This window comes from Micropterus salmoides, unplaced genomic scaffold (assembly GCF_014851395.1).
Source record: "Micropterus salmoides isolate LMB-PRFRI ecotype aquatic unplaced genomic scaffold, ASM1485139v1 Ms_hic_scaffold_4, whole genome shotgun sequence".
Taxonomy (NCBI): domain Eukaryota; kingdom Metazoa; phylum Chordata; class Actinopteri; order Centrarchiformes; family Centrarchidae; genus Micropterus; species Micropterus salmoides.
The window spans coordinates 9,829,860-10,118,217 of record NW_024043372.1 but is presented as its reverse complement, the minus strand read 5'-3'; the positions used below and the strand labels follow the sequence as shown (position 1 = coordinate 10,118,217).

Sequence of the window (288,358 nt, the reverse complement as noted above, 5' to 3'; positions counted from 1 at the left end):
CCTGCGGCTCAAACCTTCCTGTCTGTCACACTCACATTCCCACCCACTAAACACCTACACACACACACACACACACACACACACACACACACACACACGTTATGTAAGTGTGTGTCAGGAGAACACTCTCAGGCCCCATCCACACTACTGCGTTTTTGAATTAAAACGGAGACCTTTTGCTACATTTGCACCTCGAGTCCAGACTACAATGGCAAAACGAAGACCTAAAACAGAGAACCCGATTTGCGTTTCAAAACTCCGGAGGGCGTTTTAGTGAAGATGGGAAAAAATGGAGGACTTTAGAAACGATGACGCAGCCGCTCACGCTCAGCTCTCTGATTGGGTCTTATAAGTCATGCAAAGCAGAAACACGATGCTACTGACCGGGTTTTTGACATGGAATTTTTATTAAAAAATATTATGTCCGTGCAAATAACACTTATCTGCCTACAGTTGTACTGTGCATGTCGCCGTATTTATTTTGCAACGACTCCCAGTCTGTATTCCGCCGCCACACTAATGTGTTACATTCAGAAACAGTCCCAACTTGTTATTGGTGCATGCAAAAAATAAATAAATAAAAAAAACTCTTCGTCTGTATTTATTTTTTCTTTCGCCAAATCTTCTGTAACTAGGAAGAGACCATCTGCTTCATGTTTACACTGGCACACGCATGCAGCCAATAGATGTGCGTTTTCAGTCGTTTTAATGTAGACGGAGATCAACTCCAAAACGCAGCTAAAACACTGGTGTGGACGTTTTCGTTTTAATTCTCCGTTTGTAAACTAAAATGGAGTAGTGTGGATGGGGCCTCAGATGGTCCAGTTTAGATTCACCAATCCTGCTGAGGCCTCCACGTAATCTGTGTGGATATTTTCAAAAAGCAGGTGCAAAGTAAACGAGCAACGAAGGGGTCTCCATGTAAGACAGTCACATCCAGTGAGGAGAATTACAACACCACGATGGGAGATCCATCAGTGTCACCTTGACCATGTCCAAGGTCCAACTGTCTACTCACCAGAGGAACAAATCCTCTTCTGTGTTTGTAGTCATTCTTCATATTTAGGTTAGTTTCACCAGTCAGTTAGCTGCTAAGGGAACCTGAAGCATCAGTACTGCTATGGTAATCTGCAGTTTAACATGCGTTGTGCAGCACTGAGGAGACCTTAATTCTGCATGTGTTGCACATTCTGCTGGTGCACATGAATCGGAGTGAAGCAAAGACAAAATCCTCAGCATACATTATAATTTCAATATTATATATCATACTATAGGACTTATTCTTCAAAAATAATGAACCTGACCTGAAGCTGCAGTATGACCACTTATTAAACGGGGTTAAGCTTCTGTCCCCATGTAGACCTGAAAAGACGCCAGCCAATCAGAAACCAGTTATAAAATAAAAGCTGCCATTCTAACTGAGTCTTAAGCAATAGCGAACGCACGCACAAATACGGAGTTCTTGCATTTTATAGAAAAGAGATTTTTATTCTCAATCCGGCTTTCCAGGTTAGTTAATGGTTACATTTAAAAATGGATAAATAAATTAAACATCACATACGGTCAAATTTCAGCAGTTCTCCGTTGCATAGGGGTGAACTCTTTCCTGCCAGCAGGGTTATAAAATAATGATAAAGGCCAACAGCTCTATTATAACCACAAACACTGACGCTCTACTGAGACGAGAGCTTGCATATCTTACATATAGGACTGAGCCATCAATAATTGATGTGGACTTACATAAGAGGCAACGCTTCTGGATCTAGTTCACAGGGAGGGATTTCCGTCTGCAGAGGGGTTTCCACATTTGATTGAATTTTAAAAACCTCTATCCACACCCGCATAACAACCAGTGTGTTTGCTGGGTTTGTTAGGTCCCAGCTGTGAACGATACCGTACTCCAGCAGCTACAGGAGCACGAGTCTCTGTAGATGTAGGACCTTAAGGTGCCGACACAGCGGTGGATCATCGTCTCCATTCTGATCAAAAGAGCAAATCCTTTACACTGGATTTACTCACTCACAGCGCAGTGGTTAGTGTTACATTTATGACTCTGATAATATGTCAAGGTCAGTGGCATCCCTCATACAGACGATTCTGCAGTTATCTAAATATCAGGCACTGGTGTTACCTACCTACATCTCTGCTCCTACAAATGCAGTCCAAAGTTCAAGTTTGTAATTTCAAACGTAAAAATACAGATTTAATGAAATGTTGTTTCTTCAGGCCGAGTATAAGAACTGACAAAATGTCAAAAAAGCATCAAGGCAAAAAAACCTGAGTGCAATAAAAGACTGTGTGAAGAGAAAGAGACATTTGAAAGAGCATGTTTGTTCAAATAAAGTGCACATAGCAGTGTAAAAAAATAAAACAAGTTATTTAACTATTATATTATTTATTTGAACTGAAAAGTATCTCAATGTGCTAGAAAGCATCTCTTCTTGTTACTTTAGTTTTTCTACATGGTCCCTGATAACTACATGTCCTCAAAAAATATATTATTTTCAGTTTTCACCATTTTACTGACAACTGTCATTAACCAGTGTGTGTGTGTGTCTTTTTAAACACACACAGTATCATGAGTATTATCATTCAGCAGTGTTAAGAGTCATAAACTGACAGAAGATTGTCAATTCAGAGTTCAGCAGTGGAATTTTTTTCTGTCTCTGGATGACAAAGATCTGTAAACCAAGTCCCAGAATGTTTGGACTCCATCTGAATCACAGAGGTCAGAATGACACACTTGTTTGCAGCCTTAAGTGCAATTTATACTTCTGCGTCAAATCGCCTACGCCGTAGCCTGATGTGCACCTCCTCAAAAATGTAACTACACATCGAGGTGACGCGGACCACGAGAACTGCGATTGGACGGCTGGGTAGCCTTGCAATGCCTCTGAGCCGACCGCAAGTGCCCCATGCTTTGAAGTTAAAAAAAAAAAAAATTGTGGCAGACCCGTCCCACCCTGGACACACACTGTTTCAGTCTCTCCCCCCTGTCAGGAGGCTGCAGTCCATCAGGACCAAAACCTCACGCCACCAGTTTCTTCCCATCTGCGGCTGGCCTCATCAACAAGACCAGACACCTCCACTGACAGTGACTCTCATGCTTATTCCATATTTTTACTTGTACTTATACTACTACCTGTTTCTGACAAATTGTCTTGTTAACTCAGCATAAAAAAAATAAAACACACTTCTTCACACATTCAAACTAGACAGAAACAAAACAAAATTGAACAAAACTATTTCTAATAGTCACCAGCTCAGGTTTGGTCAAACTCTCCGCCGTTGCTGGCCTCTTTGTGCTGGGGTAGCTCGCAAAACAGACGCCCACGCCTTCTTCATAGAAACATGGCTACACTATAACTCCTGATCTGATGTTACAATGAACAGGACCAGACATTAACTGATAAGTCGTCTGTACATATAATGTAATAGCCCCAAAACATCGGATTTAGAATCACAGAGGAAGGGCTTTCTATGGAGCCGCCATTTTGAAACCAGTTTCTGCAAAGACAACAGCCTCAGTCACCCACAGTTCACTGCAGCCACGCATCACATCACCATCTGTAGTCCATGATGGACAGCAGGCACAATCACATCCACGGTGGGCTGGTTGGACAGTTCAACAACCAGTGAGACACAGACCTAAACACTCTACGTTCACCAGTCTGTTTGTCAAAGCGTCTTCTGGGACATGTAGGAAAATCACTGCTTTATGATGTACACAACATATTGATACAAGTGAAATAGAAGGGAAAAAAACTGAATTAATGCTCAATGGGGAGAGCAGTTCATCCACAGAGAACAGACCAATCAGACAGATCAATTTAAAAATCTAAATATAACAATATTTGCCGGAGGACACCAATTGATCACAATCACTAATGCAAACAAAAAGAGCCACTTATATAAGACCAGCTGTTCAATATCTAACTTTAAAACTTGATGCACAAGAGCTCGTCCATCTGATGATCGTCAAAGTAACATCAGCCAAGTGCTTCACCTGCAATTTTAATAATCAATTAATCTAGCAGTTTACCTAAAAGCCAACACTTTACAGTTCTTTCAGTAAAACCACCTGGAGCATCACAGGTAACAGAGGAGAGAGTGTCACCTGAGCCGTCTGCAGGAAAGAGTCAGACTGACTGTAATTAAATCAAAGTGAAATTAAATCTATTCTTCTTGTTGCTGCTGAAGGAGTCTGAACCTCCTGCAGGACATTAAGAGGACAGCCACACTGAGTCAGCACCCGTCGCTTCCTGTGGCCATCAGGACCTCAGCTTCAGAAACAAATAGAGCACTCATCTGCCTGAATGACTGTATGTCCAGTTAATAATTTCTCAATTAAATGATTAATCGCTTGTCTATAAAATGTCAGAAAGAAGTGAAAATATGCATCATAGTTAAATCAGAGCCCAAAGAAGTTTACAGTGATATAAAACAGAGAAAAGCAGCAAATCCTTCCATTTGAGAGGCTTGAATTAGAAAAATGACTTTAACAACTAACCGATTACCAAAATAATTGGCAAGTATTTTTTGGACAATCAATTAAACCACTTATTTCACCTCTCGCTGTAATGGGTGTGGGCCACCTTGCCTAAATTGAAGACCACCTCTGCTAACTTCCTAAAAAATAAATGTACTTTTTATTAAACATTACAATGTTATTCTTCAAGGAAAAGGTGCCATTTCTCACAATGAATGCTGGAAAATTTCATGGGGAAAACCCTGAACAGTAGTTCTTAGATTTTAATATATTATCCTGAGAAGACACCCACAGACTCCCACACATCATTTATCCCAACTATCAAAATCCATCTCTAATGTTTTACCTGACAAAGGCCTGAGGACCGAAAATGTGTTAATCAAGTGAGAGTTTTTGATCCAGTGCATCTGTCAATAAGATTATGTGGTGTGCACAAACTTTGTCATACTTAAATATCGCTCTAGAAGGTTTATGAAATTAGGTTATGTGTCAACACCCATATTGATTAGGTACATCAGAGCAGTGCAGCACTAATTATCTGCTTTCTCACTTGAATTCAAATGAATACAAACACGTTTTTGGAAGCAAATGACAGATCTGTGGACTCACAGGTGGTGGAATATGATAAATTCATTGCTGACAACAAGCTAGCTATTTTTCCAGTAAACAACATAGTCACTGTGCCATTGCTCACCTCATAATCACCTAGAAGTCTTCATCTATAAACGGACATTAAAGTTTTCCTTTGCTACTGATTTTCTTTGCAAAGAGCCTCCTCTGTTTGGTGAATTTACCAGCAGAGGAAAACAGAAGGAGCAATGCCCTCGTTTGGAGGTCACAAGCTGAGGAGGAGTCACCATGAGCCAAGATGCGGGATCCCCCCTCCTTCCTAACGCAATAAGGCAGGACACACCCAGATAGGGGGGGTGGATGAAATAAGAGGAGAGGAGGAAAAGGGAGCAGAGCTGCTACTGGTGTTCATCCGCGCATCTTAGCAGATGACGTCAGGAAGGTTCTTCGCGAGCTTGAACGCCCGTTAATTAAAATAAAACGGTCTCGGTAACGATTTCTTCCCACCTTCGCTCACTGTCGCCCGTCATAATGACAGCGTGAAAAGCACAAGTATGCCTACTATGTTCAATGTGAGTGCTAAATGTGGGCAAACCACCCCAACAAACTGAACCTTCGCATCATCACAGCAGTGCGAGGACACATTTTAATACCAAAATCGAGCAACAAACGCAGCAACCAGTGTTCCCTTCAAAGAGCCCTGTTTTTTTTAGATCAAGTTACAAGAGACCATTTTAATCTACTGATGACAAAGAGTACTTTTGGTTACCAAGGTAAATATAACTCGGAAAAAACAAAACATTGCAGACAGAGATGAGCAAACTGTTACCAGACACTCGGAGACATCCGCAGGCGGTCTGATTGCTGCCTGCAGCCACTGCAACAGTCGACAACGTTACCTGCAGTTCTGTCGCCCGGGGAGACCCGTCACAAAAGCGCCATTCACTATCCGACTATTTAAAATTACATTTCTTTGTTACATGGACGTGAATATTTGGTATATCTTTAAAAAAGCATATTCGAAATAACGGGAAACAGCTCTTCAATTCGGCGTGCATCCACTACATATACACACAGCTTATTTTACTAAAATTATAACTTTAACAACTGACACGCACTCCTGGGTGGAAAATAAACAGCAGTGTGGTAGAAACTGGCGAGCACTACGTACCAAGTCTAAAAGTTGATATTTTATCAACATTAAGTGCTATTCGATCTATTGTCGGTGTCTTCATTTCTAAACGTTGGTACACTGCTACTTTGTGTATATTAACATGCGTTTTGATTAGTCGGAAGGCGATGTAAGTTGGCGTTTAACCTCCACATTTTTGAATGGGAGACTTGGCAGCGTTGACTGCAGACTAGAGGAAGGCACGTATCGGGGCTGCAACCTAGCTAACTGTCGGGACGTTTGACGGACAAGAAACGGACACAAAACGTTCCTCGTGAGTTTGCAAGACACTAATGACATTAATCTGGCGGAAAATACAATAAAACTGAGGTTATAATGGCCCTGAACGGGATAGTTGTACGCTCACACCTGTGGAAAATCCCAAACATCGCCCATAGTTGCTAATAAGTGGGTGTCAAGGTAAAAGAAACAGCGGTTGTGAACGTTACCCGGATGCTAAGCAGTGCGGACAACTGGGGACGCCACAGACTCATAAAAACACGTTAAAACTTAAATTCACTTTAACGGGCACCGGCAGACACACGACGCTATGTATGTTTCTTGCCATTCAGCCACAAGTGAATTGAAAGAAATCGGACTTGTGGCGAATAAAGTTTGTAAAAACACAAGCGAATAGACGTTACCTCCACTCGGGGAATGTGTGGGGAGGGAGATCCTCGTCCAAAAATCAAGTCCTGTGTTTGTGAGTGCAGAGCAGCGTCTTCAGTTTAGAGGGGCTTGTCCATTTCTCAGCAAGGCTCCAACTTGACAACTGCAGTGGTGGAAAAATGACTGACACACCGGGTGGTGGAAATATCTTCAACGTCCCTTTGTTCCGCGGTTTAAACCAGTTTCTTTGACATTTAATTACATTCGCGGGGGCATCAGCTCTGGTCCAGCAGCGGCAGCCCCGGTGGAAGGAGAACAAACCAGATCCAGAATCAAGTCAGAAATCAATCCGTTTAAGGGAAGAAACAAACACCCCTCCTTTCTTTCTCCTGAAATAAAAGCAGAGGAGGTAAAGGCTCTGGTAGCAAAGAGCAGATCCAGTAAATGAGGACTGGTGGTGTGTTTGTGTTGGAGAGCGGTGGGTGGGACTGCGGGGAGGGGAGGGGGGTCCGACACATTCAAACAGGACCGGAGAAAAGACCCAACGTCCGGATCAGCGTCTTTTCCTGGGTAGCAGGGGAGCTGAGAGAGAGGGAGGTGAACTGGTGCTGGAGACCGCGAGGGAGGGAGGGACCAGCCCGGGATTGCCCTGTTTTTAAGGTGGATCCATGAATTAACTAGGTAATCGGGGGAGAAGCCTGCTATCGAGAACATCAGCCCCGGGGTGAAGATCCATGCGGAAGCCCACGAAACTCCAGATAATCATCCACATCTGGATCTATTCTGGAGCGATGTATGGAGGCCCGTTCCAGCCCATGGCAGAGAATTAAATAATGAGATGCTATCTCTATATTTATTATTTAAAATATCTTCTAGTTATTCTTCCATGATACAGTATATTAAAAAAAGATTTCGAGGATAAGGTCGAATTGCATTGAGGGAAAAGTCGTAATATTTGAAGAATGAGGCTGTAGGCGAATATGGCATGAATAAAGTCGTAATATTTCAAGATTCATAATCATAATATTTAAAGAATAAAGTTGTCATGTTTCAAGACAAAAGTCATTTTAAGGAAAAGGTCATAGCAATTAGAGAAAAAAGTGATACTGCTTCTAGATTAAGTTGACGTATAAAAAGACAACTTTTTAATCAAACTTTGTAATGTTCTAAAACACAATCTAAGACAGTATTATGAGGGAGGATTGCCACTGTCACAGGGAAAAACAGACTTCCAGAATAAAGACTTAATACTCCAAGATGTGAAGAAAGTTGTCATATTTTTGGAAAAAGGTTATAATATTTTGAGGGCTTTTACAAAAAGTTGTAATCTTTTGAGATAAAAGTTGTAATATTTAGGGAGTAGGCCTACTGGGCTGTGTAGGGAACTTTTGTAAAGCCCATTTAGACGTTGACAGTAAATTTTATTTGATGTTATACCTCAAAGTGTACTTTAGACTTTAAAAGTATGGAGGCCCATTCGTGCCAAAAAAATAAATGTAACATGAATAATGAAATACCAACCAAGTCCAGTTGCCATTTGATTTGAATCTTCCTTGGATATGAATAAGTTTCACATACTTTTTACACAGTAAATTAAAACTATGTGATAGTATCTTATGATTGATTGTATCTTAATTTTGACAAAGTCACAATTATGAATTTGTCATATTAGAAAATAAATTACTATTTAGGGGTTGTACCAGAACAGGTTTACATTGTTTTATTTTCAAAAAACACCATATTTTTGTCATACTACTGCGCAGTTTCTTTATTTACTTATTTATTTATTCCATTACAGTACAGAAAATTAAGACGTAATCAGATTACAGGTACATTTTGAAAAATCGGGGATTACTCATATGGATTACTTTAAGCAGAAAGTTTCCAGCAAACAGAAAATGCAGTGCTATTTGCCTTCATATATGTTTTTTATATACAGTCTATGTTATATGTACGTGTTTCTGTAAAAACACAAAGCTAGGGAGGGACGTGTCACAGATATTGATTGGCGTTTACAGTCGCCAGTAGCGCCAAATATGTGAATGAACACAGCAGCCGGACCAGGACCAAACACAGCCTTGGAGACCGACAGAGGCCACTTTGACCACTGGGAATACAGTCCCAAGGAGGTTTTCTTGTTGGGTTTGCCACTAGGCACGCCGGGACTGAGTCACGTTAAGCTGAACTGCTAGCAGCACGGCTAACCGACCGAACTAACCATCCACAGATACAGGTAGATAGGCTATAGTTAAGTTAGTGGTTCCTAATCAGGCACCTTACCCCGCCATCATTCCCTGCAGGCCTGAGAGCAGCTGGGTGACATCAGAGAGAAAAACAAGAATATAATTTCTCCATATTTCGCCATCAAAAATGATCCAGTTTTACCAAAATCAGTGAAAAAAGTTGTGTTTCTGTACAGTTATCAGTGGGACCTGGTCCCAGAGACACTATGTTTCAGCAGCATTATATTGAGAAATCTTTTCATTGGATGCTAAATTAATACAACAAGTGCAGAATGAGTCATCAAAATTTTAAAATGCTTTTCAAACTCTTAAATATCATCAAGAATACCTACAAAACACATTTTTTTGTCATTGGTGGACCAGACACTGCCATAGTGGTGACATAGTGCAAAGGATATAATAACATTTAAATACTGATTCTGTGAAGATTTGGTTATTCTGTTTCTATAAAAATACACCGAGCAGACATCGCATCGTTGATACTTGTCTTGTGTTCATTTGCCTATTTGGCATTGAAGTAATCCAAAAATAACTTAAAGTAACCAGATTACATTCTTTTATTTTGTGGTACTTAGATTACATAACTGCTTACATTTTTAAACAAGTAATTAGTAATTGTACCAGATTACATTTTTAAAGTAACCCTCCCAACCCTGGTGACGACTATAAAAACATAGGATTAATAAAAGTCGTAAATTGTTGTAAATGTGTTAGCCCTGCCAGTGGATCCACTCATTCTATTGACATTCATTGACAAAAAACAATAATAAATAAATTATAAATGCTGGTGTGAACACAGAGATACACAAGACAAATTATTTGAAGGATATTACTTTCAGGTTGTGTACTATTTTAGTGTCACAGACATGATTGTGGAGGTAATTTTGTATTTAATATTTTAAAAAAAGCGAATATATTGACTAGAATCTCAGCTGAGTCAATTAACAAAGAGTCTGCTTTGAATAACATATGTAGTTGATATGTATTTAACCTTTAGAGTGGAACACACACTCGTCCTTTCAATAGGTGTTTGGAGGTTGATGGGTATGTTTAACACTTTCAGCTGGGAAGTTATTTTAAGTAATCAAACTGCTGTTTTGGTGAAAATCTATAAAACTAATGTTTAGTCATGAAAAATAGAGATCACATCATTATAAATAAGTGGTGTAGATGTACACTGATGAGACTGTGCTCCTGTATGGTGAATATTTCTGGTCCAAATGCAAAACACGAACAAAGAATCTGAAAAGAAATTTCTCTCTGACTGCCAACTGGCCACTCAATCAGCTCTGCCTCCTACGCTATGCTAATGACAGAGAGGAAGGGAGGTGGTTAAAGCTGCCTTTTAACAGCACAGTACACTGCTTCACTTTCAACAGGAACTGACTGCAGATGAAGCCACTGATTCTAGTAACTGTTCCCAAATTTGGCAACAACCACAGTGTCTCATCCTGACTGTGAGCCTGACATCAGTGCTGTGTCCAGATCCCAGAACTGTATATATTCAATTTAAATGTGTTTATTTATTTATATAGCCCAATATCACAAATATGCCTCAAGGGGCCTTACAACCTGTACAGCAGCACACAACAGCCTTTGTCCGTAGACCCTCGATTCGGATAAGGAAAAACTCAGGAGGGTTCACTTTTCCAGACATGCAATAGATGCTGTGTGCACAGAATAGACAAACATAGTAAAATTATAGTACGGACAATAAGGATGACAAAATTATAGATAGATGTGGTGGTGGTGATGATGCAGTGGATACGATACATGACTTTGGGTTCAATTCCCCACCAATTCAGCAATGTGTCCCTGAGCAAGACACTTAGACACTGCAGAAGTGTGCGACCTCTGACATATATATAGCAATTGTAAGTCGCTTTGGATAAAAGCGTCAGCAAATGAATAACTGTAAATGTAGATGTAAACATATATGAAGAATATGAATCTGGGAGGACGTCGAGCAACTTCCTGGTGTCGTCAAACACACCTGAGCCTCTGTGTCTGGACCCCCACCACACAGTGGATAGTGACTAGATATACTCTGCTTAAGTAAGCTTTTTCACACAGTGCCAATGTTGATCTGAACATGAGCTTAGCTACAAAGGGTTGGCACCATTTACAAGGACTATCTAGTAGTAAGATAAGATACTTTGTGAATATACACTGAACAAAATTATAAAACGCAACACTTTTGTTTTTGTCCCCATTTATCACGAGCTGGCCTTTTATTATGGCCAGCCTTGGGCACATCTGTGCAATACCCATGCTGTCTGATCAGCATCCTGTGAGGTGGATGGATTATCTCGGCAAAGGAGAAGTGCTCACAAACACAGATTTGGACAGATTTGTGAACAATATTTGAGAGAAATCGACCTTTTGTGTACATAGAGAAAGTCTTAGATCTTTGAGTTCAGCTCATGATGAATGGGGGCAAAAACAAAAGTGTTGCATTTATAATTTTGTTCAGTGTATATCGAACCATTATCCAGACAGAACCAATAGTCTGCAGGTTTCATTCGAAGCATCTCAACAGGTGATTTCCCTGCTGGGTTTCTCTTCTCTACCTGGAGCACTCATTAGTGGGTGGAGTGCTTTATTGGAATATAAACCTGAAGGCTGTTGGCTCTCCACAGCACATAGTTGGACATACCTGTTATCAATGCCTTAGGTTGTAGTTAGTTCTATATGTTAGTGTTGCATAATTGGAAAACGCAAAATAGTATTTGTGGTAAAAAGTAAACAGGAGGAATTTAAAGTTTTAATTAGTTTTATAGTTTTTGCAGTCAGCTTACATAGAGATTCTCCTCATTTGTTCATATGTTATTGTGAATTTAATGGACTCAAAGTCAAATGTTAATGTTGCTGTTTCAATGAGTGCCTAAACTCTTAATACCAGTAGTGGAATGTAACTAAGTACATTTACTCAAACGCTGTTAGCAAGTTCAAATTTTAGGTACTTGTCCTTTACTTGAGTATTTTCTTCTTATGCTACTTCTACTCCACTACAGCTGAGCGGGAAATGTACTTCACAAAACATATGAACATGTAAAAGTAAAGCTGAAACAAGTCAGTTAACCGACTGACAGGAAATTAATTGGGAACAATTAATAATTGACAATTGATAATTGTTTTGTTATTTTTAATGGAAAAACATTTCATGACTTGAGCTTCTCAAATGCTCAGTCAGTCACAGTGGCCATTTTTCTGCATTGAGTAATTGTACTTTTAATACTTCAGTACATTTTCCAAATTATACTTACATACTTTTACTTAAGTAATAATAATAACAAATTTATTTATAGCACACTTTCAATCAAAGTGCTTTACAAAAAAGTGCTTTAAAATACAAACATTAAACAGTAAGTAAACATTTTTAATGCAGGATTTTTACTTGTAATGGTATTTATTATTGTGTGGTACTTTTACTCCAACCCCTCCACCCACCTGCTGTGATTCAGATGAGAGGAATGAGCCCTGTCAGGACTCACCTGTCTGATTTGCTGCAGTCCTTCTCCTCTACTCCGGAACACACTGTTGTCACAACACACCTGTGTAATGTCAATACATCCTGCAGAGTCTGTCCAAGGCAGGAAAAGGCAGGAGAAGAGCTGAACATCTAATGTGAAGAGACACTACCCAGAATCTGTGAAGACAAGGAGGACACAAGACCAAGGACCGTCCACCAAAGTCAATGTAAACTTTAGGAGATAAAATATAAGAGAACACTCGTACAATGATATTTGTGGTCCATCCATAGCATCAAACACATCATCTAATCAATTGATGGCCATGAAATCAGCTTTATTTATTGATTCCTTTATTGTATATTTCTTGAAGATACTCAAAATCCATCCTTGCTGCATAGCTGCTTTTCTGCAGCATCACACCAGTGGAGAGTTCATTCATCGCTGGAGTTACTGGTTTGTTCTGATTTGTAGATGAAGTGATTACATCCCTATAACTCCACCACCATCAAAATGCTCCAAACTATCCAATCCAAACAAACCCTTTAAAACATTAAAGTCACACAATAACATAAACAAACTATTCAATCTAGGCAGCGCTAGACCAGCAACTCCCTTGCTCTGCAAGGTAAAATTACTGTTTTTGTCGAAGGAGTCTGGACTTTGAAGAGAGTATAGTTGGATATAACAGCACCAGGTTCCAGTCGGACTACACAGGTCTTTATACACTGACTATTTATCTAGCAAGACAGCATTATGACATTAATAGTATTTTGTATAGTAAAATAGTAATACTAGCAGAATATCCAAAATATCAAATTAAAGTGATCATCTTCTGGTAAAATATTAGTACAGGGACGTCATGCAGGTGTGAGATTAAACAGCTTGATAACATTAGTTTTAACCACTGCCTACATGTCAGCAGTAAATAAGACTAATGGTAAGAAAAGCAGAATATTGAAATTAAAATGATCGTCAAAGTTAGTCATTGTTGTAAAATAATGATATCTGATCACAATGTGATTTTTGTAATTGGTAAATGTGTTTAAAATCAGTAAACATCTGACCAAAACAAAACAAATGGAGGGGCAGTCACTGAGAAGTATTAGTTTAAATGTGAATTCAAATAGTCAATGTAGATTCAAAAATATGTTCTCAATGTGTGAATTTTCATATAAAATATCATGGAATTGTTGGATATGTTTTTTTTTATTCTGGGGGGCTCTCATTTGGACAGCCCCAGTGTCTATACCATGGTTACGTCCTTGTCTTTACAGGATGATAGCGCAAGAAAACCTTCTCATGTTTGCTGCTACTTCTCTAGCGTGAGCACATGCTAAATTAACAGCGACCTAAAGCCTCACACGTAAACAACTCGGCAGCTGTTCGGTTAGCCGGCAAGTTGCCTTAGTGGAAGATTCCTATATAGATAGCTAATCCAGGAGGGCTACGTTTGATTTACTTTCAGTCAGACTTTCTATCAGACAAGCATTTGAAATGATTTATGTAAAATATTTAGTATTTATGAAACGCTTTAGAAGGCTTGCACTGCTTGCCCTGATATACATTTTGATTTGATTCTCTTGATTCTCTAAAAAAGGAGGCAGTGAGCGCAAAGTTAGTGACCACAAATAAGACCCAGTCTGGGTCTTACCCTGGACTGGACTGACATCTCCTAGCCAGTTAGAGACTACTTTTAGCTTAAAGATGTTTTCTAAACAGGGCCCCTGATCCACAACCTAAACCAACTAAAGCATTTAGTTAGTTGCTGGAGGCGTTCCATAGCCTGGTGTGAGAGCATCCTGAGAGACTCAGTTCAGGGCAAAAAGTCATCTCTCCATCTGTTCATGGATTCAAAGGCAGCAGGAGCACACTCTCTCACACACACACATACACAAAGAGGTAAATGAGTCTGGTTACATGAAATTTTACCAAAATGACAATCACAGTAGCCACAGCGTCTCTCAGTCTCATATCTATTTTCTGAGACGGAGACAACCGAGTGTCATTCAAAAGCAGGCGGTAACGCATTTAATGGAATTACTGTTACAGTATATGAAACCAGTCCTACCTGACTCATAAAAGTCTTGTATGACTCAGTTTGCTTTAGGTTTTTCTGCCTTAGAATCAGTTCCTATCCATTCCTTCCTTCAGTGGAAATGAAACTTGTCACTTGAGTTCAGCCTTCACCACCAGAATAATATTAGACATACATGAACGATTTCATTACATAAAAGTGTTCATTGTAGAAGTCAATGTAAGCTGTATTTGTTAAAAAAGCTTGGTGCAGCACAGACTGAAGAAAAGCTGATGTCTTCAGAGTAATAGCATCATACATCACTGTGCGATGTGTTATTGGTGCTTCTGCCCTGCAGTTTCACAGATACGAAAGACTGATTCCACCTGCAGCTCAGAGTTACTGGAGCACTGAGCAAGTGGCTGAATTTCATGCAAACCTGACTTTATATTTTCATTTTTATTTTTAGCTGCGTGGCTCAGAGAACTTTTATTCAAAAATTCATGGCCCTCAGAGGATACATTTTCTGACTTTTCATACAGTGCCCTAGAATTTGGGGATCAAAAATGGTAAGAAAAAAAAAACAAATAAAACAAACTTAAAATTTAAATTAAAAAAATTAAATCAACATGGAATAAAGAGAATGTGTCATGTGCAGTGTTGCCAACTTAGCAATTTCCTCACAACACTTGGAGCCTTTTAAAACATCTTTAGCAATTAAAAAAAAAACTACTGACAAATGTCCTTGAAAAGAGTCACCAATGTGCCTCAGTGAACGTGCACTCACCCTGCTCACTGTGGCTGCAGGTTTCTGGGTGGACTGTGTTCAGAGAGTGGGAGACAGCGGCAGCACGTTCAGTTGACCAATCAGCAGTGACTCAGCTGTGCATATCCATACCTACCAACCAATCACTGACTCCCGGTGTTTGCCAGGGGAACTCCCTCTCCTTTTTTTTGCTCTAAATTAAATAACTTGACTATTAAACTTGTTTGTATTGTTTTTTCATAAACTGCAAAGAGTTTACAAGAGTTAGTTTATTCTGGTATCAGGATCCTCTCTATTCAAGATACTTCAGTCTATGCAACAGCCTACATATCGTTTTTGAAAATTTTATGTACATTTGTTTTGATGAGACAACAACAGCTTGAAATTATAATTACTAATGATAAAGAGTCAATTAAATTTTGTCTGACTATATTTTTTACTTTCAGTTTTTAATCATGGACTCCAAAATCAAAAGAAGCTGACTTTTTGACTTGTTCTATGACATAAAAAATAAGAAGTAAGTAAATAACAAGTAAAAATTACCTCATTCTTAGTTACTGTGTAATTAGCAAAAAAAACCCATTTAAAACATTTTGAGAGCGCTCACTCAGTTTCACCTCCGAGACAAGAAGTTAGACAAAATTGGGTTTTTTAAATATGTTTGTTCAAACTGTCTTGTGTGTGTTCTTGCTCTGCTGGAGTTTCCAAACATGTATGAATTAATCTTTAACACCAGATCTTCAAACTGAACTGACTAAACTGTTAACAGAACATTATTTTTGCCAAGTTAAAACCTAACCAAAAAGACCATAATGTCCACAGACACAATCAATATGATAAGTCTGCAGCAGAAAGTTGGCTGCTGAGGTGTTATTTATACACTATATAGTGCCCTTAAAGATTTCTTCAATGGAACAATAAAGTAGTGTCCTTGGCATGTACTTTCTCTCATTGATGATGCTATGATGATTCATTGCACAAAATCTCAGTTTTCTGCTTACTACAGAACTGCTGAGTGTTCATTATGTAGGGGTTATGTATCGTGAATGAGTGAATGAGAGAGTTGTTTTGAACACATCCTTGGTGAGTAAAATAATTTCAGAAAGGATAGTAATGACGACAAAACTCAATAAAAGGTTGTAAAAGGCAGAATTGTCCTTTAATGTACCATTGTAATGTGTCCACATTTTAAAATAACATGTTAACACTTCAACTGGAGGCTTTTTCAAGGTCTCATATGTGGGAGTTTTTTCCTGTGAAAAGAGCAGGAGCCGATAGAAATCAGTGATTTAATCATGAAATCATTCATCAGCACTCCTGCTGGAATGCGATGCAGTTTCCCAAGAGAAAGTTTTCAGCATTAATGTTAATTATGAAATGTAGGCTGTGATTCAAACCATCAGGCTTATGTAACGCTGTGACTTCCTGGGGTCAGAATCCACCTACACTGCAGCTATCTGACAACACACAGCATTTAGACAACTACTTGAGGTGGAAACGCATAAATCTCTCCATATATGCACTGACAAGGGTGACTGGATGTTGTATCCATGGCTACCTTCTCACGTAATCTGTATTATTTTTATCACAAAGACTTCTTCTGTTTTTTCTTCTGAGCCTCCTGCTAACACGATATATACACAGATTCAGTTATATATGTGAAGGAACCAAAACCAAACTGGCTCAGTAACACAGAGATGTGTGTTTTTTTTAAATCAACATCAGTATGAAAAAACTGGAGTCCATGTGACTTTAACTGGTGTAGTCAGTCTGTGATATGATTTCCATTTGGTCTCGGTTTGGGAGCAGATGTGAAGAAGTGATGAAGATAGAGAGACAGAGCTGGTCCAACTACAGCCCTTTACCATAAAGTGACATTACTTATGTTTAAACTGTTCTTCACCTGGCCTGGCGGAAAATTCCTGGAACTAAATTTGAACTCTACTCAGAAGGTGATGCTAAATGCAAGTTCCAGGTACTTTCAAGGGTTCGCTGCAGTGTTGTCGATTGTGATTCGTCAGTCATCTGTTTGGAGCAGAACAACTAATCCATTAAACAACACTAAAAGTCTACAGCCATGGTAGCAGCTGTGTGATGTGTAACGATTAACTAGGCAGACACAAATGCGGTCACAGACGCAGAGTGGATTGGAGAAAAGAATGCTTTATTGACCAGACTTCCAGGGACTGAATGAGGTTGAGGGTAGAGAGCCAGCTGACAGAGACCAAGGGGCTGATGTGAGGTACGTCTAAGGCTGGAGGTGAGCGTGGCTGCGGATAAGTAGGCGGAAATACCTGATTGCAAAACGTTGAGACAACGATCTGGTGACAAGTGTAAGATAGACCAGGGTAGATATTACTGCAGCGCTGAGTAGATTTGTTAGATTGCAGGAGTGCGGCTTGGAGGAGGTGTGTAGGTTGAACGATGAATCAGGGGCCGGTAGAGTGAGAGCAGTACCACGCCCACCACACAGACACACACAGGCAGGGGAAAACAGGAAACACAGGGGAAATACTGAGGTTGTGATGATGCTGTGTTTAGATAGCAATGATTTGAGCTAAATGCTAACATCTGCATGCTCACAATGACAATGGTAACATGCTGATTTTAAGCAGGCATAATGCTAACCATGTTCACAATCTTAGTCTAGCATGTTAATTTGCACAAAACCACAAAGTACTGTTGAGGCTGATAGGAAAGTCATTACTGGTGACTGATGTTTAGTCACCAGTTGTTGCTTGTGCTCGTGTTCATATTTGTAACTGTGCTTTGTCATTATGCTGCTATTTTGGCCAGGTCTCTCTTGGAAAAGAGGTTTTAAATCTCAATTAGATCATCTTGTTAAATAAAAAAAATTAAAAAAACAGTAAGCAGTTTTAAGTAAGTTGGACAAATTGAAATTTTGGCCTGATGTTGACGCAAGCAGAAAACTTCCAGTCAGCGATCTAATGCAAACGCCGAAGTCCCTTAAACCTGCAATCTATTGAACAGCCAGCAGGGGGCGACGCTTCTGGTTGCAAAAAGAAGTCCGGTTCCATTAGAAATAATGCCAAAATGACCCTACTTCTCACCTGAATAATTACCTTCAGTAAACACTTTCCTGATGAGTTTATGGTCTCAGTTGCTATTTTCATGTCTTCTTCAATACAATATGATGTCCATTTAATACATTATGGTCCCATTTATCTTAAAATAGACCATAAAGCAGAGTATGCTTCAGGGCAGGATTATTAAGTCGTTACCATGGCGACCTGTCAATCAGGCTAGAGGTGATATCAACACCGCTGATAAAGCTTATTAGGAGTTGGCTGTTCACTTTCTTCTTTTAAGCGTGTTGTTCGATGGACAAAGTTGTCAGCCCTGTTAAAATGACAGTTAAGGTTAATTACAGATGCACCTTAGCTAAGCAAGCTAGCTAGCTCCACACACGGCCATTAGCTCAACAGTCTCATCCAAATATGTTCACGTCCGGTGCCGCTGGTTGCAAACACGCGCCCTATCAGCCAAACTCGAGGCTTCAAAACGGCAGTCCACAAACCAACGGGTGAGGTCACGATGACTACGTCCATTTCTTATATACAGTCTATGTGTTGCTGCTTACAATTACAATTTATCCTGTCCTGTCCAGTCCATGTAACCAATTTCATGGCATCCAATCCATCCAACTGTTCGTGTTGAGATATTTCACTAAAATCCACAATGTCCACCTCATGATGGCGCTACAGGAAAGTCACGGAATAACCAACGTCGTTAGGATTCATCTTCTGGGGACCATAAATGCCTGTGTCAAATTTCATGACAAAATATAGTTGTTGAGATATTTCAGACTGAACCAAAGCGGTGGACTGACCGACTGACCGACTGACCAACATTGCGATCCATAGAGTAACTCTGCTAGCATGACTAACAAGAAAACAATTGGGGTCATTTGTTGAGAGGAGGACAGTCTGAGGAGGCTGGAGGATAGAGGGTATCATTGCCTTGGCTCAGCAATACATCACACAGTCAATCAGAGAACAATTTAAAGGATTAAACAAGATCATGGAAAAAGAAATCATCACGTTACTGCAGTAGAGCAAACCGAAAAACGAAGTGATTCGACACCGGAGGACTCCCTGGGCCACCGACCAGCTTGTGCCAGCTTGTCACAACGTCAGCAGTTCCTAGTCTGTCTGTTTTTTCCCCTGCCATGTACTAACTCTCCTGGTGTTTCTAATCCTGCCACTCCTATCTGCCCTGCAGTAACCCAAGTTCCCCCATTGCCCATCACCTGACCTCTCCTGCCCACCTGCACACAGAGTATCTTACGCAGGCTCACTGCACTCCATCTATTCCGCACCAGGTTGTCTAATGCGCTTCTGCATTCTTCTGTGTTCCAACCATTTTCTCCACCTGCCAGTTTTGCCTATTAGGCCCCCTGCCTGCGTTTTGGACACCAGCTCAGCCAGCCTGCTCCCCTGTTGGGAAAGTTTGCCTTATATCCCCTGCCTACCTTGATTTGACATTTGCTTGTTTTCAACCTCGAGTAAATGTTTTATTTTTCCAGCCTGGTCTCAAGAGTATTGGTTTTGGGTTCAAACGTGTTACTGAGGTATTACACAGCTCGAGCAGCAGCCCTGTCTCTTAGAAATTACACTTACATACAACTGGAAATGTTGTTAATTAATATACTTAGAACGTCATAAAGATACTGAATGTATCAGAAAAATGTTCACTGACAACATATTATTTTTGTTTTCCACCAAAATAGGCAATCTTGCAATACACTATACCCACTCATAGTGACTACCTTTTTTATTCAATTCAATTCAATTCAATTTTATTTATATAGCGCCAAATCACAGCAACAGTTATCTCACAGCGCTTTTCATAAAAGAGCAGGTCTAGACCATACTCTATGATGTTATTTACAGAAGCCCAACAATTCCCAATTCCCACCAAGAGCAAGCACTAGCTGACAGAGGTAAGGAAAAACTTCCTTTTAAGAGGCAGAAACCTCGAGCAGAACCATGGCTCAGGGTGGGCGGCTATCTGCCTCGACCGGTTGGGGGTGAAGGGGGGGGGGGAGAGAGAGAGAGAGAGAGAGAGAGAGAGGGCAAGAGAGGAACAAAGAGAAAGAGGGCAAGAGAGGAACAGAGAGGGAGAGGGCAGGAGAGGAACAGAGAGAAAAAGAGAGGGATGGAAGGAGAGAGAGGGGAGGGAGGCAGCCTACACAATATACACACAGAGGTACAGACAGCATAGGTGATGTTGCTATAGAATAAATGAAAAATGGTACAGATATTGATAGTAGTGTTAATGATAACAATCGTAATGTTAATGATTATAATAACAATAATAACAATAGGACTAGTAACAATAGTCGTTGCAGCAGAGGGTGTCGAGCAGGAACACGGGGCAGCAGGTGACCCGCAGCCACAGATCCAGACTCCACAGCTCCAGAGCCAGAAAACCTGCAGGAAGAGATTGGAGGAGAGAGGAGAGGAACGAGAAAGCACAAGACTACCGGAAAGGGGAGAAGTTGTGTTAGTAACATGCAATAATGGGATGAGCTTGCATACAGATGGAGAGAAAGTAGAGGAGAGAGGAGCTCAGTGCATCATAGGAAATCCCCTGGCAGTCTAGGCCTATAGCAGCATAACTAAGGGATGGTTCAGGACTCACCTGAGCCAGCCCTAACTATAAGCTTTCTCAAAGAGGAAAGTCTGAAGCCTGCTCTTAAATGTGGAATGGTGTCTGCCTCCTGAACCCAAACTGGAACCTGGTTCCACAGGACAGGAGCTTGATAGCTAAACGCTCTGGCTCCCATTCTACTTTTGGAGACTCAAGGAACCACAAGTAACACTGCATTCTGGGAGCGCAGTGCTCTGGTGGGGTAGTAAGGTACTATGAGCTCTTTAAGATAAGATGTTGCCTGACCATTAAGAGTTTTGTAGGTAAGAAGAATGATTTTAAATTCTATTCTGGATTTTACTGGAAGCCAATAAAGGGAAGCTAAGACAGGAGAAATGTGATCTCTTTTCCTTGTTCCTGTCAGAACACGTGCTGCAGCATTCTGGATCAGCTGAAGAGTCATAATGGACTTTTTTGAGCAGCCTGATAATAAGGAATTGCAGTAATCCAGCCTAGAAGTAACAAATGCATGGACTAGTTTTTCTGCATCATTTTTAGACAGGATGTTCCTGATTTTCGCAATATTACGTAGGTGAAAAAAGGCGGTCCTTGAAATTTGCTTAATGTGAGACTTAAACGACATGTCCTGATCAAAGATAACTCCAAGATTCCTCACAGTGGTGCTGGAGACCAGGGCGATGCCATCAAGGAAACTATATCTTTAGATAATGCGTCACGGAGGTGCTTAGGCCCCAGAGCAATAACTTCAGTTTTATCTGAGTTTAACATTTTAAAATTACAGGTCATCCAGGTTTTAACATCCTGAAGGCACATTTGAAGTTTAGCTAACTGATGAGTTTCATCTGGCTTGATCGATAGATATAACTGAGTATCATCTGCATAACAATGAAAGTTTATGGAATATTTCCTGATAATATTGCCTAAGGGAAGCATATATAAAGTGAAGAGGATTGGTCCGAGGACAGATCCTTGTGGAACTCCATGACTAACTTTGGCATGCATGGAGGACTCATTGTTAACATGTACAAACTGAAATCGATCTGATAAATAGGACTTAAACCAGCTTAGAGCGGTTCCTTTAATGCCAATGAAATGTTCCAGTCTCTGCAATAGGATCTGATGGTCAATGGTATCAAATGCAGCACTAAGATCTAATAAAACCAGTACAGAGACAAGTCCTTTGTCTGATGCAATAAGAAGGTTGTTAGTAATTTTCACCAGTGCTGTCTCTGTGCTATGATGAGCTCTAAATCCTGACTGAAAATCCTCAAATAAACTATTGCTCTGTAGAAAGTCACACAGCTGTTTAGCAACTACTTTCTCCAGAACCTTAGAGAGAAATGGAAGGTTAGATATAGGTCTATAGTTGGCTAAAACATCCGGATCAAGTTTGGCTTTTTCAGAAGAGGTTTAATTACAACTACTTTAAAACCTGGGGTTGTTCCTATTTTCCTCTATTAATGACGAGTAGTACGCTGCTCTGGCATTACGGAGGGCCTTCCTATAAGTTTTAAGACTATCTTGCCAAATTAAACGAGAATTTTCCAGTTTGGCTGAACGCCAATTCCTCTCAAGTTTCCGCGATATTTGCTTTAATTTGCGAGTTTCAGTATTATACCATGGAGCTTTTTTATACTATGGTCTTTGTTTTATTATTTTCTTTTTTAGACGGGCTACAGATTCGAGTGTCATTCGCAGCGAGCCTGCAGCACTATTAATAAATTAATAAATTAGCATAGGAGTCCTCCGTTACTTTGTGACTTGATAATGAATTTAGAGCTGATGGAATCGCATCCTTAAATTTAGCTACAGCACTATCAGACAGACATCTTGTATAGAAATTTTTGCCCAATGGCGTGTAGTTCAGCAATACAAACTCAAAAGTTATCAAACAGTGGTCGGATAAAGAGGGATTCTGTGTGAACGCTATTAAATGTTCAATTTCAATACAATATACCAAAACAAGGTCGAGGATGTGGTTAAAACAGTGAGTCGGTTCATGAACACTCTGAGAGAAGCCAATGGAATCTAACAGAGAGATAAACGCAGTACTGAAGCTGTCTTTCTCAATGTCCACATGAATATTAAAATCCCCTACAATAATAACTTTGTCCGTTTTAAGGACTAAAGTTGACAAAAACTCTGCAAATTCAGATAAGAATTCAGAGTACGGACCAGGTGCTCGGTACACTATAACGAAAAGAATTGGTTGCAGTGACTAAGAACAAGGCTTTCAAATGAGTTATAGTTTAGTTTAGGTTTAGAGCTGATTAGTAGGCTAGAGTCGAAGATAGCTGCAAATCTTTATTTGTAGAGCACTTTTTAAAAACAAGTTACAAAGTGCTTTAACAAGTGTAAAGACAATAATACCCAAAAGAAAATAATACAAAAACAATACAAGATAAAAGCATGAAAACATTGAAAAGACTAAAATACACGTTTAAGATAAATATAAAACTAGTAAAATAGAATAAAATAAAAGGGATAAAATAAAGTCAAATAAGATCGGGAAAGGCTCTCCTATAAAAGTATGTTTTAAGAAGGGACTTAAAAGAGTTCACTGACTCAGCTGACCTGATTTCCTCGGGCAGGCTGTTCCAGAGCCTCGGGAGCCCTGACAGCAAACGCTCTGTCCCCTTTAGTTTTCAGTCGAGACTCTGGAACAGACAACAGACCTCTGCCCGAGGATCTCAAGGTACGTGCTGGTGCGTATGGGACTAAAAGTTCAGAAATATAACAAGGCGAGAGGCCATGAAGAGCTTTAAAAGTAATCAATAGAATTTTAAAGTCAATTCTAAAACATACTGGGAGCCAGTATAATGAAGCTAAAATAGGAGTAATGTGGTCATATTTTTTTGTTCTGGTTAAAAGCCTGGCAGCTGAGTTCTGGACAGTCTGGAGTCGATCAATAGATTTTTGGGTTAAACAGGTAAAAAGGCTGTTGCAATAATCCAGGCGTGATGAGATGAAGGCGTGTAAAATGGTCTCGGTGTCCTTAAAAGTTAACATAGATCGAATTTTTGCTGTTTCTAAGTTGATAAAAGCTTTGTGGTGTGCTGCTCGAAATTTAAATTACTATCAAACCAAACATCAAGGTTCTTTGCCACAGGCTTAATGTGATTTACTAGGGAACCAGCAGATGGCAGTATTTGTTTTGCCATCTGCAGACATTAAAAGGTCATTGGTGACTTTAAGCAGGGCAGTCTCAGTGCTGTGGTACTTCCTGAAACCAGATTGAAACTTTTCAAATATTTTGTTATTTTCCAGTACAGTGAGCAGCTGTTTGGACACAATTCTTTCTAGAATCTTTGCAATAAAAGGCAGTTTTGAAATTGGTCTAAAATTATGTGGGAGGGAACCAGGTTTCTTTAAAAGTGGGTTCACGCAAGCCGTTTTAAAATAATCAGGGACACAACCAGTAGATAGGAAGCTGTTGAAAACAGAGATCAAATGGGGCCCAACAGAATCCATTACTTTCAGTAAAAACTTTGTAGGTATTACATCAAGTGGGCTGGAGGACACTCTCATTTGTGATACTGTTTTTAAAAGCTCAGACAAGTCGATGGGATAAAACTGGTTAAAACTCTCTTGTTGCTGGTGAGGAACCTCTGAGTAAGAGGCAGTGGGGTAACAGAGGCTCTGATTGACACCACCTTATTGGTAAAATAAGATAAAAACAATTCACAGTCATTACTTCCAACTGAGGCACAAGGAGGGGTTGGGTTTACCAGCTGATCCACAGTCTTAAACAGAAACCTGGGATTGTGTTAATGTGTAGTAATGAGTTCAGAAAAATAGTGTGTTCTCGCATCCTTAACCATGTTATTGTAGTTAATTAATAAATCCTTCAGACTGAGGTAATGGACTTGGAGACTGGATTTTTTCCATCTGGCTGATGGTGCCCCGTGGGCTTTGAATGCTTACGACTATTACTCCTTCGGACAGTCACCCAGCCACCCCTTCCTGGCTGCACAGGAGATGCCGGGGGACGGCTACCAGAGGCTAACTCAGGCCGTTCCGCACTGACTACCGGGGACTGGCTAGCTACAGGAGCTAAAGACTGATCTACCAAGGTGCGGAGCCGGACTTCTAAATCACTGAGCCTCGCCTCCATGTCTATAAATAAACTACACTTATTACATGTACCATTACCGCTAAAGGAGGCAGAGGAGTAACTGAACATCTGACACACCGAGCAGGAGAAAGTAGGAGAGAGAGAGGGAGAAGGAGAAGCCATCGCTAGCTGTCGCTAACAGCTAAGCTAAAGTACTGTAGCGTTAGCTAACAAAACTTTTGAACAACTATGAAATTGAACAGTATGCACTAAAAGATGGAAAGAACTGTGAGTGCTTAGGCAAAATTACTGTAAGAATAAGTGTTTAGCGGACAGTTGGCCGCTGTAATCTAACAAATGTAACTGGTATTTAGCGAGAGCAGCACAACACGGTACCAACACAAAAGCACCCGAAACGGAAATGAGTCGACACGCTTACCGCAGTACGTCAGCAACGTCCGTCTTATGGTTACCTTTAGGCACTGCCGCACTGGCAATGAGAGAAAGTCATCAGACATGAGACTTTGTTTGAATTTGTTGACTAAACCTAATCACAGACCGGAGTCTGGATGCTAACCCTTGATTCTGATGTCACAGTTCCACATCACTCTGCAACTCATAGAAACATGCATCATCTATCCATTCATTATCAATACCCGCTTATCCTTGCAGGGATGTGGGTGGCTGGAGCCAAGCCCAGCTAACATTGGGCAAAAGGCTGGGTACACCCTGGACAGGTTACCAGTCTGTCACAGGGCACATAGAAACTAACACCCACTCACACTCACATTCAAACCTAATGGCAATTTAAAGTCATCAGTTAACCCGTTATCCTGCATGTCTTTGGACGGTGGGAGGAAGCGGGAGCAGAAAGGTGTATCACCACAACGTAATTATAAAAAAACAATTTAGCAATATACAATAATTCTTAGGAGACAGGGATGCCAGCAGAGACCTGGAAAGAAAATCAATAACAATGTCACCACTGCTTCAACCATTCTGGTCTGCCTCACAACTTCACTCACCTATCATACAAAAACAAACATGCTGTCATCCTGCTCTCTTTTTAATGACTTTGTAAAATACAGTGGAAACAAAGGAAGAGCCTCGTAGCAAAAACTCACAACAGCCTCAAAGGTTGGTAAGTTCCTAATATGGAAAATGGGTATAAAAGAAATGTCATTGTGAAGTAGCTGCTGTTTGCTGTAATATAGTGATATTAAAGGATTTTTTTTGGACACCTTTTTCTATTACCAGTAATACTAACATTGCACACACCACACTAATAAATCTGTGAACTCGACTTGTCTGAGAAAACGCAAACAAACAGTAAAATTATAAACACACTGTCGATCGAACATTTTCAGACCGACTTCCTGCTTCAACTTTGACCTGTACTAACTGTATTTTCAGTTTGACCTGCAAATAAAGTGGTTTAGACATTTGATAAACTGTTTGTTTCCTGCTATAAAAACTGAAATTGTGTTGTAAACATCACATCATAGGAGCTGTTTTGTACATTTACAGTGGAACAAGTTCACAGCATGTTTTAAACAAACCATTCAAACTCCAATACCTGAAAGCACAGAATTGCCCTTTAAAGGCCCTGCACACCAATTTTCTCAAAAGTCGTCTTACTAAGTTTAGTTATTTAATTTAATGTATCATTTGTTGTGTAGCAGTGTTGGATGCACCAATCAGGATGTAGCACTATTTGAATTAAAATGTGACAGTTGCATATTGTTTGCTCATGTTGCCAATACTGTCATTCAAATGTGATCAAACCACCGGTCCAACACGGACTGAACAGAACACAGGCATTAAGTAGTGAGGCAAATGAGCAGGGCGGGACCATACAACAGGTGGATCATATCAAGGAGAACAGAACAGGAAGCAAAGCTAGACAAGAACACCAGGCACAGAAGATTACAAAATAAAACAGGAAGTAAAGTGAACGGGAACACACCAGGACAGATCTACCAAAGTAAAACACAAACTATGGAAAGACTGCAAAATCAGGGCATAGACTGAGACCGGACCAAACAGGAGACAGGACTACACTAAAACATGGAGACGTGACAGGACTAAGGACTCGAACAGGTAAAAAACATGCAGATAAACATAGAATAAACTAAGCTACAAAACCCTTAACAAGACAAGATCAAATAATGAAACACAGAAATACACAGACCAGGAATAACATTAACATGAACTAAAGCACAGAACTAAGAACTAAGGCACTGGACTAAGAACTGAGGCAAAGAACTAAAATGCAGGACTAAGACCTAAGATAAGAGACAAGACATAAATAACTATGGACAAGGAACGGTAGAAACAGAGGCAAATAGATAGACACATGAAACAATGGCAAAACCAGAAACACACAGGGAAAAATACAACACAAACATAACCCAAAACTAAACTCATAACAGTTCTGACTTGGATCTTACTCTGATTATCTGTATAAACACAGCTTGACTGAGCTCACTCTGAACTGGCAGAGCTAAGTATTAAATTATTTTAATGTATAATAATATATGCAGTTTAATCACGGCCTCAGCAGTTTCCCCACTTGACACGGAAGAAATACAGTCTTCAACATTCAAGGTGAAAGGTCAGGAGAGAATCCATATGTGGCAACGCTTTTCCAGATCGAACATTAATCCCTGTCACCTGCTCAGGGAGTTTCCCCTCATCCTCAGCGCCACACCTCCTGCAGCCAGCTGGCAGCTGATTGATACCCAGGGAGAGGAGTCCCGGCCTTGGGTGGCAGGGTGAGGCCTGTTATTACTGCTTCCGGGGGGGTGCTCACTAATACCATTAACTTTTCATCAGCAGCTTCCTGCTTTCCACTCAGAGGAGCAGCTTCCACTTGCACTCAGAGACATACAGTAGTACATCTACAGACACCCTCATTACCTCTTGTGGTAAAATTTAATTTACGTTGCACTGTGCTGCACCATCCTGAATTTTAGTCATAATTTACTAACACCATCAAGTCTTTTACCTCCCGGTGTAACTGAGCTCAGCAAGACACGTTTGTAACTGACTAGTGAAGCAACACGTTTGCATCTATTTCTGTGATGCTAGTTGCTGTCTGGATAGGAGCAGATTATATGTAAGCACACTCAAGTGTATATCATTTTAAATCGCCTGTATGTAGAACAGGTAGGACGGTTGCTTTATTTCAGAAGCCAACGGACTTGTGAACAGCTGATAAAAGAGATGTTCATTTTACTCTGATTTCATGGGGCTGGACACTGTTGGTCAGCTATAGAGTGGCCGTTGCCATTAACACTTGTGTCTTTCTACTCTTTCTGTGTTCTTATGTTTTTATGCACATCCGCATGCCTCAAATTGCCCCTTGTGTGAGGAAATTTTAATGAGGATAAAATTTTCAACCATTAAGCCTCATGCAGAAATCTCTGTATCACATTTGAGGCTAAATTCTGAATGCCATGTGGACTCTCCTTCATTTAATAAAAATTTACTAAATTTACTAAAAATGATTCTCCTTTTACAATTTACAATTATTATGCTCTTTCCATCAGCTTGCAGACCTTGGGTCCCCAGGAAGAAGGTCTACAGTTGGACCCTTCTCAAAAGGTTGCGGGTCAAGGTCGACAAGAGAAAATGATCCAGACTCGCTGTGAAACCTATAGAAACCAAGTAGTTACCACAAATTCTGTCACATTTTCTATTCTGTGACCGAATCTCAACATTTGAAGAGCAATGGCTGATGGAGGTTTTGGTCGTCTCATTTTAGTGTTGACGTGTTTGATCCTCCTGATGCTCTGCAGTGAGGCAGCAACATATCAACACATCCTGTTCTGATTCTCCACCAGGAGAAGTGTGAAATGGCAGGTTGGGATTGTATGTGTGTGTGTGTGTGTGTGTGTGTGTGTGTGTGTGTGTGTGTGTGTGTGTAGGTGGGCTCTGGCCTTTTCCCCTCCTCTCCCACGTCCTCCAGCTCTGCCGCAGCATTAGCATGCAAACAGCAGCTGCAGTGCTGCACCCCATTGCTCACTTCAAACAGCAGCACAGCCTCAGCTCCCACACACACACACACACAGAGCGTCACACTATGACCATGTAGTACAGTTCATATATCATAACAGTAGAAGAAAAAGCACTTTGTACATGTCAATGAGATGTATTCATTTGACATTCAACCCACGCAGCAAGTGACACACACACACATACAGTGAACAACCCACACAGTATAAGCCCTGCGCACACACACACACACACACACACACACATAGAGCTACCCCTACACCCAGTCTGTTGCTCTGCAGAATCTGTTCAGCTGTCTTTAGGTTGGTTTCTTGTTTCTTCACTTTCTTCCCAAAGTTCAAATTCAAACAGCTTTAGTCTGAGAACTTGATTTAAACATTAGGAGGATACATCATTACATACACAGCCCAGGCGCCTCTGTAGCTACATCACAATCTCCACCAGAGCTGACCTGCACCTCTTCAAAAAATGAACTACAGTATATGTTGGGTATGAGAAAAAAAAAAAATGAATGAACAAATCTTTAGTTTATTCTGGACGCTAATACTGCCTTGTAAGCTGATTCTGAAACGACACTCTTATGCAGCTTATATGTCACAAATAAAAACGATTTTTAATCTTTTGACCTGCACAGGTCCAGTTTAATCCATTGATTTATTGGAATCAATCATAAATTGGAGGAGCAGAATTTTGTTTTATCTGTATCTAGCTGCAGCGCTGGTGTGCTAGCATGCCAAGATACATCAGCTGCCTGTTAATTTTCATTTATATGTTGAATGATTTTAACATCCCATAAGCTTAGGTTAATACTTTTAGGAACTTGTAAGTCTTTAGTTCGAGGTTCTGCTGTTCGTTTCCACTGTAAAAACCAGAATGTTATGGATATATGGTCTTATTTCTTTCTGTTCTGTTCTTTCTTAACGTTAACTCTACAGAATGGACAGTTAAAGCATTGAACTTGCTTACATACAACTTTATTATCAGTACAGGCTTCAATGCATTTAACAATAGTCACATAGACGTATATTACTGAACAAAGCCACCCCGCAGATTTGAATGGAGAGCATTGAAGCCAGTTTTGGTCCTATGAAATACTACAACAGGGCAACTTCCTGTTGTCACCACCAGCTACTGCGCATGATTGCGCAGCATAAGCGTGGTTTAATGACGTAGAAGTAACGGCAGAAACGTTGTAGTTCTGGTAGCTGCATGGCTACACAAACCAAAGTCTTCTGGCTCAGTGTGTTTGTCTGACTCGGATCGTCACGGTTTAATCCACCCACCTACAAGGCTCAACTGCCAAACACCAACGTAGCATCACTGATGGCCAAATAGTTTTAGATTTGGCGAGAGTTTATAATCTAACCAATAAGGTTACAACTCTCATGTGCGACAGGGGCGAGGTTTTGATGTCAGCTTTGGGCCTATATGGAGCTGTCCATGCAGTCTTTGGGCGGCTTCACTGTCCCATCTCTGGCTTACCCCCTTGATTAGTCAGCCATGCTCATGTTCTGTGTCACATTCTAAATGTTCCCCGGAACAAAACAAACTAGGAACCACTATTCTGTTATTACATGTAAGGCTACAGTGGATCAAACATCATAATTTTCATGCACTGTTTGGTAGACGAGTGCAGTTCAGTTGTCAAACAAGTGCTGCTCACATAGATTTTCTTTTGCATTAACAAGTTATGATGCTGATATCAGTAATTGCAGTGTTTGCCATGTTTATCTGCCCGAAACTTTGATTTATGGTGCGCTCCATTTGACATGGGAAGTCAGAATTTCTGAGTTCAAAGTCAGAAATTTCAAAGGGAACGCCCCCTTAAGTTTGATTTCTGACTTGGAAAGTAAGAAGAACCGCACTACCCTGACTTCGTGAAAGCTGCAGTTTAAGCATTTCTGTGTGTCTTACAGAAATGTTCGTACACAAAGTGCATTCCAGCTGCTGTCTGTGGACGTGTTGATACAGTGTTTAGTATGAGTAATTACCACACAATGCATTTTTTATCAGCTAGTTGTAAACAATGGCAGCCGCCGTCAACTCCGGTGTGACATCATTCCCAGCTCCGACCTCAGACTTTCGAGGTAAATGGTATGCAGCATCAGAATCAGGCTGCCTGAGCAGTGCAGGAATTTAGTTCCAGGAACTCACCCCCAACGTGGGCAGCAGAAACTAATAGATAATAATGGCCACCAGGATCTGAACCAGTACAATACATAGCGGTCTAGTTTGTTGATCATCATGTAAAATCTATGGATTCTTGTGCGAATGACCTCAAGACTGATCTCTGCTTCGACACAGATGGTAGTTTCTAATTACAAATTCCCAACATTTGGGGGTTGGTGGGAACAAGAGCAGAGTGCATTAATTAGCAGACATGTTCAGATGGAAGTTGCAAATAAGGGTGTTGTTGATGAGTCTTACTGTATGTGTTTGTGTGTCTTTATGTTTCAGTGTTTGTGTTCATAAATTGTGTAATGACCACATCAGTATAATTGCTCAGTAATAGTGTTTTAGCAGACTTCACTCGCTGACCTCACAGAAACAATCTGTTCTTCACTCTCTTTCTCTGCAGACAAAAAGGATCCAGACAAGAAGATGCTGAATTTATTTCCCGCTGAAGCTGAAATTAGATGATGGTGACACATCGATGAGGTGGTTTGACTTTGTGTCTGTAGCAGCAGAGTGCAGACAGTGGATTTAGACACAGAGCTGTTAATGCTGCTCATATAGCTGGCTTCAAACTGAGACTAAAAGACAAAGAAACAAAAAGCAATCCAATCTGAACAACTGCAGGACAGAAAAGATAATTGTAGCTGTTTTACTGCTTGATTGTACAGCTGCTTTTAATACTATTTTTCATGAGATATTGCTGAGACAAGACTGAACATATGCAGCCATACTGGCAGCTCTCTGAGGATGGATTTGAGCTCATTGTTAACATGCTGATGTTAAACGGTCATAATGTTTAAGATTTTAATCATCTTAATTTAGCATGTTAGTATGCTAAATTGCTAATTAGCATTTGATAAAAAGTACAGCTAAGGTGGAAGGGAATGTCATTTGTTTTTTAAGTATTTGCTCATAAATCTAAGTATTGAACAAAATCTTTGCTGGCAGCAGCGTCTCAGCAGCAGACAGAAAGAGATTGGACAAACTGATAAGATGCTCCCTGGACTCCTTACAGGAGAGAGAAGGATGACTGATGAAACCCTGAGTGCCCTGGAAAGCTCAGTCAGTGACATGACACGTCAAACAGAGTCAGGTGTAACACCTGAACACCACCTGCTGCTGTTGAGTTTGTGAAAACTAGTTAGCAAGTAGAGAATAGAGTTGTGAAGTGGGAGGTGGTGCTTGTTCTGGAGGTGCTTCTCTCCATTCTGTATTACTTCATTTCAGTTCATTTAATGATATCCTCAATGTTAGTTAACACAGAAACATGGGATTCTGTCAGATGATGTAAGGATCCCATTGGTTTATGTTAAAGCTACCAGCTTTAATCAGTTTGGCATGTTGTTGCTCTAAATACTACAATACCCATGAACCTCGGCTACAGTTGCTGTGGAGAAGAAGTGGGAAGGTGCAAATCAGAATTGCAGCAAATTCATTTTTTTGAATTCATCCAAAATTTACCCAGAAATGAAAAGTGAATTGATTTAAGATGCAGATTGTTATAGATAATTTTTCTTTTTAACTGTTCACTGCGCGTTTATTACAGTTACACTGAAACAAAGTCGTTAGCATTTCGCTACACTCATTAGAGTGCTAAATGCTAAAATTGTGTGTGAGTGTGTGTACAATTTACATATATATAAATATATTCTTTATTAATGTATATTGTCTGCTATGTAGCAGAAGGGAGTTACTAAACTCAATTTCACTCTATAACTTGTTATATTGTGACAATAAACCTACCTACCATATCCATCGATCCATCCATCGTCACCGCTTATCCTGCATACAGGGTCGCGGGGACTTACCATATATATATAAATATAAATAAGTGGAACACCAACATGCAGCCAGCTCAAAAAGGCAGAGACGAAATACTGTTTTCTGTCTTTCCTCCCTCAGTGTGTGTGTGTTTGATTCAGATGTGACTGTGCCTTCTAAATCATGTAGGCACTGCAGCAGAGTGTCAGATATCGAAGCCATGGCAACAACACAAAGCTGTGTGGTTACATAAAGATGATCAGAGTTTCAGAGCGAAAAGACAAACTGATCAAAGACACACAGAGACGTACCTGAGGAGCTGCTGCCTTCATCTGATCTAAACTGATCTGATCTCAGACGATGTATAGCCCCTTCATGTGGACCAGATAGCGATGCCATTTTAAAAGTCAAATGTAAATGCATCCAAGAAGCTTTAGCGGCAGAATGAAGAGACGCATTCTAGCCAGATGTTTAAAGTAATTGCATTTACATCTTTACATTACAAAGTGTAATTGCATCAGTAAGTGATCTGTGGAAGTAGTGTGAAATTAACGCAGCTCCAATATTCATTGAGCCCAGTCCGGCAATGCAGCAGGTTTGCCAAAAAAGTTCAACCTTAGTTTCACTAACCTAAATGTTGATGTTGGCCAATCAAATGTGTGCAACCACACATTCCTGGTAAATTCTTTATAAACAGTATTTATCATAAATCAGTGCTTTGGTTTCTGCAAATTAGACTTTTACAGAGAACCAATAGAAAGCATCCTGCTCGGAAACATCACAAACCATCATACCACCAGACTGCAGAGCAGCTTCTTTCCTCAGGCTGAGACTCTTAATTCATCCTCAGCACTCCACCATAAATAATAATTTTCTGGGGGGGTTTATAGTGAGTGTGTAGCATGAGGTGACATTTCGTTGTACAACCTTGTGTTGTAAAAAGGTACATAAATTAACCTTGAACCTCCTGTTGTTTAAACACGAGTGTTTTCAGTCAACATGCTTTAAATCTTCAAGGTTGATTTTTATCATGCAATAATCATAATAATAATAGTAATAGTAAAAATAATGGGTGGTGCAGTGGTTAGCACTGTTGTCTCACAGCAAGAAGTTTCTGGGTTCAAACCCCGGCCTGTCTGTGTGGAGTTTGCATGTTTTCCCCAGGTGCTCCGGCTTCCTCCCAACGTCCAAAGACATGCGGACTAGGTTGATTGTCCTTAGGTGTGAGTGTGACAGGTGGTTTGTCTATGTGTGGCCCTGCGATGGATTGGCAACCTGTCCAAGGTGTACCCTGCCTTTTGCCCGATGTCAGCTGGGACCCTGTACGCAGGATAAGCAGTTGACGATGGATGGTTTATATTTAGAGCACTTTTCAAAAACAACTTACAAAGTGCTTTAATAAGTGCAAAAGCAATACAACACATAAAAAAAATACACAATAAAAGCAAGAAAACACTAATGACACTAAAATACATGATAAAAGTAAATATAAAATATATACAAAAAATGAATAGAATAAAATCGAGTCAAATAAAATCGGGAAAGTCTCTCCTATAAAAGTATGTTTTACAAAGGGACTTAAAAGAACTAAAAGGTCAGAGATATAACAAGGCGAGAGGCCATGAAGAGCTTTAAAGTAATCAATAAAACTTTAAAGTCTACTCTAAAACATACTGGGAGCCAGTGTAATGAAGCTAAAACAGGGGTGATGTGATCATATTTCTTAAAAGCCTGGCAGCTGAGTTCTGGACAATCTGGAGTCGATCAATAGATTTTTGGGTCAAGCAAGTGAAAAGGCTGTTGCAGTAATCCAGAAATCTGATTGCAGCTCACGTCTGTCCGAACACTGTTATTGATCTGTACCTTAGACCAAACACGACAGCGTTGCTAGTATTATTTTCACTTTGTCAGTCGGTGTGTGTCATCATAAGAAAATGTGGCCCTGGAGACAACCCAGGGAATATTTCAGCAAAACATGTATACACAGTATGTAAAAACTATTGGATAAATTTGGCACAGTCCACCTGTTACACCAAACTCATTTCTCTCATGTCATGTCATGTGTTCAATTGCACCATACTGCGCACACACCGATTTGGCATCACAGCTGGTATGATCCCATTGCAAGATGATCTCTAGTTTCATATTTGAAGGTGTGTCTCTTAGGTGTATTATTTGATTTCATGCTTAGCCTTAGCTTCTCTTTGACACAACATTAAAATAGTTCTGCAAAAAACGCTCTGAAGAACAATTTTCCAGCTGTGATATGTTCACATGAATGTATTCCATAATATGCACTTAATATTAAAAGATAAAACATCCACTTGAGGCACAAGACAGGATATGAGTCCTTCATGCTTAAAGGTATGACAGTGAGACTGTTCTGCCTGCAGATGGATGGATGCTGTCATATACTGTAAATGACAAAATGTATGATGATTATGTACAAATATAGTAGTACTTAAGAAAGCATTTCATAAAAATGGAAAAAAGACATATGGAAATTTAGATCATTTTGATGCACAGTGACTGGTCACTGCTCCAAAACTCAGATGGTTTCACTTTTTAGGTCTGAACGTCCCTCAATCACCCAAATTCCTCTCTATCTTTAGAACAGGACTGTTAGTCAACCTCTCATTCACAGATTAAATGTGCCTCTCCAGTGTAATGAGCCGTACACATAAACAGTGACAGGACTGAAAATTTAATGAAATGCTAGGAAACAGCCAAGAATTTGACCCAGTAATGTGTTGTACAGTTTCTGGGCTGTGACCCAAGTATAAACAACGTGAGTCTTGACCCCAAATGATCACTGTAGGTATCTGCCTCTTCAACTGATGAGTTCATATATAAAATGTCCAAAATAACACCCAATGTCCATCTTTGGTTCTTGGACTACACAGTGATTGTTCAGACTGTTAGATCAGTCTTACATATACACAATGAAAGGGGTCACTCATAGTGATGAACCTACAGAGAATTACCTCTTGAAGCTGCAGCTCCTCATCGGCTTTACAAAACTTTATAGTGGGTTTCAGCTCATTTAGCTGTCCGGCTGCAACTTTAATGAAAAGCTCTAAAAACTCATTGTACACTACCTGTTCAGCAGCAAGGACACAGAGACACAGAAGTGTCTAGCTGGTGAACATAGTAGAACATTTAGCAAAGAGCCAGATAATACTCTCAGGAGATGGTAGAGCCCAAAAACAGAGCTAAAACAGCATCAAACAGCAGACAGACACGGTTAGTGACTAGCTTGTGAACACTAGCAGCTAAACAGACAGACAATGTTAGAGACCAAATGAGAGGGAACACTGGACTTACATTCCATCAAACATGAGTCCCTATTAATGATAATGTAATTGTGGGACAAGTTAATTTGCAACTGTTTGCTAATAAGTTTGCTATATCAACTACTAACTAACTAAACAAACTAAAATGTTCCTTCAGCCCATTGTTGTGTGCGTTTCCACTGTGGTCTAAAGACCTGCGAAGATTAGGCAAATTAACCTGCTGACATGGGCTGTAGGCCCATATGCTGTACAAAGCGATGCACAGGGATCATCATTTGTAACCACTATCCATGAGCAACATTTATAAATGAACATTAGATTTGATTTAAATAAAACTGAAAACTATAGGCTTTGCTTGACCATTAAAAATACCTTTTTTTTGTTACAAATTTAATAACAAACTGGATAAAGCCATCAAGTTCTTAAAATAACTCCAGCACTGAGAAAGAAACACAAAAATACAATTATTAAAACATTTCCAGCCAACAAGAACTGCAGATCAGCTGGCCAGACTCACGTCTGTGTCCGCCCGAGCGTCGGAAGAACAGGATTTTTCACAAACTTTATTACCTGCTGTAATCAGCTGTCCATGTCCGCTTGTATTGGAGAAGAGGAGACGGACTTCGGCTCTCTTAAAACAACAACTCTGGATCCAGTATTTAACGTAACTACATCAGCTGTTGGCCGACGTATGATCTCAGGCGGACATCAGCGAGACTTGTGTGCTATTTGACTGTTGATTGTGATTTATTGGTTTGCAAACAAAGTGGAAAAGAGGACCTGCCGTAGAAAAACAGCAGACATCCTCCAGTTCAAGCCAGTAGCCTCTACTCACCCATTCAGAAATTCACTGCAGGAAAGCCCCACCGGTACCAAAGTACAGGTACTTTTTGGAAAGTACTATCCCCCAAGCAGGGACTTTTTGAGAGGTAAAATTAAGACCCTAGAACTAAATTTAGACCCTGGTCCCTTCGGTGGAAACGCAGTGAGTTCCTCCAAAGGTTCCTAGTTCCGGGGTAGGCCTATAGTTTCTTTGGTCGAAACGTGGCTTAAGAAGGTGATGATATGTCAATAGGTGCGTTCGAGATGATTGTGGCTGGCTTTCGGCGACTTGATAGTCTAACGTGAGCTGCAGGCGACTGCAGGGGTGGGCTATAATAATGGCGCCATCAAGTCAGACACATTGTCCCAGCATTTGCAAAGAAAAATGCTGTGAGATCAGACAAAATATGGTTCTAACTTTGTGCAGCCGGAGAGAAAAGCAACTGCGGCTGCTAGTTTTGGCGCCTGCAGCTGTCTTGCTCGCGCAAGGTTTTAATGTCATTTGACATAATGACGTTTTCAGCGCCAGCAAAAGTCAGACACAATTTCTAACCAGCTTGCCTTATTTTAAGTCCAGCATGTATCTTGTTAAGTCAGCGCACCTAACGTTGTTCAAAACATGTTGCTGCTGCCCCCAAGTGACCAAAAAATAAAAAGTGCCCTCTACATTGATGTCTTCCACTGGGCATACATGTGATGCTGTAGGTACTGTAATTTGATTGGTGCATTATCTGTGTGGGCAGGCTTTTAAAACAGTTTATTGTAGTTATCCCATACATTGTATAAAAGAAATGGACGTAGTCATCTTGACATCACCTGTTGGTTTGTGGACTGCCGTTTTGAAGCCTCAAGTTTGGCCAATAGGGCGCTGCCATGTTGAGTTTTTGCAACCACGAAGTGCCCGGAAGAGACCATATTTGGAAGAGACTGTGGAACTAATGGTTGTTTGTGGAGCTAGTTAGCTTGCTTAGCTAGGTGCATCTGTACGTTAACTGTCATTTTAACAGGGCTGACAATTTTGTCTAGTGAACAACAGTCTTAAAACTAAATGGACTCACCAGAGAAAGTGAACAGCCAACTCCTAATAAGCTTTTTTAACCAGTGGTATGCCATGGTAACGACTTGTCAATCACAGATAATGCCGCCCTGAATCATACTCTGCTTTATGGTGTATTTTCCTCTAAATGGGACCATAATTTACTAAATGAACATCATGGTGTATTGAAGAAGACTTGAAACTAGTGATTGAGACCATAAACTCATTAGGAAAGTGTTTACTGAGGAAATAAATCAGGTGAGAAGTAGGATCATTTTGCCATCTTTTCTAATGGAACCGGACTTCTTTTTGCAACCAGAAGAGTCGCCCCCTGCTGGCCGTTCAATAGAATGCAGGTATAAGGGACTTCCGCATTGGATTCACATCTCAGACCGGAAGCTTCCCTCTTGAGTTATCTTCGTGTGTGACCTCAGTACTCCCTACCTTAACTCTGTGATGTTACTACGCTTGAACCACAGATTGCGCAGGAGGTGTTAATTGCTGTGTCACAATTGCATACTACATACTAATTAGTATTATGTATATATATACACTACAGTATTCTATACAACCATTTTTTTATCAGCATCATTTGCTGCATTTTATCTCACAATATAGTACAATGAAGACATTTATGTCTAGATTTTATATTGTACCAGGTGTCAGAGTGCTTGGCTTCTCTGTCTCTAAGGAAACATTTGTATGTGAATCCTGTTATTCAGAGCATGCATCCAAATACACTCACCTGCTTCCAGGGAAGAATTCATGAATAAATATTTTACACTTTCCAAACTCTCAAACACTTTTGCTGTGTACAGACCCTGGGAGCTGGCCTGATTATGCTGTTTGCTTGTTTACGAACAACATTTTGCCCATCAGTCTCTGCAGCCGCTCGCTTTTTACCGTCTCAGGAGTCCACAGCCGTCCGGATGATGCTGCTTCTTCATCCCCCGGAGCTAAAACAGACTTCTCCTATTCTGCAACAGAGTTCACTGCCGCTGTCTGAGAATTTATCAAAGCTCTGCTCAAAAATAAAAATAAATTAAAAAATATATTCATTGTTTTGCCTCTTGGGTTTAGCTCCAGCTGTATAATAGCATATGTATATGAATTAGTCTCTCCTCCAATCCTAGCAAGTTCTTTTTCTTTTTAATTCTACCTTTTGAACATTTATACAGCGACAGAGAGGAGGGAAGTGTCACAGACTTCAGTGTATTTAAACTATTCAGGTGTTGTTATATTCTTATAAAGCAGCTGTGTATTCAAGACCACTTACGGGTTGTCATTCAGAGTCAAGTCCGAGTCAGAGATAAAACAACCTTGAGTTAACAGTTATCATACCTACTTTCATTTTTTTAAATCCATGGGAGAGTGTGTCAAATAATTGTCTCCATTTATCCAGAATTTTGTATGATGTGTAAATCGGACATTTATTTTTTATTCTTCATTTTTGTGGTAGGACCAAGACAAGTCCAGACCAGGACAGGTCCAAGTCAAAACTTGCAAGACCGATACAAGTCAAAGTCAAAATACCAACATGACTGAGGTGCAGTCCAGTCAACAAGCCTGGGCCAAACCTCTGAGACCATAGACAAAATCTTAGCGAAAGCACCCACGGCACTGGAAGAAGTCAGAGTCAAGACAACTACAAGACCAAGACCAGTCAGAGTTGAATTACTAATGTTACAGAGACACGTTAACAAGTCAGTCAAAACATCCCTGAAACTGAGACGAGTCAGACCCATAAAAACAATAACTGCGAGACAAGTCCGAGTCAAACACTCACAAGTCAGAGTAAAATGCCCACAGGACTGGAACAAGTTCGAGTCAAAATAACTGTGAGATCGAGACAAGTCAAAGTCAAAACACCAGAGAGACCCAGACAGTCCTAGATGATAAGAAAAAGTTTGTTGAATAAGTTTGTAAATTGTTGTGGCTAAATTACCTTTTGATCGTTAATCTAATCAATACTATTATGCCAGATTGCCAAAAGCATTTCCTCTCTGACGTGACTGTGATGCTGTAGAGTCCTGCAGAACGTTTTATTATCTAAACATGAACTGACACAGTGGAGACAGTGAGAGAAAAGAGTTGAAGTCAATAAAAAGCAGAAGTATTCATGGTTCACAGCTGACTCTGTGACCTTTGTTGACCTTTGGTGAACATGTTGCAGAGTGTGGGCGATGTTGTTCCTTCGATCAATAACGCCCACCAGACCCATCTCCAGCCTGAGGAGCTGACAGAAGAGTGAAGCTGAGAGAAATCATATCTGCACTTTGCAGCAAGGAGGAAGTTTGTCAAGAGTCTAAGTGTGTGTGTGTGTGTGTGTGTGTGTGTGTGTGTGTGTGTGTGTGTAGGCTTTCTGGACTGAATATCATTCAGTTTCCACTTTACAGGGTCTCATTCACACAAACATCTCCTCCAGGCTGTGAGTCAGGTGAAGCAACACTATCAGTCTAAAGCAAAACCCTGCTAGTGTCCCCTACAGGAGGCAGTGCTCATTACAACCACATTATGACAGCGTTAAACAGAACAAACCCACACACTGGTGATAAGTACTGGGTATTGCACCTTAATACTTTCAGTTTTAAGTATTGTTATAGGGTGAAATTGGCTGATGGTGCTGAATCATCATTGCCATCAATAATGGGGTGCCACAGGGGTCAATCCTTGGTCGGTGACTATTTATAACAATGTCAATTTTCCATGCCCCTGGTTCCACTCCAACCCAAACTCATCTTCAGTCTACTTTCTGTGCTTTCCAGTTGTCAGCTGTTAATCATACACTTGTTTCAGATGCAGTTAAATCAAGTACATCATCTACCAACAGTCACCTTTTGACACACATCAAACTACTTGACTTGGAGGCAAAACTAATCTCAACAAAAAAGGAATTCAACAAAAGTAACACTCTCCGACTTGGGTAAATAAACAGATACCAAGGGGACAACAGCTGAATAAAAATCCTATGCAATTACCCAACATTTAGATTCAAATCGATGTTCCATGGACAGGATGTTACTGATCCATGAGCAAGCTAAAAAACATTCAGAAACAGCAAAAGGAGCACAAGCAAGAAACAAGGAAGTAACTTATTTATATAGGGTTAAAGGGTAGCTTCATAACACTGGGGACGCTGGGGAAAGGTCCCCACCAAAAAATGTTCTTAAAAACAGCTTGCACAAAGAAATTTTAAATAACAAATAAAAATGCTTTGAGAAAGGTTATTGGCACAATATGAAAACATGCAATGTAATGTAAAAATAGAAGAAACAAATGTGCATTGTCCAAAAAAGAAGGCTAACCTAAGCTAAAAAAAACACACCACAGATTACAAATTTCTTATTGTTAGTTAATTAAGTTAATTATTTTATTGCTCAAAGTGTATTGTCACACCCTAATCTGAGCTCTCATGTCCCCACCACTTTTCAACACAAAGTGATGCCCTTGGCTAACTTGTGTAATTTTGGACCCTATTTTCTCATAATTTGTGTCTATATAATTAACTGGGAAAACATTTTTTTAAATTGTCCCAGTACCAGTTGGCAGCAGCAAAACAGGGCTGCAGCATAATTCTTGCAGGCAATTGCACGCCATCAAAATACATCCATTAAAGTGCTTGTTCTTGCCACTGCCAGGCTGAGATGGTTATTATCTGTGTCTGACTGACAACACTGTGGAAATGATCCCTATAGCGAGAGACCCTATTTTAAAGAATAAGATCCTTTTTGTTTAAACAGAAACAGTCACTATATCCCCCTTGTCAAAGCCACCAGACTACCATGATAAAAACAATAACTACCGAGGACATAACCTCGGTGTCCTCAGTGGTAGCTGCAGGCATGTAAGCCAACATTGTGTTAATAAACACCCCGACACGTTCTCCAAGTGCTGCAAGACATTTGCTCTCTGCCAAAGATGACAATGATGTTTTGTCTTTGTCATCTTTGTCAGGTAAAGAGTCATACAAAAGAGGAATCCTACCAACTTCAGTTATGATTTTCTTGCCTTCTTTCTGCTGCTTCTATAAGAGTAAAGCCTGTTTGTCTTTGCCTTTATACTTGTAGATATCTTGAAAGAACACCGTCAGCTATGTGGCAGAGCTGTGAGCCACTTCATCACATTTACAGAAATATGACGAAGGTGTTGACATGTCGTACATCAGACAGCCTTCGTCCTCTATCAGGCTCAGCAGGCCTGAGCAGAGCACTGAAACACTAACAGGAGCTGACTCAGCATCTTCTTACATTCAGCAGCTTTAAACAGCAACACGTCATGAAAGACTTGCATGCAGTGAAGGATAACCTTGTGTCCACCTCCTCCTGCTCAGGTCTCACAGGGGGCAGCTGATCCACATCCTGCCACATCTGCCTGGTAACACGCCTGTTAAATCTCTGTGCCAAAACAAATCACAATCATGTCGTCACTGCCTTCAAAACAGGACTGTGTGTGCCTGCTCTACTTCGTCTAAATGAAGCCTACTGATTCCATTCAGGTTTTTTGGATTAGTTTATACCACATGAAATCCCTGAGTATTGGACATTAAATTATTATTTTATAGACTCATTACATCCATGCCACTGGAAGTCATTAACACTGCACTGCTGCACTGCACAACACTTTTTTAATCACAACTCAACACTCAACAAAGAGCGGGAATTTGCTCTTTGAGGTGTTATTATGGGATTTCAAGAAATAAAACAGAAACAGTTCACGGTCCACTGAAATACACTGAACAATATTATAAATGCAACACTTTTGTTTTTGGCCCCATTCATCATGAACTGAACTCAAAGATCTAAGACTTTCTCTATGTACACAAAAGGCCTATTTCTCTCAAATATTGTTCACAAATCTGTCAAAATCTGTGTTAATGAGCACTTCTCCTTTGCCGAGATAATCCATCCACCTCACAGGTACGGCATATCAAGATGCTGATCAGACAGCATGGGTATTGCACAGTTGTGCCTTAGGCTGGCCACAATGAAAGGCCACTCGAAAATGTGCAGTTCCATCACACAGCACAATGCCACAGATGTCGCAAGTTTTGAGGGAGCGTGTAGTTGGCATGCTGACTGCAGGAATGTCCACCAGAGCTGTTGCCCGTGAATTGAATGTTCATTTCTCTACCATAAGCCGTCTCCAAAGGCGTTTCAGAGAATTTGGTAGTACACCAGCCCAGGACCTCCACATCCAGCACCTTCACCTCCAAGATCGTCTGAGACCAACCACCTGGACAGCTGCTGCAACAATCGGTTTGCATAAACAAAGAATTTCTACACAAACTGTCAGGAACCGTCTCAGGGAAGCTCATCACCCAACCCGGATTTGAAATCGGATCTACAGGGTACCAAACATGCAACTTGACCGCAACACCAAAAAGCCAGGCTTGTTGGTGCTTGTGGTCACAGCGCATACTCAACTGTAGTGACAGTGGTCCGTCACAGGGGGCAAAAACAAAAGTGTTGCATTTATAATTTCGTTCAGAGTACTTTATCCAAAAAACACGTACTAAACAAAAAACCACATCTGTAAGAACACTGGCAGGGCAGGTTAGATTTAAAACTCCATTAAACTAGCATTTAATGGAAGTAAGACTGATTTCATAATCATTGTGAATCACATAACAAAATTACAGACTCTAAAATTTAAACAGTGTCTGAAAAAAATGTTTGGGGAGTGAATTTAACTGATGAGCTTTGCTGGAAACCACATAGAAAACCTGTCAAAGCCATTGCTAAGCCGTGTCCCCGTGTTAATGTTACTATTGACAATAGCAACAGTAACTGGACATTATAGTTAACAACGATAAAGGCGGCTTTATTTTAACTGCAGTGCATTGAAATTCAAAAACATTGTGCAGATACTGTGATAAATTATTTTCTAGCTAGCTTCTATTTTATTGCATGTTCTAAAATGTGTTTTTTACCAAAGGTCAGAATGTCCTCATTTATTGCAGAATCATTATATGTGTTCATTTTAATCCAAAAAAGCATTGAATTTGTAATCAGAGAGCAACACAGGAACAGTGGCAAAGAACCATGGTCATTTCGCTTCACAGAGCTTGGAAAATTTGATGATAAACTCTCTGTGTCTTATTAAAAGACAGAGAAGACTCCTTTCCCATGTGCCGTATCTATCCTCCCGACCTAAAGAAACCTACTGAAATAAAGAAAATGTGAGCGAGAAACAGAGAGTTTATCTTCTCAAAAACAACCTTATCTTAGTCTATCCAGCAATATCAAAGGCTGCTAATCATGTTTTAGTGTCTCCAACCGTTTCCTTGTGTGAAGGCGTCACCAACTGGGTAAATGCGCATTTTATAACTGATGAGAGACTGGCAAAGACTTCCGGGTTTTGATTATGGACCAATAACCTAATAGCTGGAGTATATTTTGAAAATATAAGTAAATGCACAACTGAATTCATGCTTAGATGTGCATCAATAAAGAGCAACCGCCAGTCGTTAGCTGTAAACTAGCTAGTAGCAGATGCACTGACCATGTGTGGGATGTGTTTGTGTTCAGCTCAGCCTCTGACTGATCAAAGAAATCATGACTTGCAGCTCGAGAAACCCCCCGCGGCCCCTCTGAAACAAAAGCGGATGCAAATGATGACGAGAGTGAGAGAAATCAAATGCTATATACTATATAAATACTACTTGATGAGCATCTGCCATCAGCCAAACTGCACAATTTGTCGGCCTGTGTCCTGTGTGGTGCACGTTGGCCTGTCAGACATGTGACAGCATGACGAGGCAGTGTAATAACTTGATAAAACGTAGCCTACTAATTTTCTGATCGATTACTCTGGATTTTATATGCTGCCTATTTGTTAAGAAATATTGTTACAATGTAGTCACATGCCTACATTATGTTATGATTAGTTTTTTAAGGTTGAAATTTACAGTCAGACTCATAAGTATTAATTTTATAAGAGATAAGAGAGGCTGTTGAATACATATTTTATTATCAATATACTGTGTGCAACTATGTGCAATTCTTAACCAATCTTTAGAATTGCATATTTCAATAGACTAACTAAAAACATAAATATATTTACTGACCAACCATAAAAATGTTGATAAATTAAATTTAGAAATGTTTGTAGATAGGGTGTGTGGTTTTAATTGTTTGGATGGTATTACATCAAATATTTTAGAAAAAATCTGTGTTCACACCACCCTTTACAATTGCTCAAGTTCATAAGCAATTTCTTACTCTGCCCATCAACAGCTACATCATAAGCATTGCAGCATCCATTGGTTACGTGGAAAGGATATTTTCCAGAATGACCAACAAAGTGACAGCAAGAACAGGTGTTCTGTGGAGCTCATTAGGAGTGAGCTCTTCATCACTCTGAACTTTGAGCTGTCCTGTTCATAGTTTTACTGAAGTTTAACTGTTTGAAAGACAAACAGCTACTTAGTGCTTCACAAGTAGTGTACTTCTGACAAGAAAACATTTATAAAAGGAAGTAGGCTGAACATGCTCCAGTACTGCAAACAAGTCCTACTACTTCTGGTCCACGATGTTCGTGGAAAATCCTTTGCAAAAGTCTTTCCAGTTGAATCATATCAAAGCATTTGTTTTAGAAAATGCAGTTCACATCCTATTTTTTCCACAGTCACACGTAGTTGGTCTGTGTTTACTATTATCATAGCTGTGTATTCAGCTATGATAATATGACCACTAGTCTGTTGAGTTGTGATAGAGAGAGACTGAGTGCATCTGTTCACACTGATTTCAATAGTAGATAGCTTATTATAATGTCCATTGGTATCAATCTTAATACTTTCCTGAAAATATGTTTTAAGTTATGATATACCACTACTGGCACATCGGGCCTGTGGTTGCCTGGCCCCCTAGGGGTGTGGCCCCCAGCTGCAGCAGGCGTGCCTTATTTTTCTGCATTGAAGTTGGCCACCCTATACCCCGGGCCAAATTTGCTTAAAATCATGTCTCTGCATTGACTTGATATGCTCTGACTTTGCGTTCTGTCTGAACACACAGTAACAGCTTTCAAGAAAACACCTAATGTAACACTGGTGAAGCTCAGTCTAAAATCTATCCTGTCCAGGAACAGGCACATCTGGATGGATAAGTTTTTATGACAACTCCTTTATGAAGCAGAAATTCCTGAAGCCTGATTCACAGAACAAAGCCTGGTTTAACTGGTAATTATGAACAAAGCAACAACAATAGAGCTGCTAACATTAGCCCAAACGCAGACAGTAGATGTTCTATACCTGAATGACAGGTTACTAATGTAGGTTGTCATGTTAGCAATGCTCACGTTTGCGGCTTATGTTATCATCAAAATATGATACGACCCTTCAAACTCTTTTCACTACAGCTCCATGAACAAAACTCTAAAACCTGACACAACTGCCATGCCTAGCTACAGTTGCCTAATTGTTTGTGTAATTATTTATAGACTCAATTTTAATTATTAATTGCACCCAAGCATACAGCAGATAAAAGCCAAACCAGCTTATGAATGAACCAAAACACCACACCTTACAATCACATTAAGTGCCATTAAAATAAAAATGGTAAGCATTACATGATGCTCATTAAAAAAATAAAACAACAAATAAAACCTGGTGGTTCTGTCACTGGATGTCTAGACTATAGACTGTAGACAACAGCACATTGAACATTCATAGAGAGTGAAGGAAAGACCAGAACCACTCACTAATTCTGCTGCTCACTAATTAGTCTAAATTGACTGCAGCTGCTGCAAATCTGTCTGTTTAAATGTCCAGTAGGTGAAATTGAAGCCTAACTAAATTATGGATGCCATTTTTAACAATGTTCAAAAAAACGAAGCATGCACTGCAAGAAAACATATGGAGGATGCTGTCGTCATGCCACTCAGACAGGCAAAGTGAATTTCAAGGTCAAGAAAATACGCAACGAATAACTTCCTTACACCTAAATTGACTCTTTAGCCCACTCTTACGGACCCGGTTTCTCTGCCCCCTTAACCCGATCACAAACAACAGGTTTCTAGTTTAAATGACGTTTAAGACATCAGATTACAGCAAAAAGATGCCTGTTACAAAAGTGAATACACTGAATCCAACATTAAGACAAACCACTTTCTGTCACACACAAACCTCTCAAGTCTATGTGTTGTCAGCAGTCCTAACACCCTGTGGATGTGTGTGAGAGTGTGTATGTGCACACACAAAGTGATGCATTTTGTACTCTTTGGCACGCTCCAGTGGTACCCCCACCCCCACCGCTACTGGGTCGACAGCCACATTGGAAATCCATGCAGCCTCTTCCCCCATGGCTGCCAGTTCATTGATTAGCTGTCAGGGAGAGAGAGAGGGAGAAGCGGGGAGAGAGAGAAGGCCTGCACGAGAGACAGAGAGAGAGCTGATGGGACACAGTAGAAGAGAATGAGGAAGAAGAGGAAGAGTTCTATAAAGTGAAACTGGGAGATGATGTGAATGATAAGAGGAAGTGAACAGAGAACCTGAATCATAGCACATTCCCTCCCTCCCTCCGTCCCACGCACACAGGCACCCATGCTCTCTACCTCTGTCTCTTTTCAATTTTGGTTGCATCACATTTGTAATGAATGTCTCACTGAGCAGGTTTGTCACACAAATAAACCTATCTCCAAGCTACTGAGCTAAGTCGCACTGTTATTTCCCTTACCTGAAGTTTAAAACTGCTGCAAACAAACATCTGAGTCATACTTGTCCGTTTAAAGTAACCCGTTATTAAAAGTTAACCAGATACAGTCCTCCCAAGAACGACAGCGTCAGTCCTTTTAGCCCTCTAGTGGCCGCAGTACAAAGGTGTAAGTCAGGCAACGTTATTATAGAGTCCTCGTTAGGAGGAGGTTGGAGTGGATGAATGGGTCAACAAAATGTTGGACTTAAACATGGGAGACTGTTTGTTTCATGTCTCCAACCGACAGTCAATGCTGTTTTTTTAAAGGTACAATGTGTAAGAACTGAGACTCCTCTCCATCAGTGTATCTTACACATTAAATCTTTAAATCTTGACCACAATTTTTCCATAACCTTAACCACATGTTTATTTACATTAACAAAGTAGTAATTGTAACCCAAATCTTGATCTTTCTCTAAACCTAACTAAATCTTCACATCATTTAACAGATTTTCATCAGTAACTTGTAAAAAATTATGTCAAGCATCAGATCAGAAAATGCTTCTGTGTGTCATTCTAGAGAGCATACACAAACCACTGAATTTGACTTGTTGGTTAATCCACAGCCTCAGAATCTCTATGCCACTGTATATTTAAATAAAATACTTCTATAATAAGGTTCAGGACCTCCCTGAAGGAGCTGAAGAACATATGAGGTGGATGGATGGATAAAGAAAGGATGGATGTTAGAAAATGTTACTGTAAAAAGAACTGAGCTCAGATTCTTATTAAATGGTTATTATTGGATCACAATATGCAGATAAACCACTTCAGATGCCTTGGAAAATATAATGAGCTTGAAGCAGTGCAGAAGTTTCATAATGTTCCAAGCTGGTACATTTTATTCTCCACCCGACCAGTAAATACCGCAAAACATCAGTATCAAAGCTGAGTGAACAGTTTATTCATGTTGGATTGAAAAGTTTGTGTAGTTTTTCAGCCTATACATTCGTCGAAAGGACGGACGAATGCAGAGACGGAGCTCAGCTGCTCAGTGACGGAGGATGAAGAGGGAATGTAAATGTCAAATGTTAATGAGATTAGAAAAGAAGAGCTGAAAGGAGGAGGTGAAGCAGCAGGACGTGGGGGCACAGCTTCCCTCTGATGTATCCCAACTATCATATCTGAGCTTTAATGATTCTCTCTAGATGAAGGAACGAGAGACTAAAGAGAGATCAAGGGAGCTGAGGTGGGGGGAGGAGTGGGGGAGGATGGAAAGAAAGAAAAAACTGTAAAACAGCATAAGAAAAGAAGGGCCCATCCAGACATATTCTGTGTTTCAGGGAATACCATCTTATGGCCATATGAGGTGAAATTTAACTCCAAATCACAGGTTCAAGCAGATTTGTCTTAATACACTGCTCAAAAAAATAAAAGGAACACTAAAATAACACATCCTAGATTTGAATGAATGAAATAATCTCATTAAATACTCCTTTCTTTACATGGTTGAATGTGCTGACAACAAAATCACACAAAAATTATCAATGGAAATCAAATTTATCAACCCATGGAGGTCTGGATTTGGAGTCACACTCAAAATCAAAGTGGAAAACCACACTACAGGCCGATCCAACTTTGATGTAATGTCCTTAAAACAAGTCAAAATGAGGCTCAGTAGTGTGTGTGGCCTCCACGTGCCTGTATGACCTCCCTACAACGCCTGGGCATGCCCCTGATGAGGTGGCGGATGGTCTCCTGAGGGATCTCCTCCCAGACCTGGACTAAAGCATCCGCCAACTCCTGGACAGTCTGTGGTGCAACGTGGCGTTGGTGGATGGAGCGAGACATGATGTCCCAGATGGGCTCAATTGGATTCAGGTCTGGGGAACGGGCGGGCCAGCATCAATTCCTTCCTCTTGCAGGAACTGCTGACACACTCCAGCCACATGAGGTCTAGCATTGTCTTGCATTAGGAGGAACCCAGGGCCAACCGCACCAGCATATGGTCTCACAAGGGGTCTGAGGACCTCATCTCGGTACCTAATGGCAGTCAGGCTACCTCTGACGAGCACATGGAGGGCTCTGCGGCCCCCCCCAAAGAAATGCCACCCCACACCATTACTGACCCACCACCAAACCGGTCATGCTGGAGGATGTTGCAGGCAGCAGAACGTTCTCCACGGCGTCTCCAGACTCTGTCACGTCTGTCACGTGTGCTCAGTGAGAACCTGCTTTCATCTGTGAAGAGCACAGGGCACCAGCGGCGAATTTGCCAATCTTGGTGTTCTCTGGCAAATGCCAAACGTCCTGCACGGTGTTGGGCTGTAAGCACAATCCCCACCTGTGGACGTCGGGCCCTCATACCACCCTCATGGAGTCTGTTTCTGACCGTTTGAGCAGACACATGCACATTTGTGGCCTGCTGGAGGTCATTTTGCAGGGCTCTGGCAGTGCTCCTCCTGCTCCTCCTTGCACAAAGGCTTAGGTAGCGGTCCTGCTGCTGGGTCGTTGCCCTCCTACGGCCTCCTCCACATCTCCTGATGTACTGGCCTGTCTCCTGGTAGCGCCTCCGTGCTCTGGACACTACGCTGACAGACACAGCAAACCTTCTTGCCACAGCTGTGATTGACTTGGAGTTACAGTGTGTTGTTTAAGTGTTCCCTTTATTTTTTGAGCAGTGTACATTTACCATACATGTCCACAACATTAATTCCATCAACAACAGACTCATGTAATATTCTGCTGATAACACTAATACTGATATCATTCACTAATTATATCCATTTAAAGCTGTTTTTTGTATCACTTTTACTGTTAATTCAACACTTTGTGATGTTTCATTTCAAAAGCCTACCAGCAGCTCAGTGGATGAAACCCCGCCCTATTCTGGTAGTGCTTTTATTGTGAAACAAGTGCAGGAAATGATGAGTTTCACTGACCGTAGCTTAACAGAGATTAAACCGCCGACCTTCCGATTAACGGCCAACCCGCTCTACTCTCCTGAGCCACAGCCACTTGGCCACTTGGCATCTAGCGATGAGGTTGCAGAGTGCAACTGAGTACCCCTCGCCTCACCCTCCCCTTCCATGCGTAGTAGTAGAACCTATGGTGGCTGAAAAAAATGCGAAAGGTCAGTGTTTGATTTGTCTGTTTTGGGCTACTGTACAGAAACATGCCGGTTCAACATGGTAGACTCTGTGGACGGTGACGGCTTCCTCTGTACATTAAAAAGGCTCTCGTTCTAAGGTAATGAAAGCATAGCGATTCATATTTTCAGGTGATTATATGAAAACATACTTATGAATATTAAGTGCTGCCAATATATCCCCTAAATCTTACACACTGGTCCTTTAAGAGTCAATGGAAGTTGTGTGTCCTTTATTTAGAGACGGGGTAAAGTAAGGATTTGGAGGTCAGGGTGGGCATGCAGGAGACCAGATCACATCCCTTGATAAACCTGCAGTTAATGTTCCCTTTTTTATTAACCTTAGGATTAATAGCATGACATGCTTGGCCACTTGGAGGCAGAGGAAACAAGTTGTTGACACAGCATTGGCGCATCATCAACTTTTAAGTTGACATAGCAAGCTTGTTAGCAAACATGTCCAAGAGTTAAAGAGCAACATTATCATTTATTTCAAGCCTTGTTTCTTTCCGCCTGATAAATATAAGTCCAATATTAATTCTCTTTTAGATATGTTTTTGGTCAGTATCAACTCCCGCGGGAAGTGTCTGTCTCTGTAGCTGCAAGTGTTGACAAGCTTATCGCTAACTGCGTTTGTCTGCTGTTTGATGCTGAAAACTTCTGCATGCAACCAAAAAGGACATTATGAGACCAGTGAGAGAGCTTAACAATGAGTTTCAGCTCATCACTGAGTGGAGCTCAGTGGAGGATTTTGCAGGTCTTTTTTGTGACTGTTGGGGCCTAAAAAGCTTGATTTTATGCCAGCTTTTCTTAAAAAAGTTGCGCTGGAAGTTACGATGTTCTTTGGGTTTTTTTTGCAATGACACTGTGGGAATAAGTGAAAACTGCAATGGTGATTTTAGACTTTAGAATTATAGTTGAATCATTAAAACAGTCCCGCCAGGATTTTGCGGGCTTAACCCTCCTCCTAACCATATTCAAACTAGCTCACTTCAATTCTTTCAGTGATTGTAATTGACCGGGATGCAACGGTCTGTGTGACAGTGATTTGTCTTTTGTCTGAAGTCCTCCATGCGATTCTGCAATTCTCTGCATTTGTGTTACAGTGGCAAAGTGTTTGTCAATAGCAGAGATGGGGACTCGAGTTTGAGACTTGAGTCGCACTTTAGTCGCACAAAGAGTGACTTCAGACTTGACTTGAGACTCATACCCAAAAGACTTGATTGGGACTCGAGGTGCGGGAATCATGAACAATGTTTATTTTTAGGAAACGTCTTATGAGCTTGCTGTTATTCCCCTCCCGGCATTACTTATAACCTGCCTACATAACACGTAGTATCTGCTGCGCACGGCCACACGTGCGAGAGGACAATACCAGCTGCTGCTGTGCCATTCATCATAAACTTTGTCTTAAAAACTTTATACAACAAGACCCAAACAAAGAAGCGCTGAACGCAAAATAAGTTAGTAACATGGGGTTAGTGAACATGTTTAACTCATCCATCTGACGTTAGCTTGCTTCTTGCTTTAGCTACGACCTACCGGAGGTTAACTCCGACTGAAGTTCATTATAAAAAGATAAATGAGCATTTGTTTACTTGCCAAACTTGTGGTGGTCGATTAACGCAATAATTTACGTCCTGCTGGCTGCCGTCACGTGAATTATTAACGTTGGCTGCAAACAGGTTACAGGTTTATTGTTTCATTTATTTAACGTTCCACTGGGTTTGAGAGTCTGGGGAATGTGTTTACTTAAAGTTTTCAAGCTGTCATTAGTTGCATTGCAAATTACATGGTTGTGCTCTTTAAGTGAAAAGCAGGTTACAGGTACAGAATTCCTTATAGCTATGCAGTTTTATAAGCGGCCTGGTTTGAACGCAGCAGGTGATGCAACACTTATTATAACCACGAGTGGCTTGAGACTTGACTTGCACAAAGACATGTGAGCATCTCTGGTCAATAGACGATTTCCTTTTATGTTTGACCACAATACCCACACTTTGGTAAAAAAGATCTGGATACTGTTTTTCACGGCCCATTGCTGTTATTTTTGTAGGTGAATGTGAGATATTGCCATCACACATCCGCTGCGTCTTGTAAACAAGGAAGTGAGTTTGCTGACTTATGACAACCTTTTGCGGGAATCGGTGATGATAGGTAAAATTTGTGGAAAATCTGCGGTGATTAGTCAAAATTGCAAGCCGTGCTGAATTCACAGGGATTTGTTGAATTTGTGTTAAACATTTGCAATCGCACAATCCTGGTGGGACTGCCTTTCACGTTGTTTTCAGGTTGTCATTTGATGCATTGATATTGTGAAAATTTTGATTATAGCTGCTTTAAAAATTAACAGGTGCATAAAATTAACTTCTCCATTCTTCAGTAAAATAACACTGCTGCAGTCTTATTTTTTGTGTGGTGGAAAACAATGAAGGCGCACAGCTGCCCATGAGAGAGCAGCTTCATACTGACAGACACAAGTGAAAATATATGCCACTGTCAGTAAGTCCCAGAATGCAAAACTGAAAGTGCAGTTTGTCGCCTTGTTTTATAGATTTTATTTTGATTCTGTTGTGTGTTTACTTTCATTGTTTATCTGTGCTCTGCTTCAAGCTGAATTTCTCCCAGTGGAACAATACAGAGATTTAAATCTCTAAAAGGCCATCCAAAGAAGGTTAAAGTCAAAGGCAACTGGACTTGGTTGAAGATACTAGAAGATGCTAGAACCGTAGTGGTTGTTTAGTCCCCCCATGAACCCTAGCTCTTGTTCCAGCGAGTGGTGGGAATCAAAAAGTAAGTATTGGTCCGTGTGTGTGGGTTTCCTGTAAACCTCAATCTGCAGGGACCTGTCCTCTTAATGTGTACAGCACAGTCCAGGAAGACCAAACTGTTGTTGTGGACATCTTCCCGTGTGAACTTGATGAACCTATCTAGGTTCAAGGACTGAAACTGGACCCAGATGAAACCATGGTGTCCTATGATGTGACTTCTTTGTTCACCTGCATCCCACCAATGAGGCAGTAGAAACCAAGTGCAAGCTTTCACAGAACACATCAACTCCATGGACAGGAACATCAAGTTCACACGGGAAGATGTCCACAAACAGTTTGGCCTTCCTGGACTGTGCTGTATACATTGAAGAGGACAGGAGCCTGTGGTTTACAGGAAACCTTCACACACAGACCAATACTTACTTTTTGATTCCCACCGTAATTATTCTGCATGGTTAGGTTACTTTGGAAATGTAATAGGTTACAGATTAAAAGTTACCCTATTTAAAATGTAACAGTAGCCTAGATTAACTATTTACTATTTACTCTATCAAAGTAATTTAACTTATCACATTTCATTACTTTTCTAAATGATGAATAATGTCTGTTTTTCAACTGTTACCAACCATTTTCAAAAGACAGTTTGGGAGGCACTTTAACTGGCAGATGTTGGTGCTGCAAATTCAGACATGAGAACCAATCAAAAGCATCAGAACAGCGTCAACTTTACTAAACAGATGTGGCTGGAACTGGGAAAGACAGACATCGTGCACATGAAAAACACGCTAAACAACAAAATTAATATTATTCAACATATAGGCAAGCTTTTCACAGAAAATATTCAGATGTAACCCCCAATGTAATCATGAACATTTTCATAAGTAACTAATTTAATTACACATTTTCCCCAGTAACTGAAACATATTAGTTACAGTTCATTTGTAATTGAATTACTAAACTAAATTACATGTAACTAGTTACTTCCCAACACTGGGAACTGGAATATAATATTCATAATAGGTCTAAACTAGTGGTAAACTATACAGTATATGAAAGTTTATAGATTATGCTGAGATTATGTAAGTAAAATTTACATTATACAGCTGACTTGAATAACATAAGGTCCAATGCAGCTGACCTGTTTATTTGCACAATAAGAAAACATGGACGCAATATAGTTTTCCTTCATATGAAAACAGACATTTCCACCGCAAATTGGAGCAAAAATGTCTCCAGAATTCTGGGGGAGGACCCCCAGATCTCCCGCACATATATTTCCACATCAAATATTTAATCTTAATATTGCTAAAAACTTCTTCTCTTGTTCTCGTGCATTGTCACGTCTCATGACCCAAATGTATCAACATGCCCCGAATCTGAGCCCTTATGTCCCCACTAGTTTTCAACACAAAGTGACACCCTTGACTCACCCGCTCCGCTCTGCACCAGCTCCTCTCTTGTAGGCCTACTTACTCTCCACCAATTAGTGAACACTTTTGCAAAGCATTGTATGCATGCTACATTCTCATTAGGAGCTGAGCACCCCTAAAGGTCTGATCCTAGAATCGACCCTGCTTCACAGACATCTCTAAAAGGCGTTTTTCAAAAGTTCCACTGTTGACCAAACCCTCTCATATTTAAAGCAGTTTATTTCCTAACAGCAGTAAGTACCCAAACTCATCTTCCTAACACCTTTCACTTAACTTATTATATTGTAAACTGCTAAAAATAAAAACATATTCTTAATGTCTCTATCTGGGTGGGCGGGCACACAGTTTGACTGACACGAAAACAAATATAGCCTGTGGGAATGTGTGAGAGGGGACTCATTAGCACTCTCAAAGGGACACAATCATTTATAATTAAATGTTGAAGTTGTTCAATAATAGATGACTAGCAATGAATGTTTTCATGCGAAAAAGCTCGAGACCAAATACAGAAAGAAAGAGAGAAGCACAGGAAAGAGCAGAGTGCAGCAAGATACCTGAAACATACAACCTTTAAGATAGTTGAAACTAATCACACGTGAAAAATGCCATTTTACCAAGTTAGAAGCTGTTATGTCAGCATGTAACGTCACAACTCTTTATCTTGCAATAATAAATAGTGTTCACCGTTTTTAAGACTGTCATCCTAAAATGATAACACATTTAGAGAAACTTGTTGACATAATTCCCTCTCTTGCCTTGCTGCTCCCTAACCTTAAAATCCCAACTACATATGTGAAGGCATCACTTTGCTTTATTTGAAGTACTTCAGATGGCTGAACAACATCTTAACCCTCTCATGTATGAGTTATTAAAAACATTATCTAGATTTTTTAAGATTATTTTTATTGTTTGTTATTTCAAAATAATGTTTTATTCATGATTATGACACCGTGCAACAAAGGAGTAAATGCCACACTTGACAATATGGAATATGTTTCATTATCTTCTTGTCTTTCTCTACAGTCAGGTTTTGATCCAGATTTTGCTAAAATTTTTATAGAATTTAATAAAAAAAATCTGTGAAAAATAAAATGTGAATTAATGTGCATTTTCCATCCACTGCCATTATGCAAATATTAGGAGATGATTGGATAAACAGCTGGTGGGGCTAGCTCTCCAGTCAGGTGCTATTAAATCATCGCAGAAGAAGAGGGCAAAACAAGATGACTTAATGAACACAGAATGCAAGTAAAACCTCAAATGATTGAAATCCATAAAGAAAACATAATGGAAATATGACAAATATGTTTGTTTCATGTATTAATTTGAGAAATGTAACAGTCTTCTCATCGTTCCACACAGATCTGATGTTTTTGTCTGCTGACATGCTTTGTTTCTTCTGTGGACGTTAAAGTCACACGCTTCAAATATGCAACCATTAATTTGCAATGTCTGTTTCCATTGCTCTTTGTCGCATTTTGCTTTTATCTATACACAAACCTTTCCACCTAAGCCAAGCGTAAAATTTTTATACATTTACAGCATTACCATATTGTAAACTTTGTACAGTTACATGTTTGTTAACTGATAACGTTCTTTAACCAGGACTGCGTTTAATATTTATACCAAGAAATATTAATATTTAGGATCCCAGCAAAATAAGTCAATGTCTTCATGTCTGATTTGACCACAGTGAGACGAATGAGTTCACCGTCTTCTTTATAACCACCAGGGACACATGCAAGGTCACCAGCTAAATTGACAACGCTTCGGTTGCCGTGATAATATTACTGTCAGTAAAAGCAGGGGAGCAATAATGCAAACAAATCCATAATTCTACAAGAACATTTTGCATGCTTATGTGCATGTTGTGTAAAAGAGGAGGACGCTGATCTCCAAACACATCTGAGGGATGAATTCAGCACCAACAGAGTACATATGTGTGTGTTGATGTCTTTCTCCCTCTGTGTTTGTTGACTGCAGCCTGCGATGAAATGCTAACTGGCAGCCATAACTCTTCCAGTGGCAGGACACATTTCCTTCGTCCCTCCCCCCTCATGTCACCCCTCTCTGGTTTCATTCTCCTCTTTCCTCAAGCTTCTCTCCCCTTCATGACGAATTCATATCTACATGGGTGGAAACATCAGGAGTTTTATGTGTCGAGAATGTTGTTGCTCCTTTCACACGCAATTGTGGAGATAGGACCACATAGGGCAAGATCAACCTGCCTCTATGTCAGCCATCTTCCTTCCCCAAGTTTCTGATCATTTGATTACAAATAGATGTATTAAAGGGTAACTTAATACCCTGTTTTAGCTTCAAAAATTAAATTAAATTAATAAAATAAAAAATGCATTCAAATCCAGACTCACCGTTTGTCCTATTTTCTTTTAAAGAGGTGGTATTATGCTTTTTGGCTTTTCCCCTCTCCTTTATTGAGTTATATAACTTTTTTGTGCATGTGTTACCGGCGCCAGACTTACGGGTAGTGCATTACCTTTATGTTGTGACTTGGTGTATTAGGATAGATCAATTATAACAAAAAAAATGGGGGTGTCTGTTTACATAAAACTAAACATGTAGCATTTCCAACCTGTTACGCATGTTATAGGTTTGCAAAGTGAAAAAGCCCAAAGTCCACCCCAAAGGGAGTTCCTATCTCCCACAGAAAACTCTGCTCTAAACTGCCTGAAAACAGCTTGTTTGTAGTCCAGCCTTTACTTCCGCTTTCTTGTGATGTCACAAGTAAATACGCGTCATAATGCTCGCTGAGCGACTAGTCTGACACGCCCTCAAAAACACTGAGCTGTAGCACACCTCTCCTCTCCCTTCCTAACACTAGCTACCCTCCAGGCAGTCAATGGATTTAAAGTTGTTACTGTGATGTAGAGACAGAGCTCAGTTAAAACTTTATGGATGAAAGATATTTTTGTTACAGATTTATAACTCACCACTCTGAAACTCTTGCTCCAGTCCATATTGCCAAACTGGTCGGCAACATGTAGCCTACAGATGAATCGAAGCTGTTTACCTTCTTTTCACTGACCCGCCTTTCTCTGCTTCTGATTGGCTAGTAGTCCTTAACTAGGAACTGCGCATGTGCAACTCCCAACAAAGATCATTTAGAGACAAGATGTATCACTCCATAGCTCAAACGAAGCCTTCAACACAGGGTGAAAAGAGGAGCTGCAGCAATGTGCAGTATGACAAAAAATATGGTGCTTTTTCAAAATGAAACCATGTAAACCTGTTCTGGTACAACCTCTAAATAGGATTTTGAACCTGAAAATGAGCATAATGCCACCTCTTTAAAGAAATTGTCCCTATATGAAAACATGACACATCACATGTTAAGAAATGTTATGGTTATTTACAGCTACAGGATTTTCGTGTTATTTTATATTAGACATGTAAATTCATAGTCTATGTCTGTGAAATAAATCATTTAAATTAAGAGAAAAATTCCTTTAAATTCCTTTTTACTTTACTGTGTTAACACACAAATGAGATGAGATTCATATCAATTTGAACATTTCACTCTCTCCAAGATACAAAAAGTACAGTAGTTCCTTAAATGTTGGACTTTTCCTTTCAGGTGGTCCCAAAATGATAATAATCTAAAAGAGAGTGGGAGAAGAAGACATTAAGGCTGTAATTTCTTATTGAAAATTGTAACTACTGTTTGAGCATGGGAAAATTCACGGTGTGTAAGTGCCAGCCTTGTACTCCAGTGGGGGATTGTAGTGAGAAAAAGACAGCAACCTGATGGATCACTTTTTGAAGACTTTTGCAATCACAGTATAGGTTTGGTTTCAGAGGTGTCGGGGGCACAATGCAGTTAAATATATATGCACTGTTCATGCACTAGACACACTTTCTGATAGATAATGTTGCATTTGCATCTTTACTACAAAGAGCATTGTTCTTTACTGTCTTGTCTTTGATTAATGTTCTATATTTGTGTCCTTTTAGGAGACAGAACTATAAATGAAAATATTATTCAAACGTTACATCGGCACATCCTTGTTTCAGCCCTGAGTAGTGTCTGTAGGTCATCTTTTCATGCTGCATACAGCCTCTATGTAGCCTTAGAGGTGAAACCCAGAGCAAAGAAAGTCTGCAAAGCATTCACCGCTCCACTCGCTCCTGCTTAATAAGCTTATTGTTCTGAGTACATATTAATAACTGAAGGCTGAATAACCCACAAGAAAATATCAACATTTGCATCAGCTCACATTTTCTTTTATCTGGATTATAGTGGCAGGTCAAAAATATAACGATGTTCAGACTTTAGTAAGAAAATCTACCTGAAACAATAAAAGATGTAGGTGAGAAGCCTGTCATTTGATTTGTTTTTTTGTATTCTGTTTGGAAAGTTTAGGATTTTTTCATTAAGAGAGTTTTCTTTTTAACTTTTGTAACTAAATTCATATTGTGCTGCTGGTCATCCTTGGGAGTGGAAAAATTGGGGAGGGACCAGGGACGTCCTGTTGTCCTAATTGTTTTTCTCTTTTTTTAACATCAATTGTAGTAAACTAGCCCAATAACATCAAATCGTCTAAGAAGTGATGTGAGGAAACTATGTGTATGTCAATGTGGTACATAGACGGCAAACGTGAGGCATTTTGCTGACTGTCTCACAGTGTGGTTAGCTAGAAAACAAATCTTAAGTCACCTGTTAGCTTGTCACTCAGTGAGGCAGAGGAGGCAGCGCACATTAAGAGAACATCTTTATTTTAAAAAATGTTACATTTTTGTGGTTAATAATTTTGTAGTATTTTATGTCTGTTGTTTGAGCTGTTATTGTACTGAGAGCAGGTTTAATGTAATCATCTCCCAAGCACCACCATTAGACTGAAATGAGCCTACATCTTCTCAAGGCATTCAATGGAGACAGAGTGTGGACGTGTTGCAAAGAGGGGATTCCTGCATGTGTGTGTGGGTGTGTGTGCTACAAAGAGACTGGTGCAGTACTTATTTAAATGTCCATTGCAGCATCTAGATTCAGCAAAGTGCTGCAGTCACTTTTTAGCCCACCCTCCCAAAAACACACTCACACAGTCCCTTGTTAGAGCACACAGTCATGCGATCAGCGCTGCATGCTGCTGTGTCAGGGCTCAGCTCCTGTAATCCACATTGATTCATGGTGTAGAGAGGAAATAGCTCCCAGGAGGGAAACACTCAGGGCCGTTGTGTCCATCAGCTGATGCTTGTGTGTCTGAGTGTCTTTCTGACAGATTCTTTGTTTCTAAAAGTGTGTGTTCGGTCTGAAAACATCAGCAGAGAGATGGGTAGAGATTTGGAAACATCACCAAATCATTGTATCTTCAGGGCTTTAGTTTGAACATCTGAGTAGAAATCAGCTGAATGTCTGTGTAGATAGAATCTACAATCAATTTATATTTAATTGAATATTATCTACCAATAATCCAAGTAAAGTGTTGTGACCATTCGTGTCTTGGTAGGTGGCTATACTCTTAACTGCATCCATACAAAGTACTATTGGTAAAATGTATTAGAAGCATAAAAAGATATCCAAAAAACTGTCTTTGTGTTTGTTATATTTTCATATATCTCCAACTCATATAACACAGATAGAGTGTTGGATGGATGGATGGATGGATGGATGGATGGATGGATGGATAGATGGTTAAATAGATGGATGACTGTATCAATTGAAGTGCAAGTTTCAACAGAAGATAATTGATGACTGATTAAAAGAATTGATAGGTGGTCGGATAGGAAGTTAAGTGAATGGATGGAAGGATGAATAAATGAATAAATTGATAAACTGATGGTTGGATGAACTGACAGATGTACTGCAGGTGTGTAATAGTACAGCAACATTTCAGATATAGTTCATATCTGTTCATAGTGTATACATTTACATCCCTGATGGACCAATGGATGGATGGTTGAAGAAGTGGTACTATGCTCATTTTCAGGTTCAAAATCCTATTTAGGGATTGTACCAGAACAGGTTTACATGGTTTAATTTTCAAAAAGGACACAAATATAGAACATTAGTCAAAGACAAGACAGTAAAGAACAATGCTCTTTGTAGTAAAGATGCAAATACAACATTATCTATCAGAAAGTGTGTCTAGTGCATGAACAGTGCATATATATTTAACTGCATTGTGGCCCCGACACCTCTGAAACCAAACCTATACTGTTGCACGGTTGATTGCAAAAGTCTTCAAAAAGTGATCCATCAGGTTGCTGTCTTTTTCTCACTACATCACCCACTGGAGTACAAGGCTGGCACTTACACACCGTGAATTTTGAATTCAGAGATCATTACAGATTGAATATTTAATGTCTCATTTTCCCATGCTCAAACAGTAGTTACAATTTTCAATAAGAAATTACAGCCTTAATGTCTTCTTCTCCCACTCTCTTTTAGATTATTATCATTTTGGGACCACCTGAAAGGAAAAGTCCAACATTTAAGGAACTACTGTACTTTTTGTATCTTGGAGAGAGTGAAATGTTCAAATTGATATGAATCTCATCTCATTTGTGTGTTAACACAGTAAAGTAAAAAGGAATTTAAAGGAATTTTTCTCTTAATTTAAATGATTTATTTCACAGACATAGACTATGAATTTACATGTCTAATATAAAATAACACGAAAATCCTGTAGCTGTAAATAACCATAACATTTCTTAACATGTGATGTGTCATGTTTTCATATAGGGACAATTTCTTTAAAGAGGTGGCATTATGCTCATTTTCAGGTTCAAAATCCTATTTAGAGGTTGTACCAGAACAGGTTTACATGGTTTCATTTTGAAAAAGCACCATATTTTTTGTCATACTGCACATTGCTGCAGCTCCTCTTTTCACCCTGTGTTGAAGGCTTCGTTTGAGCTATGGAGTGATACATCTTGTCTCTAAATGATCTTTGTTGGGAGTTGCACATGCGCAGTTCCTAGTTAAGGACTACTAGCCAATCAGAAGCAGAGAAAGGCGGGTCAGCGAAAAGAAGGTAAACAGCTTCGATTCATCTGTAGGCTACATGTTGCCGACCAGTTTGGCAATATGGACTGGAGCAAGAGTTTCAGAGTGATGAGTTATAAATCTGTAACAAAAATATCTTTCATCCATAAAGTTTTAACTGAGCTCTGTCTCTACATCACAGTAACAACTTTAAATCCATTGACTGCCTGGAGGATAGCTAGTGTTCGGAAGGGAGAGGAGAGGTGTGCTACAGCTCAGTGTTTTTCCACCGGTTTTTGAGGGCATGTCAGACTAGCGGCTAGGTGAGCATTATGACATGTATTTTCATTGTGACATCACAAGAAAGGGAAACTGGACTACAAACGAGCTGTTTTCAGGCAGTTCAGAGTTTTCTGTGGGAGATGGGAACTCCCTTTGGGGTGGACTTTGGGCTTTTTCCCTTTGCAAACCTATTACATGCACAAAAAAGATATATAACTCAATAAAGGAGAGGGGAAAAGCCAAAAAGCATAATACCACCTCTTTAAGTGAATGGACGATGTATGGATGGATAAATTGATGGATAGTTGCATAAACAAATTAATTAATGGATGGATGGCTGTCTCACCCGACACTGGTTTCCAAACGTTTTGTCAAGAAAGCACACGTGAAATGTGAAACAAGAAATGACGCGAACCTACACACAAAACAGCTGTTGTTTGTTATTATAAAGATAGCAATTATAAAGACAAAAATATATGGGTGAAAGAATGGATTAGCACATGTCTGAGCTACAGAGAGAGCTGGAGGTGAGTAAAAGGTGTTTCGCAGTGTAAAAGTAGCTGCATGCTCTGCCAGCTGCCTGCTCTTATTGGCTGGATGTAGATGCCACATCGGCCGACTCTTCCAGATATTTGGCATGCTAGATATCTGGCAGAGGTCGGCAATGTGTCGGGTAGCCATTTTGATGCATTGTTGTGTAGTTCACACATAACAACTGGCGACTGCCAATCGACCGCTGATTTACCCCCGATCACAGCCTGACGGTCGCTGAGCTCTACCTTCCGCAAATTGTCTAAAAATCGTGTAGTGTGAACTAGGCTTAAGGGGCCCAAAGTGTGCCAGGAAAATATCCCCTACATCATTACAACACCACAACCAGCCTGAACCGTTGATACAAGGCAGGATGGATCCATGCTTTCTTGTTGTTTACGCCAAATTCTGATCCTACCATCTTAATGTCACAGCTGAAATTGTTACTCATCAGACCAGGTAACGTTTTTCTAAACTTCTATTGTCCAATTTTGGTGAGCCTGTGCGAATTGTAGCCTCAGTTTCCTGTTCTTAGCCGAGAGTGGCACCCGGTGTGGTCTTCTGCTGCTGCAGCCCATCTGCTTCAAGGTTCGACATGTTGTGCGTTCAGAGATGGTTTTATGCATACCTTTTTTGCAATGAGTGGTTATTTGAGTTACTGCCTTTCTGTCACCTCGAACCAGTCTGCCCATTCTCCTTTGATCACTGACATCAGCATTTCCATCCACACAACTGCCGCTCACTGGATATTTTTTCTTTTTCGGACCATTCTCTATAAACCCTAGAGATGGTAGTGTGTGTGTGTAAATCCCAGTAGATCAGCAGTTTCTGAAATACTCAGACCAGCCTGTCTGGCACTAACAACCATGCCACATTCAAAGTCACTTAAATCCCCTTTATTCCCCATTCTGATGCTCAGTTTGAACTTAAGTAAATTGTCTTCAACACTTCTACATGCCTAAATACATTGGGTTGCTGCCATGTGATTAGCTGGTGTACCTAATAAAGTGGCCAGAGAGTGTATATTGTTCCTATTATTTACCCATAGTGTTACTACAGTTTAGTACCCAACAAGTTGTCTTGACCACGTCTACATGCCTAAATGAGTTGCTGCCATGTAATAGCTGATTAGCTGTTTGTGTTAACTAGCAATGGAACAGGTGTACCTAATAAAGTGGCCGGTGAGTGTAGATGTATGGTTGGTTGGTTGGATGAATTGATGGATAGGTGAAGAACTTTAAATGGGTAAATGGGTTGATAAATGGATCGCTGGTTAAATGAATGCATGATAGAAGTATAGTTATATATTAATAATGGATTCCTTGGTGGATGGATGGACTGACTGGTTTAGTGAATGGGCAATGTATAGAAGGGCAAAATATAAATGAAGGGATGGTCAGATGGATTGGTAGGGGGATGGATAAAATAATGTACGGATGTTTGAGTGAATCGATGGATGTATATATAGATATGGACGGATAGATAAATGGATCGTTGGATGAATGGGCAGAGAGATGGTAGGATAGCCGGTTCGATGAATAAATGGGTGAATGCAAAAACAGCTGGTCGTATAAGTGAATAACTCGGTGGACGGATGTGTTTGACAGCAGCACTGTCAAGCCAACAGTAGCACAAAAGATGAAAACAGATTAAGGCAGATATTTTCGACTCAGTTTGTCTGTTTGTCTGTGAACAGGGACTCTAAAGGTTGTAAATATTCAACCAGCTCCTGACACCAATTCACACAGAGAAAAACAGAAAGAGGTAAGGAGGGGGAGGAGGGGGAGGAGGCTGTAAATCTAGAGTTTATGGTCTGTCTATTGACCAGTAAAACACTCCAAGCTACAATATCAGTCAGCAGGTCAGAGAGAGAGAGAGAGAGCGGGAGAGTGAAACAGGTCATCAGGGAGAGCGGTAGAGCGAGAGAGATGGAGATGAAAGGGGGGAAAGGAGGTCAAACTGATGGAAAAGAGGGGGAGGAAGAGATGTACCCCTAAGCTAATATCCCTGCCTGTGTATGTATGTGTGTGATTGTATATCTAACTTTGTAAAGACCAATTTGAGATTCAGATCTCAGGAGTGAGTGAATTTTTGTGAGGACATTTTGGCCGCTACTCACTTTGCCTTCAAAAAGAGCACTAGATGGATCTGGTATCTTGTGCACAAAAATAATAAAATATCATGTATCGGCACTTCAGAGGCACCATAAAAATCTTAAATTGAAAGTTTATTCTTGACCTTGGAAACAGTTGCCAAAACAGTCTTACAACACATACCATTCAGTATCTGTTTTGTAGTAGTGATGTGCGATACCACTTACCTCCTTTACAATCCAGTACCATGTAATACCCAGGCTGATATTGACAATACCGATACCAATACTTACATGTATTTTATTTCTAGTTTAGAAATTCTGTAATCTATATATTCCCTGAATTCCGATTAATGAGGGAAATAAAAAATAGGCTGTAGGCTTACCAATTCCAAATTATAGCTGCATAATGTAAACACATCAAGCTAGTGTAATATTCTTGATCTCTAGCACCTTGCTTTTTCTTGCCCTGGACCTCCTCCTTAGACCGCTGCTTCATAACATCATGAGAAAAACAACACTTTTTATTGATCTTTCTAAGGCTTTTGATACTATACTATGCTGAAGCTCAGGCTGCCAAGCGTAGGTCTCTCTTAGCATGCTGTTTCATGGTTTGCAAACTATCTGTCAAACTAACCTCAATGCACACAATTTAATGGGCTCATATCTGATATATTGCCTGTTCCGAATTGTGTTCCCCAGGCTCTGTACTTGACCCTTTTTTATTCACTATTTATATAAGTAATTACATAAAAATTTACAAAATGCCAAAATGCCAATTTTATGCAGACAACACTGTTATTTATTGCTGTGACTCTACATTAGCAAAAGCCTTTCACAATTTGCAAATTGCTTTCACTGCAGTTCAACACACATAATGTCTAAATGTTCTTAATGCAGACAAAACCAAACTAATGTGGTGTTCTCCCATGTATCATGTAACTAATGTGGTGTTCACCCATGTATCACTACTTGTCAAGGAAATGTGATGGAGGGAGTAACTTCATATAAATATCTTGTAATTAACTGCACTTTATGCCGGGGCAGGGTGGCCTTCCTTATGATAATATACATAATCACTCCAAATTACTGGGTTTAGATATTAAACCTTTTCTATGAGAATCGATCCTAGAGCAGGAAACGATGGGATCAGGAATATCGAAACTTTACTGTTAATCTGTACATCATTATTCTGGAGCTGTCCATCATATCTCATGATCGTCTTCAGCAGATGGAGTTTTTGCCCAGTTGTCATGGGAATTTCCACTTTTCCACAGCAAGGTCAAAACCTTAACTTTTAAGCCAACAAGGGAGAATTTCTTAATTCAGAGAAAATGGAAATTTTAACATTTCTAATTCCAAGACGACTGAAGGAAGATCTTGTGATACCATTGAAGTATCCGGAAATAAAAAGACCTTGTTGTGAGATTGTCAGAATGTTGACGACATTACATTGCTGGGTAGTTTAATCTATAAAGATGCACCATATTTTACAGGAGGATCATGTGTTTTGTATGTAAAATATTTACCAGCAAAGTTTGTTTGTACAAGTACCTCAAAATTGTACTTAAATACAGTTCATGTTACATTCCACCACTGGTTATAGATTAAAATTATTGGCTAGCCTATAGTATAGCAAAACGTAATTATCACATAAGCTAAGTTCTTACATTTTGGACTGAAAAGCACAAACTGTCCTAAATACAATACAATACTAAGAATTTGTCTAATAATAAATTGTTTGGACGTTTAGCTGTAGTTTGATTTCTGAGCTGTCAGCCTGTTGTTTGTGTTAACTTCTGGTAAGAATAAAGAAAACGTAGGGAAAAACGAGAGAAAACGCTGCGTTGTACAGCTATGTATTGTCAGATGTTGTGGGTCTGTTCTTCTGCTGTTCATCCTCACAGTGAAGACAAGCTGCAGCATGTGAAGAAGGAGACATCTTTAAACTCCTCTGGGATTCTGTGAGAAACTGGTCACTGTGTGAATAATGTATAAATGATATAAGATTTGGCTCTTATGGCTATGCATATTTGACCAAACCTGCTGTTCCTTAGAGTCAGAGAGAGCAGGCAGCACTCAACATGCAGTATGTATGTTTATACGTGAGTATGTGTATATGTATGTGTGTGTGTGTGTGTGTAGACATTTATACTTATGTTTAAACATCAGAATTACAACCACAACCCTTATTCTAACCTAACTGTAAAGAATATAACCAGACTTATATCTGAGAGTCAAAGAGAGAACACAGCCCTCAGCATGCAGTATGTATGTTTACAAATATCTGTAATAGGTTTACAAAGTGAAACAGTCCGGCCCAAAGCCCCATCTCCCACAAAAAACTCTGAACTGCAGTGCCTGTAAACAGCTTGTTTGTAGTCCAGCCTTTTCTTCCGCTTTCTGGTGACGTCACAATAAAATAGGCGTCATAATGCTCACCTAGTGGCTAGTCCGACATACCCTCAAAAACACCGGTGGAAAAACATTCTTAAGCGGCAGCACACGGTGACAAGACGTCCACCTGCTTCCTCTTCTCTCCTTTCCAAACACTAGCTACCCTCCAGGCAGCCAGTGGACATCAAGTTGTTACCGTGATGTAGAGACAGAGCGCCGTTAAAACTTTATGGATGAAAGATACTTTTGATACAGATTAATAACTCATTACTCTGAAACTCACGCTCCAGTCCATGTTGCTAAACTGGTAACACTGTATGCATTTCCTTCCTCATAAAACATTTTTTGACATTTTGAATCCTGCATTGTATACATCAACTTTAACTCTTCTTCTTCCCTGCCTTTGCTGGTGCATTGCTGTGTTTCTTGTCACATTGCCGCCTCCTGTAGGTTAGTGGAATAATGTGAAACCATTTACAGGAATGTGTCACCTACAAGCTTATACTGGCATGCCTTACAGACAAAGTAGTCAAGTTACAGCAGGTTTAGCACAAGACATCAAACTAAGTACATGACGGAAAATTATAGCCAAGGGAGTGGACTTGAGTTTATAACAGTCTAAATAGTCTCATTGAAAATGAAAATGTGTTCTATGGATTATCCTGAGTAACTGGGATACTGGGATTTAAGACTTCTTTTTAAATGTAATTTTTCAATGCTGTGCATTCAGATTCTATACAAACAGACAGTACAGCACAGTATGGATGTGACTTGCACTCAGCCTGGCTGCTGCAGCAGAGAGGTCCCCTGTGAAGACGCTGCCTGTAATTACTGGATTATTGAAGAGTGGAGGAGCTGGTGGCCAACCTGGGCTCTGCACACTCATGATCACAGTCTCAATACCCTCCTCCCTCTGCTGCCATCCATTCTGCAGCCCCCCTCCTCAGACTGCTGAGTGGAGGAGTCAGTGCTGCTGGGAATCCCACAGTCATACATTATATAACCAGCTCTGTACTGCAGTCATGGTGCTCAAGCTGTGACACTGATTAACTGGTGGCTGTTCTTCTAAATCTAGCAGATCAACCTCCACATGGAAAAATTAATCATTTTTTATCTACTTAAAGGTACACTTTCTGATTTTCTCATAGCACCCAATTTTGCTAAAATGTCCTGTCAGCTTAGTCTTAACACATCAGTCAATATTTGTAACTAATTGTAACAGTGATGCCCACTTTACACAGTGACTGACGAGGTGTGTGGAGATGTGGAAATGAGTGCACCATTAATGGCTTTGAGGAGAGACCGTCTGAAAGCGTGAACCTTTAACCGCATTTGTACGATTCACTACATCTTGTCCCTCTGGACGGTGGCAGGCTTTGCGCCCACCGCTCACCGTGCACATTCAGAACAGCTTGAAACACTTTGACTTTTGACATGGTTAGACAACATTTCATATGAACCCGTTTGTTTGAAACATACTGTTACATCCCAAATGGTGGGTCAGTGGTTCTCAAATGTTCCCTGTTATGCTTCCCTGTGGAAGCTGAAAACATGTCATGCCTACCCAACTGCTGAAATACGCCGCTATCTATAGCCGCTATCTTTATGCACCGGCTCTGTTTTCGCCAGAGCAGCTTGCATGCCTGAAGCGTGTAAGTCAATTGTGAGTGTATAAAATGCTAACAATTTTTTTGTTTTTTTGAGTAAGAGAGAGAGAAGGAGAGAAGGAGAGAAGGAGAAGCAGAAATCATGCACGATAAGGTAATGTATTAAAGTTTTAGTCACATTATGTTTAGTCACTTTCATGACTTCATTCCTCACTCTTGGATTAATCCAGTGTTTTCCCAGAAATTAGAGGGAGTAAAGGGAATATGAAGACAATGACAGGTGACCAAATGAATCGCACCTTGAATAAAATTACGGATTTCTCTGGGTTTGAACATTGTTGGAAACATTTGTAATAATGCACACAACTCAGCAAAATATATAACGTAGGTCTAGTCATATTTAGACATCTTAACTTGTTGAACTGTTGCATATTTTACCTTTAACTGTGATTTAATGCACCTGAATCATGTTAATAATATGTTTTCTGTTTCTGTTGTCAGACAGAACTCAACTGATTATTCAAAAAAGATGTGGAGGAGGTGAGTGGGGAAACAATCTGGTGACATCATTAAACACACACATACTGAATTGGTCAAACGTTCAGTTCTGAGAGCAACATTTTGGACGAAAGAGCACAGCTTTTTCTCTATCATACGAAATTACTATCTGCAATGGAGAAGTCGATTAATGCCTCATGAGTAGTTTGAGCACTTTTTGTGGTTCAGGGAGTGATTGAATTTGTTTCATGATTAAAATACACTATAACTCTGTAAAGTGCGTGTTACAGTCAGACTGCAGATCCACTGGTATTCATACCATAAAAGAGTAGAGTTACAGTAGTTTGAAATTTTACTTTAAAACCGTCATCCGGAGCTGGTAGAGATGTCAGGAAACAACAGCTAATCAATAGCACGTGTTCCAGCTGATTGCTCAATCGCATCGATTAGGCTGATAATGTCACAGGCCTAAACAGTTTGTAACATCGGTATCATTTACACTGGGGATGCTGGAGACATTTTTTGAAATGGCTGATTTTTTCCCCAGTACTTTCTGAAAGCATCTGTTAAAAGTGTTCTGTAAAAAACTTGCACCAAAAAATGTTAACTAACAAATAAAAATGCTTTAAGAAAGGTTTATTTGCACAATAAATATAGAAGAAACAAATATGCCTTGTTCAAAAAAGTAACTTAAGAAAATAAAGACATTTCCACCATAAATTGGAGCAGAAATTGTCACCAGAATGCAGGAAATTAAGTGTTCAATGCTCCAGTTTTCTGGGGGAGGGCCCGCAGACCTCCCACTCAAATATTTCAGCTTTTCTTATTTCCTCAAAATTGTTTTAAAAATCCTCTCCTCTCATTCTTGTGCATTATCAAGTCTCTAGTTCCTAGTGTAACATCACCCCCCTAATCTGAGTCCTATGTCCCCACCACTTTTCAACACAAAGTGATATCCTTGGTTTGTAAGACTGAATATCAACACATATCAACACCACTGCAGGTTGGTTTATGAAGTCAGTCTGAACAATGAAACTTTTCTTTGTTCGGACCAAATGAAACAAACTACAGTTGTGAAAGATACTTTAAAGGCAGAGCCAGTCTTCTCTCAAGTCTTAATGACAAGCTGTAGCTAACCACGTTGTGACTGCAGCTCCATACTTAAGGCAGGAGTGATGGAGGCCCATTTAGGGACTGGCATTGCAAATTAGCTTAGGCTGTAAATGCTGTGGTGTGTGGCATGGTTGTTTAAAAAAAACAAAACTATTCCTTTATGGTCAAGTATGGGGAGAGAGAGGGCAGTCCTGACTTACTTCTCCTAAAGCATCTGACACACTATCATTTCAGCTTTATCACCACATTGAGTCATGGAGGTGGTGTGTTGTTGTTTTTTTTGTGAACACTGAAGCATTGGCTGAGTGCCGAGGCTCAGTGAGAAGCTAACAGCAGACAAGACAGAAAGAGAAGGACAGGGCTAATGTATAGGAGGCTGAGCGGTGTGGGTGTGAGGTCACAGCTATAATCAATATGAAACAGTTGGAGAAAGTTAGGAAGTAGAGGCAGACATGGAGGGGGCAGGTAGAGAGGGGGTGGGATACAGTAAAGCTCAACTGATTTTATAATTCTATTCATAATTCTCTGCTGGGAGGCTGGTTAGCTGAAGGCGGCGGATGATGAGAGATGGAATGAAAGAGGGGGAGAAGGTGTAGGAGGAAGAGAGAGAAACAAAAGGAAGGACAGGATGGGATGGAGCATTGATTCTCTGAGGGGGAGGGAAACTGGGAATTAAATGCAGCTTGGCTTCAAACAGAAAGGTGGAGAGACAGACAGAATGAACGAAAGACAGACAGAGAGAGAGAGGGAGCTGGTGTCTCTGCTGTGTGGAGGTTTGGACACTGATTTACAGCATCTGCTCAGTTTGATTCCTGCAAATCAAAAGCAAGAATATGAACCATTATCGTCCACATACACAAGTCAAGACACACATATACTGATTTCCTTAGCAGTGGGCAGTAATGCATTACAGTAAAGGGAGTACTTTTTACTGTTTTCAGCAACAAGTAATCCACCAGACATGACATAAAGACAGAAGAAATAGTTAGGGTGCAGGAAGGGATTCAGGTCTTTTTGTGTATGTGTGTGTGTGTGTGTGTGTGTGTTCGTGTGTGTCAGAGTTTTGTTTCTTTTGTGTAAACAATAACGTCACTTGTTAAAATAAACTTGTTTTTGCCTACAACCCACAGTCTCCTTGACTTTTGTCAGTGGTCTAGAGCCAGGTCATGATGACAAATCCTCTTAGTCTGTTTTGTACAAGTAACTGTTTTATGTACTTTTGCTGCAAGTAGTGTTTGTCTTAATTTGGGTCTATTTTTGTGTGACATTGTAGTTTGTTTGCCGGGTAAGATCGCTTCATTTGGATATGTTTCCAAAGTCACTGGGAGTTCCCTCATACTGTACATGAAGTTCCTTCGTATTCCGAACTGAAAAATGCACTTGTGTTTTGGGAGGCTCCTTTATATTTTAAAGTTACTGGTTGTGCAGTAGATTGTGTTGTCTCCCAGCTGTTGGACGTGCCCAGAAATCCTTCTAAGGGTGTTGCCTAGGATGCACCCTGATCAGATGCCCAAACCAGACCCACAACACGCTCCTTTTGATGTGAAGGAGCAGTAGGTGTACTTTGAGTTCCCTTCATTGTCTGAATCTCATTCAACCACTTGTCCTTCTTTCATTGTCATTACTCGAAGGGCAGGACAACAGGATAGGGTTGGAACATAGATCAACTTGTAAACACCACAATTGTCTGGTACCATGAACAACATGCTGACTACTTGAATTCCTTCACTATGGGCAGCAACTCGCTCCCAATAAGGAGGAAGCAGCCCAGTATTTTCTGGCAGAGAACCATGACCTCAACCAAAGGGCATCATCTGTAAAGCGCAGAGAAGCAATTACTGAGGTCTCCCCCCCCAGCTGCACTTTGAGATCCTGTCCCGGAAGATCACAGACAGATTCAGTGACAGACGACACTCACGGAGCCCAACACCCACTGAAAACTGTCTGACTTCCTGCCAAGGATACAGACAAAGCTCTCACTCGGGGACCGAATGTGGACCCCATGGTCATAAGCTTTCTCCAAGTCCGTAAAACACACTGGATGGGCAAACTCCCATGACTCCTCTGGTAACCCTGCAAGGGTGAAGAGCTGGTTCAATGTCCTAAGATTGTCTTCACTTTACAAAATGTCCTGGCTTTTTAAATCCAACAAAGATGGAGGTATAAGACTATGATTTAAACCAATAGAAAACTCTAATCTCAACCCTAAAAAAAAAGTAAACCTTGTGAACACCAGCTTAGTCTCCACAATGTAACTGTGTCAAAGCACACATACACACCATATGCGGGTATAAAATGCTGGGTTGTGTCTTGTGTCTCACTGTCATAAACAAGCAGAGCTGTTGGACCTGCTTAGAGTCTAAATATGGACGTTGTGAGCTGGTCTCTGTTAGGAAGCTGCAGACCTCCTGTACAAACATCCAGCCTTCAGATCCAACATACACATACAGCTCACTGAGGAACACTGCACAGTGTTTAGGGCATTACTGCGGATGGAAAATCCTCAGCTGTTGTGTAGTAAAAATGTATTCTAGCCACCTAACAACTATCAGACAGACTGCAGATTGTAGATGTTTTACATTTAGTTGCTATGACAGAGTATAGTGAGTCAAAATAAAACACTCTTCTTCTGAATTAATAGCAGAGAGATGTGCATGTGCAGGGGTTGAAGACACTGTGACACCTTTATTAGGAAGAACTGCAGATTGCGTTGCTGTTGAACTGCATTGCATTATACAATGAGGTATTTTCTGTCACTTAGCTAACCCTCATTGATATAAATAATGTGGACACAATTATAGAAACAGCTGTCAAAATAATGCAGACAGCCTCCAAAATGATGAACAAAAATGGAACATAATAACCTTCATGAAGGCAGGATTTATTACTGCATTGATCTTAGCTGGGTTCTATGAGAAGCCACCTAGGCCAAAATTGAATACTTTGCTTGCACATACATACACGCTCGCACATACATACATACTCCCTTGCACGTACATACATACTCGTTTGCACATACATACATACTGTCATTTGTAAGTATGCGTGTATCCGCAAGGTGAGTATTTAAAGGAAGAAAGGAAGAGTTATTAAATTATTATTATCTATTACCACTACTATTTTCCCTGCAAAAAATGTAAAGTAATTGGTCATGACTTGGATTTGAACTAGGAACCTGCTGCATGAAATACCTGTTCTGCCACTGCACCACTCATCCAGACAAGTCTACAGAGTTAATTCACTATTAATAAACCTTCACATGTTTTGCTTTCAATACATTATATTGGCATTTACTGAAGCTTTTATTTGATCAGCTCCCAGTCTGTGATTGGCAGATTCTCCTCCCTCACTACAGTGTCACAGGAGTTAAAATTGTCACAGGAGTTAAAGTTCCTTTTTGTAGAACAGAAAATGCTCCTGTGGAGTTGAGAGGCTGACAGACAGTATGACCTGTTAATATCGTTAGGTCTCATCTGAAAATATAAAGACACCGAACAACATTGATAATTAATTGATAATGAATTATTACCTACCTATCAAATGGGCAAAAAATTTCCTCTTCCATGTACATTTAGTGATTTGGCTTTCACTTTTATCCCCCCCCACAAAAGATGAAAAGAATGTCATCATATCCCCATAATCCCCAGACCTGCTGCAATGACAGATGCAGTGAGTGGGAATCGATGCCGCGTCTACCACGCGAAAAGCAAGTGCATTAACCATTGTACTATGGATCCGACTCCTCTAATATATATACATACTTTTACTCGCACATACATACATACTCACCTCGCACATTTATTCATACTCAGTTTGGGTATATATACATACTTTATCTCGCGTATATACATACTCACCTTGCGCATACATACATCCTTAACCTCACACATGTACACATACTTAAACTCGCACATATATACATACTAACCTTGTACATACATAAATACTCACCTTGCGGAAACATGCATACTTGTATGTATGTATGTGCAATCAAGTATGTATGTATGTGCATGACAGTATGTATGTATGTGCAAGCGTGTTTGTATGTTTGTGCAAGCGAAGTATTCAATTTTGGCCTAGGTGGCTTCTCATAAGGTGCGCCTTACAAACTGACAACATATATACATGCATATATTATCATTCCCTGAACTACTACTCAAACATCAAAACCTCTTGTGAGATTTCTTGCAGCTTTATCAATACAAATCAGCAGGATTTTTTTGTTGCTGTAGAAATTAACTAGATTTTTTTTTTTTATAGGAAACTTTGTCACTTATTTTAAAAAATGTTTTTGGAAATACATATGCTTTATAAAAAAAAATCAATTGCAGTATCTGTCAAGTTATTATCTTGTCTGGTGTCTAAATCAAACTAATAATTATATACTTATATACCAGAGCCCATGTGTCTGACAGATGTCAGGTATCCTTACATGGGGCAACACTGTCCCCCTTTGGCCAAAGAAAGACATACAAGAAATACTCACATATGATGTTGAAGATACTTCTCATTATTGCATAAATATCAGGATTTATTATCATTTCACTAATATTTCATTACAGACTGGCTGGTTGTGACTATCAAGATGCCTCATCAGCTTCAAGTAATACATACATATATGTAACAAAACCCATGGAACTTGGTTTCTTGTTTGAACTAAGGCAGGCAGATCAATAACTAAAGTAACAATACTACCAATGAGTCTTGTTTTGATTATCTCTACTGGCATCAATAGGATTGATACAAAAAAAACACATTTATCTATCTCACGTTAGATCAATTGATGGGCACACTCTGGACTCTTTGCGTGTCTACTGCTGTAGTTTGAATGCACAATACAATAAAAAGTTTCAGTATTGATATTGGTACTTCTGGCACTGGTATGATTGGTATCATAATGTAAAACAAATTCTAAGGTATTCCCCACCCCTGTATACATTGTCCTTATCTATTTCTATAAGATTAAGAGCAACTAAAAACCAGTGTCAAATTCCTTGTATATGTACACACACATGGCCAATAAAGCTGATTCTGAAGATAGACATTTAATTTGGGTTAAACCATTTGTTTGCTGTTTTTCTTAAAATACCAACGTCAGATTTTGTCTTTTTCCTGCTTGAGCATTGCCAAGTTAATGAAAGGACTATTTGCTCAGGATTGAATGGAGCCCCCAGAGTTAATTGTGGGCTTAACTGATGTTTCCCATGTCCTCTTAAAGAGCTCAATGAGGAAGTGGTCCGGGAAGTCCACCCCCAGCCTGCTGGTGGGGCTTTAGTGGGCTTCCACTGCTTGCCGTCTCACACTGACGTGACCGCAAAACAAACTGCCTCTGTGTTCTTGTGATGGGGGACATGGAAGCATCCGGAGCCTCTGGTCCTGATGGGAAAAAAGTCTCTGCAGGACATCAAGCAGGGACGGACGAAGCCTTTGTGGGCTAAAGTGGCGGAAGAAGTACTCAATAAGAACTAGTAACACTAAAGAGTAAAGACTACTCCACTAAAATTCCTGGATTTGACTTATGTAAAAGTATAGAAGTATTTTAAACAAAATGTAGGCTACTTAAACTATCAAACATAAAAGCACACATTATGCAAAATAGTTCCTTTCAGAGCTATACATAAGATTAGATTAGATTTACTTTATTGTCCACATCAGTGGAAATTTGTCTTTGTACAGCAAAAGTAAATGCACTGCACATTACATAGCACACCATTAAAACATACAGAATATATGGTATAAAACATTTAAAATATATTTATTATATCATTGGATTATCATTATCGATGTATTAACACATACCGGTGGGCAGGAATTTTAATGTTTTAATGTAACTGTTCGAAGTGTAGCTAATTTTAATTACTTAACATACTGTTGGGTGGTTTAATCAATTAAAATGGTAATATTTTATTTGCTGATCCCATGTTTTGTATTTAAAATTTAAACCTGTCAAGTAACTAAGCTGTCAAATGAATGTAGTAAAGAACAAACCTTTTTCTCTGAAATATAGTATAAAATGAACATACTCAAGTAAGGTACAATTACCACAAAGGTATATTTAAGTAATACTTGAGCTAATGTATGTAAAGTTGACCCAAATCACCATTCATGTTGTCAACAAAGTAGAAATCAGAATTTTCAATTCATCTATGTGGAATAACAAGAACTCTTTTTTTAATCATTCTGAATCCAGAATCTAATTTGCTTTTCAAATTATTTTGAAGCCTTTATAAAATATATTAGTTGTATTTATTTCTTTAGTTTACACTGACTGACTTATCCAAAGATTCATCATTCAGCTAAATTTATAAATAACCTTTATCATATTTTGAAATATGATAATTTTCTGGCTCTCTGGCAGTGAGATGAGAGACCTGAAACCAATCTCATGTCTGTGTGTCACAGAGCTAGAGTCAGAATGTTCGTAGCCTAGCTTAGCATAAAGAGTGAAAGCAGCTGGAAACAGCTAGCCGGGCTCTGTCCAAATTGCATAAACATACCACCAACCCACCACCAACACCTCTGAAGCTAATCATCACTTAACATGTGTCTGTAGCAAAGAGCATCAAATATTCAGTAAGATATTTGTTGGTTTAAACATCCATATATTTAACCCACATGGAACCAGCTAGTGAAACCTAACCCCAAATCCCAAAAATATCTTAAGATAGTAAGACATCTTGTTGCCACTAAAAGGTACGATAACAAAATCAATGAGTATGGTATACCTTTAATACTTATAACTTTAATAACTCCTCTGGTGTCCAAGGGGGCCTAAGCAACCACTCAGTTTGCTGATGCCTCGTGCTGGCTCTGCATCAAGTCAACAGAGAGTTCCACTTATGGACAGGACTCTGTTAGCATTGCTGATTAGTGGTGGGCTGTCGTCTTGGTAATGGTTGCTGCTAACAGATATTGTTCTGTGTATTTCCTGATCCTGCTGAGGCTGGAGGCAGAACAAGACAAGTATTAAAAAACAACTGTCAGAGCACACAGAGGACAGCCTGGACATCAATACAAGGCCTGCACTTTTGAAAATGTTACATGACACATCAATTTTGTTTCATCACTCAAATACTGTATCTCATTTCGTGAACCTGTTGTATGGAGAACAGTGTCAGTATTTTGAATGTTTTAGCTACACACATTAACTACACATCAAACAATGAAGACTTTTCAACAGTCTGAAACACTTTAAAATAAGCTTACAAAACACATTCTTAAGTAATGCTCACCGTTAACATATTATGACTTTGCCATAAGTTCTCATTAGTTAGCACTTAATGGATTATCAATTAATTTCAATTCAATTCAATTCAATTTTATTTATATAGCGCCAAATCACAACAACAGTTATCTCACAGCGCTTTTCATAAAAGAGCAGGTCTAGACCATACTCTGTGATGATATTTACAGAAGCCCAACAGTTCCCACCAAGAGCAAGCACTAGGCGACAGAGGCAAGGAAAAACTTCCTTTTAAGAGGCAGAAACCTCGAGCAGAACCATGGCTCAGGGTGGGCGGCCATCTGCCTCGACCGGTTGGGGTGAGAGAGAGAGAGAGAGAAAGAGAGAGAGAAAGAGAGTGAAAGAGAGAGAGAGAGAGAAAGAGAGAGAGAGAGAGAGAGAGAGGGATGTAAGGAGAGAGAGAGGGGAGGGAGGCAGCCTACACAATATACACACAGAGGTACAGACAGCGAAGGTAATGTTGCTATAAACTAAATGAAAAATGGTACAGATATTTATAATAGTGTTAATGGTAACCATCGTAATGTTAATGATTATAATAACAATAAGACTAGCAACAATAGTCGTTGCAGCAGAGGGTGTCGAGCAGGAACACGGGGGCAGCAGGTGACCCGCAGCCACAGATCCAGACTCCACAGCTCCAGAGCCAGAAAACCTGCAGGAAGTGATAGGAGGAGAGAGGAGAGGGACGAGAAAGCACAAGACTACCAGAAAGGGGAGAAGTTGTGTTAGTAACATGCAATAATGGGATAAGGTTGCATACAGAGGGAGAGAAAGTAGAGGAGAGAGGAGCTCAGTGCATCATGAATTAATGATTGTTCCTGTAATTCACAGTTCATACGTTCATTTATATGCCGCCAAATTAGCTGGAATATTTCAGAACTATTTTTCACCTGTAACAGGAATTAATAATGCACCCTGCATGAATTCACGCATTAAATCATCATGAGTCATAATGATGCATTAATGTTATCATAAAGTGTTACCAAAATGTCTCTCTGAAATTTGGTTTTCATGCGTGAAAGAATAAATGGAAACCAATGGTTTCAAAAATGTAAACACTAGTGTAGTAATAAAATCTAAGGCATATCGGCGTTGTCCAGTTAAAAATCTTGTATCACCAATTTTATTTAGACATTTTATTCCAAGTATTGCTTTATTAATTCAAAAAAGTTAAGCTAAACAAACCATTTGAAATTTCACTGCATTCGCTGAAAAAACATAGTTACACAGCTAAAAACACAAGTGTTATCTCTGTTATAGTTGGATGTGTCACCCCCTCAGCTCCTTGTGTTTCTTGTCTGTTTCCTGTCTTCTGTTTGTGTGTGTGTGTGTGTGTGTGTGTGTGTGTGTGTGTGTAATTTGGACACTCACATGAAATTGCAGTTAATATAGTGCACTATATTATAAAGAGTATTATAAAGAGTGAGTGACTCTTGGGTCGGTTTCACGATACCTATCTGTTAATCTTCACAGACTTACTTATAAACTGATAAAAGTAATCACATTACCAGAATTCCTCCAACCTAATATGTCTGTTTTCTGGCGTGGGAGGAAACCAGTGGAGCACCTGCGGGAGCCCACATACAGGCCCCAGTCGAGTTCAAACACAGGACCTTGTTGGTTTTAGGATATATTGCTGTACTTGAGGCTACCACGCTGTTGTGTCTGCTGTGTCTCAGCTGGTTGTCAAGGCAACCAAGAAGAGAGGAGTTTGGGTTTTGGCTTATCTGGGTGGATCGCAGCAGCTTTTCCTCCCCTGCATCTCTGCCCTCTTTCTTCTCTCTCTCTTTGGTGACTGGGGCAGCTGGTGGGAGGTGGTGGGTGTTGTGTAGCTTAGCAACTCCTTTGGCGGATGGCGATTGATATGCAGCTTTGTTCAAGTGTCTCTCTCTCTCTGAGCCAGGGAAGGGGGGACGCCTGAACAAAGCAGGCCTTATTGAAGCTTCCCCTCCTCCTTCTCTTTGCCCAGGCACAACAACGTGGGAGGACAAATATTCAGCTGAAAGGAACCGAGACTGAACTTACAGCAGCGGTCCTGAAAGTGTAACTCTGGGGCCGCCGACATCTGTGAAGGGCCTCCAGGTGTCCCCTGAAAAATAATTGCATTGCTTTATAGTATTGAAACAGAAGTTGTCTATGTGCTAACTTAATTAACTTGAAATAATCAACCCAATGAAATCAACGGAAAAATCTTCCACTGCTTCTGATTAAATGTTTATCTTTGGGTCTTATTATGAGATATAACCAATTGGTAGAACCTCCTGCAGTTGCAGGAGATTTGTTGAAAGAAGAATTTACTACGACGAAAAACCCACATCAGAGATTTCTTTCCATGGATTGACTATGAGGTGGAACTGTTACTGAAAGTAACGCCGGCGTAGAAGGCGACTTTGCCATTTTAGTCTGGACGGGAGGTGCAAACCTAGCAAAAGGTCTCAGTTTTTCAATGAAAATGTAGTAGTGTGGAAGTAATAATAATAATAACTTTATTTGTATAGCACTTTTCAAAACCAAGTTACAAAGTGCTGTACAGTAAAACAAAAATGATACATACTTAAAAATAAAAATCAACGATAAAATCCGCATTAAATAATACAATAACAGCAATAATATAATGTTCATAAAAACGCCATAAGATAAAAGTGAGATTTGAGAAGAGAATTAAAAGAGGCCACTGAGTTTGCCTGCCTGAGATCTCCGGGCAGGAAGTTCCACAGCTGAAGGGCCTGAACAGCAAAGGCTTGGTCACCTTTAGTGACAAGACAAGACACTACACTAAAGATGTAGCCTGAGTATACAGGGCCCTCGTGTGGAGGGCCCACAAAGATACTAGAACAAATAGCCGTGGATGCGGGGAGGGGCCCATAGAGAATGCTTTTGTACAGGGCCCAGATATTTGTCCGACGCCCCTGCTTCTTATTCGACTCATTCAGTTTCTTGTTTCTTTAGTTGTGGAAACCAGGAACTGAGACTGAACTTCAACTATTTATTGCATAAAAAGCATAAACTCTAATCTCCACACAAGGGAAACTCCCATTCTCTTAAGACTTTTTGAAGGAACATTTTGTAAAATACTTTTTTCTGCACCTTCCCCATTGTTAGATGAGAAGAAGGATATCAGTTTAATCAGCGTCAAGTACAGCAATAAGGGTTGCTTTCATAATGACATGTTAGATTGATGTATTGATTAAGGTTGCTCTTGGATTAGTTTAACAGCAAAATTACACATAAAATTGCACCACAACATCCTGAAAAATTTAACCATCCTATTCCTACGCTCATTAAGAGCTAATACCTATCCCAGATTTACTTCCAGCTCAAGCCAGTAGTGGCTGAGTGTAGGGACACTTGCCTGTTTTCTGGTCCCAGAGGTCCAAATGTGAGCCGGTTCTGACCAAACCATAGTTGCCAGATTTGGCTCAGGTTTAGGGGTGTGGACGTGGCACATTTGGAGAGTCAGCTCCTGTTAGCAGCACTCAGACCAGCTGTGGGCCTGCAACCAGAATCAGAACAAGTGAACTAATGTTCATGTGCTCCCCGCATGGTCCCATTTCCCGAGTTGGGAAGTTGTTCTACTGGGCATGTGTGTTCATAAGCTGAGTCTTAACGTGGAAACAACGTGGACTGTCTTAAATAGCATCTAGGTGATAGGTTGTTATGTAGCTATCCATTTTGATCAAAATGTTCACAGACTTTCCGAGTTTTTCTGACTTGAGGGTGCATTTAATTGAACTGTCCCAGTAGGATAGTCATTTATCTGATTATTCCGACACCATGTGAATGCAGGGTTAATTGTACTGATAACAGCAAACAGCCATGCCAAGTTGCCTTCAGGTTGTGTTGTGTTTACTGTGTTCAAGAAAATGGTCCATTTAAATGATGAATTACAGCCTATATGAAGTTGTGATGTAGGGTAATGCTTTTTTTAAAATGTTGAACCCTCTACTTTTTATGTTTTTATCACTTTTTCTGCTCTCTTTTCATTTCCTGTTCCTAAACTGATGTTAAAACACAACTTTTAAATTGGAGCAGCATCACTTCTTTTTTTGTTTTTGTTGTTCTCTCCATCAGCACCAAAAGTCACCGGCTGCAATTGATAAAAAAGAGGAAAACATGACCAGTCTGTGGTTTGCTAACAATGTGGTGGAGTGAGCAAAGAGAAGAGCGAGAGTTTTAAGAGATCAGTGAAACCCTCATCTGCTCCATCTGTTTTGTTCACTGCTCAATTTTCCAAAATGTCCTTGGCTGTTAAAATTCAGGTTTTCTGCTGGAATCTGCTGGTTAGCAGATACAAGACATATCTTTCTTTGTTTTGATTTTACTCCTACTAATCATAACAACAAACTAGACAGTTTTGTGCAACCAATTAAATACAACATGATTTACATGTTTTATCTTGTTTATTGAACAGGTGAAGAAATAGAAAAAGGAGAATTTTAGTAGCAGTTAAAACCATAATGTCTACTTTCTTTTAAGTTATTGCAGGCACAAGATCCATGCCTAGAGCAGCATCTTGATCCATATATTATCTTGCAGAGAAAAGACCTCTAGATCTCTATCAAGATATGAATCTTGCAGCTTTTGTGACTTCAGGGTTTCCTTAGAAGACAACTTGTTTGAAATGTGATTTTTTTTAACATACCTTTGTATTAGTTTTTAATTTCTTAATGAACTAGATGAATTTCTGGCTACATTATAAAGTATTCACAAAGTTGTAGACAGTTTTTGAAGAGATGGGTGAGTTTTTTTTGGTCTGTATATTAAAAGTAAAAAAAAAGCTGTGAAATGGTTTAAAATACTTGGTTAAGCAATGAATTCTTGTCTGCTCTCCTCAGCTACTGGCCACAGAGTGACTGTGCGTATTATGTCTTCAGAAACTCAAAGGCCAACTGTTATTGTGAAGCTGTGACCTTCAATAATTGAATAATGACAAAAAGGAGCGTCACAGTCGGGCATGAAGAGCTTTCTGCTTCAGTGGGTGTTGGGAGCACTGCTGCGCAGCATTCCTTCCAATGGAGATCAGACTACAACATGAGCCATCTGTATTTTTCTAAATAAAATGAATCCACATAATGTGTTTAGATGTTGATTGAGAAAAATTATGGTTTAGGAACAAATGCAACTCTCCACCAGGAAACTCGCCTTTTTCCTTCTCTGTCTCTTGGCCTGTTTTTCTGTCTTTGTTTGGAAAACATTTCTCCTCCCCCCATTTTTTGGTTCTTCTCTTGTTTTTTCCTCTTTTTCTGTTTTCTATTAGTCTTTTCTCTGGCTTTCTTTGTACCCATGCTTGGCAGCTGAACATTTGAATTCACTCTGAACTGGACCTGGATGTCAGCAGATTTATATTCCTCTTTATTAAAAAAATCCAATTTAACAAGTGACACTGAGGAAGTGCTTGCTTTTTAATGAGAGACAACTTACAGGATATGACTGAAGTTATTTTACATTTTCCTTATTGTCAACAAATCCCACGTGCAGACCAAAACCAACAATGTGATAGTTCGTCTCTGAATTCAGCCCCAAGTCCATTGGTTCCAACTGAAGACATACATGTTTAAAATACAGGTTCATTTTTAAAAAAAGACTCAGTAATTTCCTTAAAACAGCTGGCCACTGTAATTTTTATCAAAACAGGAAGAAATAATGCATTAATACATCAATCAAACTAAACTACAGTGTGTGTGTTCATGGTTATGAGAGAACATGTCACCCAGTGCAACAGTGTGACTCGTGTTGTTTTAATAGTTTTTGGACAACAATGGAGCTCTATGGCACATAGGAAGACGATATATCAGACTTTGGATACATAGACAATACTTGTTAGTAGGATAAATTCATTGTTGGTTTGGTCTTTCCATGGGATTTGTTGACAATAAGAAAAATATGTCACCAGACTAGTCTTTTAAGATGTGATTCTGTTGGTAAAAACAAACAAACAAACAAACAAATGTATAAAACTCATACATTCATATTTAAAATGAGTAAAAAAGAGCACTTCCAGAAAATCATCTGCTGCACAGATTGTGAAAGATGTAACTCATTTCTATTTCAGTCATTAGTGGAATTAAGGTTCTGTAAACACAGATGGCTTTAACACCAACAGCTCTATTGTTTATATCAGCTGATAAAGTGTAAACCAGACATAAAAAACGTACTGAGAGGGAATTACTCACATGTGATGCAAAACAGTTGTTCTTGAAGAAAATCTAAACTTTACTAAAACAAAAGTAATAAAACAAGTAGAAAAATAGTCAAAGTTCACACTGGATAGTTTCATGTAGCTTCAAATTGTTGATTGATCTCTAATATGAGCTCATCCCAGATTTAACCTGCTGTCTATACAGGATACATTTCCCACATGTGCAGCTGCAATGTACTACTTACACGACACATCCTGTGTTGACAAGGTGTAAGTCGGGCATATAAACAGAAACAACAAAAAAATTCAATAAAAAAAAACAGTTCACAAAGTTCACAGCAGTCTGTCAGTCTGCTGACAAAAGACTCAGTATGTCAACATTTTCAGTTTAGCCATTTTAAAATTTCCCAAAGTCAAATTACCCAGTGTTTCTATATAATACAGTACTTAGAACAGATGATACTAACATCCCGAATGAATATTAGAAAATAATTAATAACTATAACTGTAAAATGTACCATAAAAAACTGCAAAACAATGAGTCCTACAATAACTTGATTAATTCATCACAGGTGGACACTAAACTAAAAAAACAAACTCTATATTGTATTTACTCATCTAACTCTTGGCAGACAAGTATCTGCTCCTACAGTGGCTCCATACCTTCTGTTTTTACAGGTGGAGATTAAAGGATCATTCCAATTTATTACAACGTGGGTTTTATTTAAATAGTTTTGTTAATCATTTCAATCAGTTATAATAATATTGTACTCACCAAGTTAATAGCTGAGAAAAGGAAGATCACAGTAAGATGATTAGACAGGTTGGAAACAAATCTGTAAGTTTGATAAACAAGTTTTGGCCACTTCCTGTTCCATCTTTTATCTACTCTACTTACCATAGTTGAAGCTCTCAGTGTTGCTGCTCTTATAAAAACGCTACACGTTTTTCTGTTGCTGTGTGCGTCGTGTGTCGGCAGAGTCTATTCGTCCACTGCACATGATAAGACGTTACGCAGTTTAGTCAACCAACCAGCATATCTAGAAACGCTACAGACTCCTCTGTATTTATGTCAGTTTTTGTTCTCATCACAGTTCTCATCACACTATCACGGTCTTCTAAAGACTTATTTGTTTTTATGTAATTGTCCACGGGGTCATTGTATTACCTATATAATATAAAATCTTGATAATGCACACTTAGATATGTTTACAAAAGGTATTTTCTGTTATTTTATTTTTTATGCAAACAAAATGGCAATTGTATTTGTAGTTTTCAATATAAAACTTGTTGAAATGGTTTCAGTGTGTGTATCAGCACATTTTAATATTTTCTGGCACATTTTTACAATACCGTGATAATACTGATAACTGTGATAATTTTGGTCACTATAATCGTGATATGAAATTTTCATATAGTTTCATCCCTAGTTGTAGCTTTAAAATAAAGTGGTTTAGACATGACCAAGTGTGTGTGAACAACCCAACAAAGTATCGGGATGCCTGAACATTAGTCTCAAATATTTTATAGATTAATCATTTGATTTTCAGACTTTCCTGCAGATGTTGGAACCTGGCTTCAGGGATTTACTCCCATTCAGCTACAAGAGCATCAGTGAGCTCCAACACTGATGATCAAGTCTGGCTCCCAGTCTGGACTCCAACCCATCCCAAAGGTGTTGGATAGGGTTGAGATCAGTGCTCTTGGCAGACCACTTAAGATCTTACACACCACACTGGGAAACAATATCTGTATGGATTTATTTTGCACAGGGAGATTATCTCTAGGAACACGAAAGCCATTTGGCACAAAGCTGGAAGCACACTACTGTCCAAAGTATCATAAGTAGCATAAAGAGGCTCCTTTATAGGAACTAAGAGGCCTAGACCAAATCAAGAAAAACAGACTGAGACAGGGTGTCCACAAACTTTTGACTATATAGTGTGATCTGAACTGTTGTTTGTTTTCTGTCTGTCTGTTTGTGTTTCTCGACCCGTCCGACTTCTTCGTAGTAAATCACCAGATCACTGCTATTCACTTCATAAATAGTGAGTACAATATAGTTATAGCTGTTAGAAATGGTGGACAAAACTAAGAAAATAGGACCCAAGATGCAAAAAAAACTAAATCATCCTTTAAAGTTATTTGCAGCTAAATACAGTTCTGGACCTCAGCAGGGCGTCCCGATAGCTGTTGAAGAGTCTTTCGCTGTGTCATAGCAGACTGCTGGTTCTGTCGTCAATATGCTCTTCGTCTCCTCTTTGCTGGAAGGAGACAGGGAGGATGGAGAAGGCGATGTGGGTGAGGAGAGGTTGGAGGTGGCGGTGGTTGAAGCAGATGACGATGAAGAGGAGTTGCCATCGGGGAGGCACTCTTCACAGCAGCAGCAGCAGCAGTCCATGAAAGCCTGGCCCAGCGAGCGACACAGGAAAAGCAGCAATACCGGTGTCGCAGAGCAACGCACAAATAGCAGGAACTGTCCAATCAGACTCAGTGCTGGCAGAGCCAGAGCCGGAAGCGCATCGGACACCTGGGCAGAGACATACGCCAGGGTGATGTTACAAATGCTCTCCGGCAGGTTGCATGTGATGTACAAGATGGTGAGTGCCATCACAGTGGTACGCAGCCTCTGCTCCCTCACATGCTGCTTCTTCTTTGTCGAAGAGGAAGAGCATCTGGCGGTCACCTTGTCACCGCCGGGTTTCTGTGGAAGACGCTGGGCTAACACTTGCCTCGTCACCAAGTCGCAGGCCAGGGTGAAGAGCAGCGGCAAACAGATGTAGCACCCAAAGAACCACCACATGCGGGCCTCGTGGTAGGTCAGCACCAAAGAGTAGATGTTCTCTGGGAGCTCCACAGACGGCTCACAAACACAGATATCCACCTTGAACGCGCCTGTTCGAGCCCTAAAGGCAGCCATCAGTGAGCCTCCCGACTGGCTCTGCTGCAGGTCAGTGGTGAGTGTCGGCAGGCTGACATTTTCCTGGAGGAGCTGCCATAGCAGCAGCTCAGGAGCGGCCAGCACCATGGAGCCCACCCAGATGACGGAGAGCTTGGATAGGATGGACTGGCAGGGCTCCACCTTCGGCTTCTGAAGGGGCCCGGGGCTGGTGGCCGCATGGAAGCGATCAATACTCAGAGCACAGAGGCTGAATGTGGCCACACCCAGAGAGGTCACCTAAAAGAGAAGTGAGAGAGAGGTGTGGAAATGAAGGTCAATGGAACAGGTTTCTTGGGGAATACGCAATTAATAAGAAGAATAAGTATAAGCAATTAATAAGAACAATGTTTGAGTTGCCCATTTGAGAAAAAATCCTCACCTGCTGGTGGTGACCCCCTCCAGCATGGCACTCAATTGTTCTTTTTTATCTAGTTCTTTCATTCATCATAAATACCCCTTCAATGTTAAATAAGTACATTTTTTAATTACTTTAACTACGCATAATCTATGTCTGTTTATATTGCAGGAGGCTGGACCCTATCTCTGCTTAGATTGGGCGAGAGGTAGGGTAGACAACCACCAGGAGAACATTCAAACTGCAAATTTGAACTCTATAAATCCTGAAGCTCCCCTAGCTGTCCAGCAACAGTGTTAACCACTGCGCCACTGTGCTGCCCGCATCCATCAAGTCTGCAGTAAATGTCAAAGTTAGTTCCAGCACGCAACTACCCTAAAGCCCAGCTCCGTACTAGGAGAATGAATTCTATCGAAAAACCTCACCCTCAGAAACAAAAAGAAAAAGTATATTTCCACAATGTTTAAAGTATTGTTTTAATAGAGTTGCAAAACTGTACTGAACTCAAACGTCTTCTTCATTGCAGTGAACACAACATGGTGCCATAGTTACTGAATTCATCCAAAATTTTCTCAGAATCTAAAAGTGAATTAATTGAAACTGTACACAATGTAATCTTTAGCTTCAGCTGCCATTAGCGGCACAAATAACAGAATTTGAAGCTCTGTGAATGCATGTTGCTTTCCCAACCTTGCAACCTTACATGCTTGCACTTTTATATTAAAGGATATATTTTCTAACACAGTTGTTCCTCTTTTCTACTGATGATTCAGCCAGGGGTGTCACGTCCATCAAAGACTGAAGTGCTGGAGAACTGTGTCAATGGGAAAAATGAACATGACTTGCAACTTTTGTTTATGTTATGTTATAAAAGACAATCAGTCCGGATGCACTCCATGCCTCCAAGAGGTCCAATAGCCAATTTGGCCCAAATGTTGTTCTCATTCATAACTAATAAGTGAAAAACATAGTAGTAGTAAATTATTTATTACCATTAATAAAGCCAGTAGTGTTACTAAGTATAAATCCTTTACAAAGGCTGCCTTATAAAAAAGTGCTATTGAAAAGGGAAAGTTTTTTTTATATCAGCACAGACTTTTTTTTTTAGCAGAGCTACTTGCAGGTTGTCCCTTGACCTGTATTCATTCATGTTGCTGCTCTGATTCCAGTTTGACGTGGCCTGTTAGCATGACTGAGAACTCAGACAAAGCGTCCTGCAGACCGTCTAAATTGTTTTGTTGCTTAAAGAACAGATTTGAGGCTTTCCTCTGCCTTATTATGCCAACAGCTGTTTTATTGTTGGTATTTTTTACTGTTTGTTGTTTTATTTTAGTGTTGTTTCTTTAGATGTTTCTCTTGTAAAGCACTTTGTTACCTTGATCTGTGAAAGATGCTACACTAAATTCTTCCTTACAGCCTATAAGTGAATTAGCCAAAACTACGTAAGACCTAGGTTGTGAAAAGCTTTAGAATACAGAAATAGGTAAATAAAAAGGAGCCACAGAGGGAATAGAGCCATTACGGCACTTAGCTTACACACTTGGGACAGTTATTGGTACCTCGTGCACATTAAAGTCTGTAGTTTTGGCCCAAAACACAGACTATCATTACAGAGACTTGTCCTCCCTCTGTGAGTGCTTAATGACCTCAAACAGTTAAGACACAACTCAAGATAATTACCACAGAGCTCTAATTAGCATGAAAATAGTTTAACTAAACGAGCACAGGGGCAGCTGGCAGCCTGACCTGCTTTAAACACTGCTGAATACAGAGCTCAGAGCACAAACTGCTGAAGTCCACTTTAAAAAAAGTTAAATAATTAGCAAGAAATGAATGAATGAATTAGCATAAAAATAGGTGAAGCAACAAAGAATAGAGGGGGGCAGCAGCCTGACCTTGTTAAAGACTGCTTCGTACAAGCTGTTATTACAAATTAGTAAAAGTCCACTTCAGTGATTTAAAGCTCTGTAGGCGTAAAAAAAAAATAAAATAAAAGAAAGTACTCCACAGGCCGGCATCCAAGAAACAGGAGACTGATGAAGCCAATGAAAACTCTGCAATGAGTAACCAACAGGCTGTGACACATAATTACTGTGAGGGTCTAAATTCAGCTACTGATTGGCTTAGATGTGTAATTTATGTATCTTAATGCATTATTGTATGATTCGTATATTGTTTGATGTATGTATGAAGAACATTGTGTGCTTTACCGCGGGTCACCGTGAGTTCGGTTGTTCTCACTTCTGCATTCTCTGTACTTGTCCTCTGGTCTATTCTCATATACGTTAATGACCCAGGGCCCCTATCTGACAGGCGTTAGACAAAGTTCCTGTTTCATTGACTGCATTGTTTTAGTAACTGCCATTCACAATCATTTTCTGCTCAGCTTCGGAAGCTATAAACAACCACGCTATACAGCTCTATAAAAACTCATTCACACCTCTTTGTAGTCTCCTGCAGACTGCTCTGTACTCTCTATGATTTGTACCTCTGAAGCTTCAGAATAAAATACGACAAAGACAACTCTGGTTTCAGGACCAACTTTATGTCACATCACAACATTTTGGGGAGTTTTGACTGATGGCTTTGGATTCGGTCAAACTTGGATCGATTTTCTTTTTACTATTTTCAAATTTTATTGCCTCAATGATGAATCAACAAAATAATCTTTTGATTAATCAATAAAGTTGCAGTACTACTTCCAATAAAATAATCAACTTTCAGAAGAATCATATTGTGATGATGTGATAAGACCTGAAACAATAAATCGATTAGTTGATTGAAATTTTTTTTAAATAAAAGTAATTTCCTCTAGAAAACATTCCTTTGTTCCAGCTTCTCAGTTGTGAGAACATGCAGCTTTATTATGTTTTATGATATTGTACATTTAATATCTTTGGGTTTTCAACTGTGTTCAAATTTCTTGAGTAAAACAAGCAGACAAAATGTCTTGTGCTTTAGAGCTGACATTAAATAGACCAAATGATTAATTAATTAATCATGAAAATAGCTGGCAGACTATTTGATAATCAAAATAATAATCATTAGTTGCAGTCCTAGATCTGATCTTATCTTGTCATTGCTCTACAAATCACTGATCAATGACTGAGTGTGAGGGTGGGAGTGTAGAGCAAGTCCACTGATAAAAGGTTGGCGGTTCGATTCCCATCTCCTCTTGTACACATCTCGACGTGTCTTTGAGCAAGACACTGAATCAGAAAATCTCATATGTATAGATGGGGAGAAAATTTAAGTTACAGCGAAGAAAAGCACATTTTCCATTTGTTCAATTCTCGTATTTAAATTAAAGCAGTTCTTTCATGAAAATGTTTCTGGAAAATGAAGCTGCTTGTAGATTTAACACAAGGAACTGAAGTCAAACACCAGTCACAGAGTGTCATCTCTATTTTCCCCATAAAGGAATGGAAATTATTTAAAAGTATATGGACTCATCTTATTTCCCAACATGAAGGTCTCCATTAGAGCTGAAACGATTAGCTGATTAATAACGTAATCTAGTTCCAGACTCTCACATGTGGGGATTTCTCTCTTTTACATAAACTATTATCTTAAAAGGTCACTTTAGACTGTGATCGGCATTTATTTCTTTGACATGTAATAGATCAAATGATTGCAGCCCTAGCCTCTATGTTGTTTTGAAGCCATCTCCATTCTGCCAGAAATGAAATTTAAGTAGAGAAATATTAAATCCTAGTGCAGAAACACTGGAACTGGTATTTAATACTAATAAAAGGACTGAAGAGTGGCCCACGACATTTGTTTTATCATGATCTCCTGTTTTTGTTACAGACAGCAATAGTGTCATTATTGAAAATTAGTTTTGGATCTCTACACCCTGAACAGTAAGTAAGCATAAGAGTCGCTTCATGTGGGGCCCCAGCCGGCCTGCCCTGACAGTTCATAACAGGCAGCTGAGCACAGACCATAACAGTACGTCTGTTGAAAGTAAAGACTGCTCTGAGTCTGAGGTGCAACAAGACACAAGCAGGCCATTCATCCCAGTCCTGGATGTCTCTTTATTAAACTGGAAAACATTTACAATGACTTTAAAACCGGGGGAAGGGGGGACAGATTAATTATCATCACATTAAGTTGTTTGTTTTAACTTTTTGATTTGTTTGACATCTCTTTGCCTCACTATGGCTGCATAATAGCTGAATTGGTACAGATATCTAGATATCTTTAGATACATTCAGCTATCATCTTTTGGCTAATTTATACCATGAGTTACCCTGTGCAACAATAAATAGTCCTTTAAATGATTAAAGAATTTGTGCTTCTTGGGGTATTTTGAGATTAAAAACGTTGTTTATATTGTTATTCTTTTTAATGGTAAATAGCAAAAGTAATTACACCTTCCTTCTGGTGAACTACTGATAGATGTTCAAATCACCTAGTTTTAAAACATTTAAGCACATTAAAACATATTTATAGCTGAGGTATGCTTATGGTTAGAATATTAAATCATGCCAGAACGAAAGGTGAGCCAACCAACCCCGGTCTCCCCTATAAACAAATTTAAATAAAAAGTTTATTCATTTAACAATATTTCTAATCTCGTGATGTTTCGTCATACTAGAATTTCAGGAAATTAACTTTACTTGAGTAAAATGTTTCAACATCCTTCAAGTGCGCCACCTGAACTCTCACGCGCACAATCAACCTATCCTCCTCACCTCCAGGTAGGGCACGAGCCGACAGGACAGGTCTCCCAGCAACCTCTTCAATGTGAGCTCATGGAAGACGACCACGGGAAGGCAGAAGAACAGCACGAGGAAATCCCAGAAGGCGAGCCCCGCCAGGATGCAGTTCCACGCGCTCTTCAGGTAGAAGTTGTGCCACACTATGCACATGAGCGCGAGGTTCCCCACGATGCCCGCTGCGAACAGCACGAGGGCGAGCAGCATGACTGCGTACGCCCAGTAGGAGCCGTCGGTGACCGGGAACAGCGGGTTGAGGAGCCCCGACCCGTGGCCTGACGAAGAGTTACCCGGCGGGGCGGAGGCGTCCCGGTGGCTCCGCGGTGTGGTGAAGTACCCGCTCGGGTCGTCGTGCCGCCGCGGATGGCTGTAACTGCTCGGTAATTGCGGGTCTCTTTTCCCGAAATTCCTATCTTTGGCTCCTCGGGCGACTCGCTTCAGCTCGGGAACTCTTTCCATACGGTCCAGAGCCTCCAGGGTCCCCGCAGCCGGCGCGCCAGCATCCCCTGCCCGCTGCCCCTCCAGCGCGTCCTGGGCTGCGTGGACGTGACGGAGCTCAGCGGTCCGCAGAAAGAGAACCAAAAGACACAAAACCGGGCTCATTTTTAAAAAGGTTTTTCTGATCTTTGAACTAACTGGTCCGTGTTATCTGTCTCTCCTACAGACATGTGCTGCGACAAACATTTGACTCCTGAAACAAAAAATGTCCATAAAACAGTTCGTCTCGCAGTCCGACCCCGCTTCTGGTCCTGATGGAGAAGTTTTGAGTCTCCTGCGCACTTTAGCACTTGTTATTCACCAGGATCAACACAGTGAAGACAACTGGGAGCTTCTTCCGGTCACACATTTCAAAATAAGGAGGAAAAATGAGCATGAGATAAAGTGAAGACTTCTTTTCTGAGCGTGGATATGCTAGACACTTTAGTTTTTAACTCACATCACTATATAAAACATATAACAATTAGTTAGTAATTAATTAGTAATTGTCTTCAGTTTGTAAGCAGAAGTAGATCAGTCAAATAGATCTCACGCAATTCATTATTATCTAAGTTTAGTTTGTCTAGTTTTAAAGACTTTTATTTGCTTCAATTGATAATATTCTTACAAGGTGTATAATTACAAATAAACTTTTTGTTTAATTAAAAACATTTTTTTTAAAACCAGAATTCGGTTTCAGGCAGACAAGAGAGGGTTCTTAGAAAAACAAAAAAACATTTTAGCCCATCATGTAGAGCCACTCTGAGACCCACTTCTGTTTTTAAATAAACAATACAACTTTATAACTAAGTGTATTCTCACAAACTGAAAGCTTCTTCATATTTAATGAACAAAATCTCATTTCACTTTATTTCACAGCACAAAGGGACACTGAGGCTTCTCATCAAATGAACAGCGTGACGACACCTGCAGCATTTCCAGGTCTGCCGATCTATTAACTGTCTTTTTAGTCTCAGTAGTTTGACTCCAGAAGCCTGACGACTGTGATACAGTAACAGGTCCTGTGAGGTACAGAAGACCAAAACTGGCTTAAGAAAAGTTGTTTATTTCTTGATTTTATTACAGGTTGGGTCCCCTGAAGTTGTGACGGACTGATGCTGCGTACTGTCCAGAAGTTCATTTGCAGCATCGATCCCATGACTGACCACAAAATAGAGTATTTACTAAAATAAAAAATAAATCTGATGAACTTGATCTTTCTCTTGATGTTTGTCTTCAGCAGCCATTTGGTTGCTGACTGTGAAAAGAAAAATCAGTCTGGGGCACAAAATGGCACCAAGAGAGAAATAATCTGTCTGCTCCTGATTCTGTAGTCCTGACCAGCAACCTCTGAAACACAGAGACTTCCCGTCCCGTAATCCTCAAGTTTTCTGAGATGCTTTCAGCTTCTTCCGGGCATCCTTGTGTTTCTTGCGGTACTCCTGTGGAACAGGAAAGTAGAAAACTATTTGTTAAATCTTCCCCGTTTCAGTCCATGCCATCACTAGTTCAAATGTGTTTGAGGAGAGGTTTCTCAAACCATACATGTGTATTCAGAATTGTGAATATGAGCACATGTGTAAATGTCCTTTAACAAGTGAAAGTATTTAGCTTCAAGAGCTATAAAAACTGAACTCTTCAGTTCCTCCTTAGGTGAGCCTTGCTCTCAGTTGGTTGTGTTTGATCATGTGACTACACTCCTGCCATGCTGGACATATGAAGGTGTGTGTGAAGATCTTTCTGTAGCAGAGGGTTTTATTTCATTCAGTGAACCTGTAACCATGTGTAACCAGACCTTACATAATACCGGAAGCACTTCGCATTCACCAAAGGGAAAAAAATTAGATACCTTATCTCGTAAATCAGCATGGATTGGCTTCAGCCCCTCTGCGATGCCGTCATAGCTGTCATTTACACTGGGGACTTGTCCCCACCACATTTTGAAATGGCTGATTTTGTCCCAATCAAATTTTGAAAGCATTTGTTAAAAATGTTCTGAAAAATAGCTTGCACCAAGAAATGTTAACTAACAAGTTAAAACGCTGTTTATTTGTACAACAAGAAAACATGCAATGCAATTTAAATAAAGAAGAAACAAATGTGCATTGTCCTAAAAAAGTAACTTAAGCTAAAAAGAACAAGCAGCTGATAACTGCATTATATTCTGTTATATTTTTATATTTATGAATTGTCACCTCCCAGCTGAATTTTTTGTTTTGTTTCCCTTTACATAAAAAGAGACATTTCCACCATAAATTGGAGCAGGAAATTTCCTGCATTCTGGGGACATTAAGTGTTTAATACTACAATTTTCTGGAGGACCTCCAGGCCTCACGCTCATAAATTTCAGCATTCTTCAAATAGTGTTAAAAATCTTCTCAGCTTGTGCATTGTCACATCTCGTGATCCAAGAGTATCATCACGCCCCTAATCTGAGCCCTTGTCCCCACCACTTTTCAACACAAAGTGATGCCCTTGGATGCTGTACACAGGATAAGTGGTTCACAATGGATGGACTGATTTTATCTCTTCTCATAATTAATTACGAGACCCCGATCTCCCGTAATTATGAGATATGCGGTCTAATTTTTTTGTCTTTGGTGAATGTAATGCGCTTCCATAATGAACCGTTATACTTTTTACTTTAGAATGAGCCCCGTCTTTCTACATACCCCGCAGGTCCCCTTACATGGTACCATAGCTGCCATGTTTCTACAGTAGCCCAAACGGACAAACTGCGCTACAGAGTTTCGTCACCATGTAGAATACGCACGAGGAAGAAAGAAGAAGTACAAGTTGAAGTAATAGTGGTAGTAGTAGTGGTCCAGTGTATTAGAAGTAAGAAGAGAAGTGAAATGTGGACAAATGGAGGACCACACCTATTATTTAGCACAAGACCCGACAGAGCGTGTCGGATGCTGTAGCTTCTCCTTCACACTTGGAAAGGGAGGGGTGAGCAGTGGCTGAGCTGTGCTGCAATCAGGTTGCAATTCGCGATCCTCACCACTAGATGCCACTAAAACCCACACACTTACCTGAGTCTCTACCTTCTCTGATTTGCCCCAAACACTAACACTGATCAACACATTGCCTTATACTTGGGGGTCGTGGAGTACAAGGCAACATCAGATATGTTTTTAGTCTAGAGAGGATAGAATTACTAGATTGCCTGTACATATAATTTACAAACCCAAAAAAGTAGATTTTGTGTTAAGTTACTCTTTAAACATTTTCAAAACAGAAAACTGTCTTGCACAAAGTTCTTGCAATTCTCACTTCACTACGTAAACGAGGTGCGACTGTTTTTGATAACGTTACTGTGTGAAGCTCATGTAAACTGATGTGTACCTGTCTGAGGGCACTCCTCCTCTCCTCCCACTCCTCCTTCTGCTCCTCCAGGTGAGAGGACCGACAGAACAACCTGGGACCCTCTGATGGAAGAGAGAGAGAGCGTGCAGATCAACGTTAAAGAAACAGCACAACATTTCAATGTTGGGATCATGAAATTATATATGAAGATTTAATCTGCTGCTTGAAAACAGGAAAAAATAAAAAAATAAAAAAGTAAATCATCTTACCCATCAATCTGCTGTCTTCAGGGAAGAAGAAGAATCGATCTGCATTTGAAGGAGTCTCCTCTCTGTGAACAGTAACACAAACACATTCAGATGACATTTGATTTTAGAATAACTGTCCCACTCTTTAACAGTCAAACCGCAGGTCAATAGGTAAATGTTAAGGCCTCAGCATACCTCAAACATACTGCGTCCTACAAGTATTTTAACTTTAACAGACAGTGTGACAATCAGTGTAGAGAACTTCTCGCTCAAGCTCTACTTTTTCACTTCTGCGACGAACGAATATTCGATTAATCTATTCATCGAGCAACAGAAAATTGAAATCGTAACTATTTTGACAACTGATCATTATCATCTTGTCATTTTTAATAGCATAAATGCCAAATATTCTCTTGTTCTAGTTTTTCATAAATTATACTAAATTTACTTTATTTTGGTTTTGGCCTGATTGTCGGATAAAACAAGGGCTTTGGGAAATCATAACAAGCCCTTTTCACTATTTTCTGACTTTTCATAGACAAAACAATTCTTTGATTAATTGAGAAAACACAAATTGAAAACAGTCGTTCGTTGCACTCCTAATAGAGACCCTTTGACTTTTGATACGATCGGACAACAGGTCATACAGCCGCTACATGATTAAATCTTAATTTTTCCTCACTCTGCGATGTTAGCGGCGACGCTTCTGTGCTCCTCATCTTCCTCCTTTTCTTCCTCATCCTCCTCTGAGCTGCTGTCATGGAAACGTGGGTCTTGCTGCCATGACACCTTTGGCGCCGTGATGCTCTCTATCTTGTACTCTTCTTGCAGAGAGAAAGAAAGACAGATTTTAAAAAATTGGGATAACAAATCTTCCCTCCGACAGTGTGAAATATCCGAGATATGACCTACCTGTCTCTCTATTCTCTGTTTCTGCATCATCTCCAAAAAAGGAGAATTTAAATCCAGAAGACTCAGCGCTGGGATCAGCTGAGAAGAGAGGTGACAGCGGGTTCGGCTTTTCATCCTTCGCTCCTGGCTCCTCTTCTTCCTCTTGATCCCAGTTCGTCTCCTCCTCTCCTTCAGCGACGTCATCCTTCGTCGCACTGAACACGGCCTTTAGATCACCAGACACGTCGTAGTAAATCTCCTTAGAAACCTCCGGAAGCTTCTGAGCCTCTTCCCTCTTCTTCTTTCTGGCTGACTTGCTGTGAAGACAACAGATCACATGACAGTTTTACTAGAGTGCAGTTTGAGGTGATAATGATGACATCAGTTGAAGAACATTTTGTTTGGATGAGTTTTTCTAGGTTTTCAAAGCGTGAAAAATTGATGCAGCAGAATTAAATGTGGATTCATCCGCTGCTGAAAATAGTCCTCAGCAAGTTATCATCAATCTTTCCTCCTATTTGAGTAATGTATGCTAAACACTACAGTGACCAGCTGTTTTAGGAAATGACAGCCCTTTTAAAAAATTAAGCTGTATATTTCTGAGCCCTTTTTAAAGATTTACATCTTTTTCTTCTCATGGGATTTGTTAACAAGACCAAAAACAAAGAATAGTGTCTTACGTGTGGCTGATATCCTATCTGGTTAATAAGGTCACTATTAGTGCTGAGATAGTTTCTGTGTTCGTACCTCTCTTTGGGTTCATCTGTTTTGGTCTCAAACGCAGCATGTTCCTCTCTGCTGGGGTCGTAATGCAGCGCTGAGACATCTCTGCAAACACAAACATTTCCTTTTTAGAATTTATTTCCTATTGAATATCAAATGTTCCAGTTCAGAAGTGGCTGTGATCCAGACTTGTGTGTGAGCGGCTGACCTGAAGGTCTTGGCCTTGCCGGCCGTCTTGCTGCTGCCAAGGACGCTGCTGCTGCTGAGGATGCTCTGCAGGATGGACAGGTTCTTTTTCCTCTCCTCCTCCAGATCCTCGTCTTCTTCCGTCGTACTCCTCTTTTTCCCTGAATCATCAACAGTCCTTTTATTCACCGGGTAGAGATGCTCACGGGTTTCATTTCAGTGTACAAACCCCCAGCAAGACAAAACACAGCGTACACCACAAAGAGCATCTAACAGACCAACAGGCATCCGACTACAGTACAAACATAATCTGTGTGAGTGTAGAATGAAACATAAAACTTTAGAGCACAATCAAATTTATTAAAATGAGCTATTAATAATTACAAAATTAATTAAATCTTTCAGCAGTATTAAAACATAATGTAACCCAACACGTCTTGCTCTTTATGAAGTGTATTTTCAGACCTGATAGAAATGAAACTGAGAATTTCCACGTCTGCAGGATAAGCTCCTATTTTATCTTCCTTTTAGATTTCAACAACCCCATTATCGTATCTATCTGTCTATATTAGTTAGTGCCGCTACTAGTAAGGCTCCAGAATTAATTTTCTAAACAAAACTATGACGAAAATATTCCCAGACAACCTTTTTTGTAGTTAAAACAAAATAAAAATGAACATAACTTTTGAAAACAAAAAATATGACAAAATGTGTTACTGTCTAATATTCAACGACCTGCATCCATCGTTGTGGAATCACTGTTTCACATTGTATCCTCCTGATTGGTCAAATAGTACGTGCCGAAACCTCTAAATGATCTCTTCTTCTGAAGCTGATGTAGCGGTTTGATCTGTTGCACTTATCAGCATGAGCTCAACGTTTCACTAACATTATGTCTCTGTTTGTAATGTTAGCTAACATTACTGATACTTGGGGGGTAAACAAGCAACAAATTTATGGACTAGATTCACCTACAGTTTGCACAAAGAACATACCAGACCTCTGCATCATTGTCAAGAAAACATCCTTTCCTTCTCACCGTCTTGGCCTGCTTTTCTGACTATGACCCCCGCAAACACCAGCACCAGTCAAAACCTCACCTGAATCCTCTTCTTCATCCTTGTCCTCCTCCAGGAAGCGAGAGTCCATCCGGAAACGCTCGTCTGTCCCAAAGCGAGATTGCAGCTCCATCAGCTGGATAATACACAAACAAACAACATCAGAGGCAGGTGTCCAATCACAGCGCTGATAACTCGACGCAATGAGACTTGAAATCTGGTTCCGAAATCTATAGCACCCAGAGGATGAACCCTGATGACTTTGGTGACCTCTGACTATTCTGATCTAGCGCTTTAAGCAGTCAGGCATTTTCCTTTCCTGCTTGGGAGACGATGTGATCTGGATTCTAGGCGGAGGGCATTGTGGATTTGCATGGGAATGTTATAAAAATTATAAAAGAATATAAAGCAGCACTTTTTCTCACCTTCAGTCCTGCTCGACCTTCAAACTGAGGCCTGATGTCAAACCTGCTGCCATCCTCCTCTTCATCACCATCCTCCTCATCCTCACTGCCGTTGAACAGCTGAGGAACAGACGACTTCACGTGGACCTGACCACGCACACACACACACAGTTAAACCACAGCTAATTAATCTAGGGTTTGAATTCCTGTCACTTGTATCAGAGAGAAAACTGTTGAAAGATTATCATCCATAAAAGTGAACAGTGGTGGAATGTTACTAAGAACAGAATACAAATTAGAGACTTTTACTTTACATGAGTATTTCCATTTTTTGTAACTTCTACTAACTAAGTAACTTGTTCTAACTACTCCAGAACATCTCCGAAATATTGAACTTTTTACTCCATTACATTTGTCTGACACCTTTAGTTACCATTTACTTTTCAGTAGGGCTGAACAATTAATTGCATTTGCGATATAAAAGCAGAGTAAAGCAGTGTGCAGACGAAGCATCAACTTCACACGTTACACTGTACCTGTTGTTGTACAATGGCCTTAAGCTTGACAGAAGCTGACGCCACAGAAATTTTAGTATCACACACAGGGAATGAAAGTAGCACCCGCCACCCGCGGGTAAATTGTAAATTATCGAGCCATCCACCGCATTGATGGACAGGAAAATGCACAACAGAAAGACACGTGTAGTAAGGTAAGCGTATTGTGGTGATCGGCGCCTGCGTCACACACACAGCCCCCAGTCAGCTCAGGAAATATCTGTGAAACAGCGTTTCAAACCAAACTCACAAGTCTGAGAAAGCCAGCGCACTGCTTACCAGCATGGTAAGGGGTTGAATTGAACCTCAAACTGAGTATTTTTTGTTTGCTTACTGGGATACAGAAATATGGACTCCTAGGAGATTTGAACTGAGATAAGGACTCATTAATTGGTGGTTGAACTGTGGGTTTTGTACCGCGCACTTACTGTATAATACACTGTGGTGAACTTAGTTGTTCTTGTGGTTTTCAGATTAAAATTTTTCATACCTTTCCTGTACAGTGAAAACCATGTAGCTCCAAATTGTTTTGATAAACTGAAGGATGAGTGTTCCTATATGATCTGAATACTTCTTCCACCAGTGAAAATCAATGACTAATAATTCATAAATAGATAAAAGCAGGCATTTACATAAATTCATTGGTACATTCTAAACTAACTAAATACGATGTGACCTAGTTCTCACTCACCTTTTCTTTTATTGTGTTGTTCTCACTGTCTGATGCCTCGTCCTCAGATTGGCTGTCCTGGAATAGCGTCTTCTTGGACGCTGTGATCTCTGAGGTCATCTGCTGCTTATCTTCATCATCAGCCTCATCATCATCATCAGAGCCAAAGACGATGTGTTTTCCTGCTCCTGCTTTTGGAGTGTCCTAACGAAGATTGATATTGGCGTTAAAAACGACTCTGAATACGTTTATGTTGCTCCAAATCAGCTGGATGTGGAAACATGCAACTGAACACGTTCGCCACACCAACATAAATATGTGAAAATGTCTCAGTTGCCAAGTTATTGCAGGTTTCATTTTAAGATGAGTAAGCACTGCTTGTGTAACACACATAACAGCTGGCCATTCAGAGGCTTAGGATGCATCATTTCAATACAAACTTAATAAATCTGCATCTTTTCCTAATCTTTTACCAAGGGCAAGACTCAGTTTAATAAATTACTTTATAATCTCAATCAAATTACCCAATTAATTATTTTATTATGATAAAATATTAAGTCTATTTTTTGGTTTTCTTGGTCCAATCCAGACCCCACAGCTCTAACCCACCTAACCTAAACCTGATTCTAACCCCAACCCGTTAAGCTACACCTGAACTGAACACACATTCGGCACCCACCAGGTTGGCTAGAGCTCCCTGGATGAGCTTTTTGTGTTCTTCTGCCTCTTTCTGTCTCTGATGGACAGCAGCCAGCCTCCTCATGTTGGCCTTCCTCTGCCGCTCCTCTTCCTCTTTAGCTCCTAATGGCACCCGAGAAGGAGCCTCCTCCTCATCCTCCTCTTCTTCCGCGGAGGACTCACTGTGAGGAGCTGTGGGGGGTGCTGCTTTCGCAGCATCAGCAGAAATGATCTCTTGTTCGTCCTCCTCTTCCTCAGCGGAGGAGCTGGAGGATGAAGGTAACGCCGTTGCTGCAGCTTTAGCTGTAACAGCAGTCTGATTGGCCTTCGTACTCTCCTCCTCGTCATAGTCACTGCTAGAGGAGGAACCCGTCTCGCTTTTCTCAGCATTTCCTGCAGCTTTAGTTGGAACCAGTTTTAAAACTCTTTGAGCACCCATGTTCTTCACCTCCACCCTTTTCTCCTCCTCCCTCTCTTCTTCTTCTTCCTCTTCCTCCTCCTCCTCACTGTCTTCTTCCTCGTACTCACTGCTTTCTGAGGTTTCGGGTTCTGCATGTTTCTGTCCGCTCAGAGTCCTGCTGGTTTTGCTGTACGTTTCTCTGAGGTTCAGCTGAGGAGCTTCATAGTCCAGCTTCTGTTTTTTAACCTTACTTCCTGTTCCCTCTTCATTCTCGTTCAGCGCTCTCGTTCCCTGGAAAGCGGGCAGCGACGTTGACATGACGGCTTTTCTTTTCTTCTTTTTCTGTTCATCATCGCTGCTGTCCTCCTCCATGATGGCGGCGAGGATCTCTTCCGGCGTGGTGCCTTGCTTGGGAGCAGGTCGTTCAGCAGGACCCGGGGTGAGATTAGTTTCTTGTTCAGAAGAGACACTGAGGATGCTGGGAGCTGCAGTCTTAGAGGTTTGCTGCGATTCTTCAGCTAGCATCTGTAGATCAGCCAGCGAGATCTCCAGACGGGTGACGTTAGAAAACATGGCTTCATAATCAGAATCTGAGCTGCAATCAGTTGATTCTAACTCCTCATCGTCTTCATCATCCTCATCACTATCTGATTCTGAGGAAGGGGGTTTTAAAACAGGGAGGACTGTCATCTTCTTACATTGGCTTTGGGAACTCTGTTTACCAGAATCTCCTCTCTGCTGTGTGGAGGACGGTTTCCTCGAGGTGAGGTGTTCTTTAGCATCTGATGAATCGTCCTCTTCCTCTCCAGCTTTATTTTTCTTCTTTGTCTTTCTCTTCCTGCCTGTGTCCTTTCCTGAGACATGTTCAACAGTGGGCAGAGTCAGTCTCTCCTGTGGTGGAGGAGGAGGCTTCCTGGAGGCGAGGAGTTCATCCGTGTCTGCGGAGTCGTAGCCATTCTCTTCATCATCATCTGGACCGCCTGGAATCCCAAAGAAAAACTTGTTCTTGCACAGTTTGTCACATTTTTACAGCATATTTAAAAGAATATTTACCTGGTCGTCGGATACATCCTGAGCTACAGTAACATTTACTTAAATATTTGCCCAATAAATTGACTTGGATATCAGTACTAACTTATCACAGATTTACTGGTATGGTAACATACATATCGTTACATTCTCTTAAGCTGACGAGACACTTTTTAATTCTCAAATTAAAAAGGAGTTGGTGTTTAAAACAGATCACCTTTCTGCTGCTGATGCAAACGTCCACCCTTCACCAAGTAGTCAAGTCCGACGACTTCCAGGTTATCCTCCTCCACTTCATGCCGCAGTGCATCATGGGAGGTGTTCTGAGCTGCCACCATTCTGTGGATTTCCTCGTCTGAGTCGATATCACTTTCAGTCAGAGCCCCCTTCCTCTGAGCCGGTCTGTGGTTGGTTGGTAGTTCATATCCGTTGGTGAACTGATGAGCCTCGGTGTGATCGACAGAGTCAATGTGATCAACAGAGTCAACCATCTGCTTGAATCTAAAGAGAAAGAGACCAGAACATCATGTGTATATCCCAGAAGTGGGATCAAGTTACTGTACAGGTGAAACTAGCATATCGTGCAAAAGTTCATTTATTTCAGTAATTCAACTTAAAAGGTGAAAATATATTATATAGACTCATTACATGCAAAGTGAGATATTTCAAGCCTTTATTTGATATAATTTCGATGATTATGGCTTACAGCTTATGAAAACTCTCAAAATTAGAATATTGTGAAAAGGTTCAGTATTGTAGGCTCAAAGTGTCACACTCTAATCAGCTAATTAATCCAAAACACCTGCAAAGGGTTCCTGAGCCTTTAATTGGTCTCTCAGTCTGGTTCAGTGGAATTCACAATCATGGGGAAGACTGCTGACCTGACAGTTGTGCAGAAAACCATCATTGACACCGTCCACAAGGAGGGAAAGCCTCAAAAGGTAATTGCAAAAGAAGTTGGATGTTCTCAAAGTGCTGTATCAAGGTATATTAATAGAAAGTTAAGTGGAAACGAAAAGTGTGGAAGAGGGCATGACACAGCAGGGATGACCGTAGCCTGGAAAGGATTGTCAGGAAAAGGCCATTCAAATGTGTGGGGAAGCTTCACAAGGAGTGGACTGAGGCTGGAGTTACTGCATCAAGAGCCACCACACACAGACGGGTCCTGGACGTGGGCTTCAAATGTCGTATTCCTCTTGTCAAGCCGCTCCTCCTATAGAAACCTGTAGGACTGTTAGGAGCAGAAAACATTGATTACCTGGTTCTGCCCACAGCATTATGGGAGTTGACTGTGTCTGTACGACTCTTCTTGGGTCTCGATGGCTCATACGGAGGGAACTCTCCCCGCCTCTTCTTGCTGATGTCGTCATCCCCTCCCTGTACCTCCCAGGTGAGCTGGGTGACCGGTATTGGCTGGTCTTCGGTGGACCGGTCCAACTTGCGGATGTTGTGGCTGTATTTGGATGGGTCGTACTTCAGGGTTCGAGCTTTGCTGCCTTTCCGACACCGGAGCTGCAAGACGGGAAGGACTCGTCCGAATTTACTGACCACCCAGTCCTGAAACCAGAGCACCCAGAAGACAGTAAACACCTCCATCCTCACACATGATGCTGTGCGTCACAAAGCTGATTAACGTAAACTCTCCAACAGTGGCCGAGGCATTCTTCTAACCTCAGTGGCCTTTATTAGAGAGAGACAGGCTTTTATTCCTAATTTCACCTGCTTAGTTTCTGCAAACTCATCCACAGGACAACAGATAAACATGTAGGATGTGTTAAGACACATTCCCTTGGTGTGGGAGACCCAGGTTCGCTTCCCACTGTGGCACCCACCAATGTGTCCCTGAGCAAGACACTTAACCCCTAGTTGCTCCAGAGGCGTGGGACCTCTGACATACATAGCAATTATAAGTCGCTTTGGATAAAAGTGTCAGATAAATGACAAATTATCAATTATCACTGTCTCCATCAGTAGAACAACAACAGAGTAACATCACCACTCTCCATCTCTCTTCTCTAACAACATGCAATTTTCAAGCACAAATTAATTCAAGTTCTTTCACTTTTAAGTTTTCCCGATCGATTAAAGAGCAAGTTTATTTGTACAATGTAAAAAGCTTTAAGGATTCTTATGAATGTTATGTGTTCATATTAGTATTGCTTGGGCTCTGCTGGATCTGATTTCAACACAATGACAAGACCTTGTGTCCTGGAACTTCAGTCCCCGGGACCGCAGACTTCATGGTGAAGTTGTCCACGCCGGATTTGCTCAGGGAGTCCAGCATCTTCTGTCTGTGGTCCTCAGCTGCAGGCTGCTGGATGCGCTGCTCCTCTGCCACCTGCCGCTCCTCAGCCAGTCTAAGACACAAATACCACACTCATCACCCTATGGGATCTATTATCATAGATTATCAGTCTGTAGTTCAGGGAGGCGGAATCATTTTTACTTAATCAACTCTCTGCTGCTTTAAGGAGCCATTTCTCCATCAAGAATTACTGGAATCAAAGAATGCCTTAATCCTACAGAACTACTTAAATTTTTTTAAACAGATGGTTACATACTACTTCCTCTCCTGCTTTCATTTTATAAGTTAAGATTTGGGTTTTAGCTTTGTCAAAGTTTTAAACAGATTTGGTGTCTTTGCCATTGACACAGAAATCTGCTGTTGAGGGTTTGGTTCTGATCTGAACCTAAAAATCAAACAGTGTATGGGATCCTCCTTAAAGTGTGTGCAAAATCACAGCTATCTTGGTAATCTTTCAGTCGTTTGAGTCATTTGTCAAGCAAAAATATCTTTGGGTTTGGGATGGTTGGTCGAATAAAACATGACGTCTGAATACATCACCTTTGACAGAAACTTTTTTTTCCTGTCATTTTACAGATAAAACAATTAATCGATTAATTGAGAAAAAAATCAGCAGATCAGTGGAAGATTTTTTTTAAATTTACGTTCCAGCCCCATTTAAAGTTTAATTGATTTGTTAAATATATCAGCTTCCTCTCCCCGCATAGTAATTTCCGTGTTAATATTAGAAAGACTTTCCTGGACTTTACCTGTGCAGGAAACTCTCCTTGGCTGTTTCAATCTGTAGAGTTCCTCCTTTCCATTTGGATTTGTTCAGAACCGTCAAACCTACAGAGGAAACACACTAATCACATACTGATGATACAACACAAGCGCTTATGTCAGTTATAATGGAACACAATGTAAAGGACTCGAACACAAAACAAATCATCATGTTTGAATATTTTCCAGAACCAGAATTGTTCAGTGATTTTTCTGATTCTGTTTCGTTTCAAGATACTGACATGCAGGTTAAAGAAAAGAAACTGAAGTTTGTAATCCCCCTGTCAGTAGTATTTTCTCCCGTTATAGGTAAAATAAAACTTCATGGTTGAATGACACTAAATGACATATACAGATGGATGGTTCTTGCAGTACGACAGCTGTCACTTACATTTCTTCAGATCTGCGTCTGAAATGTTGATGTTAATGTAGCCAAAAGTTTTGTAAGGAGTACCTGCAGAAGAACAGCAAGAGTCAGAGCAAATATAACTCACTGAGGAACCTCTGAAAAAAACAATATAAACAGCAAATATGATTTATACCCGATGGAACCACAACAACCAGTTCTACAAAAGAAGCCTAAAAATGTTTCTGTTCACTATAGGACGATAAATCTAATTTTGATTATCACAAACACGCATGTACTTAAAATTCACACTGAACATTTCCCAAATCTGTTTTAAGATTTCTTTTCTTCCAGGCAACCATTGGCACAAAATCATTTGGTGATGTTGTGAGCAAAAAGTTCTGTTGGTGTGTTTAAAGAAGCTAAAATGTCTACTATTTGAGGGTCAACTGATGAAAAACATGCTACTGATATATGGAGTCTGGACGGCGCTAATGGAATAATTGCAGACTTCCCCTATGTTTATTTGAAATTAATCAATTCATTGATACAAAGCTTAAAAATAATTTAAATACACTTGTGTTATGACCCTAGGCTCGTATATTTGTTTTTGTGTGTGTTCTGTGTTTCTCCTTTCTCTCTTACCACCTGGTTGTAACAACTTGGGCATTAATGAATAAAAGATTTTTCTGTAAAACGTATTCTGTCTTTAAATTTATTTTTTTTAGTTGAATTTAAAAATGGAATCAGAAACTGCTGTATTAAATGTACATTTGACATTTAATTCTTGTGATCGCTTCAATATTGCTCTTAATAAAGAGACATGTAAGTAGGCCTGTGACAAATCTTTCAAATTGATCAATTTATATATTGCAGTAATAATGCCAGTGGCAAAAGCCAGACTCCACACTGACAAACTATAGTTTTTGAAATTTAAAAGACAAACCAAATAAGCATTATTATTTCAAACTCTATTTCTTGCATTAAAAGTTGCTTTTCAATAGCTGATATTTAAGAATCATCTATCAGAGCTTCTTTGAATGCACCAAAGGGATTTTTTCAATAGTCTTTAATGATAATGCTGACCGTGATGGATTGCACATGTATGTCAAGAAAGTGTAAGATTTCAGAATGTATAAAACATTTAATACAGCATAAGAATAAACAAAATTAAATTTAAAAATTAGACATTATTGTTAACATGGCTGTCAGAGTGTGCAATGGATTCCTCACCATCCTCGTCCCTCCTGGTCCGGAGCTCCACATCCTCCACATCTCCAAACTTTCCAAATCGATCCTTCAAATCCTTCTGGGTGATCGAGTGGCTCAACCCACCGACGTACAGCCGCCGCATTGCTCCGTATCCACGTGAACAGTAACTGCACAGACAACCAACACCAAGTTAAACCATTGTCCATAAACTTGGGGGTTTTACACCCCGGCGCCTCAAGTCTGCATGTCGAGGGGTCATTGAGGAAGATACTGAACCACACATTGCTCCCAACGGCTGTGTGAATGATTACTTTCTGTGGATTGTATATACACTGCTCAAAAAATAAAGGGAACACTTAAACGACACAATGTAACTCCAAGTCAATCACACTCCTGTGAAATCAAACTGTCCATTTAGGAAGCAACACTGATTGACAATCAATTTCACATGCTGTCGTGCAAAGGGAATAGACAACAGGTGGAAATTATAGGCAATTAGTAATAAAGGAGTGGTTCTGCAGGTGGTGACCACAGACCACTTCTCAGTTCCTATGCTTCCTGGCTGATGTTTTGGTCACTTTTGAATGCTGGCGGTGCTTTCACTCTAGTGGTAGCATGAGACGGAGTCTACAACCCACACAAGTGGCTCAGGTGGTGCAGCTCAACCAGGATGGCTCATCAATGCGAGCTGTGGCAAGAAGGTTTGCTGTATCTGTCAGAGTAGTGTCCAGAGCATGGAGGCGCTACCAGGAGACAGGCCAGTACATCAGGAGACGTGGAGGAGGCCGTAGGAGGGCAACAACCCAGCAGCAGGACCGCTACCTCCACCTTTGAGCAAGGAGGAGCAGGAGGAGCACTGCCAGAGCCCTGCAAAATGACCTCCAACAGGCCACAAATGTGCATGTGTCTGCTCAAACAGTCAGAAACAGACTCCATGAGGGTGGTATGAGGGCCCGACGTCCACAGGTGGGGGTTGTGCTTACAGCCCAACACCGTGCAGGACGTTTGGCATTTGCCAGAGAACACCAAGATTGGCAAATGGCGCCCTGTGCTCTTCACAGATGAAAGCAGGTTCTCACTGAGCACATGTGACAGACGTGACAGAGTCTGGAGACGCCGTGGAGAACGTTCTGCTGCCTGCAACATCCTCCAGCATGACCGGTTTGGCGGTGGGTCAGTAATGGTGTGGGGTGGCATTTTTTTGGGGGGCCGCACAGACCTCCATGTGCTCGCCAGAGGTAGCTTGACTGCCATTAGGTACCGAGATGAGATCCTCAGACCCCTTGTGAGACCATATGCTGGTGCGGTTGGCCCTGGGTTCCTCCTAATGCAAGACAATGCTAGACCTCATGCGGCTGGAGGGTGTCAGCAGTTCCTGCAAGAGGAAGGCATTGATGCTATAGACTGGCCCGCCCGTTCCTCAGAACTGAATCCAATTGAGCCCATCTGGGACATCATGTCTCGCTCCATCCACCAACGCCACGTTGCACCACAGACTGTCCAGGAGTTGGCGGATGCTTTAGTCCAGGTCTGGAAGGAGATCCCTCAGGAGACCATCCGCCACCTCATCAGGAGCATGCCCAGGCGTTGTAGGGAGGTCATACAGGCACGTGGAGGCCACACACACTACTGAGCCTCATTTTGACTTGTTTCAAGGACATTACATCAAAGTTGGATCGGCCTGTAATGTGGTTTTCCACTTTGATTTTGAATGTGACTCCAAATCCAGACCTCCATGGGTTGATAAATTTGATTTCCATTGATCATTTGTGTGATTTTGTTGTCAGCACATTCAACCATGTAAAGAAAGGAGTATTTAATGAGATTCTTTCATTCATTCAGAACTAGGTGTTATTTTAGTGTTCCCTTTATTTGTTTTGAGAGGTGTGTGTGTGTGTGTGGTGACAGCTTCAGGAATCATCTATAACACAATATGAGTGTCAGGTGGCTCTCTCGGTCTCTCTTTATATTTATAAAAACACTTGTTTTGTCAAGTGTTGATTTAAACTATATCCTCCTAAATGACCGTAGAGTTGCATTACCTTTCTTAGACGGTTTCAACAAAAACTGAGCATTATAAGTTAACTTCATCAAAGCATGTTTTATTGTAGAGCTGCTGATAAACTGCATTAGCTGCAAGTAGGTGCACCTAAACTTGTAAGCTACAAAAATGTAACGAGAAAGATCAATAGGATAAGATTCATATGATCACAACCATATTCACAGAGGGAAAGTAAGAAACACAACGGACGCAACTTCTTGATTAGAGGATTTCAACGTCTCCAGCAGCCTGAAGAGCTTCACTGAATCTTCGGAGGAACTAAAACAGCGGCACAGAAAGTCTAAATAAACAACATCTGAAAACACATTCACTTATAACTGAGCTGTCACGATAAATCAACAGGTTTAATTTATATCGACGGAAAAACCAACTAATGTTTACCTCACATGTATCCAGCTGGTGTCACCGTTTACTCTGTCCGGGGCTGCACTCCTCCTGACGACTTTTCCTTCCGCACTTGTTTCCGCTGAAGCGAAAGGTTCCGCTGTGGTTTAATAAAAACAAAACAAAAAAACAAAACAAATGAAGCCAGAAAGGGGTGCCTGTACGTTTATCTATAACAATGTGTGATTATGATGGTTAATCAATGAATAACTAATTATGTTTCTATTGATTAGCTCAACGACGTAATAATCATTCTCGATTACCAACATCTGTGAGTTTACGGATAATTTACGGCTTTCTATGTAGAGGGGGTTCTCGCAATTCCTAGATCTAACAGCTTTTTGTTTTGTGCCTTTTAACAATAGTAAAGCGCTAACGTGTAATTTTTAGGTATATACGTATAGAAATTTGCGGCATTTGTAAAAACTATGAGGCACAGTTTCTGACTCTTCTTCACAAGAATCGCCTCCCACCCCCCTACACGCGTTAAGTGGTAGAGTCCGGAGGGCGCGAGGCTCCAAACTCTTTCGGTTGTCAGGTTGAAGAAACTTGAATCACTGAGGTGAGGAAAAGTGTTTAGTTTTTATAAAGCAGTAACACCTGTTTATATTTGTGAATTTAACACTTTAAAGTAACTATTTATTTACTAAACGGAGACGAAGTTTAGACACGACAGTTTGTTTAACCTCGCCTAACGTTAACGTTAATTCGTCACCTCAGCCAACGTTAACTAGATTTTACTGCTGTGGATAAAATTTAGAGCGTATTTCTTTTATAACTTAGCCTGCCAGGCACGCTTTGAGGTGGGAAGTGCATAATATTTCAAACACAGTGGGGAAAAAACAGACTTCTAACGTTATTTGTAAGTTTATTCCAGTATCATTTGCACTCTGCTCATTACACAGTTGTGTCAATCTGGCTACATTGTTGTTGTTTTGGTTAATGGTGTGTGTGTTCAGTAGACTGTAGTTTGTGTCTGATTATTGCTTCTATGAGTAGGCACATCGTGAGCAATGTATGAGCCATAGTCAAATTCCTGTATGTATACATACCTGTCAAATGTTCGCAATTTCCCCTCGGGTTCAAGAAAGATGTATCTATATCTATCTAACTAATCTGTCTAAAGCTGATTCTGATTTACCTCGTTACCAGACTAAAATATCATAGCCTTTTAATGCTTGTGGTCCCATAATATATTCACTTTATATTTTTGACTTTTTTATATTAAAAAGTCAAGTCTTAGATAGCACCCTCTCACCTTGCAAGTATATTGTTTATGCCCTTTTCTGACAGTTGTCTTAGGGCTGCAAATAACAATTATTTTCATAGTCGACTGTCTGTCGATTTTTTTGACTAGTTGTTTGGTCCATAAAATGTCAAAATGGTGAAAAATGTTGATCAGTGTTTCCCAGAACTCAAGGTGATGTGCTCAAAACTCTTGTTTTGTCCAACACCCAAAGATTTACATTACATTTACTCATTTAGCTGACACTTTTATCCAAAGCGACTTACAATTGCTATATATATCAGCGGTCGCACTCCTCTGGAGCAAAAAGGGGTTAAGTGACATTCTCAGGGACACCAGAGATGATATATAGGGCTTTGGGGACACATTGCTGGATGTGTCAGACTGGGAATTCAGATAGAGATTCAGTTTACTGTCATAGAGGAGCAAAACCCCCCCAGAAAAGATTAATATTTAAGAAACTGGAATCAGAGGATTTATACTCAAACCAATTAATCGATTATCAAAATAGTTGGCGATTAATTTATTAGTCGACAACTAATCGATTAATCGACTAATCCTTGCAGCTCTACTAATTTGCCTGTTCATGTTGTTTGTATTGTATTCATTGGTGTTTTTATGCAGTTCTCTTCACCCACTGACACTTCCAAATGCTTTTTTAATTCAATCTGTCTGTCTGTCTGTCAATCAGGATGGAGGAGAAGATGAGCGAGGAGAACATTGAGGATGTGAGATCACTGGAGGCTCAGATTGAGTGTCTCCAGGCTGAAGTTGCAGCGTTGCAGCGCCACCAGCAGGACATCCACAAGGAAATAACATTCCACTTCAGTGGACAAATGCAGGATGCCATGTGAGTTTTATTTTTATTCTTAATTAATTTTTAAATCTTTCCTACTGAACTTACTATTGATGACCCCTGGGTGGTGCAGAGGTGTGTGGTTAAGTAAAAAAATGGTAATCAGAAGTGCTGAACTGTAAATGAACAGCCCATCTCCACAGGTTGTACATGTGTGGACAGAGACAAGAAGGGGGGAAGGAGAAGGTGCTGTCCAGACTGAAGGAGGAGCTGGAGGAGCTGGAGGAGGACCTGAAGCAGCAGACACGCATGAATGGCATCAGCCTGGACAGCTGCACCAGAAAGACTCTGCAAAGCAGTAAGAGTATAGCTCTGTCTGAATCCACAGCTTTCTCTGTTTTCTGACGTTTTATAGGTGAAATGAATCAATGAACCAGGAAAATTACCAGCAAATTAGTTGCAACCCTAATTCTTCATATGTACAGTATACTCACTGGCCACTTTATTAGGTACACCTTGCTAGTACCGCGTTTGCCTTCAGAACTGCCTTAATTCTTTGTGGCATACTTTCAACAAGGTGTTGGAAACATTCCTCAGGTCCATATTGACATGATAGCGTCACAGAGTTGCTGAAGATTTGTCGGCAGCACATCCATGATGCAAATCTCCCGTTCCACCACATCCCAAAGGTGCTCTATTGGATTGAGATCTGGTGACTGTGGAGGCCATTGGAGTACAGTGAACGTCATGTTCAAAAAAACAGTTTGAGATGATTTGAGCTTTGTGACATGGTGCATTATCCTGCTGGAAGTAGCCAACAGAAGATGGGTACACTTTGGTCATAAAGGATGGACATGGTCAGCAGCAATACTCAGGTAGGCTGTCATGTTTAAACAATGCTCAATTGGTACATAGGGGCCCAAAGTGTGCCAAGAAAATATCACCCACACCATTACACTACCACCATCAGTAGGAGTGGGAATCTCTGGGCACCTCACGATTCGATTTGAGTACGATTCAGAGGGCTGCGATGAGATTATAAAACAATTATCGATGCATCACTTATTTCAATACCGGATCCCTGGATGATTACTAAGCATTTCAGGGCGCCAACATGCCCAGCCCTATATTTATTACAGTGGGGAGAACAAGTATTTGATACACTGCTGATTTTGTAGGTTTTCCTACTTACAAAGCATGTAGAGGTCTGTTGTTTTGGTTAATGGTGTGTGTGTTCAGTAGACTGTAGTTTGTGTCGGATTATTGCTTCTATGAGTAGGCACATCGTGAGCAATGTATGAGCCATAGTCAAATTCCTATATGTATACATACACTGCTGATTTTGTAGGTTTTCCTACTTACAAAGCATGTAGAGGTCTGTCATTTTTATCATAGGTACACTTCAACTGTGAGAGATGGAATCTAAAACAAAAATCCAGAAAATCACATTGTATGATTTTTAAATAATTTGCATTTTATTTCATGATTAAGTATTTGATACGTCAGAAAAGCAGAACTTAATATTTGGTACAGAAACCTTTGTTTGCAATAACAGATCATAAGTTTTCTGTAGTTCTTGACCAGGTTTGCACACACTGCAGCAGGGATTTTGGCCCACTCCTCCATACAGACCTTCTCCAGATCCTTCAGGTTTCGGGGCTGTCGCTGGGCAATAAGGACTTTCAGCTCCCTTCAAAGATTTTCTATTGGGTTCAGGTCTGGAGACTGGCTAGGCCCCTCCAGGACCTTGAGATGCTTCTTATGGAGCCACTCCTTAGTTGCCCTGGCTGTGTGTTTCGGGTCGTTGGACGCTGAAAGACCCAGCCACGACGAATCTTCAATGCTCTTACTGAGGGAAGGAGGTTGTTGGCCAAGATCTCGCGATACATGGCCCCATCCATCCTCCCTCAATACGGTGCAGTCATCCTGTCCCCTTTGCAGAAAAGTATCCCCAAAGATTTTTATCCATGACAGCGTAGTGTGTTACTAATGGTTTTCTTCGAGACTGTGATCCCAGCTCTCTTCATGTCATTGACCAGGTCCTGCTGTGTAGTTCTGGGCTGATCCCTCACCTTCCTCAAGATCATTAATGCCCCACAAGTGAGATCTGGCATGGAGCCCCAGACCGAGGGAGATTGACCTTCATCTTGAACTTCTTCCATTTTCTAATAATTGCGCCAACAATTGTTGCCTTCTCACCAAGCTGCTTGCCTATTGTCCTGTAGCCCATCCCAGGCTTGTGCAGGTCTACAATTTTATCCCTGATGTCCTTACACAGCTCTCTGGTCTTGGCCATTGTGGAGAGGTTGGAGTCTGTTTGATTGAGTGTGTGGACAGGTGACTTTTATACAGGTAACGAGTTCAAACAGATGCAGTTAATACAGGTAATGAGTGGAGAACAGGAGGGCTTCTTAAAGAACTAACAGGTCTGAGAGACGGAATTCTTACTGGTTCGTAGGTGATCAAATATTTATGTCATGCAATAAATTGCAAATTAATTATTTAAAAATCATACAATGTGATTTTCTGGATTTTTGTTTTAGATTCTGTCTCTCATAGTTGAAATGTACCTATGATAAAAATGACAGACCTCTACATGCTTTGTAAGTAGGAAAACCTGCAAAATCAGCAGTGTATCAAATACTTGTTCTCCCCACTGTATAATAATATTTTTTTTTACATTCAGGATTCAGAATCTTCCACGTCCGCATCGCAATGCATCTAAGAATCAATTTTTTTTACCTAGCTGCCAGCCTGAACCGTTGATACAACGCAGGATGGATCCATGCTTATATGTTGTTGACGCCAAATTCTGACCCTACCATCTGAATGTTGTAGCTGAAATGAGTATTATGTAGCTGCAGTACCGGAGGCTGCAGTTTCAGGACCGCAATCTATGACCAGAACTGCATTTGTAGGACCCTTGTTTTCTTTGACACTGTGTGGTGATGGGGCTGTGGATAAGACACATGCCTTTGGTGTGAGAGACCCGGGTTCGAATCCACTGTGAGACACCAGTGTGTCCCTGAGCAAGAGACTTAACCCCTCGTTGCTCCAGAGGCGTGTGACCTCTGACACAAATAGCAATTGTAAGTCACTTTGGGTAAAAGCTAAATGAATAAATGTAAAAAAATAAATAAAAAAAAAGTAAATCCCAACTAGCTGGCCGGATAGCAATACTGCAGCTATATAATTTTGGCTGAAATCGAGACTCATCAGGCAATGTTTTTCCAACCTTGTTTTGTCCAATTTTGGTGAGCCTGTGTGAATTGTAGCCTCAGTTTCCTATGCTTAGTGGACAGGAGTAGCACCCAATATGGTCTTCTGCTGCTGTAGCCCATCTGCTTTAAGGTTTGATGTGTTGTGCGTTCAGAGATCTTATTCTTCATACCTTGGTTGTAACGAGTGCTTATTTGAGTTACTGTTGCCTTTCTGTAATCTCGAACCAGTCTGCCCATTCTCCTCTGATATCAACCAGGCGTTTTCGTGCCGGTCACTGGGTATTTTCTCTTTTTCAGACCATTCTCTGCAAACCCTAGAGTTGGCTATCCCTAGAGATCAGCAGTTTTTGAAATACTCAGACCAGCCCGTCTGGCACCAACAACCATGCCACAAAGTCTCTTGAATCCCCTTTCTTCCCCATTCTGACGCTCGTTTTGAACTTAAGTAAATTGTCTTGAACACTTCTACATGCCTAAATACATTGGGTTGCTGCCATGTGATTGGCTGATTGAACAGGTGTACCTAATAAAGTGGCCAGAGAGTGTATATTGTTCCTATTATTTACCCATAGTGTTACTACAGTTTAGTACCCTGTCCCCATGCTTCTTACTATCATGGCCACACAAGGTTAAAGGTACCCTGTGGAGTTTTTAGCCACTAGCAGTGCTATGGAGCAATGCTGAAGATTGCAGTGATCGAGAGTTGGCAGTGGTAACGCACCATGAAATGTGCCACCAAAGGCAGGGAAGAACACTGTCCACATGTAAACAATACAATATTTTAAATATTGAAACTTCAACTTTGCAGGAAATGAATATATTCAACACTTTTGTTAGTCCTCAAAGATGAACAGAATGCATTCATTGTGGTGAGAAAGACTGGATGTAATCCTAACATTTGTTTGTTTACAAGAAAACTCCACTGAGCACTTTTAAATGGGTCACTCACACTCTAAAAATGTACCTTCATTGGTGTGTTTGTGTGTCTAGTAGGTGGCAGTAAGCTGGTCCAGCAGCTCTGTGTATCAGGTCACTGCTCAGAACTGGTCTTTCAGGTGGAGTTCCAGCTCTCTGAGGTCAAGGTAAGTAATTTCTTTCATTCAGATAATCCGTTGTAGAGATGGAGGGTCTCTGGTCCAAACCCCACTGTGGCCACCATTCCTGTTTGCTGATAAATCTCCCTCTGGAATTCCATTTTCCAGACTGATACACAGTCCATCCAGTTTCTCCTTTGATTTCTGTATTATTTTCAAACAACTTTATCTCTGTATCCAGTATCCAGACATCAAAAACAACTCTAGCCCAAACCTCAGTCTCAAGAAGATTATATTGTCCACAATATTAGTAAAAACAGTAAACTCAACAGCTGTACTGATGAGCTCTGCACGCGATTTCAGAGAATATTTTTAAATTTAGACGTGTAAATGAAAAGGCATTAAAGCATGCACACACTTGTATGCTTTACTTTTGCACAATTTATTGTCTAAGCTTTTTGTCAAGCAGTGATCAATGGTGCTTTTTATTTTCATGTTTGGATCCAGCACATTTTAGATTTTCTTTTAGAGTGATCTAGTCTAGAAATATGTATACACATTTTTAGAGAGACAAAGGGCATGTTGAAAATGGTTCTGGTAGTTGACTTTGTTATTGGGAACTGATGCTGTTTCCTGCCAGCAGAGAGCGACAGAGGGCCATGTTCAGTGTTTCACTGGTGAGGTATAAAGTGCACAGTTTAGATTTTAGAAGCTCCTCAGACCTCAGCAGCAGCTGTCAGACATGCAAAACACTTAAACAAGGAAAAATCATGGTCAGGTCTTAAGTCATCCAATCGGACATTAGACCAAACTGCCTCAGAGGAAGAAACTGTCAGGTGGTTTTAGGTAAAGTCGTGTCCCTGGCAACAATAACATCTCTGGTTTAAATGTCATCTTTTCAGAATAAAAGCACTCTTCTAAAAGTGTTTTGTATTTTATGGTGTCTCACACTAAGTTAAAGCTCCGATTAGAAAACTATACATTTTAACATGTCTCATTTTATTCTTCATACACAAGTATAAAGAATAAATGAGCAGCTGTGGCTTAGAGGTAGAGCGGGTCGTCCACTAATCAGAAAGTTTGTGGTTTGAACCAAAGGTCCTCCAGTCTGCATGTTGAAGTGTCTTTGGGCAAGATATTGATCCCCAAGTTGCTCCTCATTGCAGTGCCATCGGTGTGATAGTGTGAATCAGAATGTTATACATAAACTGATGGAAGTGGCTGCTATACCGACTGCTCCTCAGATGGTGACTGTGTGTGTGTGAATGGGTGAATGTGACTTGTAGTGTAAAGCGCTTTGAGTGGTCGGAAGACTAGAAAGGCGCTATACAAGTACAGAAGAGCTGGGTATCCTTTTGAAATATTTTGATTCTTGTACTGATATGATGCCCATGTTTCAGAAGTGATAATAAAATGATCACTTTGACAAATAGAAATGTGATCTTGAAATAAAGTACAGGCTAAAACAACTTGAATTATGATTAAATCAGGTACAATATGTTATTCAAGATTATGAGTCTGACCAGACATTTAATACCAACTTTCAGTTGTTGCATGTATCAATATGTGGCTTATGAGGCTTGTTAGAGCCACACTTTGGGCCGTCACAGTTTAACTAAAATGATGGTTGACCCTCAACATCAGCCGATAAAAGTCAGCATTAATCATAATTTTATTGTAGGGTGAATCTGTATTGTGATCTGTAAACCAGCTTCATGTAGACCCAGCAGTCTTCTGGCTTTCATCCTAACTGGATTAACCATCAGAACAGCTGGTTTCATTGATACACTCCTGGCTCATGAAGTGTCATTAAACTGAAGTTTTGACTTGTTTTGATAAAGACATTAATTATTTGGCTGTGTATTGAGTCATTTTGTAAACACAATCTGTTCTAACCCTTTATTTTATTTTGATTAATACTTAGATTTTATATTGCAACATGATGTGAGCTAGTACAGCTTACAGTAACCTATAAAAGTGCCTTATTGGTGCAACTTGTAACCCTTGCAATACCATCCATAGATATGATTTATGCCCCCCCCACCCCTAAATATGGAACCCCTTTCTCCTTAACATGGCGATAGATGTTTAAAGGAATAGTTCAACATTTTGGGGAAACGTACTTACTTTCTTTCTTCCTGAGAATGAGATTTTTTGAGAAACCGTTGCCTGGCTCTTTCCAAAGTTTAAAAAATACACCTAGCAACAGCTCACTAATTAAGATGTTGTATCATGTTTGTTTAATCAGAACACAAACAGAAATATAAAGACCGCAGTTTGTGGATTTAGGGGCACTTATGTGTTGGAAAGACTCATAAGTTGCCACTTTATTAGGTACACCTTGCTAAAACTAATGCAGCCTCATACAACAGTAATGAATTGCCAACAGTGTGTATTTCTTGTTGACAAACAGCCGGTTGCAGTGACAATGAGCAGCTTCCTGAAGTCTTTTTGTCACTGTGTGGTTGAATAGCTGTTACTATATCTATGCTAATCTATACTAATGTTCTTTTTAATGTTTTTTCCCTTAATTTACCTACATGCACTGTGAATAAGCAGGTCTGTTTTTAAATGAGTAATGATGGTGTGTTTTGGCCTGTAGAATGGTGAGAGATCTGAGAGGACAATCAGTGATCTGAATGTGGTCATGGATGCCAGCGACCTGCAGAACTTCAGCAGTTTCCTATCTGGGTAAGAAACACTGCATATTGATGTTAAGCTGATCTGGGGGGAAAAATCATGCCCACTCCTCCTCCTTGAGGATGTTCTACCACATCATCTCCACTGATCCTGTTTGTGAGTTGTCGCATGCATGTGGAGTAAACCTTTTCTTCAGCAAAACTTTTTAGAGTGACCAACCTTTAGTTGTGCCATATAGACCTGCTCTATATGAAAATTGCCCTGAGATAACCTCTGTTACAATTTGGCGCTATATAAATAAAACTGAAACGAATATTGAGGTTTTTCAGATTTCTCAAGCTTATAATTTATTATAAGGATGATTAATTACTTGTTATAATCAACATTAATGAAATGTGTAAAAATGCATATCTATTCTGTTTAACAGACTTTTTTTCATTCATTTCTGATCTTTAATAAACTGCACCCTCACACTCCAATACATTCTAAAGGTGCACTCATATTTGTCTTGAGTTCAGTGAACCTGTTGTGATGTAATGTCCACTGAAGGTAATGCATAAATATTAAATGAGTGAATATTAAGCATGCAACATTTGCTCTGTGCATTTATTCCATCCTAATTAGGAGCAGTGGTCAGCTGTTGTGCATGCCCGGGGAGCAGTTAGGGGTTCAGGGCCTGAAACTAGAAGCATTGAGGCTGTTAGAGCAGCAGGTTGATGCCCATGGTTTCGGAAGCGCAAATTCAATTATCATATATGGCTACACATTCTGATATCCATATGTGTATTTTCACGGGGGTGAAGCAGAGCTGAGCGGCCACTCAGTTTGTAATTTATTTACACTATGTGTCTGTTCAGTCCAACTCTTTCACTTAATATTGGATATTATTTCTGTGAGGATGAAGCTGTCTGTTTAGTTCTACTCTAGTGTTTATTAAAGTAGAAGAAGATGTCAAACAGTGTTGTCCAGCTGATCTTCCTTACTCATGTATCCCACACACAACAAGCCTTTCTCACAGCCGTTTGACTTGTCAAACACAGGTGTAACTCATTACATTCACAACGGCTGCATTCCATTTAGGTGTGCTGACTTACTGGCACACCTGCCTGTAAATGGAGCACAGCCATCATAAATATTAGTTACACCTGTTCTTTTTCTGTTGTGACTGTTCAAAATCTGGGCTGTTGATATTTACTCAGCAATGTCTAAACTAATGAGCTTTGGTCATTATTTCTTTCCGACCAGGTGCTTATTTGATGTTTTTTCCCCCCAGCTTTTTCCAGTTTTATTCAACTGAAAAAAGATGTATATTATGTCAGAAACAAACAAGCCCACAACACGAGAGCTGGTTAAAAAAATAAATAAATAAAAAATTGTATATATGTAAATATTAAAAATTAAGGGATGAAAACTAAATAAATCAATGCAATGAGAGACACAAGTTAAAAATTAAATAATTATAATAGTACAAAACAAGATAAATAAGGACAGGATTAGAAAAGATCAATTCAGGGGGTTTCATCAAATATTTTTCTGTAATCATGTAAGAACCTGCTGCTTTTTTAAAATGGAGTTAAATTAAATTTTTCAATATTTTCTCAGAGTGAATAAAGAATTTCCTCATAACATGAAAACATTTACGACATGGTTTAGAGATTTGTTACTGATATTGTCATAACAAATTTAAATATTTAAGAATAAAACAGCGAATGACATTAGTGGTATTGAACAAATGAGAATTTACATCAGACCAAAATCTTATTGTTCCACACTGAAAGAATAAATGTCCACAAAAAGAACAAGAGTTATCACCATCCAACCTACCAGGTGCTTTTTAACCTTCCGGATCTTGTCTATTAAATCACAGTAAAAGAGGGGCCAGAGAATTCAGCTGAAACATTTTTTTTAACCCAAGCAGACAGACATAATCTAATTCTGAGCAGTTTTTATTTTTTTATTTTTTTTATTAACAAACTATGAATTTAGTTGGAATTGGAAATCACCAGTATTAACATCATATGTCAACAAGAATCTATGTAATTATGCATACAATGAACAGAACAGTAATTTAGTGTGTAGTCCCTCTTTAATGTTTGGAAGAACAGAGTAAAACCGTTGTTATGTTATTTGTTATTATTTGTCTTTAACATTGTAGCTGCTCTTTTCTAATTCCCCCCAAAATGTATTCATAACGAGCTATTTAAAAAAAAAAAAAGAGTAAGATAATGTCACCATCGATGTTGAATCTTTCAAGAGAATCACTGCAGCGAAAAATCAATACATTTTCCAGTCATGCTGTCGCATCCAGTGGCCTTCGCTTGTGTCAGTACTGGTTATTTTTTAAATAACCAGAACTGACAATACACGATTGGCATGTGTTTTGGCATGCAACAAAGCAGTTTGCCTTGAATTTCTGGTGAACTCCAGTCTCACGCTTGCTGACACTATTCATCAGGAGCACCTGCTTTGTTCTTAACTCCTATTACTTCTAAGTGAAGCTCTCTCATTGTGTTAATATACACTAAATGTGTTTAAGGTGTTGTGTTAATGTACTCTGGTGCATTTTCTGTCCTGATAACCACAGTCTGCCAGAAAGTGGATCAGCACCACTGAGCAATAGTCTGATTTGCCCTATATCTGAGGCCAAACCACATCTGGATTGTATGGTCCAGTCTGCAGAATCTGGCAAAAAACGGATGGAAAAATACTGGAGATAATGATTCTGACACACTGCTGCCTTCTCCAAGTCTGTCTGTGTGTGTGAGAGAGAGAGAGAGAGACAGAAAGAAAGAAAGAGAAAGTCAGTCATAGTTTTACAGTTCAAATCAGACCAATGTTCTTTGTTAAATCAAGCTGCTAAAGGTAAATACTGACACTGATTTTTATTTTTTATTTAGCATTTACATTTATTAATTTAGCTGACGCCGTTATCCAACTAGCAACAAGGGGTTAAGTATCTTGCTCAGGGACACATTGTGTCGTAGTGTGGATTTGAATCCCGGTCTCTCTTGCCAAAGGCATGTGTCTTATCCACTGGCCCATCACCACCCCAGCAGGTAGCAGACACGTCGTTTCCACATCTGCCCTCAGTCTCTCTGACGTGGTTTCTTTGTTAGTATTCAAAGTAACACGGTGTCTGCACAAGCTGTGTAAAAGCAGCAAGTCAGTTCAGCTTCAGTCCTCTGTCAGAATCACTGTAGTTACATGTGTAAGACTGAAGAAAATAGACTTGAAGCCCAAATGTTTATGTTGCCTGTTTTCCACTTACTATTTAAGCCGGAATATTAAAAACAGTGAATTGTCTAAATGACATCAACTTAAAGGTGAATTTTGCTGTATTACCACACAGTATAGGTGATCACAGATAGTAGGAAGGTATTGGAAAATGTACTGTGCACATCGTTTTCTCATGTAAACAGCCTATAAAAAATTGTAGACTTGGTCTCACTTTTATCAAACTGTTCATCAGTTGAAAACTATCTGCAAGTGACTAAGATGTGGAAATCCTGTTGAGGCAGTGCATTGTGGGATGGGCTTAGAGGATTCAAGGCAGACTGGATTATGTCAAGCTTCCTTATGAACATCTGCCATTAAAACAGAGCTTTGCTGTTGTCTTGAGGGGATCCAAGCCAACTCATCCATGAACTGTTTTGACTCCCAGCCTGCAGTTGAAGAAACACTGATCCAGGCTGTCAGGTTTCTGAAGTACAGTTTGTGTTTCCTGGTCTAAGCCAGGCTGATAATATGAGGCCAAACAGTGCAGCAGCAGGAGATATCAGTCAGCTCTGAAGCTAAAAGGGAGATTTACAGCATACATTTGTGTATTTTGGACTGTGTAAACTAGTTTTCCTGTGTAGTCATAAAAAAAATGGATTTCAGATTTAAAGATGACTGACTCTGATTTGTTTTTTGTGTGGATACGGCTAAACATTGAATTATTTAAATGACATGGGGTTCTTAAAATCAAAGTATTCATCTTCTGGGGAACATGAACGTGATCAGTACATTTTATGGTCTATCCATAGATAGTTGGAAAAACATCTGAGCCAATCTGAGCTTTGTTAGGCATGATGAGGACTAGATTTCATCCTCCTTTGTCAGAATCACAAAAACTTGATGAGCTGGTCGCAGCCATACAGGTTGTTGTAACACAACTCACAGAAATAAATAAATAAATATACATTTTATATCAAAATATTTGTTTGATAGACACGACAAAGGTTAAGTTAACTGTTCTACCACCCACACAGCTTTTTTGTCAACTTAAAACCACACTGGTAGTTAAATTTACTGGGTAGGTCTGATTTATGAGGGTAAAAAGTTTAAGGAGTGAACAGACCCATCTTCAGGGGACCATGAACATCCAAAGCAAAAATGATAGTAATTTGGTCAGTATTTGTTAAGATATCCAGGCCCAGTTTGTCTTCAAGAGATGTCGATCAATGCGTTTTATTCTACATTCAAATTACTCTTTGAAACTTGGAATAAATAAAACTTTCGATCTGCAGTGATCTGTCCAAATTCAAAATTCACTCATTCAGGACTAAATCAGTTCAATACAACAATATCAAACTAAGGATCAGTCTCTCTCTCTTTTTATTTTTGGGAGTGCTTCATTATATGGGAGGGTGCTGCCATGTTTCCATCAGCTCTGTGTGGAATAACAGTCATCTGGAAACTTCACCCGGCTGCCGTCTAGCCCCGGGCCCCCATGGAAAACTCTGGAAAGCCTTTCACAGATTGTCCCAGGCTCACTCAGACAGAGTGAACCAGACAAAACAAATATTTAAGTGATCTTGCTATTGTGTTGTACAGCATATTGTATATAAGTAAGAACCTTTTTTTGTAAGTGATGTTTTACAGTTTTGTGGTGGGTGGCCAGGATTTACTCTACTTTTTTTGTATGAGAGGTAGAACATTTGGAGATGCAACAAGGTTATGCTTTTTGAGTGTATTACCTATAGAAACTTTCTAAAGAAGCTTTTATTCTTAATTTTTGTCACCATTAAGTTCGTTCATTGAGAAACATTTCTTAAGCCTCCATAATGTTGGAATAATGCGACAAAAGTTGTTCAAATTTAACCCTCTGCAGGGAAGACCGACTCTTTTGGTAATTGTGCTTTATATTAAAATAGCAGATTGTCCCAGATAGCATAACTGAATAATAATGAGTCACTTGTTTAAAGTTCTTGTGTTTATCATTGAGTGAAAAGCAAATTCTTGATTACAAAGTGTTCCCATCTTCTATAAGTTGCTTAAAGTGCATCTGAAGTTAAAGGTTCAGTGTGTAAGTTTTAGTGGCATGTAGTGGTGAGGATTGCAACCAAATTGCTCAGTCACCTCTCCCCCCTCCCTTTGCAAGTGCGTAGGAGAAGCTACGGTGGCCGACACGTTCATGTGCTGAATAATATTTGTGCACCTCCATTTGTCCAAATTTCGCGTATCTTTTTACTTCTAATGAACCAAATGACGACGACTTCTTCGTCATTCGTATGTATTCAACGTAGTGACGAAACGCTCTCTGTAGAGTAGTAGTAAGGGTGGACCTAGGGTGTATGTAGATAGAAATGGCTCTAAGGTAATAAAAACATTTAGGTTCATTATGTAAGGTATTTATACACCACTGAAAACAAGTTATATTAAGTTATGTATATTATATTGCATTTCTGTCAATCTGTCCTCCTAAATATTACACACTGGACCTTTAAGTTCAGATGGATTGTCATTAAAAGTTTGTACAGATATTAATTCATGACCCTGACCCTGACCTTTCCTCTAGTGCGACCCACCGTTGGAAATGTTAATTTGTCCAGTAATTTGGTTTATGACCAAATACCTGCAAAACTAATGATACTCCCATCAACCTCAACTTCATTTTACAGTTTGTCCTTTTCCAATACTGTACAATTGTTACCTTTTTTGGAAGTCTCTCATTTGCTTAATTTTGCCATCCATTTTTCAGTTCAATGATGTCACGTTTTTGTTATGGATATTTTGATAAACCTTTACTGATTGATCATTCAAATCATCAACTTTGAGGGCACAGAACTATCCATCCATCCATCGTCAACTGCTTACTAACTAATAAATATAAAATCCCTAACACATTTTTTAATGATATTTTCAATATCGTTTCAGGGTGGAGGAGAGCAGGGATCTTCTGCTGTTCTTCAGAACTCTCAGGACTTTCTCAGATAGATGTGACGACCGGCGTAGAACCTTCCAACACTTCCAGGTAAGTGAAGACAAACCTGCACCAAAATGGACTTCTAACTGGCAAACTCGCCTTTACATGCCGGCTTTCCATGGTAGTGTTGAATTATTTTAACATGTGAAAAGTATTTGTTCCTCACAATGAATACGGAGGACTGACTGTATTTGGCCAGTTCATTCCTTTCCTCTGACACAGTGTGTTTAACATGACTTATCAGTTTTTCGAAACATGACATGAACGTATTTTGGCCCAGTGGGGTTGCTGCAGGTTTTCTTAATTATTTGTACAGTATATACATCTAGAAACACACATTTTAAACTTTTTTCTCAATGATATCTCTGTATCATTTGTGGGTGACAAGACGCATCAGTCCATCCTGAGTTCTTTCAGTGGGGAGACCAGATGTTCCATCAGTCAGTGTGAGTGCAGGCAGACCTAAAATAGGAACTTCTGCTTGTCCACTACTGGTTTCACCCTCATCCATCAGTTGAGGAGCCTGGTTGTCTTGTCCCATTTAGAAGAAGGGACTGGCTTTAGGTTTTACATTTCAAAAAGTAAAATTCTTACACTGACTTTGCATTGGCAACCTCATCAGCCACTGTTCCACCCACAGGACTCTAGCATTATGTGCAACTTTGACTTATTTTTGGTTATTGTACTTATTTTCAAAAAGAACACCTTTGTTGGATGATTATACAACTGAAGCCTTAAAACATGGTGTCTCACTACCTTCATGGATTTGGGCTTCCAAACCAAAATATGAAAATCGGTATCAATGCTGTTCTTCTGGAGAATTTGGGGGAAACTTTGGAAATTTGTAAGCACACAGATACAGTAGCTGGATGGACGGCTGGATGAATGGTTGGACATATAGATACTATAGATATTAGGGATGGGTCATGATTTTCAAAATGTTGAATAGTTAAAATATTAAATATGTTTATGTGACTATTGTCTTGTCTTAAAAAATATGTTTTCCTTTGTTTTTACCGGTAGTAATGCTTCACTACCAGGCATCGGTAAAATGCGTGTGGCAGGTTCACGTTGGGTACAGCGCTGTGAGATGGGCTAGATGCTCAGGTTGCAGCCTAATAGTGTTAAGGTCATGTATTGTGTTCGGTGCTGCAAATGAAATAAAGACCACAACATCTCGCTAACATCCTTCATCAGCAGAGAGGTTTTAGACTGCATTTTTAGTACAGTGTGAGGCCAGACTTAGCCTGCGTATGTGGGTTTTCTTCTGTAGTCCCTGTTACAGAGAATATTGTAAAAAAGATGGTTGACAGTTCTACATCAACATCTACAATGAATAAGATACCATGACACCTCCAAAAAACACCACTTATACAGGAGCTATTGTTTGTAAACTATTTAGAGTAGAAACATGAAGGCTAATGCAGCGGGTGTGAAATAGTGTGGGCATGGTAAATGTCAGGGTGGGACTTTATTGAAGAGGTAGCAGTAAAATGTCAAATAGTTAATCAAGCTGCAGAAGCAATATGGAACCTATTCTCCTGTTTACTTGGAGAATGTAATGTTCTGCCAAGTTGGCCGGGCTGAAGGAGGATTAACCCACATTTTCCATACTGGCCTGCATGCTCTAAACTCTTATTTTGCTTTACTTGCATTTTCTTTAGTGTTATTATGGAAAAATGTAATTCCCATTGTAACCACTCTGCTGTAATGTGTGCAGTGCCGTGAATGCTTATTTCCATGCTTTAATGACACACAGACATGAACATATATTTAAAGGAAAAAACAAATAAAGATTTAAATCACAAAGAATTCACATACAATCCTGGCCAGGAATCTTAACATTTTTGTTGGTGGTAGACCACAACGTTAGCCAGCCAGTCACTGCAGCACTACAGATGATTGTTGGCTACATAGCAGTTACAAACTGCAGACATTTACAAGCATGTGGCCAATCACTGATTGGCATTTCTCCATTGAGGACATACAGTATTAGTGTTAAATGTCCCTGCTGCACAAACATGCACATACTCTACAGTCAGCTGTGGGGATAGTGTTTTTGTTGTACTAATTGTGTGGTTTAAAGATATGGTGATATCAGTTTCAGCACTTTGCAAAGACCAAAATCTATAGCTCTAATGATATTCTTATGGGTCATATATGTATTTGAGAGTTTTAAACATTTAAAAACAATATATTGGTCAATATTTGCCTTTTTGATTTAATATAAACATTTTGGTAAGTAATTATGACATGTACTGAGGTGGACATTTTACAGTTTAAAAATAAACTCTGCCGTGAACTCTGGTGAACAAGCAGTGTAACGAAGACAAGGTTTCAAAATATTCTAACATTAGAGGTTTTGCCCTCAGTGCAGTTTAGGCTAAATATTAAAAACGCTTTGCCTTACATATTAAACTGACTCCAACAATGATTCCAAACACATTTTTAATTAAAAAAGTTTAACTTTATTACAATATCATGTCACATACACATCTTCCTGTACACCACTGTCTTATTCACATCAGTAATCATTTCTAAAGTATTTTTTATTACTGGAAGCGAAGAGTTAGGGACACAAGCAAGACATTTTAAAAGCAGACAAAATAAAAAGGAGTAACTTTCACATTACTATAGTTCATAGATACATCTCTCCCCAGTTCACTTCAACTGGAGTCTATAAATTAAAAAAAACAAAGTAAAGCTAAGTCACAAAATGCTTAAGAAAGCCTGCATTTGGACAAGTCTGGCCATAGACTTATGTAGAGGCATTTTAATGCAGTGATAAAAATTAAATCACTTCACACAATGGCAGATGAAAATCCCACAGTGTTGTTTATTTTTCTGAGCGAACACTCAGTGAGTCATTTACAGACTATTCCTGCTGGCACACCAGGACAATCTAATGTTTATCAGCTGTCTGTGTCAGCTGGGATCAATAGTCTGACAAGCAAGACATCTCAAAGGAACAGACAATTAATTTAATGAGAAATTTTAACAATGCTCACAGGCTATTTTCCTTTTTCTGTTTTTTGTCATGTAATAATCTTGCTTGTAAGACACTGTCCCTCCTATTCTCATCAAGACTAAATTATTAACTACAAAAAATACAGATTGGAATGTGCTTTACCCAAAAACATCTATAATCATGGTCTGTTTCTTAAACTAACATTTAATTTCAGTGGTGACAGTATGTCAACTTCTGTTTTTAAAACTTTTATTATTTTTGCAACGTGTTAGTCTCAAAGCCAGCCAAAATCTCACAAACTAACTTTGTCTACAATTTTAGTGTGGAAATTTTAAATGAAGCATGCAAAAGCATTAATACACATAATCAATAACCGCACTTTTGTTCAAATGAAATTCCAGATGACCCATAATGTGCATGATAAAAACTGTGATCTGGCTTAGCAAGGCAAGAGAAACATGTGGGTCATTTTAAAAGCACCTGTTAGACATTTTACTTGATGTCATATTCTAAAACATTTTGTTGTTAATTTCATGTAAAACCTCAAAATTAGAGATTTTACACTAATACAAGTTTTAGATTATCTTTTTTCTTTAGTATTTATAGTTGTAGCAAGAAAATGCTTGAATTCACTTCAGTGTGTGTGAAAAAATTTTCCTGTTGTGTTTTAAACTAATAGGTACAGGAAGTTAGAAACAAGCCTGTTGGCTTGTGACTGCATGTGTGTTGGTTCAATGTCACAAGCAGCTTGTGTAGCGTCATTCATCAAGGTATAGTATCAGATCAAAATGAAACAATAAATTGGACTGTCATAGATGTGTTTGAAGCTTCTCCACTCATTCAAGGCATTGCATCAGTTATACTGGCATTATGTAAGGACATTAAGAAGGCTATGGTGTCTTTTGAACAGGTGGCCTAAATTTATTTGTCACTTACAGTCCCATTGTCAATGCTTCAGTGTGCTTCAAACAAAGTGTATGTCAAAAGCTTTGGACAGTTGTTGTTGTCTGAAACAGAAATCTTACGAACCCTGCCTACGTGTGAAAGTAGGTGGGGTTTGAACTTCTTTGTCAAGCTCTTCCATCATTTTTCTTGGGAACATCTGAGTATAACACATGATTCAAAAGACAGAGTTGTTGGAGAGACATGAGGGAGGTAATGTGATGCAGCTACAAGGCGGCAATGACTGCAGGCTTTTCAGTTAGGATATTCATAACAAGAAGAAGCACTGATTTTAGACGCATATTGAGGTCATACTACTTCTCAGGTAGATTTGCACCAATTCATGTGACTATGACTCAACAACAACAACTCTCATGTGCATCTTTCTGCTGCTATTTAAATGTCTGGTACTCCCTACGAGTCAGTACAACAGAAGAAGGCCAGAGTAGAGAAACTCCTTCAATTCTACACTTTCAGTCCAGTGAATGGTGTCATTTTGACCTGACAATGTCACAAGCTGTTTGTAGGTTAGGTAAGTAAAAACATTGACATTGTTATCCCCACCATGGGACCAGCACCTCAAAATCTATAATGTCATGGTATTGCCCAGCACTCTGTTGTGAAAGAACTTCTCCATCAGCAACAAAGGGGCTACAGTAAAGTTTGTGCCTCCTCAGCGATACCGTCCGACAGGTAGTACCTTCATACAGGTAAAGCTGTCGGGGTACTTAGACAGCACCACAGGGTTGCCGTCCATACGGACCTCACTGAGGCTCGGGCGTAGGTAGTAGGTATCATTGGACCTGCAGAAGGTGTTGATGTTGACCTCAGTGATGTTGTTGTTCTGGAGGAAATAGAAACAGTATCAAAAGTGTAACGGATAATAAAATCTTAGCGGGTAGAGACAGAATCTTCAGGATCAGGTGAAAAGTTTTTATTAAAATCTTAGTAAATTCTAGCAAAAAAATGAATGAATGTGATCCGTAAACCAAGAACCACTTGCACAGCAACTGGTGGGTGTCAGTAGTTTCTGAAGTCAATTTATATGTGTATATTTTAGCAGTAAAATTTACTAACCTGAAGATGTAAGATCCTAACACTGTCTGGGATGTGTGGAACAGCTTCCAGCTGGTTATTTGCCAGGAACAGGTTGACCAGCTTGGTCATTTTCTGTTGGGGAAACAAATTCACACCATGGAGACTCAATAGATTTAACAGTTGTTAGTTTTCCTTTCACTGTGTGGTAAATGAAGTTTACTTACTGAAAATATACACAGCATACCTGGCCATAAACCAGATTTTCTTTGGGAATAGCAAAGTTGTGACTATGACTTAGGAATGCACTATAAAAAAAATCATATTTACATTATTTTGACATATTACAATTTTCATTTTCACTGGAAAAAAATCATAATGAAGTTGACATTTGTTGGAGTCTGTTCCAAACAAACATGTTTTCTCACATCTGGAGGACACGATTTGTGGGCCTTGGTATCTCTGCAGCACTACAATACCTAGGTTTTGTTAGCTTCTGCGATTTGCATATGCCACTTGGCCAAATTTAATTTTGATAATACCTGGATTAACTGTGCAGCCCTACTATAAATTAAATGGATCCATTAACATTTTGGAAAATGTGCTTTTTTGTTTTCTCTTTGTGATTGAGTTGAAAAGATTAATATGAATCGTATGTCTGTACATTCAGTAAGAAGCTGGAGTCAGGATGTGGTTAGCTTAGAATAAAAACTCACTAAGACCACTAATTAACACGCTGTATCTTGTCTCTTTAATGCACATACAAACAGATATGTGGTTTTAGGGGGAGTTAGGATCTGCAACTATTTCTTGTTCAACAACAGCCAGGTTTAGTGACAGCTTCCTGAAGTCTTGTCGACACATTGAGGTTGCCATTGTGCCAGTACAGAGACCATAACCAAAAGCCATGCTATAGCTTGAGCTGCTGCACAGAAAAACTGGGCGGATGGATATACTGTCAAGAAATAGTTCCAACATGTAACTCCCCTAAACTCCACAATTCTCATCTTGCTCTTGGAAGAAAGGTAATGCGCTTATTTCCCAAAATGTTACTGTTGACTTATCATTGAACTAACTAATATAGGTCTTTGAAAGTTCTGACTCCATCAAAGCTTTCCTGTAATGGTTGTCTGTAATATGTCTTATAGTCACCTGAAGTGTTGTTGCATAATATCCTGTAGTACATTGTAATTGAAATTTACAGGACACAGTACAAGATGGGGACAGCCTGTAATCATTATCAGAGCTCTTGACAGTTTCATCATTTAAGCCTTTGTTCATCCGTTTGTATCTCTCTGAAGATAACTTGGCAACAAATAGTCCCCTTAATTTTTTTTAAGTCTTCCCATCAGAATGGGATACTCCTAATTGAAAAAGTTGGGAGAGTTGATGATTGGTGTGTACCTTGAAAGCATTGGCTTTGACGCCCTTGGTTTTGAGGAGGTTGTAGTTTGCGTTGAAGGATGTGAGTTTGGCAGGGAGCATAGGAAGTTTGACCAGTTTGTTCTCAGCCAGAGATAATTCCTCCAGAAGGGTTAGCTTAGAGAATGCCCCGTCTTCAATCTCTGAGATCAGGTTTCCCGTCAGGTCAATCCTCTTCAGGGTCACTGTTGATTAGATGGGGATAAAAAACTGTTATTACAGTTGTAGCCAGTGAGTCTGAACAGCTAATTTAAAACACTGATGTTTCTCATTGGGGTCAGGGTTTCCCCTAGGATATTGTTTAGCAGTGGTGCAAATCGCCACATCCATGACAAATTGAACTCCTTGTATCTAATTTTCCCCCTGAACATTTTCCTTTTTCCCAAAATTGTGATGTTCTACTTTAATTTATTACTGAGAAGTAAATGTATAATCATTGATGTCACTGTCACCTGTTGAGCTGAATCTTACAAATTATGATTGAACTCTTAAAGTGGAATACTTTCAGATAACATTACAATGTGTCTTATATGTTGCCATCATCAGGAGTGAAGCTGAACTGATTTTGTCGTCATAAGTTGATATGAGTTACTCAGTGGTGGTGACTTTGAAGGTCCTTCAACCTGGCAAACAAGGCTAAGCATATTATGAACCAGACCCCAACATCACCAAACCATAACCCATCAACAGAAGCTGATATCTTTGGTGTATTTGTCATGTTAAATTCTGCTGTCAGAACTCATCACAGGACACCTGTCATATGTCTTAGATGCATGGTGAGCTAATGGAACGTCAGAAGCAGCTAGTCATCTTGTTTTTGAAGGTAAATCCCGCAGAAAATGTTATTTTTACCCTACTTACCCATACCGTTGCTACACTGATGACATGCACCTATACTTCCCAGTGATTTTACTTTTGCATGTCCATAAAGTCCTGACTTTTAGTTCCAAATTTGGGGTAAACACCAAAAACACTGAATCCTACATTTTCCATAATGCAATAGATGGTGTCTTTTCATCAGACCCCTCCCAACATGGAAAACTCCAACATCTTTCAAACTCCACAACTCCAGGGGCCTATGTTACAAACCAGGATTTGAGGTTAACTCAAAGCTGTTCACTTCTTCTTCACTTCGGGGTACACTGACATGGTAACTTATGCTGAACAGCTAACTGTTAAAGATAAGAGATTAACGCTTTAAATGCACCTGCCTACTGACCAATCAATTCTCTTGTAAAACGGCATCACCTTTCTTTAACGATCCCTCAGAATGTTTTATAAGCTATATATTTGTTTTTGTTTTTTTTTCTTTGCTCCCAAGCCCATTTCACATACCCATGTCACAGCTGTTTAAAGAAATGGTTTAATTTTTCTGTTTTATGTTAGGGAAATTATTAGGAGCAGATATTCTTTTTCAAATGGAGTTTTATATGACCTTGTTTATTATAACCTTAGGTTACATTTCTTTATTTTATTATAGAGACTGGACATTTACTGCCCCACCTTTTCCTATTTGGGTGCAGGTAATGTGGTGAGTTTTCAGTTAATGCTGGTAACTGAAGCCGTGGTTAAGATACAGTCTTTCCACCAACTATTTGAGTCCTTTTTATGGCATGAATAGATTTTTCGTTTTGTTGTTATATGAAGTTAATTTAGAACAATTTTTGGAAAATTTATGATTTTTTTCAAGTAAGACGGTAAGATTTTTTTCAAAGTGAGTTGAACAACCACTTATTCAGTGCCACTGGCTTTTAATGTTGAAAAGCTGAAAGAATGAGGATAAAATTGTCATACATGCCATAAGAATAACCACACCCGTTACCTAAGCAATATATGAATTTAATGGAATCACTAATTTAATTTTATTCAGATGATGGGGCAGTGATATTAAAAGCCTGTTAACCTACGCATTCACACAGTCATGATATTCTTCCTGTATTTGGCAGCTGCAACTGTGTTGCTTTTAACCTAGATTATGTGTTTAACTTCTTCATATTTGTCTAATAGTAATGTAGTAGTTTAGGTAGGCTTAATGCCATAAATTGGTAGTCGCCATGAATGAGCTGTGATCACATCACTATGACACCATCACAAGTCAAGCAAACAGCAACTGTTTTCACAGGTTGACTCGAACCAACCATGACTAGTTAACTGAACCTGTAAAAGTAGTGTAATGCTCCTTTTAACACAATTGACTTTCTCTACATAATGAAATGCAGTATAAAATATCTAATCAAAGAATCTGGCAAAGCATTCACCTCCAACTTACCAATTTCAGCAAAGTCTTTAGTGCTGATCTTTTTGATCTTGTTGAAACGGGCATACAGGTAGGCTGTCTCTTTAGGCAGGGTGGGAACACTGGTCATGTCTGGACTGACCTCCTCACAGTATACTGAACCAGTCAGACACACACACAGTAGGCAGGTGGGCAGGTCTGCAACACACAGGCACCACACAAACATCAAGCCGTCTTCAGAATAATCGTCTATGGTCTTGTTTACGTTTATTTTAACCATTTCTCTAACACTATTGTCGATTTAATTGTTTAGCCTATAAAATGTCATGACAATTTCATTAAGCCCAAGGTTATGTGTTCAAATGTCTTGTTTTGTATGATCAAAGGAAATTGCGTTCATCTTGTAAGACAAAAAAAGCAGAAAATCGTACGATTTGTGATGTAAGAAGTAGGTATCAAAATAGTACCATTTTAATGCTTTTATGACTCACACATTCACTACTATAACTCTTTATGTGGGAGTCAATCATCCCTAGCTCACCTTTAGCTAACTCACAATGCAAGACTACTAACTAGCACTAAGCAGAGATAATAATCTTCGCTGTACTGGACTCTCTACGCTGTTTATCAGTGAAATATAAAATTGATTCTTTTTGTTTGGTTTTAAAGGCATACATGGACTCACACCAGCTTACATCTCCAATCCCCACAGTTCCTTTCCCAGTACTTCCCAGTATTTTGCAGTATTTAAATCTGCATGCTTTTTTGGCTTTTCTGACCCACAATCCTCTGCACAGCATGAGGAGCAAGTGGATCAAAGTTCAAGGCAAAATGTTATGATAAAATAGTATGTCCCAGTTGTATGAATACTGCATGCAATGGTACATACTTAGTAAGGGCAGCTGCAGCATGCAGGAAAAATAAAAACAATGCCATTTGGAATGCAGCAAAGGTAAACAGATTTTACTCTTACCAGAGACATCTCCTTCTGGGATTGGGCTGTCATCAGGTTCATCAGCAAGAGGCAGCGCCCTCTGCAGGAGAAAACATGGTCTGTTCATATACGGGCCAGTTCACTGGCTAGAGCAAAACATTTACCCTGCCAGGGTTAGTAGGTCAGTTTTGGAAATATGCCATTGCTAACACATAGCACTGTGTCAAATTTGATACAGTTTGGTGGAAACTAACAGAAGAAATATCTGTACTACATTCTGGTTGATTCAGCCTGGAGTTGGTTTGATAACACTAATACTGAGGTAAAATACAAAATTAATTGTGCTGGTAAACAAGGTGCTTTGGTTTTGGTTAGGTTTGATTAAATGGTTGAACTAAAGAAAAAGAGAGACACCAACCGTTGTACAGTTTTCTCTCACAGCCACAGGCATGTAGACCGGGATAAACCCACAGTTTTATTTGGAGTATGCTATTTACACACTGATGGTGATTGTGGCGATTAGTACCAGTAATCGTAAACAGTGAAGGTGATAACTGAATGTGTGAAAGTAAGAATTGGAGAACAAGAAATTTAGTCTAATAGAGATACTTTTGGGGCTAATAAACTACAGCTAAGTGGGCATGCAGACCGTAAATACCATTGTTTAAAAGTGGTGTTTTGTTTTAAAAAAAAACAAAACAGAAAACAACAACACAAGAGTCTGTGTTGGTACGGGCATATTGCTTGAAGTACATCTGAGAAGAGGAAATACGGCCTCAGTTTCAGTAACAGATCCATGAATTCAAAGGTTTATTAACAGCAAAACAATGTTTAGCATGTAATAGTACTATGACCAGAATTTTTCAACTCTGGTAAGTTATCATCCAGGTGACCAGTAGAATTACACGTTACAAGTCATCTACTAGAAATGTGTGCTTGGATGTATTGGATTGGCGAATGCTGTACATTGTTGGATGATGTTTTCGCAACTTTTTTGCTGGTTGATTCGGCCAGAGACTCAGTATCTGGCCCCCCTGTTTGCCAACACAGTGGTCTGATGGAAATTAATGAGGAGGCTGCAGTTTGTCACACAATTCTGCTGTTTGTCTGTTCCACTCAGGGCCCTCATTATCAAACATCTAACGTTGATGGCCAGGATATATTGGCTGGCAGAGCTTTCTGTAGCAGTCCGCATAATATTCCACAGCTGGCTTCCTGGTGAGAACTGACCACAGCCTTAACTGCTGTGGTGTAGATGATTCTAGTTATTGTTGCAGTGTTGAAGAAATTGTTTAATCTTTATTTTGTGGTGATGACTTTAACTGTTGTCGTGAGCTGCTGGCTCCAATGTCTGATATCTGGTCAATACATCTTTTCAGAAGTGTCTTTGTAGTCACATCGGTCCATGACAGGGCTTTGTTTGTTTGATTTGTGCATTCTTAGCCCCTGACCCCAGAAGCCATTAGACCTTTTGAGCTTGTGATATATTTCATCCTTCAGCCTGAGGATTTTTGGACCTCTGAATGGTCTGGCACTGACAGAGTCTTGTATAAAAAAACTGGTACTTAATTAAATTTTTAGTTAGAGACATTTTTCCTCTCACTTTCCCTTTTATTTTCTGGATTGTTAGTGGGTTTTTCACTTTCTGCAAGTGTTTCCCAAAGGACGAACCAGACCAGACTTTGGTTTTGGTTTGTCCAAATATTTCTTAGAGGTTAGTGTGGTTTATTCTGGGTTTGGTTTGTCAGATGGAAGAAGACTTTAGACACTGCAAGGTGGGTGGGTGTGGGTGGAGGTGGGTGGGTGTGGGTGGGGGTGGGTGGATGTGGGTGGGTGGGTGTGTGTATGTAAACTGTGAACTGAATGAATTATTATCTCTTGGAGGAGGACGGTGAAGTCGAGTGCTAACAGTTTGACAGATTCTGTTGTCTGCAAGTTGGAGAAAACAAATTAGTTGACTAAACATTGAAGTGTAATATCAGTTTTTAGAATAATGTGCATGCATATTTGATTTTGAATATTGCAAACTATTATCTATCTATCAACTACTATCTTATATCTTATGTTGGATCTGTTTGAATCATCACATCTTTTTAATCTTATCTGCTAGCAGACATTTCCCTGATAAGAGAAAATTTGTCTGGTCTGACCAAAATCTTGGTAGTGTCTCTGTGCTCAATTTTAATGTATCAAAAGTAGAATGTTTGTTTTTAATTTAATGGTGTTTGTGGTAAATGTATCCTTATCACTTTTAAGTATTATGTTAATGTGACAACCAACCAAATGTAAGGATTGTCTTCTGAAGTCATGCTGTAAATAAAAGGCAAAAACAACTGTTTACTTGTGACAATGGACTACTTGTGGAAAAATGTGCATACATAATATATATAAATGCAATTGCCAGAGTTTTTAAAGAGAATATATTTTGGTAGAGAAGCATCATGTAAGTAATAAAGTTCTTACCCTAGCCCTCCTTGATTTCAAAATGTCACTGTGGTCACGCACGTATCCATTCAGCTCCCTGACAGGTAGAGATCCCAGTATCAACTGTGAGTCCTGGTCAAACTTCCTGGCCGAGGCTGCCACCAGCCACGGCACCAGTATACAGGTGAATAAGAAAGCCTTCATGCTGTCCAAAGCAGTGTGACGCCGACACACCAGCTCTCCTTAAATCTTAAGTTTTGGGTCAGCAGCTGCACTCTACTATGAGCCCCTGTTGGGATGTCTCAAATGACTGTATTTAAAGGCTGGACCAGTAGCTTCCAGCAGACTCTTAAAGCAGAGTTTATAGAGGAGAGCACTTAACCCTTCCCTGACCACCCACTAGTGAGAGAGAGAGAGAGAGACACACACATACAGGATGCACAGAGAGAGGCAGACACGCCAAAAAAGGCTCATATGATAAAAGTCAAAGAGAGAATAAAGTGTCAATTGTTTCTGTTATGTGCCTTAAATGTGTACAGGAAAAAATATGCACAGCTAAAACTGCAGAGAAAGCAGAAAAATTGAAAGTTGACATCCACAGTGCGAGTGTTTTGTCAGGAGGAATGTCTGTGGTCTCTGCCTGGCCACTCGGTAACGACTCATAATAACCAACCTATCTTTCATTAGGCTGGATGAGTGTTTAGTTTTTTTCTCTTCACTGGCTTGGTTATTATAGTAGCCATTGGTCAGACAACACATTTAGCAGCTGTTAGACAGACACTGATTATAGTGTAAAATTTATGTGATTACTTTGGACTGACCAATAGTAGAATCTGCATGACTTTCTGGACGACAACTCTCACTCTGAGAGGAGTTGTATGCTAACGCCAAGTTAGCTAACTTTTAAAATAAACGGTAAACAACACTAAACACGGCAACACTTACAGCCTCCAAGTTTGAAGTCAGGTCACGTAAAACCCATGGCGATCCGTCCTTTAACCGTTAGAGCTTGTTGCGGACTAATTTATTAATTGAACACACTGAAGTGTAAAGTATGAACATTGCGGTTGTTGCAGTGCTTGCCATCCTCCGTGGTAGGCTTGACGAATAGCACGGTATTTCAATTTTGCGGTTATCGCGACAGCCCTAATTATGACCACCAGCCTAATATTGGGTATGACCCCCTTTTGCTGCCAAACAGCCCTGACCCGTTGAGGCACGGACTTCACTAGACCTCTGAAGGTGTACTGTGGATTCTGGCACCAAGACGTTAGTAGCAGATCCTTTAAGTCCTATAAGTTGGAGTTTGAACACTTGTTTGTCCAGCACATCCCATAGCCATCCAACACCCTGAACTCGTTATGTTCCTCAAACCATTCCTGAACCGTTTTACTTTTGTGGCTGCTCACAACATCCTGCTGAAAGATGCCACTGCCATCAGGGAATACCATTTCCATTAAAGGGTGTACATGTTTTGTTACAATATTTCAGTAGGTAGGATGTGTCAAAGTGACATCCACATTAATGGCAGGACCCAAGGTTTCCCAGCAGAACATTGCCCAAACCATCACACTCTGCCAGCTTGCTTTCTTCCCTTAATCCATCCTGGTGCTATGTTTTCCCCATGTATGCAATGCACACGCACCTGGCCATCCACGTGATTTAAAAGGAACGGGATTCATCAGACCAGGCCACCTTCTCAATGGCCCAGTTCTGATGCTAATGTTCCCACTGTAGGCACTTTCAGCAGTGGACACGGGTCAGCATGGGCATAGTGGAACAAGACCTTACCAACAAACTTTGTGATGGGTTTTACTTTAATTTGTCACCCATCTGTAAGTGAAATTACAGCAGTATTATCAAAGAGGCAGTTCCTTAATGTGGTTATGGGAATGAAGTAATGTGAACATGTACTATGGACAGATTAAGCGTGTCTTAATCCACCTTGCAGTTGTCTTGAGTTTACACGTTCATTTACATGAAAGCTAAATTACAGAAGCTTTTAGAATTGTAGGCACGGACTAACAAATGTCTCACTAAACATGAAGCATAGTTTTAAATGAGTGTCCTGTTGGATTTAGACTGTGCTTCTGACAGAAGGTGCTCTACCTAAACCAACTGAGGACTCGGTTCGTGAGACTGGAGCCAGGACAGTCCCTCCAGCATTTGGTTTCCTTACTGCTTCCTTCCTGATGATGCAGTGTCTTGAATGAGAATGTTGTTCAAAAGTTCAGATGTTTCTCATTTTTGAACATTTTTGACTTTCTGTTCTGCTTTCTGATATGAAACATTTATTTGGTTGTCTCACATAACTTCACACGTAGAGCAACACACCAACAGTGCCACAGTCCTTTGTATTCATTGTATATGTGGAATTAGTAAGTAATATCAGGCAGACTCTACCATTAACAACACTCCCTTAAAGAGGTCATATTATGCTTTTTGGCTTTTTCACTCTCCTTTATTGAGTTATATACCTTTTTGTTCATGTAATAGGTTTGCAAAGTGAAAAAGCCCAAAGTCCAGCCCAAAGGGAGTTTCCATCTCCCACAGAAAACACTGCTCTGAAAACAGCTCGTTTATAGTCCAGCCACTTCCCTTTCATCCCTGTGATGTCACAAGGATGAAAGCTAAATGCGCCTCATAATGCTGGCCAAGCGGCTAGTCCAACACGCCCATTGGCCCGCTTCTCTTCTCAATGGCCCACCCTTCTCTGCTTCTGATTGGCTATTACCGGCCTTTCGCTGACCTGCCCTTCTCGGCTTCTTATTGGCTAGTAGTCCTTAACTAGGAACTGTGCATGTGCAACTCCCAACAAAGATATTGTAGAGACAAGATGTATCACTTGGTAGCTAAAACGAAGCCTTCACACACAGGGTGAAAAGAGGAGCTGCAGCAATGTGCAATATGACAAAAAATAAGGTGTTTTTTGAAAATGAAACCATGTAAACCTGTTCTGGTACAACCTCTAAATAAGATTTTGAACCTGAAAATGAGCATAATACCACCTCTTTAATCAGTCATATGCTTTGTACACTTTGATGCTTATCCTTGATTTGCATGAATAAACTGATCAATAACAATCATGTTAGAAATGGGATTAGTTTGGGAGTTGCTTGTTGTGTTCACAATCATCTTCGGTTGTCCTTAATATATCAGAAGTCTCTTATGAGGCCTACTGACTGTATTTTTGTATGGACCTTTCATATTAACTGTACACAAATGACCAACATCACACATTGGTGCAACATCAGATTAAGACATTTACTTTATTGCTATACGTCTATAGTGTTTTTTGTTGTATAGATTTTTTTTGCCTTTAATGGACAGTTGACCGTGAAGAGGCAGAAAACAGGGAGAGAGAGAGAAAGAGGGGTACAGTATGACATACAACAGTGGTCCCCCGCTGGAATCTAACAGGGAACTTTGCAGTTATCTAGCATACACTGTAACTATTTGGCTACCAGGTTGGTCTTAATTTTTAAAATTTATTTTCATGAATATGTTTTAGATTGTGCCTTTGACTTCTGATTGTTGCTGTTTATTGTCATCAGTGTATTCCTGTGACTTGTGCGTTTATTTCCCTGCCTGCAGACAAAATTTTCATTGGGATGATGATAATAATAAAGCTGACATTGAAATTTAAACGTTTAACCATAAAAATTAAAACCAAAAAATTAAATTGACTCATTGATGACTTGTATCTAATGCAAAAGTTGCACAAACAAATCTGCTTCCGACTTTTCACTTCACCTTTGAGTGTTGCCTTCCAGAACAACTATGAACATTTGATTTCTAACGGTCAGAAAACACGACCACAAACTAGCATAACCCGACACTAATGTAGCCAAGATGTCCCTCTCCCTATCCACGTCCTACAGCTCTTTATGTGGGATACCAAGGTGATATGCTATGCTAACTTGTTTTATAGTAAAGGACTACCGATAGGTGAAATCAAACAACACATATTTTCAGAACTTACCAGGTTGTCCAAATTCCTCGCTTACGTTTCTCTAAGTTCAGTTTAATGTTTAGTGTTTTTATCATATCCGTGAGTCTTCTCAAATAAAAGGATTAAAATAAGTAAAGCATATAATTTCCATCACACCAGTCTCTGTATAACTATGAACAGAGCTCTGTAAGACAGAGACAGACAATCGCAACAGTGGAGATCGGCACCTCTGTGGCTCTCTGCTGCAGACAGGTTGAGAAGCGAGAGTGAAAATAAATCCTCATATGACCAAACACAATTTGCGTGTTCAAGTCCCCCAGCACGAATTTGTCTCTTTGCTTTTACTTTGTATGTAATCACACTGCATGAATAAGTCACTTTGCTTTCTGCATTAGGTTGCTCGTACAGTGATCTCATTCTTTTGGTCATTACCCAGAACTCATGGCTGCAGGTGATTGTTGGAATGTAAATTGACTGAGTGGCAAATTGAGAGCTACACCTCCAGGCCCAGCTCCCTCTTGACCACAACAGTCCAGTACAATACTGCATTACTGCCGACACTACACCAATCCTCCTGTCGATCTCTCAGTACTCCACTCCTCCCTTGTGAAGAATACTCTAAAGCTCATTACCACATCTGAAGTCATGGCACTAGTGAATTTGCCCCTTCAGAGTGAGTTGCTGCCTTTAGTGAAGAAACTCAAGTATCTCAAGGTCATAAATTATCTACTTGTGAAATCTCCTAGTTGAGTTAATTGGTTGATGAACAAAATTAAAATGCTCTTGAATATGATAGAAAAGGGTGAACAGGTTCTCGGTGGTCTGAGTAACCTCCAAACAGAATAATGATGGAAAATGTTTTGAGAACATGTATCAGCTTTTCTTCTCTCTAATTAATGCATCTCTGTGGTTTGATACGTATCAGACCTCTATAGCGAAGGGGTTATGAAGTGCTGTATAGGCAATAACACATCAATAAATAACTGCTAATATGATAAACACAAAAACATGCCAGAAATGAATCAGAAACAGAATTACTGGGAAATGGCAAAAAAGTATGGGAGAAGTTTCCAAAGCAGAGGGGCCAAGGGATTCTCAGTAACAAAAATGAAGAGACTCTGTTCACTCTGTCTTTTCAACAGCTGTTGAGGTCCAGCTGTTCTTGGGTTGATTTCAACCTTGGTTGTCAAACCAGAGAGATGTTGGGCTTCCCCAGAGCAGTTCTAAAGAATTTGCTTTTTTTTATTTTGGTGTCCCTAGACATGGTGAAATGAAGAAGGGGGAAAAAAAAGGATAAGAGACAGTACTTCTCTATAAACAAGCAGAGCAAAAGAGCAAAGACTGAAGTTTAACAGCAAAACAGTTCAATAGAAAACATGTGAGTATTTCAGTGTTCAAGAGGAGAGGAAAAAGAAGGGGGCCCAGATATAAACATCCAAGGAACATGAGCCCAGACTGTTACAGGTGTGTTAGCAATTTTGCACACCTTTTAAACTTTTATGACTCTGGGAAAGAGGTCCAGTAACTGGAGAATGTTTTTACTATCACTAATTTTCTATGCCAGAGTTTGGGATCTCAGGGTGTTTTTCACTGGTAGTCCACTAAAGCAAGTTGATGGGGAAAGCCACCCATAAGAACACACTAAACACACATTATTCCTGTCATGTTGACTCGCTCAGTGTTTCTCGCAACATGAGTAAGCCTTTTCTTTTTTTTTCTCTTTTTTTTTTAAATCGTGTTTTGGTACCAAGACAGAGATGGACACATTGGAAACGGTTTGATACATGAGGAACAACAAGGACTGTAAACTCTGTCTAGAGAATTGGACAGAAGAGAATTTCATCAGACACTTACCCAACTGTCAACATCAACTAGTCCAGCATGTACTGGACCTGGTCTAACTTGGTCCAGTTAGTTGTGTGTGCCTAAATCAAAAATTCAAATGGCTTTCCAATTGTAATGTTTGTGCACCCCTTTACCGGTTATCGATGTTGATTAGATGAATAGAATTAAACTGGCGGTAGGAATGTGTATCTCACTTGCATGTGTCCTTGTGCATGTGCACAATACAAACGAAATGGGAACCTTCATAAAAATATTGTGCAACACCATGGAGGCTTTCAAGGAGAAACTATCTGAAAGTGTGTGCTTTTATCCCCATTACTAAAAATCGAATACAATGGAAGGGGCATCTGTATACAGTGCAACCAAATAAACTTCATAAAAAATAAAGGCAACCAACGCCTGGTTTCATGCTGGGCATGGCGTGAGTAGTTTTCCACACAACAGCAGAGCACAATAAAGGGAGTTGATTACCTTGCTGATGAGTTTGAGGTGTGTAGTCTATTGCCTGCAACTCTTCATCTAACACCTCACTGTGGCTGCCTCTTCTTGTTCCTTAACTCCTTGCAGTATTTGAAACTGATCCACTTTCAAAAATGACCAAGCTTTGCAGACGCATGGTTTGATGAATGATCACAGTCAGTGCTAAATTTTACATTTTTCGGTGACTGCTTCACAATAAAAGCCACCCTGTGCTCCCCCTGTTGAATGCTTTTAATGTGAAGCAGCAGCAGTATGAAATCTACTGCATTTGCAGTAACTTAATAAAGCTCTGAGATGTACATGACAATTTTCAATTGTCTGAATATTGTATAATTAACAATAGTTTCAACAACATCTAACCTGAAATTCAACTAATAACTACAGCCTACAGTCCAATATGTGCATCAGTCCAGTAGAAAGGAAGAAATTAAAGAATTGTCTTATTTGAAAGAGCAAAAGTTGTTTCCCTTATTTTGTGTGACATCCAAGTACTGTTTCAAATCAGTGTTTCTGGTGAAAGTGCTCTAAAAAATAAAAATATTATAATTATTATTAATTATTCAATTGGTGTTTTTGTTCTTTTGTGACATTTTTGTACTTTGTAGTCAAGTTAGTTTTATTTATACAGCTTAAAATCAATAAAGTTTATGTCAGATGGCTTTATAGTCTGTACAAAACACCCTCTCCTACCCTATCCTTAGACCCTCATCTGAAAAGCAACAAAAAAACAATACTATAAAAATACTTAATTCCTTTGTTGGGGAAGCTTTAAATTGTAAAATGCTATTGTTTTTAACAGGTAAAACCACTAAACCTGCGTGGTGTAATCCTTGAGGTCGCCTGCTCCAAACCCACCACTTTTCTCTCGTGTAAACACAATCATCATGACGGTAAACATTTTTCTGGCTTTTTTCTTCAGACAGCTGCGGTCGATGTGATTGTGAGCTGGGTTTAGGGTGACAGGTGTAAGCGAGCGATACGTAATGGCAGACTGAAGCCAGCCTAGACAAAACAACATACGTCAGTGAATTTACTCCACACACAGACGCCCATTTGACTGCAGAGTAGCTTTCGGCTCAGTGGACCACCTGGCTAGGCATAAAGGAGTCTTGGTCTGCATGGGTCTGGCTGAAAAGTGACATGATGCATTAACCCACCGCTGTGTCTTTTGACATAGCCACCCTCTAGCCTTAAGCTGCTGCCAGCAGCTGCAGACTTGACAGTGAGGTTTTTATTTTAGCTCAGAGACTTATGTAATGAGTGTTGCATGTTTTTCAACTTAAATGGTTGACACAAAACTACCACCTTCAAATTCATTATTGGCGTCCATGTGAAATTAAACAGACAAATCAAAGCACAAAGACCCAGTTTCTACCAAAATAACTCTCATTGCATTGCCTTGTTTTCATGAACCTCCTACCCATTTGTGCCTCTCCTTCCACCTGTGCACCGTGTGCGATGGGCTCCAAAATACCACAGAGACAGTGGCCTTTAAACTTTGAGCCAGTTCTCAGTGTTCACTGACATTTAGAATTGGTTTATCAAACGTGGTCTTGGCTGGACATCCAGATATGGAACCTGTCCTGGACATTTATGTCTTCCAAGAGTGAGCATCAACTGACTGAAATGAAATGGACACTGGAGTCTGTACGTTAATGTGATGGTTGCTTGGATAGTGTTGAAAATTGTGCTTCAAATTGAAGACCCATTTAAACTCACTAGCTCAGTGCTCATATGACTTTTAGTTTAGTTTTTTTAGTTTTTTTTTACAAAAGTGAGTGAAGTTCTACAAGTTGTTCCAACAGAAATTATTTCTTAGTTCTGTATTACTGTAGGTTTATTTTTTTCCTGTAATCTGTTGGAAGTTAAACCCCTCTGCAGGAGAAGTATTCTGTCTTCCTATTTACTGTAGAAGTGAGTGTTTTTCCTCATGCAGAGCTTTGGTTCAAATACTGGCATTAGGCCTTGGAATTCAGTCCCAGAGGATCTGACCTGATGGTTAAAACAGAACAACTGCAGCCTCCACAAGGAGACCACCACTTTGGTTTTAGAAACAACCGGTTAGTTATTAATTGTCTTCAACTAATTTTTTCCAGAGCTCATGGGTTAAAGACAAACATTGTGTTTTTTGTCTGTATATTTGAACGGTCTCTTTCACATCGTATCTTTGTTGTCAGGAAAGGTTTTTGTAAAGTGAAAAGGGCTAATTTCACTTATGTATTTTGGACATAATACCTCGTTAAAAATGAACAGTGTTCGATTTCTTGTAAGTCCCTAACTCTGGTTTAGTAGGTGGAACATGGAACGTAAGTCCTGTTCCAATCTAAAATCATAAACATAACCGCACTGGAGCCATTTTAAAAGCAGAGGTTTTTGTGTTCAGATCAAATGTTTTAATTTGTGAAAAAAGGGCATAGGTGATGTAAAAAAAAATTTTTTGTAGCTAACTGCTTTGAAGGATTGCTTGCTTGATGTGTACTGTATTACTGTGAAGCTGTAAAGTTTTGTAGAACTGCTGCTGGGAACTGCAGAATGCCCACTGTCTATGTATGTTCCTGTTATCAGAGCCAGATGCAGAGCAGATGTTAGGGATGCATAGGATGGAAGGTTTTCTGTTGCATATACGACTCTGTCATGCCACACATCTTCTCTGTAAGACATTTGATAAATTGCTGCTAAGTTGAAGCTAGTGTAGTAGCAGGAATTGATGTCAGCCCTGGACTGGAGTATGCTTTCAATTACCTCCCAATAAGTTTGATATGATGGTGATTGCATGCCAGAATGTTGTCCTTGTTTGAATTTTGAAGAAACTCCACATGCTGAGTTGAATGTGTACTCTTTCTTGTTTTGCTTTTATGACAGTGTTCAGTTCAAGATATCCATCTGCCTTCAGAAATATAAGGCTTTTTTTTAAACTCCTTTTTAATTTATTTTTTTTGTCCAGGCCTTGCAGTCTCTGGGTAGAGATCAAGTTCTGTTCTTCTCTGTTTTATTCTTGGTTTATTCGCCTCAGACTTCATTAAGAGCCATTGAATTCAGCTGTGGTGAATTATACTGGATCTTTGGTTTATGTCATGTTGTGGACATCTCAGGGTTTGTTGTCTGTGTGTAGCTGCTGACTGTTTAATGTAAAGAGCCCTTCGTGGTTCTCTAAGCCTGGAAGCGCTTATCCCAGCATGAGGTTTACTGTCAGTTCTCTACTCCAACAAAACACATCAGCAGAGGACAAAAGGTCTTTCAGTAAGTTTCCCACCGAGAGTGGGATGTGTGGCCAATTATGTGTTGTTATTATTGTTGTTTAATCAGAGACGGAAAGAAGCACTTGATTTGTAAATCGAAAGGACCTTGAATTTTTAGATACTAAAATCCAAATTCCAACTGTAAATAACATTTGGAAAATGAAACGTGAAAGACTCAGTTTCTTTGTGATGTGAAGGAGACCAGGGTAGCCGCAGAGACAGAATAAACTCTGTGGTCATCTGCGTCTTCTAAATTTCATGGTTGGATTGTGGTAAATGCATGTAAACGCCATGTATCCACCTCTCAAAATCTCAGTGTTTAAGAAGAAACCCTGTAGTGTTTATGTAGAGTATAGATGGGTAAATAGGTTCTCACACCTCTCGAAAATTTTAGGCTCGCTAACATTGTCCTTCTCCATGATCGTGGTATGTTTGTGTAAAGAACAGTCATTAACCCCCACCGCTTGCGCTGGGCATAGGGAATTACCCTCCTTCCCAATGAAGGCAGCTGACACATTGATTGACAGGATAGAGGTAGTTGAATAAAATACCATGAAAATCTATCGGCTCTTATTTGGAGCCGTGTTTTTATGATCTTTATCATTTCATGATGGGTAAAAGGTATCTACCTGGTGCTTTTGGAGATCAGGGCCCATATTTATCAAGTGTCTTCATCTACGCAAATTAGTCCCAACTGACCAAACATTCTCAGGAGTGATGCATATTTGGTACTACTTTTAGGAAAACATTTTAGCAAGAGGTATCCTTATCTGTTGGTAGCTGAGATTGATGTGCCACAGCCCACAGAGGGCTGTAACATCATTGCTGTGTGTGCAGTACTGCTGCACAATATATGCATGATGCAGCACTAACAAACAGTACTGTACAAATGTTTTAGACAGACTTGGAAAAAGTATGAATGCTTTCAAAAATAGACATGTTAATTGAATGTATTTTCAATTAAATAAATACCATGTAAACAGAAGACAACTCTAAATCACATCAGTTTTTGCCTTCAAAACAGCAATTCTTTAGAAGGAAAGTTGCAGGTAGGTTGGCCCAAACATCTTGGAGAACTACCCACAGTTCTGTGGATTTAGGCAGCTTCGGTTGCTTCTCTCTCTTCATGTAATCCCAGACGACTCGTTGATAAGATCAGGGCTCTGAATCACTTCCAGGATTCCATGTTTGTCTTTACGCTGAAGATAGATAGTTCTTAATGTCTTTCGCTATAGAGGGTATGCGCGTGACGTCACAGAACGCAGTTACGCTCACTGAGTGGCAGAAAGACAAGCAGCTGTGTTGGCTTGAATCGGCTAAAACACAAACAACACATCTAAAATGGAAAGAGCTGGACCACTGGTTGTTTGGTAGGCAGTAAGGATCACTGTTGAGTCTGACTGCCTATAATTTGAGCAGATAATTCGTTGTTGTACTCCTTGTTTGCTAAACGCAGCCATGGTAACAGATGTTTTGCTACTCAGTCCAGCATGTTCCGGAAGGGGAAGTGACATCAACGCATACCCTCTATATATTTGGAGTCATTGGCTGTTTCTCAGTACTGAGTTCGCCAAGTTCGGACTTCTGTACTTTAAAGCTCGGACTTGGCAAGTTCGGCTCGGGAGTACAAACTTCCAGGAACGGGAGCACGTTGTCAGTCATTCAGCAATTGAAACAGCAGTGACTTGATGACGGCCGGACCGTTAGCGGGCGGGACCTCACATCTCCGAAAACATCGTAGCAACTTTTTAAATCAACCACATATTTGGAGTTTAAACAACTATATTCCCACATTTAAAAACTCTTAAAACTACTATATGTGACACAAGAACAGCAGGGAAGTTCTGAGTTTTCTCGTCTGACATTTCCGCTTTTTGGCAGCGAAATGCATCCTGGGATATCTGGCGATCCGAAGTCCACACAAGTCACCACCGATGCAGGCTCGGTAAAACGGGCGGAGCAAGAACACATCCGGGTATTTGACTGTACTTGGCTAGATGCGGACTTTTGAATTGGAACAGTACTTTGGCTGCAACTGATGACATTTCACAAGTCCACAAGAACACAAGTACAGACAAGAACGCAGATTAAGAAACAGCCATTGTCATGCTGCAGAATAAATTTTGGGCCAATCAGATGCCTCCCTCATGCAATATCATTATTGACAAAAAACGTATCTGTATCTTCTCAGCATCGAGGAGACCGTTCATTCGGACCAAATCCTGAACTCCGTTTGCAGAAATGCAGCCCCAAACTTGCAAGGAAACTACACCATGCTTCACTGTTGCCTGAAGACACTACACTACTTAAAGGAGACCTATTATACTGCATTTCCAGCCCTATATTGGAGTTCTGTGACTCCTTTATGGCAGCTATGCATGATTCAAAGTAAAAAAAGAAAAAATTATGTCTGTGAAACAAACTGTCTTTGAGACCCATCATGTTTAACATGAACATCTGACATTGTAACGTTAAACTTTATATCAAGAATAATAGCGATGCACCGAAATGAAAATTCTTGGCCAAAACGGAATATAATGAAAAAATATGCCAAACACCAAACAAGTACATTCACATTTTTTCTATTTTTTAGCCAGTTAACTCTTGACTGTGAGGTTTCAACTCACGGCCCAAAAAGGAGAACAACAAACGCACGTGTGCACATTTTCAGCTTAGGTCTGCGGCTTACTTTGGCTTCAACTCAATAATCAATTATGATTTCAGTTAAATGCTAAAGTTGCTGTTACAGTTACCTTGTCTTTGGTCCACTGGCAGAACACCGGGAGCTTTCTAATCAGATGGCGTTGTGTTGTTGCCGAGGCGATATAAGTTTCGTTTTAGGATGGACGGACGGTAACATTACAGAGTTGTTTTCTTTAGTTTGAAATAATCCCATGCTATGGACACTTTCTTCTTCGTCCCTCGCTATTTTCTCTCTCTTCCTCCACTTTGTAAACAGCTCCATATTATAATCACGTCGTGTTCACAGCGTAAGCGCGATGAGCGACAGTAATAAACTTGCGAAACAGTGTGCTGTACAGTTATATGGATTAAACGAAGCTTTGCGTCGATGCATTTTATTAATCGATTTAATCGATGAATCGTTTTAGCCTCGACAATAACTGTGGCACGATGGCCCAGGGCCAGTAAAAAGTAGCTCCGGGACAGCTGAACTAGCAACTCACTGGCCCAATTGAGCCAGTGCAAAAACATTAGTATTTAAAAAAAGAAGAAGAAACTCAACATCCTGCAGTTGTTTTGCAGCTGTTGGCGCGCACTGTTGTCCAATCCAGAGTTGATGTGATAAGTGGTTGTCAAATGCTGTTTCCCTAATCTCAATCATGCGGCAACCTCTGAGTCTGAAAGTGAAACTATGCAGACGGAACTTAAACCTGCATTCTCTCTAACAGCCAGCAGGAGGCGACTGGTTGCAAAAAGAGGTCCGGTTTGATTAGAAATAATGGTAAAATGTTGCTACTTCTCAGCTGATTTATTACCTCAGTAAACACTTTCATAATGACTTTATGGTCTCAGTCGCTAGTTTCAAGTCTTTTTCAACACAACATGATGTTCATTTATTAAATGGTCCTATTTATTTAGGGGAAAATAGACAATAATATATGCTAATATGCTTTAGGGCAGGACTACCTTGTGATTGACATGTCGCTACCTGGCAACCTGTCAATCAGGCGACTTGTATCTGCTGCTCTGTGTGTTTTTATTAAATGGCTGTCAGCAGGAGAGAGAGCACGTCATGTTTGAGTCTGTTAGTATGTTTTGTTTTATTAGTAAATTGTTTTGTTAACCTTTTTGTTTTTTATAATTTTAACTGTGATTACATTTTAGTTTAGTTTTTTTATATCCAGGATGTATTTAGTGAACGATTTAACATGTTAAAAAAATAACATAACTTTTAAGTCTTTGGTTTTGTTGTAACACTGATAAATAACTTTTGGAAGGAGAGACACTAAAAATTGTCTTCGGGCCATTAAGTTTGAAACCCACTGGCCTGGTGCGGCCAGTTGCAAAAAAAATTTAAAGCCCCCCTCCAGCCAGTTTTAACTGCCGTTTTTGGTTAACGTTCTTTCTCAAACAGAGAATGGGGGTGTGGTTAATAGTCGGACGTAATATATTACCATGACAACCAAAAACTGACCGGCTAGAGTGTTCACTAACGATATGCTGTGTTAACATCACAACACTGTAAAGTTTAGTACACTTTACTGTCTGGCAGGAGTAGCTATTACTTACCCATGATAGAAACTAATGTGTGCATAACAGCTGTGATCAATCATACAGGCGATGGTCCTGTCACGCACTGCACACGATAACTCCCACTACGTTTTATGGTGCGTTACTTTACTGCGGGGGAGTGGGGGGTCTATTACTCTGTTGAACTGTATATAGACATCTTATACCATTGCCTCCGCCAATGCATTGGTAAAACGGCCGTCAGTAAAATGCATGTTGCAGACTGTATATAAGACGGTGGCAGGTGAAAGTGTGACATGTTTTCTGTCATCTGTCCTCCAACACTGCATGCACAAATGCCATAATGAAAATGAACAGCACACTAAACCAAGAGGAGTAAACTAAAAAATAAAATGAAGACCCTCTGTTAGCTAACTTTCTGCAATAACTATGCTAGCTAACTACACCTGGCTAACTACAACGTAGTAAACTTAGCTAACTAAACTAGAAAGACAAACCAACAATCAGACACAGAGACATACCTACTATCAGAATCAGCTTTATTGCCAGGTATGTGTACACATACGAGGAATTTGACTCAGGATTGTACATTGCTCATGATGTGCTTACTCATACAAAAATACCATAACACAATAATAAAATAATGATAAAATAAAATCAGACACAAACTACAGTATAGACAACACTAATATACACACTATGAACAAACAATATAGACATATTGACAAATAGTGCAGTGATCAGAGTGCAAAGGATGCAGGAGTAAACTATTATTCTCATTATGTACATGTTGAAGGTGGATATGATATATAGGTACACATACATGTACACAGTGTGATGGAGTATAGTGCAAAGGATGCTGGAAAAAATAAATAAGCCCTATGACCTGAGGTAGGTGTATTGGTATACAGTATATAGAATATGACATAGTATGAACAGCACTGAAATAGAGAATGGTGAATAAATAAATGATAATTGGTAACCAGTAAACATGTGACTGATTAGAGACAGATTTACTGGGTTATTGCACAGGAATTGTTCCTGACACTGTGAGTCAGAAATCATCTGTTCATCAGAGTGATGGCTTGTGGGAAGAAACTGCTTCTGTGTCTGTTGGTTTTGGCGTACAGTGCTCTGTAGCGCCTACCAGAGGGGAGAAGCTGGAACAGGTTGTGTCCGGGGTGAGATGGATCTGCAGTGATGTTTCCTGACTCTGGAAATGTACAAGTCCTGAATGGAGTGCAGGTTGGCACAGATGATCTTTTCTGCAGTCCTGACTGTTCATTGTAGTCTAGTTTGGTGGCAGATCCAAACCAGACAGTGATGGAGGCGCAGAGGACAGACTGGATGATGGCTGTGCAGAACTGGATCAGCAGGTCCTTAAGCAGGTTGAGTTTCCTGAGCTGACGCAGGAAGTACATCCTCTGCTGGGCCTTCTTGATGACGGTGTCAGTGTTGGGCTCCCACTTCAGCTCCTGGGATATAGTGGAACCCAGAAACCTGAAGGATTCCACAGCAGACACAGGGCTGTTGAGTATAGTGATGGGGGGCAGAGTGGGGGGGCTCCTCCTGAAGTCCACGGTCATCTACACAGTTTTGACCATGTTAAGCTCCAGGTTGTTATGACCGCACCAGAGAGCCAGCAGATCAACCTCCCGCCTGTAGGCCGACTCATCACCGTCCCGGATGAGGCCTATGACCATTGTGTCGTCAGCGAACTTCAGGAGTTTGACAGATGGATCTCCTGAGGTGCAGTCCTTGGTGTAGAGGGAGAAGAGCAGTGTGGAGAGCACACACCCCTAGGGGGCGCCAGTGCTGATAGTCCGGGTGCTGGATGTGATGTTTCCCAGCCTCACCTGCTGACTCCTGTCAGTCAGGAAGTCTGTGATCCACTGACAGGTGGAGGCTGGCACAGTGAGCTGGGTGAGTTTGGTGCTGAGGATGTCCAGGATGATGGTGTTTAACACCGAGCTGAAGTCCACGAACAGGATCCTTGCATATGTCCCTGGAGAGTCAAGGTGTTGCAGGATGTAATGCAGACCCAAGTTGACAGCATCAGCCACAGATGACTGTAGGCAAACTGCAGGGGGTCCAGCAGGGGGCCTGTAATGTCCTTCAGGTGGGCCAACAGCAGTCTTTCAAAAGGACTTCATGACTACAGATGTCAGGGGGACGGGCCTGTAGTCATTTAGTCCAGAGATGGAGGGTTTTTTTGGGACCTGGATGACTGTGGAGCGTTTGAAGCAGGAGGGAACTTCACACAGCTCCAGTGATCTGTTGAAGATGTGAGTGAAGATGGGGGCCAGCTGGTCCGCACAGATTTTTAGGCACGATGGTGAGACACCATCAGGTCCAGGAGCCTTCCTGATCTTCTGCCTTTGGAAGAGGTGGCTCACGTCCTCTTCACAGATCTTGAGTGCAGGTGAGAGGTCAGAGGGGGAAGGTGACTGTTTGAAGATGGTGTTGGAGTTGGGGACAGGTGTGACTCTGGGCTTTTGAAACCTACAGTAGAAACCATTCAGCTCGTCTGCCAGTTGTTGAGTACCAGCAGTGTTGGGGGATGGTCTTTTTTCACCTCTTTCTGAGGTGGAAAAAGGATGCCTTCACAGTGCTCTGAACAAAAAAATCAAAGGTGAGGCTGGTGTCAAAAATTACACCAAGGTTCCTCATCTTACTTTGGGTCTCTAGAACAGAGCCATCAACAAACGGACAGTGGAGCCGCTTTGCGAATTTGATGACGGGAACCTATAAGCATAGCCTCAGTTTCCTGCTGTTCAGGCAAAGAAAGTTATTGCTCATCCATGCTTTTATCTCAGAAATACAACCAGACAAATAACAAGCATCAATGTCTGAACCAGATTTAGAGTGAATGTAGATTTGGGTATCGTCAGCATTAAAGTGATAATGGAGGCCAAGCGATTGCAGCAGATGCCCAAGTGGAGATTATATATTATATAAATAGATCAGAGGGCCTAGAACTGATCCCTGAGGAACACCAGTGAGCATCGAGCAAGTGTCAGACCTAAAGCCACACAGAAATAAAATGGGAATGGTCAGTAAAATAGGATTTAAACCAGTTTAAAACTGTCCCGGACACACCAAAAACGCTTTTAAGACGGGTAAGTAAGAGACCGTGATCCACAGTATCGAAGACGGCTAGGTCAAGAAGAATAAGAAGTGAGGTAGCTCCAGAATCAGAGGCCATCAATAAGTCATTGGTAACTTTGACCAACGCCGTTTCAGTGCTGTGAAATTTATTAAAACCTGACTGAAGGGGTTCAAAGAAGTTATTGGTTGTAAGATGATTACAGAGTTGAGAGGCAACAACACGCTCAAGTATTTTTGCCAAAAAGGGAAGATTAGAGATGCAACGAAAGTTGTTAAAATCAGTGATTCATTTATAATGCTGAGGATAGTAGGGCACCACACAGCGAAGCACGATTTAAATAGAATAATAGGAATTGGATCCAGCAAGCAAGTGGTTGATTTCATGCTTGTGAGAGCCTCAGAATCAAGCATTGAGAAATGAGTGAACCCAGATGAACGAAGGAGGGAAGTGGCACAGTCAGGGTTAACAGAAATTTCTTTGCGATCATTGACAATCTTTGAATTAAAAAACTGTAGAAAAGAATCACAGAGCGGCTGAGAAACAATCATGGTGGAAACAGGATTAACTTGAAGCAGTCTGTGTATGGTTTGGAACAAGTGTCTGGGATTATTTTGATTATTTACAATAGCCTGAGAGAAGTAAGAGGATCTTTCAGTCTCCATTAGAGCACGATAACCCCCCATTGTCCTTCCACTGTTGGTAGTAGACACTCAGTCCAGTAAGAAGCCATTTGCGCTCCATTTTCCGACAAGCAGCCTTTCTAGAACGCAGATTGTCATTATACCATGGAGCAGAGCGGGCGAATGTGACCTTAGAGGAGCAAAAGTGTCGAGATTAGCAGCAAGAGTGGAGTTTAGCTGCATAACTTTCTCCTCCAGTGATGATGGATGAAGATAGCTTAGGATGGAAACCACAGAATTGGAGAAAGCTGTCTGATCGATAGACTTCCACTTCCGAAAGGTTACTGTTCAGATGGTAGGCTCACTTGAATGATACAGTTCGAGATTAAAAAAGACAGCTGAATGATCAGACAGTCCAATGTCAATAGATGAAAATTGCGATACAAATGAGCTGTTAGCAATCACAAGATCCAGCGTATGACCCTTGTTATGGGTCGGGTCAGTTACAAACTGTGTGAAGCTAAAACAATCAATCAGCAACAGAAATTCCTTAGCCGCCACTGAGTCACTCCAGTCCACATGAATGTTAAAGTCTCTCACAATTAGAATTCTGTCAAACTTCATAGTCAACATCAACAGGAAGTCCGCAAACTCTGACATAAAAGCTGCATGTGTCTTAGCCTTAGGTGGTTTATAGACTGTAGCGATGATGGTGGATACAGGAGTGGACATACTCAAGACCAAGCATTCAAATGATGAAAACTGGGGAACAGTGACAGAGCTTGTGTTCAGCTTCAGGTTGTAAACCACAATAATGCCTCCACCTCTGCCAGATAGCCTCGGGAGATCTAATACTCCAAAGCCCGCTGGAGTGATCTGGTTAAACAGGAGCCCGTCATTTTCTTTGTGCCAGGTTTCAGTTAAGAACAAGAAGTCCAGCTTTTTATCTGTAAGAAAATCCGATAAAAGCTTTGTTGTTCACAGACCGCGTGTCTCTGAAGCGGAGACAACAGAGGTTTAATCTCCATGCGGGGAACCGATATTAAATTACAATGAACAACACCAGTATGGAGCAGTTTGTTGGTCTTATGTCGACAGGTAGGGACATAGATGTTAGGAGAGGATGAGACGGCAAGACTGCGCCTCAAACCCCGATGGATGTATCGCTTAGCAGTCCAGCATTTCGACAGAGATTGTGAGAGTCTTTGGCTAGGCAATAACAGTTCTGTTTTAAATTCAAAAGCTGGCGTGTAGTGCCATGGTCGGTGAGTGCACACTTGCAAGGCCAGAGCGAATGAAACTCCGTACCCACTGCAAGCACAAAGTCGTACAATCCACACAGACAGCCGAACCGAGGCGATGATCCGGAGTTACACGCTGCAGGATATTCCAGGTGGATCTTCGTAGCGCACTGCAGGCACAAAGTCATACAATCCACACAGACCGCTGAACCGAGGCGATGATCCGGAGTAACGCACTGCAGGCTATTCCAGGTGGATCTCCGTAGCGAAATGCGAGCACAAAGTCGTACAATCCACACAGACTGCCGAACCAAGGCGTTGATCAGGAGTTACACGCTGCAGGTTATTCCAGATGGAGCACAGAACTAAAAACTATGATCCAAAATATATAAAATGACACTGCCACATCGCAATCGTTACAGGACTAAAGACTTAAATAAATAAATATGGCTTAAAATAACAAGCTAAAACAAACCAAATGGTAACAGGAGCGGCAGCAGGACATGCCAGCGTACCCTGAAACCAACCACATGACATCAATCTACTGTAAGTTCTAAGTAAATGACATGATCAATTGGTTAGCTAGCTCTCAACGATGATTATCGGTTTGATGCTCTGACTTAACAAGGCGTGACGGCTTGACAGTTTTTTAACAAGGCATGACAGTGCGCCTGTGCAAGCTTGGTATGTACGTATGACTTATGGAATTACTATAGTCATACGTCACAACCCCGTTTTAACAACTAAGCAACTTTTGCAACTTTGAGCACAAAATTAAGCTATTTGTCAAAGATTTGGCGAACTATGTGGGTAATCAATATTGTAAGGAAATGACTATGAAATATCATAGAAATGTCAAAATACACTGGAGGGGGGCTTTGATGTTGAGCCCTGGTAAGTAAAAGTACTTAGTGCAAAAAATGCCAACCTCAACAAACAGCCCAACCTCAAAATTATTAACAAATTAAAATTATTAAAAAGAAAAGCAGCTCATCTTCAGGTTTGTCAAGCTGAAACCATGAAATGCTTTCACGTGAAAAATCACTTTTATCAAAGTAGTTAAGAGCAGTTGCCTCCTAATTACTCTGGGAACACTACAAACACCCGGACTCACGTCACATGCCATTATTTGCAACACTGCCAGCTGACTGGAGTAGATATTAGAAATTAGCACCCCTATGTACTGAATCAAGAATTGATTTTGAATCGAATCATGACTATCGGATACAGTAGCACCCGACCTTAGATGCCTGTTCTCATTCGAAAACAAATACACAAGAGTAGGTATATAGTTACTATTGTAAGGCGCATTTTATAAAAAGTTATTGGATTTGATTGATCAGCAGCGTGAAAAGCATATAAGAAACACACACATGCTGACATAGTGGGTTTGCAACTATGGTTGCTGGGAAATATTTGTTTTACAGCAAAGATGTGCACCAGTTATAAAGAACTGAAACAACAGGTTTGTACAGCCTCTATGTAGAGAGTTTGGCAAATAAAACAAGTGTCTTTGTTCCTCCTGATCAAATATTTAATTTTTTCACTGCCGGCTTGGCGCTGTGTTGTGTCGGCTGTGTTCGTGTCTTTATGGTGGTCTTTGTCTGTTGGTACTGGACAAGAGACAGACTCTGATTAGACTGTCAACTGCGATTTGACGGTTTGGACTAAACCAGTATGAGACATATGGAGAGTATTACTGGCTGACTGGGTTCCAGTGTGCAGTGGTTCTCTGACTACTGGATTTGTTATCCCAGCATTCCTGGCATTTTCCTTCTCCTAAGCAGAAACTGAGGGTCAGTTAAGTGTTGGCTCAAAGGTGAGTTATACGGAAGGTGAATGTGTTGAAATGCTAAATATCTGTAGTTCACACTCAAACCCCTGGTTATTATAGTGACCCCCCGGGTTTTAAAGTTTTCACACAGTGATTAATTTTTCTTGAGGTTGTCTGTCTGCTGAGCATTTTACCGTCTTTATCAGTCAGAAGATAAAAGCTTACTTACAGCTAGAAATCACTTTGTGTAACTTGGATCCTGCTGAGAGAGATAAAAACAGAGGGAGTTCAGAGTCGACATGTGTTTCCAGGTACCATACATCATTGTTGGACCTGAGGCTGCTGAAAATGAAATTGCTGTAATGGAATGATTCAGAGTCAAAGGGTTTATGTTGATAAGATCTCTGTAAAGATGAATGAATTTAGTTAACATGGTGCACTGACATAATTAGATGTGACGTCAAACTCGGGCTTTTCACTTTTAAGACAATATAATTGAAAATAATATCAATAATGATAAATTGTGCCACAGTGTTGAGTCAAAATTGGTGAGTTCTCCAACATCTGAAATACTGCAGAAAGAAGGTTGTGTTGTATCTTCAGTTACCCAAACTGAGCAGCTTGTTAACATTGGCAGTGCTCCTCATTAAAACTAATGAGTCCCACTGCTGGCTGGCTGACACTCTTCATTGACAAGTGCAGTATCGGTAAAGGCCTGTGATCCAAAGTGAGGACCAAAGCATAATGGGGCATATGGAGAATGTTTTTGTTTGTTGAGTGGGTCCCAGTTTTGGTTGGTATTGGAAAGTTGTTCCTCCTTCTCTGACTACTGAATTTGTTATCCAGACATGCCTGCTGTTTGAGTTCACCCAGAAAGAGGTGGGATAAGACTTTTTGTATTTGAGTCATTTTAGGTATTTCAAATTATATTATTGGTTTGTACTGGGTTATACTGGTTCTAAGTGCTGCTGATTACTCACTATCGGGTATTACACTGCAAAAAGGTTGAATGAAGTAGGGTTGCATGATTCTGGTGAGTAAAATATTCACAGTCCAAAGGCTGCGATTACACTCTGTGTACCCGCGGGTAACTTGGTGGTGGTGGGTGAAATCATCGGGCCATCCGCCGCTTTGACGACAGGAAGACACGGGCAGTAAGGTAAGCGTATTGTGGCGATCACGCACACAGCCCACCAGTCAGCTCAGGAAATATCTGTGAAGCGGCATTTCAAACCAAACTCACAAGTCTGAAAGAGGCCCAGTTTGTCCCGAGTTACAGCCTGGAGCCAGTGCGCTGCTTACCAGCATCGGAGGCTGTGGGGGAACTCTGTTGTTGTTGGAGAATTAAGCTTGTCTGTTAAACAGGAGAGGCATCACTTTATTTTCGTTTTATTATTTTCGTTGGCCAACTTTTGAATTGAACCTCAAACGGAGTATTTTTTGTTTGCTTACTGGGATATAGAAAGATGGACTTAGGTGTGGATGTGAGCGTGAGTGGTTGTCTGTCTATGTGTGGACCTGTGATGGCGACCTGTGTACCCCGCCTTTCGCCCAATTTAAGCTGGGATTGGCTCCAGCCCCCTGCAACTCTGTACGCAGGATGGATGGATGGTAAATGAGATGTACCTATTTATCTAGCTATAACATGTCTGAGCTATGATGTGTCTTCAGACTGGGGTGAGGGTGTAAGCTGCCTCAATTGTTTTGAGCATTTGTTGTTTGTTTGTTTGTTTTTGTTTTTCCTGTTGTATTATATATATGTGTATTTGGACCCTCTTGAAAACGAGATGCTGCATCTCAAGGGGCTATCCATCAATAAATTGAAATTGTGTTGGTCATAGTATACACTGATTTACAGCTTGTCGGTTTTCAAATAAAACAGAAGGTAATGAGCTTAAAAATTAATTGCATATTAAATCGTAATTGCAATATTGGTAAAAAAAAAAAATTGCAATTAGATTATTTTCCAAAATCGTTCAGCTCTACTAAATACTGTGTCTGAACACACCTTTATGATCCTACGCTGATCAAACTTGTGTGTTTAGGACTGGGTTTCAAAAACCTGCTTTGTTTTATTAAGTTTATTTTATTACTACAATGAGCTCAAACTCCAAGTTCCCATTTACACTGTAAATTAGAGCTGCCAGTAGTGATTAGTTATATATATATTGATTAACCTGCAGATACATTTTTTTGATTATTTGAAAGCCTAAAGTGACACTTTAAAATGTCACCTTACGTAGACACAGTCAAATTAGTAGGGGTGTGACGAGACACTTACATGATATTGGGTTCACGAGATCTAGATGAGATTTTAACACAATATGCTGAATTATATGATTTTTTTTTCCTGTACATCAACTTTTAACATACAACATTTAATATAATCCCTGTGTGATGGAAACCCGGGTCTACGGGGTACCAAACATGCAACTTGACCGCAACAACGAAGAGCCAGGTTCGTTGGAATGGCAGTCGCAGCATATACTCAGTCATAGTGACTGTGGTCTGTCACATTGCCCTCCCCTTCGGGAGACGCCCCATTGCGCTTCGGGCATACAGACGTCCATCACAACTCTCGCCAATCGCAAGTGACAACCCCAACCCGCACACCGCACGAGCACAGTGACACCCACCGCCCGGCAGCCCCCACCCTGACAACACCGGCCATGTGATTCCTAAATGCCCCCACTGTGACAAAGGCGGCAGGGGGAAGCAGCGGGAGCCCCAGCTCTGCCGAAGAGGGCCATCCCACTTCTGACACCATAGATCTATGGGGTACCAAACATGCAACTTGACCGCAACGCAGTACATACTCAACCGTAGTGACGGTGGTACGTCACACCCGGCTGAGTCAGCAAACATGTAGGCATAAAGTAGCTTCAAATTCTTCAGTTGTTGGAAACAACAAGTTTCTTTGATCTGTTTTAATTTTGGCTCCACTGTAAGGTTTTGAGGCAGACTGATGTGCACTGCAGTACTGGCCTATAAAAATGGTATGTTTTAAATTTTTATTTGATGAATCATACCCGTCCAGTGTTACAGTAGCCTACTCTGTCTTTTCCCTACTACAGTTACAGTTCGTCTGTATTATTGTTTGTGGTTAAAGTCGATGTGTTTTTCATGTGTTTGTGAAGGCAGGGGAATTCTGGGAAGTTCCCATGTTAATGTAATTATGTCTGTTTAATAGGACATTGTGGTCTTTCCCTCTGTGCTAATTGTGATGAGGAGAACACGGCTGTCTCCTCAGCAGTAGACTCCATCTGGTTAAAATCTCTTTTTATTGGACTGATCTTCAAAAGCTCTTCTTTTTAAGATCGCTACTGGCTAAAATAACAGTGTCTGTGATTCTGGCTATGACTGCCTGTCTGTCTCTGCCTGTCTCTCTCATTTCTGCTCCTGTCTGTCTTTATGCCATACATAATGCTACAGCATACCTTTAACCATAGAAGGGACAGACTAATGACAGACCCAGACGTCTCTTTTCAGTATGGTTGCATTTATATAGCGCTTTTATCCAAAGTACATTACAATTTTTGCCTCATTCACACACTCACACCTGACCATCGGGAGCAATTTGGGGTTCAGTGTCTTGCCCAAGGCAATTTTGACATGTGAACCGGAGGAGAAGCTGGGGCTCGAACTGCCAACCCTGTGATTAGTGGATGACCCGCTCTATCTGAGCCACAGCCGCTCACCAATATTTATTCCTGGAGCACATAATCTGTGACAGACTACATCCACTTACATTCAATCACACGTACACTCAGGTTTGTGCAGTAAAGTTACTGTTATTTGGAATAGACAAGGGTAAAAGTATTTCATGCTTCATGCTGGCACCACATAATCGTTTAGCTGTTCAGGTGTTTGTTTTTGCAGTCTTTTACAGCAAGATGGACGTTTCCCAGTAGTGTTGTAGTACTCGAGACAGGTCTTAAGACCACTTTTTGATGGTCTTGGTCTCGCCTTGGACTCAACCGCATTGTACTCTGTCTCGGACACTGAGGATGTGGGATTTTACTTCAAAACACATTGCTTCAAATGCAACCAATAACCCTAATTAAAAACGTGTTGTACCCGTTAACGACTGTCATCCCTACCCGCGATGGTAAACATGGAAAAGCTCTGTTTGTATGAGGGTGTTTTAATGGGAATGTGGATCTTTCAGATCAGTTTGAGAAGTACCTCTGATCTCGTTCCACATTTTATAGTGTGCCATGTAATGTGGAGAACTGGTCTTGGTCTTGACTTGGTCTCAATAAACTCAGACTTGACTACGACACTATTTCCCAGACACTATTATTGATGTTGTTAGTATATATGACCATATTTATGTGTGGGGATGGTGATTTTTATTGATATTGGTTTTAGCTTGTTTGTAACATTTGGCTAACTGCCAAGTTAACGTTAGCTGTGCTTGTAAAAAAAACAAACAGGATGATAGACTAAGGACAGAGATGATTAAATTAACCCTTTCTACATGTTTACCTTACAGACAGGTGTATTGATAAAGTATTGTCTTTTTACTCACAAAGGTTTTATTGCCCGTAGTTACAGTAACCGCGTAGCTGTCGTCAACTCGAGTAGTTCAGAGCTAACTTAACTTCACCGTCTCCGGCGGCGGCGTCTCGCTCTGCTGGCTGGTGTGCGTGTGTGTGTATGTGTGGGAGCCGACAGAGAGCAGCAGAGGCTGCAGCCTGATTATAAACAGTCCTGGGACCACGTTTCGGTGCTATCATTAGAAACATGAGCTTTCTTATCCATCACGTTTCAATATAAATCAGATTTGAAGCTCGATACATAACGTTACAGACCCGCTAGTCTCAATAGCAGCATCGATAAGCTCGGACCTTATTGATTTTCAGGTTTTGAGAAATGTTGGAACGGGGTCTCGATCCCCATCCCTATTTAAGTGTGATAAAGCCAGCTTCAATCAATTAAATGATTTTTGCTACATGCAATTAAAGTGATTTTAGGCGGACAAACTTGTTGTATCACATAAGCTTAAGTTTGGAATCAACTTGTTAAGCAACAGGTTTTTTTATTTGTTTGCTAGTTTTATTTTGATGATCCTACTTACATCTACACTCTCTCTTGCTTTTTCTCTCACTTACACTCTCTCACACACGCACACACATTTTCATCAGAGGCCAGGTCTTTCCACTCAAGAACCAGACAGCAATTGGCTCGTCGTCGTTGTTGCTCATTTTTCATGTCAGTCTTTTCCCTGCAGAAAGCATCACTGCTGGGATTCTCTCACATGAACAAACAGGCCTTTCAGTCTTTGCCTCTAAACATTTTAATTTCATTGGCCTCATTTTGCCTTGGGCTCTGCACTGGATGAGTCGGTGGTGTATGTTTTTAGTTTTGTGTGTGTGTGTGTGTGTGTGTGTGTGTGTGTGTTTGGACAGAGAATGTGTGTTGAGTGAGCTCTGACAGACTAAATGTCCAATTTTCTCCAATGTTGGAGAGTTTTTTTGCTGGGATTTTGGCATCCTATAGTGTTTGAATCCTCTCTGGACTGCAGTCTGGGGAGACTTTGTGCCTCATTAGTTATTTGGGTTTTTGGCAGCAACGGTACAGGATTTGTCGTGCACTAAAAAACGTGATGATGTCCTGGTTGAGAAGGGCTCTGAATGGACAAGCTTCTGCAAGAAAATAAATGACAATCTGTGATAATTGTGTTTTGATGCTTGGACTGTTAATATTGCAGAAAATGTGCCAGGCTAAAAACATAGAAGGGATTTACTGTACTGACCATAACCCAAAATAATGCAATGTCATTTTCTACCTCATGGGAATTTGTAAACGTAACCGTAAATTGATACCTTGGAGCTGAAGTGCATTAAGACCACTTGTCCACACCTATCTAGATAATGTTGCCAATGCAGTTTAAGTGTGGCAACAATGTGCAACCACACTCATATTTTCAGGTCATTTTAGTAAAGATCCCATTCATATTGAAGCACCTGATCAACAGGACTGCTCAATCTTCTTTTCTTCATTCTTGTGAGAACCATTGTGATAAAGGTTAAAGTGAGAATTTCTTATTCTTTTTTTCCTTTTCCTCGTTTTGTTTTACAATTCTTAGGGATCTTTTTCTAATAAAATAAAACATTTTTCATTGCATTCCATATTGTCTTTGTTACTGAGCAGACAGCTGAAATTCCACTGCACAGGATGCTAAATTTTAGAATAAGCAACTACCAGTCCCTACGGGATTTTTGCGGGTCTTTTTTGGTGATTGTTGCAGTCTAAGTCTTGTTTCTGATCAGCCCAAAAGGACTCCTGTCACTCCATTACTCAGTGACCTCCAATGGCTACCCGTGGCCTCCTGAATCAAATTCAAGTCACTAATGCTTGCATACAGAGTGACTACTGGGTCTGAACCCATCTACCTAAACTCCATAATAGAAATTTACGTTCCTCCTCGGCTGCTGCGCTCCTCCAACAAACGCCGCCTGGCTCTGCCATCCCTTCACACAAAGCAATCCCAGTCCTGGCTATTCTCATCTGTGACACCACGATGGTGGAACGAGCTACCGCAAGCCATCAGAGCAGGGGCGTCCCTCTCTAACTTCAAGAAGCTCTTGAAAACTCATCTCTTCTGAGTACACTTTCTCTCATAACACCCCTAACCTCTGACAATTCTCTTGTATTGATTGCACTTTTTGTTAACTCTTACTTCTTTCCCTAAGTATTTACCCCATTGATGCCATACGTGCTATTAGCTCTTACTAGTATTTACTATCAGTTGTAGATCTCGTGCTGTATGGATGCTTTGTTGATGCTTGTACGTTGTTCCTCAATGTAAGTTGCTTTGGGTAAAATTGAGGTATACACTGTTGTAAATGCATTCTATTTGATTGTCAAAAAAAATTACTGTGTATGTACTTTTAAGAAGAAGTTTTTCTCGGGTCAATAGGCTTCTTCTTACCTTTTTATTAGCCACTCCACAGATGCGATAGCTGAAGTAGAAGCAACTTAGTTTTATTTTACCTGTAGGTAAATAATCGGTAATCGTTGGTCTACAGCAGGAACTTTTTGAATACATGAATGTTGGAGATCAATAGGCATTGAAAGGAATTCTGATTCCAGTAGTAATTCTTCTTATTGATTGATTCTTTACTGATCTTGATATAAGAGTAATACTGGTTTACAACTACCTTGGTCCTTATTAACAACCTTATATTCAAGTTTTTTCCTTTTACATTATTGTCTCATCAGTAATAATGACTCACAAACTTGTTAGCTGTGATATGGGCACATGGTGAAATCACTAAAAAAGATGTCTGACGGGTCAAGAGACGTGAGCAGTCGGGCCTAACTTACGATAGTTATGTAACGTGACCTTCATATTGTAAGTCTGAGCCGTCCTTAGATATTCTCCTGAAACAATATTGCTTTATGGGCTTTACAGATTTTTCCTCTGCAGAGGGAGGACTCATCTCGAGCTTTTGAGATAGCATGAAGAAGCAGAGATAGGTGGCCTTTCGCCTTGTTATGTGTTAAGTCCTTTTAAAAATGGAACACAAGATTCGAAAAGGAGACAGTGACATTATTCTTGCTGGAAAGTAAATGAGAATTGGAAGGTAGAGTGATATTTCAGTAGCTTGAATTAATCAGTGACTTGTAAAATGATTGATGAGGTTTTTGGGTCTCCAATCAGAGGAGCAGCTGAAAGCTGTGATCCTCTCCTGCTTAATGATTCTACCATTGCCCACTTTGTCTTCAGTTTATACTCTGGAAACCTGAGCTCCTTCTGTGCCTCTTTTGTTGGCCTCTAACCAGCTTCTTCCACGCTCAAAGCACAATCAAGGTCATTCACTGCATCCTCTAAAGACAAACTTGTCAAAGATAATGTTTTAACAATGGTAAATCGTAAAATCCCAATGTTCCTCCCAATGTTTCTTTGATGGAAAATATTTCTGACACTCTGGGCATCAAATACCTAATTATCATTAAAATCAAGTTCGTCAAGACCTGAGTCTCATTGTGCACCAACCAACTCAAAAATACAGCCAAGTCTGAACATTAAACCCCCTCAACTGTCTGTGTAAAGCCAATTAATTTTAACAAGTAAGATTGGATTATAAACGTTATGAATGGCATGTCTGGCACTTATCTAGGTTTGAAGAGCACTAATCTATGGTAGGATTTTAAAAAAGGTGTAAATTTAACACGATGTAATAGAACTAAAAAAGCTATGAAATTACAAAGTCCACGTTGGTGCAGTACGCCTGTGGAGCTGCTGGAGCTTACACCCCATCTGTAGTTCATCATCTGAATCAGTGACATATTTATAGTATAATTATCAATATTACTGTTATTATAGTATTATGGTGTGCCCTGCTTTGTGGCTTTTTGGCATGAAGGGTTCCTAGATGAGAAAAGGTTTGACAACTGTTTGATAGGTAAGGGGTGGCTGAAGAGGAGGAAAGGATAGAAAAGTGATCTGAATGTGTTGTTTTTGGACTTGAAATAGTTGATCTGCAGAGAGGGACAGCTGATTTATCTCCCCAGGAAGTTAAACTGCCTATAAAGTAGGCACGTTCCTGAGAAGGCACAATAAATCCAGCACACATCACAGATTTACAGAGAGAAGAAAATAAAAAGTGCCCAGCAGCTTTTCACCTGAAATAACTTATTGAGGCCTAGTGAGGAGGAGCCGACTTAAAGAGGAAAAGGAGAGAAAAAGATGAGACTCACTAATACTTTGGTGATCTTTGTGGGAATATTGCAACAATACAGAATTAAGTAAAGAAATATAACATGGCTGAGAAATGAGGAATATAGATTACTTGAATTGGCACCACCGCTTGCTGTCTCTGAAGCATAATAAGCCTAATATTACATTTCAAAACATGAATAATTTATTCTGACATTAGCAAAAGCTCTCTTTATTTCAGGTGAGGCGGAGAGCTTTCATTAAAAACAAATACTGTAGGAATGTTGCAATTAGGATACATGACCTTTTGTCATTAAAATTTCACATTGCTGACCTGGCTTTCTTCAAGTCTTTGGAACAGGACAGACCTTTTAAACTGTTGTGACCCTTTTTGTCCACACTTTGAAGGAGGTGGCTGACTTATGTGCTACTACTACGACTTTAACACGTAGAGCATCTTCATATCTCAGATCAGCTTACGTTTTCTGACTAACTTCACAAGCTGAAAGAATAATTTGCACAATATGACGCTGGTGGGAAGTTGTGGATGGAGGACAAAGAGCAAGAAGAGGAGATGACAAAAGTAGAATATAGAGAAGAGTGAGAGGAGTAAAAGCAGAGGGTGAAGAGAGGTAAAAGCCCTGAAGTTGGGACAATTTTCTGTGCGTGTGTGTGCCTGTGAGACGTGGCAGAGCGAGGCCTGGCCAACCGGCAGATCTGTTCCATATGTTTCCTGGAGAGGGAGAGAGAGGCAGCTCCCCTCCACCCCACCCACAGAACGAGTCTTCATTTAAAAAGACAGTCGAGAAGCAAACCATCCGCTGCACTGCGTCGTTGCACTATACTGCAGCTCGGTCTCCTTTTCTGTGGACTGTAGATATCAGTTTCAGGTAAAGGCCTGAACTGACAAACGGAGTTTGCAGGTGTTTGTTTTCTGGAAGTCTGCAGGGAGCTGGCTGCTGTTTGACAGGGGCCTCCCAGAGAGACTGAGAGGTCAAAGAAAAACACAGCCTATTACGTTTTCACATTTTTTTGTGTGTGTGTGTGTGTATATATATTTATTAATATTATATTTATTGCAATCAACTCTACATAGTGCTTTAGCATCTTTTTGCTTATTGGTTTGGTATTACAACCTGCAACGTTACTGTTTGGATCACTCTCAGCGTTCTTAACCACATTGTTTCCAGCAGGAGCAGGCAGCTGTTTTTAGAAAACAAGCTCTGATAAACCCATCGTACACTACCTGTCCAGCACGCACCAGACATCAAACAGACAAAGTTAGTGACTAGCTGGTGAAGAACGTGGAACATTAAGCAGTTGCATGATGTTTTCTCAGAAGTTGGTGGAGACCAAACCAGAGCTAAAAGGAGATTGAATACTGGAGTAAAGTAGTAAGTTGAGTAAGCCGCTTTCCACTTAAAAAGGTAATAATATATGTGACGACATTTAATTACAATAATCAAACCAAGATGATATAAAAGCATGTATGACATCTTGAGACCAGGCAGAGAGAGAGAAGAACTGATTCAAGCAAGTAATGGCTACTCCAATGGCACAACCCAAGCAAAATGTCAGCTGGGATCGACATCAGCCCTCCCCATGCCCCTCTTATAGATAAGCAGATACAGCTAATGGATAGAGAGAGAGAGAGAGAGAGAGAGAGATATGAAAATACTACTGTCCATTTATAAAAGTGCTGCTTTGGCTCTGTCTTTCATTATTCAACCAATAGCCTTATTTATGACCCCAAACATGAAGGCCACTCAAAATAGTAAGAAACCCAGTATTGGATCAGTAAAATTGCAGCATCCTGCAAATATCATCAAATGAAAAAGATCTGTAGTCTCAAGTATGTGAGTCCTGTGGACCATCTGTTCGTTAAACATTGGGCTACACTTAATTGTGATGGTGGATTAGTTTGAAATACTGGGGGAAGGAACAGTTTAAAAAGAAGTGAGCTGTTTAAGTGAGGAAGCCGCAGCTGCTTTCTGCAGTTTATGTAAATTCAATTTACCACACATAAACAAGGCAACACCTTTTTATACTGTGTCTTTCCAGTCATATGGAGAGCCTGTCATTCCTTGATGTAGGGGCAAAGTAAAAAAAAAATATGATTGAGATACAATTGAGCAAACTCAATCTGCAAAGGAAGGCAGTGTGATACAATTGAAAGCTCTGGAAGAACTCGCAAATGGACTTTTATTTGGGATTGTTTTTGTTATAAGCAACTTACTCACCAGAGAAAGTTCTCTTCCATTAAAGGAATAGTTTGATATTTTGGGAAATACGTTTATTAGCTTTCTTGCCCCCTTCCAGCACAAAATATCAGGCTATTCCCTTAAAGTCATTACAAACCATGTAAAATCAAACAAGGTGCAAGATGTCTCCCTGTCTTGTGTTGGAGTGCATTATGATTAGTTTTTTATGGTCATTATGTAATTCTCCTGTAATTTCCCGAGATACCAAATCTGTCTGGCTGAATTTTAAGGAAACGTGCAGAGAATGATGTACAAGACATCCACAATATTTCCATGATGAAATGGTGCTATTTTCTACATATGTCTGGCTACTAGAGATTTTAGAAGTATTGGTAGAGTCGACAGACTTGGCAGCAGTAGGAAAGCATAGAAAAACCATACAGTTTTTTGACAAAATGGTCCCCTTTATTGTCTCATTTACTGCAGAAACGATGGGTAGTTTCCCAGGAGTCCACAGTTTCTTAACACTATAGACTTGAAATCTGAACCAATCACTCCCTGGGTGTCTTCATTCTTCTGAATCAATCTCCAGACCTCCCCTGGAACCAAGAACACTACCTCTAACTCTTTAGTGTGCAGTGCCGTCTGCTGGTGAATAAAGCAATAGCTCAACTGGTCTGGAAACCAACACAGTTTCCAGTAACAACATTTAGCTCACTTCTTTGTGTCTAAACTGATCACTTATTTTTACTTAAAGACAAGACTCTGGCAGAAACATTTCTTAGAATTAGTGCTGAAACATAAATTAATTAGTTGATCAAAAGCAATCATCCTTGGCAATCATTTTGATAATCTGTTAATTGATTAATACATTTTTCAAGCAAAAATGCCAAAAATATGTTTGTTCCAGCTTCTCCGATGTGAGGATTTTCTGGTTTTCTATATCATTGTAAACTGAATATCTTCGGGTTTTTAACTGTGTGTCGGACAGTACACCTGCATTTGAAGATGTAACCTCGGGCTCTGAGAACCTTGATGGACATTTTATAGACTAGAAGACTAATGAATTAATCCATAAAATAATTTGTTGCAGCTCCTCTAAGTATGCCATCCACATATGACTTTTTGTTTTTCTCACAATTTTGCCTTTTTAAAATCAACTCAATAAAGTAATCTTTGGAAACTATGTAGATTTGATGATTTCTAATCTTCAGCAATCAACCTTTTTCTGCTAATATTACAACTAGTACTGTGCCCATTGATTTCTTTTCAGATTCTTGAGTTTTATATGTTAAGTCATGTTCATGTAGCCTGAAAGCCTAGATGACAAAAGGACAATAATAAATGACAATGACAAATAACAATGTCAAATGGTTACTTTTCTACTCAAACGCACTTTTATTTTGACAAAAGTAAAGACATGAGTGGGGGAGTGTTCCAGGTTTATTGAAAGACATACAAAATAAATATAGCACCATTTCAGAGGAGAAATCACTGGAGTAAACGGAAACATGCTCTTAGACATTTCATGTTGGGAATTACTACCTGTTTATTATTTCAATAATATCTGTGATTCACTTGATTACTGTAAAAACAAATTGACATTTTGGGGTTTACATCAAGGACCATGTATAATCCAGTCTAACATGTTGCTTTCAGCTTCTAAATGAAGACAATACAGACATGTATTGAGATAATATAAAACATCCACATAAAGACGGACATGACGCTTCAAAGTGACTTATTGCACCAAAAATGCCAGCATCATTCATTGACTGTACAGACTTCGGCTGGGAGGAAAATATGTTGGATGAAAGTGTTTTTTAGGTTGCTGTTGAGTTTCAGCTCTGGCCTATAGTGACTCTTCTCTGATAATTTTGTTTCTACTTCAAGACGTGTGTATATATATATGTAAGAAAATGTCTATTTTGTTGTCTAGAAGTGTTACAAAGGTACTGTAAACTGTATTCTACTAAACTGCATCTCATTAAAAGTTGTCTTATTTTTAAACTAGAAAGAAAGGAACTAAAAAAGTTCTCTTTTGTTAAAAAGGCATCAGGATGTGAAACTACTCAACTTTACTTATTGAGTTGATAAAAGGTGACCAGAAGGAGGCGCTTTATTTCTGGGAAAGTTTACACAGCAAACGTTGAGGCACAAAAAGGTAACTGTAACCTTACAGAATGTCCTCACAAAGGTAGGCAGGGCTCTTATGTTGAATTTCATTATAATCACTTTAGCTGCTGAAAACTTTTTCTTAGTGTTGTAGCTTATGATTTAATGTTAATTTTCAGCACCAACATCCAGACTGGAGTAGTTTATTTTTTTGTTTTTCGCCCTGGCTGAGAACTTTTATGTGTAAATTGTACAACATATACTACAGTTTCTAATATACATCAATATAATGAAATTTCTCTAATTTCCCGAACAGCTAACACTAACACAGGAATGCAGTTTCATCTTGTTTTATCTATGAGAATTATTTGCAGCTCCTTCCTTATACTGTAACTTGGATATTGGCAGTTCTCCATTTCTGTGCTGTCTGGAAACATTTTCACTCCCATCTTCTACTTTCTGAAGTTTCCAAGCTGAACGCCCCTCCGTCCAGTCACACAGCGAAAGGTGGCCGGCTGGACATCCCAGTATTTAAGAGGATTGGCAAACAGACTGATGCCTGTATACAGGTTCTTCTTGTCACTGGGCCTGATGGGACAGAAGTCGTTGACTCCCACACTGCTGATTTTGTTGCCATGGAGGAAAATCACCTAAACAGACAAAAAGGATTTGTTGTCTAATCAGTTATTTTTCACCCTTAACCCCAACCATGATTGGGAGTTTTGTTCTAATGCTCCTTTGGAGCAATTAAGCAGCAATTCCTTTTGATCACCGATGAACTTGGAGTTCAAGGTTGGACTATTGAATTTTAACAACTAACAAATTTAATGTCCCCCTTCATTCCTAATGTGACAGTAGCATAGCATGAGTTGTACATCAAGGATTGAAAGAAGACTTTGTTCCACTTCTACACTACTTTATGAATAAAAAGTTTAGGTAGAGCTTAGGTTGAGAGTAAGATGGGACATAAGGTTGATTAGTGAAGTGTGATGCAGCTTCTGTATCTGACTTGTGGTAAAAATGGAGCTGAGCCTTAAAGCGATTTTGTCAATTTAGCAGTCAATTTATATTCCAACCTTCATCTACATACAGTGATAAAATTTGGGTAGCGGCCAAAATAATTACATGATAGATAAAAGAAGCCAAAATTAGTTTTCTTTGCGGGGTGTCTGGGCTCAGTCTTTGAGACCAGATAAAGGGCTCAGACATCTGGAAGGAGTTTGGAGTAAAACACCTGCTCCCCCCTGGATGCCTCCTGAGCTGAGGGACATTGCCAGGGAGAAGGCCGTCTGGGCAATGCCTCAATTATCCCTCTGTAATGGAAGTATAGAGATTAAGCTAGAATTTTAAAAGTTGCAGTGGCAGAGAAGTCCAGGTCATGTTTAGCCTAGCTTCGCACAAAGACAAAAATTCCACCACCACCTTTTTAGAAATGTAAAAAGGAGAAATTATTGTCTTAGCAGAAGTTAACGTTAGAGCGCAGTAGCCTACTGTGCAAATGTTTGTGCAAAAGGCAGGCATGGAAAACATGCTGTAATATAAGAATGCTTTGAAATAGACAAGTTAATAGATTATATTTATCAATTAACAAAATGCAAAGTGAGTGAACAAAAGAAAAATCTAAATCAAATAAAAAATTTGGTGTGACTGACCACCCTCTGCATTCTAAACATGACACTTGGACTAAATTAGAGATTTTGTAGGCATGTTGTCAGGTGTATGATTCAACATTTAACAAAAACAAAAGCTTTTGTACAGTATTTTATTTGTCAACTAAACCTAGCTGACAGTTTTGTGAAATGCAATTCTACTGATTCTGATTAAAGTGCCAGATTTATCACAGTGTCTGTACCTCACCTGGAGGTAGCGCAGGGAGCTGAGGCCCGGTGGGACCTTTTTCAGACGGTTGTTATCCAGGTGGACCTCACGGATGTTCGGTATGCTGGCAAAGCTGCCGTTTTCTACAAACTTGATCTGGTTAAAACCTAGTCCTAGTCTGTAAAAATTGCAAAAGATAGTTGACAGGTATCACCACTTGTGAGTGAAAATCAACAGAATCTGCAGAAATTAAGAAGTGAGAAACGACATATTTACACATCAGATTAACAAACATACCTATATTTAAACTTCCCATTCTGACTTACGCATAAACAGAACCTTTTGTTTAAAGCTAGCTGGCAGCTTTAGGGACACAAATAATAACAGTGATGTACAACATGATTTGTTTTTTTTTTATTCTACATTTGAGTGTTGAATTTCATTTGTTATTAATTTCAGGTAAAAATGTTTTTAATGTTTCCCTGCAAAACTTCATCTTACAGTGAGGAAGAAAAACACTCAAATTGGAGTTTTAAACAGTAGTCAATCAATATTGAGCACAGAATCTTGGCTTATTGGAAAAAGTTTCTAGGATAAAATCATGTGGCCAGTTTTTACCTCTGCAGGTTTTTATATCTGATGAAATCTTCTATTTCCACCTTAGAGATCTTGTTGTAGTCCAGGCTCAGGTCTGTCATGGAGGATGGGAGGTCTGAGAGATAGAAAACACACAAACATAACCAATTTAAGGGTAGATTAAGCATTACTTGCTTTTAACAATGAAATTAATTTGAAAACAACCCCTTTAAAATCTAAGCATCACATTACCAGACATTAGCGGTATATATGCCTCATTTAATTGTACAATTGAGGACCAGTGTAGTAGGTGGGCAACTGAAGGAGAAAGAAAAGTTTACCGTTCATTTGTTTAAATCAGCATTACGTGAGGTGAGTGATCTACCTTTCGGTACAGCAGTTAGCTTGGCCTCTGCTAAGCCGACATACAGGGTCGACAAGCCGTTAAAAGCTCCAAGCTCAATCCCACTGTTGGCCAGAGGGTTGGCGCCCAGCTCTGTTTGGACAAGCACAAAACATCTGGTTTAATTATTGATGATTAATCAAATCTCCTGATTGCGGTAGAGAACATAAATCAAGTGAATTACAATAATTGGAAAGTGATTACATTTTTATCCGTTGAGATCAGGTAAACTTGGTTTATGCTACTAGGCTCTATAAACACAATTCATCAAGAAATCATGTTGAAAAAGCTTTGACAAAAGTCATCTGAATGATCTAGTACATGCTTGATTTGAAAAATAAGATCTTAAATTATGTCTGTTATTATCAATAACATTCTGTACGTGCTTTCTGGGTACAAGTCCTAGTCCAAAAGTGCTGTTGGGTCTTTGTTTTCCATCAGTCACTAGAAGTGATTTAATGTTAATGAGTGGAAATCTGTTGCATGTTAAGTAATTATTAATTAAAAATTTATTTTAATCTCTCAAATGAACAGAATTTACTTTAGCAAGGCCACCTAAACTAACTAGTAAAACCATTTAAGTCTGTGATATACTCCAAATCACATGTGGATGTGGACAGCAGGGCAGACATGCAGACAGTTCTGTACATACTTTACATACTGCATGTATGCAGATATGTTCCCATGCAAAAGTCTGTCCATCCAAAGCCTGATGCCCAGAAACGCCCAGCAAAATAATAAGAAGATACAGGCAGAGGGCAGGGTCCACACACCTCTAGTGGTTTTTAAGGGATGATTGAGTGTGATTATTTTTGTACAAGTCTATAGTATAGGAAAATCCTACTTATTCTGCCTTTATTTAAACTACACTTTAAACAGTACAAAGTGTCTGACTTTGACACGGGAGACTGAGGTTTGTATCCATTCTCACACAACTTTGAATAATGTTTCTTTTAGCCATTTCCATAATCTTTTATTAGCCATTATCAAGTAGTTTGGCTTGCCTGAACTTAACCAAATCTTAACCATAGAGGTCACAGATCAGAAAACATTCATACAGGATATCATATAGGTTGTATTGATGTTGTTTTGTTGAATAAAAACCTGCAGACCTCTTTTTAACTAACGACTGGACATTTCTGGTCTTTGAGAACCCTGATTATTTCTAATCTGATACAGGAAGCCGAAACCAGGTCTTACCCAGGACATGGAGTTTCCTGAGGCCTTTAAATGCATCCTTCTGGATTCTGTTTATCTTGTTTTCATGGAAGCGGAGCTCGATGACATTGGGAGGCAGGTTTGCAGGGATCTCCGTCAGCAGGTTGTAGGAGAGGTACAGCAGTCTGAGGCGTTCCATGTTTCTGAATGCCTTGGGGTGAATCTTGGAGATCTTGTTGTTGATCAGAAACAGGCCCTTTTGTGGGGGGAAAGGATTCAGGATACAACTTAGATTAAGACTTACTTTTACAGCATTTCTTACAGCAGGTCTAAAAATTTAAAATTTTCATGTCCTAGTTGTACACACTGTGCCCCAGAGTTTGTGCATGTGAGGGAATCCAATTCAAGTAAGATAGACAAGAGTTAATATTTAGTTGAGTGTTTGTGTGTCACACTACGGTTTCCAAGGTCAAGAATGAACTCACTCATGATCAACATTCAACGTGTGTATAGCAAGATAGAGACGGCGAGATAGTTTTGTTTTGATGTTTCCAACAAAAATACCTTGTCATTAATGATAAAAGTTTAAATGTTTGTGACAGCCAACATCTGCTGTCTATCTACTATCTACTGAATAGCTGGAAAATGAGACTAGAATCATAACGATTTGATTAAATTCGATGAACAGAATCATAATTTATCAAATAAAACTCAACCCTATCCAGGTTCAAGTTGGATGTAATGTTTAACACTTGATGACAAGTCACTCTATTAGCACAAAGCTGTGGCTGCAGATTGTTCTCACTGTTTGCTTTGATGTAGTACAGTATAATTCAAGCCTTGATGTGGTTTATTCCCAGCTGGGAAAACATCAGCTAGATCAAACACAGACCCAATGTCCCCTACTACTCAACTGGGAGTTTCATACAGAGGGACTTTCTCCTCGTAAGGCTGCATTTGAACATTAGTGAGCTGTTTCTTCTTATCTGGTCACTTTAAAAGCTACAAGATGGTGTTGTCATTCACACTTATCTTGAGTCTGTTTGAGACTCATTTAAAGTTCTGAACCAAGTCTAGGCATTTTGTTACTATAGTAGAAAGTCACTGCTTCTGATATCTAGATTTGAAAGTATTAACACTTAGAAGTAGAACAAAGGTGGGTGTGAACATGCTGCATCAGATTTTTCATTTATACCGTGAAATATGTCAGTATATACTCAATGGATTGCCACCACCGCATCAGCTGTACTTTCTGTTAATGCTAGTTAGCAAATGTTAGCCAAACATGGAGAAAATGTTAAACATAACCTGGTAAATGTCACATGTTGACATCATCTTTGTGAGCTTGCCCTCATTTAGCTCTACATAGGAGATGTTTCAGCCACGTTTCTCAGTCGTCAAGCCATTACGTGGCCTGTTTCATCCCTCTTTATGCTTATAAATTCATCTGATTTCTTAAGTTTTACCCGCATAACTACAGTGATTGTGTGTTGGGCTATGAGCACCGCCAAAGAACACTTAGGTCTGTGTCTGAACACATCCTGTTTAGATGCAAAGGACTGAAGATGCTGCTGCTGTAACATGCTGCCATTCCTATGCAGGCTGGGTAGACATGGTGATATACTTGTGTGTGCAACAAAATCAAATGTATTTCACTTGCATCTAAGCATTTGTATCCAGGTTCTATCGTCTGCTAGCCACTTCTTGTTACATGCCCACCATTTTCTTTGGGGTATGAATTGGTCGAATTCTGAGTCTAGATCCAGCAGAAAGGAACTGAACAGTGCAGATGTGTGGACACCATTTGTTCAACTCAGCAGGTAGTTTTATAAGAGATTGGCATTCCTAATCATCCCATAGATTAGATTGTGAGTACACGTTACAGTGCCATCAGCATTACTCAGCACTCTGGGTTTAAATACAACACTCTGCAACTGGATATTGGACTTCCTCACAAACAGACTCTAGTCACTTTGGATTGGTGGACACACCTCCTCCACTCTAGTTCTCTACACTGAAGCTGTGTGCTGAGCCCCTTCAAGCTGTACACCCACGACTGCATCCCCCGAGAGAACGCTGTTGTGAAGTTTGCAAATGACACTACCATCATCAGCTGGATTTCAAACAACGATGAGACTTCATATCGGGAGGAAATTGATAGTCTTGTAGATTTGTGCTCAGAGAACAACCTACTGCTCAGCGTCAGCAAAACCAAGGAGCTGATTGTTGATTTCTGGAAAAAGGAGATAAAGACACACACTCCTGTCTACATTAGTGGAGCAGAGATGGAGCAGATGAACAGTTTCAGGTTCCTGGGAATCAGCATTATGGAGAACCTGATATTGTCATCTCACATCTCCACGCTCAAGAATTAGCTCAGAATTTCTTGAGGAAGCTTAAGGCCAAATTCCTGTGCCAAGTTCTTGTCAGTTTTTTTTTGTCAGAGGAGCAATAGAAACCATCCTGACTGGAAACGTCACAAACTGGCATTGGATGTGCACGGCCCGGGACTGGAGGGCTCTGAAGCGGATGATTAAAACTGTTCAGAAGATCATTGGTACCCATCTCCCGAGCATCAGTGATATCGGTGAGGTGAGGTGCCTACGCAGAGCCCAAAGGATACTAAAGGACAGTACCCGCCCAGCCACAGCCTGTTCACCCTGCTGCCTTCTGGGAAGTGAGATAGAAGTTTCAGCTGCCGCACCACCTGACTGCAGAGCAGCTTTTCCCTCCAAGCTATCAGACTCTTAAACTCTAATTCATCCTCAGCACTGCTCCATTGATGATAGTTAATTTCTTGGAAATAAGGGAGTTACAAACTCAATTTCACTATATAACCTGTTGTGACAAAATAAATCTACCTACCTACTCAAACTTGAAATTGGAGATATGACTAGAAATTTGCTCTTATAGTGTTTTGTTACGATGGATTAATGTTATTTTTACATCTTTAACTTCAAACATGTCTGACGTTTAGTTCTAAACTAGTTCTGAAGGTTCCTCTTACATAAAGCTTGTTGAGGCCTTTAAAGTCGTCCTCCTTGATCTCAGTGATATCGTTGTTTTGGAGGTCTAGTATCACAATGTCTTCAGGAATCTTCTCAGGAACAGCAATCTGACCTGTTGGTAAGAACACAAATGCCTGATTTAAAAATTAGAGTTGGACCAAAAAGTGATGAAAATCTGAGCTCATGCAACACAGATGTACAGGTGATGAAGTCATTGTGATCTTTCTGACTCAAACTCTGCCATCTTAGGTCTCAGTATCAGTGGTTCTCTGATTCAAGGGAACATGCGTGATCATACATGACAAATCAGAAACACAAGCCACTGTTGTTGTTGTGCACCACAGCTTAAGAAAATCTGGTTAAAAAACTCTGGTAGTGACTTGACTGATGTATTCACTCTACAGATGTGTCAATGACACCCAGGCATAGCCTTAGGTGGTAATGTCGTAGTAAAGACAGTTTCATGAGACAGTTTCATGACACTGAAGTAAGCCATAGAGGGTGAGCCCTGCTTTGCTGTAAGTGCAACAAGCAGGTGTGAAAAACCTCCACAATCCAGAAGAAAGCTCACATTCTACATGATACAAGATGCATCATACTATGCTATTACTTTTCTAACATTCACATTGTCTCTCTCTGATATAAAACAGTTCAGTAGTCAGGTAGTTGAGTATGCGATAATTTGCATGGTAGGGAAGTCTAAAAGTATTGAGAGACAGACTTCACTGGATTTGGAGACGGGAAGAAAAATGTAGAATAACTTAATAATAATTTAATGGTGAGCTACTCATTTATAATTACATAAGAGTGAGCCTTTATCCATATCCATGAGTCTAGCTCAGAGCTTTCATGTGGATCCAGATATGTTCACACGGTGTGTGTTCTTACCCTGGTCGGAGCACTGCACCACTCTGGGCGAGCAATGGCAACCAGCTGGACAGTTCTCGTCTTCGTCATAATCGTCATCTTCATCATCATCGTCGTCGTCATCATCTGAGTCAGCCATCATGATGTCATAGTTTTTCATGAAGTCCATCACGTTTATTGGCTGGTAGGGTTTGGCATTGCCTAGCGCCAGCAGGCAAAGCAGGATGAAGACTCTCATTGTTTTATTGGAGAGGTGGTCAGTGAAACAGCAACCAGGGAGATCTGTAGGAAAAGGCAGAGGTTAACTGTGATGTCATGGCACTTTACCTCGGTTTACACTGTTCACATTAATGACCCACTGTGATGGTATTCAGAAGTAAACATTGTGCTCATGTGTTCATTTTCATTAGCTGTGATGCACTAGAAATGTGGAAGTTGGTCACCTTTGGTGTGTAGTCTCTCAGTTGTTTAATGTATTGATTTTTAAAGCCATCATAAGAAAGACCAACTCCTAAAGAAAATGTTTGTATTCTTACCTTAACTTTATCTTACTTTTTTTTTGTACGGTGGGCTCGTACGAGTGTGCCACGTTAGATTCAGCAAATGCTCCTAACTTGAGATAACTGTGTAAATGACCCGCGTAAACATGATGAATGCTTTCTGTGCGTAAATGAGCGCACGCTAATGAGAATTGTAAATTAGTATAATCTCCACCCTAATAATACCATATAAGGTCACGTGTCTTGCCTCATATATGAGGAAGTGTTCATTCATGAAAATGAGAAAAGTAAAACGAACGGAAGTCCTTCTTTCAGGGATCCATAAAGGAAAGTCTTTGATTTTTAACATCGTCATCAGTAGAATTAAGGGAACAGGGTAGGGTCAGTGTGTCTGTCTGCATAGTTACAGCTCTAACTGGTAAATGGTCTTTGCGACTACTCAAAACGCTTTACAATACGTCACATTCACCCACTGTTGGCGGAGGCTAAGGTGCAAACTACACATCAGAATGTAAATAACATCCATACACATTCATACGGTGGCACTGCCACAGGAAGCAAATTGGAGTTCAGTGTCTTACACAAGGACACTTCGACATACAGACTGGGGCACCGAACCAGGGCTCGAACGCCGGGACGACCGCACTATCCCCTAAGCCACAGCCTCCCCAGTAACTAACAAGTTTCACATTTGCAGAATCACAGCCTGTGGTAGTCCAAACCACAACAACCATTCCTCTGTCTCTGCAAATATCTCAGCGCACAGCGCACATCGCTGTCTTCCAAATGCCAGACACACTAAGGCATCCAAAAGATTACACTTCCAACTGACCATATTATAGGCGAAGACAAATTAACCTTCAAATGGTACAGCAGACTAATTACACATGACTCCTACAACATATCTGGACCCCTCGTAAATTCTGTCCGTACCTAAGATAAAATTCAAAATAGGAGAAAATTGATGAATGCGGCAAGTTTTCCTGAATCACTTGTACAAGCCACTCAAGAACAAATCTGTTCATACAATTGGTTCTTGCATGAGGCCCAATGTTTGAAAAGAGAACAAAGTTTTATAGCATATATTTTCTTCTGTTTTAAGCATGTCAATGCTGACCAAATAGTTTTGAGAGGATTTCAAAAGTACAAAATTTTAAACAATACAACAGGATCAAACCCAACCTGATTTACTTCTACTGGCCTCTGAAAAACACAGATAAATTTAATTAAATTTTATGTTTTCCACATGTGGACTCATGTGAAGACATGTATACAAACATGTGGAGCACATGGGTTTCACATGTAATCACATAGGTTTCGTGGTGAATTTACATCGACTTCCAAAACCATGTTTTCCACGTGCAAAGTCTATATTTAACATGTGCAAAACATGTTTTCCACATATTTCATGTGTGATTTTAACATGTGCAAAACCACGACTCAACTCTTTCTTGTACACAGAAGCTAATTGCAGTGATTATGGGGCATAGTTATTATTGATGAATTATTATGTAATCAGTACTTAATGTTGTAGTTGGTTGATGTGGAGCTGATAATAATTGCTTCTTATACTTTTGAGTAGTTTAATCTAGAATGCATTATATTTTATAGACTGATCACATGTAAAATCTTAATCTGAAAACTGTATCTGCCAAATGTAGTGCAAAAAAAAAAGTACATTTCCCCTTTGAAAGGTGGTCAAGTAGCAGTATGAAGTAGCATGAAATGGAAATACTCAAGTAAAGTACAAGTACCTCAAAATTTTAAGTACGGTACTTGAATAAATGTCGCTTGTTGCATTTGTTGCAACTGTAATGAACTGTTATGCTCAATGGTGTAGTGGTGTTAATGACCCACCAACAGTTTTTAGTACTCCAGTTGAGTTTCAGTTTTACAGCACCAAATTTAGGGATGTATTGCTAAAACAGTGCATGGTGAAAGGGCATGCAGAGTTCCTGGAGTGATCAGTTTCAGTAAGTGCTCTTTTTTTCTATCAGTGTTTCCATGAAGCTCTGAAAACCTCAACTGGATATGAATTCTTGCAGCCAACATAAATATTTCTCCAGCGATCACCTATTCCACATTTGTGGTGATTCACAAAAAGATTTATATATCTTTCTCTATTACACATTCACACACCCAGCAGAGAGGGGCTGAGATAGTCTGGTTGCGTGCTTCTGTTAATCTTGATGGATTCTGAGCCCTTCAGTTAAGCAGTAAGTCCACCCACAAGTATGTGGTGGTGGTCGAGCATCCTGCTGCGACAGCAAAAAATGCTCAGCAACGACCCTTCCTCTGCACCCACTCTTTCTTTTGTTCCACATGTGCACATTAAGCACAAAAGAAGCGTTTTTCTTGATTTGTGTTCTGTAACTTCGTGGGGGATTGCTTTAGCAACTTGGCAGTAAGTGAATCCCGACAGACTGGGGCAGGTAAAGTGCTTTTGTTCACTTCTTAAATCTACTCCGTTCTCTAGAGGTTTGCATTTCATAAAACATCCAAACCAGAGCGACATCACCAGACTTCATCCCCCTCTGATCCCTGCTGTTCCCATCAGGACGTGCATACATATGTCACTACCACTTATGGATGCAACTACTCATTATTTTCATGATCAAATAATCTGTCAAATTTTTTTATGATTATTTGTTAAATTGGTAATTGTTAAAACAATAAAATGTCAGGGGAAAAAATCCCATCCCAGTTAAACAGAGCTCAGGGCGACATGTCTTGTTTACAGTCCAAAAACCTGAAGATATTCAGTTTCAATTCAATTTTCAATTCAATTCAATTAGTTTCAAAAGTTTCAAAAGTTTGCAGTGATGGAAACCACCGGGAAAAAAAACAGTAAATCATCACAAAGGGGAAGTTAAAACTTAAGACTATTTAGCATGTCAAAGGATTTTGCTTTCAAAATAGTCTTCATTGATTCTTATACTATTATCAAAATTATTACTTGATAATTTTCTGTTAAGCGACTAATTGATTAATGTACCAGCACTCATTCTAGTGTAAGACCTGTCTGCTCTGTACTTGAAGTAATTTGGGGTATTTGGGTGGTTTCCCTCATGTGTTTGTATTTACGATTTGTAATGACTGTACTCTATGGAAAATTACTTTACATTTTTGTCAAATGAGATCAACTGAACTCCAGGCAAGTAACACAAGATGGACCACAGCATTCAATATAAAACCCAACCATTGAATATCATCTTCCCTTCAGATTTTGTCCATTATATAGTTCTCTTAAAACGTGACCCAGTGATTTATGAACATTCCTGTAAATTGATCTTGTTGTGCTCTAAAATCTGCATGCAAATCTAACTCACTTAAAATAATTGCATTTTAAATATTCTCCCTTAAAATACATCAGTTTTTCCCATAATACAGACCTACATCAGCTGGTGAAAATTTGCAGCTCAGTCCCGTGGCTCCACTGAAACACCTCCACCACCTTTAAGGTATTCAGCAGAAGTCTTGTAAAACTGACTTAAACACCTCAGAGATGCTGCATTCTCAATACAATAAAACATGCCAGATCGACTAGTCAAAAACAAGTTAAAAGATTAGATAAATCCAGGGTGTGTCCTACCTCAACTGTCAGGTGTGTTTCTAGTCCTGGTTTAAACCCCACTCAGTGAGCAGAGCAGCAGCAGGGTCCAGCTGGAAGGCTGAGATTTGGATCCTCAGTCAATACATTCCCAGTGAATGGAGAATAGCATCACCCTTTCTCTGGGAAAAAAAAATAGCATCCAGAACACCCCCACCGATGGAAAACCTCTTCTGTAGGGTGAGAGGTTCAGTTTCAGTTAAGAGCTCTTGACTCTCTGTGATCACACCATCTGGACGTCTCAGGGACTAGATTTTAAAAAGGCATTGTTAGGATTTTAGTCATGTGCTTTTCATCAGGAGCTTTGAAGCGATGCCAGGATAGTTGGCTTTAGACTCCTGAATGCAAAGTCTTTATTTAAAACCTACTGGTAGATCTGTCACCTCCCCTCTCTTCATGGCCGGGTGCCATATTAAATATTTTACATCAACATGAATGGTTCCTATACTTAGGCCTATTGACACTGGGTTAAACAAGCGTAGTGGGATGATAGAGTCGCTGTAGCTGTTTGGGTTTACTCAGTCAAACATCAACAGATTGGATGCCAGGGATTTTTAGGATAATGCCATCTGTCACGTTATTTGAGGGATTACTTCATCTGGCTGCTTCATATTAACTGACTTCCCCAAACAAAGAGGTGCCATGTTAACCTCCAGGACATTTACATGATGATGATGATGAACCAGCAATTATTGAGCCCCTTGACAACGTTAGCGTGCATCATTCTGTGCTTGTGCACTGTTATCCATTACAAGATAGGCTGCAGAATTCACTAATAAATTCTGACATTGATGAGAAAATGCATCACGTGATTGATAATTAAGGCTCCAGCATACAAATATGTATTTAAAACTATCACTGAGGCAGACTGTGAGAGAGCTGAGAACACTTTTCTTCTTTGGTGTTTTTATTTTCCAATTCTGGAATTCTCTGTTCTTCAGCAGTGACGGTTCTCCCTTTTGTAGACCAGCCAAATACAGTATCACTGTACAGGGGAGCTTTATGTAATGCTCTTGTCATATCTGAATAAAGGAACTATTATGTAACAGACACCTATGTGACACCTATATGTCTAAAGACATTACTTACAGATAGATGAAGCCAACTAAGGGGTCTTCTGTCTTGTTTCCAAATACTGACCCTCATTTCTAGACATTTCTTAAAACCAATCTGGAATAACTGGCATTACCTCACACCCACAGGCACTTTAAAAAAAAAAATAAAAAGTACAGCAGTAGTGTTTAATGACTTAAAGTGGTGCAAGTTACCATCAGAGTCGCTGAGAACTGGTAGTTTTCTTTTTGTTGTTATAAATTTCCTAGAACATTTTAAAAAAGCATGGACAAAAGAGGCAGAAGAGAAACAGAGGTGATGCTTTACAACATCCAGTCAACATTATTTGTTTTGTGTTATCTGCATGATGTGTATCTTAACAAGACATAACAGGAACGCCTAAAGCGCTTTACATTTGAGGCAGAAGTGAGAAATACCTCCCAAGAATGGAAAAACTAACAGGGGCTTGCTCCCTCAGGGTTTCATGTGTTATACTGTTCCTTTTTCCGTTCAGTGCTGGTATTTTCTGCTGAGCTGAGCTGGAACGGCACTCTGAGGCACAAGTTATGGCAGAGCCAGACCATCCAAATATGCCCTGGTTTGGCAGTCAGATGAACCGAAATGGGAGCGGGTCTGTGTTATGGTTTCAATGCATCTTCACGATGGGGAAATCATATTTTCCAAACCATCAGAGACCTGGTTAAATGATCATCTAATCAGCAAGGAGCCTGCTGAGCTCCCCCATGTTTAACATACTCTTTGAAGGAAATTTCTAAACTGAAATTAGTTGTAGTATTTCTAATTAAATGTTTGATTGAATTACTTCAGTCTTCAGTTTTTTAACTGTTGTGACATTGACTATTGTATCCCCAATGTGTTGTTTCATACCACAGCAAGACTGTTAAGAATGTCTCCTCAAACAAAAATATAAGAATGACATACATAATGACTCCCTTTCATTTAAAGCTGGGGTAGGTAATGTTGGAGAAACTAGAGATAGCTAGGTTTTGAAAATGTATATAACAGAATAAAATCCTGCCTCCCTCCAAATCCACTCCCCCAAAACACATGATGATGCACAATGAGTGCACGGGCAGATTGCATGCAGGTAGACAAGCAGGTAAGCCAGCTGGGTTTATAACCGTTCTACCATGGCCACAGATACCACATTTTTTCAACTTAGTGTGAAAATGGTTTGGTTACAAGAGATCAGATGTACATCAAATCACGGTAATATGTAAGAAATATAAGTAGACTGTAACAACAAAAGGGGGCAATTTACTTCACAACCTCAAGTAGAAGCAATAAGTTGAGTACAAGGAGAGCCTCAAATCCTGCAAGGAGAGCTCAACAGCGATTCTGTTCTAAACCAAAAATACTTTTCAGTATTTTGTCATATGATCAAGAATATCATTATTGCAGAAATACCCTGGAATATTGTGAAATTATTTATCGCCCACCCCTTACATCAGGATCTCCTGTTCATGCATGCATCTTGTCGATGCTTACATGCTTTGGGCACTGTATATCATGGACCACTAAGATGTATTGCAAACAACAAGGCTGTCACTCTTCTCTACTCTTTAACCTCCCACAGGTTTAAGGGTTTTGCACACTCCTCCTTTTTCACCATCCTGTGTAATCAAAAGGTTCCAGGTGTGAGTCTACTAGAGACAGAGGCCTTTGCAGCACTTTTGTTTTTGCCCCCATTCATCATGAGCTGAACTCAAAGATCTAAGACTTTCTCTATGTAAACAAAATACCTATTTATCTCAAATATTGTTCTCAAATTTGTCAAAATCTGTGTTAGTGGCCTTTTGTTGTGGCCAGCCTAAGGCACACCTGTGCAATACCCATGCTGTCATCATCTTGATATGCCACACCTGTGAGGTGAATGGATTATCTCGGCAAAGGAGAAGTACTCACTAACACAGATTTGCACAGATTTGTCAACAATTTGTTTCCTGTTTTTAGTGTGTATCTCAAAAACACAACTTGGTGAAAAGGCAAAAGTTATTTCATCAGGACGATTTTTATCTCGCTAGCAGTGAGCGAGCTACCGAGTCACCATGAAAGACTTTGTTGCCTAAATGTTAAATATCGATTTTAGTTGTTTACCTGCAGAGCCAAACATTTTACTAATCGCAGCTAGAGTTTAAGAAGCACTTCACTGTTGGTGAATTTCAGCGCTAAGCTTAGCAGAACCTCACATTTCAAAAGGCTCATGGAAGAAAGTCCAGTGTAAACCACGGATATCTGATACGTAAGCAAGTCTACATTTATGATCCTCCTGTTAAAACTTTGTGCTCAGTTTCCAGTTCCTCATAATCACAGCTTCATAGCTCTTCTGAAACAATACCTTGTTATGAGCCAGATTTTAAGATTAAAGGATACCATTTTCCCAAACATTGCAAGGATCTGATTAGACTCTGATGTGAACCTGCTTGATAGTTTTCTACTTTCTGTGTACTATGAGAGGACACAGGTTCTGTTCTGCTCTGGACCCCAAGCCTAACAGTGAATCTTATTATGTTATGTCTGTCCAAAAAGCAACCTTTAAAATGTTGAACTTGAGCAGGACGTCTGTCGTGCAGTCATCTCCTCTTCAGGGGGATCTGCAAGAAAAACTCATACTTCTCAGCTGACTAGTCTGCCACAGATAGATTTTATTCGGTAGCTTCAATAGTCAAAATAGGGAAATTGGTTTGTGGTAGTGAAAAAATCTATGGCGTAATTGTTGGAATTACAGCATTCAAACTGCAAATTAAATGTTAGAGATTATTTCCTGATGGGAGATGGTCTGCGTTCCTGATGGGAGGCGGTCAGGATGTCTCTTCTCCCTCAGGATCTCATACTTTCCAACCCATCAGACGTCTGTGACGGCTCTGGACCCATTGGATCTTGTGTTTTTATGAATTTCCTCCAGCTGAGTCTTTACAGCTTTGAGTCACCGGGGCAACTTGCAGGGCACTGGTGCCAAGGAGTTGCCTCAGCGCTGTTGCTTCAGTGCCATATTAACATTGTGTTGCCAGGAAACATTTTAATAGAGCTGTGACAAGGTCACCACTCAGCATGTTACCTGCTGCTGGTAGTGTTACCCAGCCAGGCTGCACAACAGACCACCATCCTCAGACTTCACCATGACCTCACCTCACCAAAAGTCCATCTGATGTAGGAATGATGGGGGCTGATACCAATATTGATATTAGAGTGTTTTTGTTTTTTTTTAATCTGATAAATATTGGTCTTAGGCTCAGATTCCATGAGTGCATTACAGCTTGGACACCCACGGGTAATCCAGAGCACCCACAGTGAAATCATAAACTGAGCTCACAATATTGGAAGAATAGGAACATCGTTGAAGTAAAATAAATAGAAGATTGGATATTGTGTCATAGCAGTGGTTTCTGTCTATGACCTAAACCTGTGTCCATTCCTATATTTAACCTTGGTGTGGTTCAACAATCCCCCCCATGTTTTGATCAATAGTGATTTCTTGCAGAGTAAAGTGGCTCATTTTGCATTTTGTGTACTGCATCTGATTTTCTGAATTTGCTCTGGAAATGTATGTTAATAAGCACACATTAACTTTCAAACCTAAGTCATTGCAAAGTGAATTAAACAATAAAAAAAAGGTCCTTTAAGTTTTTAATAAATGTAAGAGGACACGGTGGAAGCTAAAAACACTTGATGTGAAAAGTCTTGACACTAGTCAGTAAACTTACTTAAGCTACCAGAAGTTTACGTGTTAACAAAATGTACAACAACCAACCCCTGCGCACTTAAATAGTTGTTAAGTAGCAGTTAGGATAGCAGTACATCTTTAACAATACATTTGATGTAATAAAATAAAGTGGTTTAAATGAGTGGTTCCAAACCTTTTTGCCTTGTGACCCCTTGAAATTAAGTAATGCCCACTTAATTATAGAGTAATTATTTCAGTTTTATTTGAATAACTTTTATAGGGCTGCAAATGTAGGATTATCTATTAATTCACACAAAGAACAAAGCAAATATCAGATAAACAAATGTAAATTTGTGTAGCATGTTTTCTTTCCCTGCTTTCATATCTTGAAAATTATTTTGGGACCAAAAATAAGACTCAAGTTATAATATACTGGATTTATCCTGAAATAATTCATCCTGTTATAATTATTTGTACCTGATGAAATGTCTGCAGAGTCCTCATCTTGAGGAGCCAGGTGGAGGTCATGTGACTAATGACTATTAGATTGTTCCTTTGTGTGTTTGATTTGTGAGACTGATGAACATACCAGCTGTTCATGTTGGCAGACATGACGAATTCTGTCGTTTATACAGGAAAACCTTTTGATCTCTGAGCTTCGGCTCATTGGAACAAAGTTTTCCAGTTGAAGTACGATGAGATGATGTCGGCCAGCATCTAGAAAGTGACTAGACATTACTGATTGTTGTTTTTATTGCTTTTCTGCTTTAAGGTTTGTTTTTGTCTGCATATAATTATGTAATATTTCCAATTTGTCTTACCAGAGAAGACGCTAAGGTTTTTGTCCCCTTCACATTTGAGCTTTTCTGTTCCTACCGTCCCATAGATCTGTCCGCTACTGAAGTAAATGATCCCAAACCTCAGGCTTTCAGAGGAAAATATTATGATAAAGTTGGCTTCCAGCTCTCATAATAACAGCTTTCGTTGAATGAGTATTGCATGGTGGTAGAGGACATGTGATGCAAAGAAAGATCACCGCATTTTATCATGACTCATACTTTAATAGTTATCAATGCTCCCCCTCGTCCCTGAGGCCTGAGGTGTTAATTTGATAACATGAAAAATGTTAATGTTCTCCTCAATGTACTGGGTGTGCTGACAGTGAAGGGAATCGGGGAATTCAGTGGAAGATAATCTAACTTCTTGTTTGGATATTTGACTTTTATATACCTCACAGGTTGAAGATTTTGCATTCAGTATCAACATGCGTGTAATCCTAAATAAACTCAAGTTGTTCTACAGTGTTTAAGATGGGAACATGAAGCGTACGTAGCCTGGTTCAAGACCTCTTAATCACCACTCAGATTGTTTTCATAAATTCAAATAGGTCTGGTGTTGTGCCCAGATTTTCAGGTTGTGGCTTATATGATCCACAAAATCTTCCATTTTCAGGTTTGTTGTAAATTTATAGAACAGAATTAACTGTAGTGGCACTAGAATTTATAAAGCTGTCATCAACACTGTATTAGTCAATAGTCCATCAACTTATATTACTGACAGCAGTGATTGAATCAGCTTGGTTTATGAACTAGATAATAAACTGTAGAGTCGTTAGTGAAGGTCAGAGCCTTGATGTAAACTAAAATGGACGCAGATGGATGCAGTTCTGTACTATATGTCTGTGTACGCATTGCACACTTTAGAAATCAAAATGTTGACCGCTCTAGTTGGCATGCAAGTGTAAGTGAACCCTTTTTTATTAGATAGTACAGCAGGAAAGGGGGGGAGAGAGGTGGGTTGACATGCAGCAAAGGGCTGGAATCAATCAGGCTGGAATCAAATCCATGCTGTTTCTATGTTACAGCACATTGCTAGTTTATTATTTAATACGAGCAGTCAGATAAATCTGAACTCCCCTTTTATTTAGAAAGAGCATTTAAAAATCAGACTACAACAGTCTAAAGCGCCTCCTTAATTCCTGACTGATTAGCTGAGCTCCGCTGTATTCTTCTGGGTGAAAACGGCTAACGTGGTTCCTCACCTTCCTTGTATTACCAAAGTAGTTCATTTTTGTGAGGAAGATTTTACAGCTGAGGCCAGAAAATCAACATTAGCAGATTATAATTTTGTGTAGGCTACAAACTCTCTATTATGTTCTGTCACTGCATCAATTCAGAATCTTCCTCATTCGCCTTGCGATGCATCTTAGTATCGAGCAATTTCCAAACTTATACAGTCCATGGTAATACGTTGTGGGTGGTCTGAGCAGCTAAAGAAAGGGCTATAATACATCCGAAGAAAATCAACCGATATTACGTTAGCACAAATCTACAGTATGTCAACCAGTAAGTAACAAAAAATGTCAGCACAGAAATTCCATATATATGTTTGAGGTCCTTAGTTTGTACAGCAGAGAGCATGCGTGTTTGTTTTGTGTTTATGTTGAAAAATGAATGTCAGATTATTTCATATATATATAAATATCAAGTACTGGTTGGGCTTCAGTATGTTTCAGTCAGGTGCACTAGGAATCAAAATGGACTTCTCAACAACTGATAGCTCAAATGCAGTCACTCACATGTAGACCCTGTCCATAAGGACCTGAAGAATGAATATCTGATTCAATTCATGTCACAGGACTGCTTGTGGACCCTTGCAGCTATAAGGATGCCTTATTTCTTTATATTTAAGTTTATATGGTATTGCCTTTTTAAATGAAGATGACTGAGTGCTGTTAATCCATCCATCCATAGTCAACCGCTTATCCTACGTAGAGGGTCGCGGGGGGGCTGGAGCCTATCCAAGCTGACATTGGGCGAAAGGCGGGGTACACCCTGGACAGGTCGCCAGTGTAGTGACCAAACATGTGATTTGCTAATTCTGAAGTGTTTTTATTGATATGAAGTAGTGCATGTAGGTGGGATTTCATTGATTAGGCAGTAATGGGAACATAGTGAAGTTTATTTGAATTTTGCATTGTAACATTGTGTTAAACTATAGTATGATTGTTGACACATTAGATAAACATACCATTAATGCATATTGGCCAGCCAAGAGCAAAGTGAAGGACAGTTGTGTTTCAGGTCAAATGTTGAAAAACATTTTTTGAAAAAAGTCACTTTTGGTTTTGACATTTAACAGTAGACTGTAAATGAAGTTCTTAAAAGCAACAGTACAATTTGTAAGTACTGTAAGAGCATTTAATCTACATCTGTCTCCAGCTGCAGGAGCATCTTTTTGTTCACTGTCAGTGCTGATGTAGACTTAGGGGCATAGAAATACACAAAAACAAGGCATAAACACAAACTTATAGGAAAAAAACTCACAATGCCACATTTCAACTCTGTTCATCTTGAAGAGAGTTCTTTGAGAGATCTGAAGGTCAGAGGCATTTGTTAGAGGGCTCTCCCAGTAATCACGTTTCTTCAGACCGCATAGTCAACATTGCTATACTCATTTAGATGAAACTCTATAGCAAAACCTCTGCTAACCGCAAACCCCACTCAACAGTTAATGAAACCACGTAAACACGTGGCAGGGGACTGAACAGGGCCACATGGCAAAATACGTTACCTAGAGCTAACTCTGCTTATATAAGCATATGCATGGATGAAGGGAAAATTACCGTTATTATGAGGAATATAATTAAAGTACAATACGGCCTAATCATGTAAGATACACGCATTGTATTGTTGTGGGTCCATCAGCGCTGAACTACAGACTTTATCTGTGAGAGGGAATAGTTCCCCAACAGCACTCACTTTAATGTAATCATGCTCTTTATCTTTAACAGAAAAAACTTGAAGGATGTGCCACACATGCTACTCACACTCCTTTCCATGTCAGAGTTTTTATGAAAGATGACGTTGGAAGAAACAGAGCTGAGAAATGGAACATGAAGGTGCGGAGGTTGTTAAAAATAATGTGGCGGGCTTGTGGTCTCACTTCAGAGAATTCTTTCCATTTATTTATTAGCATTTTTACTGTGTATGGTGCAGAAATTCTTTCCATTTTAGCGAGTTGAACATTTTACTAAAGCAGACAGATGTGTTTTTTGAAGTCTGAAGGTGTTCTGTCACCTTCGTACCAGTTAAAGTTGGGCCAGGCGACAGTGCAAAACAACTTACCAGACCTACAGTGTATTAGAGCCAGAGAAGAAGAAAATCCTTTATGCAGCTCGTAAGGGTTCAGGCCAAGTATATGACAGGACAGTACATTCCCTTTTCCATGTTCAGCCTGTACATCAGACATTAATGTGAGAGCTTTTTTATGAATTAATTTCTTATATTTTGGGTACTCTCTCAATAACATACAGCATCAGAGGAAGCTAGTGAGGGGAAATTTTAGGTTTTGACTTCTCTTGGCACATTAAAACCAAAATCTTTGCCCCTCTGTTTTGTGGGTTTTAAAGAAGTGTCTTTAGTTTTTGTTTTGCATGAGCTCAGGTCACTTGGTTTTCTGGGGTTTTAAGACCACACTGGAGGAGGAGCGTACACAGGAAAAGGCTGTTGGTGAGACCTTCTGGGGGTCAATGTAGTTGTTTTCCAGCCTCACGGCCACCAGAGTGGAGTCTCCGCTGTGGTTCAGGTCACAGATGCCTTCGTCAGGGATACTCCTGTAAGACACAGGATGCAGTTAGATACACTTTTTGTTATATTTAGGACTAAAGCTACAACTAATGTTGATTTTTAGTATCAATTAATCTGATGGTTCTTTTTTAATATGTCTTTTGATTTGGGGTAACTCTTCTTTCTCTTGCAATCAAGTTTTTTTGTTATTTTTTCATATGGACTGTAGGTTGTTGCTATTGTTTGTACTGTACCACATATCATTAAAAATATCTGCAGTATTTGCTTGGAGGCAGGTTACAATTTCCAGTGAAGATGAAGCATGTTTAAATTGTGATGTTACTTTTTATATAAAACCATGCTACAACCTACACTGTGTGTACTGTGCATGGACCTGTGAGTGAGTAATAAGGTGATTCAGGGTGACTCTCAGGTGGAAATATGAATCAGTTGTTTTTTGTTCCTTGTCGTCAAGACAACTCTCCGTCCAGTAAACTTTCAGCCTTAGTATTGTCTGGCAGGCAATGCTGAATGAGTCATCTGGTCAGGCTGTGGTCTGTTGTGGGACTCTTTTGTTGTTGATCTTAAAGGACTGAATTGCATTTAGATTTTTTCCATCCTCTCTGTCTTTAATTACCTGGTTTTATGTTGGTAGTTTAAGAAAGAAACAATCTTTATTTTATGCTAGTGTAAAATTATGTTATTTGATAATACCTGTTTATTACAACTTAGGTGTTAATTCTGTAGTTTTGTCCTTCATTCCTCAGTAATGCTAACATTGTACTTATCAAGTCAATAGCTGAGATTTATGAACACAGCATGTTCCCAGATCTCAGCAATTAACTTGGTCAAGCCAAGCCAACATAACCCGAAATCACAAATCAGAAATTTTCAACATATGTGACCCTCTATTCTTGTTGTGTACAACTGTAATATAACTGATAGACTATAGAGATTATAGTGCCTGTATGCTGGAATGGACTTCAATTAAGATTGTTGGGGGCCTCTTTTGCTAGAGGCACCACTTTTATAATTTACAATCAATAAACAAGTTCAATTAATCAGTCATCCCTGTGACCCTGAACAGGATATGCAGGTTGGAAAATGGATGGATGAAACATGCTTGGGGCTGGTATGTCCTGGGAATTCTCACCAAAATGGAAAAATACTCAAAATACTATTTCTTTATTGTTGTTGATGGAAAAACAGGATCAAATGGTTCTAATGCAAAATTTTACCACATAATCGAATGAGTTTCAAAGAGCAACATCACAGGGCTCGACAATAACAGTGGCCCGATGGGCCGGGGCCGGTAAAAAGTAACTTCGGGACAGTTGAACTAGCAACTAGCAAAAACATTAGTATTTTTTAAAAAAAGAAGAAACATCTCAACATCCTGCAGTTGTTTTGCAGCTCTTGGCGTGCACTGTTGTCCAATCCGGAGTTGTAGTTACGTGGCGAGTGGTTGTTAAATGTTATTTCACTAATCTCAATCAAGTGGCAACCTCTCGGCCACCAGGGGGCGAGTCCGCTGGTTGCAAAAAGAAGTATGGATCCATTAGAAATAATGGTAAAATGTTGCTACTTCTCAGCTGAATTATTACCTCAGTAAACACTGTCATAATGACTTTATAGTCTCAGTCGTTAGTTTCAAGTCTTCTTCAACACAACATGATGTTCGTTTAGTAAATTACGGTCCGATTTAGGGAGAAATAGACAATAATGCAGCATCTGCTTTTGTGCAGTACTACCTGGTGATTGACATGTCACTACCATGGCGACCTGTCAATCAGGAAAGAGACGACTTGTCGGGCCAGTTGCAAAAAAGTTTAACGTTGAGCCCTGCATCAGAAAATTTGAATTAATATCACTTTGTGATAAATTATTCATAGTTCTGTTTTAAAATCAAACTTCATTTATGATGAGAAATCCCAGTAATCCTGGCAAAAGAGTAACCTGAAGTAATTATTTTAAACTCACAGGAAAACCTTTAGCCCTATAGAGATGGATATCTGTGGATTGTGGCTTCATACCTGATATTGTTATTGTTGAGTCTGAGGAAATGTAAGTTGGTCATCTCGTTGATGCCAGATGGCACAGTGACCAGCTGGTTGTGATCCAGACACAGTTCCACCATGGAGTTGTACGACCCAAAGAATGACTCTGGTTCGATTCCCTCCCCATCCAGTTTGTTGTAGGAGAGGTACAGGTACTCCAAACCAGGGTCCATGTGGGCGAAGACGAAGCCTGTTCAGGTGTTGGAAGGAAACACTGTAACTACGGGAGGCCATGACCCTATTTTTGTACCGTCTACTAGGGCTAAAACAAATAGTTTTAGTTAAAAATTCATTATTATGTTTGTAAAGTATAATTTTAATGGTCTACTTGGTAGGCCAATGAAGTAAGCGATTATGGCCCTTTTAGTGATGGTGGAGTTGATTACTGTTTCTGATTTACATGAATATGAGATACAAAGGCCGAAGGAGCATCCAGTTCCGTATCTGTTGTCCTGCTCTGTGGAGATGCAATAGTGAAATGGTATAATGCCAATCTTCCAACAGTTATACTCCTGCCCATTTACTAGGTATCGTGATTGTCAGTCAGGTGTTCCTTCAACACTTTGCACCTACCAGGTATCCTCTCTATGTTGTTTCCCACCAGCACTAGGTGGACCAGAGATCTGGGTAGGTAGGACGGGACTAGGTAAAGGTGATTATGAGAAAGGTCGATGGACTCCAGATTTCTGCAGAGAGGAGGAGAGAAGGAAGGATTTGGAAGGAAATGGAAAGGAGAACATATCATTGATTGTCTTTCATGACAGCAGATGATCAGAAATGATACCATCCACTGTGGTTCAGTCAGGTTATTGCAAAAATAAATGTTCAATTGAATTGTATTTATATAGTGCCAATTCATAACAGAAGTTATCTTGTTGCATTTGTCATACAGAGTCATGACCGTATTCTTTATAAATATTATTTAAAGACACCCAACAATTCTCACCATGAGCAAGCACTTGGCGACAATGACGAAGAAAAACTTATTTAAACAGGCATAAACCTTGAGCAGAACCTAGACTCAGGGTGGGTGGCCATCTGCCTCAACTGAGATGTTCCATTACTCTTTGAAACAGTCGTTGATAAATCAGGATAGGTGCTAATTAAAGTGAAGTAAAATGCACTACTGGAAATGACACACAAAAGTATGAAATTAACGATAAAAATATTGGTCACAGCTAAAATGAAGATTGAAATAGTTGCTAATAAATCCCTGTGACCCTGGAGAATCATGGATGATAGTGGTTCTTTATCGGACCTGTGGTTGATCCAAGCCATCGGGGCGATCCTGGTCTCATCCAGCTTGTTGTGTCTCAGAGAAACCACATTTAGACTGTGGGTCTGATTGAAAACTGCTTCTGAGATTTCCTCAATCAGGTTGTTCTCCAAGTACAGCTCCTGAACGACAGACCAAAAGAAACCAAACGTTTTGACACAGGGAAAGGAAAATGTTTTGATTGGTGGAAACCTGAGGACAATTAATGGAATTTGGTGTCAGTCATAGGACAAACCCATAATGTCAGACTGTTTAATGACAGACTTTCATAAAATTTGTATTTGTTGGGGGGAGTTTTAATATGCATTATCCACCCGAAAACTAAATGCATGTTTGTTGTACCTGCGGTCTTTGTTAAAACTGGCAACCTAATCAATTTAAGTTATTATCATAATTACCCAAATCTATGCAAATGAAAGTGTCTGATAAATCCTAGAATCCTGGAACAAATTAGCAAAGAACAATTCTTAAAGGTAAGAGAGATCTTCAGGACAATGACAAAAAAAAGCTATGGGGTTTTATATTTGCAGAGAGTGTGTTGAAACTGTCCAAGGTCATAACATGAAGTTGGTTTTAATGAGGATTTACAGCAGCAGCATGTCACTGGAGTTCTGCAGTGTTTGTGGTCAACCAGAGGCTATAATTACAGGTTGGGTGGACTGGTTTCCCACAGGTAGAAGCAGAGTTTACTCAGTGGAGGAGTCTTAAACATCAGAGCCAAAAGGAAAATACTGATGGATCAGCAGATCTAAATTCCTGACTGACTAACTGCAGCCAGCTGCTCAGAAGGTCTCTGATAATGCAACTGAATGCATGATAGATTTAACAATATGTTGCTGGTGGGTTTATGGATACATTTATTCAGCTTTTCTTCAAGTGTTGTATCTAATTCTGCCAACTGTTGTCCATAAAGTCAATTTAACTGCACAGAGCCTCCACATTCCTATGGTGTGTCTAAAAGTGTCTAAACCTTTTATAATGACATGCAGTCTTTATCAGCCCACCAGGAAACACACTTCTTATGCCAGAATCAGAGCAGCAATAAGCTTTTTGCCTCTGGAATTGATGGAAGTCCTCAGTACAAAGTAGGGTTTGGAGGGGGGAAGAGTTCAAATTGAGTCTTGTTGGACCATTGAGGATTGAGCCATGTCCTCTAGTTTTGCTTGTGAGGGATCTCAATAAAGAGGTTACTTCATACCAGCAATGACTTGGGAAGGCCCTGTGGTACAGTACGGAAGTGGTTTCTGCCCAGTCGAAGGTAGGAAAGCTGGTTGAGGGGGGCGAAGGCCAGAGGATCTGCATTCCCCTCGCTCAGCAGATTTCCCTCCAACTCCAGAATCCTCAGGTTGTGCAGACCTTAAATATAAAATACAGATAAGCGTCATCGTCCCTCAGCTGAAAATTTGTCTCTGAATTGAAACATTCGTTCAACATTTATTATGCAACACAGAACAGCAAAGTCTACATACATTGTGTATTAAATACATTTACAACATTACTATGAAACATTAAAGGGCCTCAAAGCTGGAAAGTGCCAGATTAACAACACAATGCACCTACAGTAAAAAAGACCATTTATGAATTACTTAACACAAAAGATGATTATTCTCCATTAGAGACAAAGACGTAAAGAAGTAAAAGCCAGACGATCAAGGAGGGCACAGTCATCTAATTGGTTGTCAATTGACAAGTAGTAGAGAAGTAAACAAAAAAATTCTCAACACAAGGTCTACCTTGACGGTTTCCAAAGCCTTAAACCAAAATGCCAAAGTTGGAACTCGTTGAACTTTTGGTGAAACTGTGAGGTGTACAATTGCTGCTGTAAGTTTCTCTCCGGAGCAACAGCTCACACCGGTGCAAAGTGATTCTGATGCTGATCGTGTTTAGAGGTTCTAGTTGTTTTTTACATTGAAATAGCACTTCAAAATAGTGTAATTTTCAAATCTCAAGAAACATGGTCAATCTGTAAGAGGTAAAGATTTTAGGTGATGATTATATCAGATGAAATGACAATTGTCGCTGTCAACTTTCCCTAGTGTTGTCTGGTTAGTGTCTCTGCATGCTGGTGTCTGTACTGCATATGGCCAAAGAGGGTTTCCTGGAGAAAGACACACTCCTCTGTGTCATTTTGATGTTTACAAAGACAGAGTGAACCGTAATTTCACAATTCAGAAAGACCAACAGAGTGGTGAATCTATAAACAGTATAGGTGGTCGCATCGTGTCATTTTCAGACAAGTAGTTGGCAGCTTGGTGGATAGTTGTTGAGTGAAAGCTGGCAGAGTATTTTTATGATGTGTAATACTGTGGCAGTACCTTGGAAGCTGTTTTTATGGATTCCTCTCAGTCTGTTCTCACTGATCTTCAGCTCCTGCAGGGTGGAGGGTAGGTCAGAGGGCACGGTGTCTAGAAGGTTCCCATCCAAATACAGACGCCTTAGCATCTTCAGACCCTAACACACACACAGATAGTTTTGATAATGTGAATTATTTGATGGTGATGTGTACAAAGTTGACTGTCCCCTGTCATACCACACATCCTAATTCCAGAAATACGTGTTCATCTTTCTTTATGCTTCATTGCATGACTTTAGATTTTAATTTGACTATTTTACACGCCTGCCTTTACACTTTGGTTGTTGAAGTCCTGAAGGGCTGCAGTGGTTTAGTGTGTCTGTATGTCTTACTCTGAAGGCTTTAGCATCAATGCCGGCAGAGGTGAGTTTGTTTTTCTTCAGGTTGATCCATTCCAGGTTGGGGATACCATTGAAGGCTTCTGCTGGGATGCTGCTGATGTTGTTGCCTGCAGGTCAGAGGAGTTCTAGTTAGTGGAGACAGAGCAGGAAAATTGTCGGGTTGTCTGTAATTGCAGTGTGTGTCTTTAGGCCTCAGAAGTGTTTTCAAATTGTTTTTCAAATCTACAGTGTAGATACAAGTTCCAAGTTGATAAAAATGCACAAATTAGCTAAGCTGCAAGTCTAATGTATCTTGTGTCTTTTATCTGTGTTAGCAGTGTACATAAAAATTCTGGTTCTCATGTTGAGCTTTTGCCAGCAGCCGCGGTTACGTCAGGTTTAGATGATTACCATTAATGTGCTCTCTCTGAGACTAAACTCAAGCAAAGATCATTTGCAAGGTAAAAGGTGCATCACTCTAATATCACTCACTGATTGTAAGTGGACTGTGTGGGGGTTTTTTTGTCCAACAGAGGTGAGCGTCACATCAGTTTCTGTAATCTGAAACTTAAACTTTCATTAATTTGAGATGAATAATTTAATGTCCCGTGATATTCTATTTTTCTCTTATTGTCAACAAATCCCATATGCAGACCAAGACTAAGCATCAGGGATTCAAATCATGAGCCGACAAGCCCCCCCGAGTCAAACTTCATTTTGATTTGTCGTGTCACTGGAAATGTATGGGTGTTTTGTTTTGCAGCAATGCAGGAAAACAGCATGGCAGGTTCTAAAATTTTACCAACCTAGAACCAAATGCTGGTCCAACCTCGCATCTACTGCCTTCCCTAGGGATTGACTCTGCAGCTGACAAAGCTGTCAGCAGCCCGGCAGGTGAGACACCCCATGGTGCGCTAGGATTTTATACTATCTGAACTATGGCCAAGACGCACACTTTGTGTTTGTAAAAAAAAAAAAACATCAGATTTCTACATATACAAAGTAATTCAAAGTGTGCTTTCATCACAGATGATGAACAAAGGCATTAAAACCTAGTCTTAACAAGTAAAACACTGTTATTTGGTGTTTGGATTGGTGTGGCTACTCTGTTGGTGCACTGGACTGTAGTATTTAATATTGCTCTCAAAGTCGTGGGCATGGTGTTTTAAAATAAAACATCAGCAATAATGTTAGGTAATGCTGTACACAAGAAAATGCAAAAACCACAAAGCAAAAACACATGACAAAATAAAATACAGAAGTCAAGTGGTTTGTCAGTAGGATCTAACGGGCTTGGGCCTGAAACAAACAGACGGGGTAGGGAAGTAAGAATAGCTAGATTGATGGTCTTGGTCTTCTCATAGGATTTGTTTATAATAAGGAAAATTATAGAATAATGCCATGCTTGTCCTTTCAGCAGATTAATAGTTTTGAATTGGTATCTCCTGTATTAGAAGAAAAATAAGTTGAGTTTTTGTTATTTTTAACTTAACTAAATTTTGAAAGTTGAACCCAAATGATTTAAATACTAGATTCTGATTGTATAAAAAGCCTAACCCTCACGCTACAGACGTATGTGTTGAAGTGGTAAAGATTCTTCTTCAGGGTGCAGTGCGTGGAGCTCTCTCTGGCACTACTTTCTCCTTGTCTTTGTGTTGACTTACCCTCCAGACTGAGAGATCTGAGCTCAGGTATGGCCAGAGGAGGGAAGTACATGAGTTTGACATTCTCACATGTCATAGTGACATCAGAGATGTCACAGCCTGGAGGGAGGACTCTTCTGTTCACTACACCCTCCCTCTCCTCCCCTTCCTCCTCCTCCTCCTCCTCCTCCTCCTCTGCCTCCTCCACCTCTGCTTCCATCTCCTTCGGCTCGTCCTCCGTCGCAGCAGGAGGTCTTGGGATTGGAGCAGGGAGGAGTTCTGGTTCCTTGGGTTCTTTGTGTATTTTTGGAGGCATCTGAAATACATCTCCTCTCAGCCACACCTCCTCCGCGTCCTCTACCTCTTCCTCCTCCTCTTCCTCCTCCTCCTCCTCCAGAGCCAGTAGTTTTTCCCTCAGCATCTCCTCTTGCCTCCTCCTTTCCTCTTCTAGCTTCCTTTCCTTCTCCCTTGCTTCTCTCTCCGCTGCCTCTTTCCGCCTTCTGTCTTCCTCCTCCAATCTCCTCCTCTCCTCCTGCCTCTTTCTCTCCATCTCCTCCATCTGCCTCCTCCACTCCTCCTCCTCTTTCTCCACCTGCAGCCTCAGCGCCTCCTCCTCCTCCTTCCTTCTCTCCTCCACTATCTTCCTTTGTCTCTCCGCCTGCTCCTTCCTTTGCTTCCTCCTCTTTTTCCTCGCCTCATCTTTCTTCCTCAGGCGCTCCTCTTCCTCACGGTGCTCCTCTTCCTCCCGCCAGAGGATTCGCTGGATCTCCTCTTGGGTCAGCGGAGTCACGGACTCGCCGGGGTCACTGGGAACTGGGGAGTCACCAGAAAGGTCAAGGCTGAGGTCAGGTTCTAGGGAGGGTGTACGGTGGTGCGGGGCAGCCAATCAGAGGGCAGGAGGTGGTCGAGACAAAATAAAAAGGTGACAGTGTAGAAAGAAAGATGGAAGAAAAGGGATAGAAATAGGAAAGTATAGATAAAAGAGAGACAGACAAGCAAGAAGAAGGGGAGAAAAAGTAGAAGAAAATAAAGACACTAAAAGAGGATGGAGATGGAGGTTGGTGAGGACAGACAGACAGGAGGTGGACAGACAGAGACGGCTGTGTGTTAGGGTTGTAGACAGACAGGTACAAGACCAGCTTGTTGTAGCTACAGAGCAGACTGCTACTGTAGACCAGTCTGGACTAGATCCCATTGAACTCTACTTCAGTGGTACTACAGTCAGGTGAAGTTGGTCTTTTTGTGTTTGCAGATGTTGATGCCAGCTGGTACTAAATTTAAATTTACTCATTTGATTGAATTTAGACCAACCTCAGCTCACTCGTCTTACACCTAATGCTGTTTTATAATCATACAACTGTGTGCCAACGGGGACCTCCAGCAAACAGACAAAAAAACTTGTCTGACAGTGTCTTGAAGCCGTAAGATTTTGATAGTTCATAGGCATGCATCATTAGTTGTCAAACATTTTCTTATTACTTTCATATTGATTCTTAATCCCACCTACAAAGCTCTGATTGGCTCGGTTGTTTTTCCAACCGGTGAAACAGCCATCAAAGAGCATAACACCAGACCTATCTGAATAACTGATCAGATCTATGTGAGGTGATTCAAAGGTCTGGGACCAGATTAATGCTCCTTACGTGAAGATGTCTCCCGACATCTTGTCTGAGACACTTGAAGGATAAACATTTTACTTCTGAGTATAAAACAGCATTTAGTGTTTTTTTTCCTTTACAGTTAACTCCACACAAACAGCAGACATAGTTAATACACAGTGTACTTCTACGGATACGTACATGTTTCTATGATTATTACTATTAGGTAAATTCATCTACCTTTCATAAAGTTATAAGTCATAGACAAAATGACTTATTTTCTCCTGCTTCACCTCCATACATGCATACAGTGACAGTGTGCAGTGTATTACTGTGAGCAATGACTTACTGTCGATGTTTTCCATAATTTAACAAAGGCTGTATAGACAGGTTTCCTTTTTACAGTAAAGGATGCACGTGCAGCAAGGATCCAGAAAACTCACTGCCACAATGTCAGTATTTAGAGTAAGCATTTTGCTTGAAACCAGTTAAATTATTGTATCAAGGTAAATTTGTTTTTGAAATTGGTAGTGAGAAATGTAATTAAATTCCTGCTGTTTGCCATCCAATTATGTCAGATGTCTTAGCGCATAAGATTAGATGACTGTAGTGTATACAGGCAGAACATCACTCATAAGAAACTAAAGTATTGTAAATCTGGCCAAACAGGACTATAGAAAGAAACTCATAACAAGTTTGTGATGTTTTCTATGAAAATGTAATGTATTTTCCATACTAAGCATTCAGTCTATCAGCTGTCACCAAGTCCCAACATTAAAAGTAAATGGAACTGATCAGCAAAGCATTGATCACAAAGCCTAACAAACATCTACACGACTCATTTACTACACAGCCATTAACGTAGTAACAGTATGAGCTGTCTGACCTTTTAACCAGTGTTTCTTCCTCAACATCTTCTACTACAACTATCTACCACCTTCTTAAAATCCAGGGCTCTGCCAGATCACTAGAAGCTAATAGCTGTTATCCACTCTGAGAAGGCTTTCCTTCTTGGGATATTGAACAATTCCTGCCCTCTACTTTAGTCATGTGTGCAGTTTATGGTGACTTAAATCTGACTCATTCTGGTTTGTTTTCTGCCTCCAGCATGTGCACACATCTCATAATAATGTAGATCGGCAACTTGTCTTTACAGCTTTGTATTTGTTGAAGATTTTGATGTACATCCAGTCTTCATTTTGAGAGTGACAGTAAGGTGAAACCGATCCTGAATCTCCCAACATACAAACACATTAAAACTTTCACAACATGTGTATTGATCTGACCCAAAACGTGCTAAGCACATTTTTTAAAGCCATGATGGAAACAGGAAGCAACATGCTGAGGCCTCAGAGATGGAAACTTTGGTGTTTTATTTATTCCAGGAGATCAGTAAACCATTTAAATGTTAACATAATTTATTTATTTATTTAAACTGTCTGACAGCTAAATTTGATAGAAAATGCAAATATGATTCCATTTAGAAACATTATCGGTTGCATTACTGACCACCCCATTATGCTTTTACATTTAAGACTCATCTGGACAAGTAATAACACAAGTTTTCAGGGTGAACTGTCTACAAATTCAAATTTTGTCCTATCATTCTCATCAGACTGGTTTTAAATAAATCCCTAGTTTAAACCCATTTTTATGTAGACCACACATTTGTGAATAAAACTTAATGTGTACACACCCATAATGATATAATTGTCTGCTGAATTGTAAATCTGTGCTTTCACAGCTGAGGGTAGCACTGTTACCATGGCCCACATCACGGTAATGAAGATGGTAATTAAAGTGTTTTCTTAACTAATTAAATTTTCCTGCAAAACTTAAGTTTTATGATGAAGGCCGAATGAAACCGTTCAAATATTGGTTCTGATTGTCAGAAACATTGCTCATCTCTGTTGCCTCTTGATGTTGCACCATGGCGTTGCCACATGTTGTGTTTCTACCTGGCTTCATGCAGACGGGGCAGCACTCCCCAGCGGGGGTGAAAGGGAAATGGCAGTGCATTATGGGACAGGTGATCTCATCACAAACCACCTGCCCGCTGGTACACAGACAAGTCACACAGGGCTTTGGAGACCAGACGGCCTGGTCGAACATGGTCAGACCCTGGTACACACACTGGCCCTGCTTACCTGAAACAACACAGACACGGTACCGTCAGTTCAGTAGTTCATTGTAGTTAAAATCTTTATTAATAGGTTTCATATTGATGCTCTGGGGTGAAATAGGAAGGGAGTAAAAGTAATTTGGCAATTAATAAAATTTGAAACACAAAATGGTATAACTAAAGAACTTCATTATGATGCGAACGTGGTTCGATTTATAGTGGATTGTCTGTCTGGCAGATGTGTTACACGTGCAGTTGCTCCATACAGTCTGCACAGTCATACATTTTGTCTGCAAGATATCTGCACAGACCCTCTGCAACATGAGTGGAAGGAGTGCATCACGACACAGAAAGTATCATTTGAGCTGAAGTTTACAAACGCCTGCAACCAGTCACGTGATACAGTTGGCCATCTGTTGGCAGCACTGTATTATAGTTTGGACTACTGTTTGGACTCATGTTTAATCTTAGCCAGTAGCTGGTTTTGGACTCCTAAACTGGGCAAATAAACAGACATCATTTCTGGGTCAGGAGTAATATTATGGGTAAGACATGCAACGAAGGTCCCAGCAGGGCGTCCCCTGGTAGCCATATTTGTGTGGGTTAGGAAAACAGATTTGCACCTTGAGAAAAAATTTGCCCTGACTAGTAAGTAACAAACAACAAATCTGTCCTGCCAACAATTTTTTATCAACCCTTTGACCAGTTTCCACCTACTAAGCTTTGACTGACCGAGGGAACAGCTGTCAATAGCCATGTTTCCATAAATTTTTTTTATGCGTTTTCTAATCACATTAGGAAAGGTTGAGGTGGTTTTTGCCTTTGTCGAAGAAGAGGAAATGCGCTAAATGGGAGATGGAAACACTTTTGCTGAATAAGTATTGACGTAGCGAACTTGATCTGATCAGCTGTTTCCGCTGTCGGTGTCTTGCCGGATATTCCCATAACGCGTGGAGACATGGCTGGTAGCAGTTTGCCCACTTGAAACACATTTCTGAGGACCTCTCTCCATTTTTCTAAGATCAGTGGTCATCAGTTCCATGCAGCTGGTTTTGTTTCGGGTTTGGAACCCATACATCTTGTTCATTACATCCATGTGTAACGTCAACTACTGACGCAACTATGCTTGCCGTAACCTGGTTTATTGGCTCCAAACAAGCTGATGGAAACACATATTTTGCATTTACTTTTTTTTTTCTTTTTTTTCAATTCAAAAGTCTGCTTAAAATTTGCATGACAATTAAATGGAAACATTGCTAATGAGAATAACAGCAGACCTAATTGAAGGTCTAGAACAGCAACATGTTGGTCACACTTTCAGCCTAACATGCCAACCCTTATCATCCTCCTCAGCAACAGCAGACCCTGGTGCAGTAATTGCTGTGTGCGAATTGTAAAAATAAATTTAAAGCCTGTACTTTACCATCAGAACCAGACAAAGCAGTGATTTGTAGCCTTTCCACTCCTCCCTCTGCATTAACTCCACCTTTCAACATCGGTCCTGGGACAGGACAAGGCTGTGACTGGCGGTGATTCAGTAGAAAAGACTGTAAACCACTATGATACAGCAGGTTGTGTCTATTTTGTGTCTGTCCCGTCTGTCATCTATCCTTTCTAATGGTATGCTCTTTGTTACGTCCATAGAAACAGAGGTAGTTAAGAGAAATAACCTGAGCCTCTTTAAGTATTGTCTCTTCTGTCTCTGTCCTTTTTACTGTGAGCAGTGAGACTGTCACCCTGTCATCTCTGCTGGAGCACACATACTTTAGAGCTTTTCTTTTCTCTGTAAAATATTGTCTTGCTGTCATAATATCTTTATTGTCTAGTAAATTGCAGGGTTTTGTTTAAATCCCAGCAACCGTCAGACTCTATTGTGGCACTATTATTCTATGGTATATTTTCACGTATTTTTAGTAGAGGTGAAACTGACAAACAATTTGACAGCAGTTAAGTTATCATTTTTAAAGGAAAAAAATCACTCTGTTTCCAGCTTCTTCTATGTGAGGATTTTCTGCTTTTCTCTGTTTTAAATCATTGTAAATATCGTTGGGTTTTGGACTGTTGGTCGGACAAAACAATTGAAGATGTCATCCTGGGCTCTTCAAAACTAAGAAGTTTTATCTTGTGTGCGTTAGATAATGTAGCGTACAAGTAGATGTCTTACTTTCTGCTGAAATGAATGATGAAAATAGGGATCATAGAAGAAGTACAGAAGACTTAGAGAAGTTTGCAAGCTCCAGAAAAGGCTTATAGGTTGACCTTGAGATAACATTATTTTGTGTTCCCAAGATCAAGAATGTACTTTAACGCTGAAGTACGAAAGATCAGTTGTCATGTTGGCCCGACATCTGCTACTTTCTGTTTCCGTGAACTGCAGTCTGATCTGTTTGTTTGTTGTTACGTTACATTCAGTTTTACTTGTTTGTCTGAACACAGGCATGCTCTCATATCCCAAACAACATAGCCAAATGGTTTAAATCGACATGATTAAGAAATCCCCCTGCAGCCCCCAACAACAGACTGCCACCAACACCACCTTTCCTTCTAATCACATGATGCTGACTTTAATGTTTTAAGCTGAAGGGCTTTCACGTGGCTTTGAGGTTCTTTGGAGTCCCAGTCCTCATCTCTGCGTGCGATTCTTCAGGATTTATTTTCTGACAAGCTTATTTTTCCACAGATGGTTTTCCCTTCTGTTCATGTTGGAATGTGATGATTTGTCATTAAATTACTGAGCTGTAATAACAAGCAGCTTCATTATGAGAACAGGACGAAGCCTCCAGTGCTAAACTGAGCTGTTCTCTGACTGCACTCAGTCATCCTAAAATGTCAGTTAACAATTTTATTTTATTGTACTGTATTAAGATTTTAGTGACCAGAAAACTCTGTTATATAATATACCACATAAAGGTTTTAAATGCAAAGATACACCCATTTCACTCAACTTGAAAGTTTTTACATGTTTTTATTTTCTAGATTTAAACAGTCTTTTGGAAAAAATGTTTGGGACGTATCAGAATTTCTATATGTAAACAGACTCACACTTTTACATGGTTGTTTTCTTTTACACTTTGGATATAACGTTAATACGTCCGCTTCAGTTCTATTGTTGTTGAGCGGAAACAATTGTTGATTATTTACAGAAAATTGCCTGCAACAACTTTGATAATTCATAGTTTAAATATTTATCCTGCAAAAGCAACAAATATTATTGGACGGTTCCAACTTCTCCAGAGTGTAAGGATTGGCTGTTTTGTGTGATTGTCCTTGTAGTAGTAAAGTAGTAGGTATTAAGACAACATTTTCAAAATCAGATTATGCTCAGAGGCTTCACATCCTGTAATGCAACCGCAAAACCCAACTAAACATAATTAGACTCGTTACTCTCATGAAGACCGATGAATCAAGACAAAGTGTCTCCAGGTTGTCAGTTTTAGCAGTTGTATAAATCAAGTGATGGTTCAAGCTGCCGTCATTCACAGAGAAACAAGGACACGGTTACCCTAATTTAACAGAAAATAACAAAATGTAATGAATTGTTAACATTATGGTAACATGTCAGGAGGCAAGGTGATGATTTTTTAGTGTTTTTATAAGAGAGCTTTATATAAAAATGTTTTTATAAAACCATAAGGTGTTGTGTATTAGATCAGGTATTTCTTGTGACATTGCACTTGGTATCAACCCTAAAAGGCCTGATCAGAGCATCACTAGTAGTTACTGTTCTCACTAACCTGGGTCAGAGCTACAACGCTACTGGTATCACTAGGCTGTGTTATGGTCTCACTCACCTGGGATAACATTGTAGCTGGCGTGCTGTTCTTGTAGCTTCTTGTAGGGCTCCAGGAACAGAGTGTTTCTTTGGTTTTCTCCAGGCTCCACTGGGATGCTGGGACCAGGAACCAGTCTTATCTTCAGAGGTCTAGAACGCCCCGCTCGGGACCGCCCATGACCTGCAACAAGTGGTCATACCAATTTTCATCTACATCTATCCAGAAACTTCTAAAAGACAGACAGACAGCAGTATCACTGGGGAGAAGTCTGGTTATCAATTTACAGATATGTTTTTGGCTGACTGTCCAACATTTCATATAAGGTAGTTTGTTCTAGGGTTTGTGCCAAAACCAAATTCAGTTTTAATCATATGAAGAGACAACTTCAAGTCTATAAGTCAGTTCTTGATCTTACCGGTTCCCGTACTTGAGACTGACTTGAATGTATTCCCATTCTTGTGCAGAACTAAAATGATGTATCAGTGGCATATAGAAAAAATGTTCTGCACAAATATATTCCAAGTATTCATAATAAAAACAGGGGGCGAAGATGCTGCCCTGTGGCACTCCACATGTAATTGGTTAATCTAGTCAGGGGGACAAGTGGCACTCTCTTCCTAGTGGCAAACCCACTATGAGTTTAGGAGATGCTGCATAAAGTAACTGTACCCAGCGGCTGTTCTATGTTAAATTCTGCTTTTTCTGCACCTGCCCATTAAACAAGATGCAACATGCAAGCAATTGTAAACTTGTTGGAAGGTGACTGTTTTCATTTTTGATGAACCTAAGCTAGCATTTTCTCCTCCAGTCTTGGTGTTAAACACATCTTGAAACTATCTGCACTGCACGCAGAGAGATAAAACTGATAACAATCTTCTCATCTGAATGCATGATGGCTAACGAGGATTTGCCAGATATCAGTGTTTTCCTTAAAGAAAACTTACCCTGGCCATCCCTCTTCCTCTTCCGGGTCTCACCATCCTGGTTGCGAGTTCTGTTCCTGGCCTGGGCGTACGGGACCGTCAGGACCACCAGCAACCACAGACTGGCTACCACTAGCCACCACCTCATCCCTGTAGAGCAGCACAGACCCAGGATCAGGTTCTGTCACAGAAACCTTTGCCTCCACTGAGGGCGACACGTCCAGACAGGAAGTTTTTGATACAATACCTGTCTAGGTATTGAAACCAAAGTGACACTTTTTTGATGCCTTACTTATAGAAATACAAACCGCCAAAGGCAGCGTTCTCAAATGCTGAATACACAAGCAGTCATACGGTTTTCAATATACAATGCTACAAACACATTTTGGCCTATGCCCAAACAAAAATGGTACGCAGCCCTTCCTCAGAAGGAGTCCAGCAGGGTAATGACATAAAAGACTAAAGGAAAATACAAAGCATTTAATTTTCACAATAGCCATTGTTGGAAATAAAAAGTTCAGAAATGCAGGGACACCCCATGACTTTGGGGTTTAAGGCGCTGAGTCCAGCTGGTGCCCTTTGTTTCCTGTCATTCCCCAGCTCTCTTTCCCCTCATTCCCTGTGATCGCTCAGATGTTTACTCTTATTTTGGCATTACATCCTGAAGAGAAACGATTGTTTTTCCCGTTGTTGTTATTTTGGTCTCTTGTTCAAATTTCTCTTAAATGTGGAATACTTGCAGAAATCAGCAGCTAAAATGATTGGAACCAAACAGATAGATCCATGTTCTTCCACCGCCCGCAGAAAAATAGAACAAAGACAGAGGTTTTTACCTGCAGCAGCTTCTCAGACAAAAAGAGGTGTCAGTGCTGCTGCTGGCCCTCATATAGCTCTCTGCTGGGGTCCTAATGGTCGGGTGTGTGTGTGTGTGTGTGTGTGTGTGTAATGACTAGTCTATACACAGCTGTCCTGTCATTATTAAAGCAGAGACCTCACGCTAACACACACCTTCTCATACCTGATAGTTTGTCTTCTGTCTGATTCCCCCTCTCAATGGAGCAGATTGAACCACTTTTCCATATCAGCCTCAATAACAGTAATAAATGTGCTGTAGCTGTGCCCCAGTGCATGATGGGAATTGGTGGTGGTGTTAAATAATATGAGCCTCTGATTTGTTGGAACAGTGCCTGAACATGTCTCAGTGTCCAGATAGAGACATTAAGTTCTGCTAGTCTGAAAAAGACTGTTCATTTCTATGTGGACCCCAGGAATAGTAGTTGTAGTTGTTGTTGTTGTTGTTGTTACAGTAGCTAATGTGGATCTAAATAAATGGTAAATGGACTTTACTTCTACAGCTCGATGGCGCTTTTTAGCCCATTGTAGGTTCAAGCAGTCAACATAGTGGAACATAGCAGCTAAAGAGCAAGATATTTTCTCAGGAACTGATGGAGACCAAACCAAAGAGTAAATATTGGAGTCGTGTTTGTGTCTGACTGTAAGTCTAATGGGACGATGATGTTGCTCTGTGTCTGCTGGAGTAGGCAGCTGTTTACTAATATGTTAGCCATAACTACTTTGTAAGGTGATTTTAGGATAAAAGCCCCCAAGAGTCCAAAAAAAATTAGTTAAGGCAGCTTTAACTTTTTTTTCATCTCTGCATATTTCTGGATACATGAACATCTGCAAAACATCTGCAAGAGAAAACCCAGAGAGGTTTATCCTCTTGTAAATAAACCAGTTGTATGATAACATAGTAGGACAGTTAGACTGTTACTACACTATCAGATTTTTGTTAATTTTTCTGTTGTTTCTTTTAACATATTGAAATAACATGGATGCATTTATTGAGTTTTACTCTCAGAGCACATTTCTACCTAATCCTTGATCCTGTGTCAGGTCCTGATTCTGCACTCAGACCTTTAAATGACATGAGACCACAAGAAATAATCTGCATCAAACTGTAATAACTGGGCTCAAATCAGTTGATGGTGCTGATATCAGCCTTTTAATTTAAACTCCAGTTTTATTCCTTAACATTAACACTGACCCGAACACCGAACATCTATTGAATATGACCCATAATCATAGCATTGTTAGAATCAGCTGAAATTTTTTTACTGATTTATTACTAATCCCGTTTACATTTTGAATTAGCACATAAAAAACCTGAACAAAAATACTTCAGTGATTATGTGTGGATGATGCAGCTTCACGAGTGAGCGTCCATTAAGATGAGCAAACTTTCATCCATCCAGGCAATTCATCCAGTTCTGAATCATCATGATTTTATCCAGACATGATAAAATGAGTGTCTACAACATTACTTGATAATAGAATTTAAACCATTCATGATTTTAACGAAGTTAAACAAGGATTCACTCGTTAGCGTTCAGAAACTACAGCTCCCATGAGGTTTTTGCAGAGCAGCAGCGCACATATTACACGACATGGTGGCTCTCCCTTATCCATGACATTTCTTTCAATCATTCACATTAATCGTTCACATTTTCTTTTGCATGAAAACAAAACTTAAGTCTGCAGCTCCACAGACTGGATGTCTGAACACACAGCCAGCTAGCTCTGAGAATCCTCCCACCTCAACTCAGCCAATAGGAAACCAGAATTCAATGCACACCAGGAGACAAAGAGAGAGAGAGAGATCCATGAGTGCTGTGGTGGTGGAAAGAAAACAGGAGGGAGGGGAGAGAAATGGAAAATATTCAGCAGTTCAGTTTCTGGATGAGCAGGCTCAGACGGAGAGACTTCCAGCAGGAACATAACTGGATAAAAATAACCTGGAGGCTGCTTTTGTGTGTAGTTTCATGAACTGAAAAATGCTCATTCTAATTTGATGAATTGGTGATGTCTTCAAGTGTCTTGTTTTGTCTGAACAACCCAACGATATTCACTTTACAATTGTATAAAACGGAGAAAAGCAGAAAATCCTCACATTAGAGAAGCTGCAACCAGACAATGATTGATATTTTTGCAGCAACCTGTTAAAATTGTTTTATATTTATTTTCTGACTGTCTTTAATTGACTAGTAGTTTCAGCACTACAAATGTCCAAAATCATGTTTTTGAAGTTTCAAAATTATGAAGCCCAGTACGTGTGTGATAAACATTTCCTAACCTTATTTCTTAAATTATTTATTTCCTCAAATTGACAGAATGTAATAGTTTAGTTCAGTCTAGTGTTTCTCCAGCATCTGTAACATGTCTTCTCACAGTTTTTGTCGAGTCCTGTAAAAACTAAGTTCTTTTATGTGCATATTATTAAACAATTTAGAATCTACAGAGATAATTATTGTCCAGACATCAAACCACTTTGTGTTTGAGTTTTGTTTATTGTTTGTTTCACTGCAGCATTGTGATTTTTTTCGATTGTATCTCATCTACATGGTCCACGTTTTGCTTTCTTACATCCACTCATTGGACGAGTTGGTTTGTCCAACAAGTGTTCTTCACTCTTTAAAGGCTTGGATGTCTTGCTTGCTTGCGTGGATGGTCATTACAGTTGTGTTGTTTGTAGTTGTCCTTCAAGATTGAAAGCTCCGCCGCCAGCCTTTGAAAGTGTCTGAAGCTTGCATTTAGTGTCTCCTCCTGAACAGAGCCCAAATTTAGATTCAGAAACACATTGGGTTGTGTTGCAATACTGCATTGGAATGAAACTGATAGGGCCGTGATAGACTCAAAGGACCAGCAACCGACAAGGAACAACCGAAAAAGACTCTCCTCACATCTTCTGGCTACATCTTACAACCACCATGAACTGTGCGTTCTGTGTCTTGAGAGAGTTCTGCGACCCAACAAGGGCCATTTTGTTACACAAAGCTTCAGGTCTTAGGTTGGGTTCTTGTCTTAAACTTGGCAGCAGCTGTTAGGTTCAGTACCATCGCATGTGTGGACCATCATCTCCATTATGAATCTGATTCTCATCATATACTTGGAGTACAAACTGATAAAAAGAGAATGCATCTGACTCAGTGAAGTGGAAGTCGTATTGTTGAATGAGCTCATTATTTTAATTTCCAAGTTTTAAAGAAACAGAAATCAAACCAGTGAAACCACTGAGGAAACGTATTATAAGAAAAGTGAAAACTAGGCACCTGCAAAAACAAAACACAAAACCTGAATAAAGATCGTCTTCCTGATTTAGTCATATCACCCATCTAATCCCCAAATATCCTCTTAGCTCATTTTCAATGACATCACTGACGTCATCAGTGAGCTGATTCAGAAGTTGGGGAGAGCTGCATCAAAACCAGGAAGAGTACAAACGTTTAGATGTTTCTTAAAAGGTGTTTCTTTAGGTCTGTTTAGGTTTGGGCTACATTTAACTGAACGTGTCCTCGTCATGTTTTTGTTAAGTTCTTGTAAGTTACGGCTACAAGCTTTTTGGGGTTGTCTTCTTTTCTTTCGGACCTGTGGAGATCGTCTACAGCAACTGAAACAACAGTTTTACAAATCATGGCAGGACAGACAGAGACAGACAGACAGAAAGAGGGGAGGAACTGACGACAGACAGACAAACATTAACTGTACTTTACCAGCTGTTTGAAGACAGTTGCAGGATTTGAGGCCAAATTCTTCCACCCTCTTTTCTCCTCCTCTGGTTCTGCAGGAGCTCAAGGAGAGGTGTGTGTGTGTGTGTGTCGCTGTGTGATGATGTGTAAGTGTGTGTGTCTTGTTCTCGTGTGTCTCAGATCATGGAGCAGAGCAGGCTAATACAGCTGTGAGGGGAAAGCAAGGATTTGTACTGGAGCTGGGACAAAAAGAAAGTGAGAGAGAGAGAGCGAGAGAGAGAGTAATATACAGATGGAGAGGGAGACAGGTCTGACATTTGTCTTCCTGTCTGAAGGAAGACACTGCCAACATGCTAGAGGATATAAGACAGAAGTTAAACATCCACATGTTGCAAAGTGAAAAGAACAGAAAGAGAAGGAGGTTTGCTAAGACGAGTTTAAAACATGAAGGCTGGTTCAGTTCTGTGGTGAAAATAACAGGAAAGTACCAGAAGGAGGTGAAGTTTACATGTAGGACAGAGGTCAGAGGTCACACAAGACCAAACATCCCACTTCATCCCATGATGAGAACATGTCGGCATGAAATAATTAAAGAAGAAAATCAACATGATATTATTATACAGGCACAAAACAGGTAGTTTACTTGACTCTGACATCGTAAAAGCCAACATCACCACAACATAAAAATGGCATAAAGCCAGATTTATTTTAGTAATAATTGTACCACCGTATTTAATTGCAAACCTCCCACACCTCTTCAATGAAACTGAACGGACTTAAATGTTTTATAATTAGAAATGATGTCCAGAAGGTGTGAATGTGACTGTTAAACCTCAATTAACTGTTCCCAAACAAAGACTTGGTTTTTGCATGACTTTGGATATCCATCTAATTAGTTGTTGAGATATTTCACTCTGGATCAAAGGACATAACTTAAGCATGGTAGCAAGCTAATTTTAGCATTAAGCCCAATATAACGCTGACAAAGATTTATTAAAGTTGATTGCCATGTCTGACATCAACATGAATCCACATTAACAAAACATCTGTATTTTGTGACATTTAAAATGAGTGATCACAGAGAGCATTAGAGGCGCCAGGAAGTTTTCTTCTTCGTGTTAAGGCGCACCACCTCGACTGATTTTGTTAACCTTTTCTTAGCTCTTTAACACCAATAGTCAGTCATTGTATACGATAAAGGGGGGAAAAAAGATCTGAGATTTCCGAGAGCAAGATCCTGCAAGTTGACTGATCGTGTTACAGGCGGCTCTGTCTTGGCTTGTCTGCGTTTGCAGTGTTGTTAAACAGACACTCGTCCTTTTCCTCCTGTAGAAACATGACAGGCGTTCAGAAACAACCATCTGTCTGTGCAAATAATTAAATTGTTAATAATAGTACTAATAGTACTACTTCATAACATTCAATTAAATTATTTAATAAATCTTGATAAGTTTCTGTAATTTCTCAGTGGTTATGATTTATTTTAACCCTTTGGAGTCCATCATTCATAACTTTATATGGCATCTAGAGACAAGCTGAGAAAGCCAGTTTAAAGTTATGATGTGGGGTTTTCACACAGTAACTCATTATTGTCACATTATTTACAGGCACACGTTGACTTTCAATGAAAAAGACAGTTGGAATGAAAACACTTCACATGTAGAGATTATAGTTTTATTATTTGCATGTTCTGTATTTGTGTGTAGAAATAGTGAAAACAATATTTTTTACAACCTATAACTGTTCTATAATAATAATTTGAGTGATTATGACTAAAGATTTGTGCAGTTTTATAGGCGCCTGTGTCATTTCTCTTGAATTTTGGGTTCCTGGAAGATTTACATTTAGTTAATTTGACAATATGAGAAATCCGACTTCTATTTGAGACTGTGCTGAACAAAAGGACCACGCATAATGTCAAAAAGTGCCTAGAAAGTCAGCAAAAGGACAAAAAAAATCTACCTGGACAGATTAAATACTGATGAGCAGATTGAAGATTTCATTTTATTTATGCACCTCAGCCAGGAATACTGATCCCCTCCGTGTGGGGCGAGAGTGAGGACCCAACAGAGAGGGAAAAGATGCGTGTTCAGATTTGGTCTGCTTGGTATGGACGAGGTCTCGCTGTGCAGTGGAAGAGGAGTTCAGTCTGACATAAAGAGGAGGAGTCACTAAGCTGCTGCTGAAAGAAACAAGAGGATATGTTTGTTTTTTCTATAAACTGTGAGCAGATGTTTTTCTCCTTCAGTTGAAATCATCAAGTCTTTTGTTCATGTGAGAGTCCTCGTGAACAAGAGAGAAACAAATCTGCTCTGTAAAAACACAGTAGAGGATAGTAAAGACCTGGTTCTGGTCTGATCGGGACTGGTTCAGGGAGTAGAAACTTAAAGCAGCCTGGTTCTGATTACAGACGACACACACACACAGCTGCAAATACCTCTGGGTTGAGTCACCTGGACACATCTCTCACCTGTGAGACACACCTCTAATGGCTGAAGTATACTCCCCCGAGTGTGTGTACTTGTCTATCTTTGTGAGGACCAATTTCAGTTTTAGCCCTTGGGAGTGAGGACATCTTTGGAAAGTGGAGACATTTTGGCCTGTCCTCACTTTGGGACAGACCTTCAAAGGGCTGTTCGAGTGTTTAGATCAGTGGTTCTTAACCTGGGGGTTGCGAGAATGCTACTATAGACACAAAAATGAAATTTAAAAAAACTAGACGGACTATAGTTGTGAATGAAATCACTTTGGGTGGACACTGTAAATATTTTTGCACTGTTTAATCCAGTAGGTGGCGGTGATGCCAACCGCTATAAAACGCCAAAGAAGAATCAGGCCCCGATCAGACAGCAATGACTTTTTTTGGTTGAATTTAGAAAAGACCAGCGCGCTGCGGTTTTTTAATGTGGCAACCAGCTGTCCTGTCAGTCTAATCAAAGATTATAGCGCCAGCGATCTGTAATCTTTGCTTTGCAGCTAAGTAATAACCGTCATATTAGCAGAAACTTGATCACAACTCACAGGTCTGTGTCTTTAGTTGTTAAAAACATCTGCCTTAAAAAAGATAAAAAAAATAGACAAAGGGAGAGCCCCTGCTCTGGCATTGTTTTGAGTGTGAGAGGTGAACAAACACGCATGAGACAGGGAAATGAAATTAATTGTTCTTACGTAATTTATATGTAGCTTTGGAAAACTATCATGCCAATAAAGCTGATTTGAAAGGGAGATCTGTGTGGGCACATGAGATCCTCAGAAAGAGGACACACCGCTGGTAGTAGCCTACCAGTTGGTCCAGGAGCTTCGTCTTAATGATGGTCTGTTTAATAAGGCTTATTTTAGGATGAGTCAGGGACACTTTGTTGCAGTCTACTCTCCGGACAATCCAAGCAACTGTAAACTCCCGTCAGCAAAACTGAGGGCCCGTCTCTCCATTCATTAGATTGGACAATCGGGGACAGTTCAACCTCTAAAAGGGGTCAGACTGCCAGAAAGGTTAAGACTAGACTAGGGCTTTCACACCTACCTGGTTTGGTCCGGACTTTTGGACTTTTCAGCTTGGTCCGAACCAAAATTGCAGGTGTGAAACCTCCCACGGACCACGATCCGGACCAAACAGACGAAATTTGGTCAGACGAAAAAAAGAGGTAGTCTTGGTCCGGATCAAACTGAACCATGGTTCGGTTCGTTTCTGGTGTGGAAGCATTTTTTGGATAGTTCGGACTTTCAGACTATTTACAGGAAGTTTGGCGGTTGACGTGTAAACCGGAAACAAACAAATGCACAGAGTAATGCATTGAAATAAGGACACAATTATAAATCTCCCTGGTTTGTTTGCAGTCTTCTGGCGACGTTGTGTTCGCATAATGAGGACGTTTAATTGTGAAGTAGCCTATAGCTGGTGCTGTAGGTAGTAATGCCATAATAACAATATAGTGTCAAATATGCATCTGTTCATTTTTAATTAATTTTTGTGAAAGATACCCGCTGAACTGTTTTAATAAACCTATCAATGTCAAGTATAGGGAGACGCAGTCCACATAGATGATGACGACAGGACGCAAGTGCGTCATGTAAAGTCCTTTAGTGCGGTCGCAGAATTGCAGTGTGAAACCAAATCTAATGTATCAAAACATGAACTTTCGTTCGGACCTTGATGCGGACCTTAGTTTTAAGGTTCAGGTTGGATTTGGGGCGAATGGGAATGCATAGGCCTAATGTCACCAAGGTCCTCCTCACAAGTATAGAAATACAAAGTGTGTGCGTCTGGGCATCTTCTTGGCGAGTCGAGGCTGTAAAATAAATAAGATTTCACCAGATTCTGTTTTGTAAAGTTAGTAAACTAAACGTCCCTGAACACAGATTAATCATTTTCTTCCAAACGTTGTCGCGGGTCATAAAGTTTAAAAATGTTCGCTCTAGTTTTCATGATGAAAAACAAAGAGGAGAGTTTTCACTGGAACTGAAGCAGAACACTGGAAATATTAACTCCTCGTTATATCAGATTAATGTTGTCTTCATTTACAAACTTGTGTATTTAGTTTGATGAATGAGGTCCAGTGTTCAGGTTTCTAAACAGATGTTGTAGCGCCCCCCGCAGGCCAACTGACTTACCTTTAAATATGGTGGGAAACCACAGTAATGGACAACAGTTTCTGTCAGTACCACAGGCCAAGAAAGAACACTTACCCGGAAATTTGTCCAGAACTAAAATAAAATCACAAACAATTCAGGGGTTTTTTGTTTAAAAAGTCAGAAACCTGACATGAAAAATCTGTAAAATTGAATATAATTTTTTGTAGATAACATTTCATGAAGACAGATGGCAAATGTTCATCTGAAGATAATCTAAGACAAACAAAGTGAGTTTTAGGGCTGCACAATATGGTAAAGGAAAAAAAAATATATAGCGATTATTTCTCTATATCTCTGCAGCACAGCCACACCGAGCACGCTCAAACTAACTTTCGAGACATGAACGAGAAAACATTTCTAAAGTCATGATCCTGAGCGAGTCTCTCTTCACTGTTTGTCTCTCTGCAGGAGAAGTATCCGTCTGTCGTCTCTCTTTCTGGAGGCTGCATGTCAGACGTCATGTCCCTGAATCATCCCGAGCTTCCTGGGTAATTAAACTCACAGAAGGAGCTCAGTAACACGGTCTCTGTAAAGTCACCTCTGCTGACCTCTGACTGTGTATGTGTGTTTTTGTTTGTAGCTGCGTTTTGTTCATTCATTGGTCGGTTGATGTTTCCAGAGAGGGCGGAGTCACTCAAAAGATTGACATGCTGACAAAGATCCCTGAGAAAGGTGAGATGTCAAACTCCTGCATTGTACCTGAACTCACCAGACAGGAAGCTCAATAGACACACTAACAGCACCACTGCATGTTTTTACTGACTCACAGTAAACAGCCTGACACACAGGCTGTTTACTGTGATGTAGGTTTGGTTCAACAAGTGGGACACAATCAAGTCAGAGGTTCTGCAACTAAAAAAATGTATAAAACTAGAAAAACACACATTATATAGAAATTAGCAATTGAAATAATTAGTTTGTTTGTCTATAGAATGCCAGAAAAAAAGGCCAGTCCCTATTTCCTACAGCCCGAGGCGTTTTACTTGATTTTCACTTTAAGGTTCAGTGTGTAATATTTAGGAGGATCTATTGACAGAATGCAATATGATATACATAGTGTATTCAGGGTCCCTTTACAGGAACGTCGTCATGTTATGTCGGGGGAGGGGTGAGCGATGGCTGACCACATGGTTGCAATTCGTAACCCTCACCAGTAGATGTCACTAAACCTACACACTGAATCTTTAAGGATCACCAAGTAGAGAATCCTCATATTTGAGAATCTAGAATTAGAAAATAGTTTGCTTTTTTTTGCTTAACAAACTACTAAAATAATCTAAATAGTTTAAATTCTTTGGAATTTATTGATTGGAAGAAGTGCCCAAATTGATCATGTCTGTATTTTCTATCTAATAAGTGCAAATTAGTTATCCATTAGGAAATTGCAGACCTATAAAACACATTTATTCTAGGAATTCATCACAAGTCAAACTGTCTGTAGCAGCTCTGCACAACTATACTCAGCTGTTCTTAATCACCCTGAGGGCTGTTTCATAAAACCAAGATAGCGGATTAAGCCGGGATTTTCCAGATATCCTGGCTGAATTAAGCCGTGACTCGGTTTCATGAAAGCAGTAGCACATAAATTACCATGCTGATTTATTCTGTGCAGCTAGCCTGCTCCAGGCTTAGTTGATCCTGGTGCCTTATCTGTCGAGTCAGCAGTTACGCTGATCAGAAACCAAAGTGTTTGTTTCATTTATTCCATGTTCTCATGTATGTGTTTTGCATATTAGCCTGCATGAAAATACATTTTGGCAATATGGACATGTCCACCATAAATTGGTGCAGAACATTTCTCTTGAAGTCAGGAAATTAAGTGTTTAATGCTCAAAAACATCTAGGGGAAGACCCTCAGACTCCCCACTCAGATATTTCACCATTGAATATAACTTAAAATATTTTTCTCGTCTTGTTCTCACAGAATTGTGCACACCCCTAATAAGCCCTTATGACCCCACCATTTTCAACACAGAATTACTTTTTCTATATAATTAATTACTTACTTAATTGTAATTACTAAAATTGAATTAAATAAATAGTATGTTGAGATTAGTGGTTATAATTAATACATTTGCTGAGTGACATATATTAAAGTCCACTTCTCACTTTTAAGGTATGACATAATGTTTCCAAGAATGTTATAATTATGACAGTTTCAGTTAAAAGCAGTGATATTTTTAGCTACTTACTTATTCAGTCGGTCCTCTATACGCTTTTTCTCGCTGTTTTAATACTGCTGCCATGTTTTTATTTTATTTTTTAATATTATATGCATTTTTCATCTTAAACCTTCTTTATTTGTTGTTATTCACTGTGTGTAAAGTATGATGCACACATCTTTCCCATTTCAGCATCAATAAATCTGATCGACCGCGTGGTCTCTTGAAGAAAGCTGTTGACGCACATTTATGAATTACTTACACCTGGCTTGACATAGTCACTCCTACTGAGCCTGGTTTGGCCTTTGTGAAACTAATGAAGCCAGGTGCACTTATCACATTAAGTCAAGCATAGCTTTTTCTGTTATCCTGGATTTCTAAATTCTGCAAAACAGCCCTCCGGTGAGATGATGTTCAGTGTTTTGTCTCTTTGCAGTGCTGCAGTTGTTTCCCTCTCAGGCTGTAGGCGGCGCTGCTGAGGCCTTTCAGAGCCTGCTGAGGATTCTGGGACCTGAAGCCGCCATGGAGTCTGTCATCAGGGCGGTCAGCCTTTCACAGCACACACAACTCTAATCTCTGTGCAGAACTACAGGGTAAAATGTAAAGCATATCTGTCTGAAACATTCTTCATTAAACCTTTTTATATTTTAACATGTCAAAACTGAGCTAACGTATAAATAAAGTAAACACAGTTTATAGTCTCTTAGAAATCTTTATTCAATAGAAAGAGCTCGACTGTGACGGCTGTAACAGCAGAGCTCGCTGGTCAAAATCTACAAAAATAAATAATTTAAATACAAAATGCCAGACAGCAGTGTCGCCTTTGTATTTTCAAATAGTTTACTTTACCCAGCTATTTACAGACACGCAGTTATTAGACGTCTGTAGATATCACAGTGCTGTGATGTTTCTGCATGTTGACGCTCAGGCAGCAGGCGGAGGCAGAGGCAACCGACCAATCAGACTCCAGCTCACCTGTTGCAGCTTCATCTAAACGTAGTTTGTGTTCTCGAGATCACAAATCAGCTGTTCGGTAATCTTAAACATAATCTTGTACGTTTTTTTTTTTTTTTAACCCCAGTTTGTCTATCGATGCATTAAATCCTTGACCGAACAAAAAATTAAGATTTTTAAACCTTTGTTTTCAAAACCACTCAAAGATGGTAGCTATAAATAACACGTCTTTATGCAATTTATATGACGTGACCCAAAATTGTAAACAGACAAAACTATCTCAATGGAAATGTAGATGCTCAAACTTCCCATGATTCTGAGCGCCTCCAGGACTTCTCCTCTATTATGAATTTTAAGTTTGAAAACTAACTTAATATAACAACAAACAAGTGGACCTTGAGATGAGACAGTCAACTACTGTTTTCACAAGCTCTACACGAACAGCTCAACAAAATATGAATTTTATCACATTTGTCAGTATTGTTATTTTACATTAACATTCATAATAACTTCTCTTTTTTTATATCCAGCACAACAGAAAATTCTTTCAAGTGGAAATATCTGCTGTGTCGGATTTAATTTTTCAGATGAAGTTACCACACTTTAAAAACAAAGACAGAGCCTGCAAAGTGCTTTCTCGCTCCTGTTCTTTTTAATTTACATGGACATGGCAAAATTTCAATCTAAAGGAACTTTTGTGGTCGAAAACTTCACGTTGGAAAAGAGGTAATTTTCTGCACCTGGAAAGAGTTTATGGATGTGAATGTACCTCGGGTTATTTGACCTTATATTTTTCTCAAAGCTCCAAAATATTCATCTAAATACATCAGACGTACCTGAAAAAGCAAATAAAGATGGAGGTGTCACGTCAGCCAAAGTTAGTCGTTCGTTAATGCACCGTATTTTTAACCCTCACGCAACAGTCGTGAGCTGTCTGATAAAGTGAACCCTCCCAAACCATAAACACGCCATTAGCTCCGTTTCTCAAGATTACACTGACAAGATTATTAAAACCACAATCAAAGTAGTAACCTTCTGTTCAGATGTAGCTGCAACATTTGTGATCTGGTGCAAAGTTTTAACGGTTGTAAACACAGTTTAGAAGTTTCAAAATTAAATCAAACCAAAGTCACGGTAACATCAAATCTTCGAACGTCTCACTCGAAGACGATGCTACAACTGCAGAGAGACACCCCACCCTCCACCTCCTCTGAGCCTCTGCGCTCCCGTCATGCTGCCTGTTGCGTCTTCAGTTCAACAGTTAGAACAATCAGTGGTTGGTTCAGTTCACTGCTGTCCACTCTCCAGCCCACCAGGCATCGAGGGAGGCCAACTTACATGTCAGTCAGAAAGGTGGTGACAGGACAAGCGTTAGAGAGAGCTGGTCGTCTGATTGATGGGCTGAAATCATTTTTAGTGTTTGGATTTAACAGAACAACTGACCACACCACCCTGCGGCCGATTGAGTGGACTCGGCTCGTGTGTCACAGTGGTGCCGTTTATCATCAGCTGACGGGTTTCAAGAAAACAGGCCAGATGATTGGAGATCAGAGCAATGTGTTCAGTGTTGTAGTGTGTATTTGATTTCAGTCATTTGATTGGCTGGTGGAGGTTTGGAGAGTGGACACTGTAAACAGAGCAACTGAAGTCAAGTGTTACCAGTTTTTTTTTATTATCTGAAGGCTCCGTGAGCGCTGCTGGTTTAAAGAGGACAATGAGATCACCAGGAGTTTGTACCCAACGACGACAAGATCCGATAGTTTGAACACAAACAACATCTGGACTTGAGCGGACTCGAGTCTTGAAAATGCAGTCAACACTTGTCTGCTGACGGTTGCAAAGACAGAGTCTCACCGTCCTCAGAAATCTGCCAGCGCTCCTGAACACATCACTTTTCAAACATCAGACGACCCTGTTGAGCTTCAGCTTGGGTCGACGGGAGTTCGAGGTACTGAGAGTTCACGGTTGCGTCCACATCAGCTCCTAAAGTTATATCTGATGTCAGTCTGAACAGAGACGAACCGAAGCGGATCTGTCTCAGATCTCAGCTGTGAACGAAGCCTGTAACAAAGTTAGTTTTCAACACACATCACACACAACCTCCTCCACTCCCACCAGAACATTTAGGCACATGGACACACACACACACCAAAAACACACTACAAGCCACTTATGGCGCACACACACAAAAAACAGCAGCATGAAGCAGCTCGGCCGATCTGAAGAGGACTGCTGTGTTACCCAGCAGCCCTTGCTGTGGTGGGTCAGACGGATCTACGGCAGACAGGACACGCTGACCTCTGGTGAGGAGACAAACAGTGTCCCTGTTCTGTGTCAGTCATCTCATTATAACGCCTCCTCCTTCACTTTACAGTCCTGTGCTCTGCCTCCGCTTCCTGCTCTGCATGTGTATGGTCACATTAGTCTTATGATTATGAAGTCTGGCAGCGTGATGACGCATTGACTTCGCCTGAACTTTGACCTGTGAGTCCGCATCAAATAAGAATGACTTCAAGGTTTGGGAGACGGAGCAAATATTCGCAGGACCTTTTACACGTATCACCAGGTTAGTCAACGAGAATGTTAGACAATTACTGCAATGCGGCTTTTCTCACAACAAAACGGGCTGAATCTTGTTCTGAGAACAATAAAGAGTTAAAATATTGTGTGTTTTTCCACACAAAAAGGTTTTCATGTCAGGAAAGGCCAGCTGGACACACACGTCTTTGCTGCTCGGTCAGAGGCCGCAGCTGGACCTTGAAGGGGTCAGTTAACCCAAATAAAATATATACACACTCAGTACTAGGTGTAACTGTATAAGCTAATACAACCCAACAGTTCAGCCACATGTCATAATGTAAAATTTTTTTTGGTGACAAGTTATTTCAACTATATGCTAATTACTGAGGTCTCAATTGGTGGTGGTGTCCTGACGTCCCCCTTGTGTATGTGTATGTAGATGGGGTGGACGAAACATTAGAAACACCTTTTAAGTATAATATAACACCTCTGTGTCAGAAAATAAACATTTAGCAAAAGTGGAATTTTTAACTAGCTGTTGTACTGGATTGCATTATATCTGTCCAGGTTTTGAGACATCTGAGATTTCCGCCTCCCCCCGATACAATGGAGGTGAGTGGAATTTAGTTTGTGCTGGGACTGAAAACAGAAACATCTCATCAAAAACAGCATTCTACTTTCTTTTCTTGTGTGAGCACTGAAGACATCAGTGAGTAGAGGCAGAAATCTCACATGTACCTCAAAAACTGGACATATTTCACTTGAAGGAAGAGAAACAAATTTACTACACTCCGCTGTTCTCCCTGAAAGAGACACAAACACCCGGCCTACGTCTCGGCACAGATGCCTCATGAGTGAACGCATTAACATCCGGCCACCAACTGAGGAATCAAAAACAAAAAAGGGACAGGGAGGTGAAGCCTCACTCGCTGTCACAGTTCAGGTTCTCCACCTGGTTCATGATAGTTTTCAATATAACCAAACACTGCTTCACCTCGTCTCATTAATTAAACAGTTATGAGTCGGTCAGTGTGATGAGCTGGACTGAAAACCTCATGGAGTCCAGCAGAGACCGGAGGCTCAAATTTCTGCAAAGGATTATGGGTACGACAAACGTCAACGTCTCTATTTGTCGAGACTCGTACAGACCGTCTGGTGATCGGATCAGCCATGTTGGCTTCACCCCTCCTCAGTTCAACCTGCACGTACATATTGGCTCCGCCTCAGCCCCAACTCTACTAGAGGCCCCGCCTACATTCAGGAAATGACATCATGCATATGTCAAAACTCAACCACCTGCTTTTCTCTCAAACACTTCCGTTCTCCTTTCTTTCATTCTTTCTCTCAGAGCTTGAACCATAAGAGTCCTGTCAGGCCGTTAATCCAAACTCTCTTCACCGGAAAAGCCTCCCTGCGAGGTTCCTAATAAATATTATTCATGTCAGGACAGAACGGTGACATTGGGATTCCCCTCCTGACGGGAGCGAGAAGTCTGTCGCCACACCAACACATCAAGAATCGGTATCAGAAGTATCTGAAGTTGCTTAAACGTCTGGTGATCTAGTGGTGACTTGCTGGAAATTTTAGTTTTGCTGTACGAGCGGTTAACTGTCAGCATGAGCGGAGTGAAAAGGAAGTGCTGCAGTAAAGCCTCGGATACACAGCTCCACTCTGAAGTGATTTTACACCTCTGCATCAACATGGCGTCAGTCTTTGTCTTCAGGGTTGTCCGACTCTTATTGGGCGTTTACACAGGGTGGAAGAGCAGCGTGCAGTCCTCCCTCTCAGCAGCTGTGAAGATGCCGGAGAGCGGCGGCAGAGAGCCCTTTGGCAAGGCACCACCAGTCCTCAGGTAGCAGGAGACGATCTTCTGGTCCAGGCGCAGCTGGCGGGGGATGCTGTCGAACGGTTTCGGGTCCAGATCCAGGATGGAGACAGAGTAAGAGAAAGCAGGAGGTCTGGATGGCACAAAGTCCCGGAGCCGCCGCTGACTGGAGGAGAGGAGGAGTATTAATGAACAGGAAGAATGTTTCAGTTTCAACATACAGAGCTGATGTTTGGCTCCACCTGGTGGACTTTATCAGGCACTACACACTGATTGATTAAAGGAGACCTATTATAGTACTTGTCCAGTCCTATATTGTAGTTCTTTGACTCCTGTATGGCAGCTTTACATGATTCAAAGTTCAAAAAAATAATTCTGTCTTATACTGTCCCTTCATTTCAGCCTGTCTGAAACAAGCTTTAGATGCTCCTGTCTCTCATCAAAGCCCACTGTCTTCTGATTGGCCAAGGGCTGAAGCATGTTACCAGGGGAGAGTTCAGCGCAGACAAAACATAGCAAAACGTTTTTTTTTCAATGGAAACGGTGGTCCCCTGAACACCCTGTTGTGTAGGCAAGCGCACTGCATTTTCCTGGCTTTTTAACGGCGTTGTGTTTACAAACTTGTTGCAGTTGATTGGGTAACACATGAGACACGCCCACCAAACGGGAGAAAACATACCCCGAAGCCCGTTGCGCAACGTTTCAACGAAACATGCCGTTCAATCTGAAAACGTTGCAAAACGTTTTGAGATTGAACTCGCGCCAGGTTGCAGTTGTTGCTGGGTGGAGCATATGGAACACCAGCTCTGTCTGGTGTCACAGCAAGGAGCCTTGGTAGAAAAAGAAGTTCAGAAGAGGAGGAAATCTGAGGTTTTTGCTCAGTGGGATTTCTTTTAAAATACTTTAACCTCAATATTTGTTTTGGCCATGTTTAATATGAACATCTGACATTTTAACATTGTAGATTAGTCATAAAATGTGAAAAAGCATAATAGGTCTCCTTTAAAAAACAAAAGCAGTTATTGATTTGGGATCAAAATGAACGTACGTTCAGTTACCCCAATTCGTAGAGTCAGTTATTTCTAAGGTAAACAGTAAGTCCTCATCCTCAAATGGATGACACATTTACAATCAATCATTTTCAATATCAATTAATGGTTTACTTTATAAAGTGACAAATATGACAACAGTCCATAACCCGAAACTATTCAGTTTGCAATAATATAAAACAGAGAAAAGCTTCAACCAGAGTATGTTTTGGTATTTCTATGATACATCAAAATTAATTAAATCGACTGTAAATCTCAGTCGTGATCAGGGACCAGTTTCAAGATACCAAACGACACAATGGACAGCTGGAAAACACTGTAGTAGGTTAAAGGTAAATGTCTCCATACAACTTTGATGTGTTATTATGAACAATATAATAAACAGTGTGTTTAGAGCAGTTTAGTGCAGCACAGTTGGAGTGAACGAAGAAGACTGTTGCCAACATGGATGTAAACAAATCAGGTTTCAAATTCTTCCAAAAAAACAGCTTTGCAAAATGTGTTTAACAGGTTTATTAGGCTTCATAGATGAACACAGGCCCAATCCCAATGTCCACCCTCACAGACTCACAGACTTTGAGCCGCATTCCTGGGAAGTCCATGAGGGCTTAAGTGCAATTTATACGTAGCCCCTACCCTACGCCGTCACTTACGGCGTAGCCTGACGTGCTCCTCCTCAAAAATGTAACTACATGTTGAGTCGACGCGGACCGTAAGCTCTGATTGGTCGGCTGGGTAGCCTTGCAATGCCTCCGAGCCGACAGGAAGTGCCCGTGCTTTGAAGTAACTTTTACTAGTGGCCAAAACAGCAGCTGTAACACGGTGGATCAATATATTTGACCGTCACAACCCGAGCGAAATGACTCGTTTCACTATCAGAATGTGATCCACTCGGTCGTTAACATTTTAAAAGTCTATAATAGCTGCATGTATACAGTTTTACCCCCATTCATGTTAGCAGAGCGCTGAACCGTAAGTTAGCCTGCTCGGTCGGCAAAAGTAAACACAGTGGACGCTGTAGTGGTACCGCCGACCAGCGTTTGGGGGTGTAATTGCAGATTGACGGACACGGACGCACAAGTATAAATGCCTGGCGACGTACGTGGCTATGCACGTACACCCTACGTATGAGTATAAATCAAGCTTTAGGGCTGTCCCACAGTCAAATCCTCAAGTGCGCAAGGGCTCTCTCGTGGACATTTTGAGCCCTTTCCTGTCCCGTTCCTGTTTACAGCATTTTGAGTCCTTGCAGCCTCTTAAACTCAATCACTTTCCAAGTGATGTCAGTAAAGTCTGTGAGGGTTCAGGGCTTAGGGGGGACATTGGGATTGGGCCACAGTGTGTTTTGGAGAGAAACACTGAATTTAAAACAAAACTTTATTTGTTTACAGAAAATTTCACAGGAGACCTTTAAGTGAGCTGAGGTCATCGGTGGGGATCTGTTCAAAGACTGAAAGTTGGGCTGGGCAATCAAACAATAATGATAATTACCGCAATATAATTATTCTCAATAATATAACAAATGTTCAATAAATGTTTGATTTAATTTGAATCACAAACAAATTAACACTTAATTGTTTTATTTAAATGTATTTTGTTTTGAAAAGGAGTGAAAAATGATTTTACTTAATTTTACTCATGCATATTTGTTGAAGAAAGATTTTATTATAGTTTTGAATGTTCTACCTCAGATTTGTGAAGTGATCCACTGTTTGGCATCAAGTGTTTGTTCTGATCATGAAGAGTTTAAAACCACAATCTGGTTTCTTCAGTTTTCACTCAGGAGCGAAAATCAGCCTTTAAACTTATATATAAAGAAATAAAGATTTGATGTTTATCCTGATAATCTATCAAATGATATGAAATTTTTTATCGTGGTAACATTTCTGACCAGCCCTAACTGAACAATGACCCAACATCATTTAGTTCAGATAACGAGACTCTTTTTGGATCTCTTACCCTTCACCATCCTCTTCCTCCTCCTCACTGCTGGGCACCAGGGCGACCATGATGGAGCAGTCCTTGGTTGTCATGGCGGCGCGGTACTGATGGACCTGAAGTCAAAACACACAGCAGTTAAGACATGTTGCCTTCTTTAGGCAGCTGAACACCTGAGCAGAGAGACAGCTGACACTGGGAGAAATGTCATCGCAGGAAATCTAGACCATCACACGGAGAACCTGATGTGAATTCCCAGCTCTCTATGAGACTGTGTAATTTAGGAACATTTGAAACTGGACTTACCTTGGCGACAGCGTACTCCACAGAGCCGTCGTCCTCAGTCGGACATTTCTGCAGCTTTTCCAGGAAGGCCTCGTTGTACGGTCCGTCTATCTGGAGACGAGTTCTGACACAGATAGACAGGTCGTCAGTCAGTTATACAGTTTAAGTTCATTTAATAATTTAGATTTAATATGAGAACAACTTAGGTTTAAAAATAATGTTTGTTAATCTGCATATAATTAAGAACAAAATGTCTTAAAGGACCTATATAGTGCTTCATAGCAGAACCAATATTCTTGTGTCACAGTGGCGTTGGTTCATTTTTAGTGGCAGTCCATTACCATCTGAGGCAGAACACCTGCCCGGTTTGAGAGAGTACAATGCTCATGAAGATTTATTCATTCTTACTCCCCTTGAGTTAACACAGCCAATGACATGCTATTAATTATAAGTTATTTGTACGGTTTTATAGTTATTGGATGAGCTAGCTACAGCTAATTTACGTTCACATACCTCGTTATCTGCAAGTTTAACAGCTTATAGCCTGCAAAGTTATTTTTTGTGTACAACTATGGCCTGTACCAGCTTCTGGCCATGGTTACCTCTTGCCTCAACTATTGCAATGCCCTCCTATCAGGTATTCCAGCTTGTGCGGTGAAACCCCTACAAATGGTTCTGAATGCAGTAGCTCATCTGGTTTTTGATCAGCCAAGGACTCATGTCACTCCATTACTCAGTGACTGGCTCCCCGTGGCCTCCTGAATCAAATTCAAGTCACTAATGCTTGCATACAGAGTGACTAGTGGGTCTGCACCCATCTACCTAAACTCCATAATACAAGCTTACATTAATTCCCGGCCACTGCGCTCCTCCAACGAACGCCGTCTGGCTCTGCCATCCCTTCACACAAAGCAATCTCAGTCCCGGCTGTTCTCATCTGTGACACCATGATGGTGGAACGAGCTACCACATGTCATCAGAGCAGGGGCGTCCCTCTCTAACTTCAAGAAGCTCTTGAAAACTCATCTCTTCTGAGAACACTTTGTATTATAAACACCTCTAACATGCACTTCCTGTGCTCTTCTATCTCCTTTTAATTCATTTATTGACTGCACTATTTCATTAACTAACTTTAACATATAATTTTAACTTTCCCTTGGTATTTACTCCATTGATGCCATATTTGCTATTAGCTCTTACTAGTATTAATTGCTGCTCTTACTAGTGTGTATTGTCAGTTGTAGATCTCTTGCTTGTATGTTGTTCCTCAAATGTTAGTCCCTTCGAATGAAAGCGTCTGCCAGGTGAGTTAATGTAATGTAAATGTGTTTTGTGAGATATTTGTCTAATGGTTATTCTCTATATGTAATGCTAATAAATGCCTGGACCTTGTGTGTCCAGAGGGGAGTTAGACAGGAAGTGACAACTGAGACAAGACAGTGCCCTTTCACAAGTGATGGTACTTGTTAACTGTGTATTACCTCTCCTTGGGGAAGTCCTGCAGGTGTTGCTCCACTCGGCGGTACAGAGGATTAAGTCCTTCAATGTCCAGCGTGTCCAACATCTGAGTCTGAAGAATCCTGAACAAAACACTGTCGCTGGGTAAACCCTGAGAGCCTGCACACAGACAGAGAGGAGGGAGGTCAGCATTTATGTTTTCAAACAAGAACTTAATATAAAACATTTACTTTAAATGTTGAAATAGGGAAGAATATTTAACGCACAAAGATTAGTGAGGTTTTCAGTTTCACTCATTTTACATCATGAGATTCAGATGTTACGAGCAAAACGTGTGTTGAGAAGACACGAGTGCTTCTTTCAAACCACAAACATTACTGAAGGACGCTGCTGCACAAGACAAACCTTTGTCAGACAGGAAACAGGCTGCAGACAGATCTATTAGACTGGACTGGAGTTACAGTTTCAGAATTCACACCAGAAAAAACTTGACAACAGTGTGAAAGCGTTATATACTGACCACGCGTATAACACACCACAGCAACTCCGAGACTTCTGCTTCTCATTGTCTGTTTTATTATTATTTAAAGACTTGAGTCTAAATCAAAAATGTTGTGGCGTGCGTGTGTGTATGTGTGGGCGGGGAGGGTTGAAGATAGGTTGAAACCAAAGTGAGGTATATTGTTTTTTAATGTTTAATAGTTTTTGTTGAATTTATTGAGTGTGTCTGGGTGAACGGAGAGAGAGAGGAAACTACACGAACACAAAACCTCTAGATGCTCGATTACAAGGCTGCAACTAACTGTTATTTTCATTATAGATGAATCTGCTGATTACTTTCTCAACTTGTTGTTCTGTCTATAAAAAGTGTCCATCAAAGATTCCCAGAGTCCAAGGTGACATCGTTTCAACCAACAGTCCAAAATAGAAAATTTTCAGTTTACAAGGACACCAGCAAATAATCACAATGTAGAAAGCGATTAATACAATTTCAAAACAGTTGAAGATTCACTTTCAATTAATTGTTTCAACTCAAATAAGGATAACAGGAGCTACTGAACGCACCATTCCTGATGTGAATGACCTGTTGCAGGTCAGGGCACCGGACCTTATGTTGTTTAAGTCAGCTGTTAGCCAAAAAGCTAAATGAAGAATGGAGAACGAGGAAGAGAGGCGTTCTTTCCATAGCTGTAAGTAGCTACTGCCATTATTGTGTCACAGTCTAAGATGCAAAGAACATTGCCAGTTGGAAACTTTGTGCGACCAGAAAGCGAACAATTCTAGATGCAGCACAGCCACTAGTGATGCTTGGACTCATGGGGAGAGAGTGGTGTTTTATAAAATCACTGAATATTGCTCCTATAGCCTAAATACATGTGTAGAAAAACAGTAGCCTACTTGGGGGGTTGATGGGTGGTAAGCATGGCAACGGCTTCTGTGTACTACTGGCCGCGATCCCGTGAAACTGTTGCGGTCGTTCCCGTCTCACACACACCCGTCCTCTATCAGAGTTGAAGTGTCTTGAACTTTTTCCTACAGTTTATCAATAGACAGACTGATCTGGCTGTTTGATCTGAGTTTCCTAAATAATATAACTGTTTCTTTAACAGTTAGGCCACCAGGTCTTCTACAGGCAACAACCTTTGCTGCTGTCTCTTATTCATAAAAATAATCTATTAACTTCAACTGAACTAATTTTAAAGTTAGTAGTTATGGACTCAATTATTTCATGTTGCCCATTAAGCTGTTGAAGTTGGGTGTATATATATATACACAGTGTGTGTATATACACACATATATACACACACATATACGCACGCACACGCACACACGCACGCACGCACACACACACACACACACTCTCTATCTTTTCCTGCTTTTTTGTCCTTTGCCAATCACATGCCTGATTGAGTTATATATGTTTTTTGTGCATGTAATAGGTTTGCAAAGTTAAAAAGCCCAAAGTCCAACCCAAAGGGAGTTCCCATCTCCCACAAAAAACTCTACTCTGAACTGCCTGAAAACAGATAGTTTGTAGTCCAGCCCTTTCTTCCACTTTATGACGACGTCACAAAAAACATGCATCGTCATGCTCGCCTAGCAGCTAGGCACACACGCCTTCAATAACACTGGTGGAAAAACATTCTTACACTGCAGAACACCGTGACAAGACGTCCGCCTGCTGCCTCTCCTCTCCCTTCCAAACACTAGCTACTAACCAGGCAGTCAATGGACATAAAGTTGTTACTGTGACGTAGAGACAGAGTTAAAACTTTATGGATGAAAGATACTTTTTTTACAAATTAATAACTCACCACTCTGAAACTCTTGCTCCAGTCCATGTTGCTAAGTTGGTAAGGGGAACATTAACAGCTGAACCAAAGCCATGTTTACCGGCTTCTCGGGGCCTGCCCTACTCTGCTTCTGATTGGCTAGTACTCCTTAACTAGGAACTGCGCATGTGCAACTCCTAACAAAGATATGGTGTTTTTTGAAAATGAAAACATGTAAACCTGTTCAGGTACAACCACTAAATAAAATAATGAACCTGAAAATGAGCATAATGACCTCTTTAAGTAAACTGAACATAGTGAGCTCCCAGATCATTTCAGTAGAATCACTAAAACCTGTCTGGAAAGAACAGAATAGAAGCAGGAAGTGGGTAGACAGGCAGGTTCTGACCGTGACGAATCCTCTCCTTGTTGAACAGACTCGCTTCACAGAAGCTCCGCCCTTCTCCTCGTCTGTCTGTCACCACCCCTCCATCGCCTCCTCCACCACTCAGCAGGGCATTCACCAGGACCTACAGACAGAGAGAGATATTTTGCTAAACAAATAGATTCAAATGACTGCTGGTAAACATTCTCTCTGCAGCCGGTATCTGATTAGTTAAACATCCTTATTCTCGTGCGCTTTTGTTCTCATCAGTTTTAGGAACCACAAACTCCCAGTTAAGCCTTCACGATCAGTATCAATAACTGGGTGGTGGCGATATACCATGTGCATTTGCTTATCTAAAAAATGTGAGAATCTCGCCTGCGTGGGAGGAGTTTTACACTCCCATTAAAAAAGGTTTCAAGTGCTATCAGGACATTATTTTGTGGAATTATAATAAAGCGTTTGTTTTCATTCAGTCACTGTTACTGTAACTGATAATTGTGTAATACAATAAACATGTCAAACTGTTGCAACCCTAATTTGTAGAATAACTTAAAATATAAATAACTTCATTAACATGAAAATGTTCAGTCAAACACTCGTCAATGTCAGTAAAGCCTGTAAATATAATAACTTCAATCCTGTGTTTTTAAAATGAGACTTTGTGACAACTGCTGCGAGTTTCTCTTCACACATCTCCAATTGACTGTTTTGCCCCGACACTGAGACATGAGACAAATTTGGCCCGTTTGATTCTTGATGTTGGTATAGGAACATCATCACACTAATATTTTTACTTTCATTTAAATAAAACTTTTCTATACATGTATATTCGTGTGTCTCACCTGGATGAAGTCGTTCAGAACAGCTTTGCCGGTCATGTGACTGTTGATTCGGTTGTTTCCGTACATGAAGTACGGTCTGAGATGATGCAGCAGAGAGTTCAGGTCAGACGAGTCGTCACTGCACTCCTTACTGCTGTAAATACACTGACCGCCCTACCACACACACACACACACACACACACACACACGTTACTCCAGGTTATTATATAACCTCCCCAACTGACAAAGATGTAATGTAATTTTAAAAACAGTTCGTACTGATGAGCTTTGGTTCAAATTCGTTAAAGAGGATCGAACTGATATGAAGTCTGGTTTAGTCTCCTGTCAGGCCATTTTAAGCAGTCATATAAATACTATTTATAACTTTTACACGTCACGTTATAATAATCATCACAATGTGTCACTTCCTGCTCAAATATTTCTGTTAATCCCTCGACTCAAAAGGTGCTCAGGCTTTCCTCATTGAGCTTTTGATTTGATCCATCAATCAGTCTTTTAGAGAAAACTCAAAATCACCGCACAGATTATTCGGGGTAGTGGGATGGGGCAAACAAACACATAATTTTCACCCAGAAGGCCGCTGTTCGTGTCCCATGTGAATCTAACACCAAAAGTTAGCTTAGGTAACGTATTTTACTTACTTAGGATAATTTTGGTGCTTATAAACCCTCTTTTCACATATTTTGGTGTTGAAATGACAAGTAAGTAAAAAATATTTTGATGTCTGTGCAGAAGATGGCTTCAGCCGGCAGCCACAAACCCTCAAAATTATATCCACAAAAAGTGCTTCTTCACCGACAGACTCAGACTGTTGTCTGACTGGTGTATGTTTGTTGTTTTTAACCAGAAACAGAAGTCTCACTCAATAACAATTCTCACTCTGAAGTCTCGTGAGATGAGAGTTGTTGCAGGAGGATGACGGTGGAAACGTGAGTCAGAGTTGGCAAGAGGAGTTTGTTGTGTTGGCGTAACGTTAGGAAATAAAGTCTTGCTAGCAGTTCCTCTATGTACACAACAAACAGGGTGTACACATGATCAGAACTTGTCCTTTAAACCGGTGGTTGTATTTACTGAATGTGTTGCTGATGGAGTCCGATGTCATATACACAAACACAAAGGTTCACACAGTGTGGGAGAGTGAGAGGCAGGTATGTTTGTGTCTCACCTTGAAGATTTTGAAGTTGTTCTGAGGTTCTTCTATCAGGTGTCTGATGGCAAAATGCATTCTCTGTCTGTTCCTGAACAACACGGGAGAAACCAGAGAATATGAGCTGAAGGACAGTGAGGCAGCTTTATTACCAGTAGCTGAACCGACAAGTCGTCCTCTGTGAAAAGGATGTAATGTTTTTGTTCTGGACTGCATTATACTGAAAGGTGTTCTAATGTTTTGTCCATACAGTCTCTGGTATTATGTGTTATTGTTATACACATTTTTACAGTATAACATTTCATGTGACTTCCACAAACTGTAAATACAGTAGTGTTGATGGTAACAGTAGTAAGTGCAGTAATCTCACCCTGAGAAGAGGTCTAGAGGACAGTACAGACTGCGTCTCTTCCACATCCCATTGGTCACCTGGAGGGGGCGAAAGAAGGAGAGGTAACAGAAACATCAAAGTGTTTATTGTTTTGTAGTTGTACTAAAGGTTTTGTTGTACTAATCAAGTTTTTTAGCCCTGATCTCAATCCAAGTCTTTTAATGTTGGGAATTTGTTGATACTGAATCAGATCGCTTCGGTTTACACATGTTCACATAATATACATGCAACATAACAGCGCAGGACAACACCACAGAGGAAGATCCATTCATTACAGTAACATTACTTACTGCGGTGTGACAATCTCATAATATTCATTCATATCATTGCTGAGCCTCCAGTGAAAGACACACAAATAGTTACTGAAAAGCTGAAGGCAAGCTAACGGCTATGTATCACGTTGGCTAAATGCAGTACATGTAACGAGCATGGATTAGTTCAACCTCAAGCTGATAAAAATATTTCTGCACTGTACATGAGTTTCCAGTATGTTGTGTGAAGCTCATGAGAGTATTTTTTCGTAAAAAAAAAATATATATATATATATATATTTTTTTATTTTTTAATTAATTAATTAGAATCTGATCTTTGCTCATTTACAGACACCGGCTGCAGAGAACATTTTAACCTGCCAAGTTTAGTTTCTGTCATGAAGTTACAGAGAGAAGTTAATTAATGACAACTGATATGATATAGCCTTTGTTAAACTATAAAAGCAACCGTCAGTGCCGGCTAAAGAAATGAAATGCTACCTGGATTTTTGAGAGAGAGAAAGAAGAGTGACAACAGACTCTTTAGGGTCGGAGTTTAGGGAATCCGTGCTCTTTGCCAAGCCAACCGCTCACACTGCTGCGACAAATGATGTTTCACATTCACACACACACAAGTTCTTTACTTTCATATGCAGTGAAATGCCCACACTGGTGGACAAAACCCCAGAATTTATTAATGTATAACCGGATCGACCCTGATGTAGTTGTATTATAGATGTTCTGTGGTCGCACTATAGTGCGGGTGTAGTTACCTTGTAGTGTTGGTGCATACAGAAGCGGCACACTTTGGTCTTGATGTCTTTGCTGACATGTTTGGAGGACGGCAGGAAGCCACATTTAGGCTAAAAACACAACCCACACAAAAACATCAGCTGAGTAACACACACACAAACACACACTCACTCACACTCATGTGATTTGTTGTTTTAGCTCTGTTGGTCTGGGTGACAGTGATTCACAAGCAAAAGACTTCTGCAGCCGTGGCTGCTTCTCAGGACAGAGAACAGTTTACCTTGATCTCGATGCAGAGCGGAGGAGTGTGTGTTGGCTGGTGGAGGGCTGGAGATGTCAGATTTGGCAGACAGAGAGCACAGCCACTGTAGATGTCCATCACCTTATCGCAGCGCCAAGCTAACACACAGAAGATTTTCAGTATGTGTGCGCTGTGTATGTGAACTTGAACGGTTATATTTACATTTATTGTAAACTTCCATCCATCAAATTGCCTCCAGAGGAACATATCAAGTAGGGCAACTAGTAATTATATTCATTATCCATTCATATGCTGATAATTTCCTCAATTGATTGTTTGTCATTAAAACATCAGTAACATGGGCACCAGATGTATATGTGAGCTCAGGTTTTCTTTGCTCTGCGATGACCATGCTATTTTTAATTAGTGAGCTTTAGAGGTGCTCTCAAGCAGATTTTGTAACCTTCCGACAGGATCAGATTAGCTGTTTCCACCTGTGTAGAGTCTTTGTGCTGAGCTAAGCTAACTGCTGTCTGTAGCTTCATATTTACCGTACAGACATGAGAGTGGTATCTGATCAAAGAAAGCCAATAAATGTATTTCGCAAAGTGTTCCTTCAACAGATTTCACAACCAGATGCTTCCCACAGAAGTGATTTTAAAAATATATATATATTTTACCTGGTCTTTGATGTTGAACTTTGATTGACAGCTGTCGCACAAACTCTAGCGGCAGTTTGACCACTTCCTGCAGAAAACCACAAGTCAGTAACTTTAGTCCAGAACATTTCAATACTGCTTTCTGTTATCTACTTTATGTAGAGCACAGTGATCTGCGGGCAGTGTGCAATACTGAGAAAGTTGTGGGAGTGATAACGTACAGAACCCCCCTGACACAATATAATCCTGCTGATTATACAGATACTAACATATTCATCCAAAACATTAGGTTAGTCAGTCCACATACATCGGACCACATGTCAGGAACCTGGCTGTTATTTTTGTTATTGCTCTATATTTTGACAGTTAGATAAATTCAGCTGTTAAACCAACTTTCATCTTTGACTTAAATCTACAATTAGACATCATCTGACCAGGGGAATGTTGTTTGTGTGCTAAAACCCTCCTGACTTCAACACTGTAACTCATTGTTTCTGCGAATATCTGCTGCTAGAAGACTGTCCGGTTTATCACCCCGCTCTGATGGGAGTGTCTTTTCCAACAGGGATTCACATTGTGCTTAAAAAACAAACGTATGCACTGTGATCATTTCACCACACCCACAGAGTTTTGACACTGGGTGTACAATTAGTTCACCAAGCATGTCTTAAAATTCATATGCTGTTCTTTGTCCCAGACTTCACTGTTGCTGATCAAAGATCTTTGATATTCTAAAATTTTTTAACATGTTTAAAACACAAAGCCAATGTCCATGTTAGTATAAATGAATTGTGTCCAACAATACCCAACTTGATTTAACATACTTGTATTCAATTGTATTTGTCATTAATAGGTTTTAATTTTTAGTCTGGCAGCTGTTTGAGTTTATCTATTACTTTGGCACTAAAAAAGAGACGCCTACTGATTTAAGAAATTGAAGTTTATTTACAGGTCTTGGGGAGCACTACGGCATCATGTGTACCTTTTAGTGGCTCCAGAGGGAGCTATGTTGAAGCTGATACATTGCCTCAAGTGTTGTCACTTGAGCGTTGGTTGAGGAGAGAAACCCTAAGTTTAAAAATGACAAAAATCTGGGCATGTTGAGTTAGAAAGATGTGAGTTTACCAGATCTCTGAAGCCTACTACTCGTCTCTGTCTGAGGCTAGCGGCTACAGGCTACATTAGTGGCTAATAGCATTACACACCTAAATCTCCTACCGAAGCGGTTGAGTTGCATTGTGGGTAATGAAGGTGCCAGGTTTTGACAAGGCCAAAGAATGTGTAAAACAATAAAAAGACTGCTGCACTGATTCTGTCCCCTTTTTGAGTGCACTGCTAAATCAGTACACTTTAAGTGTTTTGTAAGAGAAAACGTATGCTGCCGTCCAGACAAACAGCGAATATGAACACCTAAAACGTTGGTTACGTATTGTAACCCCAGATTCTATGAGTATAGGCGTAGCCCTCTAAGAGCTGTCGCTATTGGGTTCATCCCCGCGCGCATGCGCAGTCCTGAAGATTTCTTTCGCGCCCATGTGCCGTGCACGGGCCTCTCTCAGGTCCGCAATTTAGGTATATAATACCGGCGAGACCAGAGATCTGCTCCCAAGAGGTCAGCTTTTTTTCTTCAGCCGACACTGGTGGGACCAGTCGGGCCCGCAGCTTAGAGGGCTACGCCTATACTCATAGAATCTGGGGTTACAATACGTAACCAACGTTCTATTTCGTATAGGCTTCGCCCTCTAAGAGCTGTCGCTATTGGGATAAGGGCGAAGCCAGATGTAGTCAATGCCCACTGGACCCCCAGCGGTCATAAGCATTAACACACCAGCTCACAGTACCCTAATCACACAATGCATGATAGAGACCAAAATGTAGGTCAATGTTTCCGCCTGGCCTCGAACCAGGTACCTTCGGCATAAAAGGCGAGCGTCTGATCCATTACGCTACGGAAACTGAGATACGCGGCCATCCGCATTAGACCAGATAACAGGATGGCTGAACGCATCACTCCCTGCCTCCCACCTGCTGCTGTGAGGAAATTGGAACGACAGTTACGCATTGTAACCAGTCCCAACAACGAGCAGAGCAGGCGGGAGGATGGGACAACACACACGCATCCCGGCAACAGGGGGTGTGTGTGCGCACGAGAACGCCCAGAGTACAGGCACACACAGACGCACACTGCGGCTTATGTTGAGGGAACAGTAAGGACGGTTGTTACGCATTGTGGCAGTCCAACTGGAGCGCAACTAAGACAGAAGGAGCCCCAACAGCCCGTGGCAAGAGGAGCCTTACCGGCTCCTTTACAGGGAAGCCTATGTGTGCGTAATGTGCCCGAGCCAGCAGCGTCGCGCCTGGTCTCCAGAACATTCAGTACCGAGTGCGTTAGAGAAAACCCCGATGCATTGCGTAAATAGAAGCGGATAAAGGGGCAGGGTGAAGCCCATGATGCCGCTGTGCAAATATCCTCCACAGCCATCCCGCTGAACAGCGCTGTGGAGGAGGACACGGCTCTTGTCGAGTGCGCACGGATGCCGGGTGGGGGGTCCTCCCCAGCCGCAACGCACGCCTGTGTGATGGCCTCACACAGCCAATGAGCCAACCGTTGTTTTGACAGAGACTTGCCTCGTGAATGCTCTCTGTAGTGAACAAACAGCTGTTGAGTTTTTCTGAGGGCAGCCGTGCGCTCTACATAATGAGACAACGCGCGCACCGGGCAGAGACGATGAGATGCTTCCTCCGCCTCGTTTCGATGAGGAGGAGGGAAAAAACCTTCCAGGGAAATAATCCGTGACCTGAAGGAGCTAGTTATAACCTTGGGCATGAACGCTGGGTTCGGCCTCAAGGTGGCGGAGCTCCCATCAGCTCTGATAGCGAGACAAGATGGAGCGACTGAGAGAGCGCACAGATCGCTCACCCTCTTAGCAGAGGTCAGTGCCAAAAGGAGGGCTGTCTTCAAAGACAGCAGTCTGAGAGAAGTTTGCGGCAGTGGCTCAAAGGGGGGATTGCTCAGAGCGCGCAGCACAAGCGGTAAATCCCACTGTGGCGCCAAGGGGCGCGTGACAGGCCGCTGCCTTCTCACTCCTCTTAAAAAACGCTTAACCAGCGGATGCGCAAAAACCGATCTCTCTCCAAAGCCCTCGTGGCAGGAAGAGATGGCCGCCACGTACATTTGACTGTGGATAAAGCCAGATTTCTGTCCACCAGCAGCTGGAGGAAGGACAGAACAAGAGATAAGGGACACGAGACGGGGTCCGTGTCTCTTTCCACACACCAGTGCTGAAAAGCGGACCACTTTGCTCTATAAGAAGCAGTAGTGGAGGGAGCCCTAGCGCCGTGGATGGTGCGCACCACATTAGGGGGCAATCCTAATCTTTCAAGGCGCTCCCGTTCAGGGGCCAAGCCCACAAACGCTGACCTATCACTGGGAAGTGTAGGATGGCTCCGTCCAGCTGTGAGAGCGCGTCTCTGCGCCACGGCAGCTGCCACGGTTTCCCCGACAGCAGCTGAATCATCACTGGAAACCATGATGCGCTCGTGCGTTCTGGTGCCACCAGAATCACTGTTAGGAGCTCCTCCTGAATGCGCGCCAGGAGGCGGGGAATCAGAGGAACCGGGGGGAAAGCATAAAGGAGCGTTCTGGGCCACGGGCTGTGTGAGAAGGCGTCCACGCCCAGTGGCGGCTCGTCCCGTGCGTTCAGTGAGAACCACAGTGCGCACTGTGCGTTTTTCGTGAGGCGAACAGATCTATCTCTGACTCCCCGAATCTGTCCCACAGTTCCTGAGTAAGAGTGGAACTCAGTCTCCACTCGTTCTGAGACGGACCGCCGCGTGACATGAGGTCCGCGGCTCGGTTCTGAACACCGGGAATGTGGAGTGCTCTGATAGAGCGCAGGTTCGCGTGGGCCCACAGCAGCAGGCTCCTGGCTATCTCTAGTAGCCGAGCCGAGCGGACGCCGCCCTGACGGTTTATGTAAGCCGCGGCTGTCATGTTGTCTGTTCTCACCAGCACATGTTTGTCTCTCAGGAGTGGAGCAAAGTGTTTCAGCACTTTCAGCACTGTGGACAGCTCCAGGCAGTTTATGTGGAGAGATGGAGGCTGTGGCCATTTCCCTCCCACCACGTGAGAATGGCACATCCCGCCCCAGCCAATGAGGGACGCGTCCGTGTACACTGTGACATGTGACGTCACTTTCCCGAGGGGGGACCCCGCTGAAAGCACGTGAGGGGATTTCCAGTACGTCAGGTCTGACTGTACTGAGGGGGGAACGGACAGCAGGCGTCTTTTGTGCTTTATGGGATCGAGGCGGAGACGGCCGAACCATCTCTGGATTTTCCTCATGTGGAGGAGACCCAGAGGGACCACCACGTGACTGGCCGACATCATGCCCAGTAGACGCATCACAGACAAAGCCGTTACCACTTGGTGTGGAGCGATGCGTGAAAGCAGAGAGCGGAGAGCTTCCAGCCTGGCTGGAGATAATCTGGCTCTCATGCGGGCTGAGTCCAGATGCACTCCCAGATAGATTATTGACTGGGAGGGGAGAGGAGAGCTCTTCTGCCAGTTTATGGCAAAACCCAGGCGGGACAGGTGTTTCACGAGCTTCATCGTGTGTAGCGCACAGCTCTCCCTGGACGATGCCATGACAATCAAGTCGTCCAGGTAAAACAACACTCTGACGCCCGACCTGCGCAGCGGCTCCAGCGCTGTCTCCACACATTTGGAGAACGTGCGCGGGGCCAGAGAATAGCCGAAAGGCAGGCGGTTGTATTGAAACTGGGCTCCTCTGAAAGAGAAACGCAGGAATTTCCTGTGTCTGGGGATGATGGGGACATGGAAATAAGCGTCCTTTAGGTCGATGGACGCGAACCAATCCCCGGAACGTACACATTCCAATACGTGCCTGACTGAGAGCATGTGGAACGGCCTCCTCATTATGCATTTGTTGAAGGAGGAGAGATCCAGGATCGGCCTCATTCCGCCCGTTTTCTTGGGCACCAGGGAGTAACGGGAGTAAAAGCCCTCGTTCTCCTCGCCCCGCGGGACTTTTGAAATCGCTCCTTTGCTCAGGAGCTCTGTTATTTCTGCCATCAGAGCAGATGTCTCTGACTGCGATGACATGACGGTCTCCAGCACCCCGCTGAAAGGAGGAGGGGGGCTGGCGAATTGGAGAGTGTAACCCTTCTTTATTAATCTCGCCATCCACTCGTTCATGGGCAGATTTTGCCACGCGCAGCAACGCTCTGAAAGCAGGCGAGCAAAAATCTGGGGGGCCTCTGTGGACATTTCTGACAGCCAGAGAAGAGCCCTCTCCGCCGCCGTGTGAGCTGCAGAGCCGCTCGACACGGCCCATGGGAGGGCAGAGTTGAAAGGGCTGCGGCGGCGATAGTGTGAAACACTCGGGCCGCTCATTCTCAGTGTCAGACTCGTGCCACGGTGAAAAACCTCCACTAACACACACTGAAGGGTGAGAGGTGGGGAGGCCGCAGAGAGGCAGGGAGTGCGGGTGGGCTGTTGTGTTTATCTGATGTGAATGTTTTTCACTCATGATAATATGAGAGAGGGACAACAGCGGCTCAACAACTGACGCAGCGTGTGCGTGCGCAGCGGAGCTTGCTTGTGTGTGGGAGACGTGCGTTTTATCAGCTGCAGGAAGCTCAGGGGAGAGAGGGGCAGGCTGACTGTTAGGAACATGCTCTTTATGGACATTTGGTTGGCTCTGAAAAGAGCCGTTGTGTCCGGCTGTTCCGGGAAGAAAACACACGTCCCCCGCGTCCCGTCAATACCTCCGCTGTTTGCGGGGAGGCTCGGCGGGGGGGTTGGACCAGGAGCAAGCCGCTCGCCTGTTCTTGACTGCAGGGCGGCGCTGTGAAGAAGGAGCAGCGGCCGCCGGAGGAGCCCGGGGGGCCTCGGCTGGAGCCGGCGGAGGCGCAGCCGCAGCAGTGGCCGCGGGGCGCCTCGGCCTGGGGCGGGAGTCGCGGCGATCACGCCGGGAGCCCTGTGAGCGCCGTGGGTGTTGAGGTGGCGCTCTGCTCCACGCTGTGTGCCGCTTCACCTTGTCCGCCTCGTCCGAAGCTTGCTGCATGTGTGTGATTGCATCCTGGAGGAGCGGCCCAAACAGCCCATCGGGGCTGATGGGGCCGTCCAGCAACTCCTTCCTGATCTGCTCCGGCAGATCGGACATGTGTCATCCACGCCATAATCCGGGACTGGCCGACCGCCGCCGCTGTGGCGAGCGACAAAATGGCGGCCGCGGCTTTCCCAAACTCGCTGGCGGCTCGGGGGAAAGGGCGTCGGGCTGAGCAGCGACAGATGACATGGACGAGGCCAGCAGCGATATGTTGTTGATGGCGGCTGTTACCTGGGCGGCGCACTGGTGGGAGCGGTCCGTGACTCGAGCCGTCACCTGGTCGCGGGCGGAGGGCGGAGTCGGCTTCCTCCTGCCGAAAAAGGTGGCTTTAGGCAGCAGGATGGCTGCCAGGCTGGGCTCCAGAGGTGGGACAGAGGGAAACCCACGGTCAGTGAGGCCCTCGACCTTCGTGAAGTTGACGTACCTCGCCACCGGCGCCTTCAGCTTCCCAGGCTCGGCCCCCGCTTCGGAGAGAAAAGGCTGAAGCGGTGGAAAAAGGGGCCACACAGGAACCTGTTTGGAGGCTTGCTCTGGCTGGTAGATGTCGCCGAGCATGGCGCTAGGAGCAGGTGCAGGAGGCTCAGCAGGCATCGGCACGCCCTTGCGCTCAGCAGCCGTCTTTATTATGTCGGGGAGATCCCGGAGGAGAGCCCCGCAGGACGGCAAGCTGGAAGGCGGAAGTGGAGCAGGAGCCAGCGACGCCGCCTTCTTATCCAAGTCAAAGTCTTCCAGCGGGAAGAGGGGAGAGCCTGGCGGGGAGCCAGCAATGGAGGGAGCAGAGTCAGAGGACTCGAGCCCTGCATCGCCAGCAGTCCCGCCGGCGAGGTCCGCCGTGAAGCTAACTGGCTTAGCCCAGCTAGCTTCGTCGTCCTCCTCCTCCTGCAGGGCCGCGAAGGCGTCGACCCGCCGTCGCTTCTCCTCCACGGGCAGCTGTGTGCAGTAGGGGCACGAGGCCCGGGGAGTCAGAGCCAGGCCAGCGTGCTGGGGACCGAGGCAGGTCTCGCAGCGGGCGTGGAGATCAAACCCCATGATGTAGCCGGCGTGGCAGGACGGGCAGAGGCGGACCTCAGTGGTAGAGCGGTGAGTAGCCATAGGAAAAGCTCTTTAGTCAGGAAAATTGCTCTTTAGACGCTACTCTGCTCTCCAAAGTGACTGCTATGCAGCGCTGAAGAAAAAAGGGGAGCAGATCTCTGGTCTCGCCGGTATTATATACCTAAATTGCGGACCTGAGAGAGGCCCGTGCACGGCACATGGGCGCGAAAGAAATCTTCAGGACTGCGCATGCGCGCGGGGATGAACCCAATAGCGACAGCTCTTAGAGGGCGAAGCCTATACGAAATAGAACGGAAGAAGTTTGAAAACGGCCAAAACGCTGCTGACTCGTTTTCGTTTAAAAAAAATCCGGGGTGGCGTTTTAGGACTTTAAAAACGATGACGCAGACACTCCTGATTGCAAAAACACAATGCTGCTGACAGTGTGATTTGGTATTTTTATTAAAATATTTTGTACTGTGCAAATAACACTTGCACTGTGCATGTCGCTGTATTTACTTTGCAACGACCCCCAGTTTCTCTTTTTACTCCCATGTTACTTTCATTAACAGTTCCACCTCATTGTTGGTCCATGCAAAAAAAACAAATCTTCTGCAAATGCAGAGTAGACAATCTGCTTCCTGTTTACACTGGAACGCGCATGCACAGTGTACGTGAATGGCCTCTTCATGTGCGTTCTCAGTTGTTTTAATATAGACCGAGATCGGTTCTGAAATGCAGCTAAAACACTGGTGCGGACGGAGATCATACTAGTGTGGATGTAACCTTAAATAAAGACAAAAGTGATAAAAAGAAAAAAAGGTGTGCTTCTCTTACCCCACTGTGGATGAACTTCTCTCCCAGAAGGCTACTCATGACGTTGGAGCTGAAATCAACAATGTTCTGGATCTGCCTGAAGGCCTGCTCCACCGTCTAAAGGACAAACACAAAGACAGGCACATAAACACACAGGTAAAAGAGCAAGTTATATCCGGTACTGACATTATTATTATTATTTGAGCTCAAAGAGGCACAAAGAGATTGAGAAAGTCAGCTCAGCTCACTTATTTTCTGGCAGGGTTAAACCGAAATTTAGCTGGTTAACCCAAATGTTTGTAAAATTGCCCTGGATTTCTAATGAGGATCAAAAGTAGAGAAACCTTTCAAACAACAAATAACTTTATATTAAATGACTTTGGCTTTAAGATGAATTACAAGTATGAGTCAGTTTTCATCCTGCGTCTACAAATAAAACTTAAATAAATATTTAACTGCATCAAAAAATGTCCTTAAATTTAGCTGTTGTTAACATTTAGTCCCTGTATTAAAGGTCAGTCAACTTCAGAGTAAAAGCAGCAGATGAGCAGCTCCAAGTAAAATTTGAATTTCAGAGGTAGGGCAGGGCTACACTTTGGTTTACATTTGGATCAGTGTGCCTTCCAAGCCTTTAATCTGTCCAGGATATAAGATCAGCAGCTGCTCCACTGACAGTAAACAGAGATGTGACTAAGTGGAGCACAGTGCTGCTCAGTTTATATTGTAACCCTGCCAACAGGTACGAACCAGAGCTTAAACCTCATCAGACGTCTGTTTTCTCCTCTAAGTTACGGATCAATCATCTTGACAGACATGATTAGATATGATGGGTTATTTAACAAAACAAACAATTTAATACAACACCTGTGTGCCTTCAGCTGCAGTGCGACATCGCCCTGTGCAGCCATGACACTGTTGTTTTAGGACAAATGTTTTATTTGATTTGACAAGGTGTTGTTGCTTTATTAAATAAAGTGTCAGTGACAAAATAAAACAAATAAATATCGGTGCGGATGTGGTTTGCTCTGATGATTTGACAAAGGCGCAGTTATCACTTGTTTATGTAGGTAGTCCTCTGCAGCATGTAGTGCTCTGTAACCTGCTGTCACAAAGTCATATCTATAACTGCCCATGCCAGATCATGTTAATTAGGAATTAAGATAACTCGTCCTATCAGTCATATCTTCAGCTCTGGCCATGAGCTTGTCAGAGAATGTGCCAGGAGGCAGGAATTAAAATTTGAGCAGTGTCATTGTCTGTATTAATGTTTTTAAATCTAGTGTTTACTCAGCTGTAACAGTGCATCTCTGATCCACCGTGCAGCAGCCTAGAGCCGGACAGACACTGTACCATTATATTAATCTTGTATATCGTCTTAACTCACACTATACACTTTCAAATTAATCAACCAGTCATGATGTTAAGAGCTCACATCGAATGTATTCCTTCCATTGCCAAGTTTTATTAGAAGAATGGAGCTGCAGACGGGGGAAGACGAGGACAGTTCGGTCTGCTCTGAAGTGAGAACTGGAGGTTAGAATAGACTTCTGTATGTGGTTGAAGTTCAGTTGACTTCACAACATCTAAAATAACACTTCGATAATATTAAAACAAGCTCATTACAGTTTATAATGGATCCTTTGACAGCATCGACTCCCCTCAAACTGAACATCAAATGACAGCCAATCTGGGAGAGGTTGGGTCCGGATGCTAAAATGAGTGGATGCGACCACTTTGGGGTTAACATTGGGCTTAAAGTGTCTGCCTACAGTTTCTCTATTTTGTAAAGAAAGAAATTGCAACATTCCCACAACTTGCTGTGTGATCTGCATTGAGATGTTTTTACTGATCTGTAATTTGGACCAGGCTTTAGCTTCAGACGCACACAGACCCATATTTACCTGTGGTGGGTTTTCAGAGTCCTCTGCTGGATACTTGAGCAGGCGTAAAACTCTGGAAAGCTGCAAGAACAGAAGAGAAGTTTGTTTAGGATCAGTGGAACCTTATTTAAAACTCAGGACAAACCTGGAATCACACCTGAACCACTAGGCAGGGTCAATCTTCTAAATATTCCTGAGTTAGGTAAAAATACTGATACAGTTTTCTGACAAAATAAGTCAGTCCATTCTCTAAAGCCTGAGGTGAAATCAGGGAAAACCCTTTGTAGGCTATCAATTTTAGCTAGCATCATTAGCATCAGACTACGAGTTGGATGTGTTTCTGGTTGTCTAAAGAACATTCAAACACACCCTCAAATACACTGGAAATTTACTGCACAACAGTGACTACTTCCGTCAGCACTTGTGTGTCAAATAAACATCAATTTACCTGAGACGACAGAACAGATATCAGGACATTTTAATCAGTATCTACATGCCTACACAAAACCAGATTCCTTTGAGAAAACAGGTTATGTAGGTATCTTGACAACGCACTGCTGTTACCTCGATCCACATTTACACGCCTCAGGTGATGAGTAACCAAATGTTCTCTCCTAACATTAATTTTGAACCATGCCCTGATTATTTTACTTGTGTTGCTGAAACACTTTTGGAACAGATGCTGCAGTGGGAGGACAGTTTTTCCTTACAGCTTAAATTTTATAATATTTTCAGTCAGATCATAGGTGGAAACTTACTTCATTTATTCTTCTAGAGGCAGTTTTAGTCTGACTTTGAATAAAATAAGTTTAGAGCGCAAGTGGATCCATCTTTAAAAGACCTGTACAACAATAGCTAATGAAATAAAGTCTGACCTGGCAGAAAAAATCAAATGAAAACCATCATTCAGCCAAGTCAGCCTTGTCAGAACAGCTCCCCCTGATTACTAATGAAGGATTAGGACTTCAATCAACATTATTAGATACCTTGCCAGGGTAAAAGGCTGACACTGGATTCCTCATGTTGAACGTGCATTACATATACTTCTCAAACCAGATGGACAGGAAGACTAAGAAGGTAATTAAATATTTCACTGAATGCCACACAATGGAGGAATTCAATCCAAGCCAGGTTGCAATTAAATGGATGTCCTCTTCTGTTAAAAACAGTACCCACCCCAGCCACTGCCTGTTCGCCCTGCTGCCTTCTGAGAAGACCTGAAACTGCAGCCTCCAGTACTGCAGCTTCATACCATTGCTTTAAGTGACAAACTTCACTACTTGTGATTGGTTTTAGAGATGGTAACAGATGTTTTATACTCATGCTAAGGGTGTCCGATATCTAGATATCTTCTGGGACAATATTTGGCATCTTTCACAAACGTGTTTGTAAAAGTAGTGTGTGTGGTAGAGGAGGAGGAGACAGAGTAAGTGTGTGTGCAAACAGGTGTGCTGGTGAATGGCAGCAGAGCAGAGAGAAATGGGTCAGCAATAAGCCATCAGTTTAGCAGTGATGTACAGTGTAAGTTACAGTGACCGGTGAATAAAAACTGCAGCTTCTCAAAACTATTTAAATTGCATTTAAGTGAAATCTATATAATAACAAATATTACTGACATCAAACAGTGCAAGTATGAGTAAACCATTTCATCTGTCACTATATTAGCCCTGATGTCATAAGCCGCGTATCAACAAAAAGTACACGGGACTTTTAAGTCCCCGGATCTCTTTTCAAGGAACTAAAAGGTCTCTTCGGTCTACTGTTGTGTGCATTTCTACTGTGGTCTAAAGACCTTTGAAGATTAGGCAAATTAACCAGCTGACGTAGGCTGTAGGCCTATACACTGTATCAAGCAATGCACAGGCATCGTTATTTAGTGACCACTATCCATGAGAAAAATTTATAAATGAACATCAGATTTGATTGGAATATAGTGAAAAGCTATAGGCTATACTTGACCATTAAAAACAGCTTTTTTGTGTGGGAGTATAATGGAGAGACATGTGATAGTTTGTAACACATTTAATAACAAACTGGATAAAGCCATCAAGTTCTTAAATTAACTGCAGCACAGAGAAAGAAACACAAAAATAAAATTGCGACAATTTTGAAGGTTATCAAAACATTTCCAGCCGACAAGAGCTGCGGATCAACCTGCAGCATCACATCTGTGTCGCCTGAGCATCGCAGGAATGGGACTTTTAACGAGCTTTAATACCTGCTGTAATCAGCTGTTCCGCTTGTTTTGGAGAAGAGGAGACCGACTTCAGCTCTGTATAAAAACTTCCTTTCCTCATGAAAACTTAAAACAACAACTCTGGACCCAGTATTTAGCGTAGCTCCATCAGCTGTTTGCTGCAAACACGCCACTGCACACTGGCTACTGTTTCCGAGCAATACATTTAATACTGAGGTACGATCTCAGGCGGACATCGGCGAGACTTGTGTGTGCTATCTGACTGTTGATTGTGATATACAGTGGGTACGGAAAGTATTCAGACCCCTTTAAATTTTTCACTCTTTGTTTCATTGCAGCCATTTTCCAAAAATCAAAAAAGTTCATTTTATTTCTCAGTAATGTACACTCAGCACCCCATCTTGACAGAAAAAAACAGAAATGTAGAAATTTTTGCAAATTTATTAAAAAAGAAAAACTGAAATATCACATGGTCATAAGTATTCAGACCCTTTGCCGTGACACTCATATTTAACTCAGGTGCTGTCTATTTCTTCTGATCATCCTTGAGATGGTTCTACACCTTCATTTGAGTCCAGTTGTGTTTGATTATACTGATTGGACTTGATCAGGAAAGCCACACACCTGTCTATATAAGACCTTACAGCTCACAGTGCATGTCAGAGCAAATGAGAATCATGAGGTCAAAGGAACTGCCTGAAGAGCTCAGAGACAGAATTGTGGCAAGGCACCGATCTGGCCAAGGTTACAAAAAAAAATTCTGCTGCACTTAAGGTTCCTAAGAGCACAGTGGCCTCCATAATCCTCAAATGGAAGACGTTTGGGACGACCAGAACCCTTCCTAGAGCTGGCCGTCCGGCCAAACTGAGCTATCGGGGGAGAAGAGCCTTGGTGAGAGAGGTAAAGTAGAACCCAAAGATCACTGTGGCTGAGCTCCAGAGATGCAGTCGGGAGATGGGAGAAAGTTGTAGTAAGTCAACCATCACTGCAGCAATCCACCAGTCGGGGCTTTATGGCAGAGTGGCCCGACGGAAGCCTCTCCTCAGTGCAAGACACATGAAAGCCCGCATGGAGTTTGCTAAAAAACACCTGAAGGTCTCCAAGATGGTGATAAATAAGATCCTCTGGTCTGATGAGACCAAGATAGAACTTTTTGGCCTTAATTCTAAGCGGTATGTGTGGAGAAAACCAGGTACTACTCATCACCAGTCCAATACAGTCTCAACAGTGAAGCATGGTGGTGGCAGCATCATGCTGTGGGGGTGTTTTTCAGCTGCAGGGACAGGACGACTGGTTGAAATCGAGGGAAAGATGAATGCGGCCAAGTACAGGGATATCCTGGACGAAAACCTTTTCCAGAGTGCTCTGGACCTCAGACTGGGCCGAAGGTTTACCTTCCAACAAGACAATGACCCTAAGCGCACCGCTAAAATAACGAAGGAGTGGCTTCACAACAACTCCGTGGCTGTTCTTGAATGGTCCAGCCAGAGCCCTGACTTAAACCCAATTGAGCATCTCTGGAGAGACCTGAAAATGGCTGTCCACCAATGTTTACCATCCAACCTGACAGAACTGGAGAGGATCTGCAAGGAGGAATGGCAGAGGATACCCGTATCCAGATGTGGAGAACTTGTTGCATCTTTCCCAAAACGACTCATGGCTGTATTAGATCAAAAGGGTGCTTCTACTAAATACTGAGCAAAGGGTCTGAATACTTATGACCATGTGATATTTCAGTTTTTCTTTTTTAATAAATTTGCAAAAATTTCTACATTTCTGTTTTTTTTCTGTCAAGATGGGGTGCTGAGTGTACATTACTGAGAAATAAAATGAACTTTTTTGATTTTTGGAAAATGGCTGCAATGAAACAAAGAGTGAAAAATTTAAAGGGGTCTGAATACTTTCCGTACCCACTGTATTTGTTTGCAAACAACAGTGGAAACTAGAGGAGTAGTCATAGAAAAACAGCAGACAGGCTCGAGTTAAAGCAGCAAACACGCTCGAGTTAAAACCAGTAGCCTCCACTCATCCATTCAGAATTTCACTGCAAAGCAAGCTCCCCCCCAGCCCAAAGTACCGGTACTTTAAGAAAGTACTACCCCCCAAGCAGGGACTTTTTAGGAGGTAAAATAAAGACCCTAGAACTAAATTTAGACCCTGGTCCATTTGGTGGAAACACAGGGAGTTCCTAGTTCTGTTTCATGCTGGTATCTTGGCTGGTTCAGGACTGTCATGGACAGCTGACTCTGAAGCTTTTCATGTGGTGGTTAGATTGTAGTCTTTAACAGCAACCAAAAAATAGTTTTTCAAAATAGTTTGACATCTTTTGGGCAACATCCGTCTTTTCAAAGTCAAACCACCTTCACTGCGAGTGAGGTTGATCCACGTCCAGCGGTTCGACATAGATTGTGAGGCTGGTGGTGTCAGTTTTTTTTTTTTTTTTTTTTTTTTTTATCTCCAGGCGTAGTTTGTTCACTAATTTTTAATTTCAGTCATGAATTTTTCAGCAGTAATTGCTTGTTTACCTTTACACCCATGTACTACATGCATGACGCATCACGCAGTTACTGTGCGTACAAGGTGTTTGTGAAAGTTTTTTGCAAAGTAAGTGACGGAACGTAATCGATAATGTCTGCTCACACGTCATTAAAACAACAATTATGATATTATTATTGTACACAATACATGTCAAACGCCCCTAACTTGTGCTATCAGACCAAATATAGCCTAGGAAAACAAGTTTCTCTAGTTTCCTACTCACTCCTAATCACAGACACCTAGAGTTATGTACAGAGATGATTATCTGAAAAGTGCAAATGCCTCTGTCATACTCTGTCCCTGTTTATCCTTCCACCATTTCACTCTCACGGTTGGTTCACACTTGTTAACAATGTTACTTTAACACACATTTTCTGATGTGTGACGACTAGTCGACTAGGAACATCTGAACTCTGGGACAGCCATATTGATATGTCAGATATTTGTGTCTGGGCTTGTTTTTAAACCATAAACAGCAATTGGATTTCCAGAGATTGCATCCATTTCACCCATCAATAATATCTATCTATTCCGCCTTTCTCTCAGTGGAGTCACATGCAGCATTATGTCATACTGTAACATTCACTGTTAGAAATGTAGAATTCACCATTTGGAGCAAATCACGAACAAAATATACAACTTCATACAATGAACTGTGGTGCAGAACATCTGACAAAACTCTTGAGTGTAGGGCTCCAAAGGTGTTGATGCTAAGTGTGTCTATAGTATCAACTATCCAAAAAAATGGCAAGAACTGAAAGCTAGCATCAAATGTATGAGTTTCTGATCCAAACATTCCTCATTTAAAATCATAATTTTAGTATCAGCATTTTCAATTACACTACAGAATCACTACTTTCAACTTAATTTTGAAAAGTAATCAAACAATATGATCATCAATAACACTGAAATGTTGCCCAGCACAAAATTATAGCTACTACAATGTAAACAACATCAAGGCCACCCAAAAAAAAGCTCATTGCAAGACTGCTGCTATGATGATTGCTCAACAATATGACAGACGGGTCCCGTGAATGAGACAGTGAAGGCACCACCCTGACAGGTCAGACAGCACAAATTAACCTGCATGGAAATGAAATCACAAGACTGCCTTAGACTCGTCTAACAGAAAGGTCCAGTAAGGCGGCAGCCCAGTAAAGTGTTTTGCTCCTTCAACCAGCAGCTGGAGGAAAAATCTGGGGAGCTGCTAACGTTACCTTAGCTCCAAAGCACCCCGTTAGGATCTAACAGTTTTATGACTTAACACCACCCAGTCAGTCCGTCACATACTGGACATACATCTACATGTACTTTCTAATCATTGGTGGTGTTTTAAAAGCGTTTTTGTCCCTGTGTAACAATCCTCTTCATTGATTTGACTATAATGTGAACTCTTTTTCTGTTGACTGACATGCCGGCTAGGCCAGCAGACACAGGCTAACGGTAACTGTGATAAATGAAATCCTGACAGTTGACATTTCACCCTTCGGTCATAAACACACTTCCCAGACATTCAAAACAAAGTTTCCAAAGGCAGCAACACCGAGGTGAAGCATTTTTAACGTTAGAAAAGTGTAAAGCGGGCGTTGGGTGTCACCTTAAAGCTAAATTAAACGTTCACTCATCCTGCTGTTTTCGCCGAACTTGGATTAGCTTCATGTTAGCCTAGCCTTACTCACCTGTACGTGTGAGACCACCAGGCTCTTGTTTCCCTCTCCGTGGTACTTCCAGTCGTTCTCGTCCATTTTGTCCACTTCCATCACACCAACGACGACACACAGAGCTCCCGTTAACGGCCAGAAAGTAACACACGACGGCACGGCAACATACACGTACTCAGACTGGTACTACTGTCTGCTAGCAGTAACTCTGAGGTACTTCAGGGCCGACTGACTTCTGCTTCTGCCCGGCCCCGGATGTCCATGCTCCCCACCAAAATACTTCTTCCGACCAAAGCTTCAGAATAAAAGTCCCAGTAGGCAGCGAGAGGACGAAAAAATTAAAAATGTTTTGAAAAAGAAATCGTTAGTGATCAGAGTAAAGTCTTATTTATTATGGAAATGCAGTTGTAATTTTTCAAGAAAAAAAAGTCATGTTACACGAAGAGTAAAAAAAAATCATAATCTTACATGAAAAAAAAGTCATATGTTGTGAATAAAGTCATAGTTTTACAAGGATAAAAGTAATTTTACAATAAAATGTCTTATTAATATTATGAGATTAAGAAATGGTTTCATTAAAAGAAAAGCAATTAAAAGAAGAAAAACAAGAATTTTTATTACAAAATTTAACTATGAAAAAATGTCATTATGCTAATAAAGTTGTAATATTCTGAGGAAGAAGTGAGAGTACATGCACAAAAAGAATTTTTATTACAAAATTTAAAAATTATGTTACAAAAGAAAGTTGTAGTTTTTAAGAAAAAGTAATGTTGCGGGAAGATCTATGAGTAAGAAAATCGTAATTTTACCCAAAAAAATCATAATATGCAAAAAAGTCATAGTTTTAGGAGGATAAAAGTCATATTACAAAAATATGTGACACTAAGACAAGTTGTTATCAAATATGTGTCATATCAGAAGACATTTATATTAAGAAAAAAAAACCTATCACAAGCAGAAAGTAATATTTTTATGAGAAAAGTCCTAAAATTATTGACAAAAAATACAATATTTATTAACATAATATCATGACTCTTGTTCCTTTTTTTTAGTATTTTGACAATTATGGCATTATGTCAACCTATTATTTCTTTACAGCGCCTTTGTTTAGTTGCTTTTTTTTTTAAGCACTTCACATTTAGCTCTTGGTCTAGCTTGATTGGTGTTTTGGTGATGTTTTGATTGACAAGTTGAGCAACCGCTCCCAGCCACAGGTGTCCACTGATGTCCCGCCTACTCCACTGTAATTGGTCAGAGCAGGTGTCAAAAGGGTTGGACAGGTGGGACGGAGGACTGTACTTTGGACAGCGTGACAAACAATGTGAGTGGATCCAGAAGTGACAACGTAAAGTAGATAATGCATTTACATGAGAAAAGTACAGTTTGGTGTTAACATCTTTGGAAATAACTTGAGAATTTGTCAAACTACCTGTGAAAAGAACATTTACTCATGTATTATACAAATTTCAGGTAGACTACTGTTTTATATCCATTTTATGCTACTTTATACGAACACGCCACTATAATTCAGAGGGAACAACTGTAGTTTTTACTCGACTACATTTATTTAATAGCTTTGGATTCTAGTTACTTAAAAGTTAATAGATTACCTAACATATGATGAGTTTATAAAATACAATGCACTGTTATCGATTAAACCTCCTCCTCTGATTGGCTAAATCAGGTAAAAGTGTAAAAATACTCAATTACAAGTAAAAACAGTGCATTCAAATACTAATTGTTACCCTCTTTTGACATGTTCAAAAATATATTATAAAATCAGGTTTGACGGAACAACGTTACTGCTTTTAAAAAGTGCAATGATTCTTTTTAGAGTCTGATTCCTTTTATATTTTGTTTTGGTATCTTTTATTGTGATGTTATCGGTTTCCATCTGTACTTTTATATGAAACGTTTTTATTTATTTATTCGCATCTTGATCAGGGCTCCCTGGCAGAACAGATATTGTATCTGAATGGGACCTTTCTGGTTAAATAAAGGATAAATAAAAAAATAAAAATGTAGTACAGTACAGTATAACTACTGCATCAAAGATATGTACATACCATAAAACTTCAATTAATCTGCATCTATCTGGGACAGGCCTTTAATTCCTTTACCAGTAAATCTGAATGAATAACACTTTGGTACTCACTGTTTCCGTAAAACGAACTGAATAACTTAACTAGCAGACAACACAGTGGGCTTCAAGGAGTTTCATACATCCAAAGAACTTTTATAAAATAAAATAAAAAAATCTGCCCAGGCTTTTAATTGAGACTTGTGTTATTGGTCAAAATGTGGAGCCACACCAGGCCAGTAAATTGGACAGGCATCTAATTAGGACTACGCTTTTAAATAGAAGTTTTACGATATACATGTACATGATCACACACTGCAAATGGTAGACTTGTGCAACACATCTTCTCCAGTGTTATTGGGCTGTTTTGATTTGTTGGAACACTGAAATGTTTATAAAAGTTAATATTTCTTCCAAAACGTTAAAACAAGGGGGCACAGTTCACTGACTGCGAGTAAGTCTTAATGAATTAGGATTACTTCTAAAATGCTGAGTACTCCTGAACCAAACTCGGACAATTAGGCCAAACTTTAAACCTTGAGACATTTTATTAACACTGCTACAGATTAATTTTCCCACTTTCAGAAATCTGTCAAGATCCAAAGATGAATTCAAGCTTACACACAGAACCACACAACAGCTATTTATTTATAAATCAAAATGTTTTAATATGTATAAAAACAACAAGACAGACAACACACACAAAGACAAACACACAGGCGTTCTATACATGACGTATCCTACAGAGACAGAGGACGTGATCTCTACTGCGACGACTCGGCTGCTTCACGCGCTCTTTGTCGGCTCCCGTGATCCGGACTGAGGAGTTTTCCTGTGATACTGTGCTCTGGTTGGGAGAGGAAGCAGTCTGCACATCAGACAGGCCGCTCAACCACAGTCTGAATATGACATCAGGCTTTGTGTGTCCTTTTGTTTAAGCCTGTTGGTGCTCCTTCACAACTGTACGCAGCCGTGATCAGTCCATCCCTCCAACGTCATGTTGTTTGTACGACTGTGAGACCAGACTCCCTGCTGAGGAACACAAATTCTGTCAGACAGCCGTGTCATAGACAATAAGACATTGTTCTCCTTAGACTAAAACTAAAAACAGAGTTCAAATACCGGTCAAATCTCAAATAATAGCCAACACAAACAATTAAATACCGGTAGCTAATAAAGGCCCGCAGGAAGGGTGGAATTACCTGTAGTCTACAATGAATTTATCAGGTGAGACATTAATGGGCATTTCCACAGCACTAATTCATCAATGCAACAGAGGCATTTCACACACACCACTAAGGGCTGCAACTAACAATTACTTTCACTGACGATTCTATCGGTTATTTTATCGATTAAACGATTAGTTGTTTTGTCTAAAAAATGCCACAAAATAGTGAAAAATGTCAAGCATTGTGTTTCCCAAAGCTCAAGATGATGTCATCAAATTTCATTTTACTGTCACAGAGTTAAGAAATCCGAAAAATATTCACATTTAAAAAGCCGAAATCAGAGAATTTAGACCTTTTTTCTTAAACAATTACTCAAACAGATTATCAAAACCGTTGCCAATTTAATAGTCACAAATAACTGATTAATCGTTGCAGCTCTACTCACCTCTGCAAAAAACACTTTCTGTTTTAACAAATAACACAGTTCATTCACTAATTATTTCTGATAACTTCTACTATGCCATTTCACATTGAATCACTGTTGAGCTACTATTGAATATGAAACTAAGAAGTAGGGCTGGGCAATAAAATAATAATAATTATCACAATATAATTTTCCTCAATAACAATATAACAAATGTTCAATATATCGTCAATAAATGTTTCATTTAATTAACGAATGAAAAATGATTTCATCATAATTGTATATACCTCAGACTTGTGAAGTGATCCACTGTTTGGCATCAAATGTTTGTTACGTTCTGACTATAAAGAAAAGTTTAACCACACAATTAACCATCTGGTTTATTCAATTTTCACTCAGGAGCAAAAATCAGCCTTTAAACTTTAGAGAAATAAATTATTAGACATTTATCGTGATAATTATTGATACTGAATGGTATGAAATTTTTTTAACATGATAACATTTTTGGCCATATTGCCCAGCCACACCAAGAACACTAAGGCTTAAACGTCCAATCATCGATATGATCGCACAAATGATTTACATGTGTTTGTTCATTTTATGCTGAGAATGACCAGCGTACTGCTAATATGAGTTTGTCTTATTTTTAAATAATGTAGTGTTGTACAAAATGGTCGATTAGTTTTTTTTTAAACTTAACAAAACAACATATCTTGGGGTTGATCCTAAATTTATCCTGCACATGGTGCATGGTTAATGAAGCTGTCGGGTAACAGACTTTTTGATGGAAATTCAAAGCAAATGAGTTCAGACCGACTACATAAACATACACAGTCGGCACACCCAGAAACAGAAAAGACAGGACCTGAGCAGCGTTGCTATAGACACACTTGACATGACAAGCCCAAGGAGCGAGGTGGGAGTGGGAGCAGGAGGGTCAAAGGCCAAGCAGGAAGTAGATGTAGACTAGCCGGCTAGCCCGTGGGGAAACAAGCTGAACCATCCCACCGTTAGCCACGTCAACACCCATCTGCCAACTACAGTCCAACTTCACCAAAATTCAAATGACAGCAAATTAGTCAGAGTGAGGCTGAGGTTAGCAGAGGTTATACAGTCATAAAGCCACAGTTTGGGAGGGATAAAACTTTGAAGGAGCAAGAGGAGTCGCCTCTGTCTGAAAGACAAGGACAAACGTGGTCAAATTGTAGTAGAATAACAGTTCATCTTTAAGGACCTGTTATTATATATGGTGTTTTTAAATAGCTTGTTATAGTCAAACAATCAAGACTGAAACAAGAAGTTAGTCCATCTCTCAATCCTTCAATTACTTTCATTACCCACTTAGCTCTAAGCCCATTAGTTCTTACTAGAGGGTGACACGGGAGGTCACTCCTGTCTCATCCCACTCACACAGAAACACTCCTGGCCCGTCCCAATCCTACATGACACAGTAAAGAAAAAAAAATCCTGTCCTGTCCCTGTTCCCATGACCTACATGATTCCTGATTAAATGTTAGCCTCTAGTTCCTACTGAAGACATAAATATAAATATTAAAGCTTACAAATATGTCATTTCATTTTTTAAAAACAGCTGTACACTGTTGTTTTTAACAAACAACAAATACCGCATTTGTTGGGGACTATTTTCAGCAGCAGCTTAATCCACACTTGGTTCTCCAGTAAGTATTTGGGGCAGCAGGATGTTGAATCTGGGATCGAGTCAAAATAAAACCCGGTGTGTGTGTGTGGTCATGAAGGAACATGACACCAAGTGCACCAGTGTGGCTCCACAATGGAGCTCTATGGCACAGAGGAATGAGATAAATCAGGCTTTGGATACACAGACAGCCCTTGTTCGTTATTGAATTAATTGTTGATTTGGGTCTTTTCATGGAATTTGTTGACAATAAGAAAAATATAAAAGCTTAAAAAGTTGAACTGTGAGCTGCCTTTGTAGCCTGAAGATGTAACACCTGCAAAGGCTGTTTCAGTTACATCATTGTGATTACATAATTTCAAGGTCAGAATTTAGCTACGACGGAGAGCCTGTTTAACTACACATGGTAGACTTTAGTACACAAACACACACACCCACACATGCTATAAATAGGAGGTACATAAAAAGGTATTTTTTAGCAATAATTCCCAGTATTCAACCGTAATCATGTGTCAGAAGCAGATACGGCAGGAAATTCCAAATTGTAAGCTAGATAATACTTGTATTGTATCATTACTTTACCATTAACATGATGACAAGAATCAAAACCAGTATTTCATAAGAACAATCTCACTGGAATAAAATCTGAAATAGCTGCATTAAAACATTAATGTAGACGGTTGTTTTTGGGAAAAGTGGATATAAATGACTCTGTAAGTCACAATTAGGTGGCGATGTGTGAGGAAAAACTCACAGCACAAGCAGAAAATGGTTTCTTTTTTAAAATCATATCGCCCTCCCTTACAACCACAGTAAAATGTATATTAAAAAGGGCCTAAGAGGCATGTTGTGTATGTCACCATTTTCTCATCAAGTGAGGGAAACATTGCTCCTGGTATATTACATTAAAAGATGTTTGTCATTGTTTATGACAGATGAACTCCAGTTACAGTCTTTACTAATAACAGGCCTACTCATTACTTCTTGGTTAACTATGTGACTGGTCAAATTGTGCAATATCCATTATTTCAGAATGGACCAGATCTAGGCGAGTGGATCTAGTCTGACTAATTCAATGAAAACTGGTCGAGTGTCTATGTTCTGACCTCCAGACTGTGGCTTTACTGCAAGCGTAGGTCTCTGTCAGTGAGCTGTGTGGTTGGTTGGGGGTGGGGTGGTGTAGGGTGGAAGCAGTACAGGGGGTGGGGGGGTGGGGTGGGGGGGGGGGGGGGGGGGGGGGGGGGTATGGCCTTGGAGACAGTGTGGACTGGTGAGGTGTCAGTCAGACTAGCAGGGCTGCAGGACTAGCAGAGCTCCCAGATTCAGCAGCAGCAAGGGCGGTGGCGTGCTTACCTGTGGCCAGGCCCCCCTCTGCTCTGCCCTTCATCCCTCCTCCTCCTCCTCCTCCTCCTCCTCCTCCTCCTCCTCCTCCTCCTCCTGGGCCAGAGCTGCCCAGGGTCTCCATGGGGAAGGAGGGCCGCTCGCCCCTGTAGGGCTTGGGCCTGAAGGGGAAGTCTTTGTCTTTACCTTTGGAGCCTTTGGGCCGGCCTGCTGTCTTCTTCTTGGACTTGCCATCCCCCTTCACACCCAGTAGGGGGTGCACCTCTGGGGAGAGAGAGGATGGACTCGGGGTGAATGATGACAAGCTATTCAATAACTTGTACTAAAATTGTCTCACACTGTAGATTAATTATAATTTCCACAGCACAACAGCCATGTCTCAGTTTTCCTCCTCTGTATTTGCTTCTACCTTGCCGTTTAATCAAATGCAAACATTAACTCTTCAGCACTAAACACAATGTGCAGCTGAGGATGACGGGAATGTCACTAGTGTTGCAGACATTTGTAGATAAACCAAAGTATTGGACAAATCTGACCCGATGATGGTGCTACATATATGTATTACAATGGTTAAGGAATCACCAAAGTTGAACAACTCATCTTACAGAGATATAGAATGTGATCCATCCAGTTCAGTCTATGTTAAAATATACTGTATAAACCTGACCCTGACATTGCATCCTGTGAGTGTATTTATTGTTGTGCTCCACTCTCTCACCATCACTGGGCACCCCCTGCAGTTCAATGGTGGTGGTACGAGCCTTCTTCTTGGCCGGGCCTCCTTCAGACGAAGGTTGTCGCTGCTTCTTGTCTCCACCAGCCAACGCGTCCTCTGGAGCAGAAGCCTGGACCGAGGCATCCGGCGGGGGGCCGAAAGGGTTTTCCTCTGGGTCTTCGACTTCAGGGGCAATGGGCAGGTAGAGTAGGGCTTTATAGTCCTCCAGCTCCTCATCACTACAGGACACAAACACAGACTGTAGCTGAGCCTCTGTAATATAATATGGTCAGCAAAGTTTGACTGCACACATCTTAAATTAATTGTAAAAAAAATAAAAAATAAAAAATAACTGGGGGCCAGTGTAATGAAGATAAAATTGGAGTAACGTGAGCGGACCTGTGGTGTTAGAAATCTGGCAGAAGAGTCTTGACACAAGGTTCACTAGCTAGCACTTTCCAGAGCTTTCAATCGCATCTTACAGCCTTCATCAGGAGATAAAGTTCCCACTTTAACATGTGGTTAGGCTCTCAGGAAAGAGCTAGTAAGTGGACCTCTTTTAAGATTTGAGTTGGCAAACTACAATATGGAGATTCTGCTGTTAATTAGATGAAGTCATAAATTAATGAAGGCACACTTTAAGAGTGCTGAATAAGCACCAAGCCAGTTTTCAGTAATGATACTTGATTACGTTTCAGGAATGAGATCAAAATGACATGCAAGATTCATGTAAAAAAATAAAAAATAAATAACACCACAGTTGCAGGAAGCTGTTTTGTTGTTTCTCACCTGCTGCAAAAAGCAACTATGGGGTCAACAGTGGTGACATCCACCTCTTCATCCTCTGCAGCATCTGCACCTGCAACACAAGCACAAGTTCATGTGTGAGACATTCAGAGAGAACGAGTCAAAGCAGAAAGACCAGTGCATCAGTCACTTGATTGATTTATATTTCTTTGTTTTGCTGACATGCTTGTCGAGCTGTTTCACCACCATGCACAAGACGCTCTAAGCTACAATTACAACAATAATGTCTACAGAACACTGAAAATAATAAAAAAATAATACATTTAATATGCTTACTGACATTTAGTTTTACATACATACCACCCAGTTTCAATTTAGTTTTATTAGTATAGAACCGGTCCTGCAGGACTGGATCCAGACAAAGCAGGAGAGGTTTTTCTACATAATGCTTCAGTGGTGCCTTAGTAGGTGGATATACTGTATACAACACTTGTTATACTTTACCCTTTGCCAAGTGGCTTAGGAGCCATGCTATACAATAAAGTGTTTGCTTGAAATTACATACCATCATCATGTTTTAGCATTTTAACTTCTTTTTCTTTTTTAACCAGTGTTGTGTCCTGTAAAATGCAAATTCCTAAACTCCAGCCTGTACAAACAGTAATTACAACCTAAGTAAAAACTTCACAAATGAGAACCACCACATGCCCACTGTGAGCCAGCTGGGGTGTGTGTGTGTGTGTGTGTGTGTGTTATCTACCTGTCTGCTCGGGTTCACTCTTGTCTTCGTCCTCAATGTCGAATTCTGACTCTCGCTCCTCATACTCCACATTTTCGTCCAGCTCCTTAAAGTCTGGAGCAAAAGCGCTCCAGTTTTCCTGCAGACAAATCAAACAGTCACACATCAAGCTTACCTTGAAACCATTTTACATCAACTCAGCTCAGATATTTGTGCTTCATTAAAAGGTCACATACCTAAATTTTTTACCGTAACATGGAGCCAAATATTTTATTTTGGGTATCAGAAACATAAGAGATAAAGACTGAAGTAATCCACCTGTGACACTGTTCATTCATGTGCATCCAGCTTTTACTGTCACTTTCTACTTACCACTTGGTTCTGAGCCCAGATGGACACCACTCCACTGGAGATGGAGGCAATAATCGGACGCACAGGATGCCACTGAGAAAAGGTCAAAGGTGAGATGTGTAAATTATCAGTTAGTAAACAACACAGTGTATGAATATGATTGAAAACACACAGACAGAAGTGTTGTGTCAATGTTTACATCTCTACACAGTGTTCTACTAAGCCAGAATTTTAGTTTTGACATCCTTACAGCGACATCCAGCAGCAACTCTCCTCTAGTTCCATGCAGGATCTTCACCAGGTTGCCAATGCTCTTCTCCCAGATGTAGAGAGCGTGCTGCCTGGCTGATCCAGCCACAATGTACTCACCATCACCAGAGAAACAGCAGCGCTTCCACGGAGTCCTCAACAGAGAAAACGCAAGTGGAAAACATGAACAAATGGAGATAAGAACACTTTTCCCAGCAAGTTTTACCCTCAGAGACTTCAATTTCAGGCACTAAAGTTATATACAAAGTTATACACAAACTGGAAGAACACTTGACAATTCAATCCCAAAATAAAAATATTTAAATTCAGCAACACTTTTACCAGCCTAATTCAAATAAACAGTATCACTTTCGTCCCCAAGGGCACAACGCCGTCCTGTGTTGACATACCTGTTGACCAGGTCCTGTAGTTTCTGCATGGGTTCAGGCTCACCGTCTCGGCCACAGGTTAGTATCTCCCTGCCATCATACACCCTGATGATCCGGTCTGCTGTGTTTATGAGGAAACAACTGCACAGAAAAAAGGACAGGTGGACAAAAAAGGAGGTAGAGTAAGAGACGGGTGAAAAGAAAGCACAGAATGAGCTCTGCTTTTCCAGCTGGGGCTTTTGAAGCCTTTAAAGTTTCTTTGCTTTCTTCTGTGGATCCTGTGTACACGCTGTAATATGAATCTCTTCTACCATCAACATGGAATCTATTAGAAAATCCTGTTGCCTCTCACCTGCCCTTGCGTGCAAATTCAATTGATTTGATGGCAGTGGTGTTGCTAGTGCCAGTTGTCACTCTGAAGGAAGCTACCAGCTCCTGAGTGTTTGTGTTCAACACCAGTATCTGTAACAGACAGAGGGACAAATGATTGTGAAGGAAAACAGCAAAAACACTGGACGTCATTTCTAAAACACAGGAGCAGTTTCCAAGTGTAAAATGCAAGTGAACGGAAATTTACAAATGTATTCAAACATAAATTAATTTGATCAAAATTTAGTGCAGTCTAGTCTGGAGGGTTGTTTGTGTTGATATCTGCCACAGTGTATTTTACACATAGACCTTGAAGTATTGAGGTTTTTTTCTCTATTAAAGTGATATTAACTCCTGTTGTCTTTAAGTGCAGTGATGTGACTGAAAGGTGCACTGTGAAAAAAGGTTTTGTCAGACAAAAAGGCTGACCTTTCCTTTGGCATTGCCAGTGTAGATGTACTCCCCCCGCCTGTCAAAGGCCGCCACCACATTCAGGTCTGAGTCGTCATCTACAGGCAGGACAACATGTTTGGAGTCTGACAGAGTCAGCAGGACCGGGGCTGACTTCATGGGACACACCAGAACCTTGTCCCTAAAACACAAACATAATGTCTTATTAGTCCAAAATAGAAAAGTGTAGTAACTGAACTTACCACAAATCAAGAGAAACTGAACTAGCAAAAACCCATCACATGTTATGGTGCATCTGACAGCCAAACCACACAGCACATCACATGTAACATGTACAGACAGATGCTATCAGATCTCTCACATGTCTCTGGGGTGGCACTGCAGTTTCAGGATGGGTGAGGGGAAGCGGAACCTCTGGTCACAGTCTCCCGACAGGACATCCCACTGCGAGACAATGTTGTCCGTGGAGGCACTCACCAGCTTGTGACCATCTCGACTCCAGCTGCACACAAAAAAAATTTAATACATTTATATATACACATATATACTATATATATATATGTACTCATCATAAAATAATGACGTGACGAGCTTTGGAATGACTGTCGGATTAACAGGTAGTATTTATGAGCTATGTCATACTCATTCTGCTGTCAACAGAAAAAACTATGTAATAAAAAACAGCTACTTTGTGCTGTGTTGTTGTTGTTCAGCTTTGAGATTTGGAAGAGATTTGGAAACACACACACACACACACACACACACACACACACACACACACACACACACACACACACACACACACAGTTCTCAAACAAAAAGCATTTATGGATGTAGTGTAAGATGGAGCAGGCGAGGCATGTAAAGGATGAAGGCGTATATTACTGCATAAAATTGGACATTCACCAGGCAGTGATGACAACACACACTACAGTATGTGTGATGTGTCTCACCATAAAGAGCAGACTGGGTGGATGTGTGCGCTGATGATTTTGGCGATGCCCCGTGTGAGGAAGTCCCAGATGACGATGCGGCCGTCGTTACAGCCCACAGCCAGCAGGGTGCCCCACCGGTTGAAGGTGCAGGTGAGGGCCATGCTGATACAGTCCAGGGTGCCATCTGCCTCCTAACAACACACCAAAAAAGCAGAGTTTGCATCACCACTGAAGCAGTCCAGGTGTAGCTTCACATATGACTGTTACATAAATCAAAAGATGAAACTTGATGTGTACTGGTGTTTGGATGATATTCAGTGCAATTTGATGACTTGAAGCTCATGTATACATTAAGAGCTGGTAGCTCACCTCTGGATAGTTCTGCCCGAACGATTCTAGGAGAGGAATAACAAAAAACACAGTGATGAGAAACACAAACAACAAAGTCACACTCATACTATGTAATAAAGTGACAGCTGGCTCAGATACATAACCTTCCAGTAACTGTTATTTAATTCAAATTAACATGGTACGGATTATTCTGACAGAGTATTTGGGCCTTGAAAGAGCAGTACAGTCAATTATTTAGTTTCGGTAATTTAAAACAGAGATAACCTTTATTAATACATTATTATTATGATTATGAAGTCAGATATTCATTACAAACACATTGAGAGAAAAAAACCTGGGAGTATATCCAAGATTAAAACTGGAAATTTTAAACAATTAAGTTGAATATTCACCAGAAAGAAGCAGGAAATTATCCATGAGTAATTTGTGAGAGAAATCTTGAAGTTTCATCCAAAGTTGCTTGTTCAGTAATTCATTAGAACTGAATTTCCCAGAGATTAAAAATGGACATTTACAAGAGAAAAAAACATTTATATTATTAATATACTTAACATATTTTTTAAAAATCACCATCAAAGAGGGGGGATTTATCTGTGATAACGCATCCAATTACCAAGATAACTTTAAACATCTACTAGAGAAGAGTCAAAAATACAAGGAAAAAGCAAATGTGTATGAGTATTGTGATACATAAAAGAGAACTGGTATCGAATCATATCAGCTAATAAATAACCTTGGGAGAAAACGAAGTGTAATGTTAACACTTCAGACAAACAAATATTTGAAACAAAATAATGCATTTTTCAATAGCAGACTATTCTTCAGATATTCCAAATATCCTCCTGAACAAGCTTGAATTTCAGATCAAGGCTGAAGTTAGCTTTAGATCTGGAAGTCAAGGCGAAAATAAGAGACAGTAATTTCACGATTTAAAGTTATGAAACAGGCAGTAGAAAGCACACTTACGGCCTTAACCTTCTATTTTGGTCTATCTTAGCTCAAAAACCACAGTACTCGGCAGAGTTGGCAAACCTGGACTAGTCCTAACAAGTAAACTACGCTGATGGTTTAAAACAGAAATAAGTCCAATCTCACGGTTTTTCCTCCATCCAGACTTTTACAAACCTGATGCAGATCATAATCCTCTATGTATACTTTTTAAACCTGGACAAGATAAGCATGTCGACTCTAAAGACTGTTTAAAACCTCGTTTTAGGTTGGTAAAACCTTTAACATTATTTTATTTGCAAAAACAGAAAGATTGCACATTTGTATCCTTTTATCCTGAATATTAACGTTACTCCCTGTCATGGACGAGCTGTGTATTGTTGTTTATTTTCCTATGGAGTTAGCCATTCGTAGGCTTGGTGGAATATATAGGATGAAATTTCCTACACAGTAACGGTAACTTTATGTACTTTCCCATATAAATACACATTTTATTCGAACACAATAAGACAACGTTTCGGCGCTAACGTTAGCTAACAGCCACTAAGCTTGCTTCCATATGTATTACCAATGTTTACATACAGACTCAGATGGTAACTTAAAAAAGCATTTAAAGTGAACAGTTCAACAGCATATAACAGAGCGATTCTGATAATTAAAGTATTTTTAATTTGATTCGTATCGGTTGGTTGTTAACATGCTAGGCTAGTAACGTACAATGCTAACCATAACAGATCCACAGCGTTACCGGGAGCAGGGGAGGAAACAAATAAATATTTTTTGTTAATTACCGAGCAGTTCTAGGTTCATTTCCGGTGGACCGAGGATCCAAATGTCCTTAACAACTTGATTTCACTGATTATTTGACAAACTATAACTCGTATTTACGTCTGCTGCAACTGCCCGAGAGACTGGCGCCTAGCCTCCTGTAAGGACCCCAAACAATGCGACGCAAAATTTGCCTGAACCAAATAACGCGTTAACAAAAAAATGTCGAGGGGTGGCATTTTAAAATTCCAGGATAATATATAATCACTGGATTATATTTAGCATATTTGCATGTTTCAGCTGGCAAAAGTGGAGCTAATTGTAATTATTGTACATATATTTAAAACAAATGTATTTGTATATAATATTTTGTATTATTAATCTGAATCTACAAAGTTTTCCAATAAATGTGGAGAGCAGCCTAAAAGTATAAAGTAACAAAAACATTGAAAGTACAAGTACCTTAAAATTGTACTTAAGTACAGTGGGCTACTTAAGTAAATATACTTAGTTACTTTTCACCACGGGGGAGGATCAATAGATGCCCAACAACATATTTATTAACCGTGGAACTTCCAGGTTAACAGGATGATCTGGACAGGATATTTATATTAAAGGTGACATGTTCAAACAGTCTCAAACGATCCAGAGCTGGATCCTGATCCAGCCCCTCAAACGACTTCTGTTTTCACAATAAAGGCGCAAAATATATCAGCTTGAGGTAAAATTGATGACACACATTCAGAGTGGCATCTTTTACTGTGGAATCAAACATCATCCATTAATTGATGAATGATAAAAATTATGACATGTATGTATTTCCTGGTTAAATAACAGGTGTTAAGATACTGAAATTGTTCCAACAATGTTTGCTGCAGTCTAGACATTGTGTAAATGCACCACATTTGTCTTGAGGTTTGGTTTTACCCATAGAGTGATCTTGCTTTGAAAAGCTTGTTTTTCCAATTCAGGTGATTTTCTTATGCTTTAAAATAAAATTATGACAGGCTCCCCCAAAAGTGATAATAAATTTACATCTCATAAAACTCAACTTGTGAATCTCATAATTATATAGATTTTACCAATATTTTACCAAAACATCACTTCCATCTTGCTAAAACAAATAATTTTTGTTGTTTATTCAAGGTTTTGACACCAACAGAATAGAATAGATAGGTTGAGCAGTGTAAACAGACAGGGTGTGTCAATCAGGCAGCGAGGTAGGTCATCAGCAGCATCCATCTTAATTTACTCCTATTCTTGGTTTAAAAGTTTGCAAGTGTCACTTAACAGGATGTTTATGTTTTCCATTGATCTCTATTACATTCAAGTCTGTTCTAAATTCACTCAGTTATGTTAAATATTCAGTTCATTGCACAATAGAAATGTTGTTTGCCAATGTGGCACTTCCTAATCCAGTCAAAGCAGGAAATGACTTGATTTATACAATGTGAACCAAAATGAGAAGTTCTGTTCGTCCAATACTAATGTTAATTTCCATTATTGTTATTATTATTATTATTATTGTTTTGTACAAAACAAGCACAGATGTACAATTTCTGTCAACTTTTAAATTGTTTGAAAATCATTTTTAAAATCCAGAGAGACAACCACAAATGTACTCACAGCCATTTCACAACTAATTAAACACCAAAGCAAAAGTTTTTGTTTGAACTGAAAAAAACACAAATCAAAATATGCATGCATTAATTGCACATTAAATATCTGTCCTGTATTTAGTAGTAGTTGTTTTTTTGAGGAAGTGTCTGAACTTTTCTGGACACAGAAAGGATGACAAGAGACTGACACAAACAAAACAAGCTACGATACATCACTCGCTGACCAATGTTAGGTGTCTACTGTCAAATTTGAGGTAGTGAGAAAAGGTGTAGGGGGGCTGGTGACAAACCTGAGATCATGATACCCATCTGGACACGCACCTGCTAACAGAGAAGATTAGGCACAAGTACTACTAAGTATAATTTTTGACATAATTTACTTGAGTATTTCCATTTTCTGCAACTTTATATTTCTGCTCAAATACAATTACAATTTTAACAGCTGGAGTTACTTTTCGGTTGAGGATTTTACATTAAACAAACATTTGATAAGCTTATAAAAATCAACACATTGTTTGAAGATTAAACCAGGCCTTTGAGTTTTTAGCAAAGAGAGATTTCCCCTCTGAACTTCTGAAATGTTTTCATTTAAATAATTGTTTGAGGTTCAAACAAACAAAGAGTACTTTACTTTTTATACTTAACATGTAATTAATCATACTTTTGTACTTCTGCTTAGCTTAAGTAAATATTTAAATGTAATACTTACTATTTATAGAGTATTTTTTTTTACCAGAGGTGGGACCAAGTCATTGTTTTACAAGTCACAAATAAGTCTCAAGACTTAGCACTCAAGTCCCAAGTCCAGACCGTTCGAGACAGCCAAGCCAAGTCAAGTTTCAAGTCAAGTTTCACGTCCAAAGTCCTAAACTTTGAGTTTCGAGTCCTAAACAATTAATAATGTGCTCTTCACCAAATTTATTTCCATTTCAAATTTAAAAAAGAAAAAAAATAGTTAAGTTGGCAGAGGCGCAGTTTTACACAGCAAAGGCTCAAGTCCAAGTGAAATCACGAGTCATTGGTGCTATAGTCAAAGCAGAGTTGAAAGTCTCTGATTTGATTTGAAGTTTAAATTCATAATTTTGTGACTGGAGTCTGATTCAAGTCCAAGTCACCTCTGATTTTTACACTGTTGAATTGGTACTTTCACTCAGGTAAATGATCTGAAAACTATCACTGCAAGACAGACCGATTTCCAGTCTGTTACTCTATTCTCATTTACTCTTTACTCCATCTCTCCTTTGATACACAAAAACCCGTCCGCCTCATCTCTTAGAAGGGTTTTAATTTGAAGGTCCTAAACAGGAAGTCCAGTGCGTTGCTGTGTGTCGTTGGACTGCGTGTGTGTGTGTGTGTGTGTGTGTGTGTGTGTGTGTGTGTGTGTGTGTGTGTGTGTGCGTGTCTGTGTTGAAGGCGCCACGTCGGCAGAACCAGCAGGCTGAAAAAGAGACCTGCGTAGCTCTCTCTGTAACTCTGTGTGAGGAGAAGTTAGGAAGCATCAGATTGATGCGATAAAAGGACGTGAAACGCGATACGAAGAGGTCGTTTTACAGCCCTGAGCAGAAGGTTTCTCACACTCAGAGACGCAGAAATTCATTAATTTACAGCAGAGTTTGGTTACGAGGCTGAAACAGAAGCTGCTCGTGTCTCAAGTTTCTCTACCAGGTGTGTTTGTGGGAGAAGCAGTGGAAACAATGGTGAAGGTGAGGACCAACCTTTTCAATGTCATAAATATGTGTTGACAAACACAGCCGGATAGAGAGAGGGTTTTTTTGTATGACAATTTATTTCCAGCAGCAGGCCACATGAGTGATAATGTGAAATATAATAAGATGTTATTTTATTAGTAGGATCCCCTTTTAGGAGATGTGGCCTCTGTTCTCCCCTGAAAAAGTGTATTTTCTGTCCAGTAGCATTAAAGGGAGGCGTCACAGCTTCCTGCAAATGTTACTCCGTTAACTCTGACACAGCTATGCCAAATCTTAATTTAAACATTTTTTACATTAGATATGGCTTCCAGACTGAACAGTGGCAACATTTAATCAAATAGCATGCAGCACTGGTGCTTAAACTTGGGATCTGGGCTCCTTTTGTGGGTCACAAGAAAAGGAGAAGAAAAGGAGGAAAAAAGGGTGGGGGGGTGGGGGGTACGGTTTGCAAGATGATTCAGATTATAACATTTCTATTTTTGCAACAAGCATGTGAAATGTGCAGTGATGCGAAGTCTTCACGTGTTGTTTATATAATCAGTCACCGTTTAGTTGCAGCTGCTCACCTTCTAACGATCTACAACCTGTATTAAGAGGGGGGCATCGCTTAATATTTAAGGTTCACAAGTCAAGAAGGTTAAGACCGCTGACCGACAATAACATGGCCGCCGGTCAGGTGGTTCTCCTCCTCATGTTCAGTGTGGCAGCCTTCACTTATACATTACTATATAATGTTTTAACAAAACATGAGCTAAAGTTGAGCAAACTGTGTTATCATTCCATCAACTGTGACTTAAAAAGATGAAATAGAGGGGAGGGACAAATAGAAGAATGTATGTACACACATAAATATATACAAAAACCTTATGTCAAACATACACTGTTAAAATAAATAAAATATATGAAAAAACATAGATCATCTTTAGAGTATGTCAGATAATTACATATTTAAGTTGACTCTCAGCCCCCAGCTGGCTAGACAGAGATTCATCTCTATAATTCAGTCGAAATAAATAGATTTGCTTGCACAAAATGACAGGGCTTTTTAGAAGAGTTTTATATTTATCACGTATAAAATCAGAATTTGACATACCGAGCAACAGGAAGAGAAGATGTTTCAGCCCAACATCATGCAATACAAACCCACAATTTTAATGAATTCCTGTGAGACTTCATTAGGGGGATTTTAGACTTTTAGTCACAAGAGTACAAACAACACATCAATTTATGTGAATCTGAACAAAAAGTGGCTTCCAGTAAATGTTCTCATCATGTAAGTAGGGCTGGGTTTTACATTTTTTGGTACTAGTGTAGTGACTATATGATGCCAGAATGATTTTACTTTGATAAATATAAACAAGTTCAAGTTAAAAACCTTTCTTTCATTAAACAAAAGAAGACACATTTATTAAATGGGCACTCCTGTGATTTAGTTTTGTACATATATAAAGTTTGGGAATTCACAAGACACAGATTTATACATTTATAAATACAGGTCAATGTGTAGGGTTATTTCATTAACAAAGCTCCTCCAGAAGACATTGAACAACTGTTTTCACAGGCTGAGCTGTAGTAACCATCGGTCGAGTGCCCCTTTAAATGTGATCTAAAAGTCGAAAATTTTTTGCAAAATTGTGAACTACCTGATCAAAGAACAACAGAATTATGAATATGACCAGAGATTTGATGCCAAGTTATTACACATAAAGGTTCGATACCCAGGCATGTGAGTATTAAAGGTACTGTGTTGGTTGGTTTACTCAGAGTAAAGAGAGGCTTGTTTTTTTTGTGTGTTTTCCAGAATGTGAACAGCGTTAACCTGGAGCCCCAGCCTGGGACCACCGTGGCCTCGGACGAAGCTGAGCCCACCGACAGCCAGTCTACAGATGGTAAGCAGAGGACTCCCCATGCTGTCGCTAAACGCTGAAACATCAGCAGGGAATATGGTGCAATATGTGCTCACATGTTGCCCTGCTGCTATTTCAGAAACCGATGGTTTGTCAGGGGAGTATGGTGTTTGTGTAAGAGTGGCTGCTGCTCCAACCTGCTATTTGTGTCCTAACACAGAGACACCAGTTGAGTCCCTCGCTGCAGCTCTCAGTAAACACCACTGTTGTTATTGGATGAAGCATAAGTCTGTTTTCGGCATCTATCTGCTCTGATGACCGTTTACTCACCAGGTGAACTGTAGAGACCAGACCATCAACAAGGTGGTGGTGGGGGGGGTGTTGTTAAGAAAAGCCCAGCTGACTGTTTGTTTGCTGTGGCTGTTGGGTGGGTTAGTCTAATACTTGAGTCCAGACTGTAATAATAAATAAATATGACATAGATTGCCATGAAATATGGTTCAGACATCCATGGTGCCCAGAGGATGAATCCTAATTCTTTAGTGATCCCTTAATGTTCCCCTTAGCGTCACCAGTAGGTCAGAGGTTTCACTTATCCAGTGAAATATTTCAACATTTAGTAGATCCATTGCCAAAAAAAGGTTGTACAGATATTGATGGTGCCAGACGATGTAATAATTTAATACTCACTGTACTTTGCCGATTTACTTCACTTAATTTGACAATTTCTTTGGTTTATGAGAAAATACCTGCCAAACTAATGACATTCCCATCAGCTTCAGCTTTACTTTGTATATAGTCCAAAATAGTAAACGTTAGCATGCTAACATGCCAAAGTAAGATGGTTAACAGGGTAAGCATTATACCAGCTAAACATCAGCATGTTAACTAGGGCTGAACAATTTTGAAAAAGTATCTAATTGCGATTATTTTAAATGATTTTGCAATTGCTTTATGATTTGTGATATTGGAGGGAATGATCATATTTACATTACATAAAACATATATTTTATTATACATATTTTTGCGGGGATCTGTACTCACAGAGCCGGTAGCGTAGCGCTAGAGTTCCTTCATTACTATGAACACACACTTTGTAGTTTATTTAGACTCAACCTGTCCTGCTGCAGCAAACCCTCCCTAGAGCTAAAAAATGTGTATTAATACACCACTGGAAATAGCCCCTTTCTATTTGACTATGTTTGCTAAAAACATTACTCATAAACGCACTAGAGTGAGCGTCTGTTCTGAGCCCCTTTCTAAGTGTGATTGTTTTGTTAAGATTTCCGATGGTCTTGTGTTGAGAGGCACAGAAACATTGGGTCGGACTAACACGTTGTTGAATTGGGTCTTTTCATGGGAGAGAATATAGAATAAGGTCTTTTCTCCATCAGGAGCATACAGGAACAAAATAGCATGTTTTTATTGATTGGTTTATTGACTTTATATTCCTGCCAAGCGTAGCTCTTTATGCCAACAGTAAAACCAGAATGTCTTGATCTATAATTATAGGTATAATCTCCATAAACAGTCACGTTTTCTCACACGGCAGCAGGTGTTTTCATCTCTTAGAACTTGTTCAGCAGAGCAGTAGGACATGTATGATGGTAAAAAACAGAATATTGTGATGCTTCAAGTGTTTTGATTTGTTTTCAGATCCTGGTAAGGACCACGAGGTTCCTGCCCCTGGCATGATGTGGCGGGTCACCGGCGGCCTTTTCAACGTCACCAAGGGAGTCGTGGGCGCCGCGGTGGGCGGGGTGGCCTGGGTGGGCGGCAAGAGCCTGGAGATCACCAAGTCAGCTGTGACCACAGTGCCCTCGATGGGGGTGGGGCTGGTGAAGGGTGGGGTGTCTGCCGTGGCCGGCGGCGTCTCCACAGTGGGCTCGACAGTAGCAAGCAAAGTCCCGTTCACGGCCAAGAGGAAGGACAAGGCCGAGTGAAGACGAGGAGGAAGATGGTGAAGACGATGATTGATTATGATGATGGACTTGCCCCGCCCTGAGCCAACAGACAGAGGCTGCCAGCTGGTCTCTGTCTGCCAATCAAACTCCATAGTGCCTTCTGACGCCTTTCTCGGTTTGTACCATGGTAGCCTTGTCACCATAAAGAGATCTAGACTTTGATGAAAATACTACATTTAGTATAGAAAAAAAGCAGTAGTACTACGATACCATGGCAACCCAGAATTACCAGCAAGAACCGCTGAGTCATTGAAAAGCCTCTTTTAAAATTACTCATCTGACGTGGAGTTTGAACTTGAGCTCCTGGCAGATAACACGGACTGGGATCCACTTCAGCACGTGGTGGACGACTTCATAAATACTTTCTTCTGTTTACAATCTAGACTGATGCTGTTCCAGCCCTCTTTCTTCTCTTCTCTCTTTCTAAACTACACATATTTGGTGAAATATTTCTGAATTAAAATGCTGATATTTGTTGTTTTTTTTGCAATCTGTGCGACAAGAATAAGGTTGTGTTAAGAAAAACAAAATGTTTCAGCATTGCTGGAAGCGAAGGAGCAGCAGCATTCCTCAGTACAGACTTCACTGTGCCTGACCTCCTTTTAATCTCTTGGAAGAACGCAGGGCGGTGTTTTACCCAGCAGCCTTGGATCTGCATGTACGAACATTTCTCTGAAATGCATGTGTGAGGAGTGTGGATACAATTACACCAACACAGGCCTCAGGCTTTTTCCACAGCTGTATCGTTGTTAAAATGTTTGTTTTCCAGGTGTTTGAAATGTTAAAATGCTGCGTTGGACCTTGACAAGTTCACAACATTCAGCCGCATTTGATTCATTGATGGTTGTTTAAGAGAAAAGTGCCCGATGTTGTCTGAACTTGTCAGTCAGTAAAGGTTGAACTGTACCTTTTTAACAGAAAGTGGACGCTGTACTGTGGTGCAGGCAACATTCGTGAACATTTAAATGCAATATCAGCATATCAATGCAAAATATGGAGTGTGTGAGAGCTGTTTCTGATGGGACTAAACTATGTGAATGTCTTGTATGTTTTGTTTTATTTCCAGTATATCAATAAAGTAGTTTGGAAGATTAAATTGTTTACTAGTTCGCAGTCTTCTTCTTCCTCTGCTGGCACATTGCAGCAAATCTTCGCATGTTAACGCCACGTGTTGATCAGTGGAATAGTGTGAAACCATTGTCAGGACTTTGTGCCTGGACGAGATACACAAAACTGGGACCCACATTTATCGTTAAACGGCTCTGTAGCACAGCTAGAGGTCAAAAACTCAGCAGGGAACCTGTAAATAAAATAACACACTGACTGGAATCTGTCCTGCTGTGTAGAATTGTGCATAAAGGGAAACTCCTGTTGTAAATTTCAAGTTAAAGCCGCCATGTGGACTCGTCAAAATGCTTTGTGTGCAGTCTTAAGGTGTAAAACAAAATCTTATTAAATGCATTTCTTTCTCATAAAACATTTAAAACTTCGCATTGTTTCAGATCCATGTTTGCAAGATTGTAGTTTACTTCTTCACTGCCTTTTGTGAGTTACTGTCGCCAACTGTCGATCAGAACAATGGTGTGAAAACGGCCGCAGGAATGTATATTGTGTCGCCTGTGCGCTTGTGCACTTCAGGATACTAACATAACAGGGACCCACTTAAAAAAACATTCCTAATGGTAAAAAAAACTCTGCAGGGTACCTTTAATAACCAATAATGCTAATTTCTTTAAGTTATTACTGACTTTAACTAAAAAATAGAGCTGCACAGTCTGATTATCACCTCAATTTAAAGGAATAATTCAATACTTTGGAAAATATGCATATTTTCTTTGTGGCAATGTGTTAGGCGGGTAGCCTATACATCACTCTTATGTCTGTACGGTAAACACGAAGCTGCAGCTAAATATAAACTGTATATAAAGGTTACACCACACCATCATGAGCACCATCACTATCAAGTGTGGCCATAGGGGGCGTTCTTGCATTGGATAATACTTTGTATAAATGGTATAGCGCTGCTTTGATGATTTTCAGTATAAAAGAGGTGAAAGAGATGTTTAAATGTTGCATATTCCTTGTTTCCAGGCTCAGTAAGTCATTCAGCCTTTAAAGAAGGTGATTGAAAATCCAAATACCTGATAGTAATTGGATGCAGCAATTGTCAGGTCAGCAGAAGCACAGATTTATTAAACAATTGGCCATCTTACAGTTTATTATAAGATACTGAGGCTGCCTCTCGGTGCTACCTCTGGACAAAAAAACAACTGTATTTTGTGTTCATTACTATTATTTCAAGTTTCAAACAGCATTAGTAATGCAATTAAAATATAGAGGAAACAAATGTGCAATGTCCAAAAAAAGTATTACAAAATGACCCCAAACAGTCAGTAAAAATCAGTAATTTTAACAACTTCTTTTCACAGTTTCGTTTTGGCCAAGTTTTCCATTCTCTCCCTATGAACATGACAAAAGAGGAGGGATGACTAAATCATGCCTACATATGTGTTGCCTCATGATAGAAGAACATGAAGAAATGTTGATCTCCAGCAGAAACAGATCTGAAAGCAACACAGAATGCCTGAGAGCTGCACTGCGTTATATTAATATATTTTGAAATGTCACCGGTCACCTGAATTTTGTGTTTCTTTTTACATAAATAAAAACATTTCCACCATAAATTGGTGCAGAAACTTTCACCAGAATGCAGAAGTGTTTAGTGATAAAAATTTCCTGGGGGAGATCCCCCCAGACCTCTACTCATATATCTCAGCACTGAGGATGTCTTTAAAACACAGTTGAAGGATCTTTTCATCTTGTTCTTATAAAACTAATATCGCCTATCGTGTTGTCTCCCGAGCTAAGTTTCTCTTCACACCACTAATCTGAGCCCCTATGTCCCCACCACTTTTCAACACAAAGCCTTTGCATATATGGAGGCAAATACTGCGTTTTCTGTTTCATGGAAACTTTCTGCTTCATCCCTATGAGTAATCCCAGATTTTACAAAATATACCTGTAATATGATTACGTCTTTTTATTTTCTGTACTGTAACGGAATACTTTTTTTGTATCCTGATTAGTAAAGCCGTGACATGTAACCCATTCCTCCCCAACCTGGCAAGTCAAAGTACAAAAGTATCAAACTTGAAGGGCCAACAGTAATAGTACTCATTATGCAGAAATGCCCATTTCAGAATAAAATTGTTGATACATTATTGGGTATTCGACTTGTGGAAACTGTTCAAGGTGGGGTTCATTTTAAATACTTTTTTTAGTTACTTCTGTCTACCTTGTGAATTTAACCCTGGGGATCAATAAAGTCTGATATGATGATTTAAAAACATTATAAGAGTATAAGTATCCCATGAAGTAGTAGGAAATTAAAATAATCAAGAAATGTACACATTCCTCAAAATGGTCCTTAAGTAGAGTAGCTACCACAGTAAATGTATTTGCAACAATGGGTGTAAGTTTAATAGTGTTAAAATAAGATTAACAAAACATCGGCATGTTCGTTTCTGTCTCGGTAGAGAATGTCCTTCAAGTAAATTTGGGATGTTGAGCGGCTGAGCTGTAGATGTCAAACCGCAGACCACCTCATGCGGCTGACACTAGAGGCAGTAAGGATCACTCAGCACCGTTTAAGCTGCTGAAAAGGAAGAAAAGGAGGCAGCTAACCCGGAAGACAGGACGGATTTCAGCTGTAGCTGCGGGCTGTGGTGTCCACATGTTCACCTGTACACATGTTGTCTAATGTTAGCTGAGGAATACAGAAAAAGTAAACAGCGAAATGATAACTGTCCTATAGGTCGTTAAAGGTAAGATATGTTTATACTAGAAGCTGGAGCTAAAGGTGTATCAAACATGGCAACAAACTGTCCCTGAAAACGTATTTATGTGCTAAACAACAGCCTGCACGAAGCCTAACATTCATTATTATTTACAATGTCTACTTTTCTACTAACGTTGTTATTATTATGTTTTTATTTTAATGACACATTAGTCAGTTAACTTAATTACACAGGTCTCCAATTTAATAACAATGTAGAAAATCTATTGTATAGTATAGTATAACGTGTATATATATAATGAGGTACAATCTTAAATGAACACATTAATGCAACAACAATTAGAATATAATAATATACATTATTCTGAAATGCGTAATTCTACATACATAATAAGTAATTTTACTTTTTGTACTTAAAGTTTATAGTTTATTTTGATGCTAATACTTTTGTAAGTATAGTTTTGAGGTACGTTATTGAGTATTTCCATTTCATGCTACTTTATTATACTTGTACTCCACTACATTTCAGAGGGAAACTATTTTAATCTGACCACTGGAGTTACTTTTCAGATTAACATTTGAACAAAAGAGGTACAATAAACTTATAGTAATGTATTGTTAAAGATTAAAACAGTGGTTCCCAAACTTTTTGAACAGTGTGTAGTGTGTAGTACATTTCTCCTCTAAACTCCTCAGACACTAGAAGAAGATGTTGAGTGATTCTAAGGCCGCAGAGCTGCTCTCCTTCCTAACTGCGGGTACTCGTCCTGATGTCAAAGGTCACGCCACAGAGTACATCCTGGGACTCTCTGGACACAGGTAGGAGCCTGGTGATAATGATACCATTAATAATGTAGCTTTTCATTATAATTCAGCAACCTGGGACCCTTGTTTATGCTCTGAGCTCCCATACAAATGCTAGACTAGTCCTGGACCAGACTCTAGATCAACACGTCGACAGGAGAAGTGCTCCACAGTGTGTTGAGTAGGACGCAAATTACAGATGTGTGCTTTTGCATCACAGATGATGATCGGAGGCTCTAAAATGTACATTTTAGACAGGAAAAAGGTGAGACTTGATATGCAGGATATTGTAAGCTAATCTGCAGATAGTGTAGTTAGTCAGGCTCACCCCTCTAATGTCTGTGCTGATAAGGTGTTTGATCAAACACTTGAGAGAAAAAGTCCTCACCCTTATCAGGACTTTACACCTCTTTCTAACAGGATGTGATGCAAATGAGCGAAGATCAGATTGTTTCAGTTTTTCCCAATGTAGATATGTGGACAATTTTTCATGCTCCATCAATTAGAGCTCGCTTGCTGTGTGTTAGGATGTATTTACACCCTTTCACTCAGCTGGTAGTTGACCAACCTAAACTGCCACGGTAATTCACTCTCTTTTTGTGTGTGTTTGTTTTCAGGGATGGCTGCAGATTCCTCCGCTCTAAACCTGACATACTTATTGCCCTGTTTGCTCTGACTCGTGACCCCTCTATTGCTATAGTGAAGGACTGTTACCACATCCTCATCAACCTGTCAGCTGACGAGACTCTGCACCAGGTAATCACTCTCGATTGGTCGGCAGAGCACGGTTTTAACTCTTACTGATGATTGAGAAGTAACTACTCTTCTGTCCCAGAGTGAGAGGCTGTTGTGATAACAAAACAAAAAGAACTGGACAGCCCTCAGAGATGATGTGGATTCAGTGTTGAATTCCTCTTTGAAGACAAACACGTTGCTCTTGGTTGTATCTCACCCAGGTTTTGGTGACAGATGTCAAAGTTCTTCCAGTGTTGTTTAAGAACCTTCTGGATCCAGAGTACCTGTTCTCTGATCAGGTCTGCACCATCTTGTCCAACCTGACCCGCCTAGACAAGACCTGCAAGACTGTGTTCAAGGTGGGTCCCAGTGGTGGATCTAGAAGCTTTACCGGGGATGGGAAGAGGTTTTGGCTGGGTGGAAAAATTGTTATTCTCATTTTGCACCAGAATAGTCCATCTCTCCTGGTAGGCAGCTGGTGTTATGTAAACCTTAAAAAAACACAGACAGACAACAGAAAATACACAAAAACTAAATATATAGACAAAACTACACCCTTCTTATCTTATCCCAGCAGCTAGAGTAAATCATCCATTGTTTTGCCTTCTCTCCTCTTGACTTTTATAATCCGTGAATTCTTGTTTAAGCCAAAAAGCTGTAGCACCATTAGCGGTAGTTCACTGTTTTCCCATATTCCCCCTGGTGCTGCCCTCACTACACTGGTTTCCTGTTAGATTTAGGATTTAATTCAAAATCCTTCGAATTACTTTAAAGGCTGTACACAGCTTGACTCCACCATATATCCGTGAGCTGCTAATCCCATTCAGGTCCGCAAAGCCTCTCAGGTCATCACAACAAGCGCTCCTGGTTGAGTCCTGCTCAAAGGATAATGAGAGATGACGTGTTTCTTTGGTGTTTCAGGTCCTTCAGGAGGAGGTTGGTCTGGCTCAGCTGGTGGAGGTCTTTTGTACTAAAGGCTACAACAAGAATGCTAATCTCCACTACATAGGTCCTCTGCTGTCCAACCTGACACAGCTGCCCGAGGCCAGAAACTTCATGATGGACAAGAACAGGTACCTGTTTAAACTGCTGGACAAGAATTGATGGTCAGACAGAGGGGATATTTCAAAACTGACATACCCTTTTTTTGCAGCAGTTTGCAAGATTTGCACAAATGTAAAAGTGGGCAAAGCTCTGAGCACTCAACACTGTCCTTTTTTCACATTTCCTTTCACCACTCCACATGGCCAGTGAGAATTTAGGGTAGAGACATCGGAGAGTGATTAAAATTTTGGATTACGATCTGAAGTTAGGTCAGATATGAGCTGATATGAGCTCTGGTTTCTCCTTTGCATTCACCATAATGACAACCCTTGCTGTGGGAACCGTAGCATATTTTTCTGCTTCAAGTCTATTTTCTTCTGTTTTACCCATGTAATTACAGCGATTGTGTGTTGGACGCAAAACAGGGGTGACCTACACTGAATAGTGTGCCTGAAAGCATCCTGTGAAGATGAAGACACAGGACTGAAGCTGCTCTGCTAAAGCCTAGTTCACACTACACGATTTTAAGCCCGATTTGCCGGTCAGCGAGCTCGGCGTTTCTTTATAATTGCTATCTTTATAATATCAAACAACAGCTGTTTGTGTCTAGGTTCGCTTTGTTTCCCGTTTCACATTTCACGTGTTTTCTTGACAAAACGTGGTTTTGAGACCAGCGTCGGGTGAGTCGTTGTCAGCTTGCGTAGTATGTGTGACCCCCTGTCACCTTCAGTGACGTAGTGTGAACGCCACAATGACTTCAAGACTCCCGTCACAAGACAGCAAGTTGTGTAGTCTGAACATCACGGCCATCAGCCGACACTGAAAGTTGTGGAGTCTGCACGAGCCTTAACGATCTGCTTTCACTATTTATGCAGGCTGTGTAGACGTTGTGTTAGACCTAATCAGAGTGTATTGACATTGAACGTAGACATGTTTTGGTCGTAATAATGTGTGTGTGTGTGTGTGTGTGTGTTGCAGGTGTGTAATCCAGAGGTTGTTGCCCTTCACTCAGTACCAGGCATCAGTGGTGAGGAGGGGAGGGGTCATAGGCACCCTGCGCAACTGTTGCTTTGACCACGGTGAGACACCCACAAAGACCTCATTGCCACTTCATGTGCAATGGGCAGGTCGGATAGCTATATCAAAACATTGTAAAATGCATCCAAGAAGCATTTGAGTCAGACTGAAATCCGACTGCTTTTGAATGCCTTCTACTTATAAGGTGTAAATGCATCTGTTTCTCTCAGCTGTAACTATGTCTGTGTGGGGAAGTAGCCTCTACAGGGTCTGACATTTGTATTCAGCAGCATCTTTTGTAAAACCTGTCATGTTCTCACTGAACTCTAGTCCAACAGTAGTTCCAGATATCTGATCTAAACCTCTCCTCAATCTGTCCAGCCAACCATGAGTGGTTACTAAGTGACGCTGTGGACATCCTGCCCTTCCTCCTGCTGCCGCTGGCTGGTCCAGAGGAGCTGACAGAGGAAGAAAATGAAGGTTTGTAATTCAGTGTATCATGCGTTAGAGGAGTCTGGTGACATTCTCTATATATATATATAATAATATAATATATATAATAATAATTAATCTACTAACAAATATTATCTGTGACATATCTTATTCTTCCATTGTTGTCCAGAAACTATTAAAAACACATTGATCAGCTGCACTGTTGCACTCAGTAACACCATATAGTTTATTTTGACTCAGTCCCACACGTTTGCTAAAAGCTCCAGTGTCCCAGCTGTTTTATGGTTGAAATATGAATATATTTTTGACCAGTTTATAAAGATTTACATCTTCAGTAGGGCTGCAACTAACAAATATTTTCATTATTGATTAATCTGTCGATTATTTTCTGAATTAATCAATTAGTTGTTTGGTCTAGAAAATTGTGAAAAATGGCGATAAGGTTTTCTTAAAGGTCAAGGTGATGTACTCAAATCTTCTTTTGTCCAAAACCCAAATACATTCAGTTTTTTGCCATAGACGAGTAAAGAAACCAGAAAATATTCACATTTGAGAATCTGAAATCAGATAATTCATCGATTATCAAAATAGTTGGCGATTAATTTAATAGTTGACAACTAATGGATTAATTGACTAATCGTTGCTGCTCTAGTTTTCAGTAGGAACCGATAGCTGCGTGGGAAGGGAAGTCAGAAAGTATTGAGACACAGACAAACACACTGTTGGTTCTGCTCAGATTCAGAAAAATGTTTTTAGTTGGATCACAATCCAAATCAAGCCCAGCCACAGTACCGCTGGTGTGGATTCTAACAGAAGTTGATATGATGTTCAGGCCTGCCGGTGGACCTGCAGTACCTCCCAGAGGACAAGAAGAGAGAAGAAGACGCCGACATCAGAAAGATGCTGCTGGAAACACTTTTACTGGTGCGACACAACAAACACACACGTAGCCTCACACACTCACACAGGCATGTTTTCATGTTAAGCTCTTTTACTGTTTGTCTCTTGTGTAGCTGACAGCGACCAAAGCCGGCCGGCAGACACTAAAAGACAAGAGCGTTTATCCGATCATGAGAGAGTTCCACAACTGGGAGAAGGACGTCCACGTTACAGCAGCCTGTGAGAAACTGGTCCAGGTAGGAATCTAATAACCAAACAAATCTTTCGATTGTCAAATATAATAACTAGAAGTCTAGCCACCAAATAATCAATAATGTCTTTTTGCTTGATGGTTGGGCAGCAAAACTAGAAGTTTTATTTTCTACCTTTACGTTAAAAAAACAATAATCAAATTTTACTTTGGATTTGTAACAGTAAAATGTTGTTGTTGTTGTTTTTGTGTCTTGATCAAATAAAAAATAATAATAAATCCAGTCATATGCTAATGTTGTGCTCCTGTAAATCTAAGACAGTGCACAGATCATACAGTGTTTTGGGATGCTGGTTCCAAACTTATTTTAATACACACGCAAACCCACTTTGGTGGATGTGCCACAGTGGATTCAATGTGTCCCTGAGCAAGACACTTAACCCCTAGTTGCTCCAGAGGCGTGCGACCTCTAACATAAATAGCAATTGTAAGTCGCTTTGGATAAAAGTGTCAGCTAAATGAATAAATGTAATTTAATGTATTACTTACTGGTTCAACCGAAAGATGCCAGCCCGGCGCCAGTCTTGTGGCGTTTTATCCACTATCCAACATCCAGGCAGCCTCTTGCTTGGTCACTCTCTTTTTCTCTTGTTAGCTTTCTCTGTCAACCTCCTCTTCTGTCTCTTTGCCTCTGCCAATATCTATGGCTTACAGGGATAAATGAATAACAAACCATTATTAAAATTATTATTAACACCAACGCTGTTGGTTTAGACTCCTTAGTTTTAGGTAGGTATGTCTAATAAACTGGTAACTCTATGCATATGTCATGTAATGTACCGTCTATCCGTCCATCTACTCTCTCTCCAGGTGCTGATAGGAGATGAGCCAGAGCAGGGGATGGAGAACCTGATGGAGTTGGAGATTCCCGAGGACGTGGAGAAGAAACTGAAGGAGGCTGACATCAGAGAACAGCAGGAGCTGGAGAGTGAACAGGAGAGGATGAGAAAGGAGGAGGAAGAGGAAAAAAAGAAGAACAGTGACTCAGAGGGGAAAGACAAAGGACAAGAGAATGAAATGATACCATAAAGCCTGTTTTTAGACCTGGAATCTGTAACCTTTCTGGCTTCATCGTCTGCTGTTAAAGTGATGACTTTTCATCATTCAGATGTGTTCATTACAACTTTATTTACACATGATGGAAGAGCGGTGTCACTGCTGGAGAACAGTGCTGAGCTAAAAAAGTAAAATTAAGTGAGGATATGGAAGAAGATCATCTATTACTGACAATGATAAAGCATACAGTGTCAACAAGTTGCGATGCTCATTGAATTGCTATTTAAGGTTCACTATATCATTTTTTTAGATGGATCTGACATGAGAAGAGTTTCAACAACTTATAATTGGCTCATTCAAAGTGTTTTGTGTTTATGAAATTTATTAAAGATCATTAATGACAGATTAATTACAGTGGTTTGAAAACACAGAACAGGTGTTATAAAAACTTCATGAGGTTATTGTAAAAGTGACGCTCGTGCTTATTCAGATACGAGACAAGATGCAATATCACCAATGCTACATAATAGGGTGCTTTCCGACCTGCCTAAGGCCTTAGCATCTTCACTGTGAGGAGAAATCACCTTTTGGTTGGGAGGTCAGACTTTTTTGACTCTTTTTTTTTTTTTTCTTTTTGTTTCCCCTTTATTTCCACATTAAATCATTTAGGTATTTCTAAACCCTATTTTCACATATTTTGTACTAACATTTTGGAGTCCTGCAGTAGATTGCTTTATGGCTGCAGTGGCTGCAATGTATTCCTTTGGGACAGTTGTGCACGTCAAAATTACGTCCTCAAAAAGTGCTTCTTTTTGCCCCTGACAGGCTCAGACTGTTGTGTCAAGTGTCTGACATTATGGAATGGATCTCTACAAGGAACACCCATTAAAACTCCTTTGTTTTTAACAAAAAACAGAAGTATTTCTCAAGGACAATTCTCCCTCTGATATCTCGTGAGGAGCGAGTTGCAGAGAATTGTCCTTGAACAAGACTTCTGTTTCTTGTTTAAAAAAAACGGTGTTTTAGCGGGTGTTACTTGTAACTTGTAAGGATCCTTTGCATGATGTTGTCACCCCGTATAACAATTTGAGCATGTCAGCGGCAAAAAAAAGCGCTTTATGTGGACTTTTTGATGGGCACAATTGCCCAAAGTAATATGTTTCAGCCACTTCAGTCGCCATCTACTGCACAGATTCCAAAAGTTATTGTACCAACTAGTCATTTTGACACTAAAATATGTAGAAAATTGGGCCTGTGTTAATCCTCTAAGTTGGTTTAAGGTTAGAAAAGTCCTTTTATTGACAGTATAATATTCTGTATATTGTGTATTATGTTTCACCTCTACATTGAAGCTGATGAGTGAAATATTCAAACCCAAGACAATATTCTACATATCTGCTGCATCATTTCAGACACACTTCCCCCAAATCTGAAATGTTTGGAAAGTTTGAGATCGCCACTAGAATTTTAAATAAGTTATGTGGGCTTGAACAGTGTTTGGCTGTAAAAATCTTTAGGAAAGATCCACCTTAAAACAGTAAACATTGTTAATGTTCTTATTCTGCCTTTAAATTATGAAAAAATGATTGAATTTCCAAATGTTTTTAAAAAAAATGTTCCTTATTGTTATTCCATTTACTTAATGTGTCATTCTTAGAAAACATTTGTTTCCTACTTTCCCTACATTCACAGTTCGCATTAATTTAAAAACAGTTCTCATTAAAGCTGCACTCATCAGCACTTTTGGTTCTCTATGGACAGAAATCCACAACATGCTCCTCTGAAGCAGTTTTTAAACCCCACTGGTTGACCAGAAGAGGGTGTCAGAGCATTTAAAGTTTATTTTATTTCTCCACACTGAAGTTGATCTAAAACGACTTAAGATCTGCACCACTGCTCTCCACTTAGCAGACGTTCGTTCTTTAAAGAGTAACTTGTGTACTCTGCCTGTACCCTGTTTCCCATGTGTTTGTGTCTATGTGACCAGCAACTCCCATGTTCAGGTAAAATTGCAGTTTTTATCAATGGAGTCTGGTGGCTTTGACAAGAGCGATTTAACGACTGTTTGTGGTTAAACAAAAATGGTGTTAGTCTTTTAAAAAAAGGTCTTTCTATGTAGGGATCATGTCCACAATGTTGTTAGACACTTGTAATAACAACCTCAGCTTGTCAGTGGCAAAAACAAGCACTGGACATACTCTGACGGGCCCAATTGTCTGCAAGGATTATGATGCAGCCCTCTTTCACTGCTGCAGACTGCAACGTGCTGAACAATACTGGACCAATTAGTCACTTAGACACAAAAACATGGGGAAATAATAGGTCCAGGTTGAAAAATATGTAAGTTAATGTGAAAGTAAAATTTAACCTTTGCATGAGTGAGACTCATAAAGCCAGGAACTAAAACATAACTGCACTCAGCTCCTGTGTAGGTGTGTGTCCTTTGTTCCTCTGTCTTTGTGAGGACCAGTTAAAGTTGTCACTTGTAAAAAGTCTCTTCGGTGTCGAAAAAAAAGACAGTTTGGTAGGTGAGGAGACATTATGACAAGTGAGGACTATTTGGGGCATTTTTGAAAGTAAGGACATTTTGTTAGTCCTCATTGCTTCAAATGGATGATTGAGGATTCAGACTTGAATTTTGGGTTAAATTTAGAAATAAGTTTTAGTGGAGGGGATGTTTGCAGTTGCAGATCTAATTCCTATAAGGTTAAAATATATGGAATAGACTATTATTTGAAATAGGCGCCTTACATGTATAGAGGAACTGTGTGTGTGTGTGTGCTGACCAGGTATTTCTTTATCAGCGTCTCTGTGAGTTTTTCCACCTCGAAACAAAGTCTGATCTAAACAGCCCAGGAAATCATCTTATTTACACTAGATCATACCTTATTACTGAGATGGAGAAAGAACAAAAAGACAATTAGCACTGTAGTTTTTAACCTCAATAGGAAGTAAACATTGATCAGATATCCTGTAAACTAGCCTACGTATCTTATGAACCATCTCTATCAAGACAGTCGATCAAGAGAGCCTCAAAATGAGTTGCTTTGTTTCACTTCTCTCCAAAGAAACAGATTTGTAATATTAGTTTTTAGATGTTTTCAGTTGATCCGCCCCTGAGTGTGCATGTTGAGACCGAACACGACGCAGCATACTTGTTCATTGGAGGGTGAATATACAGGAAGGAAAAGAAAGAAGACTTGTGTTTATCGGAGGGGTTTAGCGTCACTGCGCGGAGTAACCAGGCAGGACTGCGTGTCCCAGACAGCCAATCAGACGCTGAGGTTTCCTGTTCACTTCTTTGTGTGTAACCACGGGGCACACGCGCGCAGATTACGTGACAGACGTGTCCTACCCTTATGTTGTGAGACATTACAGCTGACACGCTTTTCACTACATTTAGTTCTGTAGTAGTGCTCCCATACACGTATCTGACAACAGGAGTTACAGCTCACTTTATTATTAGCGTGCACAAGCAAAACGTGTGATAAAATGAGATATGATGCAAATTTTACTTTATTTTATCGGCCGGTTTTTCATTGACTGTGTCCATCCCTCACCACTGGCAGCAAGTGGAAACTACAAGACTGGTAATAAGCCAGAAGCTCCTCTAAAAACATGATTTGTCAAATCTTTGTACAAATTATGCTATTTTTTGCCATGCATTGTTCTTTTTCTGTATCTTAATCATCATCAGAATCAGCTTTATTCAGAATCAGAATCAGCTTTATTTGCCAGGTAGCCTATGTGCACACATAGAGGAATTTGACTCTGGAATGTACATTGCTCGTGATGTGCTTACTTATACAATAATAAAATTTGATCATGTCTAAAATTAGTGTATTTTAAATGCAATGTATGATTCATCAATAATTCACTTTAATAAAGATAGCAGCATGCATGTTATTCTTGTTGTTGAATACGACAAAAATAACATGCATGCTGTTATTCTTGTGTTGTGGTGCAATATCATAAACTCCTCTCTCTTTAACTCAAAGATCAGGGGAAAAAAACAACTTTCTAAATCCCACTAAGAGCCTTTGGCCTTTTGGCCCAACACCCTTCGCTACCCCCACCCCTTGAAAAATTGTGAGTTCTCCTGAAAACAATGGTAGGCTATAGTTCGCACACCTGCTGACAGCACTACTATCTTGAAGAAGAAAATTCTTCACACATGTTTGTTTTGCTGCTACAACTGCAATAACGTCACGCTGCTCTCCACAGACACAAGACACTTCAGCCACCACCCAAATTACACATCTCAAGTGATAGTCAGTCTTTAGAATCTGAATCAGAATCAGCTTTATTTGCCAGGTATGTGTACACATACCAGGAATTTGACTTAGGATTGCACATTGCTCACGATGTGCTTACTTATACAATAATAATAATAATATAATATACACACTATAAACAAAAACAAAAAACAATATAGACAGATTATAGTACAATGAGCCTTTATTTATTTAATTTACCAAATGTGATTATTGTGTTTGAGCATTGCACTTTCATAGTCACCATTTATATATTATATGTGGTGGTCTGTAATGCTTTAGATGACGGCCCAATTTAAGGTTTAGTGTATCAGTACAGTATGCTATACTGATACAGCCTACAGTACATGTAGGTACAATACAAGGGAACAAAATATATTAGTTAGAGAAAAAGGGGGTTACAATCTCTAAATATAAAATGATTTATACAGTGCTGATTTTTAACTAACTATTCTGTTATTACAGGGGACAGGACCTACTAAGCAGAGCTGGAAGTTTAAGGGAAAATAAAATGAGTTCTGTAGCATATTACAAATCTGCTGTGATTTATTTTAAAATTACAACTAAATATTAAAACTGCAAACTACATAATACTCCTTTTGAATAGGTTTAGTGTAGGTACTTATTAAAGTACTGCAGGGCACTTTTGTATTTTCACTTTGGAATAAACAGAGGTCAAGGTGTGTGATACTGTGTATGTTGTAAAGTAGTACTTACAGTTTGGAGTACAATATTGTACTAGACAGTATCACCCGCCACACATGTCACTAGCAAACATGGCTTTAAACCCTTTATGTCATGAGTTGTAGTTTTTCCCTGTGAGTTTGAGTTTTTGCCATTTGTTTCTGGTGTCCTTCTGTTTACCTGTTCTTCTCGTTTCCTTGTCCTTGGTGTTTATGTCTTGTCTGGTGTTCTAGATCATAGTCCTGCGTTGATTTGATATGGCTTTGGTTTGAAGTTTGGTTGTCTATTTGTTATATTGTTTCTTAGTCACTGCCTTAACTCTTGTTCCTGCGTTTTAGTTCTTTGTGCTTGTTCCCAGTCCTGTACCTTAGTTCATGTTTAGTGTTCACTCTGGTCTATTTTGGTCTGTTGGGTTTTGGGGGTGTGTCTTGTCTTTCGTCTAGTGTTCGGTAACCCTTGTCATGTCTGTTACCCCAGTGATCCCTCTGCATGTCTGTCTCTGTTTTCCCCTGCTCTCTCTCTCCCTTTCTGTGCCTCGTTAGCCTCATGTC

General features: G+C 40.3%; 11 protein-coding genes and 2 long non-coding RNA genes across 32 annotated transcripts in view; 4 read left to right on the top strand and 9 right to left on the bottom strand.

The window, feature by feature from the left end:
• The window catches only part of LOC119886904 (plasma membrane calcium-transporting ATPase 1-like), a 100,365-nt gene extending 92,940 nt beyond the window's left edge, over positions 1-7,425 (bottom strand). For 2 of the 4 annotated variants that reach the window (XM_038697882.1, XM_038697884.1), the window contains exon 1: positions 6,875-7,423. The gene's annotated coding sequence lies outside the window, so the exon portion shown is untranslated. Of the gene's footprint in view, positions 1-6,874 lie in introns of all 4 variants that reach the window. The other 2 variants (XM_038697885.1, XM_038697886.1) reach the window with 2 other exon arrangements.
• A 77,907-nt stretch (positions 7,426-85,332) lies between these two features.
• gpr37l1a (G protein-coupled receptor 37 like 1a) lies at positions 85,333-92,726 on the bottom strand. The gene is made up of 2 exons (XM_038695690.1): positions 91,947-92,726; positions 85,333-87,131 (listed from the first exon to the last, which is right to left on the bottom strand). The coding sequence occupies exons 1-2, from the start codon at positions 92,571-92,573 to the stop codon at positions 86,124-86,126; spliced, it is 1,635 nt and encodes a 544-aa protein (XP_038551618.1). The 5' UTR covers positions 92,574-92,726; the 3' UTR covers positions 85,333-86,123.
• On the top strand, positions 92,285-93,657 carry LOC119885599. Of its 2 annotated transcripts, XR_005441371.1 has the most exons (4): positions 92,285-92,350; positions 92,635-92,852; positions 93,327-93,389; positions 93,534-93,657. It is a non-coding gene; the product is annotated as an uncharacterized LOC119885599 (long non-coding RNA). The 2 variants fall into 2 exon arrangements; XR_005441372.1 differs by lacking the exons at positions 92,285-92,350; positions 92,635-92,852 and adding an exon at positions 92,519-92,583.
• Positions 93,026-109,844, bottom strand: nol8 (nucleolar protein 8). 2 transcript variants are annotated; one of them, XM_038695685.1, is made up of 18 exons: positions 109,666-109,844; positions 107,244-107,389; positions 106,056-106,118; positions 105,652-105,730; positions 104,798-104,954; positions 103,856-104,154; positions 102,815-103,098; positions 101,170-102,548; positions 100,512-100,694; positions 99,288-99,413; positions 98,905-98,998; positions 97,827-97,965; positions 97,643-97,723; positions 96,917-97,212; positions 96,687-96,828; positions 96,026-96,087; positions 95,796-95,878; positions 93,026-93,889 (listed from the first exon to the last, which is right to left on the bottom strand). In XM_038695685.1, the coding sequence occupies exons 2-18, from the start codon at positions 107,362-107,364 to the stop codon at positions 93,830-93,832; spliced, it is 3,648 nt and encodes a 1,215-aa protein (XP_038551613.1). In that variant the 5' UTR covers positions 107,365-107,389; positions 109,666-109,844; the 3' UTR covers positions 93,026-93,829. The 2 variants fall into 2 exon arrangements, with proteins under 2 accessions (XP_038551613.1, XP_038551614.1); XM_038695686.1 differs by having other exon boundaries at positions 96,687-96,825.
• Positions 109,845-110,123: 279 nt separating this feature from the next.
• LOC119885596 (centromere protein P) lies at positions 110,124-219,541 on the top strand. 3 transcript variants are annotated; one of them, XM_038695698.1, is made up of 9 exons: positions 110,124-110,230; positions 111,606-111,764; positions 111,914-112,068; positions 115,922-116,013; positions 118,568-118,656; positions 124,744-124,840; positions 217,087-217,166; positions 217,259-217,350; positions 219,277-219,541. In XM_038695698.1, the coding sequence occupies exons 2-9, from the start codon at positions 111,607-111,609 to the stop codon at positions 219,411-219,413; spliced, it is 900 nt and encodes a 299-aa protein (XP_038551626.1). In that variant the 5' UTR covers positions 110,124-110,230; position 111,606; the 3' UTR covers positions 219,414-219,541. The 3 variants fall into 3 exon arrangements, with proteins under 3 accessions (XP_038551626.1, XP_038551627.1, XP_038551625.1); XM_038695699.1 differs by lacking the exon at positions 110,124-110,230 and adding an exon at positions 110,292-110,530 and having other exon boundaries at positions 115,925-116,013; XM_038695697.1 differs by lacking the exon at positions 110,124-110,230 and adding an exon at positions 110,295-110,530.
• ogna (osteoglycin, paralog a) lies at positions 127,230-137,056 on the bottom strand. Its single transcript, XM_038695700.1, has 6 exons — positions 136,793-137,056; positions 134,369-134,429; positions 133,429-133,593; positions 131,142-131,344; positions 129,780-129,872; positions 127,230-129,546 (listed from the first exon to the last, which is right to left on the bottom strand). Exons 1-6 carry the CDS (start codon positions 136,955-136,957, stop codon positions 129,376-129,378), a joined length of 858 nt encoding a protein of 285 aa, XP_038551628.1. The 5' UTR covers positions 136,958-137,056; the 3' UTR covers positions 127,230-129,375.
• On the bottom strand, positions 169,469-182,402 carry aspn (asporin (LRR class 1)). Of its 4 annotated transcripts, none has more exons than XM_038695694.1 (9): positions 182,132-182,402; positions 181,932-181,993; positions 178,061-178,321; positions 177,172-177,284; positions 174,207-174,420; positions 172,989-173,099; positions 172,646-172,739; positions 172,067-172,205; positions 170,662-170,859 (listed from the first exon to the last, which is right to left on the bottom strand). In XM_038695694.1, the coding sequence occupies exons 3-9, from the start codon at positions 178,275-178,277 to the stop codon at positions 170,662-170,664; spliced, it is 1,086 nt and encodes a 361-aa protein (XP_038551622.1). In that variant the 5' UTR covers positions 178,278-178,321; positions 181,932-181,993; positions 182,132-182,402. The 4 variants fall into 4 exon arrangements, with proteins under 4 accessions (XP_038551624.1, XP_038551622.1, XP_038551623.1 ...); XM_038695695.1 differs by having other exon boundaries at positions 181,936-181,993; XM_038695693.1 differs by lacking the exon at positions 181,932-181,993.
• On the bottom strand, positions 189,831-212,295 carry ecm2 (extracellular matrix protein 2, female organ and adipocyte specific). Of its 3 annotated transcripts, XM_038695687.1 has the most exons (12): positions 212,071-212,293; positions 207,542-207,670; positions 206,616-206,777; positions 202,661-202,849; positions 199,126-199,956; positions 197,474-197,589; positions 197,104-197,239; positions 195,987-196,144; positions 194,771-194,910; positions 194,086-194,198; positions 193,489-193,702; positions 189,831-191,502 (listed from the first exon to the last, which is right to left on the bottom strand). In XM_038695687.1, the coding sequence occupies exons 2-12, from the start codon at positions 207,666-207,668 to the stop codon at positions 191,334-191,336; spliced, it is 2,355 nt and encodes a 784-aa protein (XP_038551615.1). In that variant the 5' UTR covers positions 207,669-207,670; positions 212,071-212,293; the 3' UTR covers positions 189,831-191,333. The 3 variants fall into 3 exon arrangements, with proteins under 3 accessions (XP_038551615.1, XP_038551616.1, XP_038551617.1); XM_038695688.1 differs by lacking the exon at positions 202,661-202,849 and having other exon boundaries at positions 212,071-212,295; XM_038695689.1 differs by lacking the exon at positions 202,661-202,849 and having other exon boundaries at positions 199,126-199,917; positions 212,071-212,295.
• On the bottom strand, positions 219,537-252,323 carry ippk (inositol 1,3,4,5,6-pentakisphosphate 2-kinase). Its single transcript, XM_038695692.1, has 14 exons — positions 252,091-252,323; positions 245,698-245,757; positions 243,818-243,913; positions 235,836-235,902; positions 235,195-235,313; positions 234,935-235,024; positions 233,890-233,948; positions 233,538-233,610; positions 232,373-232,525; positions 231,552-231,672; positions 228,893-229,028; positions 227,433-227,535; positions 227,148-227,242; positions 219,537-224,305 (listed from the first exon to the last, which is right to left on the bottom strand). Exons 1-14 carry the CDS (start codon positions 252,169-252,171, stop codon positions 224,062-224,064), a joined length of 1,497 nt encoding a protein of 498 aa, XP_038551620.1. The 5' UTR covers positions 252,172-252,323; the 3' UTR covers positions 219,537-224,061.
• A 2,472-nt stretch (positions 252,324-254,795) lies between these two features.
• rbbp5 (retinoblastoma binding protein 5) lies at positions 254,796-265,884 on the bottom strand. 8 transcript variants are annotated; one of them, XM_038695677.1, is made up of 15 exons: positions 265,739-265,884; positions 264,392-264,480; positions 264,018-264,043; positions 263,667-263,839; positions 263,075-263,215; positions 262,732-262,894; positions 262,286-262,395; positions 261,955-262,074; positions 261,546-261,699; positions 261,317-261,388; positions 260,966-261,083; positions 260,248-260,317; positions 259,462-259,697; positions 258,756-259,007; positions 254,796-255,181 (listed from the first exon to the last, which is right to left on the bottom strand). In XM_038695677.1, exons 2-15 carry the CDS (start codon positions 264,447-264,449, stop codon positions 255,129-255,131), a joined length of 1,746 nt encoding a protein of 581 aa, XP_038551605.1. In that variant the 5' UTR covers positions 264,450-264,480; positions 265,739-265,884; the 3' UTR covers positions 254,796-255,128. The 8 variants fall into 8 exon arrangements, with proteins under 8 accessions (XP_038551605.1, XP_038551606.1, XP_038551604.1 ...); XM_038695676.1 differs by having other exon boundaries at positions 254,800-255,184; XM_038695682.1 differs by having other exon boundaries at positions 254,800-255,184; positions 258,930-259,007.
• A 2,850-nt stretch (positions 265,885-268,734) lies between these two features.
• Positions 268,735-273,950, top strand: zgc:153675 (uncharacterized protein LOC768179 homolog). Its single transcript, XM_038695675.1, has 3 exons — positions 268,735-269,037; positions 270,845-270,932; positions 272,547-273,950. The coding sequence occupies exons 1-3, from the start codon at positions 269,029-269,031 to the stop codon at positions 272,831-272,833; spliced, it is 384 nt and encodes a 127-aa protein (XP_038551603.1). The 5' UTR covers positions 268,735-269,028; the 3' UTR covers positions 272,834-273,950.
• A 2,570-nt stretch (positions 273,951-276,520) lies between these two features.
• Positions 276,521-284,586, top strand: hgh1 (HGH1 homolog (S. cerevisiae)). Its single transcript, XM_038695980.1, has 10 exons — positions 276,521-276,678; positions 277,347-277,469; positions 278,072-278,210; positions 278,411-278,548; positions 279,111-279,262; positions 280,212-280,312; positions 280,632-280,730; positions 281,536-281,627; positions 281,717-281,839; positions 282,664-284,586. The coding sequence occupies exons 2-10, from the start codon at positions 277,360-277,362 to the stop codon at positions 282,880-282,882; spliced, it is 1,173 nt and encodes a 390-aa protein (XP_038551908.1). The 5' UTR covers positions 276,521-276,678; positions 277,347-277,359; the 3' UTR covers positions 282,883-284,586.
• Positions 278,544-282,770, bottom strand: LOC119885761. The gene is made up of 3 exons (XR_005441387.1): positions 282,634-282,770; positions 282,343-282,500; positions 278,544-278,680 (listed from the first exon to the last, which is right to left on the bottom strand). It is a non-coding gene; the product is annotated as an uncharacterized LOC119885761 (long non-coding RNA).
• Positions 284,587-288,358: the final 3,772 nt, after the last annotated feature.

What these genes read in the sequence shown, in the direction of transcription:
- zgc:153675 (XM_038695675.1), top strand. An exon ending in CGACAGCCAGTCTACAGATG is followed by an intron (nt 270,933 to 272,546) that starts GTAAGCAGAGGA and finishes ATTTGTTTTCAG; the next exon opens with ATCCTGGTAAGGACCACGAG.
- nol8 (XM_038695685.1), bottom strand. Translation starts at nt 107,364, where the DNA reads ATGCGGCGGCTGTACGTCGGTGGGTTGAGCCACTCGATCACCCAGAAG. An exon ending in GACCAGGAGGGACGAGGATG is followed by an intron (nt 106,119 to 107,243) that starts GTGAGGAATCCA and finishes GTTCTTCTGCAG; the next exon opens with GTACTCCTTACAAAACTTTT. An exon ending in GGATGAAGAAGAGGATTCAG is followed by an intron (nt 97,966 to 98,904) that starts GTGAGGTTTTGA and finishes TTGATGATTCAG; the next exon opens with GGAAAAAGAGGAGTACGACG.
- rbbp5 (XM_038695676.1), bottom strand. Translation starts at nt 264,449, where the DNA reads ATGAAACTTCAAGATTTCTCTCACAAATTACTCATGGATAATTTCCTG. An exon ending in GAATTTGCACGCAAGGGCAG is followed by an intron (nt 262,075 to 262,285) that starts GTGAGAGGCAAC and finishes TTTTCTGTGCAG; the next exon opens with TTGTTTCCTCATAAACACAG. An exon ending in TCTGGGCTCAGAACCAAGTG is followed by an intron (nt 261,084 to 261,316) that starts GTAAGTAGAAAG and finishes ATTTGTCTGCAG; the next exon opens with GAAAACTGGAGCGCTTTTGC.
- aspn (XM_038695694.1), bottom strand. Translation starts at nt 178,277, where the DNA reads ATGAGAGTCTTCATCCTGCTTTGCCTGCTGGCGCTAGGCAATGCCAAA. An exon ending in CAGGAAACTCCATGTCCTGG is followed by an intron (nt 173,100 to 174,206) that starts GTAAGACCTGGT and finishes TTGTCCAAACAG; the next exon opens with AGCTGGGCGCCAACCCTCTG. An exon ending in GCTCCCTGCGCTACCTCCAG is followed by an intron (nt 170,860 to 172,066) that starts GTGAGGTACAGA and finishes TTGTCTGTTTAG; the next exon opens with GTGATTTTCCTCCATGGCAA.
- ippk (XM_038695692.1), bottom strand. Translation starts at nt 252,171, where the DNA reads ATGGAAGTGGACAAAATGGACGAGAACGACTGGAAGTACCACGGAGAG. An exon ending in TTCTGAACGACTTCATCCAG is followed by an intron (nt 231,673 to 232,372) that starts GTGAGACACACG and finishes CTCTGTCTGTAG; the next exon opens with GTCCTGGTGAATGCCCTGCT. An exon ending in CAAGGAGAGGATTCGTCACG is followed by an intron (nt 229,029 to 231,551) that starts GTCAGAACCTGC and finishes GTCTGTGTGCAG; the next exon opens with GCTCTCAGGGTTTACCCAGC.
- LOC119885596 (XM_038695698.1), top strand. Translation starts at nt 111,607, where the DNA reads ATGGAGGAGAAGATGAGCGAGGAGAACATTGAGGATGTGAGATCACTG. An exon ending in TCCAGCTCTCTGAGGTCAAG is followed by an intron (nt 116,014 to 118,567) that starts GTAAGTAATTTC and finishes TTTGGCCTGTAG; the next exon opens with AATGGTGAGAGATCTGAGAG. An exon ending in TTCAGCAGTTTCCTATCTGG is followed by an intron (nt 118,657 to 124,743) that starts GTAAGAAACACT and finishes ATATCGTTTCAG; the next exon opens with GGTGGAGGAGAGCAGGGATC.
- ogna (XM_038695700.1), bottom strand. Translation starts at nt 136,957, where the DNA reads ATGAAGGCTTTCTTATTCACCTGTATACTGGTGCCGTGGCTGGTGGCA. An exon ending in TGAAATCAAGGAGGGCTAGG is followed by an intron (nt 134,430 to 136,792) that starts GTAAGAACTTTA and finishes TTTCTCCTGCAG; the next exon opens with AGGGCGCTGCCTCTTGCTGA. An exon ending in CCCAGAAGGAGATGTCTCTG is followed by an intron (nt 133,594 to 134,368) that starts GTAAGAGTAAAA and finishes TGTGTGTTGCAG; the next exon opens with ACCTGCCCACCTGCCTACTG.
- hgh1 (XM_038695980.1), top strand. Translation starts at nt 277,360, where the DNA reads ATGTTGAGTGATTCTAAGGCCGCAGAGCTGCTCTCCTTCCTAACTGCG. An exon ending in CAACTGTTGCTTTGACCACG is followed by an intron (nt 280,313 to 280,631) that starts GTGAGACACCCA and finishes CAATCTGTCCAG; the next exon opens with CCAACCATGAGTGGTTACTA. An exon ending in TGCTGGAAACACTTTTACTG is followed by an intron (nt 281,628 to 281,716) that starts GTGCGACACAAC and finishes TCTCTTGTGTAG; the next exon opens with CTGACAGCGACCAAAGCCGG.
- gpr37l1a (XM_038695690.1), bottom strand. Translation starts at nt 92,573, where the DNA reads ATGAGCCCGGTTTTGTGTCTTTTGGTTCTCTTTCTGCGGACCGCTGAG. An exon ending in GGCTCGTGCCCTACCTGGAG is followed by an intron (nt 87,132 to 91,946) that starts GTGAGGAGGATA and finishes CTTCTCTTTTAG; the next exon opens with GTGACCTCTCTGGGTGTGGC.
- ecm2 (XM_038695687.1), bottom strand. Translation starts at nt 207,668, where the DNA reads ATGAGGTGGTGGCTAGTGGTAGCCAGTCTGTGGTTGCTGGTGGTCCTG. An exon ending in CAGCTACAATGTTATCCCAG is followed by an intron (nt 202,850 to 206,615) that starts GTGAGTGAGACC and finishes GTGTTGTTTCAG; the next exon opens with GTAAGCAGGGCCAGTGTGTG. An exon ending in CCATAAAAACAGCTTCCAAG is followed by an intron (nt 196,145 to 197,103) that starts GTACTGCCACAG and finishes TTTATATTTAAG; the next exon opens with GTCTGCACAACCTGAGGATT.